We start from the raw sequence: 288,358 nt of genomic DNA, 5'->3' as shown, positions 1-288,358 counted from the left end.
AGACCACTGGCCAGTCAGTGGCTTCGGAAGAATACTGTGGCGCCACATGGTGGCATACAGTAAAAATACATAGCTGGAATAGACCCTGAAGTTCGCCCTTCACGTAGTACCAATTTTACGCGCATAGATGTCACAGCTGATTATCTACGGCGCATCGCCTGACACTCAACTGTGCCGCCATATGGCGTCACGCCAACTCTGATTTCAAGAACGGTGTGCCGCCATATGGCGTCACGCCATCTCAAATTTGTAGACCACCGTGACGCCGTATGGCGGCACGTGGCACCCAACGTGTTAAATATAGACTCGAAATGACATTATTAGGATCCAAGAGTGAATGATAGTTATGACTGCAGGTGATATTTAGTTTGGAACTGTGGAATCCTAGCTTAATGGGGAAATGACCGCTGACGATCTCGAGATGCATTACTGCGAGTTCTAAATTGGTCATCCTGGCATCTTGTCGTAGAGCTCTCTTCGTTTGAATCTAGCCACTCCCACACAAAATTCAGTAAAGTTTGAAAGTTTGAACATGGGTAGCGTGCATAGTAACCATGGCAACGACTCGCTTCGAATTCAAACTGGAGAGCTTGAAACATGCTGCTTCAGCATGGTTTCCATAATTTATTACCTATGTTTCACTGAATTGGTTTCGACCTGTTATTATATGTGCTTCCGGTTTTAATCGATAGAGGACAGCCCCCTCTGTCGAGAACATTAATGATCTTTGAACCATGCTCCTTTTGCATGTTTCTCATATGTTATGTTTACAACTCATACAAGTTTTGTTGACCTCAGTTCGAGGAAAAACCTGAGTATATCCCTTGATAGGCCACAGAGCGCAGCACTCTGCGTGGTGTGTATTGACGATCTTTTGCCGTACTAGACTACTGTTTTCATCTTTTGACGCATATCTTTGCCTTCCTCACTCGTGATTTTTTTTACAATGGAGGCTAGACGATGTGAAATCGCCTTCCTTTGCTTTAGGTGGATTTTTACCTTATTTAAACGTGGGTTTACCACCATTCATGCCATAATTAATGTCTTGATTTAACAGGTATGTGCTTTCTGTTGTCTCTTTATTATTACTACGTTTGCATTACCTTTTTACGATCCCTGATGGGCCGGTCGATGTGCATCTTCTATTTCGGTTCGTGTAAATGGCGTGTGTGACTGTGAGAGGTTAATACTATGATTACTGCTAATTTGGGAATTTGGTCTCGAATCCATCACGTTTTTGGTGCACTTGTTCGGGTGCATTTGTTTTGTTTGTACCTGGCCGCCTTCGAAGCGACGACTTTCGTGTCGACAAAGTTTAATTTGAAGTCGTACGAAACTCAAGCTTAATGTGATTTGGTGCACGATCCTGCCTGTTTTGCCCGATTATACAAAATACGTATAATCTTATATTGTGCTCCCATAGTGCACGTTATTAGTTCAATATGCGAGATCTGGAACTGTGTTAAGGTGAGTCATGTGGCGTGTATTTGTACCTCATGTGAATGTTATGAGTGAATGCTGGTGTCTGAAGCAAGTAAAAGATGGGCTATCGATTGGTTTATTCATGTTTTATTTCGGTTTCATTTCGATTTTGTTTGGGTAACCTCATTTCCTTATCTTGGTACAGATTTGTCATTTACTTGGCCATGTGTTGGTTGGGGCTCGGCCTAACCGCCGGTCGGCCATGTTGGTATTCTTATTTTTCGTATCTCTGCGCATGCCTGTTTTATTTTGCTGGACCAAAGATGCTGTACTCAGCGCCTTTGGCTGGTTCATTCCTTTAATCCTTGCGTCTTATGTTGATCTCTGTGGTGACGTGGGTTAAAATGTTTTTGTAGTAGGAGGTTTCTATTGTTGTCGTGCGAATGGAGAACGGAAAGATATGCGCTGTGAATAATTTAATCTGAAGTTAAAAAAAATATATTGGCTGTACTACCGTGCGCACGGCAAATTTAATCGAAATATTAATGGTAATGAGGTCACTACTGTATCAGTGAGCTGATAACGAAATATTTGGTGTGTGTTATAATTATTTATGTTGAGCTCACCCCACGACCTCGGCAGAAACGCTTGTGAAGGTATGTTTATGTCTTGTTTTTTCTTTTCTCTGTTATGCGATTGGCTTCTTTTTTCCATGTTTGGATTCTATTATTAATTTACTAATAAACCTTGTCCTTATGTTTATTCTACGTTTCATTTATAGTAGTGTTCTATAATCGTCCTCGTTGGTTAATAACGAGGCCCATCTTGAGCTCAGGGCCATTTTCTGCCTTCCCTAATCGCGGTCCGCACCTCATTCTCCCGTTACGTGTGTTTCATTTTCGTCATATGCTATCCGTAAGGGAGGGGTTTGGCACAAATGGTAGCAGAGCGTGGTTACGATCCACGGACCTACCATTTGTGCCGAACCCCTCCCTTACGGATAGCATATGACGAAAACGAAACACACGTAACGGGAGAATGAGGTGCGGACCGCGATTAGGGAAGGCAGAAAACGGCCCTGAGCTCAAGATGGGCCTCGTTATTAACCAACGAGGACGATTATAGAACACTACTATAAATGAAACGTAGAATAAACATAAGGACAAGGTTTATTAGTAAATTAATAATAGAATCCAAACATGGAAAAAAGAAGCCAATCGCATAACAGAGAAAAGAAAAAACAAGACATAAACATACCTTCACAAGCGTTTCTGCCGAGGTCGTGGGGTGAGCTCAACATAAATAATTATAACACACACCAAATATTTCGTTATCAGCTCACTGATACAGTAGTGACCTCATTACCATTAATATTTCGATTAAATTTGCCGTGCGCACGGTAGTACAGCCAATATATTTTTTTTAACTTCAGATTAAATTATTCACAGCGCATATCTTTCCATTCTCCATTCGCACGACAACAATAGAAGCCTCCTACTACAAAAACATTTTAACCCACGTCACCACAGAGATCAACATAAGACGCAAGGAGTAAAGGAATGAACCAGCCAAAGGCGCTGAGTACAGCATCTTTGGTCCAGCAAAATAAAACAGGCATGCGCAGAGATACGAAAAATAAGAATACCAACATGGCCGACCGGCGGTTAGGCCGAGCCCCAACCAACACATGGCCAAGTAAATGACAAATCTGTACCAAGATAAGGAAAAGAGGTACCCAAACAAAATCGAAATGAAACCGAAATAAAACATGAATAAACCAATCGATAGCCCATCTTTTACTTGCTTCAGACACCAGCATTCACTCATAACATTCACATGAGGTACAAATACACGCCACATGACTCACCTTAACACAGTTCCAGATCTCGCATATTGAACTAATAACGTGCACTATGGGAGCACAATATAAGATTATACGTATTTTGTATAATCGGGCAAAACAGGCAGGATCGTGCACCAAATCACATTAAGCTTGAGTTTCGTACGACTTCAAATTAAACTTTGTCGACACGAAAGTCGTTGCTTCGAAGGCGGCCAGGTACAAACAAAACAAATGCACCCGAACAAGTGCACCAAAACGTGATGGATTCGAGACCAAATTCCCAAATTAGCAGTAATCATAATATTAACCTCTCACAGTCACACACACCATTTACACGAACCGAAATAGAAGATGCACATCGACCGGCCCATCAGGGATCGTAAAAAGTTAATGCAAACGTAGTAATAATAAAGAGACAACAGAAAGCACATACCTGTTAAATCAAGACATTAATTATGGCATGAATGGTGGTAAACCCACGTTTAAATAAGGTAAAAATCCACCTAAAGGAAAGGAAGGCGATTTCACATCGTCTAGCCTCCATTGTTAAAAAAAAATCACGAGTGAGGAAGGCAAAGATATGCGTCAAAAGATGAAAACAGTAGTCTAGTACGGCAAAAGATCGTCAATACACACCACGCAGAGTGCTGCGCTCTGTGGCCTATCAAGGGATATACTCAGGTTTTTCCTCGAACTGAGGTCAACAAAACTTGTATGAGTAGTAAACATAACATATGAGAAACATGCAAAAGGAGATTTGTGCCAAACCCCTCCCTTACGGATAGCATATGACGAAAATGAAACAAACGTAACGGGAGAATGAGGTGCGGACCGCGATTAGGGAAGGCAGAAAACAGCCCTGAGCTCAAGATGGGCCTCGTTATTAACCAACGAGGACGATTATAGAACACTACTGTAAATGAAACGTAGAATAAACATAAGGACAAGGTTTATTAGTAAATTAATAATAGAATCCAAACATGGAAAAAAGAAGCCAATCGCATAACAGAGAAAAGAAAAAACAAGACATAAACATACCTTCACAAGCGTTTCTGCCGAGGTCGTGGGGTGAGCTCAACATAAATAATTATAACACACACCAAATATTTCGTTATCAGCTCACTGATACAGTAGTGACCTCATTACCATTAATATTTCGATTAAATTTGCCGTGCGCACGGTAGTACAGCCAATATATATTTTTTAACTTCAGATTAAATTATTCACAGCGCATATCTTTCCATTCTCCATTCGCACGACAACAATGGAAGCCTCCTACTACAAAAACATTTTAACCCACGTCACCACAGAGATCAACATAAGACGCAAGGAGTAAAGGAATGAACCAGCCAAAGGCGCTGAGTACAGCATCTTTGGTCCAGCAAAATAAAACAGGCATGCGCAGAGATACGGAAAATAAGAATACCAACATGGCCGACCGGCGGTTAGGCCGAGCCCCAACCAACACATGGCCAAGTAAATGACAAATCTGAACCAAGATAAGGAAATGAGGTACCCAAACAAAATCGAAATGAAACCGAAATAAAACATGAATGAACCAATCGATAGCCCATCTTTTACTTGCTTCAGACACCAGCATTCACTCATAACATTCACATGAGGTACAAATACACGCCACATGACTCACCTTAACACAGTTCCAGATCTCGCATATTGAACTAATAACGTGCACTATGGGAGCACAATATAAGATTATACGTATTTTGTATAATCGGGCAAAACAGGCAGGATCGTGCACCAAATCACATTAAGCTTGAGTTTCGTACGACTTCAAATTAAACTTTGTCGACACGAAAGTCGTTACTTCGAAGGCGGCCAGGTACAAACAAAACAAATGCACCCGAACAAGTGCACCCAAAACGTGATGGATTCGAGACCAAATTCCCAAATTAGCAGTAATCATAATATTAACCTCTCACAGTCACACACACCATTTACACGAACCGAAATAGAAGATGCACATCGACCGGCCCATCAGGGCTAGAAAAAGGTAATGCAAACGTAGTAATAATAAAGAGACAACAGAAAGCACATACCTGTTAAATCAAGACATTAATTATGGCATGAATGGTGGTAAACCCACGTTTAAATAAGGTAAAAATCCACCTAAAGCAAAGGAAGGCGATTTCACATCGTCTAGCCTCCATTGTAAAAAAAAATCACGAGTGAGGAAGGCAAAGATATGCGTCAAAAGATGAAAACAGTAGTCTAGTACGGCAAAAGATCGTCAATACACACCACGCAGAGTGCTGCGCTCTGTGGCCTATCAAGGGATATACTCAGGTTTTTCCTCGAACTGAGGTCAACAAAACTTGTATGAGTAGTAAACATAACATATGAGAAACATGCAAAAGGAGCATGGTTCACCATCCAGCAGCCCCACGTTTAAAATGTGTCTTATCTTGGTGATCAAGCAAGTAGACACGTTTTAAACGAGATTTCCCTTAAAATAAATGCGCGCATTTATTAAACCAAGACCTTAAAATTAAATTATGCCTATATACAAGCACAACATAAATGATTTTAACCATATGTTTCAACAACATTCAAATAAGTCAGTTCGTTACATATTGGCGTGTGTATTTTCTCACAAAGGGTTACGCTGAATCAATCAGTCTATGCCTTATTGCATTAAACTATCCACTTCATTCATAAATTCGAGACCGGGCTTGAAAGAGGAATGGTACAAACAGGTGAACCTCTCCCGTTATGCCAAGGTTTTGAAATTCATTCGGTTCATTTTCATCAAAAAATACCAGCATCCATTCTAACCATTTCATTTTGCGGCGTTATCCCTGAAACAGGAAGGACTTTAGAATGCAAATAATGGTATGACAGTTCACTCAAGTATACGATGCTACCAAACTACAAGGCAAAAGCATCAAACATTACTGGCCCGTTGACGATAGGGCTTCAACAAACTCACGTGAGCTTTTGATACCCTCTTATCGGCTAAATCCATTAACTCCACTGTAACTGGTCCCAGGAATCTTACGATTTTTTTGGGGCTAGACCATTTCAGACACAATTTACCAGTAATTTGGTCAGCAGCAGAGCTTATTGGAAACATCTTCACCACGACCAAGTCTCCAATTTCAAGAGTGACTCTTTTTCTCCCTTGGTCGAATCTTTTAGCCACTCGGTTCCGGGCTCTGACTAACTGGTCCAAAGCTTCTTTCCATTTCTCCTCCACGCTCCTGTTTCTGGATGCCTCCGACAGATAGTTTATGTCCCATTTCAATTGGAGCGGGTCAGTAAGATTTCTCCCTAGAAACAGAACAGCTGGGGAATTGCGATGAGACTCATGAAGTGCATTATTAAAAGCTAAAACAAAGAAAGACAGGTTATTGTCCCAGCTACGCTGGTCCGCGCTGTGGAAGGCTGACAGACAGGCTTTCAAATTTCTATGGAAACGTTCGACATGGGAAGGCTTGGGGTAGTGGGGACTCAGAAAAACGTGTTTAACACCCCATCCGAAACACAAATGCCGAAATTGGCGACATCTGAAAGTAGAAGCATTGTCAGACACTAGGACTTTCGGGGGACCATGAACACCAAATACATGTCGGGTTAAAAGCTGAACAGCGTTGCTCGAATTCATTTTACGCACGGGGAACAACCATACGAACTTGGAAAAGGCGTCGACGACGGACAGAATTCCGACGTTGCCATTCTTAGATTTTGTGAGAGGACCAAAATAATCGATAAACAGTTTTTCCCCCGGATATGTCGCAACATCGGCAGAGTGGAAACCGGTTAGGGATGATTGAGCAGGTTTAGACCGCTGACACACATCGCAGCTCCTTACATACTCAAGTACGTCCTTTTTGAGGTTGGGCCAAAAGAAATCACGAGAAACGCGGTGCAAGGTTTTGTACTGGCCAAGGTGAGCGCCTAGGTAGGAATCGTGGTAATAATGCAACATCATGGGCCTTAATTTAACCGGGACATAAACCTTGTCCTTTCCTTTTTTGCAATTACGATGAACCAACAAACCCCTTTTGACACAGAACGACTTGTCTCGGACAGACCCATCAGCGACTCCTTTTAACAATTCCTGACACTCATAATCATCCTTCTGATGCTCGGAGATGTCCGTGAAGGACCAGGGATAATTCTGCAAGATATTGATACTCTCAATACTATCAGTTTGACAATGGTCTTCCTCCAGTTCGGCTTCACTCTCCATTTCCCCGTCAAACATTCGCGTCAGACAATCGGCCACGACATTTTCCTTACCACGTACATGCACAATTGTAAATTTATAGGCCGACAGCCGGAGAATCCATCTAGCCGTGCGACCGAGCCGCTTGACATTCGCGCTCATCCACGACAGGGCTTGGTTGTCCGTATGGACGAAGAAATGACGGTGTTCCAAGTATGAGCGGAATTTTTCAACACCTAATACAACAGCCAGGCATTCCTTCTCGTAAATCGAGTACTTCAATTCAGCTCCACGTAACAGTTTGCTAAAGTATGCAATGGGGACTAGCTTCCCATCCTCATCAGACTGATTAAGCACGGCAGAAATGGCGATTTCACTAGAGTCGCACTGCAGAACAAAGTCTCGTGAAAAGTCGGGACTGTGGAGGACCGGGGCTTCACAAAGAGCTTTCTTCAGTAGCCCAAAGGCACGGGTTTGATCTTGCTCCCATACGAAACGACAATTTTTCCCTTTCAAAAAATTAAGGGGGGCCGAAATGTGAGAAAATTCCTTGATGAAACGGCTGTAGAAACCGACCATACCGAGAAATCTCCTGACGCCACGGACATTTTTGGGCTGAGGAAACTCCCTAATACATTTAACTCTGTCAGGGTTAACAGCGATTCCAGAATCAGAGATGATATGACCCAGAAAGTTCAAACGTTTGGAGCAAAGGGACACCTTTTTGGGGTTGATTGTAAATCCGCGCTTTCGCAAGCGAGTCAGAACTTCACGCAGATGAGCCAGGTGCTCGTCGAAAGTGGCAGAGTAAATGAGAAGATCGTCCAGAAAATTAAACACGTAGGAAAATTTTAAATCGCCGAAGATCGTATCCATCACCCGGCTGAGCGCTTGGCCACCAATAGAGATGCCCATCGGGACTTTATTGAACTCAAATAAGCCAAAAGGGGTGGCAAAGGCAGTGCAGGGGCGGCTTTTGGGGTCCAAGGGGATTTGGAAGTAAGCAGAATTGAAGTCGAAAACAGTGAAATATTTGGCCCCATGGAAATGTTGAAACGCACTCTCGATAGTGGGCAACGGGAAGCTGTCGAAGACGACGTTCTTATTTATTTTTCGATAGTCGATCACCAATCTAGATTTACCGTCCTTTTTGGGGACTAGGAAGGCGGGGCTACTATAGGGCGACTTGGAGGGGGAGATTACCTTCTTCTCCAACAGGTCGTTCACACATTCACGCATGGCGCGTAACTTAGGGGGCGAGCAACTGAACGGAGGAGATCTTACAGGGGTATTTTCTTTCAGTTCAATGGTGTAGGAGAAATCTTTAGCACATCCTAGCTCGACACTTAGAACATCACAAAACTCTTCCAACAGCCCATTTAACATAAGATTTTGATTGTCAGAAAGGTCACATGAGGCATTGGGAAGTTGGCATTGAGTTAGGGTACACACAGAGGCACGTTGGAATGGGGCTTCAAAGGGGTAGCTAACGTCCGATTTAAAACGGAAGGCAAAGGTTCGAGTGATAAAGTCAAGAGACAGGCCAGTAGCTAGCATGAAATCAGTTCCAAGAATCATGGGTACCGACAGGTCGGGAACGACATTGAAAGTCCAATCCCAGGACAAACCATGAATTTTAATGTGACATATGACTCGACCCACCGGACATACCTCACGACCGTCAGCAGACATGAACTTTCCTAAGCTTTCACAACCTTGCAGATACGCTAAATTGACAGAAGACACCAAGGATTGATTGACAAACGAAACACACGAACCGGTGTCCAACAGAGCATAAAATATGCGCGATCCTATAAGAATTTTGGCCCAGGGTGTAGACGAAGGAAGGCCCCAGATCCTCTTATTCACACCATCATCAGGCGCCAACGACGGGCCACCACGCCGGCGCGCCTCTAGTTTCCCTGCTGGGAGTTGCACCGAGGGCATACGCGCAGTGTAACACCAGCAAGACCACACTTAGAGCATTTAGCGGGACACCTTGACCAACAATTTTTAGAAACGTGCCCCATTTTCCCACAATTCCAACAATTTCTCACTGTGGGCACACTTGCACTGGGTGGGTTGGGAGGTTGGATAAAATTTACACAACGCTGAGGGGCAGATGCAAAGTCGGGTCTACGATTTGGGGTACTAAAAGGGGGGGATGCAGAAGGTGCAGTAGCGAAGGAGACGGATTTGGCGGGCGCACGGCAAGCAACATCGGGGAAAGAACAATCAGATGGGGTAGGAGGTGGGCGATACAGTTTATTTTGATTTACGGCAGACTCAAACTCGCGACCAAGGTTTATGATGTCCTCTACACACTCGACCTCGGCAGAAACGCTTGTGAAGGTATGTTTATGTCTTGTTTTTTCTTTTCTCTGTTATGCGATTGGCTTCTTTTTTCCATGTTTGGATTCTATTATTAATTTACTAATAAACCTTGTCCTTATGTTTATTCTACGTTTCATTTATAGTAGTGTTCTATAATCGTCCTCGTTGGTTAATAACGAGGCCCATCTTGAGCTCAGGGCCGTTTTCTGCCTTCCCCAATCGCGGTCCGCACCTCATTCTCCCGTTACGTGTGTTTCATTTTCGTCATATGCTATCCGTAAGGGAGGGGTTTGGCACATCTTTCCTCGACTAAGTCTTTAACTATCTTCTCTTTGGTTTATATTCTGTTCGGAAGATGGTAGCTTATAATAATATGGGACCCTCACACACAGGAGCTATGTTAACGCTTTTCAAATGGATGTATCGTAAGTTTTAAACCGTGCTAGATCGCTGCAGATTAACGTGTTCTGATGCTTGATATTGTGGGTGATCTACCATTTAGTATTTGTATTTCTCCCTTTTTTTATTGGCCGACCGTAACCCGTCTTGATACTCGGAGAGTGGAAGGCGTGTGTGAAAGTGTGTTGTTGATATAACAGTGGTGCATTCATAATCTGAGTCTCTGTGCATTATAATGAATTTCTCAATGAGACATCTTTGCTCTCGTTTGAAATTATAATCTGTGTGTCGACCGTCGTATTATTATGGCCGTACACAGCGATGTTTGTGACAGATCTACGCGTGGCCTTGAAGCCACGACATGTGCTGTTGTCGTTCAACTATTATTGACGTTTGGCCTCATTGATGTTAGGTAATATTGCACTCTACGAGTTGGCTGGATTGATCCTTTCGCACCAGTTGTCACTGTTATCCGCCCTCGAGGCGATTTGTTCGTATGGCTGTCATGGATGAATTAATGAATGAGTCGAGTGTTTTGATGAAGAAGTGTCGGCCTAGTTATTTATGTTTAACTTTTCGTTATTTGCCCCTTTTATCTCGGGTTCTATTTTTCTCTTTATTTGGTGCGCGCCCTGATCTTTTTCGACCTGGGCGTCGCCATGTTGATTTATTTTGTTCCTTGGCCGCACGATGGCCCGTGTTTATCTGATTGATCCATCCTATGTATCTTTTTCTCTTTGCCCGCTGGGGTTATTCTTTTCTGGTCTACCCTTTTTTGGGTGTGTGCGCTCCTTGGTGTGTGGGGGATCCTAATGAAAGGAGATCATAGTATTGTTTAAAAAAAAAAGAGAGAACGGATAAGAAGTAGGGGGTGGAATGAATAAGGTACTCCCGATTTGTAATCATGTATTGACCCTCATTAGTTATTCTTCTCGCAATTGTTATATGCGAAATCTTCGTGAGTAAAAATGCTAAGATCCCTTGCGTAATTCTACAACTGTGCATGTACATATTGATGAGATATGGATATCACGATTAATTGTCATTGGTGTTAACCCATATACGTATGTATCACCCTATTATATCTTATGTTTTCTTTTTCAATTAATTCTTTAATTAACGTTGCTTTTCAATAAACATTCATTTATCACTTATTCGGGTTTCGACTCTTAGTAGTGTTAGTTTATGCTAGAACTAATTAGGTGAATAACATTTCCAGTTCAGGGCAGATTTATACGTCCTTCTTGATCGTGATTCACGTGCAGTTTCCTCTTGAGGGAGGCTGTGGCTCAGTAAATTGTAGCAGAGACGTGCTCGATCAAGATATCTCATCTGGAAAAAGCACGGGTGAGATAGAACTGGGAATGGTATTCTGTTTCGGATACGTTAAGGAAAACCATTATTTCTTTTCGATTTAACCTTTTGAAACTTGTTATATTAATTCTGATCTTGTGTGTCGTTTATTAATTAACTCTTTCGATGACCATTGTGTATGTGTGGGTTTTTCATTGCGGATAAAACCTCGGTTGAGACATGGAAAGTGATAAAGTTGTTGACATGAGTGGTGAGAGTGATGTATTTGCTGGAGAGGTCACCGATGTCGAAAGAGAAAGGCGTGAACGTATTAATCAGGATAGTGCTTCTGCCCTGTCAGGTAGTGAGAGTAATGTGTGCTTAGGAAATAACAATGCTGTTGTTGATAGAAATTGTGGCCTCGATGAGAATCGTGTCGGTTTGGTTTCCCCCTGTTATGGATCCAGTAGTGAACGTGGTCCTCATATTAACCCCGTTTTCCATATAGTTAGGAAATGGAAGCTCAATTTCTCCGGGGAAGGGGAAAATTCTAATGTGGTTGAATTTCTTGAAAGAGTCGAGGACATCGCTGAATGCAGCTCAATACCCCTTAACCTTTTTGTTCCTGTAATTCCGGGGATGCTCGAAGGGCCGGCGTTAAGGTGGTTTAGGTTGGTTAAAGCGAATGTCCGATCGTGGGAGGATTTCGTTGATCGCATTAAAAAACGTTTCGGGTTGTCCGACATGGATTATCGTCTGAAACAAGAGATCTTTAGAAGAACCCAAGGTGTTGGGGAAGGTGTTGACGACTATGCAACTGGTATTTTGACCTTGTATAACCGATTAAGTGTGAAGGTTCCTGAGTGTGAAATTTTCGACCAGTTTTACCGAAACCTGTCTCCTCAATACAAATTATTCATTAAGAGATCCGAGGTTCAGACCGTCGATGATGTTATTAACTTGGGTCGCGAGTTTGAATCAATCGTATGTCAAAATAAACAGTATCGTCCCCCTCCGATTCCGTCTGAATGCTCTTTCCCCGACGTCGCCTGCCACACGTCCTTCAAGTCTGTATCCTTTGATGCGCCCCCTTCGGCGTCGCGCCCCTCGAGTAGTCCCGAGCGAAGGACCAGCGTTGTGTCTCCGGCCCGACGCTATATTAACGCCATCCAACCCTCCGAGTCGCCTGTTGAACGTGGGTCCGCTACAAGAAAGTGCTGGAATTGCGGTAAGGCGGGACACATTTCTAATAATTGTCGGTCAAAATCGCGACTGAAGTGTTTTAAATGTGGCCTCGTTGGTGTCACTGCGCGTGTATGTCCTAGATGTAGTTCCGGGCAGGGAAACTGAACGCGCGCCAGCGAAATGGCCCTTCGTTGGCGCAAAATGTCGGTGTTAACAAAAGGATCTGGGGCCTTCCTTCGTCGACACCCTGGGCCAAAGTTTGTATAGGGCCCCGCACGCTATACGCCCTGCTGGATACCGGTTCCAGCGTTTCCTTCTTGAATCTGAGCCTTGCGTCTTCCGTACATTTAGAGTATCTCTCGGACAGCGGGAAGATAGATAAGTTTATGTCTGCTGAAGGCCGTCAAGTGTGTCCGCTGGGCCGCGTCGTGTGCCACATGAAAATTCATAATCTTTCGTGGAATTGGAAATTTTATGTTGTTGCAGATCTGTCTGTCCCGATCATTTTAGGGACCGACTTTATGCAAGCGACCGGTCTATCCATTGATTTCATTACTCGAAGTTTCGCCTTCCGCTTCCGGTCTGACGTAAATTATCCTTTCGAAACCCCCTTTCTGCGTAATATTGTGTGCCCTCTTTCTACTTTTGTGACTCCTAGTGCGTCGTGTGACCTAACCGACGGACAGAATTTGATGCTAAACAGTTTAATGGAGGAATTTTCTGATGTTTTGACGCCTGAGTTAGGTTGTGCAAAAAACTTTTCTTATTCAATTGAGCTCAAAGATAAAACTCCTGTTAGGTCCCCTCCTTTCGGATGTTCGCCTCCGAAGTTGTCCGCCATGAGAGAATGTGTAGATGAACTTTTAGAAAAGAAGGTCATCAGTCCATCCAAGTCACCTTATGGTAGCCCCGCCTTCCTAGTCCCTAAAAAAGACGGGAATTTTCGTTTCATTGTGGATTACCGCAAGGTAAATAGGAACATTGTATTTGACAGCTTCCCATTGCCCACCATCGAAAGCGCCTTTCAGCATTTTCATGGTGCTAGGTTTTTCACTGTCTTCGACTTTAACTCGGCGTATTACCAGATTCCTTTGGACCCAAAAAGCCGCCCTTGTACAGCCTTTGTCACCCCTTTTGGCCTTTTTCATTTCAATAAAGTACCCATGGGCATCTCGATAGGGGGACAAGCGCTTAGCCGGGTCATGGATTCGATCTTTGGCGATCTAAAGTTCTCCTATGTATTTAATTTTCTGGATGATCTCCTCATATACTCTGCAAGCTTTGACGAACACCTGGCTCACCTACGTGAGGTACTTAGTCGTCTGCGCAAACACGGGTTCACTATCAACCCCAAAAAAGTCTCTCTCTGTTCCAAACGATTGAATTTCTTGGGGCATGTCATCTCGGATTCCGGTATAGCTGTAAACCCTGAGAGGGTTAAATGTATTAAAGAGTTTCCTCAGCCCAAGAACGTCCGGGGCGTAAGAAGGTTCTTGGGTATGGTGGGTTTTTACAGTCGGTTCATCGAGAATTTTTCTCAAATTTCGGCCCCTTTGAATCTTCTAAAAAGGAAGAATTGTCGTTTCGTCTGGGGTGAAGCCCAGATCCTTGCCTTCGATCAGCTGAAAGATGCCCTTTGTCGAGCCCCTGTTCTCCACAGCCCCGATTTCTCCCGCGATTTCCTGCTCCAATGCGATTCTAGTGAAATTGCGATTTCCGCCGTGCTAAACCAAGCCGATGGGGACGGAAAACTAGTCCCGATCGCTTATTTTAGCAAGCTACTACACGGGGCCGAGTTACGTTACTCCATTTACGAAAAGGAATGTTTGGCCGTTGTGTTGGGTGTAGAAAAATTTAGAACTTACCTCGAACACCGTCACTTCTTTGTCCACACTGATAATCAGGCCCTGTCGTGGATGAGTGCCAACGTCAAACGACTTGGAAGAACAGCCAGGTGGATTCTTCGACTGTCTGCGTATAAGTTCACCATTGTACATGTTCGCGGAAAGGAAAATGTCGTGGCTGACTGTCTGTCACGTATGTTTGACGGAATAAACATGAGTGAAGCCGATGACGCGGAGAAATACCATAAATCTGATGGTACTGGATGCGTTAATATTATGCAGAAATATCCTTGGTCATTTTCTGATATTTCAGAGCACCAGAATACTGATGACGAGTGTCAAAAACTGATGAAAGGTGTCACCGATGGGTCACTTCATGATAAATCATTTTGTATTAAGCGTGGATTGTTAGTTCGTCGTTGTGGTAATAAGGGAAAGGACAAGATCTACATTCCAGATAGCATAAGGCGCATGGTATTACATTATTACCATGACTCTTATTTAGGGGCGCATTTGGGTCAGTACAAGACATTACATCGCGTTTCTCGCGATTTCTACTGGCCAAATATGAAAAACGAAGTGCTTGACTACGTGAAAAGCTGTGACGTGTGTCAACGGTCTAAACCTGCCAAATCATCTCAAGTTGGGCTGCATTCCGCTGATGTGGCAACGTACCCCGGAGAAAGGTTATTCGTAGATTATTTTGGCCCTCTCGTCAAGTCCCGTAAAGGCAACGTTGGTATCCTATCTGTCATTGATGGTTTCTCAAAATTCGTCTGGTTGTTCCCAGTGCGCAAAATCAATTCTAATAACGCCGTTCACATCTTGTCTCGTCACATCTTTGCAATTTATGGCCCCCCAAAAAAGTTGGTAACTGACAATGCATCCACTTTCAGCGGTAGTAATTTTCGTCAATTGTGTTTTGAGTGGGGAGTGAACCAGATATTTCTCAGCCCTCACTACCCAAAACCGTCTCATGTAGAGAGGTTTCATCGTAATCTTAAGGCCTGCCTAACCGCGTTCCACAGCGCTGATCAGCGCAGTTGGGGCGAAAACTTACATTTCTTTGTTCTAGCTTTCAACAGTGCTCTACATGAATCGCATCGGCACACACCGGCTGAGTTGTTCTTGGGCAGGAATGTTACTGACCCATTACAATTAAAATGGAATTTTGGATATTTGTCCGAACCGTTAAGGACCAAGAGCGTCGAAGAAAAATGGAAGGAAGCGGTCGAGCAACTGATCAAAGCCAGAGATCGTGTAGCCAAAAGGTTCAACAAGGGAAGGAGAGAAGTCACCCTAAAGGTTGGAGACTTAGTAATGATTAAAAGGTTCCCGACAAGCTCGGCAGCAGACCAAATTTGAGCGAAACTCTGCCTAAAATGGTCTGGTCCCAACCGTATTGTTAAATTCTTGGGACCTGTTACCGTGTTGTTGGAGGATGAAATAAATAAGAGAGTATCCAGAGCTCACGTGAGTCTGTTGAAGCCCTACCATTCACGGGGCGAAAATAATTGATCTAGTAGCTATTAGTACCTGGTGGTAACATGATTTGATCAATTTGTCACTCTTAAACTCGTTGTTCTAAAGTCTTTTTCTTTTCAGGGAAAAATGAAAAAAGGAAAGGGAAAGAAAAGAAGAGTCAAAGGATATTTCAGTACCGAATGACAAGGATAATATAAAATAAACAACGGACCTATTGATAGGACACGAAAATTGTATGACTATTTTTATCCTCTACCTGCCTACAACCGATTCGTGAAAGTGTCATATTAATGATAGGAAAAAGACTGATTAAATTCAGCGCCTTTCCTTCTTTTAATGTACTGAACTTTAAAGCAATATGTAATCCACCAATCATTGCTCCCTTGTGACTGTTGGCGATTTTCAGTGTTATTTGTTGTTATTCTAATTAATTAGGTTAGTAATTAGGTTAGTTAATTTTAGTTATATAGTGCGCACTATATATTCTGCCCGTTTAAGCCACGACTAGCATTTGGAGGCACGCGACCCTCTCAGGGGTGCTCAGTAAGGGATTGACATGTTCCATGATAAAATGGTGTGGATCAAGGAGATGGGCAGATATTCGTAAATAATGAACCATCAAATCCAAATAAATGGTGGATGATTTATTCCAAAAGAAAATAATACCTTCCTCAAAAATGATGATTATGTGAAATGATCGCTAAAATTTAATTTTATATCAACTCTTGCTGTACATCCAAAAATTAAAACAAATGAGATGGTACAAGTTAATGAATTCTATTTAATTCTGACAAAATTGTTTCGTCCATGTCACATTGTTTTGTGAATATTGCTTTGAATATTATCTTTGATTTTCTAGAGAATGATGCTTGCACGCATGTCAATTCATGCCGGAAAATCTGGAACAAGATTTTAAATATTGAAGTTATGACTGAGCAAAATAAAAAAATAAAATACAAAAGAATTTTAACGATTTACTTCTATCGCTTAATTTCACTTTTAATTTAATTACTTTCCAATTTAAATCGACTTTTCAATAATTATCTGCTCGTTGTAACATAACACACGTGATATTACGTGGCAAAGTAGGCAAGCAAATGAGAGAAAGAAAAAAAATTAAATTAAATCCTTAACCATGTGTCATAATCCTGACAACGCCGAAATTCGGAACAACGATGGTTACACATAAAAATCGATATTGCACGACAAAATTAAGTCACACAACCTGTGGAATAACAACATAAAATACACGCAATGATCTCCCATTACCATCATCCACCAAAGAAAAACAATTACAACCCACTACAACTAAGGGTAATATTTACAAATATACATCTGCCCGCACGTTGTCCATTCATCTCCTGGGAATAGCAGACTCCTGTAAATAATGATCTGTACCTGTATAAAATCCACCTGGTACAAACAATCTAGGTAATGATGACTGAAAGAAAAAAAAATAATATCGCCAATCTACGTTACCAACATTTAGCGTATATTGAGGAAGTGAATAATATTATACAACTTCGATTTAAGACTATTGGTGATGACGCCCATCCAGTATGACAAATAATTATCTCATACACTCAGTTTTATTTGAAAGGAAGACATGTGGTTTACTTCGTGATTCATTATTGAATGAAGACGCTATCGCCTACCACTCACAAATAACAACTCGCACATGCGTCAAATGACGATAAATTATTCCAAAATCTCAGTTGATCAATGCATTCAACATCGCAAAAATATATTAAATGTGCCTCTATCCATAGAAACGTGAAGATTCACCTTCAAATAGCACATAAAATCAGCATAATTCATGCCATAATTCACCACATGGCACAAGGTGAGAGGTAAAATAGCGAAAATAACTCGCAACATCCGTTCAAAAAATTACAGGAACATTTACATAAATGACTTGAACCACATATAAATATAATAATAAGATACTATCCTTCCTTAAAAAAGTATGAAATAGGATTCAAAGAAAGCTATCCGTATCGTTAGCACAGCGTTAATATGTCAGATGAGCCGGTTGCCTCGTGTGAAATATAGCAAACACTTTAGGGCAAAATATAAGAGAAATATATTTCGAAGGATGAAAATATCACGCTTACACAATCCTCAATATCATAGTAACCGAATAGAAATGTAAAATTCCTTAAAGATTAGTAGATGGCTGATATTTAAATCAGATACATGTCCGATGACATTACTATTTGAAACCCGCATGGCCGATGATGTTGACACCCTGTCATCATCCACCTTAAAGTCACGTAGTAAGTGAAACCGCAACTCCAACATCGAATAACGCCAGACACTAACATGGTAAAGATATCAAAAAGCTACTCAAACTACTGTACAATTAATAATCCCTTCAAGAAGAAAGTTAACTACATACTACAGCTACATAGAACAGATAATACCCAGTATAAATGAAATGTCGACTTAACTTGGATGTCTTGATGACCATGGTGTTCTTCTAGGCAGGATTCAAGGCATTAGGACGTCGTTGGCGTCGGTTCTGGGTTATTAGTGCTGCATCATGATCCAAGTGATGTCTCCAAGGCACACGAACTTCACACTGCAGGCTTCCATGTCCTTGGCCGGTATCGAACTCGTATTACTTGTAGTACGCTGAAACTTTCACAAAAATATTAACACAAATGCATCGAACTCGTGGTTTCACAGTTAGCAAAGGATGATACGTGCCTTCTTTCCTAACACTATTGACGTCTGTGAGGATGTTGAAATGAACTGTTAAAGCCGCACTGAAATAACACGGCTCCCCTCGTAGAGCGAACAACAGCTGTCCAGGCTTGTACGAGATCTTCTGTAGTAGCTTCCCGAGCAATCACCCAGTCAGCAGAGAACAGCAGCGAAACAGACTTGAGAGAATGACTGCGAATATTCCAGTACTAGTTTGCCACCGATGTTCCGAGCTCTGACGTCACACCTCGTGGTTCAACTGACATCCTGAATTCCTCGGCGTTGTAATTGAGATGTCCGTTAATTTCTTGTTAAATAATTATATAATTAATTTCCTAATTAACTTAATTTTCAATTATTACTATTCGTGCCTTCCTGAAGTATGGTATCACGGTTTTATGCATACTTGTTGGAGAGTGACTATTAGGATGTCGGATCTGACGTGTTAATCTGACGAAAGATTTTAAATGTAATACTTGTCGTGGGTGAAAGGTTCGGCTGTATTAAAATTTTTCTCGTCTTCTCTCGTGGTAATAACATGGTCTTTCACTCCTCAGCAGGTTACCCCATTTATTTGAAAAAAAATCATCCCTTTGTGTTTCTCTGTCGGCACACCGCGCGAGACACCTGGGGTACAGTCCGGTCTTATAAAATTCACGGCCGATCACAGTAGACCAAAATGTCACAATATATATATGTAATTTCTTCATGTATGTATTCTTATTATAAGCTTTACGCCTCGCTTTAAAATGTGTCCCTTTGACCCTTCGTCAAGATCGGACACATTTTAAAGACGCATGGGGGTGATGATGAAACATGCTGCTTCAGCATGGTTTCCATAATTTATTACCTATGTTTCAGTGAATTGGTTTCGACCTGTTATTATATGTGCTTCCGGTTTTAATCGATAGAGGACAGCCCCCTCTGTCGAGAACATTAATGATCTTTCCTCGACTAAGTCTTTAACTATCTTCTCTTTGGTTTATATTCTGTTCGGAAGATGGTAGCTAATAATAATATGGGACCCTCACACACAGGAGCTATGTTAACGCTTTTCAAATGGATGTATCGTAAGTTTTAAACCGTGCTAGATCGCTGCACGATTAACGTGTTCTGATGCTTGATATTGTGGGTGATCTACCATTCAGTATTTGTATTTCTCCCTTTTTTATTGGCCGACCGTAACCCGTCTTGATACTCGGAGAGTGGAAGGCGTGTGTGAAAGTGTGTTGTTGATATAACAGTGGTGCATTCATAATCTGAGTCTCTGTGCATTATAATGAATTTCTCAATGAGACATCTTTGCTCTCGTTTGAAATTATAATCTGTGTGTCGACCGTCGTATTATTATGGCCGTACACAGCGATGTTTGTGACAGATCTACGCGTGGCCTTGAAGCCACGACATGTGCTGTTGTCGTTCAACTATTATTGACGTTTGGCCTCATTGATGTTAGGTAATATTGCACTCTACGAGTTGGCTGGATTGATCCTTTCGCACCAGTTGTCACTGTTATCCGCCCTCGAGGCGATTTGTTCGTATGGCTGTCATGGATGAATTAATGAATGAGTCGAGTGTTTTGATGTAGCAGTGTCGGCCTAGTTATTTATGTTTAACTTTTCGTTATTTGCCCCTTTTATCTCGGGTTCTATTTTTCTCTTTATTTGGTGCGCGCCCTGATCTTTTTCGACCTGGGCGTCGCCATGTTGATTTATTTTGTTCCTTGGCCGCACGATGGCCCGTGTTTATCTGATTGATCCATCCTATGTATCTTTTTCTCTTTGCCCGCTGGGGTTATTCTTTTCTGGTCTACCCTTTTTTGGGTGTGTGCGCTCCTTGGTGTGTGGGGGATCCTAATGAAAGGAGATCATAGTATTGTTTAAAAAAAAAAGAGAGAACGGATAAGAAGTAGGGGGTGGAATGAATAAGGTACTCCCGATTTGTAATCATGTATTGACCCTCATTAGTTATTCTTCTCGCAATTGTTATATGCGAAATCTTCGTGAGTAAAAATGCTAAGATCCCTTGCGTAATTCTACAACTGTGCATGTACATATTGATGAGATATGGATATCACGATTAATTGTCATTGGTGTTAACCCATATACGTATGTATCACCCTATTATATCTTATGTTTTCTTTTTCAATTAATTCTTTAATTAACGTTGCTTTTCAATAAACATTCATTTATCACTTATTCGGGTTTCGACTCTTAGTAGTGTTAGTTTATGCTAGAACTAATTAGGTGAATTACATTTCCAGTTCAGGGCAGATTTATACGCCCTTCTTGATCGTGATTCACGTGCAGTTTCCTCTTGAGGGAGGCTGTGGCTCAAGCTACCCTCTGGAAAATTCCATTCCATACCGCGCCCAGCTTGCTTATAACGGAACTTCAGAGTTCGTACCCTGCTTCTTGCATGCGAATAATTGATGCGTTGCTAAGATTACCGTATTACGTTTATTGAGGCATTCAGGGAATGGCTCAGTATGGTCCTGGGAAAGGTAGATGCTGCATACAGGAAAATCAAGGAAACCTTTGGAGAAAGGAAATCTAGGTGCATGAATATTAAGAGCTCAGATGGAAAGCCACTTCTAGGGAAAGAAGACAAAGCAGAAAGATGGCAGGAGCATATCCAACAGTTGTATCAAGGTAACGATGTAGATAATTTCGTTCTGGAACATGAAGGGGCTGTTGATGCTGATGAAATGGGAGACCGAATTTCGAGGTCAGAGTTTGACAGAGCTGTGAGTGACCTAAATAGGAACAAGGCACCTGGAATTGATGATATTCCCTCTGAATTACTGACTGCCTTAGGAGAAACCAGCATGGTAAGGTTATTTCATTTAGTGTGCAAGATGTACGAGACAGGAAAAGTCCCATCCGATTTTCGGCAGAATGTTGTTATACCTATTCCCAAGAAAGCCGGTGCTGACAGGTGTGAAAACTACCGCACTATTAGTTTAGTATCTCATGCCTGCAAAATTTTAACACGTATTATTTACAGAAGAATGGTAAAACAAGTTGAAGCTGAGTTGGGGGAAGATCAATTTGGCTTCAGAAGAAATGTAGGAACACGTGAAGCAATCCTGACTTTACGTCTGATCTTAGAGGATCGAATCAAGAAGGACAAGCCCACGTACATGGCATTCGTAGATCTAGAAAAGGCATTCGATAATGTTGATTGGACCAGGCTATTTATGATTCTGAAGATGATAGGGATCAGATACCGAGAACGAAGAATTATCTACAACCTGTATAAAAATCAGTCTGCAGTGATAAGAATCGAGGGCTTTGAAAAAGAAGCAGCAATCCAGAAAGGAGTGAGGCAAGGCTGCAGTTTGTCCCCTCTCCTTTTCAATGTTTACATAGAACAGGCAGTAAGGGAAATCAAAGAGAAATTTGGAAAGGGAATCACAGTCCAAGGAGAGGAAATCAAAACCTTGAGATTTGCGGATGATATTGTTATTTTATCTGAGACTGCTGAAGATCTCGAGAAGTTGCTGAATGGTATGGATGAAGTCTTAGGTAAGGAGTACAAGATGAAAATAAATAAGTCCAAAACAAAAGTAATGGAGTGCAGTCGAACGAAGGCAGGTGATGTAGGAAATATTAGATTAGGAAACGAAGTCTTAAAGGAAGTAGATGAATATTGTTACTTGGGTAGTAAAATAACTAACGATGGCAGAAGTAAGGAGGACATCAAATGCAGACTAGCACAAGCAAGGAAGAGCTTTCTTAAGAAAAGAAATTTGCTCACTTCAAACATTGATATCGGAATTAGAAAGATGTTTTTGAAGACTTTTGTGTGGAGCGTGGCATTGTATGGAAGTGAAACATGGACGATAACTAGCTCAGAAAGAAAGAGAATAGAAGCTTTTGAAATGTGGTGTTACAGAAGAATGCTGAAGGTGAGATGGATAGATCGAATCACGAATGAAGAGATACTGAATCGAATTGGTGAGAGGAGATCGATTTGGCTAAATTTGAAGAGAAGAAGAGATAGAATGATAGGACACATCTTAAGACACCCAGGACTTGTTCAGTTGGTTTTTGAAGGAAGTGTAGGTGGCAAGAACGGTAGGGGTAGACCAAGGTATGAATATGACAAACAGGTTAGAGCCGATGTAGGATGCAATAGTTACGTAGAAATGAAAAGGTTAGCACAGGATAGGGTGGCATGGAGTGCTGCATCAAACCAGTCTATGGACTGATGACTCAAACAACACAATGGACTATAGAGCTCTCAATTATCATTAAGATTAGTATTATTCACTGACACAAGTCTCAATGCACAGTTCGTATTCTTACGTGACAGAATATCACAGTCTATGTTACAGTATGACTCGTAAGTCAAGTTTTTTTGCTAGGGGCTTTACGTCGCACCGACACAGATAGGTCTTATGGCGACGATGGGAGAGGAAAGGCCTAGGAGTTGGAAGGAAGCGGCCGTGGCCTTAATTAAGTACAGCCCCAGCATTTGCCTTGTGTGAAAATGGGAAACCACGGAAAACCATCTTCAGGGCTGCCGATAGTGGGATTCGAACCTACTATCTCCCGGATGCAAGCTCACAGCCGCGCGCCTCTACGCGCACGGCCAACTCGCCCGGTGTAAGTCAAGTTAGTGAAGTAATGACCTACAGTCACAGTTTTTCACACACACAGTTTATAGAACAAGGATTGAACACTGTCACAGTTCATACACTGATTATGTCTTAGGTTCGACCTAGAATAATCACAGTCCATGAAACACTTGGAAAAATGTCATTAATAACACTCCTACAACAGTCTCTGGAATAATAATGTGCATAGATTAAGAAGATTTTAGACTGAATTTGCATAACGCGAGTCCGTACGACCTAATATTGCTACTTTCTCGCGGGAGTAATCGAAATTTCGAGAAAATACACGAAACAAACAGTCGTATTTAGCCCTTTTATTTGTTGAACGTTCAGTGGAGTTCACAATTGTACTAGTAGAGGAGAAATGCGTCTCAGAATCATTTAAATGGTCACAAATTAGAAGTTTAGTTTATCACACGCAATGTCTTAGAATACTGTCAAAGTCAATGACAAAGTTCAAAATTACGCGAAAATGACAAAGTCCACAATACCGTTAATTGGTAAATGAAATACTTGAATCTCCAATTACACCTCAATTCACAATTTCTGTTGTAACTTCACTCAATTAACACACTCCTAAATATTACACAATGACGATTTAGTCGGAGAAAATTTTATAACATTTCATTCTACACGACGCGGTAGAAACTTTACTTGCGACGTCTTCGCACAATTTCAAAGTGCTCGAGTGTGACTTCTACGTCTTCGCGGATCGCAACGAAGCATACTGTCGTTCTGTCATAATCGTAGAATTCAAGGTACACACCCTGGCTCTACGCTCGGTTCGTTGACCTATTTATATCCGGCTGCGTGCTGCACTCAGAGTCAGGTGATGAAGGGGTATTAATACTTTCCAAACTTCAACTTGTTATATCTTGGAAACCACTTGACGGATTAATCTCAAATTTGCAGGGTAGTACTTTTAAAATATGGGCTATAATTTAGTGTTGGTCACACATTTATTGATCCAGTCGTTGAAAAGCTTAGAAATGGTTTCTAGAGAATTCTAAGGGGAGGTAAGCTACAGACAGTGCTGACGTCACTTGACCTTGCTCCACTCAAGCGGTCTCCCTCACGCAGTGCATTGAGAACGAGAACACTCTCTCACACAGCTGTTCGTGCATCGTAACTTAGCCGTTCGCTCATGAATAAAGATTTATAACTCGTATGTGCCACGGCCTATGCCTACCTCGTACAATATATATAGGAAGATGTCTTTTTCGGACTCATATATTCAAAACAATCATAAATAAATTTTTCTGCTCTAATGAGAGATTCTAAAAATTAATTCTATTCATATTCAATTTTATTCTTAAAATTAAAGCAATCCGTTTGTATCTAAAGGATGAATCCATTGTTAGTGGTAAACCATGAAACTTCTAGGTTCGTTTTAGTTTAAATGTGAGTTCATGTATTTCTGTGAAAAGTGCATCGTTATAGAAAATAAAAGTATGGCCTGAGTAAGCTTTTAACCCGTATGGATGTTTATATCTGGCCGAAGATTCCACATACATATAGATTTTGGGTAACCATTTACTAACATTAAACTCGGATAGCCCATCGTTGTGAATCTCGTTGTTGATAATCATAACAACCTCACCAGATGGTCTTGGATAAACAGCCGTGATATTTTTGAAATCTTGAGGTAAGAATATCAACCAATCAGTAATGAGCTGATCTTTGTTGAATTATGGAGATCGAATATCCAGTACCAATACATGCATTAACTGATTAATAAATTATGTACATTTACTTCGCATAAAATGGATCATTAGATTATGTATTTTTAGTGAGTGGTATATTAGTAATTTCATCTTCTAAACTCCAACACCAAGAAGTTGATGAAGTTCTGTTTGATTTCAATTATAGGCAAACATAATGGCAGCTTGATTATTTGAATGTGAAGTACTTAATGCATACCCTATTTCATGTAATATAACAGTATAAAGATTTGTTTGATCTTAAGGTGTATTTTCATCAATATTTCAGTCCTGTTTTCGTCATAATCAGTGTACATTCAATAGGTGAATTACCGCTATTTTTGTAATCAAATTTATCAGAACATTATCCACCAATTGTTTGATTTCGATGTGGACATCCTTATTAGAAATTACGAGGTCTGTACTCCGTATATCATTCTCAAAGTCTAGATCAGGATTTTGTTGCCACGCTTCGAAAGCGACTTCGGTTAATGCTAGTACTTGTTGATTAAATAAAGCGTATTGCCATTTTATATTTTTATTTTTCCGCTTGTGCTTTCAGGTAATGGAGTACCACATGTCGGACTGTTGATTCATTTTACTTTCATTTGATCTAATGTTCCACTGAATTAGAGATTCTAGTACTCTTGAAATAATTTTGATGCATGTTGATAAGTAGTTAATTTTACTTCTGAAATTCGTTGGTAATCTGTATATAAATATCCAAACTCTTTTAATTATTTTATTGTATATAAAGTTTATTTGCTATTGCGATAGTGGATTGCTATAAGCTATTGTTATAGAAACGAAAAAAGCGTTACCCTTACCTTTTATATATTATGATATACCTTTAATAAATGTAAAATTAGTATAATTATTTAGACAGCACACATCATCACCCTCTAGAATTAACTGGATATTTTAATCATCATTTCTTCAAATTTTCAACAGATTAAGAAAGATTATGAATAAATTAACGAAAATATATTATGAATAAATAAGAAGAAAGGAATATCTTTTGAATCAATTTAAGTCGACGTAAAAATTGCAGGATTTTAAAATTTTTATTCCTAATAAATGGAAGCAGTTGTCAATATCCAAAATAACCAACTTGTTTTCAAGGGTAAACTAGTATTTATAATTATTGACGAAGAAAAGTATCTATGGCTTAAAGCAAAAGGTATATGTGATGCTTTAGGATATTCTTACTCTACAGATGCTATTATAAATATAGATGAAAGAATAGGCGGAGCTTTAAAAGTTTCGTAGATGTCGCGAAACACGACGTCAATAATACTGATGTAAAAATTATGTCTATTAATGAATCAGTATTGCATAAGTTCATATTTAGATCTAAAATGCCAACATCCGAAAATTTTACTAAGTGGGTAAGTAAAGAGGTTTTACCATCAATTTGAAAATATGGTGAATAGAAACTGTGGATCACAGAGGCGAAAGAATGAGGACGATCAGAACTTTATAATTGGTTGTTTTGTTTCTTTCCTTAAGTTTCCCTTCTTTTTCCTCCTTCTTTCCAGATTTTAAATTACACCAAACAATTCGCGAAGCGAATAACACATCGTTAATTGCTTGCCATTTAATTAACAGCTATTCACGAGGTTTAGCCCGTAGGCTTAAACAATGCCTTTAGAGAGGTCTAGAATAATTAGATCACAATTTTACATGTTGAACTTGAAGCTCACAATTACAATTTTCACCTGCTCCTTAAAAACACTCGTCAAGGAAGCGGATCTCCCAGTTTTTTACACCACTAGCAAGAGCCACTTTGCTCTATAAATTTACCCTTTGGAATCTAATTTCAAAGTTTCACATCTACCAGGCCTGTCAAAGGCACAACCTACATTTAACAAAACCCAACACTATTCACTGTCTTAAAACTCAACAGACTACTGTCTTCACCAGGGTTAACACGTACCAGGCCTTTGTGAGAAACAACAGGTTAATGTTACTGGCCCAAAAATGAAAATGTCGAGGAGGCGGAACACTATTTGGGCTTCTCGTCCGAAGTTAGAGATGCTAAGCCTACACTACTGAGGTGACTAGATGGAGAAAATATTTGCGTTACACAGATTACTAACAAAAAACGGTTACAAAATCATAATGAACTCAAAATCAGTTAATACGGAACACGAGAAGGTAGCTCACTCTCTATCCCTTGATTTCCGTTAAGTCCCTTCGGCTTGTTTGGAATTTACATTAGAATTGGAATTTGCATTTTAGAAAAATAAAGTTACATTGTTAAAGATTGGAAACCTTCCTCTAGAGCCAGGGCTGCCGTCACCTTGAGCTGATGGTGGACGAGGCTCTTTCGACTGGAACCATCAATAAGACAACCTCGTACGAAGATGTGCCAGCTTTTATACCCGAGAGGAAATTTCCAGTAAACTTTAGGCTAAATTCCGACACACGCCCAATTTTGATTGGGTAATTAAGTAAATACAAGACATAGTTGATTGACTGAAAACTAAATATACAAAATTTTCTTTCGGCCAACATCTTGAGTTGGCGGGAAGAGATAGACGTGTTGCAAATTTTAACACACCAAAAACACAGAATAATCAATTCAGTTTAGTAAACCTTCAAATATCAATTTACATTGCAATTTTAATAGTTAATCTTCACACCAGAAGGCATAACATAAGTTTGTAGTAGAGACATCTGTAGGGAAATACCCGAACTTCTTGTATTAGTTGTTGGGCGTTTTAGCTTGTAGATGGCATTCTGCAAGGAGCTTCATTTGAATGAACTGGACGGGTGCACCTTCCGGTATATAAACTACAAAATAAAATTAATTATTTAGTAAATTAAATCAGAGATTTAGAAATTAAAGTTGAAATTCAGAAAAGTAGTAATAGCATTACATTCAATACCGCCAGAGACATAATTGAAGAGAAAAATGAAATTATCGAGAATTATGCCACTCTACCAACGATCAACGTAGTGAATTTACTAAAGTCATATATCTATATTATGTTATAAGAACGAAAAATATTTCTGTGAATTCTGGATTGAATGAAATACAAGAAGAATGTTCAGAAATGGAAATAATTTTATGAATAAGAGATCCAAATACAACAAATATACATGAAAGAAAGATTACCATTAGTAGAGGGAAATAGCCGATCTAAAACCAAATTTAAGGTCATTCTCTTGGGCGTTGGCCGTTGATTCCCACCAAGGTGCTGTATGGCAGCTATGTGCGTTAGCGGTGGCGTACCCGCCTGCTGTTGGCAGTGGCCGACCCTGCAGGCGTTGGTGAGACGAGTACTAGTTTTACGCCTGGATGTCCTTCTCCCTTTCTCTTAGTTTCCACTATGGCGGTGTGTGTTGGCGGTGGCTTACCTGTTTTACACATGGATGGCTTTTCCTTCCATTTGAATGTGGGGGAATTGTTGTAAAGGATTATTGTATTATAATTCATTCTATTTTATATTCTGTTGTCCTGGAGAACATTGGAACTGTATTCTTCAGTACCTATAATCACTGAGTTAGTGCAGTGTGCAACGATTAGCATAAACTAAGATTAATCTTTATCTGCTTTTTCCTTGATATGCAAATGTCTGATAACTGCTTGGCCTCAATTTTGTTATCACTTGCTGTCACGTTCAGGACTACCCGCTCTGTTCACTTCTCTACATTGTCCTATGATAAGAAACTGTTCTTTGTTTCCTTATTGCAAGAAACAGTATTCTGTGGACAGAGAGAGCTAAAATAAGGCAAGTCTTAAATTTTACTTAAAATAAATAATGTGAGACGTTTTAGATGTTAAACAGCTTGGAATGTGACTGCTCATAGTAGAAGGATTATTACAAAACATTAAATCTTGTGGATTATTCAATGCAGTAGATATACAACATCACTACCGTAAAGTACATTCTGAACAGCCTTTAATCATAGGGTTTGGTCCGTCCCAGTCGTCAGTAATGCTGCTTACAGTGCTGGCAAGCAGCAACTTCTGGTGCTATTTTAAGGTGAAGTTGTACCAGGTTCCATGAATATTCTACATCCTTAGAGGCACACAAAACTAGATGGTAGATAGGGTATTAAATGCTTTGGCATATACCACAAAACTTATGTTTATTATAGGCATCTATAGCCTCACTCACTAATGTGTTGTTTGCATGTGGAAGTCGGGTCGGTAGGTGGACTTGCTGCGTTACAAAAACTTTTCCTCTCTTCTTTCATGGCCGTACAATCGGTGAAGTTATCCCTCCTTAAAGACTCTTTTCTGCAGCCGATAGAGGTTAATATGTTATTGCAGTTTCGTGAATTATAAGACAGTAGGCTGTTGTACTTGCAGGAATGTTGTTGCTGTTTCAAATTCAAGACGAATGTCGACCGGTGACTCCTTCATGGCTTCTCCTAAGTAGGAGCAGTATATCACAACCAAAGGCGATTTGTTTTTAAACTCTTCGGGAGAAAACAAAGGAGGATTTGCTTTCTGATAATACGAGAACTGAAAGTTGCACAACATGGCGTATAGTGGTAAAAATTTGTTTTCTTTTCCAAAATTTAGTTCCATGTCTTCGTAACGATATATAATTCTATTCAGATAGAACCGAAAGTTTCTTAATTGAAAATGATCAAATTGTGAAGCATCAGCACTACGTACAAATTTACGATTGGTTTGAAAACCGAACAGGATGTAAAGAGCTCTTCCTGTGAAGCAAGATTTTTTACAGACCAACGATCTTTATCTGTAGTTGGTAGTACCGGATACTCGTGCAGTTCCCAGCTTCGGAAGAGAATCGGTATTGCCATGTCAGTCTCTACAATCTTAAGAATACGTAGTTTTGCTCTGTTGGATAAGGTAACATGTCGCACTCGCCATAGAATACGTTGTAGGGTAATTTTTGAATCGATAGGTGTTCATGCTGCTTTGAGCACATTGTAATCACTGCGATCGCGAACATGAATGAGCTCTTGCATTGCACTGAATATAATACGCTTATGATCTTCAGCAAATCCGAGAATGTGTTTTAATGGTAACATTCCGGTAAAGGTTCCGCCTGTATTAACCATCCACTCATTAGTAGCACCCGGACACCATCCTGCCGTGCGTAATGGTTTACTTTCTTCACTTCCGTACGATGGTTAGCACTTGAAATGCCCAAATTTCGTGTACTGTCTACCTCTACCCCGTTAATTTCAAGGCGGGTCTCCGAAAAGAGGAAAGCGAATTCATTATTGTTTAGGTTTGAGGTGCTTCCACTAGTCCCACCCCTTTTTACTATCTGTCCTTCAATGTAAATGTAACTTTCATGGGGCAGGTTGTAAACATCTTGTTGATGAATGACCGTGCGAATTCCATCGTTGTTCAATCCAAACACAAATGGTTGATAGGAATGAAGCTCACTTCTTACTACGCCCTGTTGCGTTTCCGCTAAGCTCGCGACGTCCAGAATGTGGGGTTGTAAGGTGTAGCGTAGATCTGTCAACACCTGTTGATGAGCACGTGTTAGCCTCATGAGTCGTTGCGAACAAGTGAGACGTTTCTTCGGCGAACTCTTTGTTTTGTGTCGAGACGTGTAAATACCGGCTCGAGATGAAGTTTGTACGAACCGTGTGTGCGAGGATCTAAATGAACAAGCTGATTGCCCTTATTTACAAGTCGAAGGTTAATGTCACTGATGTGTGTTACCGTCACGGGTTTGGCTTCTCACGAATACTGTAGCCACCTTCTTCTACGATGATAAAGTCGTGAAGGCTGCTGATTGCTGTACACGTCTGTAATGATATTACAAGTCATGATCGTCTAGGAGTGTTGTGAGTCGATGTGAGTCGTGGCCTACGTTCGATGCGAGTTCTTTTAGAGAAAATGAAAGAAACGGTCAAATCGGGTCCAGTTGTGATTTTCAAGTCGATCTTGCAAGAAGATTCAGTAGCACACTTGTTGCTTGCTGTGAGAGAGAACTGATGCTTTTTAGTGAGAAATATTTCAAGACCAAACTGCAGAATCAAGGTATTTTCTATGTACTCACGAATATCGTCCACTGAGTAAGTGCTCCCTCTTGTGGCCTTCAAACGAAACTAGTCAAAGTACATGTGGCTGTTGTCCAAGTTCTAGGACTAACTCGTGCTTTTTCTGCTCGCAGCGCCTTAGTAATAGCCAGCCGCCTATCTTTTTCTCCTCGATAGGCTTTTTGCTCTGCTTTCCATCATACCCCCTTCGTTTTCCCCTTTACAACGTTGGGATAACGTTGTTTCACCGTGCTGAACACACAACATCTTCTGTCAACACACAATTAACAACTGAGTGTTGTATCTTTATGTCATTGGTTTATCAATGTTATCACAGCCGAAGTGTCTCAAAGAAATCAATTGAACACGTTTCAAATACTCCTACTATTACGTTACGTTACCTGGTCTAAATTCAACACGGTCGGAATCGCTGACATCACTTTTTTCCTTGCATCAGCTGCATCTGTCAGTCTCAGCTTGTTCATGTAAACTATCCCATATTGAATAGATCAATGTTTACTTAATTCCGAAGTTAGATATCGCTTTGTGCAGACGTTTTGTTGATTTACAGGATCGGCAACTTGTACTAACCGGTTGTTGTTTGCTGAATAGCCTCTTTCAGTTAGGATTGGCACTGAGCGCTGTAAACTGTTTACTCTTTTATCTACATCGTCCTTTCTGGTTGCATCCGTGTCGTTTATTGGAGAAGCTAATCGCATTACTGTGTGTCATAGTCATTGTCTTTTGTTGCCTCTACAGCATGTGCTAGAAGGTAGACTTTTGTGCACGCATCTTGAGGACTTACAGGATCAGATACGTTCATGATTCGTTTAATTTGAGCATCATACTCTCATTCTGTCCGTCATAAATCTACGTATGTTTACAAGTGGCATCAGAAGGGTTTACTGGTTCTTCTATGTTCGTTAATCGTTTCTTCGTGAAGTCATAATGTCCGTCTGCTGTGTGCTCTATAGCCCACGTATCAACATTAGGGTGGGCCGAAAAAACTCGAATTATTTTTTCCAAGTCGTAGTACAGCGGAAAATTTGCTAATTGTGGAGAATAAAGAGGGGTAAAAAGAGATAAAATATGTTCATTTCTTCCGGTCGCGCACGTGCTCTAAAATTTGCCGAAATTCGGAAAAATGTGTATATTTTAACGATAAATGTCTACCTTGTTTTACTTGTCAGTATTTAAGTGGAATAGCTTTAGTCAACTCTTACTCGAACCAATAATGATTTAGGAAAAAAGAATGGTTCATATCGGTCAAGGTCTTTCGCTCGCGCAACAGCCGTCAAAAATCTAACAAATTCTCACGCTCGTCGTAACTTGCTCAGGTGAAAGACTCTGACGCTCAGCCCACCTACCACTCTCGCCACCAAACCGTGCCATTGGTGTGTCATTCTGCATTTATCACTCGTGTTTGATGTGTGCTTCATTCGCTCTTCCAGTTCCTATTGTGGAATTTGCATCTACTGTACTTCGAATTTGTGTTATGACATTTTGTGTAACTTTGTGACTTAACGGTGGTATACTACGGCTGTACCTCAGAAACTCATCACAAGACAGGTATCTGATTGCCCTATATTTGCTGCTTCTGAAGACTTTTCATCAAACAAGCCTGCTGTTGGTGAGGACGTGATTCGGTGTTGCTCACAGGAGAGATACCACTTGGCGCGTCAGTTCTTCACACGTTGCCACTACAGTAGCTAACAAAATAATTGGTTTGTAACAGAAAGCATCCATCTCAACGGTTACAGATAAGATAATTGTGCAACTTATAAAAGCGTTGCATGATAAATATTACAGCATTCGAAAATCATATACTCGGGATAAGATTAAAGATTCGTTTAAGTGGAAAATCGACGAGTTTAAGCAAAACTGCTCATTGCTTTTTGACGTAGTGGCTGACAAATGCCCCACCATTATTAATTGCATTTGTAACATAACCCCCGATTTATGTAAATGCGATATAACTATCAACTGTGTGCAAATATTTGTTTACATATTACGAGCACACGGAATAGGTTAAAATTGGAGGGTTGGACGTGCCTGAAACAATGAAACATTTTAAATCATTGGAAAGGAGATCGCGAGACAGCCATTTAACTCTGGATGATGAATCTGAATATTTTCTGAAACCCTCATGCTCGTACTGAAATGTAAATATTGTTGAAACTGATGATGAAGACCAATATCTTGATTACCTTTACTAGCAGGATAACAACTTTAACTTTAGCTTGTTTGAAGAAAAGTCTTTAGGTGCAGCAAATATAGGGCAATCAAATACCTGTCTTGTGATGAGTTTCTGAGGTACAGCCATAGTATACCACCGTTAAGTCACAAACATGTCATAACACAAAACAAACATCGAAATTCAGTAGATGCAAATGCCACAATAGTAACTGGAAGAGCGAATGAAACAAACATCAAACACGAGGGTTAAGTGCAGACTGACACAACAATGGCACGGCGTGGTGGCGAGAGTGGTAGGTGCCCCGAGCGAGTTACGACAAGCGCGAGAATTTGTTAGATTTGTTGCGCGAGCCAAAGACCTTGACCGATTTGAACCATCCTTTTTCCTAAATCATTATTGGTTTGAGTAACAGTCGACTAGAGCTACTACATTCAAATATTGACACGTCAAGAAAGCTAGAAAATTATCGTAGAAATATACATTTTTCCGAATTTCGGCAAATTTTAGAGCACGTGCAAGACCGAAGAAATGAACCTAGTTTTTTTTTACCTGTTCTATTCTCCACAATTCTCAACTTTGTATTTCGACTTGGAAAAAAGAATTCGAGGCTTTTTGGCCCTCCCTAATCAACATAGCGTTTATTGGCTGTGTCGGTATCTTGTCGTGGACCATCCACATGCTGAGCTTGTATCGCTCCTTCTCTAGAACGTTGTGTTCGGCCGAAAGAGTCCATGTTTCGACTGATGTGAATGCTATAGTGATAACATGCTATATGGTCAGACTATTTCTTTCTCGAAACTTTTGAGCTACACAACACCTTTTGAATTAATCCAAGAATGAAAGGCCATTTCACATAAGTTCATTACCACGGCGGCGAAGAACACGCTCCACTAAATAATGCAGCTCTTCTCCCTCGATAGGCCGTCCTGAAAGATCATGAAGTAAATAAGTCACTGGGTAGGAAAGCTTAACCTTGTCGGTCTGAAAGATTTCCGTGCTCCAGTTCGGTGTAAACTTTAACAAAGACAGACTTGTGTTTGCTGATACGGACAAGATCACTATTTTGAAAGCGATGACGTTGTGGATCGGCTGGTTTAATCACGTAATGAATAGCATCCAAGTGTGATATATTCTTGATAATAAGAGGAGGTTTTGTGCCAATTGTGCGATGAAATATATCGTTGTAAGTAAAAACAAGTTGAAGTAGAAGTACAATCCACCGATAAGAGCCTCGAGCTGTAAATTCTAGTCACATGAGTGTTTTGAGTGTGCGATTAAAGCGTTCTACTGCAGCGATGACGTCATCATAGCTATACATGTTTAGCATTGTTCGTTTTCTCAAGCCTTAATAGATAGAATGGGTAAGTATAAGGAGGCAAAGGAATAAAATTAGTACAACATTTTAAATGCAATAAAATATTTATTTACAATGTACTATAACAGTTTTCGTTTTGCTGCTGACAAGGTTGCTATGCTTCTTAACAGCTTTCTGCGAAGAGGTAGCATGCCTCCGAAATTGTAATGCCTCCTGAAACATTGAAATTAAACAAAACATTTAGAAATATATTATACTAAGTATGTTGTGCTTTAGAAAGACCTTGTTACCTTGTTGTTACCTTGTTGTTACGCACGTGGTTTGTTCCTTTCCTGAATCATCGTCATCATGTACTAGAAAACTTCATCCATACACTGTGTACAGTGTTCAGTTCTCGGATTTAGTCCATCACCATTTCCCCCTCGATGCTTGTAATGATGTTGACAGGTTCTGCATAAAGCCACATCGATTGACATCTTACTATGGAGAGGAACGATGTCTCGTTACGAAAGGAGCAGCGTACGTAGATAAAAATCCTGGTGATAAATATGTAATCAGATGTTTCGGCATCTGAGATAAGGTTGCATGTTTATAGAATATCTTAATTGCCTCACTTACCCGTGTGATATAAATAAGATATTGGGTGTAAGCATGCGAACAGCATGCACATTGACAGCTTTGTTTGCTGTTTCATAGCGTGAGATGTCGAAGTACACACTAATGTTGATGATAAAGAACTATTCCGTAGGAGGAGGGAATGAGCTAACCTCAGTAACTGCGAGGAGGAGGAACGTAGCTGACCTGTGAGGCGGAGGAGGAGGAGGAAACTATTGTCTGAACAGCTGATACATTAAAAAGAAACAGTGTCGAGAAGGGATTATGTTACACAATAACATGCTTACGGCGTAATTCCTCTTCTATTTCTTGAATCTCTCACACATACACTGTGTATCCAGCATCTTTATAAGCTCTTAGGAGTTGTAATCGTCCAACGAGTAAGTTAACGTCTTTACAGTATCTTACATGTGCATAGGGTAACAGAGTTTTGCTAATACGTGTAGACAGTTAATGTGTAGAAAAGGGAAGAACTTGTTTTGATGCGGTATGTGCTTCTACAATGTTATCAGCAGATAAAAACTTAACACGGTTTGATTGAAAAGAAGCGGTTAAATCTTCTTTTTTTCTACTGATACATATTGCTTCTCTTCTTGAGATGTTTGCACAGATACAGAACATATTGCTAGGTTAGAAAATAAAGTAGACTGAAAAAGCTCCGGTGGAAAAGAAACGTTGTGTTTCTTTTCCTTCCTTATGCATCTTCTCTTTATCCGGTGGTGTGAGGTTAGTAACAGAAGTTGTAGTAAGCTGTGACGATGTTAAATCTTTTCCATCACGCTACTTTATATCGTGCTTTCGACGTTTAGTTCATGTTTCTATGCGTTCTACTGGTAAATTACTTAAACAAATGTATTTGGAATGTACACGTTGTGTGAGATTATCACGTCGCAAGCGGCCATGGCCGTCATCTTTTTCCATAAGTGCCCATTTATAGCCGCCATCTTGTGCAATTGCCCTTGGCCGGTATCATTCTCAATAAGAGCCTATGTATAGCTGCCATATTGCGCAAGCGCACTTAAGCAGTCTCATTATAGTCTATGTATAGCCACCATCTTGCGCAGTAGCTTCTATGTTAGCTTTCTCCATATAGGCCTGTGTATAGCCTCCATCTTGCGCAAGTGCCCATGGCCGGAGTTTTTCTCCATACGAGCGCATGTATAGCCTCCATCTTGTGCAAGTGCCCATGGCCGGCATCTTTCACCATAAGAGCCTATGTATAGCCGCCATTTTTCGCAAGCGCCCTTAAGCCGTCTCATAAGAGCAACCACCATCTTGCGCAGTAGCCCCTAAGCTAGCTTCCTCCACATGAGCCTATGTATAGCCGCCATGTTTTGCAATTGCCCTTGGCCGGCATCTTTCACCATAAGAGCCTATGTATAGCCTCCATCTCTCGCAAGTGCCCATGGCCGGCATCTTTCACCATAAGAGCCTATGTATAGCCGCCATTTTTCGCAAGCGCCCTTAAGCCGTCTCATAAGAGCAACCGCCATCTTGCGCAGTAGCCCCTAAGCTAGCTTCCTCCACATAAGCCTATGTATAGCCGCCATGTTTTGCAATCGCCCTTGGCCGTCATCTTTCACCATAAGAGCCTATGTATAGCCGCTATATGTGCAATTGCCCCTGGCCGCCATCTTTCTCCATAAGAGCCTATGTATAGCCCCGTCTTGTGCAATCGCCCATAACCGTCACATAAGGGCACCCGTTATCTTGCGCAATCGCCCATGGCCAGCATTTTCTCCATAAGAGCCTATATGTAACCGCCATTTTCCGCAATCGCTCATGGCCGTTATCTCTTTCTATGAGAGCTCATGTATAGCCGCCATCTTGCGCAATCACCCATATCTGACATCTTTCTCCATAACAGCCGTGTATAGCCGTCATCTTGTACAATCGCCCAATCCGGCATTTTGTCCCATAAGAAGCCTTGTATAACCACAATCTTGCGCAAGCACCCCTAGGCCGTCTCGTGAGATCAGTCGCCATCTTGCGCAATCGCCTATAGTTGTCATCTTCCTCTATAAGATGCCGTGTACAGCCGCCATCTTGCGCAAGCGCACCTAAACCTTCTCATAAGAAGTTGTGTATAGTCGCCACCTTGTGCAATTGGATAGCCGCCATCTTGCGCGAGCATCCATAGGCCGTCTGATAAGAGTCTCGTATAGCAGCCATCTTGTGCAAGCGCCCCTAAGTCGTCCCATAAGAAGCTGCGTATAGTCGCAATCTTGTGAATTTGGATAACCACCATCTTGCGCAAGCGTCCCTAGGCCGTCTCATAAGAGCCTATGTATAGCAGCTATCTGTGCAAGCATCCCTAGGCCGTCTCATAAGGAGCTGTGTATGCCACCATTTCATGTAATATGCGTCGGAAGGGATTCTTGCCGTAAAGCTAAGGATAGCCCCGTTCAAGAGTTGAAATGTGAGGTTAGGCTCGCTCCCTTAGGCGTCGAGAATAGCAACTAGTCGTTAAAATGAGGTTACGCCCGTCAAGAAGGCGACTTTGAGATTAGGCTCGCTTTCTTATGTAAAATCCACCAATCGGCCTAGCCCTGCTACTATACTAGGGGTCAATGACCTCGGGTCAATAACCGCGGAGTCGGAACCGGCCTAGGCACACTACTAGGGGTCAATGTCTTTGGGTTCTGACGCAGCAGAAAAAGTGCTGGCTCACCGAATTTAGAGTCCGCTTTGCCGTAGTACTCGTATATAAGCAATCGTTCTATAATAGGCAACAATTAGTTCTAACAGTCAAGAAGACTAAGTGTCTACACAGCAACATGAACTAGCAAGAGGTATCTCTGCACAAAGCACTGATTAAGAAACTAGTGAAAGATCAAAACCTTCTTGGATGACATCATTATTAGCAACTGGAATGCACATAACAAGTTACGAAGTTACTTCAGATTTAAAGACAATACCATCAGCAATTGAAATTAACAGAAATTATCATGAAATATGTGAACAAGATAGATGCAAACCACAATATTTAATTGTCAATCCAAGTACTAGTTACAGACTATTCAAATTCCATTACGAAATGCGACATAGTACATTAAAAGCACTCCATCAGTAAATCATAAGTATTTAAAATGGAAATAATTTCAGAACAATATGAGTGGCCACAATTATACATTGTTGAGAATACTTGCAGAAAATGATATTTCACTATATTTGCTTCTACAGATCCTTGCCTTCCACCGATTGGGATGATTTACTTTGTGCACACAAATTAAAACATTCGGGTGGTATTATTCAACATCTACAAACATCCTGTATATTTCTGGTGTTCACTTTGCAAGTGTCCTACATTTACAATATCATTATTTGAGATTCTTCCTGTACAACTAATTCCTGACAAAGATTATTTCCTTTACAACAGAGCAAGTGCAGTCCCTTTATTCAACCTGTGCATAACATTATTCAAAGTAATAAGTTATCTCTTTCTAAATAATATACTGCAGACTAGCAGCAGGTCTTATTCTTCCATCACTGTTACCTGTAAGTTCTGACAGTACGCTACACGTGTGTCTCGTCACATATAGCATAGTTAGCACAGTAATGTGCTTTTGCACGTTATCGGTAAAGGTGTTTTGAATTATAGAACAGAGCCCTTGACTAGCACTATAAAAGCACGGGTAGTCTTCCCGTTCACTCACAGTGCGTCTACCGCGCTCTACGAAGTAACATCTCCAAGAGTGTGCCTTAACAGGCAAGATTGTATTTTAATTTTAAATTTAAGTCAATTATGCTTCTTATAAGCATGAGCTATTAACTTCCTTTCTTATTTGTTTTATAACATAGTATGGAACCTTTAGATGAAGTTAATGCTCTAGGGCAGACGGCTGGTCTTGAATCAAAGCGGCTCCGCGACATACCACTCCATCAGCCCTTGCCTATTACACAATTATTGAAGATAACAACACGGTATGGAAAGCGAATCATCTGCACCTGTGATGAATTTATTGTTTTCCTGCCTGTCCGCTTCAATACAGTATCAGAAGGTGCAATAGAATAACTAACAGTCACAGTCTGCTCCTCGAATATTTAGGTATTCAGAACGGTTTGAATTACAGAAGATGCTGTTTGCTAAAGTTGGTGTAGACAGTTAATATTAATAAAATGCTATGTAATATTTCTTTTTGTGTAAAACATTATTCTGTTGTCACACAAAGCACGCTCTCCATTTGTTTTTACATAAGGATGTGTTGTATTTTATCTTTACAGACTTCGTTATTTCTTAAACTGAACCTAATTTTTGTGCTAGTTAATGTTGCTCTGTAGAGACTTAGTCTTGTGTTCATTTTTATTTTTGTGTAAAACATATGTTCAGCATATATTTTACAGGCTTTGTTATTTCTCACACAAAACATAATTATTATACCTATACATAGAACTGCATTGTTAACTATTTATCTTAGGTTAAAATCTAGCCAACTATGTCAACACCTACCTGCGAGACTATTCCGACCGAGTGGTTGATGAAGCCGTTGGCATTAATCCTGAGCACACAACACGTCACTATTTATTTCAAAATTTGTTTAATTGCGTTCAACGTGAATGTCCGGCCGCGATTTCGGATATTACTTCGTAATCCGCGGTTCAGTATCGGATTGCGTGTACCTCTCAGCAACTATACCTTAGTTACTACCAGATACAGTCGTGCCGTAATAATAATAATAATAATAATAATAATAATAATAATAATAATAATAATAATAATAATAATAATAATAATAATACGATTCGCACTGAATATTCGCGACATGTCGCAGTTTTTTAATTTAATCACTGGCGTCATATAGATCATATCTATGCAATATTTACATGAATTACACTATTTCACTTGAATTTTAGGTTCAAAGTCACTTAAGCAAAGGATTAATGGGAGCATAGCTAAACATAGCTCCGCCCTTTGTAAGCTGAGAGTCTCGAATCACGCGCTTCGCCTTTGGCAGTGCTTTTGACAAGGAGACAATTTTTCCCACTCCAAATCTGCATATAGCCTATCCACGGCCAAGTAGAGGTCAAATAGTACGTACATCAGGTGACCAGTATTCATCTGATGTGATTGAGAATCACCGTACGATTATTCTTCGTAGGAACCCCTTGTAATGAATTAAAGATTGTCCTACTTCCCCTTCCATGCCGGGGTGAATCCGGTATCAAGGAGGTGTCTTGAGAAAAACCATATGGCCCCTGGTACTTTTACACGCAAAAACAGCACAGTATTCTTTCTATATCTGAAAGTTATCGAGTAAGAGGACATAATACACTCTAAATAAATGTCCCAATTTTAGTTATATCTTTTAAATCGAGAGACAACTCCAGAATTCGAATTTCATTAATTTTTACCTCGTTGGCTAGTCTGAATTAAAGATGGCTCCCATATTTCGTTTCGAAAAAGTTTGCTTCCCCTCATTCTCTCAGTCGTGAGGAAGGGATGTCTTCTCCCGAGTTACATCATGGTGAACCCCCGATTGCAACCCCACCCGAGGCTAGATGGACTTGACTTCTGCTGCGGGCTTCCGCCGCAAAAAGGAAGGTATTGCGCAATAGATCGCAAATAATGAAATCCTGTAGAATAAATTTAAAAGACTCATTTTACATGTCTTAAATGTATGAATATTAATTTAGTTTCCGTTTTATTCACTCAAAGATCATTGCGTCTGTAATCTCAAAGACCAGTATTAACTAAAGGTCATTGGATCATGCCCCTGTCGGGTTCATGTTCCCCTCTCCCCGAGAAGAAATGGGTACAGGTACTGGACACATTCGTCACTAAATACTCAATTGATGATATCTCCTTACAACTCTTTCAAACCTCCGGCTCCCTGGCGAAGTTCCTGGTTCTCTCTTTCCAAATAATATGCCATCTGTCGCAATGCTTCTCCCCTATTCTCCAGGTACTGACATTTTGGACATTCACCATCTCCTATTACTCCATGTGAAAACAATTTCTCCAAACAATTTACTTCGTCTTCATCCTCATTTGGTTCTAGATATTCATCCGACATATCACGGCGATCTTCTTCTCCGTCTTCCTCTTCCTATTCTTCATCCTTTGCCCCAAGTTCTTCTGCGTTATCCACATCTTCTAAATTGCCTCCGGACGTATGGTAAAACTTCAAATTTGCTGTGTCATAGATGGTTTCGGTTGTACCGTCCATGCGTTGCACCTTTTATGAGTTATTGTCGATTTTGTATGACTCGATAAGGACTGATGTACAGTTCAGCAAATTTGTGGTAGAACTTGTTAGGTGGATCGGAGACTGTTGGTCGCTTCACCAGAACGAGTTCCCCCACCCGGAGTGGTGGAGACGCCGTAATCCTCGCTCTGCTTGAGCCTTCAAATGTTTCGCTGCCTCCTGTATACATAGCTCGACCGACAGCTTAGGATCTTGCGGACATTTCAAGACCTCATGCCGTGGTTACTTTGGAAAACTATCAAAATGAATCACTGGCGGATTTTGACCAGCGGATTCATGGATGGTACCGTCGATACTTTCAATTATGAAGGGAATCACTTTCAGCCAACTCCAACGCTGACGCGGACTGTAGATGCGGCAAAATTTTGGAATTTCTCGCATTATCCGTTCGGTGGGATTCGATTCAGGATGCTTAATTGAACTCAAATGATGTTTGAAGTTTAAATTCTCGATTCCCTGCTTGATATTTCCGGACATACATTGCGACCGATGATCCGAGAAAAGGCATTCAGGCTTGCCCATACGTGGAATGATTTTTATTTTCAACTGCTTTATGACGGCTGTAGTATTCGCCTTCTGGATTGGATATAGAGTGACGAATTTTGAGAATACATCCACGCATACAAAATGTACTGGAGCCCTTTCTTTGCCTTGGGAAGAGGTCCATAAAAACTAAAGCGAACATGTCCCGAGGTTTATTCGGCAACAATGGTTTTGGCCTTTGATTAAGTAGGTATGGGTTAGGCTTCACCCCTTGGCAAATGTCTCAATAAGGAGTACTTGCTGAACAGTTTTCCTCAAGTTCGTCCAAATGAAAGTCTCTCTAAGCGTGCCAATTACTTTACCTCTCCCCGCATGGCCTGTAACGTGATGAGCGAGCTAAACCAAATGAACTTGCAGTGTAGTGGGGATCACAATCCTGTATTGTGTGTGGTCCTCGTCCACAAACTTATGCAGCATGCTATAGAAAAATTGATATTTCTCGGACTTTTTCTGAAGATCACGGTATTCATCGGTCGCGGGCTGCATTCTTCGTTGGAGGAAATCGATCAACTTTTTCATTTTCGGACAATTTTTGTTCATCGTCAATAGTCCGATGTCTTTCTATAATTTCGCGATCCCCTTGTTGGATCAACTGTATTTGGTTATTAAAGATAGGTTCCGGATCTGGATTCCTACTGAGGGCGTCTGCAATTACATTTGCCTTTCCTGCACAATGCTCAACTGTAATGTCGAACTGCTGCACGAACAAGCACCAACGGCTAACTCTTTCACTGGTTAATGCAGATTTCATCATAAACGTCAGTGCTTTGTGATCCGTTCTTAACACGATTGGATACCCATAAATGTATTTCTTCCAATGGTTAAGAGCGGTCACAATTGCGAGCATCTCCAGTTCAGTCACCGTGTACTTCAACTCATGCGATCTTAATTTGCGACTCATGAAAGCCAAACACGTGATCTTCTGCTCGGGTTCCGGCGTCTCTTGATACAATACTGCCCCGACCCCTACATTCGACGCATCTGTTTCCACAATGAACTTTTGTGAGTAACGCGGGTACCCTAATTTTACGCTATGAGCTAAGAGATCCTTTGTTCTTGCAAATGCTTCATCGCAAGCAAGTTCCCATTTCCACCTGTTGTTTTTTGAGGAGATCCTGCAACGGTGCAACTATGCTAGTATAGTTTGGACAGTGATCAACGAAAAGTTCCAAATTCCTAAGAATTGTCTGACATGTTTTACCTTCGTGGATTTCGGAAAATTTTGTATCGCCTTTAGTTTAACAGGGGTGGGCACAATTCCCTCAGAATCGATTACATGACCTAAAACAGGATACTTCTTTTGCAAAAGTGCGACATTTTAATAGGTTCACCTTGAAGTTGTTCCTTTCTAAATCAGCTAATAATTTATCAAAATTTCTCCAAGAGCTCTGACAAGGTTTCTGATGTAATCAGGATGTCATCCAAATACCTCACCGTAAACTGTTTCACTTCGTCATTGTGGTTACGATCTAGTGAGCTAATGAGCGCTGATCCTGCTGTTTATAATCCGAACGGTAGACGATTATAAACATAGGTTTGTCCATCAAACAAAAATCCGGTTAGAATTTTGGAGTCTGGATCAAGCTCAACACGATGAAACGACGATGTCAGAGATCAATGCCACTAAACATTTTCATGCTCCGAAACTTCTTGATTATCTCTTTTGTACATGGGGGATATGGCGTTGGTTGATGACTCGTGCGTCGAGACAAACCCGCAACGCACCATTGCCCTTTTCAACCACCACCAATGGATCAAAAATGGGATGGGGGACTTTGACATAATACCATTATCCTCCATTTCTTGTATAATTTTCTGAACTCCAGCATGAAATTTTTCAGGTATTGGATATGGTCGTTGCCGAAATAGCTCCCAATTATTGACGACTAAAGAATATTTAAAATTTTGAATTCTTCCCGGACGTGAACCAAAAACATTTTCGTGCCTCTCTATAACTTTCTGTAGTCTTCCCTTTTCTTCCTCCCCTATCTTCGCTTCGCCGATCTTTTCTTGGAATACCTCTGCCAACGACGGTCCTTCACTCTCCCCTTCCAAATTGAAAATCATCCCTTCGAACTCCTTGATCATCTCATCCCGGCATTCATCACAAGTTGGAAAGTAATTTCTTCCTTTTTCAATCGATTGTTCTACTTCCATAGTCCAAATTTTCTCCTCCCCGTGTTTTCCCTCTAAATCGTTCAAGCTTACATCTCCCTGAATTGAATCACTCCTGAATCTAATCTCCTTTTTGTCCATGTCGATGACCGCTTTGAACTCCCGGAGGAAATCTACTCCAGTGATGATGTTTTATTCCATCCTGGTCACAATTGACTGGATATAATATAAGGTTATTTCCAATTTCCAAATCTAAATACGCCTTTCTATTGAATGTAGATATGCGTTCCGGAATTATTCCTCTAACCTTAATATTCGAGATCGGAATGATTGGAATACGTTGCTTTGATTCAAGTTCTTTGACTAATATTTTGGAGACCACGCTGACGCTCGCGCCTGTGTCCACAAGGCAACGAACTAACAGCTGTTTGACTCGGACATAAATAACGGGTAATGCTCTAATTGTTTATGGACTTGCTTGAACAGGATCTTCAACGAGATCATCGGGTTGAACTATCCAAGATGCGATGGTAACGGACGTTACGGGTTGATATGGTGGAGCGCTGGGATTAAGCTTGCTTGCACGATTGGCAGCATTATGGGCCTGTAATTCAAGACTTTCCGCACCTCGGCATTTGTCGGACTTAACAAACTGCTGCATCGAGTCTTTCCACACATCATTTCCGGCCTGGGCATCACTTAAATCCTTGACCGGATGCGACTATTTAGCAGGCTAGAGTCTCGTTCGTTATCAGAATTAACCAGACAAATCGCTCCACCAACTAAGAACGGCCATGCACCACCACCCACCGAATCAAGAAAGAGCTCTCAATCTGTCAATCCTTCCGGTGTATGGGCCTGGTGAGTTTTCCCGTGTTGAGTCAAATTAAGCCGCAGGCTCCACTCCTGGTGGTGCCCTTCCGTCAATTCCTTTAAGTTTCAGCTTTGCAACCATACTTCCCCCGGAACCCAAAAGCTTTGGTTTCCCGGGAGCTGCCCGCCGAGTCATCGGAGGAACTTCGGCGGATCGCTAGCTGGCATCGTTTATGGTTAGAACTAGGGCGGTATCTGATCGCCTTCGAACCTCTAACTTTCGTTCTTGATTAATGAAAACATACTTGGCAAATGCTTTCGCTTCGGTCCGTCTTGCGACGATCCAAGAATTTCACCTCTAACGTCGCAATACGAATGCCCCCGCCTGTCCCTATTAATCATTACCTCGGGTTCCGAAAACCAACAAAATAGAACCGAGGTCCTATTCCATTATTCCATGCACACAGTATTCAGGCGCAGCCGGCCTGCTTTAAGCACTCTAATTTGTTCAAAGTAAACGTGCCGGCCCACCTCGACACTCAATGAAGAGCACCGCGGTAGGATTTCATCGGGGTCCGCCTACGGCGCGCAGGAACAGCACGCGGATAACCACGACGTGATTCATTCCTCCTATCATTCAAATCACACCGGTAGTACACTCGTGGTCTGTTGCTTGGTCGACCTGTTTCCCCATTTCGAATTTGTCGTCCATTCATATGGTCGTTGCCCTCGTGAACCATTTTGTCCCTGGTTGTATCTTCCGGACTGATACCATTGATTCCTACTTCGGTTGTGCTGTATTTCAATAGGTGGTTTTCCCATTTCGGAGACTGCCAATCTCTATTAGTCCTATTCTGGTTTCCCACTTGAGTATCAGTTTGAGTACTTGTCACCTGTGTACTCCTATTCACCAACTGATCACCCTTTCGAACGTATAACGTGTTCACGTCTTCTACATTTCTAGCTCGAGCGTGTCCTACATGAGATGTTTTGTCAAGCTGTCTCAATACATGGTCATCTTCCACTGCCGTACGAACGTTCGCTGCAATCAACATTCGCTGAACATCAACCGGAAATTACTTAGTAATGGCGGATATCAATTCACTCGCCGATGGTGGGCTGACTAGCTCGCACATTTTCACTAATTGCGAAGTGAAGTAATCATAGGACCTTGTGGGTCCTCCCGAAGCGTACCTCCTAGAGTATAGCTCCAACCTAAGCCGTTGCTGCGTGTCCAGTCCCCAATATTTTTTCAAGGAATAGCTTCTCTATCCCTTCATAGCTGTCGAAACAGTAACGGAAAGCCCTGAACTATTCAAGTCTTCCAAAACAATTTCGATTATTCGTAATTTTCTATCCGCTGGTATTAGATGATCCGCCATGTAATCATCTACCTCGCGAAGGAAACTCTTTGCTGTGGTCCTAGTGCCTGGTTTGAATTTCTTGGGCGTATCATCCGCTGAGCGTAATACGCTGTACAATGGTATAGGGTTTTGGCCAAGAAAGGTCGACGTCCTCTCGTCCATCGCCGGTAATTTATATTCCTGATTGCCAGGTAGTTGTTCCTTAAACATACTGTAGCCTAACTGGTGCGATCCGCTACCTAATTCTGTCTTCTTTATCCCATCTGTTTCAATTTTGAAATCTGCTTCTTCCTGAATATCCAGTTTCTTCATTCCCTCTCTTTCTTCGCGAAGTGCATTGATCTGTTCTTCATGAATATCTAATTTCACCCTCATATTAGAGCCTTCCTCTTCGCTCCATTCATAGAACTGTTTCGCCGTTTCTCCTACTATCTGTCCCGAGATTTCCTTCCGTACCTTGTCAAAATTTAATTTCATATTAGACTGAATTGCCTGTGATACTGACAAAATTTTGTCAACCAGGGCTTCAATTACTACAAATACCATTTCGGTCCTCTCTTCAACGTTCCTGATATTCGTCCGATTCTCATTGACCTGCTCCACTATTTCTTATATCTTCGCGTCGCGGTTATCTGCTTGGGACACGGCCTGTTCCATTTCGCCATTCAGTTGATCGATTTTCCTTTTAACATCCCCGGTTTCGCCAGACACGCGAGTGATGTCTCTTTCGATACTGGTCTCAACCTGATTAAGTTGCTCAACTATTCCCTCAACCTTTGTTTCAACAACGGCATTAAGCTCAGAAACCGCGTCTATTGTATCGCTTAGTTCCTTAGCCCCCTTTTCACATTGTTGTTGAACCTCCTGAATTTTGTCCATTAAATTACTGCTCTTCTCCTCGATCATCTTACGTGTCTCTTATCGGTTTTCTTCCAACTTAACCTCAAAATGTGTTAATTTACCGTCAAAGTTCTCCAATTGTTCTCTAACTTCCGCACTCCCCTGTTTGCATTCATTTTCAAGTGTCTGAATATCGTCCTTCACGCTGTCCCTAGTCTGCACACAATTCTGTTCCACTTTCTCCTCCATCATCTCCCTATTCTTCGCACTAATCTCCTCCATCAAATCCCGTATGGCCTCAATATCCATATCGATATCCACTGAGATGACTGGACACCCCTCGCTAACGTCGGTGTCAACAATCCACAACATCAATTTTCAATAGAAATGATTTCACTATCCAAACTTCATGTTCTTTCAACTTCAAAAATTTTTACTTATTAACATTGCAAAGTAAGCCTCAAAACGGCTAAAATTTGAGCTGACTAACCGCCTAACGTCATCAAGGTTCATAATATTTATAAAAAATTGACAATTGGAAAATTCGGAAAAATAAATATGATTGCAGCCCTTAAATTCGGTTAATAAAGTTGCCGGTTAACCTTTAACTCTAGAATTAGGCTCGATTAAAATACCAACACAAGTGGTATTGTGCAATATCATATATGCCCCAAATTGTAATTATGTAATATGGTGCAATATTGTGCATTTAATACAAGGAGTCATGGTGCAATATAGAAGTTGCGTAATGCAGTATCTCGGCAGCGCGTGGCTTTAGAAATGACTTCTTATCTTTCATAGCAACAGCGAGGATCTAGGGGATTCCGTATGATTCAATCGGGGAATTTGCGAGAGTGTTTCAGAGCGGCCGATTCAAAATAGGACCACTCTCAGCCCTGGAAGCGATATTGCGGAATGAAGAGATCTACAAAACAAATTGAAGTCAGTCTTACCAACTTTGAGATTTACAGGGCTGCACAACTCTTGATTTTATTGGGCAATCTGTTATGAAACCATACTCCACGTTTTTGATATGAAATAGAAGCAAATTAGACGTTAAGAACTACCTGTAGACAGTTACAGATCTTAATTCTGGATTAATAAAGTAATAAATATATTTCTATTGAATCAGCGCTTTTGCAGAGTTAATGGGCGAACCATGGCGTCATGGCATCTGTGGAATCCCCGATGATATAACTAATACTGGAAGTTTGGTGAACGTAGTAGCTTCTGGAGTTGGGAAGCTCACTCTATCTTGAAGTTGATAACCGTGCGGGTCGCTTTCTTTACATTCAGCCAGTGTTGTATAAAAGTAACCTTTTTCAGTGACGATTCTTAATCAGACAATTATACATATATTTTTGTGAAACCTGAAATGTTATTTCATGAGAATACATTACGTAAATGCTAGTGATTATAATGTAATTACGAGAGTGCATTGTAACAAAGCAATTACCTTTGCTATTTACATATAAGATCACGTATGATGATGCAATATGCCATAGTGCGGGTGTGGCACGGGATTGAATATAACTAAGACGATAGTTACTGTGACGTGAAAATGGGAACTAACATTTACTGGACATAACTGAATTATAACATCAAAACATTTACGAAATTTTTAATTTATCTGGCATGTCTGCTTGCGTATCGAGCCGTTATATACATTATCGTCCATTGTTGGAACTGCTGCCTAACTGTGGAATTTACCATCAGCTTTTAATTCAAAGCTATATCTCTAATTGTTACGTATTTGCTGGACATTTGGCTGGACTAATGTGATTCGCTGAATTGCCGTTTGATTTCTGCGCGCCTTAGCGGTGCGCGCTTTGAATCATGGGAATTTTGCTACTTCCGCCTTCTCTGTGAGAGAGACCAGTCGCTCTCTTGTGGTTGAGTATTCAACATGGCTACGTTAAGCCGAGCTGCTGAAGTGACATCGTTGCGGGATCGCAGCGCTTTAATAATGGAGCTTGACTCTGGAGGATAACTTCGACAACCTCAGGGCTATGCTCTTTAATTTTTTAAATATTTCTCGGTGTGCTCCAGCCTTAATTCCTTGTTATTGGTGTAAGAAGAAAACTTCATATGAGTGTTTACCGTTAACTAGATGGGATGTGCAAAACGTGTTGTAAGTTGGATATTTTAACTCTACCCAAGTAAGTACTGTAAAGCATGTATTATTAAAGTGACCTCGTACGGCCAAGAAGCACATCTTCGAAACGTCTGTTAATAAAAACTGTAAACGTCTGGTAACAAAATTTACTGTAACGGATAGGATTTAAATTTGTAAAAGTATGTAACAACGTTTTACGGGAACTTGGAATCGCTAGGTATGCGTGTATGAGGCTGTAGTTCGTGGGTGTTTAAACTTACTGTGTTGTGGTTTGTATCTTGTTTGCCTTCCCATTCTTGGTGATGTTATTATTATTATTATTATTATTATTATTATTATTATTCTATGTGTATTTTCCTCCCTATTTTTCTTCTTTGTTTGGAATTGCCTTCCTACTGTGTTGCTTTTGCGTTTGCTGACTGACAATTTGTAATTTGTATGAGATCGTTATTTTCATTGTCGGGACGTTAATTAAATGACACCTCATGTATGCATCTTGGCGTTATCCAAAGCCCCCTCCATTCTAAATTATCTAAACTGTTGGCGTACTGTTTAAAAATAGGTAAATGTAATTTTCTACTATAACCCATGGGAGTAATAATATTATTATTATTATTATTATTATGATTTTTAGTAAGGTCGAATCTGTGAAAAATTGAAATTTGCTGGTCGACATTTAATTTAATGTATGCCATTCTCTTAACGTTTACTTGTCACATCTATCCGTTGTTTGAGTTCCTTGCCTTTGTGGATTATTACGTAATGGTCATCCTTTTTTTTATCTTATCTGATGACACGTTATTAATTTTGGTGGCTTTGATGATTATAATGAGATGATGGCTTGGCGTCGGTAAATGTTGCTCCGGGTGTGTGCTTCGAGTTCTGTTGTTGTGTGGGCACGCCTTGTGTATCTTTTCCTTTGATATTTTCTTTTTTGGTTGGGATCATTATCCACCTTGTTTATTATTATTTAATCTCGTTTCCTTTAATTGTGTAGTTTTTTACTCGCGGTTGGAGCCACTGATTTATTATTATTATTATTATACTCTTTGGTGTGTGATTTTTTGGGGGGTGTCCTCTTATTTGTAGTGTAGCAAATTTGAGTTTGAAACAGATTTTATATCGCGGGCCCGCATATCGGTTGCAACCAAATTTTAAGATTAAATTTTTAATCTTTCTGTACATAAGGTAACGAGTTAGTTATGAATTTCAAACTTGGATTTTGGTGGAAGCCAATGTTAATTTTATGTAAGCTTCATTTCATCTTAATTTCAATCTTATTTTAAAATACTGTTTCTCTCATTTAGTTTAATTGCATATTAAATTTTTGGAAAAAGAAATATTTTATACCATTTTCAAATTAAATTTACATAGTAAATTTTCTTCATTTTAAATTTATCTCGTGTGTCATTCAGTAGCTAGCAATATTTACCTGGCAACCTGTCAAATTTATGTAAGACCCTGGCCTTTTAATTCTCGCCTTTGCCCTCCACGCTTCATATTTTATGCTACTGCCCTTACGGTAAGTATTGTGCTTGTTTTCTTCTTGATGTTTGTGCTTTTCATTTGGATGTTTGTTTACTAATTGGTAAGGTTGCAGTTACTATCGATATTTCCGAACCCGTAAATGTAATTTGCATTTGGATTGTGCAAATACCGTGATCGGTACGCGTCCGGTAACGCGAAGTACTTGTGCGAATCGTCGTTATCGTTTCGGTTCAATTTAATGGTGTGTGCGAAGCACCACATTTCAAAGATGATGGAAGAAGAAAGGACCTGCAGTGTATTTGGTAACGCCATGCAATTTGTTGCTATAATGGCGTAATTGTTTAGACACAAGCGGCCTGGATTCATGAAGAAGCTGAGACAAACAGATAAGTTCATTTTAAAACCTTCTAGGCATGTTTAGATAGAAGAAATTAGGCTAATTCGATCCTATAGTAATTTAGCTATAAATGCAAGTCCCTTAGTGGCTGAGCCATGTTTTCTTTTTATACATTAATGTTATGTTTCAGGGAAGATGCATGTTTTAACCCTGAGTTTTATATTTTATTTCCTTTTTATTAGATGGGAAAGAGAGAAATGATTAGGTGTAGATGAGGATATGTATGTTAAGAGGTAACTGTGTATTCCATTTTTTGTAACAAGATCTAGACTCTTTCATTAAGAAGGCTGCACAGCCTAAAGCTTGTTTTGGGATAAATTTCAGTAGGGAACATTTCTTTTTAAGAGCATGTAGCATGTTTATAGGAGTAGATGGCAGTTGTAACCAGCATTAAAATGCACCGTTGAACTAGTATCTTTTTGATCGGCAAAGAAGACTAGCTAATTGGTATTTTGTTATAAATTTACGAGAAAAATGCAAGATTAGCTAGATACTGAGATTACAATGTGTGTTAATACATGACGGAAGTGCCTAGCAATGTATAGGGGAAAATATCATGGTGTTAGCTGCACCATAAGAGAGAGAGGCTTGATTTGCCTTGAGTGTTCATTATTATTATTATGAGAGTCGAACTCATGGACTCCGAAGTGTTAGGCCAGATGTGTCGGGTATCTGACAGCTGTGTTAAATTGGAATATGTATTTAAGGCCATATGAATGTGAATTGTGGTGCCTTAAATTGAGTTCAAGGCCTTGTGTTAGTTTAATGAACAGAAAAGTGAATGGGAGCGTTAATTTATATTCCCTGATATATTAAAATCTCTCAGGCAGGAATTACCAATCCAATTAGTTAGTTTCTTTTTCTTGCGAGGCAGGATACTTCACATCTGGGTCATTAGAAGTGTTACTTGAGTTATAGTATGGCGTGTCAAGTGGAGACCAACATATGGACAGCTGATCCAGGAGTTCCGTGTTTTTTCAATATGAAGGAGTTTAGCTTGTATTTCAGATAACGGATACACAGTTTTTTGTTTATTTTATTTGCATGAATTTTACAGGTTTATTTGAAGTGTTTTGTTTTTATTGAATTGTGATACATGTTTTATTGCTGTTCATGTCATTGTCATCGTTGATAAAGACTTGTTCTTAAATATGAGGCCGTGCTCACTTTTTGGGAAGTAGGCTTTTAAGCCATCCAATTTGTAACAGAGCGGTCTGTTAGTAAATTCAGTGTAGATATAAGTTAGGTACCCTGAAACATTGATTTGTTGATAAGTGCTGTATATATAATTTTTAATTCTGGATCGGATTTAGCATAATTTTATTCTGCCGCGGTATGTCCCATAATCGTAAATTGAACGATATCCGTCGGGATTCCATAAGATGAACTTAACTGCATTGACTCGATGCGAAGTGTGTATTTCTTCCCCAGGTCGTTGTTTATATTTTGTAAATATTTGAATTTGAAAAACGGGAAATTGCCCGTCCTTTTGTAACATGTAAACATATTTGTGCTAATTAAGTGCACGGCACATATTGAAATTTCTGGCATTTATTTGAGCCATAAATTTGTTATCTTTTCATATAATTTTGTTTATTTCGATTTTCAATAATGCTTTCTCTGATAATAAATTCATCTTACCCCTTATTTTGAATTTTATTTCGGAATTATATTACTGTTTCCCGTCCACATACCCATGGTATATTTTATCCTGAGGTTTTTAATTTATTTTTGCCCCGATCATATTTTTTCGAACCGAACACGCAGCTCTCCGAATGGCGCCGGTAGACTGTACTTTAGACGGAAACGGTATAGTATAATGCCAGTAAATCAACCCATACCTTCAGTATTGAGTTTCTTCAAACGCCCGAAGTCATCAGAATCTCAAACTGAATCCATGAAATTAACCTACTGCCACTCGAAGAAGAGAAAGTGTGCGTGAGGTTACCTTTTCTCATCCACGGTTGTACTAATCGTAAAATATTTCCTAATGACAGGTTCGCTTGTGACGAAACACGTGGTCACGAAAGACTCGTTTGTAATTTGTAAACAAAGCCACGTGCTTTTTGAGAGCTGAAAAGCGGACAGATGCCATCTTTACGGCAGCAAACCTCATCGTTAGCAATGCTTTGGCGGGCAAATTGAAATTCCGCGTAATTTTTGACGGCGGTCAGCGGCCATCTTTAAACAACAGAGCATCGCCAATCTCAGTGCTGGTATCTTTACAGTACTAAACCTCATGGTTGCTACCTTATTCATGTAGTGGCGGTGAATTTGAAAATTGCATGTGCTTCTTGACAGCTGTCAGCTACCATCTTTAAACAACAGACCATCGCAAATCTCTGTGCTGCTATCCTTACAGCACTAACCCTCATGGTTGCTACGTTAGGCATGTAGTTGCGGGCAATTTGAAAACTTCCTCGTGATTTTGACAGCTGTCAGCTACTATCTTTAACTACATGCACATGGCTTACTGCCGTCTTGAAGGAAATAAGCTTTATAGCGCGGGACTTAGCCACGCCGCAAGACAGCTGCCCTCCTCAACATACTATTATCTTAGTTTTAATAAACCAAGAACGTGTTTAGGGATGCCGGCTATTGGGCGATTGCACAAGATGGCGGCTACGCATAGGCCGTTATGACTTGCTCATCCTCTTTCTCGTCTGTCAAGGCATTGCTCTATGTCCGTATCAAACAAGTTGAAACATGCATTCTTCTGCGTAAGATGGCGGTTATACACAGGCTCTTATGAAGAAACCTAGCTTAGAGGCTATAGCACAAGATGGCGGCTATACACAGGTTGTTATGACCTACTCCTCCTCCTCCTCCTCCTCCTCCTCCGTCAAGGCATAGCTTTATATCTCTATCGAACAAGTTTAAACATGCATTACTATAACGACGCGAAGGCTAGAGAGAGCACATGCTATTATTCTGTTTTTAACCTGCAGCGATGACGTCATCATAGCTATACATGTTTAGCATTGTTCGTTTTCTCAAGCCTTAATAGATAGAATGGGTAAGTATAAGGAGGCAAAGGAATAAAATTAGTACAACATTTTAAAGGCAATAAAATATTTATTTACAATGTACCATAACAGTTTTCGTTTTGCTGCTGACAAGGTTGCTATGCTTCTTAACAGCTTTCTGCGAAGAGGTAGCATGCCTCCGAAATTGTAATGCCTCCTGAAACATTGAAATTAAACAAAACATTTAGTGCTTTAGAAAGACCTTGTTACCTTGTTGTTACCTTGTTGTTACGCACGTGGTTTGTTCCTTTCCTGAATCATCGTCATCATGTACTAGAAAACTTCATCCATACACTGTGTACAGTGTTCAGTTCTCGGATTTAGTCCATCACCATTTCCCCCTCGATGCTTGTAATGATGTTGACAGGTTCTGCATAAAGCCACATCGATTGTCATCTTACTATGGAGAGGAACGATGTCTCGTTACGAAAGGAGCAGCGTACGTAGATAAAAATCCTGGTGATAAATATGTAATCAGATGTTTCGGCATCTGAGATAAGGTTGCATGTTTATAGAATATCTTAATTGCCTCACTTACCCGTGTGATATAAATAAGATACTGGGTGTAAGCATGCGAACAGCATGCACATTGACAGCTTTGTTTGTTGTTTCATAGCGTGAGATGTCGAAGCACACACTAATGTTGATGATAAAGAACTATTCCGTAGGTGGAGGGAATGAGCTAACCTCAGTAACTGCGAGGAGGAGGAACGTAGCTGACCTGTGAGGCGGAGGAGGAGGAGGAAACTATTGTCTGAACAGCTGATACATTAAAAAGAAACAGTGTCGAGAAGGGATTATGTTACACAATAACATGCTTACGGCGTAATTCCTCTTCTATTTCTTGAATCTCTCACACATACACTGTGTATCCAGCATCTTTATAAGCTCTTAGGAGTTGTAATCGTCCAACGAGTAAGTTAACGTCTTTACAGTATCTTACATGTGCATAGGGTAACAGAGTTTTGCTAATACGTGTAGACAGTTGATGTGTAGAAAAGGGAAGAACTTGTTTTGATGCGGTATGTGCTTCTACAATGTTATCAGCAGATAAAACCTTAACACGGTTTGATTGGAAAGAAGCGGTTAAGTCTTCTTCTTTTTTCCTACTGATACATATTGCTTCTCTTCTTGAGATGTTTGCACAGATACATAACATATTGCTGGGTTAGAAAATAAAGTAGAATGAAAAAGCTCCGGTGGAAAAGAAACGTTGTGTTTCTTTTCCTTCCTTATGCATCTCCTCTTTATCTGGTGGTGTGAGGTTAGTAACAGAAGTTGTAGTAAGCTGTGACGTTGTTAAATCTTTTCCATCACGCTACTTTACATCGTGCTTTCGACGTTTAGTTCATGTTTCTATGCGTTCTACTGGTAAATTACTTAAACAAATGTATTTGGAATGTACACGTTGTGTGAGATTATCACGTCGCAAGCGGCCATGGCCGTCATCTTTTTCCATAAGTGCCCATTTATAGCCGACACCTTTTACAATCGCCCATGGCCACCATCTTTATCCATAAGAGCCTGTGTATAGCCACTACCTTGTGCAATTGCCCATGACAGCCTCTTTCTCCATAAGAGCCTGTGTATAGCCACTACCTTGTGCAATTGCCCATGACAGCCTCTTTCTCCATAAGAGCCAGTGTATAGCCACTACCTTGTGCAATTGCCCATGCCCGGCATTTTTTCCTATAAGAAACCGTGTATAGCCGCCAACTTGCGCAAGCGCACCTAAACCTTCCCATAAGAACCTGTGTATATTCGCCATCTTGTGCAATTGGATAGCCGCCATCTTGCGCGAGCACCCCTAGGCCGTCTCATAAGAGTCTATGTATAGCAGTCTTCTTGCGCAAGCGCCCCTAAGCCGTCTCATAAGAAGCTTCGTATAGTCTCAGTCTTGTGCATTTGGATAGCCGCCATCTTGCGAAAGCTTCCCTAGGCCGTCTCATAAGAGTCTATGTATAGCAGCTATCTGTGCAAGCATCCCTAGGCAGTATCATAAGGAGCTGTGTATAGCCACCATCTTTTGCAATTGGCGTCAGGAAGGGCATCTTGCCATAAAGTTAAGGATAACCCCGTTTAAGATGGAAGATGTGAGGTTACGCCTGCTCTCTTAGATGTCGAGAAGGGCATCTAGCGGTTAACGTGAGGTTACGCCCTCAAGATTGTGACTGTGAGGTTAGGCTCGCTCTCTTATGCAAAGTCCACAAATCGTCCTACCAATACTGCTATACTATGGGTCAATGGGCTCGGGTCAATAACCGCGGAGACTGAACCGGCCTAGATACACTACCAGGGGTCAATGACTTCGGGTGCTGACGCAGCAGAAAAAGTGCTGACTCAGCTAATTTAGAATCCGCTTTGTCCTACTACGGGTATACAATCAATCGTTCTATAATAGGCAACAATTAGTTCTAACAGTGAAGAAGACTAAGTGGCTACACAGCAACTTTAACTAGCAAGAAGTATCTCTGCACAAAATACTGATTCAGAAACTAGTGAAGATCGCAACCTTCTTGGATGATATCATTATTAGCAAGTGGAATGCACTTAACAAGTTACGAAGTTACTTCAGATTTTAAGACAGTACAAGCAGCAATTCAAATTAACAGAAATTATCATGAATTATGTTACGGGGATACCCGTGGACCAGCAGAGGTGAAAGAAGGTGCCGGGGTGAATGGGTATAACTACCAAATCAAAGTTAATTCAAAACTGTAACAAAGGTTATACTTTTTCCTCTTAAAAAACAACAAATAACAATATAACAGGTACCAGTAGCAATAAACAAGTCTAGGAAATACAAGATTGGTGGTATAAACAGAACTTGGCCTTCAAGTCCTCACTTAACAATTCCTGAGCTACACACTTAGCTTTACAAAGACCATAACTTTGCTTAAGGGCAGAAATTCCCTAATACATGGGGCACTGGCTCCCAACATGACAATGTCCAGCCTCCCAGAGGCACTTTTAGAACGCATGAAGAGAGCTAACGGGCTCTCAGTTTTCAAGCCTATTCAAAGCAACACAAAAAATATCTTACACTTCTTGGCTTCCCATGGCTCAGCTTACAAATTGAAACAGTGGTATCTCGTACCCAACCTACAGGGCCTTCGTGTAAAAGAAATAACAGTTAAATAAATGGCCCGAACACAAAATAAAAGGAGGCGAATACTTGCACTCCTCGATGTGACTTCTTAAATCCTAAGAGGCACTAGGCCGATGACACAGGGGCTATTCCCAAACTATGGAGGTGACTGGTATAAGTATAATTTTAAGACCATACGGAAAGGAAGAAAACCAGTTACAAAACGTAGTCACCTCAAACCCAAGTGAAGGGGAGCTCGAGAGGGTAGGTCACTCTCTATCCCCGATTTACAGTTAAAGATATTAGGAAGTTTTTACATAAGCTGGCAGAAAATTACATTAGTAGCAAAGGTTACATGGTTAAAGTTTCTGACCTTTCCCTCAGGTTAAACTGCGGAGCTAGCAAGAAAAAAAAGATGTTAACTGCCCATTACCTTGCTGAAGTCCTGCTGCCTGAAGAAAGAGGCACCTCCCGCCTCCTGCTTGACACACACTAAGTTAGATGTTGACCAAATGGCCAAGAGACGTGAAAATCTGCAGTTTATAAACCCTCGGGGAAAGTTCGAGACCTTTCACGAATAAAACAGCCACACCCGCACAATTTTATTGGTAGATGAAACAGTTCCACTCAAAATCGAAGAAGAAATATGGGATTGGTTGAAAATTAATTACAGAAATTAGAGATTGGCTGAATTCAAAACTGACGGAAAGAAATGATCAATATTGCCAACCCAAAAATGAATGAACGAAATTTAGTAAAAGAAAAACTTATGAATACAAAACTTCTTCAGAAAAGGTTCTTTCGCTTCGCACCAGGGTGCATGATCATAGCTTTTTGGCAGTGACATCTATGAGAGAATGTCCACACTTCTTTATAAATGGAAAACAAAAACAAGTTGAAATTCACACAGTACTGGAAACTTCACCATCACAAAATTAAGGTAGTGACATCTTCTGAGTAGAAGTTTAAGTATGTCTAGTTCCAAGTTCAGTGTTTCTCCGGTAGAGGAGTTCTATAAGGAGCAACATTTAAATGTACGGCGTAGAGGTGTACCTCCCGGTACAAGGTAGATGCAAACCACAATGTGTAATTGTCACTCCAAGTACTAGTTACAGGCTATTCAAATTCCATTACGAAATGCGACATAGTGATTACATTAAAAGCACTCCATCAGAAGTTTTTGATATCGAAAGAGTTTCAGAACAATATGAATGGCCACAATTATACAGTGTTGAGAATACTTGCAGAAAATGATATTTCACTATATTTGCCTTCCACCAATGGGGTTGATTTACTTTGTACAGTCAAATTAAAACATTCGGGTTGTATTATTCAACATCTACAAACACCCTGCATATTTCTGGTGTTCACTTTGCAAGTGTCCTACATTTACAATGTCATTATTTCAGATTCCTTCTGTACAACTAATTCCTGACAAAGATTATTTCCTTTACAACAGAGCAAGTGCAGTCCCTTTATTCAACCTGTACATAATATTATTCAAGGTAATAATTTATCTCTTTCTAAATAATATACTACAGACTAGGAACCTTATATCTTCGAAAAAGTGTTATTCTTCCAGCACTGTTCTAGACGTGTGTGCAGCGGGAGACAATTGTCTCGTCACAAACATTATAGTTACTACAGTAATGTACTTTTTGCATGTTATCCTTGACTAGCACTCACAGGACGTCTACCGCGCTCTACGGAGCAACATCTCCAAGAGTGTGCCTTAACAGGTAAGATTATATTTTAATTTTAAATTTAAGTGAATCATGCTTCTTATAAGCATGAGTTATTAACTTCGTTTCTTATTTGTCTTATAACATAGTATGGATCAATTAGATGAAATTAATGGTCTAGAGCAGAATGCTGGTCTTGAAACAAAGCGACTCCGCGACTTACCTCTCCACCATCCCTTCTCTACTGCACAATTACAGAAGATAACAGCACGAGATGGAAAGCGAATCATTTGCACCTGTGATCTATTTATTGTTTTCCTGCCTGTCCGCTTCAATACAATATCAGGAGGTGCAATAGAATATCTAAATAGTCGCAGTCTGCTTCTCGAATACTTAGGTATACAGAACGGATCCTACTTGGTTTGATTTACAGAAGGTGCTTGCGACCTCATCAGGATATACAAGGACATAACACAAACAACAAAAGTGAGCTCTACATGACCATCTGCATGAATTACTTCGTATAGGTATTATTAAGTAAGCGCTTACCCTCACCTAAGTCATCCATCTGTAGTATATAGTCGATCGAGTAGCTATATTCGTATAGATTATTTCCCAACATTCTCCATTCCTTAGGGTGTTAACTCCGCCTCTAGTTGTAGAGCCGGTCTCAAGCCCGGATAAAGAGAGGAGAGGCACCCTAGCCCTTTAGCCCATTAGCCCTTTAGCCCATTAGCCCTTTAGCCCTTTTGCCCATTAGCCCTTTAGCCTATTAGCCCTACACGGAATGTGCGGTAATCTAATCTTCTTAGAAAAAAAGTATCCCCTGACATGTTCTAAACGCATGTTGTATCGAGTACAGTGTTCGGTTCTACTTATTTAGTGTTCTAAACACTTCAATCAATGTTCCGATCACATGATAAAGTTAACGGCATAGAGTACAGTGTTCGATTCTAGTCTTGTTATGTTTCTTTAGTGATTTGCAAGTCTAAACATGCATAATGACGTCATCACTGCAGCACGTGCTTACTCTACCTATCCCGATGCAGGTTTAAACTTGTTCGATAGACATAAGAGGAGGCCCTAACAGCTTATGTATAGCCGCTATTGTTTAAAGATAGCTGCTGTTAAGAGAAAAGCACGTAGCATTTTTCAAATTACCCGCCACCACATTTCAAAGGTATGAGGTTTAGTGCTGTAAAGATACCTGCACGATGCAAAGCTAGCTTTCTTCATCAGAGCAGCCACCATCTTGTGTGAGCACCTCTAGGCCGTATCATAAGGAGCTGTGTATAGTCACCGTCTTGTCGCTGCTACCTTGCGCAAGCACCCCTAGGGCGTCTCATAAGAGCAGCAGCCATCTTCTACAAGCGCTCTTAAGCTGTCTCATAAAAAGTTATGTATAGCCGTCATCTTGTAGAATTAGATAGCTGCCAATGCCAAAGGGCCTAAGTAGGGATCGAACCGTCGATCTCATCATTAGACTATGTTTTTCTTGTTCCTGATACTGCAAACCTAGGTAACACGTGGAAAACTTTTATCCGTTTTGCTCTACGATGTACCGTTTTCGAGATATTTAACATTTTGCATTTAAGCCCCAAATTTAATGAATCGAACCTGCACGGCACGTTATACTCTCTACCATAGCTAGACCTGATCATGTTACGAAGACTTGCTTCAATACAAGCTAAAACAGAGCGAATGCCAAAGGGCCTAAGTAGAACCGAACCGTTGATCTCATCATTAGACTATGTTTTTCTTGTTCCTCGTACTGCGAACCGAGGTTTTGGGCAGAAATAATTTTGTCCGTTTTGCTCTACGATGCACCGTCTTCGAGATATTTAACATTTTGCATTTAAGCCCCAAATTTAATGTCTCGAACTAGAATGACACGTTAGCCTCTAAGCTACGAGCGGCAGCCATCTTGCGCAATCACCCTTAAAGCGTCTCATAAGGGGTCGTGTATAGCCGCCATCTTGTGTCCGCCATCTTGCGCAAGCGTCCTTAGGGGCGTCTCTAGCCATCTTGTGCAAGGATCCTTAAGCCGCCTCATAAGAGCAACCGCCATCTTGCGCAAGCATCCCTAGGGCGTCTCATAAGGAGCCTTGTATAACCGCCATCTTGCGCAAGCATCCCAAGGGACTCTCATAAGAACCTATGTATAGCGGCCATCTTGCATAAGCACTTTTATGGAGTCATGTATAGTCACCATCTTGTGCAATTAGCGTCGAGAGATGGCTGCTGTAGAATTATTATTTTTAAATTATCCGCCACCATATTTCAAAGGTATGTACCTATGGAGTGTAGCACTGAGGTTTGCGATGTAAGATGGCGGATGACAGCTGACAAAAAAGCGCGTGAGTTTGTTTACTAAACAAGAGCACGTGGAATTTTTCAATTTGCCGCCACCACATTTCAAAGGTATCTAGCTAAAGATGGCAGCACGGTGCTCTCTTGGTTAAAGATGGCGGATGACAGCTAACAGAACTTTTCAAATTGCCCGCTACTACAGAGAGCAGCACAGTGCTCTGTGGATTAAAGATGGCGGATGACAGCTGAAGAAATTGCCCGCATGATAGCAGCACAGTGCTCCATTGATTAAAGATGGTGGATGACAGCTGTCAAAAAAGCACGTGGCTTTGTTTACTAAACAAGAGCACATATAATTTTTCAAATTGCCGCCACCACATTTCAAATGTATCTAGCTAAAAATGGCAGCACGGTGCTCTCTTGATTAAAGATGGCGGATGAAAGCTAACAGAACTTTTCAAATTGCCCGCTACTACATGTCATAAAGAGGGCAGCACGGTGCTCTGTAGATTAAAGATTGCGGATGACAGCTGACGAAATTGCCCGCATGATAGCAGCACAGTGCTCTATTGATTAAAGATGGTGGATGACATCTGTCAAAAAGCACGTGGCTTTGTTTCCAAACAAGAGCACATAGAATTTTTTCAAATTGCCGCCATCACATTTCAAAGGTACGCTAACTAGCTAAAGAGCGCAGCACTGAGGTTTGTGATGCAAGGTGGCGGATGACAGCTGTCAGAAAAAAGCACGTGACTTTGTTTCCAAACAAGGGTACGTGAATTTGCAACCGCCACAAAGAGGGCAGCACGGTGCTCTCTGGATTAAAGATGGCTGCTATCAAAAAGCATTTTTCAAATTATCCGCCACCACATTTCAAAGGTAAGTAGTTAAACAGGGCACCACTGCGCTCTATAGATTAAAGATGGCGGGTGACAGCTGTCAAAAAAGCACGTTGATTGGTTTACCGATTCAAATCTCGCGCTAGTAAGGTTAAGTTGGTAGCACTAAGGTTTAGGCCCGTTAAGATGGCAGCACTGCGGATGACAGCTGTCAAAAAAGCACATGGCTTTGTTTCTAAACAAGAGCACGTGGAATTTGCTGCCACCACATTTCAAAGGTATCTAGCTAAAGAGGGCAGCACTGTGCTCTGTTGATTAAAGATGGCGGATGACGGCTGTCAAAAAAGGGCGTGAGTTTGTTTCCAAACAAGAGCATGTAGAATTTTTCAAATTGCCGCCACCACATAGAGGGCAGCACGGTGCTCTCTTGATTAAAGATGGCTGCTGTCATGTGGAATTGCCTGCCACCACATTTCAAAGGTATCTAGCTAAAGAGGGCAGCACGGTGCTCTCTAGATTAAAGATGGCTGCTGTTAAAAGGCATTTTTCAAATTATCCGCCACCACATTTCAAAGGAAAGTAGCTAAAGAGGGCAGCACTGTGCTCTATAGATTAAAGATGGCGGATGACAGCTGTCAAAAAAGCACGTGGATTTGTTTACCGATTCAAATCTCGCGCTAGTGAGGTTAAGTTAGTAGCACTAAGGTTTAGGCCCGTTAAGATGGCAGCACTGCGGATGAGAGGTGACGAATTTGCAGCTACTGCGTTAAAGAGGGCAGCACAGTGCTCTGTGGTTTAAAGATGGCGGATGACAGCTGTCAAAAAAGCACGTGGATTTGTTTATCTCTCGCTAGTGAGGTTAAGTTGGTAGCACTAAGATTTAGGCCCGCCAAGATGGCAGCACTGCCGATGACAGGTGATGAATTTACAGCTACTGCGATAAAGAGGGCAGCACGGTGCTCTATAGTTTAAAGATGGCGGATGACAGCTGTCAAAAAGCACGTGGCTTTGTTTATCTCGCGCTAGTTAGGTTAAGTTGGTACTACTGAGGTTTAGGCCCGTCAAGATGGCAGTACTGAGGTTAGCGATGCGTTGTTGTTTGTCAAAAAGCACGTGGCTGTCAAAAACACGTGGATTTGTTTATCTCGCGCTAGTTAGGTTAAGTTGGTACTACTGAGGTTTAGGCCCGTCAAGATGGCAGCAGTGAGGTTAGCGATGCGTTGTTGTCGATGATAGCTGTCAAAAAGCACGTGGCTTTGTTTACAAATTCAAATTTCCCGCGGGTGGTGGAGGAGACCTCTGGGAGGCCTCTGGCTGTGGTGGTGGTGGAGGAGGCCTGTGGGAGGCCTCTGGCTGTGGTGGTGGTGGTGGAGGAGGCCTCTGGGAGCCGGAGGAGTTGGTGGCGGCAGAACTGTCCAATTATACTACTCAGCCGAGGAACCCTTAAGGGCAGGGGGGGGGGAGGGGCTGAGATATAAAAATAATCGAAAATAGTGTCGAATCCATACTTTTCGGGGTCGCTGAGATGAACAGTGACACTCTGGAATTTTTTAAACTCCAAGTTCAGCCCCTTCGTTGTGAGGGCGGCGATGGGAGAGTGACATATAGAAATAATAATGATATATAGAAATAATAATGTCGAATACATAGTCGCTGAGGTGAATAGTGATACTCCGAATTTTTGGTATCAGGAGACAAACCACATGGTGGTAAAACACCTCAAGAACCCTTAGGAGCTTGGGGAGGGGGCAAGGGGACTGAGATATACAAATTATCGAAAGTAGTGTTGACTCCATACTTTTCGGGGTCGCTGAAATGAGTAGTAACAGTCCGATTTATTAAAACTCAAAGTTTAGCCCCCTTTTAAGGTGGGGGAAGGGGGAGTGAGATATAATAGTAATTGAATATACTGCCGAATCCATAGTTTTCCGGGTCGCTGAGATGAATAGTAACATTCCGGATGTTTAAAGTCCAACATCAATCCCCTTTGGCATAGGTGGTGAGAAAGGGTGAAAAAATAAATTGTCAGAAACAACCGAGATAATGGACGTCTGTATGTTCCAGTATGACTTTCAAGTATGACTCACTACCTGGAAAACGTACTGTGGGAGTAAGATGCCCCTGGAACCACTAGGGAAGCGGATAAAATATTATCCACACTAATAAATGGAAGTCTGTATGGCGCGATCTATATATACTGTGTTGTATATGTATATATATAAATTAAGGCATACCAATGAAAACAGACGTAAATTAGTGAGACCATTCTAGGCATCTTAGAAATTTAAAACTTGGTACCAGACAACCTGATGACTTCAGGATCCCTAGAAAAATCTCATATTCTCATAATTCTCTGAGGGGTACATGCTGGGAATTTCAAACCTGCATAAGAACACAGTCAGTGATATTTATCCAGAACCTACAGGTTTCATGGGCTTAAAAGTTTCCTTAAAGTCCTGATTTTTAACCCACTCCCCCATATCAAGATCGCAGCACAATCTCCCAGACAAGTTAGAAAAATGAAATTTTGCAAATTATAGCTTTTAGCATGTAACCACAAGAAAAAATACGAGATGTTAATTTTTCTTTACCCCCGAAAAATATCGAAATATGGAGGCAATTTTAATGACGGTGCAGTCCTTCTTTCGATGTATTTCGTGGCTAAACGGTAAGTCGTATCACAAAACGGATGGCACAATCTCCGTTCAATTTGGAGTGATCTACAACTTCGGTCCTATGACCTTTTGTCGTATCTCTATCCCTTATACATTAAATTTTTCTTTATTTCTTTACTTATTTTGCACTTTGTACACGTACAATTGATGGTTTGATTCACTTATAGGAAAGATGGGATCATCAAATTCTACACGAATATTGGCCCACCCTGTAGATATATCTGAGCCAAATTCTATATTTGAAGCTGTCGCATAAGTATCTGAAAAGTAATGCACTCTGTGAAAATCTTACACAAATTTCACCCTATTTCAACGTTTCTAAAGCATAATGAATTGTGTTAGACAAGTGCACCTGTCGTTATCATCACAACTCCACAACTCGCACTTTACATTGGAAACATCGGTCTGCGGACCTCCCTATGCTTTTGCTCGGATAACGCCAATTTACATGCAATTTAAAGATTATTATTAACTTCATGTACAGTAATTTACTTCGGTATCCGTATACAATCTGGAATACCGTAGCGAAGCACGGGTACAATTGCTAGTAATATTATAAAGAGAAGTGTTTGTCTGTCTGTCTGTCTGTCTGTCTGTCTGTCTGTCTGTCTGTCTGTCTATCTGTCTGTCTGTGCGCGATGCCGAGCAAAATCTACAGCACGTAGAGGTCTGAAATTTTGAACATACGTAGATGGAAAGGGGTCCGAATGCACCTCGAAGCCGGAATTTTCATTTTCGCTTTCGTTGGTGAGTTATGAACGAAAAACCATCGGAAAACGTGCATTGGGATATGAAAATCCAACGTGCTGTCACCAAGATTAAATGCATAAGAGTCGCTGTCGCTAGGCAACGTACATAAGATAGGTAGAGAACACAATATTCAAGGAGCCATTTTACGTCCAGGACGTAGGAAGCCGTTTTTGGACTTGTATGGTGTGAGGGCATATGACGGTGTTGATGATGATTCGTCCGTCGGATCGGGACGTTAAGTCTTGCGCTATTCGAGAGGAGTGGCATATGTGCCGGCGGCGGGTTTCATCCTCTTCATCTTGCTATCATATATCATATTCATTTCTTTCAACTAGCAACATTTACAAGAATTACCCGATGTTCTACACAGTTACAAGTCTATCGCCTACACGGCAGAGCTTCGAAAGACTTGGAGTTACCTGGAGTACCCTCGAACATCTTAGAGTGAACGATTGTGGCACAAATTATCCTTCTTAAGAATAAGCATCCTGCCCTCTGCAATGAACACGACTCTGAAACTGATGACTAATATTATTGAAGCCATTCTCATAATTGGGCATGCCGCGAGCGATGTGATATTCATTCCTCGGATTCGAATAATTTCTTCGGATATACAGTTCAAGTTTAGATCTCTGCAGTGTTCAAAATAAAATTTCTCTATGTAATAATAAAGCAAGCATAATCTTTTTCTTCTTACTATATATAAAATGGATGTATGCATGTATGTGTGTGTGTAAATGACACATCTCCTCCTGAACCACCGGAGCAATTTCATGCAAACTTGGTACATTTATGATTTACTATCTGGAGACGAGAACTGTGCCGGTAAGCCATCCGTAGCTCCCTTAGGGGTGGGGGGTCAGGGGGGCAAGGTATAAAAATAATCGAACAAAGTGCCGAATCCACAGTTTTCGGGGTCGCTGAGATGAACAATGACACTCCCCATTTTTCAAATGTCAACGTTCAGCTCCCTTTCGCATGGGGGTGAGGGGGGAGTGATATATAAAATTAAACGAAAATAATGTCGAATACATAGTTTTCGGGCGTCGCCGAAGTGAATTGTATACTCTGGATTTTCAGTATCAGGAGACAAACAACGTGGGGGTAAGAAAGCCCAGGAACCCTTAGGGTGGGGGGCGAGGTGGGTCAGATAAACAAATTAACGAAAATACTGTCGAATCCATACCTTTTGGGGTCGCTGAGATGAATAGTGACCCTCCGTATTTTTTTTAAAGTTCAAGTTCAACCCCATTTGGGGTGGGGCGAGGGGGAGTGATATATAAAATTAAACGAAAATCTTGTCGAATACATAGTTTTTGGGGTCGCCGAGGTGAATTGTACACACAGGATTTTTAGTACCACGAGACAAACCACGTGGGGGTAAGACAGCCCAGGAACTCTTAGGGGCAGGGGGATAGCGAGGGGGCTGATATATAAAAATCATCGAAAATTGTGTCGAATCCATACTTTTCGGGGTCACTGAGATGAACAGTGACACTCCGGAATTTTTAAAGTCCAAGTTCAGCCCCCTTCGTGGTGGGGGCAATGGAAGAGTGTTATATAGAAATAATAATGATATATATAGAAATAATAGTGTCGAATACATAGTCGCTGAGGTGAATAGTGACACTCCGAATTTTTAGTATCAGGAGACAAACCACATGGGGGTAAAACACCCCAGGAACCCTTAGGGGCGGGGGGGGGGGCAAGGGGACTGAGATATACAAATCATCGAAAGTAGTGTCGAATCCATACTTTTCGGGGTCACTGAGATGAATAGTAACATTCCGATTTTTAAAACTCAAAGTGTAGCCCCCTTTAGGTTGGGGGAAGGGGCAGTGAGATATAATAGTAATCGAATATACTGCCGAATCCATAGTTTTCCGGGTAGCTGAGATGAATAGTAACATTCCGGATGTTTAAAGTCTAACTTAACCCCCCTTTGGCATAGGGGGTGAGAAAGGGTGAAAAAAATTGTCAGAAATGACCGAGATAATGGACGTGTGTATGTTCCAGACGTAAATTAGTGAGACCATTCTAGGCATCTTAGATATTTAAAACTTGGTACCAGACAACCTGATGACTTCAGGATCCCTAGAAAAATCTCAAATTCTCATGTTTCTCTGAGGGGTACATGCTGGGAGTTTCAAACCTGCATAAGAACACAGTCAGTGATATTTATCCAGAATCTAAGGTTTTATGGGCTTAAATGTTTCCTTAAAGTCCTGATTTTTAACCAACTCCCCCATATCAAAATCGCAGAACAATCTCTCAGACAAGTTAGGAAATTGAAATTTTGCAAAATTATAGCTTTTAGCATGTAACCGACTGAAAATTTACGAGATGTTTAAAAGTTTTATTTTTTACCTCCGAAAAATATCGAAATATGGAGGCAATTTCAATGACGGCGCAGTCCTTCTTTCGATGTATTTCGTGGCTAACGGTAAGTCGTATCACAAAACGGATGGCACAATCTCCGTTCAATTTGGAGTGATCTACAACTTCGGTCCTATGACCTTTTGTCGTATCTCTATCCCTTATACATTAAATTTTTCATTATTTCTTGACTTACCTAAATTTTGCACTTTGTACACGTACAATTGATGGTTTGATTCACTTATAGGAAAGATGGGATCATCAAATTCTACACGAATATTGGTCCACCCTGTAGATATATCTGAGCCAAATTCTATGTTTGAAGCTGTCGCATAAGTATCTGAAAAGTAATGCACTGTGTGAAAATCTTACACAAATTTCACCCCATTCAACGTTTCTAAAGCATAATGAATTGTGTTAGACAAGTGCAACTGTCGTTATCATCACAACTCCACAACTCGCACTTTACATTGGAAACATCGGTCTGCGGACCTCCCTATGCTTTTTCTCGGATAACGCCAATTTACATGCAATTTAATATTTATTATTATTAACTTCATGTACAGTGATTTACTTCGATATCCGTATACAATCTGAAATACCGTAGCGAAGCACGGGTATAATTGCTAGTTATTTGATAAGATAATCAGCTATGTTGGAAATGATATGGAAAGGAATGTGATGGTAGCAGGTGACCGCAATTTACCAAATGTCAATTGGGAAGGTAATACGAACGACAGGAAGCATGACCAACAAATGGCAAATGAGTTAATATGGGAAGGGCAGCTGATTCAGGAAGTGATGGAACCAACTAGAGGGAAGAATATTTTGGATGTGGTGCTGATAAAACCAGATGAGCTGTATAGGGAATCCGAAGTAATAGATGGTATTAGTGATCACGAAGCTGTTTTTGTGGTAGTTAAAAATAAATGTGAAAGAAAGGAAGATATTAAAATTAGGACTATTAGGCAGTACCATATGGCTGATAAAACAGGCATGAGGCAGTTTCTAAAAAGTAACTATGATCACAGGAAAATGGTAAATTAAAATGTAAACAGACTCTGGGATGGGTTTAAAGCAATTGTTGAGGAATATGAAAATAGGTTTGTTCCTTCAAAGGTGGTAAGGAATGGTAAGGATCCACTATATGATAACAGATAAGTAAACAGACTAAGAAGGAGGTGCAGACTGGAAAGAAATAGAGTTAGAAATGGTTATGGCAGTAAGGAGAAATTGAAGGAACTTACTAGGAAATTGAATCTAGCAAAGAAGTCAGCTAAGGATAACATGATGGCAAGCATAATTGGTGGTCATACAAATTTTAGTGACAAGTAGAAGGGTATGTATAGGTACTTTAAGGCAGAAACAGGTTCAAAGAAGGACATTCCAAGAATCATTAATGAACAAGGGGAGTGTGTATGTGAGGATCTTCAAAAGGCAGAAGTATTCAATCAGCAGTATGTAAAGATTGTTGGTTACAAGGATAATGTCCAGATAGGGGATGTGAGTAATACAAAAGAAGTATTAAAATTTACCTAAGATAACAATGACATTTAAAGTACCGTACTGGTAAGATAAAAAAGGTGAAAACTAGAAAAGCAGCTGGAATTGATAAGATTCCTGGGGATATACTAAAGGCAATGGGTTGGGATATAGTACCATATCTGAAATCTTATTTGATTATTGTTTGGTTGAAGGAGCTATACCAGAAGAATGGAGAGTTGCTATAGTAGCCCCTGTGTATAAAAGAAAGGGTGATAGATATAAAGCTGAAAATTACAGGCCAGTCAGTTTGACATGCATTATATGTAAGCTTTGGGAAAGCATTCTTTCTGATTATATTAGACATGTTCGCAAAATTAATAACTGGTTTGACAGCAGGCAGTTTGGGTTTAGCAAAGGTTATTCGACTGAAGCTCAAGCTTGTAGGATTTCAGCAAGATATAGCAGATATCCTGGATTCAGGAGGCCAAATGGACTGTATTGCGATTGACCTATCTAAGGCATTTGATAGGGTAGATCATGGAAGACTACTGGCAAAAATGAGTACAATTGGACTAGAAAAATAATAATGTTATTTGCTTTACGTCCCACTAATTACTTTTTCTAAAGGTCTTCGGAGACGCCGAGGTGCCGGAATTTAGTCTCGCAGGAGTTCTTTTACATGCCAGTAAATCTACCGACACGAGGCTGTCGTATTTGAGCACCTTCAAATACCACCGGACTGAGCCAGGGTCGAACCTGCCAAGTTGGGGTTCGACGGCCAGCGCCTTAACCCTCTGAGCCACTCAGCCCGGCGGACTAGAAAAAAGAGTGACTGAATGGGTGGCTATATTTCTAGAAAATAGAACTCAGAGAATTAGAGTAGGCGAAGCTTTATCTGACCGTGTGATAATTAAGAGGGGAATTCCTCAAGGCAGTATTATTGGACCTTTATATTTTCTTATATATATCAATGATATGTGTAAAGAAGTGGAATCAGAGATAAGGCTGTTTGCAGATGATGTTATTCTGTACAGAGTAATAAATAAGTTACAAGATTGTGAGCGGCTGCAGGGTGACCTCGATAGTGTTGTGGGATGGACGGTGGGCAATGGTATGATGATAAACGGGGTTAAAAATCAGGTTGTGAGTTTCACAAATAGGAAAAGTCCTTTCAGTTTCAATTACTGCGTTGATGGGGTGAAAGTTCCTTTTGGTGATCATTGCATGTATCTAGGTGTTAATATAAGAAAAGACCTTCATTAGGGTAATCACATAAATATGATTGTTAAAAAAGGGTACAGATCTCTGCACATGTTTATGAGGGTATTCAGCGGTTGTAGTAAGGATGTAAAGGAGAGGGCATATAAGTCTCTGGTAAGATCTCAACTAGAGTATGATTCCAGTGTATGGGACCCTTACCAGGATTACTTAATTCAAGAACTGGAAGAAATCCAAAGAAAAGAGGCTCGATTTGTTCTGGTGATTTCCGACAAAAGAGTAGCGTTACAAAAATGTTGCAAAGTTTGGGCTGGGAAGATATGGGAGAAAGGAGACGAGCTGCTCGATTAAGTGGTATGAAGATAAAGTTGGAATTCAAGAGGACGAATTGGGGCAAATATTCGTTTATTGGAAGGGGAGGTAGGGATTGGAATAACTTACCAAGGGAAATGTTCAATAATTTTCCAATTTCTTTGCGATCATTTAAGAAAAGGCTAGGAAAACAACAGATAGGGAATCTGCCACCTGGGCGACTGCCCTAAATGCAGATCAGTAGTGATGTGATTATCCCTACTTCCATCCACTAGACCAGCGGAAGACGTGCTTCATGAGAGAAAACGCAAAAGAGAAGAAATCTGGATCGAATTCTATAGTACAGATGCAATGATTGACAGAGGCTGGACCAAATAAACTAACCAGAGCATGCGAAGCTCCATCACAAGATTCGCTATTCACGGATTCCACCACAAACTGTGTTAAACAAAACAATTCCATGAACCAAACAGTCAGTGCATATGACACTTCACGTACTGCAAAAATCGAACCAGATCATTGAACGAGTGCAGTGAGGAGATCCAACTTCCTAAAACTCCATGCACATTCGTGGGCTGTTATTATATTATTATTGGTAGTTACATGCTGTGATGAATCACAGTCATCTAGACCCGACTAATAATGGTTATGTCCTTTCCCTAGTTGAATAATTTATTCCGTAGGTCTTTAATTTAAACACTGTGTTCATCGAAGAGGTTCAGTGGCTGGACGGAGGCTATTTATGCGGAGTCCAATAACGATCAAGAAGTGTCCGTATACCCTGGAGTTGTCAGTTTATAGACGCAGCCTGTTCTACTGCCTGATAGATAGCAAATTTGTTCTTAAAGGGTTTGTTTTAAGTGATACGAAGTTATAATGTACTACTATTAAGCTACATCGCAATATCTGGTTTGGTTTCGAAGTGACAGGTTTGTTATAAGCCAGTAGTACCGTACCGTTAACTGTGTTACTTCTCTTTAGACTTTCTTCATTGAGGAATTGCGATTTCTATCATTTTACGCTGTGTCCACAAGCTCTACCATATTGTCGGTAATGTTCAAGTCTCAATCATTTACTTTTGCCAAACTTGTAGATATCAGTTGAGAACCGTAGTAATGAAATACGGTACTAATCTCTCTGAGTTTCAGATTTCTACATGTTTCGAGCTACCTCTATTTTGAAGGTTATTTATACTTAAGCATTAATAATTTATACCTATATAACTAGCGTTCTTTTTGAACAATCGTAGCCTTTGCATTACAATCGCCGGCAAGTCTTCCCCTCTTGTATTCTAACAGTGTATGTATCCCAGTTTAACTGAATCGGTTATCTGGATTTAATGTTATGTGTAATTTTTCTGAAGTGCCAAGCACCCGAAGAATTAAGGATGGTGAATTTATTATCTGCGCACTTTTTAGCGATAGATTTACTCACTAGTGCTGAATCAGTCGACTTCGGTTATTGACGTGTCCCGTATCACTGTATGATCAGTTGGACGAAATAAAATACAATACAATACAATACAATCTTTGAAACACAAACTAAGAATCGCTTATGATCGCTGTGCGACATCTGGCGTACAGTTTACGTACTCGTACTGTTGTCGTTTACACAGCAAAGCCAAACTATAAAATTCATGCTAGAAACAAGTTTCGGATCGAAAAATGTTATATAGTATTATATGTTGTGTGTGTGACACAGTTGTTGGCGTAAGATAATATAAGTTTAGAAAATTCATATTGATCGATCATATTATCGATTCAATTCAGATTTCATTTCCATTCAGTTGGCGGTACTACCGGAACCGGCAGTGCTCCCTGCATACTCCTGAACCCAATACAAAAATATATCACTAAAAAGTGCGCGTACAATAGAAAGAAATTGTAAGATTTCGTGTATAATTGTAAGTATTTATTGTGTTGATGTGTTATTTACCTTTGTGTGCAATGTAAAAGTGACGCTGTAAATGTTGTTGTGTTTTTTACACTGTAGGGCTGCAAAAGATGGTAGTAGGGCTTGGAATCTTCCGAGTTGTTTCGTTTAGGGTGTCTGTAAGCTTATCTGAATGTATAGAATTCTTGGCATATCAGTTTTGTTATGTATCATTACCCCCCAGTGCCGGATTAAGATGTTTGGGGACCCTGGGCTATTTAAAAATGTGGTGCCCATCTTCATAACATCACGTAAGCCTAGCATACTGAAGTCGTTATAGAACTACTTCCACTCAAATTGATAAATATGGAAGTGTTGAAATAGACTACAATTTTTCTCTATTTTTCATGTTAATATTTCATAATTATTAATATTAGGGGCACTTGAATGGGCATTAGGATTTACAATATTCACTTCTGTCTGTCTGTTAAGTCATCAGCCCAGAGGCTGGCTGGATCCTCAAATAGCATCACCAAAGGTTATGCAGTTATAAGGAAACCCCAAAAACCAATGGCAGCACCAAAATGAGGTGTACTAGGCAAGACGAGTGAGGTAATTTGCCATTGCTTTCCTCACTGGGTCAGAAAGTACTATCGCAGCATGACTGACCCTATGAGCAGCACCTTTCATAACATTCAAATACACTAGTCATGCTCTGAATGTCATTACTAAGCACTGCCCATACCCCAGCAACTTCCATATTGTCACAGCCATGGATGTTGACTGGGACTTCGGTGGAAGCTACACTTTACTCTGGCCTGTGCCAAGAGATGAATGCAAAAGTACTGTATCCATCAAGAAATGACAGCAGGCAAATATTCTGTTATCGACATGATTCTCTTGTTGCAAGTTGTGATGTGATACCTGTCACACTGTTTGCCACATATAACGCATATAAAATTGTCATCTGGATTATGAAAAGACTTCACAGTGCATATCTTTTGGTAAATACCATGAATGGAGAGACGTGTTATGAGATGTCTTTGATCTTGATTTTCTTTGGCCCAGTTTCTCTCCAACATGGCATCTGAGGTATAAAAGTCGGGGTTGATTTCCTTTTTCTTTTCTTCCCTTCTGCATAGATGTTCATTGTAAGCTCCAGTAGATGGCAGATGGAGTTGCATTCTGAGGTCCTGAATGTAAAAGGTTTCTTTGGCCAATTGATACACTAGACACGATGGAGCCGATTTTCCAACTCGTAAAGTACATTTAAGAAAGCATGCCTTTACTTTCTCTATCCTTTTGAGATCTCTGAGTTTGAGATGATCCCAAATTAATTCCAATCCGTAAGACAGGACAGGTGATATTACTGTGTGGAATAACATTATTGCCGTAGATAATGCTGCGAGATCTTTTATCTTGTAGATGGCCCTTGTCGCTGCCGCAGCTCTTTCTTCTGTGTGGTAATTAAAGGACAGTGCTGTGGTTTGAAGAGTACTTAAATTTGCAGACTGTTGTTAGATCGTTGTTACATAGAGTAAGAGTGTCTTTTGTTGAAGGTCTCTGTCCTTTTCTAAAGGTCAATTGTACCGTCTTCTGAAGATTGATCGTGAGCTGATTTTCATTAACCCACTTTTCTAACTCTAAAAACTCTAAGCTGTCTTTGTTTGATGATCCTAGTACCATGTCATGTGCATAGAGGATAACTGTCATGTGGGGGTGAAGATTTTACTATATTCGTGATGTTGACAGTGGTAATGTTGAACAGTAAAGGGCTAATGGGGTCACCCTTCAGTACTCCATTCGTTTGTCCGATTGGGTCCAAAGTGTCGACTGCATCTTCATTCTCTATGTAGTTCACCATCAAGATGTTATTTGGCAACTTAATAAGAGGATGAGCTTCACTGATCATGTTTTTTATCTTCGTTGGGAGGATTTCTCTATTCACTGAGTCAAAAGCCTTCGTGAAATATCCACTTCATAGTACATTCCTTTGGGTAATCTTAATGCTTCTTCTATATCCTATAACAGGTATTTTACAGCGTGAAGTGTGCTTCTTCCAGGCATGAATCCAAATTGGCATTCCGGGATTGTTACAGAATCTTGTAATTTCTTCATAAATATTTTGAGGATGTTGTTTTCCAATAAGAATTGGGATCATTTGTCTGTCCTTTTCCCTTGTATAGGATTTTCACTGATGATCTCCGGCATTCCTCAGGTATAGTTCCAGATCTTTAAGATGTTCTGTGTGAATACCATCTGGGCCGGGAGCTCTCTTGACTTTCAACTGATTCATAGTTGCTCTGACTTCATCAAATGTAACCTGGATTACATTTCCATCTGGAGTCATGTTGATTGCAGGGAACGCCTGGGTTTCATTTTCCAGATTCTAGACGCCTTTGAAGTGTTCTTCCCATTCATCCATAGGGATTTCTTGAGACCTTGAAATGATGCCAAAACATATTTTACATTTGTCTCATCATCACTATGAAATTGACATACAAAACAAAACTTACTACGATCTCATTCCCATTATCTTATTGCCATTACATGAATTTAAAATCTCAAATTTAAAACTAAATCAACATGTAAAAAGCTAGCACAAGTGATATTATGAGATAACGAAGGACATTGTATTATTATGACTTGTAAAAAAGTAGTACAAGTCAAAATACTACAATATCCTTCGCTATATCATTAGCAAACTCATTCCTGCCTGCAGTAAAGTATCGATCACCCGAATGTCAACCAGTAGAAATATCGGCTAAGAGAAAGTGTCCCAGTCAGCAAATTCAAATATCTGCGTTATGTATATCTACAAGTGCTGTGACTAAGTAACGTTTTCTTCTTCCTTCGTCAGCAGCCTCGCATCAAAAAATACAGAAATATAGTTAAAATATATTATAATTGTAATCTAGGTCCATTTCAGCCAATAGTAACTCTTTTCAACCAAAGCTTGCCTATTTTTTTCTCCAATGTATTTAACAACACTACCGTCGCCATCAGTGGTGCATGAATCTTCGCTTGTGGCAGGTATTGAAATGAAATGAATGATTGTACAATTTGCAATGACATCTAAAGGAACACAGGTCAAGATATAGTATAGCATGCGCATTCCATCGTGCTTCCCCTGTCCCCTCCCACTCTCTTCCTAGACCTCTTACCCCCTTTCCCCTCTGCTCGTACTCGCAAGCTGCCAGGTTTAAGTTTTCGTCAACAATATCCTTTACAATAATTACAGTGCATAAGTAGTGAGGATTTGTATCTCCGGACCGTAATTGATTCTAGCAGTGATGAAATACTAACGCGGACAGCTAATAAGAAGGAAGGAAGAGTGCGTGTTTGATATTTTCTGAGCATAAATATTCATATACATGCACGGAGGTGGAGAAGCAGGCCTTTTTATACAATTTTAGGTTCAGCCAAGGGGCGGGACCCCTTTGCACGCGGGGCCTGGAGCTACAGCCCCTTTAGCCCCCTTAATCCGGCCCTGATTACCCCACAACAGCTATATCCAGTATTTATTCCTCATGTTTTATCTTAACAGTAGCCTGCCTCTCTTTAATAAGATATTTCCTGATATTTATCGGTGTGTTAAGGAACTTCTTCAGGACCGAGTGAGTTGGCTGCGTGGTTAGGGGCAAGTTACGGTGAGTTGGCATGATTCCAATACCACCACTGGTAGCCATGAATATTGTTTTCCATGGTTTCCCATTTTCTCATTAACCCTAGACCGGGCGTGCCAATTTCTGTCACAATACCGGGAACGCGGTTGAATTTGTCAACGAGTTATGTTTTCAGTTGTTTACAGGCTTCCAATCACATGAACATTTCTTTTAATGGTGTTTATTCTTTTCTTTCAGTGTTATTCTCCAAATAAAATTAAAAACTTATGTAAGTGAACTAATTCTGATAGGGACATGAATACTGCGCCTTTTAAAATATGTTAAGCAGTAGGTATATAATTATCTTAATATAATGGTCATATTTTAATATTTGCACAGTTATATATTGAAGTGGTCTGATAAAATAGCAAAAAAATGACTGGATGAAAGATAAACTTTGTTGCCATGTCCATGAAATCTTTCACATCTTATACCCTGAGCAATGCCATAATATTACTGTGGTTCGCAAATCTCCTCGCGCTTCCTAGAAATGTACAAATTAGTCCAGTATAATAGTTCATCGACCATCTCAGGGTTTATCAACTGCATAAAACAGTCAGTTTCTGTTGATACCTTCCTCGCCTCCTCTTCCAGTCCTGGCAGTATTTTTACAATATTCCTTGCTTTTACCCTCGAAATAAGTTTTCAAAAGTGCATTGTGGACCACATTGTTCATCCATCTCTCTCGAAAATAAATTCCCTTTCGTTATCGTCTTCATAGATCTCACTGTCTGAATTGGCATTCTGCTCCTTATCACTGTTATGATCCTGATCCAATATATTTATAATTTCCTCCTCCCCATCCAAAAAATCTGAGGCAGAGTCCTCTATTTCGTTGGACAACTGGCTCAAAATATCAGGTATGTCTTCATCATTGACAAAACGAGACCTAAAATAGAAATATACTACGTGTAATTATGCTTGACTTTGCCTAATTACTTGAAAAGTACGGAGGAATGGATATTCTAAATAATAAATTATACTTACATGACCAGACGTGCGGTTGACTTTTTCAACCAGTTTCGGGTTCCAAGAGTTTGCTCAAAGTAATTACACACATATCATTTCCACTGTTGTCGAAACTCGACTGAGCGGAAGGTCGAGAGTGAGTGCAAAGGTATTAGTTGCGAGGTGCTGAAAGACTGACAGTTCTAGGAATTACGGCCTAAAATAGCATGCTGGTTGACAAAAAGCAACCATCGTGCCCGGTCTAGGGTTAAGCAAATGCTGGAGCATGTAAAACCAATAATATGTTAATGGAGTAACCATTGATGACCAGAACGAATAAACATAGCACACGTTGGAAGTGTCCCCTACGTTGATATATACAAAATACATTTGATCATAGTTTCGTGAATAGATACGTGTATATACAGAAATCTGTTCCTTGGCAATCAACGCAGTTTTCCACAGGAATGAAGCCCATATTACATGTGTTCATTGTCATTGCAGTTTGTACACTTCTACAGTAAAATATCATTGACTGACAAACACTGCTGTTGAATGAAATGATTTAGGTGAGGCACCTCTCGAGGTATTCAACACAGACAAGTTTCATACCACCAGGGGAACAATAAAAACTGCTAAACATTTAATCCAATTGTCTGATATCGAACCCCCTTCAAGGGGCGCTGTGGTAAGCACCCCTCGGTTCTGTCATTAGACATGACATGAACAGACCAATAAATAAAGTTTGGTAGCATTGTTCAATGAAATGAGCTGAAAGCAGTGTTGTATAAATTTTCGTCTTCCGTTGAACAGATTCTTCTTCTTCATTTCCCATTTCCAGTCTTCTGGATTGAGTTGTGAATCAACGACCTCCTCAGTTTTCTATCTCTCCACCACTCCCTCCCTTCCTTCAATACATCTACTTTTACTCCTCTCTTCTCTGTACTCTCCTTCATGGTATCCATCCACCTCTTTCTGGACATTCCCTGTTGCCTTTCTCCTATTATTTTCTCTCAAAATACTGTCTTTGCAACTCTCTCTTTCTCCATTCACATGATGTGTCCATACAGTTTCAGGTTACTGGCGTCTACCTTGTCCTGCAGTTTAGGAATTCCAATTCTCTCCCTAATTTCTATGTTTTTTCTTTCATCCCTTCATGTCTTCCCTATTATTCTTGCAAGGAATTTCACTTTGACTGCTTGGATTCTGCTTTCATCCTGTTTTGTTGCTGTCCATGTGCTCTCGTGTATATCAAAATTGGAGCGTAACACATTGGGTACAGAATTTTCTTGCATTTCTTTAGCACATTCCAGTCCCACACTATAAATCTCACACATTGATAAAAATTGTTCAGTTCTCTTTCCAGTTTCTCTGTTTATTTCCCCATCATCACCGGGCTGAATGGCTCAGATGGTTGAGGCGTTCGCCTTCTGACCCCAACTTGGCAAGTTCAAACGTGGCTTAGTCTGTAGGTATTTGAAGGTGCAAATATACATCAACCTCATGTGGGTAGATTTACTGGCATATAAGAATTCCTGTGAAACTAAATTCCAGCACCTGGGTGTCTCCGAAATTTGTAAAAATGGTAGGTAGTGGGATGTAAAGCAAATAACAATTATTATATATTATTTTCTCATCTTCTGTAAGTGTACTCCACAAATACTTGAATTTTTCCACAACTTCTAATGGTCTTCCATTTACTTCAATATTCTCTCCTCTTCTCTATTACCTCTCATCACCCCTACTGTTGTACACTTCTCCGCACTTATTTTATTGCATATTCCTCTGCCTTCTGATTCAATACAGTAACTTGTTCTTGTACTTACATATCATCTTCTCCCCATGTTACAGTGTCATCTGCAAAGACTAAGGCCTTTGTCTTTTTTTTCTTCCCATTTCTTGTTGTATTCTCTTGTGGATTTCATCCATGACTGTAATGAAGAGTAATGGTGATAATACACATCGTTGTTGAAATTCTGTTTCAACATTGAACCAGTTTGTTTATCCTATCATAGTTGTCATACTACTGCTCACTTTTCATGTATGGCTTTTATTATTTGGTCTGCTCTGCCTGTCTTCATTTTTTATGAATGCATCGAAGACCAGTTGCCGTGGTACACTGTCATATGCCTTCCCAATATCTACAAATATCATCACTAAATCCTGCCTGAACTCCAAAACTTTTCTCCATAATGTTCCTTTGGTTCAGCAGATTGAAAATATTAGAGTATGGCACTGTATGGAAGTGAAACATGGATAATAACTGTTGCTGAGGAAAATAGAGTTGAAGCCTTTGAAATGTGGTGTTATCAGAAGTTGTTGTTTATCACATGGATAGAACGGGTCTCAGATAAAGTGATAGTTAAATGACTTGTTGAGATGAGGTCTGTTTGTGAACTTGATCCTGAAAAGCAAAAGTTTGATAGGCACTGGGAATTGTTCGGTGAGTTTCAGTTAGTTACCTTGAATTTTTAAATTGAAAACTCTTCTTACTGTGGTTTCATTTCTATGTAAAACTTTATGATTGCGATATCAGCTGCCGTGTAAAACTGGGGGTTGTTGGCTATGATCGTACTATCAGTCATCATGATATCTTCAGTCATGTTAAATTAGGTGATCACCACTGTATTGACAGTCATGTAAGACTGGAGGTCCTTGGCTATGGTCGTAGTGTCAGTCATAGAGAACTTGTGACTCTATAGAAATGACCACGATATCAACAGTCATGTAAAATTTGATGTCTTTTTGCTGTAATTATGATATTGACAATCGTGTAGTATTACAAGCTTGTTGCTTAATCTGTTGACAAATAACCTAGATAATAATGACAGAAAATGATAATATATTTTCTTGGCCTGTTTTTTAGGTAAGGTCATTGGAAGTAATCAACAATCCCGGTACCTTCTAACTACTTCACTTGCAGTGTGAAATGGACCTGGAAATAAAGATCAAAGAAGAACCAGCTTGGCTTGAAGGAACAGGAAATGCTTCACTTGTAAGTCTCATTCCAGATAGCTTTATAGAGATCAGAATTTAACTCTCTAACTGCGGAAGTTGACTTTTGTCAACTTTTTTGCCTAAGACATTCAATGCAGTAATTGATTTTTGTGGACTTGGTATTTCCAGCTATAGTTTCCATGCTTCTTTAATAAAGGCGCATTTAAGGATACAGACAAGTATAGTCATGTATTGACTATGTACTAAGCATTGTTTCAAAACGTTGCCGCCAATATTTGACCTATGTTTATTTCGTATCTTTCACTTGCCCACCCGCCCGCCAACATTCCTGTCAGCTGTCTGGCCGATAGCAGGCTTCACTCAGTAAAGACAGTAAAATAATCTTCAATCTTTTATTGGCCGATTCTGATTTAGACTGTTCAGTAAATTTGGACAATGAAACAAGTGATGATGTGCATAATGATTGTTCGGAAGAAAGTGCCAATGAGGAAGATTTTCATTTTGTATTGGACTGGCGGGATATTAGTGATGACAAAGGAACTGCACTAATGAATGGAAGAATATTGTACAAAAAGCTTCAAAAAAGGGCAATTAGTGCTCCTGACTGCAGAAATTCTGTCATAATGGGACTTCTACAAGAGTATCAGTGCAGTCTGCGGGCAAAATGAGGAAGACCTTCTGATTACATACCTCAAGCGCCTGACGGAGAGGCACTTTCTTGGGGAGCAGCAGGACGAGAGTCACAAACCTAATTGTGTTGTTTGTTCCATATTACCAGCAAAATGTTCACAGAAAGGAAAGGGACTGTGCAAGAGAAAACGGACAGTATTTTTTGTAAGAATTGCCCAGAACAGCCTGCAATGTGTCCAGTTCCATGTTCAGAGATGTATCACAGTAATATGTGTTTCAAGGTCAAATGTCACTGCCAGTTTGCCAGAGCTAAAAATGGTGCAATGGTGTTGAAAATCACTGACCCTTAAACAAATAAAGTTTCAGTTCATTCGGAAAATATGAAAAGAATTACATTTTTCTGTAAGTGTTCAGTTTAAAAGTAGGGCAGCAAAAGAGTTAACCCCTAGTAGCTGAATAAATTTGGCAGGGGCAAAATTTACTGTGTGCTTACTCAACACTAACACCAGCAGTCACTACTTGTAGCATGAGCATTTGGGCGTGGTAAGTTTCTTTATCTGGAAATACGTGACAGTGCACTACACAACACTTAGGACCTACAAACACCAGTATTGATGTACATATTTGGGTCTGGCTAGTGACAAAGTCATTGTTCATGGGTTAGTGAAAGGGTTCTGATGGCGTAAGCCCCCAGATTGGGGCCACAAAGTGGCCAATTGGCCTCTAGCATTTACTAGGGAGACAGGAGTGCATTCTATGCCTCTATGGCTCAGGCAGCAGTGTGTCGGCCTCTCACTGCTGACTTCCGTGGTTCAAATCCCGGTCACTCCATGTGAGATTTGTGCTGGACAAAGAGGAGGCTGTACAGTTGATCTCGGTACTCTAGTTTTTCCTGTCATCTTCCATTCCAGCAACACTCTCCAATATCATTTCATCTGTCAGTCGTTAATCATTGCCCCAGAGGAGTGCAACAAGGGTCATTCCATGTAAAAGGACCTCTGAGGTAAAAAATATCTTTATTTCAATATAGTTTTAATTTGTCAAATTTTAAAGCAGAAGAATTCTTCTATCATATAAGCTGTTAATTTCATTAAAATATTAACTTATTTATTTTATATACATATTTCACTGCAGCTTTCATATTACTGCTGATAAAAAGGGAAAAGGCACCTCACATGTTGGCTACACTGATCATCTGTTGTTTGGCTTCTCAATTGTTGTTTGTGTCAGGCTTGCTATATAGCGGTTCAAGAATCTACTGTGAAATTTTTGAGCAAATAAGGTAAGCTTTACAAGTACGTGGCACTAAATTAAAATATAATGTTCATAAGTTTTACACGCACAACACAGTACTTGATATTATTTTGCTCACTGGAAAGTAATTAACTTACTAATATGAAACTTTCTGAATGTGAAGTTATCCACATGCTTTACATATTACAATAGAAACTTTTGTTTGTAGCATGAATATTTTGTACTCAAAATAAATTGCGCTGTATGATCTTGACCTAATATCAAATTTCACACACCCGTCAGAAAACTTTTTTATTTATGTTGCATTAGAGTGACTTAAATGGGAAATTTTATGAATGTGAGATTAGTCACATGAACTGGATTTTATTATTCTAATTTATTTTTATAACATAACTGTTTTATACTTAGAAATGTATTGTGTATGTGACCATAACTTTACCATATCACAGAATTTTTCTGTGACTGTGTTACACCTCATGCAAGTTAAGTTTATGTGTTTGTTTATTTGAGGCAGTGGTCCTAATAATTCACATTGTTGCAGATCAATCAATAATGTCGTCCACTGAGACATCATGGGCATTTAGAGAAAAACTTAAACAGGATCCAGAAAAGTAAAAAGCGTACCTAATCCAAGAGCGAGAAAGATTTTAATTACGAAGGGAAAAACAAAAACAAGCACTTCAAAGTGATGAAGTGAAGTTAAAGCAAGAGCAAGATAGAATAAGACAGAGGCGGCACAAGGAATTGTTAAAATCAGCACGTGAGTTGAGCAATGCATCTCCAACAAAGGGTTCATATAGGAGCAGGAGATCATTAGGGAAAGCAGTTTTCAAAGTGAAGAGAGGTTTACCGAACAGTCCAGCAAAACGTAAAGCTGTAGTAGCAAAACTGTTCGTTGAAGAATTACCTGAATTTGGAAAAAGATTGAACTTACTAGGTACATAAATTTAGAAAAGATTCTGGTAAAAGACTCAATAAAGAAACAAAAGATAATGTTGATGATGATAAAATAATCTCTGTGATGATATGAGCAGGACTGAGCCAGGAAAAAAAAGTCATTAAGAATGCTCAAACTGGCAAGAAAGAAGCTGTACAGGAACGTGCAATGATGAAGCTTGTGAGCTTCGCCCACCCGTTTCCTCTATGTCATTACCATTAGAGGAAAGTGTAGGCGTATTTCCACGTAGTGCACACGATTTATTAGTCACTCTTGTGCTTTGACTGTATGTCAGGAATATGTGCAAAATGTAAGTCAGCCTGCAATTCTGTTCAAAATATAATTTGTGATGACGAGAGAATCAGTAATGAAATTAAATGGCCACAATGGAAAGATGTGGAAGGACATCCTCAAATTGTCATTGAAACAGGAACTGTACCTGAATGTGTGAAGAAAATACGGATGCACTTGACAGTTATGTGAAAAGAAAACACTTTGAAGATGTTTGCAGAGAACTACACTGCTGTGAGTTAAACCACCATTTTCACTGCTGTTGTTTGGTTACCGTGTTTAAATATGTGCAATTATGCCATTATAAGTGATGACTTGTCATACAGAAGATATTCTGTTTGGGCATTTCTTAAAACCTTACTACAAGACTTGAAGCTAAAAGTTCCAACTGTTCATCATGTGAAGATTTTCTCTGATGGCTGTGCTGCACAGTTCAAGAACCGCTTCACATTGTTAAATGTCACACATTTTCAGTCTGACTTCAACATTTCTGGTGACTGGAATTTTTTTGCCACTTCCGATGGCAAAGGAGCAGTTGAAGGTGTTAGGGGAACTTTGAAAAGGACTGTTTGGCGAATGGTCAAATCGTGGCAAGTTATAATAAACACGTCTAATGGATTGTAACAGTCCTCTTCATATCATCGTCATTCCTGGATGGTCGTTGCCTATTCCGAGCCTCCCATTAAAGAAGGTGTATCTGTAACCTTTCAACAAGAAGATTTCAGTTTTACTCCATCATATTCAAGAAGAAGAGGATGAGGAAACAGATGTGAAGTCTGGATCCTTATTAAGCAGCAAGGACGATACTAAAATTGAACCAAGTGACTCTTTGCTTGATTATTTAACTGCTACAGCAAAGTCTAGCAGAAAAAAAAAAAGACTTCTTTGCTGTTGTGATGGAGTATGAGGAAGAAACTATTCAAGTTTTGCTCAAGTATATGAATCCCAGTGGGAAGTGTTGGGTGAGGCCAGCAAATGGGAAGGCATGTCAGTGATTTCGTTTTTTAGGTGATTATGTTTGTGTTTGCTTTATATTAATGTTTGCAACAATGTTTTTTAAATTAATTAGTATAAGAGCAATGGTCCTTTGTTTTATTCTTTTGTGAATAAACAGGTTTCAATACATTGATTTCATCCTGTTTTGAGTTGTTATAAAACCAATATTTTGTTAACTAAAAGGTCTGCAACTTTGCTATGTGCACTTATTGTTCGTTTCCATCTGTATCATTTGTTTTCATTTCTTTTTTTCTTAGGTTAACACAGCTTTTAGTTTCAATTATGATTTATATTAGCCCCTGTTTTCACTGAATTTTATTGCAGTGAGTTGTTTTGTGCTCAACATGATGATGTAAATATTGTATATTGTGCTGTTCTTGTTTTCGTCATGTCTGTTTTGTTTTTTCATTTGTTCCTTCATTATGTTTTTTGGCACATTTTTAGCTTGTATTATGTAAATTATTTCAACCCCTCCCTTTGTTTCACTGAAGATGGCTCAAACGAGCCGAAACATGTTTGAATTTGATTACTCCATCTAATGATGGAATTGTATGATGTATTGAATTAGGGGGATACACTTAATTTTTACCTTTGTAAAGCATGAAAGCTTGGAAGTACAGGCAACCGCAAGTGAAGCAGGGACCATTGTGAACACCAAAGAATACAGTGCACCGAGCATGCACAGATACACCTCTGCTGTACGCTGATTTCTTTGGATTTCCTTAATCATCTGTTTTGTATGCACATTGTACGCACTTCTCCCATTAATAAATTTATCAGCTGTTACGTTACTGAGGTTAGGATGGATACTGACAATGATTTTTTACAACCTTGACCCATTGAAGAAGAGGAGGTACTATTTTTTGCAAAAAGAAAAAGAAATGAAAATTACTTAGGTAACAGAAATTAAATATCTTTCTTTAGTTATTTATGTACAGTATTGTGTTCATGAACTATGAGGAATTTGGAGAAGTCTGAAACATACAAGTGTTCCTGTTCTCTTACTTTATTTCATATTTTGTGTTCACAGAAATAAAATGTAGGTTATGTCAACAGAAATAAAAAATTGTTTATAGGTCTAACATCAAAATTTTGCATAATAGGTCAAAATTACAAACCTTTAAATTGTATAATTATAGAAATATTACATTAGTTAATATTTAAATAAAATACATACCTTGCGTGTGTCTGATTCCCTTTTAACAGTTTTAAAACTTGCGCTAAGCTATTTGTTGTTGCTGAGAGGTAACATCAAGGAAACATTATATGTAATGTATTCCTCTTTCACATTTCAGCATTTATTGGATTGTGTTACTCCTGTTCCTTGGAGTTCATGAACGAGAATCCATTCAAAGACAACATGCTTTAGACTGCGGACTAGTTCCGACCGTCAGGGATCGATGCAAAGAGTTAGTAGGAACGCCTGACTGCAGTACACGGATGAATACATGAATGCAGTTTTGACTGTGTTGGGAAGGATTTTTTGTATTGCACATGTGCAAGGAGACCATGTACTGGTACAGGGACTGTGTTGGAAAGAAGTTTAGTGATACATTGAATGTCAAAAGACCTATTCCTTTCTATTCATATAATAAGAAATGAAAGCTCTCCGAATGTTCATTGCATCTTCCTTTCATCACATCCTCATAGATTATGAAAGAGGTTCTGGAACAGCAGATGTACTTGCCAACACTCCTGGCTCAGCACTGATAGTGTTCTCATCCCCACATAACACTATGTACATCCTCGTAGTCGTAAAACATTTCATTTGAAGTTTCTTTGAGTGTTGCCCACATCACGTCTTTCCCAGGAATATGTCCGATGTTTTTTTTTCATTTTTATACTTGGAAGCATTAAATTATGTTGACTGACATGGAATTGTCTCAAGGCATATGAGAACAGTTCATATGATTTATTGTTTGTGTCTGTGGCTGCTTACTTCCAAAATTCTGTGCAAGATGTCTCCAATTCAAACTAGTAGTTATGCCTAGAAAACTTTTCTCAGTTAATATTTGGATAATATTCTTGTCATTTCCATGACATTAGGTGTGAGCAAGGATAGTAACACCAATAGCAATACAGCTTTTGGTTTTAAGAATTCTCTCCTGGTAAAAACCTTCCATAAACATTAGCAAAATTTTGAAAATAACTGTAAAACTGGCAGGTAAAGGATTACCATGCTCTTTTGTTGGTGACTGTATTTGTAGAAATGTGTTACGTGCTTACCTAATATATCTTCTTTTCCACAGGAAAATATTGAACATGTAACACAAATTATAACTCTGAAAAAAGAAGCCAAATCGGAGTTAACAGAGCCAGGGCCAACAGAGAATTGTTCATTTGAGGTAATGTACATAATTTGAATTGACATTGTCATGTAATGAAAATGGTTTGAATATGGCTCAACAGGTATCACTGGTTGACCCTTCATTTCAATGTGTATGATTGATAGTACTATGGAAAATATACTTTTTTATGAGATTGACTGTTTACTTGCTTAAATTTTCATATCTCGCTCAAGGTGTTCCAAGATCTTGCATTAGGTATGACGTAGCAGATAGGATGGCTCCAAAGACCTCATTTAGGAATTGGCATTATTGCTATTAATACTTTTGCTTGCATGAATATCTTCAAACACAAATTTCCTATAAGATTCATTCTTTTATTACTGTTGAGCAAAAATATAGACATACCTAAGTTATGCTAGGGTATTAATTACGCAAGAAAATATTGTAGTTGCTCAAGAATTGTCAGAAGGTTTATTATTTAACTATGTTGAGAGGACGTATGCTTTGTAAGAGTGGCCTGTTTATCGTAGGTGAAGCAATAAGTAACTATCACACCTATGAGGTGATATTTCAGACTTTTGACAGCTGTTTCCCAGATTCCACCAAGTGTGACGCTGCAGGAGGGATTAAATGCCATGTCAGTCCCATGCCTGCAGTTGCAGTGAAGTGTTGTTTTTATTGTGGGTTGTCTTGCGGAAATGCCTTGGCTGCTCTGAAGGAGTTCTTGCCATTACCCCTGTAAATGTTCAGGGGATGACTTATGAGAATGAAATCGAAGAAGAGCAGGGAGAAATATAGTTATGGTGAGATCAGGTATCGTGTCTATGAGACAGCGTTGGTAGCTAGGCAGTGTGGTCTTGATCGGCCTCACTACGTTTCTTCTGAGCATTGGTCAAGAATAGTCTATTCCAGCGTTAAGGAATGGATGTGTCGGGGTTACGTGCATCCTTGTTGTATTTCACATTAATTCTACAGAAGTGTCAGCATTCTACTTCTAACACTTGTGACGTGCATGAGTGTGGCTTCTTTACCATTCCTGTTGCTGATGGGATTGAATTAGAGATGTGTTTTAGAGTGGATTGCCAGGATGAAGTAGTCGAAGGTGATCGGCCTTGAACATTAATGTATATTAGCTTTGTTAGTTGATGGTATGGATTCAGATAGATGTGGTATTTTGACTCCACTGGAATTAGGGCATTGTTCAGTCCTCTGCTGCCATAAAGATTTCCTTGTTGATCTGTGATTGGGTGTATAGTCTTAATATAAGTTCATAGCTTCCTACACAGTATTAATGCAAGATTTGTGTGCGGTGTTCAAATTGAATTTGGAATTGTGAACTTTAATTTCACTCCATGGGTTGTTTGGAGCAATGTGAGTCAAGTCGCAAACGATAAGCAACTACTCTTTGTACTTTGTTTAATGTCGAAACTTTTGTTATGAATAGATGCTTGGCTGTAAGAAGCGTTAGTGGTGTTCTTTAATCTGTGAGAAGAATTTGAGCATCACGTTTTGATTTCGGCCAACTCAAGGCATCTTAGTTCAGCCATTTGGCACCATGCCAACAAAGTGTATTATTGAAAATTATGTTCATTTGTAGCCATTTGGACACCAAGTTAGAGGGTTTGTCCTCGGTCAGCATATGGTACCACTCATTGTGTGGCGTTTCAACAATCGAACACCACGACAGCAAAACAATTTGAGAACACAACACAGGAAGCATCAGTGTCAATTGTGAGCACAACAACAACAACAAAGTTCAGCGGTTATCCCAATGCGAACATCACACCAAGTTCTGAGGGATGTCACAAAGCACAAGATAGGACAGGAAGCGATGGAATATCTGCGCCGGTACCAAGCTGAAATGACTGCGACTGAGGATTGGATCTTACACAGAACAAGAAATAGAACAATTACCAGAAATAACGACATATGCGATAGTTTAAAGACCAAAATTGAATTTAATAATAAGAACAGTGGGAGGATAAATCAAAGATAAAAAATAAAGTTAAAATTTCTGGTATTTAAAATAAATAGCATCTAGAAAGATTTTAAATTAAGAGGAAAGCATCTCAGATATCAGACTTTAAAATGGCATTCTGCAGACGTAATTGAGATATCAGTTACGATAACAGAAATTCAGATGTGTTGTAAACCACAGAAATTAGGATTAATGCATGTTTACAATTTCAGTATCTTCTGAGCTTGGTATTGAAATTTGTAGAATTATGAGTAGTCTTCATATTTGCAGGAACTATATTCATGTCATGCACAATATACAATACCGCTCATTTCCTGGTAGGTGTGTCCCTATATTTTACCAAATTAAATTACATTGCCTTAGGTAAGAATTTATTTAGACCAAACCTTATCACATACTTGCTTTTTTACCTTAAAGGAACTTCAGTGAATACATAAGCCAATAAAAATATAAAAAATGCACAAGGGGAGAACCAAGAAAGAAACAGTAATATATAAATACATAAATTAAGGATAATCAAGGTGAAAAGAGGAATTGTAGCAATGAAATTTGAAATAACAGTAACAAAGTTAATTTTAACAAGGAAGCTGAAAATGAAATACTTAAAATCCAACAAAAATTAAGTAAAATCATTACCATGACCAAGTTTTGATACATTGAATACACCAACACGGGCATAGATCATAACTAAGGTTGCAGGTCACAAAATTCAGTAATCACCACCACCAACAACAATACGACAGTAAGGCAGGCATTATCTAATTGTAAGGCAACATCTCACAATAATGAAAATAGTGGTGTCAAGCAAAGAAAAGAATGAGGTGAAACCAGACCATAAATAACCCAAGAGAAATAAAATAAATGGTGGGCAAGTTACCAAATAAATACACAAAAATGAACTCACTTGGATATCCACTTCGGAACAGAATTACAGTGATCAAAGTGCATTAGCAGACAACTACTAGGAAACCCTAGGTGGTCAACCTCGTGAATAGACCACTCAGTTTCAAAAAAATATTGAGTTTTGAATATTACACTGCTGATAACTTTAAATGAAGAGTATCCAATTCTTCAAAATAAGTTTTATACTGCCACATAAGAACAGTCATGTGCCAATCATTAAGACAGCAATTATGGATTACTTGGTCCTAATAACAAATTTCACATAATTAAGTTGGAGATACCTTCAGTGGACACGATGCATTTAGCACTGGTTAATTATTTCCAGCACAAAATATTCACATCTTGAAGTAAGTTAATGGCACCATATATCAAACACCCTTTAAAAATCAAACACTTCACACATCTTGTTGCAAAATAAAGATATCAGTAAGTTTAAGTTATGTTTGAGATTTCTACATTTACCCCTCTAAACTTAGCTTTATGTCAATCGATAGGTCAAAAAGTCATTACCGTGTTGGCGAGTGTGGAGGAAGTCTCAGAACTTTGGTGTTGGCAGGATATTAATGAGATAATAGTATTGTTACTAAGGTGCAGTGTCCCTCTGATGATCTGTTTTTGCCGATAAAATAGTGTCTTCAGAAAGTATCCTTTAAATAATATGTTGTATTAACATACATAAATGTTCATTAATTTCTTCACCCATCTTCATATTTATTTCTAAAATAAAGTACTGTTCAGTGTTTGACTTCCATTTTAAAATTTTGAAAGGTCAGTTGATAACTGAGGTTCATTCAATACATAAACTACCCTTAATATCGAACACCACTGAAAATTGTTTTAATTTGTAGTACTGTTTCCTTTAGTACTGAAGTCCACATTTCAGTGCTCATGACTGTTGAGTCATCTATCTGTAACTTGAGAGGGCCTGACTTTGAACCCTCATCAGGTTTAGTTAGATTTCTTTTACGATGTCTTGTGTCTGTTTGATGTCGTACGTTGTTCTAATCACTTTACTTAACAATTCTCTCTCTTTCCAAGTGTTCTGGACATCAGCAAATGAAGTGGTGGCAACAAGAGGGGATGTGCCAAGGCAGTTGCCCCCCACTCTTTGGAAGAAATACATTTTTATTACTAGAGAAACTAGAAAACAGAAAATGATGTTTTTTGCCGTTCTTGCTTATTTTCATTAACCAGTGTTCAGAGCTTTGGCAATGGTCAAAATTAAGACTCCAAACAGGGGAAATGTCTTAAAAGCCAAAGTTTAAACCTATTGAAAACATGAAACGGTGTCAATATACATTATCTGCCTTGACTGAAGCTGTCCAACAGGTTAAGTCCGGTATGATGTCCAAAATGCAAGCATCTAAAACATACCAGGTCCCTTTAACAACATTAAACGACAATCTGTTTGGGCGTCAGAAGATTCAGACTGCCCTTGGCCAGAAGCAATTCCTGAGTCCACGAGAAGTTTGCATTATTGAATTACTAATCAACATGGTTAAGAGAGGATTTCCATTGAAGAAAAATAATTTACTTGACTGTGTTCAGCAAATTGTGCAGTCATCAGGAAGGAGGACCTAGTAAAACCTGGTTCAGATGTTTATTGGGACAGCAAGGGCAGAGCTGCTATCCCGGAAGAGAGATTACGTTATTGTGCTGCGGGACTATCGTGTTACCTGGAATCTGAAGATTTAAGATCTAAGCAGGATCTCCAATGCAGACGAGGCAAGTTTTAGTTTTTAAGGTTTCGGGAAATTACCTTGTAGTCAAAGTTAACAGCTTCAATTTACGGCAACCTCTAAAGAGTAGGTAGGCATAACAATGCTCAGAAATTTGTGTGCTGATGGACGTTGTGCCCCTACAGTGATCATCTATAGCAACATAACAAAGATGGTGTACCGGAGTCATGGAGGTAGAGAAAAATTACACTTCCTGTTATTCTATTTCTTGATGGACACAGGAGTTATTTATCTCTTCAATCAGCAAGAGACTGGCGAAGGCAGCCTTTCATCCCGTTTCACTTCCGATAAGAAGTTAAAGATGAACTGGAAGAATTCTTGCCTCCTCATTGTCTTGATAAGTTCAATGACATGGTGGAGAAAAGCAGAATGATGGTGAACCAGAGTTGTATGCTTATTGGAAAAGTGTTACAACTCGGTACATTGAAACACGTGAAATAAATTTGGCTAATCAAAATGAAACGATGACAGATAGTTCATCAGAACAAGATGATGATGATCAGGGTAGAGATGGTTTGACGTGGAATGATCAACATTTAGATGTACCTTCTCCCAAGAAGGATCTTCCTTGTCCCGTCATTTTGAAGAGGGGAGTAAAATTTTACAAGCCAAAATTATTGAACGAGCATGAAATTGCTTCGGAACTTGCTTACTCACCCACTTCAATTAATAGCATGGATTCTTTCAAAGATTTTCTCAAAGTTCCTCACATACCATAAAAACTTATCAGTTTATATTAACGAAAGTATACACGATATTTTGAAAGCAGTGCAGCGAAGAATTGAAGAGAAAGAAAGCAAACAAGGACGATTAAAGACCCATTCCACTCTATGTGGGAAGATAGAGATAAGAAAGTGATTTTATTGCTTTTCAGGATATTTTAATATGTATTAATATAGCTCCTCTTCTGTTGTGATTTATATTTAAGAATCATTCTGTTTTATTCGGAGAGCCTTAGTGGCTTAGGCGGCAGTGCATCGCCTTCTCACTGCTGGCTTCCATGGTTCAAATCCTGGTCATTCCATATGTGATTAGTGCTGGACAAAGCAGAGGTGGGGCAGGTTTTCCTCCAGTTACTCCAGTTTTCCCTGTCTTTCATTCCAGCGGATTTAAACAGAATGGAAACAAAGTTTAAGGAACATAACAATAATGTCCTTTAGTTGATTTCTCAATCGTCATAACCGTGAGGCCCTGTAGGACAGTACGGCGGCATCTTATTGTTGTTATTGCTCTATTAGCACCACCCAGAGGACACGTGTAGGGTACTTCAACAGTTACCACAGTTTATGGGAATACGATGAGTGTGATGAGAATGGTGACAGACTGCTTGAATGGATGGACAAGAGAGACCTTAAGCTAGTCTATGATGCTAAGGACATAGGGACGTTCCACTCTGGCCACTGGAATAAAGACTATTCACCCGATCTCTGTTTCGTTTCTTCCAATCTCATGATGACACTCCCAGTACACAGGCAAGTACTGAAAAATTTCCCTCGAAGTCAACATAGACCCATAATTTACAAAATTGGCCTGCAGATACCTGTCCTTAGGTCTATACCAAAATCTCATTGGAACTTTCAAAAATCTGATTGGAATGCTTATGCATTTGCACACTGATGCCAATATAAGATGGATAGCCCCAACTTCAGAAAATTAGGGTAGGTTTGTTGGACTAATAAAATCTTTAGCAAAAAGAACCAATCCTCGAGGCTATCAGAAGGATTACATTCCAAGTTGGAATGAGGAAACCAGTCACTTGTCCGCTGAATATGACAAAGAATGTAGTCAGGAGAAAGCAATCGAACTCCATGAATCCTTAGATAATGCTAGAAGAGAGAAGTGGGTAACAACTGTAAGGGATCTTAACTTCACACATTCCAGCAGAAAAGTCTGGTCTCTCATCCACAAGCTCGATCCAACTTCCACACTCACGAACCTGCTACGCTGGCATAGCAGGGAGAGAGGTGATACTCCCACGTGGTGCGTCCCAGGTGGCGGATAGGGGCTCCTAACTGGCTTGCCGGTGGACTTGAGAGAAATAAAATACCTCTCGCAGACCAAACACACAACCCCCTGTGGGTGGGGGACGCAGATGAAGAATACACCCATGGTACTCCCTGCCTGTCGTAAGAGGCAACTAAAAGGGGCGACCAAGGGATGATTGTCTCGCAACCATGAAACTACTTGTGATTAGTACCACCACGTGGAGAGCATCATGGGTCTCTTTTACTTGCGGGTAGTACCACTATATTAGTTACCAAATAGGTTTGTGATTAGTAGCACACAGGAGCACCGTGCGGTCGGCTTTTGCAGTGCCTGTAATTAGTACCATCATATGAGCAGGATCGTGGGATGATAGCTACCATGGTTCTGCCTTGCCTCTGATTAGTACCCACTATATGAGGAACACCACGGGATAGTGCAGGTCCCTGTGGTTAGTACTCTTATGTGATGAACACCATAGGGTTGCGTTGCCTGTAAATGGTGCCGCAATGTGACAAAAACCGTAGGTCTGTATTATATGTCGAATTTCATAACCTGTGAGTAGTACAGTAATGTATGGAACACCGCACGTCTCTGCTTCTTTTGAATAGTACCGCAACATGACCAATACTATGGTTTTACTTTCCTAGCAATAAGTACCTTTATGAAGAGCCGATAACTTAGATTTTGGAGCCCCTTTAGACTGCAAGCATCATCAGTTCAGTGTTATGCAATAGCAGCAGTCCCTTCATCAGGAATCCTATTGTTTTACGTCAGTTTCTATGTATGTAAGTCATTGCGGGTCGCATCCACTGATTGTTTTAAATTCATCTCTGTCCATTCATTCTTTGTCCTCACGTTTTGAATTCTGGTCAGTGGAGAATTTTGGACTTTTTATTTGTCATTCCGTTTCGTCTTATTTCGTACCATAGGGGCCGATGACCTCGATGTCAGGCCCCTCTAAACAACAAGCATCATCATCATCAACTTCCACACCATCAAGAAATCACTCCTCAATTAATATGGAAACCATAGCTAATCACCTCGTCTCAACATCGCGGATTTCAGGGGATAAGAAATTCACCGAGTGGGTTAAATTGGAACTAAGGCAGAGAAAACAAGATACCCAGCCAAATGACCAGTATGCAAGTCCATTTTCTCCAGAAGAGGTGCAAAAAGGTTTGGACACTCAGAAATGGTAAAGCTGTAGGACTTGATGGCATATACCCTGAACTTATAAAGAACTGTGGTCCAGCTACCAAACGTTGTCTTGCTTCTTTCTTCAGTTATGTTCTACAATCGGGCTGCCTGCCTGCTCCATTCAAAACAGCTAAAATTATAGCTATCTTGAAACCAGGCAAGGATCCCAAATCACCTCAAAGCTATAGACCCACGTCTCTACTAAGTGTTACATACAAGCTTCTAGAAAGACTGATTCTCAATAGAATATCTCCTGCAATTGAACACTTTATTCCTCTTGATCAAGCTGATTTCTGGCATGGTCGAGACTGCGGTGATCCGGTTCTCGCTTTGACTTCCTTCCTTGAAGCAGGATTCGAGAGGAAAATGAAAAATCTATGTGTTCCTTGATCTCACGGCAGCTTATGACACCGTTTGGAAAGAAGGCCTTCACCTGAAACTCATCAGGACTATACCATGTCTTAAAATTTTCACCCTGATAAAAAATATGCTCAGTAACAGATTTTTCCAAATTCATACAGAACATTTCCATAGCTGATTCCACAAACGTAATAAAGGCTTGCCACGGGGATCAGTCTTGTGTCCCATTCTCTTCAGCTTATAGTGTACATCCATGATCTCCCAGACACCGTATCTTGCAAGTTCATCTATGCAGATGATATCAACCTCACCATACAAACAACAGACTTCAATGAGGCAGAAGACATTCTATCCCAAGACCTTGACAAGATGGGTGATTATTTCAAAAAATGGCGCCTGAAGCCTAGTCCACTAAAGACAGAGGTAGCTGCATTCCACCTAAATAACAGGCTGGCAAACTTTCAACCTACGATCAGGTTCGGAAACCACACACTGCATTGTAATACTAACCCAAAATATCTTGGTGTAACTTTAGACAACTCCCTAACCTATCTACGCCATCTTGAGACTCTGCCTGCTAAACTTAAAAGCCGTAACAACTTGCTGTGTAGACTAGCTGGTACTTCACGCGGTGCAGATGCATGCACACTATGAACAACTGTGCTAGCAATAGTATATTCACCAACTGAATATTACTCCTCTGTATGGCTCAATAGCTCCCACACTAGTCTGATTGATGTCCAACTGCACCACACAATGTGAATTATATCTGCTACATTGAGCTCTATCTCTATTCAATGGTTACCATTACTGAGCAACATTCAGCCTCCTCACATCGGGAGGCAAAGCGCCCGTGTTAGACTGTGGATCAGGATAGTGAAGAACAGTTACCTCCCAATACATCAGGATGCAGATGAAAATGTCGTAATGAGACTCAGGTCATGGAAACCTACCTGGAAGACGGCAAAGGGATTAGTTAATTCACATTTCAAGCCTGATGAAATATGGAAACGTGAATGGTCTCAATCACACCCTCATGGTATTGTCAACATCAGGGATCCAAGTACAAAGTTGCCTGGGTTCAACCTTCCTCGCTCCACCTGGACCACACTCAGTAGAATACGCTGCGGAGTAGAAAGAATTGCTTCTGCTCTGCATCAGTGGGGCCAGAAAGTCTCTCCAGCTTGTGACTGTGGTGCTGATGTGCAAACCATCCTGCACATTCTAAAGGACTGCCCTCTGCAAGCTTTTGCTAGTTCCATCGAGGACATTCACTGAGTAACCCCTGAGGCACTCTCTTGGCTGGAAGAGCTCGACATTTGTCTCTAAGAAACTGAAAGACCCCCACATTGAATTTTTTAATGTGGAGGTTATATATATATATATTGTATGTATATAAAGTCAATTTTTTTGTGCCTGTTAAGAATTTGTACATAGTCCATTGTCAACTGTACGCTAAATAAATAATAATGTCCTTTAATTGTACTCAGAAACTTGAATGTCTTCTTGAGTAGGACTCTGCCAATCTGTGACATTGAAGGGAGAGCTTTTAACCTCTACTACCTTGCATTTTACACACAGCAGCATTGTCAACACTCGAGCTTCATTCCTAAATGATGTGACGTAAACACTTTTACCATAGTGTGTCAGTTGGACCTACAGATAGATACATTTCTTGATTTAACAATGTTTTAGACAAACAGTTGTATAATGTTCATGTTCTTTTCTCACATTACATATGACATTAAATTTATTCTGAAATGGTGCCCAGATTATTCATAATGTTTTTTAATACATCATCATCATCATCATCATTATCATATCATCTCTAAGTTAATTTGGTTGCATCTGTCTGTGATGTGCAGGAATTGAATTCAGTTAGACGGAGCCTGTAGAGTTCCAATTCCATAAGTTGAAACTTCTATTACTGAGTAGGTTTTGTAGTTCTTCCCAAATTTTGATTGCCTCCTGTAATTCTCCCATGTAGAAAATACAGTTGTCTACACAGAAGTCTTGAATTCATGATGTTTGCTGGAGAAGGGAAGCCTGTATCTTCTTAATTGAATTTCTTTGGTGTCTTATGGCGAGGAATGCCATTCTGTAAGTTACAGTCAGGAGACCATATGTTTTGATTGGCTATTTTGCCTATCATGCAAGAGTAAACATTGTAAGTTGTAAATGTTATGGTTGAATATCACATGATGGTACATTTTCCTATTTCTACTCTTAATGCAATGTCCTGGGCCCACAATCAGATTATTATAGGGAATAGATGTTCTTGAATAGATGGCCCTACAAGCAGGAAGTCATTGACACTTATGCCATTGTCAATTTTGAACGAAGTGATGAAAACTACAAGAGTTTTTGTTGATGAACTTCACTGCTTTATGACAGGGTGATGCGAATTTAATGTTTTTCTTCCTGTAAGGGTTTCACATTTATTTATTTCACGTGGATAAGTGACTGATATTCTTACATGGATTTAACATATTTCTGCCAAAATTTCTCATTGTGTTTCAGTCTTTTTCTCCAAAGGCAGGACATGCCGAGCTGCCATTTGTTTAGATCTACCAAGATTTAAAGGGTCTTCCTTAATATGGAGTTCTACAGTGTATATGCCTGAAGTGTCTGTTATCATGTGTCGCTGGAATTCTGCTTCACACACAATTTCCTGTAGTGTCTACCTCTTGTATGTTCCAAAATAGTTGAATTTTGTTTTGTAAGTTATGTAGGAATAGAGATTGATGCGGTGTAGTTTTGTCATCTTCCTTTCATGTTTGTAGGTAACTGTCAGTTCATCCCAATTTTATGTTTTGGAGAACATGGTAGTTTTCTTGATTTTTCTGCTCCATTATTAAATGGTGCATGATAACTTGAGTTCTCGGTCATAGGTGAGTTTAAGGAATGTGGAAAATGAAGTCAGCAAGTGTTAAGTCTCCAGGGATGTTCCAGTAGGACAGGTGATGATCAGTTATTTTAGAAAGGACAGTGCAGTCAATGTTGATATTGCGATTGCTCTAATCGAAATAAACTTGTGATGAGGATGGTGTTTGCTTGTAAAGTGAGATATTTGAATACCTGTAGTTTTTAGATGTTTCTTGTCTTCTTGATTTGTAGCTTTGGAAAAACACGTTGTGAAATGCACCTGCTTGTGAGCCATTGTTGAGAATTGTTCAAGCGCTCTGGAATCCACCATACCAATTTTTTTATTATCCTGAGGGCAGTGCTAATTAAGAATTCATTCCCTTTTACAGCACATACCATGCAATTTACTAGTGTTTTATTTCAATGTCTTAGTATTAGCCTCAAAATATTCTATGGGATTAATCTGGAGGACAGTTTAACTTCAAACAAATGTGTGCTTCATTTTCTTAAAATGGTTAGATCTCTTGTTGACAATTACGGTTCTTATCACTCTTGTGATAAACCTATTTCTTGATTGCCGACTGTTTTTTTGTGTCCCTCGTTGGGAGAATTTGATTGTTGTTTCATGTGCTACTGAACGTTCACATTGTCTGCAAATGTTAGCTGAATTGAATTGTTTTTGAGTGTTTTACAACAACTTAATATATTTTAGGATCAACTTGCATTATGTTGATCAGCTCAAGAATCATGTTTCTGGCAGTTTTTCTAAGTAGGATACTCACATGGGTGATGGGCCCCGAGAAATCTCGTAGTACGCTCGCCAGCGGTAGGTGACGGGCCCCGTGAAATCTCGGTTTTATTCATGACATTGTTTTCGGTCTTCCTGTGTCATCTCTTGACCATATCTTGAACTATTTCAGACGTGCACATTGAGTAGAATAAATCATAGATGTATATATGCCACTTTTCTTTTATTCACAGTCTCTTTTATTCTTTGATTTAATTTCGGAGTGAAACGTCGACTTTCTTTCGACAATATTTTAGAAGAATTATATGCCGATTATCGTTCAAATGGAAATAGTCTAATGAATTAGTGGAAACTGAATGTGAGAGTGATGTTGAAGTGATATTCAAGCCTCTACAGGCCGTAATATACCTAGTGTACTTATTTATTCAAGTGATTCTGACGACGACAACGATGTAAACATTAATGATGTGTTAGGAATTTGACGCTGAAGATGGTTTTGTAAAGGCAGATCAACCACTAATAGGGGCATTGGAGAGTACACATACCAACTTTATAAAGATAAAATATTGACTTTTTATAATCAAGTGCACCCTAGTATGCTTAGTAGAAAAATGTCCGGTCCACAGGGTATGTGACAAGCTCAAGCGTCCGGTCAGCAATGTGCTATGTGGAGAGTGCTGCAAGAATAAAAGCACGAACAGGATCTATCGTAATTACAATGCTGAGTGCTTGGTAAAGCTCTTAAAGAGATATTGGATGATCGACATCCGGAGAAGTCTAGATCCTAGAACCGAAGAGTATAGGTAGGCCGCCCATCTTTACTTCAAGGGAGGAAGGCATTCTGTGCATTGAGGTTCTATTTTATTGTTTATTTTTCTGAATTAACCCAATGTATCATAGAACTTTGGACATGTGTATGGAAACATATGTCCAAAGTTACATGTAAACCTGGTTAACAGTTAACACTCAGTTTTGACAATAAAATTTAATTTTTAATGTTCTGTTTGAAATTACATTTTAAGATGTTCATTAGTAATAATAAGTGTACCGGGCGGTACACCTCCACGCCGCTAATTCAAAATGTGCGCCAGTTGAAACTCCTCTGCTGGAGGAAGTCTGAACTTTATCTACTCTATTAATTCTCTACTTTCTCAGAAGATGTCACCACATGGAAAATTTTGAGTTTTTGAACTGTGTCACTTTTGATGTGTTTTTGTTTCGCTTGAAGTAAGAAGTGTGAACTTTCTCTTTTAGAGGACACTACTGAAGATCTACAATAGTGCAACCTAGTGCGGAGTCAAAGAACTATTTTGTTGGAGAAAATTTAATTTCAAGAGTTTGTTCTTTGTTAAATTTCTTTCTGTCATTGTTTAAGTTGGCAATAATTACCTCTTTCTTCCCCTTGTTTTGAATGTATCCAATCACGAATTTCTTCTATTAATTTCTGACCTATCATGGGCATCTTCTCCCAACTTGAATATATTTCTGTACCCTAGCCAATAAAATCTTTGTGGGAGGGTGTTTTCTTTCCCCTAACGCCTAGAACTTTCTGCGAGAGTATTTAAACTGCTGATTTTAGGCTCTCCGGGCCACTTCTGTTCCATCTTTCAGTGTATTAAGTACATAGCGGGAGGCGGGAAGCGCCTCTTTCTTCTTCAGCCGTTCAACACCAGGTAATGGCCTATTAATAACTTCTTTTCTGGCTAGGTCGGCAGTTTAACACTCGCGGCGGGTTCGAAGCATTTCCATCATGTAACCTTTTCCTAAAATGTAATTACTCTTATCATCTTTTTCTTGTAAAGCTACATATTGGGATAGAGAGTGCTAACCCTCTCGAGCTCCCACTCACATTTGTTTTGAGGTGAACTTATTTTTCCCTACCTATTCTTCGTTAACGTAATGTAAATTGGTTCTTTTTAAGTCACCTCTGTAGTATGGGAGTAGCCCTTGTATTAACGGCCTAGTGCCAAGTAGGTCTTAAGCAAATGTATTAGGAGTGCAGTTCGCCTCCTCTCAATTTGTTACTTTAAAGGTCATGTAATTAACCTTTTCGTTTAATAGACCTCAGTAGGTTGGGTATGTTACCCCTGTGTCTATGTCCTGAGAGGACAACTTGAAGGTGGAGTTTGGTGAATGTTTAAGAGCGTGTGGCTCTTTGAGGGTTGTATGCCTCGAGGAGGCTTTTCCTGTGTAATGTGGAGCAAGTGCTCCTGAGCATGAATGGGGTTTTCTGCCCCTTTGTTGATTTCTGTATATTGTAAGGTTGGGCTTCTAGCTCAAGAATCGTATGGGCGGCTCTCGGAGCCCAAATTCTGTAGTCCCTGTAATTGTACATTTCAAATTGTGTTTCGGCTACTAAGTACCTGTTCTATGTGTTGTTACTTAATTTTGAAAAGAAAATATAACCTGGTTAAATTTTACTTAGTTTCTCTTCCGTAGCTTGAGACCCGTTCACACCCGCACCTTCTTTCACCTCTACCTACCACCAAAACACGGTAACAAGTGGTAGCAGAGCGTGGTTGAATGGGTCTCAATTTAGCCCCTTTTGACGGCGAGACATTGTTTTGATCCGAACTCTAACCATTTTCTCAGTTGCTGGCATTTTTGAGTTTTCCAAAATTGTTCTGTCATCATGCCCGGCCCTCGCGATGTTCTCCTCCTTAACTATTTGCGCAAAGAGGAGTTGATATATGAGTTAACTATCAGAAACGTTCAATCTGGAGGCACGGTTGCAATAGACACTAACAAGCTTAGAGAGTCCCTTGATTTGCCCATTTCCATCCCCAATTTGGGAGAGAAAGAAATTGACGACTCTCTTTCCACGATCACGGAGAACATTACTGGGCTAGCTTCCGTAGTTAGTTTTTTTGATGAAAATGATCCGTCTCCTAATCAAATTAAGCGTGTGCAAGGCAGGCTATATCATTTTTCGAATAGGGTTAACGATCTGTTGTCTCTAAAACTGAATGATGTTCAGAGGAAGGAAGCTAGTACGCTCCTGGAAAATATTTCCGAATTATCTAATAAGGTCACTCAATTGTTAACTGGGGAAGTTCCTCCCAAATCTGATCAACCCACCATAGTAAATACAGGTAGTGAGGAAGCGCCTCCCAAGGGAGAAGTTAATAGAATAACCGTTGCTGCTCAAACTATCTCTGCCCCATTGGACAACGTCTGAACGCCGCACATCGTTGAACAATGTACGTGCTGAATTATCTTCCTTACCATTGAAACCTTTACCTACTATGTCACCCGGGTTTAGCAGCTTGCCTCATCCATTGGCAATGTTGCTAAGAGGTATCTCTAAGTTTTCGGTCAACACCACCAGTGAAGTTATTTCTTTCTTAAGGTTTTTAGTTGAATTTCAGGATCATGCCCTCGTATTTTCGCTTTCCCCTTGTCAAATTTTACAAATAATCTATCCTTATGCTATTGGTGTTCTCTCAGATAAAATAGTAAGAGCCATAGCTGAACAGTCATCTATCGAAGATTTCCATGCACATCTGCTTGCAAATTTTATTCCTGCCCGCGCGAGGTCATCTCTTATTCAGAAATACTATTATCGGGTACAGCGCTTGGATGAAAACCTGGCAGACTTCATCCAAGATATTAAGTTTTATACTAGGGTGTTTGCTCTCCACTTCCCTGAGGATCAGATCGTGCAAGCTATTGTCGAAGGGATTTCACCACCCTACAGGTCATATTTGTGTTTCGCGGCGTGCCCGCAAACCTTCTCTGAACTGGAAGCATTAGCCGTCTCTGCGGAAGGAGTTAGGTATGCCGATTCCTTGCGCGTGGCAAAAGAACCCCCGCCTTCTTTTAGTAATACTCGGCCTCCACCTCGCCGATCAGTCACCCCTCGTAAATGTTATGCTTGCGGGTCGCCTGACCATCTGCGCAATAAGTGTCCTCTGATCAAGTCTAGTAGGGCAAATAATGGAGCTGGTTCATCACAAGGCTGTTTTAAGTGTGGGGCATTCTCACATATCGCCAAAAATTGCCCAAACTCAAATAGCACCCCCTCCTGCTCAACTTCTGGTGCAAATTCCACCTATGCCAATAATAAAAGGTGACTAGTGGCTTCGGCTGAGTCGACTAATCCCTCTTCCCGAGACTCAGCCCCTGGTAAGCAGATCGAAAATTCAGGGAACGTTCAATCTGCCAATCTGTCCTTTGAATGCCCCAAAGAGTGTCTTAGGATTGCGGCGGATACCCCCGCACCTGTTCCTTTTCTTAAGATTGAGGTAAATAACGAGCCTATAACGGCTCTATTAGATTCAGGCAGTGTTTGTTCCATTATTTCGGCTGAATGGTACTCGAAATTGAAATCTGTTTGTAAACTACCTGACTATGTCTCATCTCCTATTCAATATGTCTCGGCTAATTCATCTCCATTAGAAATTCTAGGTTCCTTACTGGTCAAAATTCGTATTTTTAAATTTACATGGAAAATTAAACTGTTTGTGGCTAAGCACTTGTCTTGCCCCATCATACTGGGAGCGGACTTTATTTCTCACACTGGTCTTGTGCTCGATCTCCAGTCTAGGTCGTGCACATTCAAATTTGCTTCTAGTTATAAAATCCCACTATTAAAGTGTAATTCTGTGTCATGTTCATCTATTTCGCCTACCCAGGATGAGATGTTGTTAGACCTTAGACATCTACCTGAGGAGCAGGCTGATAGTATTCGTAAATTATGTCAGTCGTTTCCCGAGGTGTTCTCTGATACTCTTGGTGTAACTGACCTTATTGAATACAAAATTGAGGTCACGGATTCGATTCCTGTCCGTTTTCCACCGTATAGGCTATCTCCACCTAAAATGAAGGCTCTGAAAGAAATCATCAATCAGATGTTGAAGGATGGTATTATTAGGCCCTCTAAGTCAGCGTATTCTTCGCCTATTTTTCTAGTCCCGAAACCCCAAGGAGGCTTCAGGCCTGTCATTGATTACAGGGCTCTCAATCGGAAGGTGGTGTTGCAATCTGTGCCCCTTCCCGACCTTCATTCTTGCTTTTCATGGTTTCGTAAGGCCAAGTTCTGTACCATCTTGGACTTGAATCAGGCCTATAATCAAATTCCCCTTGCCGAAGAGTCTAAACACCTTACAGCGTTTGCCACGGACTGGAATTTATACGAATACAACCGCGTGCCTTTCGGGCTCCCCACGGGAGCAGCTGTACTCACTAGGCTACTAGATAGGGTCTTCTCCGACATCAAATTTGAGTACTTATATCACTATTTGGATGATGTCGTCGTATTTTCAGAGACTTTTGAAGAACATCTAGATCATCTGCGAGAAGTTCTCGATCGCCTTCGTAAGGCTGGGTTAACTGTTAAGTTGTCCAAGGTTGCCTTTGCTAAGCCCTCAATGTCATTCCTAGGGCATATTGTGTCACCCGATGGTGTAGCAGTCGATCATTCTAGAACACAGGCCATCCGTGATTTTAAACCTCCCAAGGACATTAAAGGCATCGCCAGGTTTATTGGTATGGTGAATTTCTTCAGAAAGTTCATTCCTAACTTTGCTAATAGAGCGGCGCCCTTAAACCTTCTTCGTAGGAAAGGCATCAAATTCGAGTGGGGACCTTCTCAACAAGCCGCTTTCGAAGATCTTAAATTAGCTCTCTGTAATGCCCCTGTACTTGCTATGCCTGATTTCTCGAAGAAATTCATCGTCCAAACGGACGCGTCGTCGTCAGCTGTAGCTGCAGTCCTTCTTCAAGAGACTGAACTAGGGAGGCGTCCCATCGCCTATGCATCTAGGACTCTATCGGCTCAAGAAGCCAAGTATTCCATCTATGAGCTCGAAGGGTTGGCAGTCTTATTCGCCTTAGAAAAGTTCCGTCTCTATCTGGAACATGTCAAATTCGACCTGGAGACAGATAACCAAGCCTTAAGCTGGGTCTTAGGTAGACCGCGTCGTACTGGTCGTATAGCCCGTTGGGCCATCCGTATTTCCGCCTTCCAATTCGATGTCAGGCATATCAGAGGTACCGAAAATGTTGTGGCTGATGGACTCAGCCGTATGTTTTCAAACGAGGTCGAGACCCATGAATCGGTCGATAGTTCATCACCTTCCGAGTCCATACTATCCGAGGTTAATGCCATCCTAACCGATGCTCCCATGCTCTTTAGGGATATCGAGAAATACCAACGTGAAGATCCTACGCTGGCTCCGATAATGGAAACCCTTTCTTCTGGGGAACATGTCGTCCCTTATGTTCTGAGGAATGGTGTTTTATGTTGCCCTTCGAGGCATGACAAGATGATGAAAGTTGTCGTTCCAGCTGTTCTTGTGCCTATGATCTTCAAATACTATCATGAGACCCCATTGGGAGGGCATCTTGGAATCTTTAAAACCCGTGAAAAGATTTGTGAAAGGTTCATCTGGAAAGGTATGGACGGTGACATTCGGGAACTTGTAAAAGTTTGTAAATCTTGTTTGCTCAGTAAACCCACCATGTCCACCAAGGTAGGCCTTTTGTCTTCGCATCAAGCGTTGCGCCCCATGGAACGCCTGTATATTGATTATGTAGGACCCTTCCCCCAGTCAAAGGGTAATGCCAACAAGTTCATCTTTGTGTGTGTAGATGGTTTTACAAGATTTTCCTGGTTATTTCCGACTAAGCTGGCTACCGCTCAGTCAACTATTACTTGCCTAAATTCTATTTTTGCTTCTTTTGGTCCGTGCCAATACATTGTATCTGATAATGCTAAGGCTTTTACATCTAATTTATTTCGTAAATTCTGTTTTGACTTGTCCATCTCTCATGTAACTACTTCCGCTTATTACCCTCAACCATCTCTGGCTGAACGGGTTAACCGTAATCTCAGGTCCGCACTTATTGCCTATCATCATGAAGATCATTCTAGGTGGGACACGTCCCTGCATTGGTTAGCTTTTGCTTTGAATTCGGCGGTTCATGAATCACACAAATTTACTCCAGCTTCTTTGATGTTTAAGTTCGTTCCCAACACGCCGCTCTCTAACCTCTGGTCTCTGAATGACATTCTGCCCGAGACAATAGATCCGGACAACATTAAAGATCTTTGGAAGAAGGCTAAAGCTAATCTTAAAGTATCTCATGAAAAGGTTAGGGAAAGGTATGATCGTGGACGGAGACCCACCACTTTGAAGGTAGGTGACCAGGTTATGGTCAAAAATTTTGTTCCCGCGGGCAAGCTTGCCCCCAGATTTCATGGGCCTTGTATCATTCTCGATTTTCTTACGCCGGTTACCTTATTGCTAAGTAATCCAGCCACCGAGAGGATATTTAGAGTTCACCTGTCCCAGGTGAAACCGGTGTAATTTCTGTGTTAACTTGCTTCATATTATTTTGAAAGGATATGAAGGTTATATTTTTTTTTGAGTTTCACTTTTAAGGCATTCTGCCCCTTCTGTAATATTTTGGTTTTAGATGTAAGCCTTGTGTAAAATCTGCCCCGACCCGTTAAACTGCCATCCTGTTCTTGCCACGGCCATTACCACGCTCCCGTCTCCTGCTCCACCTTACACTGTGGCTTCATAATAGTAAATGCCATGGATATCTACACGCCGCTGGCCCCTCAACCTCTCCACAAGCCTGTACCCTCAAAGAAGATGATAGTCCAACACAATTCTGCCGCCTAGCTTTAATGTTTCAGCGCCCCCGCAGCCGCGCAGCGCCGTGCAGCGACTGGGGAGGGGGATGGGCCCCCTCCTCTCCAGCGAGGACGACATGTGCACGGCGAGCCGGAGCTCTCCTCCCGGCCAAGGCTGATGTGCGGCGAACGACCTGCTACATGCCCGCAGCCTGTATCTGTTCACCGCGGGCGCGGCGTACTTCAACACCTCTACTCCCCTCATAGTGCGGGCGAGCGGTATCTCAGGGTACTTGAGGGGTCCGAGCGGCCTCCGTTGGACGCAAGCTGCAACGGCCGGTCTGGCCATCCGACTCAATCTACATCAACTACATGGACAGTCACCATAAGCAATAACTACACTTGGGAATTCAACAACAATTTTTGGTGGACATTGCAAAATTTTTCTTCACCTTTAAGTATTAAAAGTTTATCTTCAGAAATTCCAATTCTACAAACATAAAGACTTTCATTCACCTGCAACAACAACATTTTGAAACTGAATTTAGAAATCTTGTAAACGCTTCGGCTATCTATCTTCATATCAACATCATTACTTGGACCTTGTTTCAAACTGACTTCATGCGTCATCCCTGGAGGAACTTTTGGGGGGGGAGGTCTGTACCGGGCGGTACACCTCCACGCCGCTAATTTAAAATGTGCGCCAGTTGAAACTCCTCTGCTGGAGGAAGTCTGAACTTTATCTACTCTATTAATTCTCTACTTTCTCAGAAGATGTCACCACATGGAAAATTTTGAGTTTTTGAACTGTGTCACTTTTGATGTGTTTTTGTTTCGCTTGAAGTAAGAAGTGTGAACTTTCTCTTTTAGAGGACACTACTGAAGATCTACAATAGTGCACCCTAGTGCGGAGTCAAAGAACTATTTTGTTGGAGAAAATTTAATTTCAAGAGTTTGTTCTTTGTTAAATTTCTTTCTGTCATTGTTTAAGTTGGCAATAATTACCCCTTTCTTCCCCTTGTTTTGAATGTATCCAATCACGAATTTCTTCTATTAATTTCTGACCTATCATGGGCATCTTCTCCCAACTTGAATATATTTCTGTACCCTAGCCAATAAAATCTTTGTGGGAGGGTGTTTTCTTTCCCCTAACGCCTAGAACTTTCTGCGAGAGTATTTAAACTGCTGATTTTAGGCTCTCCGGGCCACTTCTGTTCCATCTTTCAGTGTATTAAGTACATAGCGGGAGGCGGGAAGCGCCTCTTTCTTCTTCAGCCGTTCAACACCAGGTAATGGCCTATTAATAACTTCTTTTCTGGCTAGGTCGGCAGTTTAACACTCACGGCGGGTTCGAAGCACTTCCATCATGTAACCTTTTCCTAAAATGTAATTACTCTTATCATCTTTTTCTTGTAAAGCTACATATTGGGATAGAGAGTGCTAACCCTCTCGAGCTCCCACTCACATTTGTTTTGAGGTGAACTTATTTTTCCCTACCTATTCTTCGTTAACGTAATGTAAATTGGTTCTTTTTAAGTCACCTCTGTAGTATGGGAGTAGCCCTTGTATTAACGGCCTAGTGCCAAGTAGGTCTTAAGCAAATGTATTAGGAGTGCAGTTCGCCTCCTCTCAATTTGTTACTTTAAAGGTCATGTAATTAACCTTTTCGTTTAATAGACCTCAGTAGGTTGGGTATGTTACCCCTGTGTCTATGTCCTGAGAGGACAACTTGAAGGTGGAGTTTGGTGAATGTTTAAGAGCGTGTGGCTCTTTGAGGGTTGTATGCCTCGAGGAGGCTTTTCCTGTGTAATGTGGAGCAAGTGCTCCTGAGCATGAATGGGGTTTTCTGCCCCTTTGTTGATTTCTGTATATTGTAAGGTTGGGCTTCTAGCTCAAGAATCGTATGGGCGGCTCTCGGAGCCCAAATTCTGTAGTCCCTGTAATTGTACATTTCAAATTGTGTTTCGGCTACTAAGTACCTGTTCTATGTGTTGTTACTTAATTTTGAAAAGAAAATATAACCTGGTTAAATTTTACTTAGTTTCTCTTCCGTAGCTTGAGACCCGTTCACACCCGCACCTTCTTTCACCTCTACCTAGCACCAAAACACGGTAACAATAAGGATATTGGTTTTAAGTCACACTAACCACTTCTTCGGTTCCTGGAGGTGCCGAGGTGCAGGAAATTTCTCCCACAGTAGTTCTTTTACCTGCCAGCAAATCTACCAACATGAGGCTTACATATCTTTTAGTTTGATCAAATACCACCGTACCGAACCACGTTCGAACTGGCAAGTAGGGTTCAGAAGGCCAGCGCCTTAATCATCTGAGCCACTCAACCCGGCCAAGTTATTCTGTATACTTACTCCCAACAATAGGGCTAGGAATAGGGGGAATGAAGGCAATTGTTTCTTTGTGGTATACATTTGGGAGGTGGTGGGTTTGAACCCACTGTAGGCAGCCCTGAAGTGCAGGATTTCCATTGTTTCACATTTTCACTGCAATCTTAGCCCTGTTCTGTGTCATCATTGCCATAAGACCGTTCTGTGTTGGTGTGATGTAAACTATATAGCTAGAAAAACAATTATTTGGTGAAAGAGAAACTACAAAAATCATAAAAAGTAACCAATTTGCCATTGGTTATGTTTAATTAATATTTGTTAATAATTCTACTGGCCATTGTTCTTTGATTGTTAATTACATTCAAACTTTTTGCCTTTTTGTCTTTACCTAAACCAATAAAATATCATCAAACTAAATGTTGTATACATAGTAAATGAAATTTTATAGGTTCATAAGTTTCATAGGTTCATAGTTTTAACTGGACTTGTTGTTTCAGTTAAAGTATGAGGATTGGGGCAAAGTCATGGCAACTAATTTTTTTTTGTAGATATGTGAACGGATCACAAACATATATGTGTTGTGTGGAAGTTTTGCAGGCATAGTGTGTATGCAGAACAACAGATGGCTCTATGATAACTGGTAGTAGCACAGCGAGGGCTGTGTCATCAGTCGGTTGGTGAGTGTCATGCAAGATGGAAGTAACCCTTGTTGCGCAGCGCGCTTACATCAAAATAGCCAATCTCCGAGGGAGAAATGCGATGGAATATCACAGTGAATTAGTGGAAGCCCCTGGAAATAATGCCCTACTATACTGTACAGTAGCACGGTGGGTAGGAAGGTTTCAGCAAGGACGTGTGTCAACTAGTGATGAGCAGATGGGAAGAATTAGAGGACCGACCGTACTCTCCCGACATTTCGCCCTGTGACCGATCTCATTCGAAAGATTAAGGAACCACTACGTGGTAGGCCATTTGCAACACGAGAGGACATTGCTACTCGTAATGCTGTGCACCAGCAGGTGACCCGATTCATACAGGGTGTGGCAAAAGCTGAGGCAGATTGTATTCAGCACCTCCCACAGCGGCATCGTGTGAAGTCAGTAGCAGGGGACTACTTTGAGTGTCTTTAGGCCCAGGTTTGTAATGTCAACTTTATGTGTGCTGTGTTGTCATTCTTTTGCACCGGGAAGGCCATTTTGCCCTGTATACTACCGTAATAAATTAGTGTGTTACGGTATTTCAGTGCTATTCATTGTCCACACATGTAGTTAACACCTTGTCCTTTCGTCTGTATATGTCACATTTTACAACCGGACTGGTATCTTCAAGGAAAGAAAGTAGTTGCCATGACTGTTGCCCCAACCCTCGTATTATGATTAGGATACATCTAAATGTGGTTTAGAATTATTGTAGTGTTGTTATTTTATTAGGAAATATTTTGTTCGGTTTATTATTACATAATCATTACACTGTAGGGAATAAATCTCGCTAGGAATGTTGCTCTCTTGTTTAAGATTGAAGATTAGTTATTTTAATTACATCGTATCTGCTTGCTTTGGAAATCTCATGACGTCAGAGATGTCTGTAAACTAATCTACCTGAGTACATCCAACAGGAATGGTGTTGACTTCACTATGTGTGCAATCCTTTATGAATACTCAGTTGATGGGCATCGTACTCCTTTATCACATAAGAAAGACACCATTCTTGAGCAAATGGGCATCGCTCCTCTCAATGAGAAGGCACAGGGAAAGTGTTATGGTCACGTCCTTCTGCAGTACCTGACACAGATGACAGTTTCACCCATTTCCACATGGACCTGTGGTCCCGTCCACAGCCTGAAGGCTTGTTGGATCATCAGCAGCACCACCATTAGCTGTCATAGGTAGCTTAGGCATCACTGAAGAGGAAGAGTGAACTAGTTTCCTGTTGCTTGCCTCACTGAGCCAGAAGTTGGTGTTTCATATCACTCGGCCAACCCTTTGAAATGCATGGAACAACCAACCATATGAGCAACATTTGCACACCATTTATAGCAGCGACTAGCTGCATAAGTAATTGCACTGCTAGCATCACTCATACCTTGGTCACAATCGCATTGTCAAAGCAAAGGATAAGACTGTGACAGATCATTGAAAGTAACAGCATTTTTCTAGCACATACTAGAAGACATAATATACTGCAAACACTAGGTCTCGCCTGCAAACCATGACATAAAATTGGAAATGCTGCTGTGTTTGATAAGATTTCTGGGAAAATACTAAAGTCAGCATACATATCTGTAGTGCTTAATTGATTACTGTTTGTATGAAGCAAGTATATCAAACAAATGGAAAGTTTTTGTATAAATGAAAGATGATAAACGCAACGCCAATAATTACAGTCTTGACTGTTATTGCATGCACGCTCTTGGAAAGCATTCTGCATGATCATATTATACACATTTACAAAATTATTAACTGGTTCAAAAGAAGGTAGTTCAGGTTTAGGAGATGTTATTCTGCTGTACTTCAGCTTATAGGATTCAAGCAAAATAGAGCAAATATTTTAGATTCAGGAGGTCAAATGGACTGTATCACGATTGACCTACCTAAGGCTTTTGATGGGGCAGATCATGAGAGAACACTGACAAAAAACGTGCAGTTCAGCTGGATAAAAGTTTGGATGGATAAAATAGTGACGAAAGGGGTGGCTGTATTTCTAGAAAATAGAATTAAGAGCATTAGAGCAGCTGAAGCTTCATTTGATCCTGTAATGTTTATGTGAGTTTATTTAGCAGTTGTAAGGGAGAAGGCATTCATATCTTCTGCAAGGTCACAATTACAGTAGGATTACTTGATTAGAGTTCTGGAAATAATCCACATAATCCACTGAAATCAGCTCCATTTCTTGTGGGTGATTCCTGACAAAAACAGGAATAATGTGGGATTATTTGATATTACAGTGAGGTGTTTTGGGAATGAACGTATATAAGAAAATAGAAAGGACCAAAGAAGTGACAAGTCATTTCATGTAGAAAGATGGGAACAGGGGAATGTGAATGTAAGAGGATAAAGAAAATAGTTAGTCAGTGTGGAAATAGGACTCAAAAGAAAGAGAAAAAGAAGCAAGGAATGGTATTGGTTTAGGACTTTAGAGACAGTCTTTGCCCTTTCATGTTTCTGCTATTCAGTTGCTACCTTGTCTAGTGCTGTCATATTGTGTGTTTCTTTTCATGTTATTATCTCTCTTATCACTTGTCTGTTCCTTTCCTTTCTTATATTTTTACATTGGGAGGTAAATCAGTTATATATACCAAGCTCGATAGCTGCAGTTGCTTAAGTGCGGCCAGTATCCAGTATTCGGGAGATAGTAGGTTCAAACCCCACTTTTGGCAGCCCTGGGAATGGTTTCCCATTTTCACACCAGGCAAATGCTGGGGCTGTACGTTAATTTAGGCCAGGGCTGCTTCCTTACCACTCCTAGCTCTTCCCTGTCCCATATTCACCATAAAACCTATCTGTGTTGGTGTGACGTAAAGCAACTAGCAAAAAAAACACTTATACTCTTATTGTGACAATATGAAAGTTATTTTCTCAGCTGTTTCTTGTTATTTTTTTTTCTCACTTCTTTATTCTACTTTTCTTATTTCTTACTTATAGCCTTCAGAAGACACAAAGGAGGAAATATTCATAGAACAACACACTGTTGGCCAGCTCATGCCGTACATCAAAGAAGAAACAAAGTACGTACACCACAAACCATACACAAAATTGAATAAGTTGTTCCTATTCATGGTTGCATTCAGTTGTGGATATTTTGTCTTCATAAACTGGCCATTTTCATCAGTTTAATCCTTTCCTTACAGGGTTACGTTTCTACTCTAATATATTACAAATGTATTGGTTAAATTACCTAAAATATTGAGGGACTCGAAGATCATATTAATGTTCCTCGATGTAGTTTTATTGAATATAATGTATATCCGGTAGGTCTAGATATTTCTGAAGTGTTTTTGTTTATAATACATTTGAAAAATAATGAAAAATATATTCTTTCTTTCACTGTCACTGCATCATTTGTTCATCATCTGTATGTCATCTGAAATGTCATCTGCAACTATTACCTCCAGATATTTTGTATGTGTAGACCAACAGTGACACACAGTGGAAGCCATATTTATAGATTATAAACAAAATGTATAAATTAAAAATTGTTTAATTTTTGTAGACATTGAAAACAATATAATTATTTCAAGTTACGTAATTCAGCTCCACTAATCAGTATTTTGATGGCTCCATTCAGTAATATAACACAATGAATAATGTCATTTTTGAAATTATTTATTTGTTTAGATTTCATTTCTTATGATCTATCCAGTTCTATTGTGTGTTCCTCTATTTGTTGACGCCAAAGCAGAAGGGTTGTAGAAGTGAAACATTCAGTGCAGTAGATCCACATCTTAGATATCAGAGTTCTGAACTAAAATTTCCACATTGTTGTAAGTGTAACAAGATATCGTGGTGTTGACTGGAAGTTTATTCCTGTGTTATCATCATACTGGCTGATTGTTGCCATTTCCTACTTTTCATTTTACTGCTCATTGTCAGTCAAGTGCTTGTACTGTGTTGATTGCAAACACATTTATATACTATTATTACAATGATTATATAATTAGTATTAAGTAATCAAATGAGCAGCTACAAGAAAAGTTTTAAATTTGTTAACATGGCCTAAAATTTGCCACAATTCTTCACATAAGTAAATTTACTATCTCATAAATGTAGGTAATTCATAATGTAATGATGCAATTTTATTTCAGAATTGTTATTATAACAGTGATTTAACAGAGTAGCACCACTCTATTTTCTGTTATCAAACTTTTAACGCAGTAGTGTCCTCTTAACTGTGGGTGTGCCAGTGGGATATTTGCTAGGTTTCTTTTGCTGTCACACCTTTGCTGGTTACTGAATAAAATGATCTTTGATTGTCATTCCTGCTCTCCCTGGGACGTGATTGTATAAGCTCAGACTTGTACTCTCAGCCGTGGCCTTGTATCGGCCGGTTCGGCTTTGGCTATTCATGGCCTAAGGTTTGACTTCAAACCACATTCATGATGGAGATCCTGAATTCTGATTCTGAACGTTTTTTTTTTTTTTTTTTGCATCTTCTGTGTGCTGTGTGGTGCATTGACTTGCTCCATCTGTACATTCAAAACTAGTGGCAAGAAATATTATCTTCAGTCTTCAAAACCATCCAGTACCAGCTTATATTCTCTCATTAGTCATAGAAGAGCCATGCACACAACTGGAGAACGCTCTAAAATATCAACTCTTCGTGATTCGCTCTTGTTTCTTTGTAATTCTTGTGTAACTGGACACAATAGGCTAATTTAGGAAACTATCTTATGCTTATATAAATGATTATTTCGCTGTCCATATTTCTATTTTTGGTTGAAGTTTAATTTTGCTTTTTTCTTCCTATAATATATACAGGATGTTAGGGGTATACCTGCAGATATTTCTTCTAGCAATAGAGAACGATGTGACAAACCACTATATATCAAACTTTTAGCAATCCTCAGAAGTTATTTTCGGGAGCAAAGAGATACGGTGTTTTTAGAATATGTAGTATGCCTTGTCCTTGTGAATGAATAACAGGCGTGCCACGCGCCATCCGTGCCAAACTGGTTTCTGTTTATGTTTACAAGCAAATGTACTACTGTAACAGATGAACGCTGCCTATGCAATGCATGAGATGTTATGTAACGTACTTGTCAAACTGGTTTTATGTTTAAAAGCCACTGAACTACGATAACAGCTGAAGGCGGCTACTACAGTAGTGTATGCCATGTTATGTTATATTCTCGCCAGACTGGTTTTGTTCTTGTTAGTATTTAGTTTCTTTCTTAGGGGCTTCAGACAACCCTGGTCATCGGTTTCGGACCCTGGACACGTGGTAATTCTAAATTCCCATGGAGGGAATTAGATATTTTTCCACCAATAGAGCATATCAAAATCAGATAAAAAATTAGATGTATGGCTTTTGAGGCGTTTGCTCTATTAACCAGCATTTTGTCTTAGGCCTGACACTAGACTCATCAGAGTGGGATGTGTCAGACCCTACCCACTTATGCTGGGGTGTATGCAGGTGAACTTATCAGAAGCCTCTTATGTGGCACAGTCTGATAACTGCAGTCTGATCCCTGGAGACGTATCGAATTCTCAGCGTTAAAACTGGTTCATTTGGTGTTACGTCCTTTAGGGGATTGGGATATCTGTGGTCATCAGCCCCGTGGTCTAGTGAGTATAGAAATGGCCTGAAAACCTGTGTCGTGCGGGACCTGTATGAGCGTGTGATAGAATTATTGGTTGGGATACACGCGCCAGGACGTGAAATACATTACGATCCCCGTTGTGCATTGCGTAAAGGTAGAAGAAAGGAGACAGTTTCTTACACCAAAGAAAGCAGTCATGGGATAGGATGTCCAAATGAGTAGCATCGGAATTGAATTATTGAAACATATCGAACGTTTAGTTTCAAAGGAATAACGGACATGTTATACAACTAAATAAATTAAACGTACCTACATATCGTGCCTCCTTCCGGGCTGAGTGGCTCAGACGGTTGAGGTGCCGGCTTTTTGACTCGAACTTCACAGGTTCGAACCTGGTCCAGTCCCATGGTATTTGAAGGTGCTCAAATATTGTACGTCAGCCTCGTGTTGGTAGATTTCCTGGTACATAAAAAGAACACCTGCGGAACTAAATTCGGGCACCTCAGCGTCTCAGAAAACCGTAGAAGTAGTTAGTGGGATGTAAAGCACTTAATATTATTATCAATATTATGATGATTATTATTATTATTATTATTATTATTATTATTATTATTATTATTATTATTATTATTATGTCAGTAAAATCTGAAATACGTTGAAGAAAATAGTAAAATATGCATGGTTTAAGAGGAAACAAGATGAAATGTACATCATGTGAGAAAACATCAGTCGCAGTAGTTAACTACAGATTACTATGTGTAAGATGAGAACCAGGTCAAGCTTGTGGGGATGAGTCAGCTGTAATCTCGTATTGTGTATAAACATCAAATATACACATCAATAAATCTAAGAAACATAAACAAGGTTACACGTTAGAGACATGTAGCTATTAACCTGAACGCCAGGTTGACGGTCACTTTCATGAGTACAAGATGAGACATCAAATTATACACAATTCGCAGATGTCGAATGTATCTAAGAAGATTCCGCCACAACTACATCCTACATTTTACTATGATGGTGCTAATAATAAATCGCAGCAGATTACACTACTGCATGTTAAGATGATGTTGTTAGAAGACAGTATACCTGTTAAGACATAAGGCTGCAGTAGAAGTAGAGGAAGAAGAAGGTAATGAGAGCCACATAGTCAAGCAGGACAGAGCCGAACAAGGCGCACATTAGTGACACAGACTTAAGAGTGGCGTGATCGTAGGAACTGCAGTCGCATTAGTAACACTCTGTTGTATAAAAGAATTAACTAAAATACAGTAGGGGCTCTGTAATTCCAGGTGCACAGTGACAAGACTATCTCGAATAGAAAAGCACAGATTTACAAAAGTACACGAAAACGCCTGTGTACAAAAAATGTACCTGTGTTAAACATTACCGTACAACAGTTTAGAAAACAAAAACATACAGATTGCCTTACACCAAAAGAAATTTTAAACTTTCTTTGTTAAATCAACAAAATACTCTAGGCAACCTTCTTAAGTTATATGTTAACTATAGTTCCTATTTCAGTAGTGATGAATATAAAACAAGCATTTTATTGAATTCTTATACGTGATGATGATGATGATGATGATTGCTGTTTTAAGGTCATCGGCCCTTAAAAACGCAAAGTGTCTTCTGTTTTAACTCGTAGTGAATAAGAAACAAAATATAAATTGCTTGAACACACGTAAAGAACCCAAACAACGTGCAGCGTAGGATTGGGAAACTGCCGACTGCGTTCAAGGTCTATGTCTAGCGTTTTAACAAGCACGTCTTCCGTGTGTTGTGTTCAGCTTTCGCCACGTAAAGGGTACTCATGCACTGAAATTCTCGATTTATAATTTTTGTTACCGGTACATCAATTTCTCTGCTCGGATTTATGAGAATATTGTGTACTGTACTCCCAAGCCATTACGTTGCAGAAATGGCGTAACATATGACACACCAAAGTAAAACTCGTAGCAATTGTTCAAAGTGATCATCCTGGGCTTCTCTGCAGGATTCACTTCTCCGAATCCAGTTGCGACGCATTTGAGCCAAGACACCAGAGTTGTTCTGCTGCTTAAACAATACGTTCACGGAAGTGGTTACTTCAGTTCGATACACTTTCTGTTTCATGTTCCCCAGACATAAAAATCCATTGGAATAAGGTCTGGAGATCTGGCTGGCCAATTGATTGTTCCACATCGTCCTGTCCACCGTTAAGGAAATGTCTGCACCATGGTGTAAAGTCCAGGGGCTGCCTGGCCGAGGCGGCAAAGGCGTGCTCGGTTTGCCCGGAAGGACGTGGGTTCGAATCCCCGTCAGGAAGTCGTATGTGGCACTGAGGTTTACTCAGCCTATACCATAAATGAGTACCAGGTTAATTCCTGTGGGGGCAAAAGCAGCCGGGCCTAGAGCTAACCACTCTACCCAATCACGTGCCGAGATTACGAATGGTGGAAGCCTTTACCTTCCACCCCTCCAAGGGCCTTTTTGGCCTGTACGGGGATCAACTTGCTTTGCCTTTTTATCGTGTAAAATCCACGTGGTTCTGCGTAGTCGAAGCGACACGTCCTCTGAAAGCTCGTGTAACGTACTGTACCTACAGGAGCAAGCTAACATTAATAAAAAATAAGATTAGTCCACGTAACCGACCTCCTACTACACCCATCCAGGTATTAATTCAGAACCGGTGCTGGAATGGGGATGTTCCACAGCCCATGAGTGGGATATAGAGGGTTTGAACCCCTCTGTCGGCAGCCCTAAAGATTGTTTTCTGTGGTTTGCCATGTTCGCGCCAGGCAAATGCTAGGGCTGTTCCTTAATTAAGGCCACGGTTGCTTCTTCACAATCCTAGCCCTTTCCTGTCTTGTCATCGTCGTAAGATCTATCTGTTTCGTGGCGACATACATCAACTCTTAAAAAAATGGTAATCGGCTGTGAAAGACACTGCACCCGTTGAATGTGGTCAGGATGCACTCGCTCTTCATGCAGTGACCTACGTATGGTCCAAGTTGGTACACCAACGGCAGTACGCGTCTTCTTCCGCGTGTAGGATTACACGTGGCCATTCAGCCTTCGTTTTTCAAAGCGTGATATAACACAACCTGTATCGCGAATACGCTGCAGTACTGCACCCGTCCACCTCCCGAGTCCCAGACTAGCATTTATCTCAGGGGTGTCGGTTCATTATTTAAGTCATCAAATATAAATATAGCGGCATAAATGAACACGGGAATGAACGGAGCAATTTAAAATTAAAATGGGGAAGGCTCGATTGTAAACTTGAATTTAAGGACTCCATGATAGGACTAGGAAGTGACTGTTAACTTTAAAAAGGGCATCATCTAACTACAATAAAAAGATTATGAGAATGGTTTCCTTTGAAATAATTTGCCAGAAGGAGCAGTTTATTACGCCATCCGACGTACGAAACTTTGATACATTTGGCAACGATATTTAAATTCCCACACATGTTACATAACAGGGTGGCCACCCGTATGGAAAACCGGGGAAACCGGGAAATGTCAGGGAATTCGAAAAATGACTGGAAAACTGGGAAATGTCAGGGAATTCCGAAAAAAATCGGGAAATTCGTTCTGCCATATAAAATTGACATACCGTATTTATCCTTTAATAGAAGCACATTTTTCAGTTTTTATAACAATCTAGGGCATCTCTTTTATGCCAGGAATAAATTGTAAAGAAAACTGAACAAACATTTAAAAAATCAATTGTGATCTCGAACGTGAAGTAACCAATAGCATCAGTAGCTATATGGATAGGCTATAGCAAGCAGTAGCGACTATGATAGATCGATTGATCGATCGAATTTTCAATGTTATGATCTGCTTACTATTGAATATGCTGTGTTGTTGGGGAATGGCGAGCATGTTGAATTAGGCCTATATTGCGTTCTGAGTTTTTCTAATCTCTTAAATACATGGCTTCCACAACAAAATATGCATATAGACAAAATTACACAACCCAACGGATGACTGTTTAGTGTGTAATGACGTGTGCCATAGTCACTACCTCGTAAAGTATAAAAGCAAGACAACAAACACTGACTGAATGCAGGAAAGTGCGAAATTCACTTAAACTTAATACTCATTGAGTGTTCATGATTATTATTATTATGATGAAATGCGCTGATGTAGGTAACACCGTGGGCCGCGCCATGTTGAGTTTCTAACCTAACTTTCGTGAGAGGGGTTCGGTAGTTTTGAGGCACGTCTAGTAGCTTGTAATATCACGTGTAATTTTGTGAATAGAGAACAAGATTTAAAATGAAGTGACATCACACTGTAAGATGAAGGTTGTTTGTTGGTTCGGAGATTTTGAGTTTGTGAAGTATATTTGTATGTATTCGTTCTTGATCCAGTCAATCCCAAACCACCATTCATATCGATTTATATCGGTTGAGCGCAATCTTGAAACCTGTCTGCCAACTGTATTGCCTACATCACCACGTGGTTAAGTTACCTAACTCGGCGTGTGTGGTATATAGGTTTAATAGTGTTCAATGTAGTTGTAATTTTATTTACATCCGTGTGTTGGTTACCATATAGTTCATCTGTGTACCATACCCCTGTATAGTTCGTGCAAGACAAGCGGCAAGAATGTGACTCGGCAAAAATTGACACCGTGGTATCGATCAGCCATAACCTCCTTCTTATGCCGGTCATTAGCCGCGAATAATTTATTTTTACACTTTATAATAATGTACCTATTCTTGTTTTAGTGTATGATATTGGTAGGAAGTTTTGTGAATTTGTTTTCACTTGTGTTTTTTGTGTGATTTTCATAGTAGGGTATTACATTTTACGAGTGCATCAACTGCTATCGAAGCAATAGAGTGCTGGCAGCATAGGTAAGGCAGTGCTCACTTTTTTTGCGAACTGTCAGTTTACAAGAAAGTCGTGCGGAGTATAGGACTATTTAATTCTTTTCTTTTTACAATATACTTACTTTTCTCAGCTAACAATGTCTTCATCAAAGCCAAGGAAAACTTCGTTTAATGAAAGGTGGCTGCTTGATGATACTTTCAGAACGTGGTTGAAACCCATGCCTCAGGACAAATTTTCAGCATATTGCATAATATGTAAAACATCATTTTCTCTTAGCAACATGGGGAGGCAGGCATTAAAAAGTCACATGGTAGGAAAGAAGCATGCCAGTAGTGTCAACTTCAGCCAGTTCTCATCATCCCTTTCAAGTTATTTTAAAAAAGAACATTCGAATAGTGAAGTAAAAAATGACTTAAACTCAGTAGATAATACCCTGGCCGCAAACACAAATTGTCCTCTACCTGCCACAGCTACCACAACGAACTCTATCACAAATGACTCCACTGCTGCTGTTTCTCCTGCTTCTTCTTCTTCCATTAAAGAAGGTTCACCAGAGACGAGATGTCTACAGAATTATCTTTCAAGAGAGCAGGTAACCAAAGCTGAGATTATATGGTGCATGCATACGGTCATGCAACACCATTCTTTACGTTCTAGTGAAGCTAGTGTACGTTTGTTCACAGTAATGTTTCCAGGCTCTGAAATAGCTTCGAAAGTTCAACTGCACAGAACAAAAATTGCATATACAATCACTCATGGTTTGGCACCCTATTTTCATAAGCAAGTTCTTGAGATGTGTCATAAGTGCACACATTTTACCGTTGGTTTTGACGAGTCACTGAATAAAGTTTCTCAGATGGGCCAAATGGATCTTGTAGTTCGTAGTTTCAATCCTGATACCAATGAAGTATGCACTTCTTATTTTGATTCCGTGTTTCTTGGTCACTCTACCTCCTCAGATTTGTTAAACGGTTTTGTGCGAGCACTGCAGGGACTCAATCTAAAAAAACTCTTACAAATTTCAATGGATGGTCCAAATGGAAGCAGAAGATTCTTTGCAAAAAAATAAGAGAAAGGCCACTTTGTTGCTAAAAGAATTAGAAGAAAAGAAGCGGAGGGTAATGGCAGAAGCTCGACAGTCGTTGCTCGCTATAGATGAAGAAATTTCTTCACTGAAACAGTAATGGTAATAACTTTTTAAAATCTTAAAGTGAATTAAATTGGACTAAATTAAACTTGCAAGTTTTAAAATTTAATATGTACATTAATTACTCATTTATATTTTGCATGTTAAGGTTTTAAAATGTATTTTAATATTATGGCCATACCTGGAAACCTATTATAATTTAATTTTTTTGTCATTGTGTGTCAGGAAAAAATTGTTTTTATGTCTGGAAAACAGGGAAATGTCAGGGAATTTCAAAATCTGAATTTGGTGGACACCCTGCATAAATAAATCACTTGCTATACCGCAAGTGGTATCAATATGTTGCTGGGTTGCTTCTGAAAGAAATTACAAGTGGAGTATAACTTACGGATCGATTCCATTTGAATCGAACCGTTGTTCAAGGATATAGCTTCCTTCTGTCGGGAGCCCGAGCATAACCCATGTTACGGTCGGCTTCCCGATTTAACTAAGATGATGTACCCCGGCTATATACATTTTTCCGAGACCGGTACTCGGACTGGGTAATGTTTCTCGTGAATTACGAAAAATGGAGGTACACGGACAGTTCCTATCTTACAATGTCCAGCTGATGCCATACCACTGAATTAGCATTTATATTTTATTTACACATGATCTGAGATGTTACAAAGTAGCCTCAGTAGACTACTGCCACAGATGAGATAACGAGAAGCGGTGGGAAATACCGTGCGGAGACCATACGATAACGAGGTAACACATGACTATAATATTTCTCACTCTTATTATTCAACATACGAATCGAAGGATGTTGTCACCAATTAATTAATTAATTAATTCACTATCGTCAGAATATTCATTTATCCACGAAATTATCATCCTTGAAATTATTATTATTATTATTATTATTATTATTATTATTAATGAATAGGTGACTCCAGATATTATTAATATTATTATGATTATTATTATTATTATTATTATTATTATTATTATTATTATTATTATTATTATTCACGTCACTCAAGAGGTTATTATTATTAATGAACCGGTCACTTCCGTCAAAATATATCAAGATATCGGTCGCAATTATAATTATTTCACTGATCAACCAACGGCATCATTACTGTTATTATTATTATGACAATTATTATTAAGCTGACCGCGATGATTTAACATCGTCCTTACACTATTATTATTATTATCGGTTGCATATTATCATTTAAATTCCCGTTTAACATCTTTATCAACGCTCATTTACTTAAGGCGGTCCAATCATTTATCTGCAATATTATTATTATTATTATTATTATTATTATTATTATTATTATTATTATTATTATTATTATTATCACGACATCATGATTGTCATCGCTCGTCATTACAATGATTACACTATACGATCATTTATGTGGAATCTGAACTCTCATTATCCTTAGATCCGTAGTATCTCAACGAATAGCGGTGCAGTCTATTTATTTCGTACATGCTGTCACGGGTTCGATTTCTACCCGCTACGTAACTCAGTATTTCTCTGTGACACTGCCCGTACATTTTACACTCATTTCAATATCCTAAGTGTCTCTCGTACGGAATTTATTTTCCTTTCTATCTCAATATTCCTTGATTCATTTATTTCTCACAGAATTATCAACTGACTTATTTATTCACTTATGACATCGTACGACCTTTTATTATCTGACTGCAGATTCTTTAACAATTTTCTATCTCATTTTGATCTACGCCTTAGTTCGTTCTCCACAAATAATCGTAACATCTTGAAATTGTATTTACCAAAATTTGACAATCATGGTTTCGTAGTATTAGTCCTACGTGTTCCGGCTACTGAATTGCAAATTTAAGACACGACATTTATTCGTAAAGAAAATATTGGACCGTAATTTAAACCACACGTTCATTAACATGAACGGATTATTAGCACCTATCTACATTTCAATATTATTAATTGATCAAATTAAATTACCACACTCTTTAATTCCGAATCAAAAACGACATCCCGTCATTAAATGATTTCCGACAAACTCAACACCTGATCACTTAAATTTATTATTACGCACTGATCACTAAAAATTTCCGATATCACATGAATTATTATTATATCCAAATTATTAAAAAAATCTTCTTAAAAAAGTAGTTTTATTATATTATTATTATTAATTTTTAAAAAAATTAATTTTCGCCAGTTACACGGTAGTCCATGTTTACTATGTTTAACGCATAACCCCTTTTTCAATTTCAATTTATTTTGGCACTAATCAATCCAGATATGATTTACTTGGAAATTTTATTATTATTATCGCTTCTCCCAAATTTAACAACTTCACTTTGAAAATATGAACATATTAACAAAACACCACTGGTATGACGAGGCTGGACTTTCCTTCAATGTCATTACATCGCTCGTTAAAATGACAAACAGAAAAACACATATCGGGTCTATTTCACTATAACCGGGCGAGTTGGCCGCGCGCGTAGAGGCGTGCGGCTGTGAGCTTGCATCCGGGAGAGAGTGGGTTCGAATCCCACTGTCGGCAGCCCTGAAAATGGTTTTCCGTGGTTTCCATTTTCACACCAGGCAAATGCTGGGGCTGTACCTTAATTAAGGCCACGGCCGCTTCCTTCCTACTCCTAGGCCTTTCCTATCCCATCGTCGCCATAAGACCTATCTGTGTCGGTGCGACGTAAAGCCCGTAGCAAGAAGAAGAAATTTAACTATAATAACCAAAATCAAATGTAAAGAAAATTATTCTTGACTACAAAGATAATATGAATGCATGCATGACTTAACGTACTACTCTATATCTACAAAATTTACATCTACAACAAACTGAATACATAAAAAGACCCGATTATTTACATTGTTATTATTTACTACTGTCCGTGCTACAAATTTAGGATGGGGTCGTTAAGCGACTCATCTTGTTACAGAAGGTAACCAAGTCTAATCAGATTATTCCCATTTTTCCCATCACGAAAACATTTCCCAAATATTATTTACATTATGTACTCATCTTAGTTTCTCGGTATTCCATTACAGCTTTGCAGATGAGAGGCTCCTTTCGGCCCCTCTCTGCATTTTACTCCTCCATTCTTGATGGCGTAGTTCCACAAAAGATTTCCTGGCACATTACCATTTTACACTAATACCTTAATTATCACAAAACTTCACCATTGACAACGTTAACACTGAACACCTTTAACTTTTATACAACAAATTAATATCCTAGACCCAAAAATTTAATATTTACACTATTTTAATCTTCGTCCAATTACCGCACAATGGACCTGGACACGTACGACGAGGTGTCAAATTTTACGCCCGTCGCGATTTATGTCGTCCGACGCGATACGCCCGTTTCATACGGCCTTCTTGAAGTGTTCATGATAGCGGTTCGATATTGCAAAGTACAGGCTATTATTCCCTTAAAGTACTGTTCTTCACACAGTCTGTTATTTACGTACTTATTGCGGTGCAATTTATATTACTCTCTTACAGTGCAATTAATTTACTTCACTGATATTTATAACTGACAAACACTGTCCTACGTTAACTATTTCCAGTTCATGTTGCTTGAGCGCGATCACATTTTCTAAACACTGGCGGATGCTCGCGCCATTAAATGTTGAGCTACTGTACGCCCGTAGAATTCGAAGTTAGCTGCGACCGACGGTTCAACTCCAGAGATTCATTTCAAGTGTGTTGGCGAGTATCCCTTGTCCCGTATATATGGATGAAGCTTTCCCTCGCGGATTCATTGACGACATACCCCTTAGGGAGGGGGTGGATTTTAATATCGGTACTTGCACTCCGAATTGGACGTTAAAATTTACATCAAATTAATCCACTCCGCTAGCATATTTGCTGGATTAAATATGAACTCCTAACGATCACAGATTTAGGAGATACGGGTGGATTTAGCTCCTCACATTTCGCGCCTTTAGAAGCGTCCCTTACAGCGTGGTCCTCGTCCAGCCAATGACATTCAAGCTGTCTGGTTTGCGAGAAATCCAGCCTTCAATTTATTTAATTTTCCAATAATTATTGATTATTTTTCCATGCGTGACATCTAATAAATTCATTACATCGATCCGTGTACTCACAATAATTTATTACTGATTACTTTTGAAGTTACTAGAATATCTCATCCATCATTCCTTAAGATGGTATCCCTGAGTCTTCCATCAAATTTTTACGATTGGCCGGCAAGCGGTCACGTGATTTAAATCTCCACCTGCCCGAACCTAGGCTAGCGAATGTCCTCGCAACCGCTGTAGTTTTCCATGACGGCACGGGAATCTCCGTCCTGCCAAAAATATCCCAGCGCATTACTCATGTTGCGAGCTTCCTCTGTGTCACCTGCCCCCTTCTCTTTCTGACCAAGACTTATTTGTGGACTTGTATTTCCCTGTTCGCCAACTAATGAGATCCCCTGCTGTGAAGTAGCTAAATGTTGTTGTGTCGAGCTAATCCGTCAGGCTCCAGTCTGTCGTCCTTCCTTCGCTCATATTTCGATATTACACAGATGAAATATTTTTAACTACACTTCTGTATTTCAATAAATGTACCATATATTATTTTATCAATCAAATCATGACTGACTATGGGCCTAAGTCACTCGGGTTCATCTTCCTCTTGCCCAGGTAAAAAAATCTAGTGAGCATCATGAGATTTTTTTAATGATGTGTTCATATCATCACAATCATGATTTGACATTGGATCCTCTGTTCTGCGACGGCTATTGATTTCATCTCTCAGCATCTGGTTCCTTAACCTTAACTCCTCGTTCTGTCTTTCGATTTGATGGATCGTATTGACAAATTCCTGCACGTCGCTGTCTATCTCTCCACACTCCGGACATGGCCTTGCTTCAATTGGTGTATGGATTACTTGGACTTCTTCTTCACTTCCGTCTTCTTCTTCATCCTCTTCTTCGACATCATCTTCTTCCGGCTCGTCATCTGCTTCCTCTCGTTCATCCTCTGCTTCTAGTCACATCCTTTTGTTTCCTTGTCCCGAATCGAACGTCGGTGCATAGGGGTTCAAGTCGCTGCCTCCTTTCCTTGCTCTTTGGAATTGCAAGCTCTCCGCTCCTGTTGCTTCCTCATCACGGCCTCGATCATGGATCGCCTCCTTCCATTTTCTCTTGTTCAGCTCTTCTATGTACCGCCTAGACTCTTGATATCTGTCATCCTTCTCCTGACGAGATCCTCCCTGGTAATATCCCGGGTTCCCTTCATTTCTAGATGGATACGGCCTATAATTATTTCTCTGGAATCCACGGTATCCCCTGTCAGCTCGAAATTGACATTGGTTGGTTTGCCGGTTGCCTTCCGCAAAATTCCTGGGCCTCGTCCATTGTCGCGGCTTCCACTCCGTATTATATGCTCGACGAGGTTCCGGATCAGTACTAGTTCCCTGGTTCTTTGTACTAGTGGTCTTTGGTTCGATTGTCCGTTCGATATTGTTCACCTGTTGGTCCCTGCTCCTAATTTGTCTCGGGTATGAATGATGCGTTGTGAGGTCTAATTGGCGCAACAAAGCCTCCGCTTGGACAGCCGTCTGGACATTTGACGCTATCATCATTCGTTGGACCTCGAATGGCAATTGCTTTCCAATGGCGCTAATCAATTCTGTTTCGCTCATTGGATTATCAAGCTCTCGTAGCTTGTGAAATTGTGCCACAAAGTAATCTGAGAATTTCGTGGGTGAAGATGTTGAGTATCGTCTGGAGTATACTTCCAGCCTTAACTCCTGCTGTTCCTGAATGCTCCAGAATTTTTGGAGAAAAGCCCGCCGAAATCCTTCAAAGTCTTCAAATGTATACAAGAAAGCCCTGAACCATACAGCTGGTGCTCCGTCTAGGAATTTCTCGACTGTTCGCAGTTGTCTCTCTACTGGTATCTTATGTTCATTTATATAACCGGCGATTTCCCGGATGAAACCTTTCGGGGTGATATGCCCACGGGCATCGAACCTGGGTGGCTTGTGATCAGACATCTTAATGACGTGTACCACCGATGTCGGGATAGCATTCGATGACGTAGACGACCCATCTCTGTTCTCAAACTTGAAACCGTTCGTGTCAGCTTGGGATAGGCCCCCTTTCTTATGAATCCCCTGGTTATCATGGGGTTCGTACTCACGGTATTGGAGGTTAAAGTCTTGGCTAGACGCTGACGGTTCCAACCTAGCCTTCAACATCTCCAAGTCTTTTCGGATGTCATCCATTCCGTCGGCATTACTACTTGACATTTCTTTAGTGCCGGAATTTTGCCCATTATACGCCTTGCACTGTTCTAATAGGCGAACTTCCGTGTCGGCAAATGATTGGCCCTGTTCAATTAGGTCTTCCGTCCGCTGGAATAACGCTAGGTTTGCGTCTTCGCACTTGGTTATTCTCTGGCTACGGTCTTCTAAATTTACAGTTAATTCCTCGACTTTGGTTTTTAGTCCTGCTCCGATTACAAGTGTACGTGCAGCTTCCCCACGTATCTCGTTCATGCCCTTGTCATGCTTGTCCAAGGTGCCAGCTATCTGCGCGCATTTTTCTTCTACTTGTCCCCGGACGATGTCATTCTCCTTCCGACATTCATCCCGAATTTCCTCTATGTGTGATTCTATGTCTTGTCTGTCAGTCAATCGTAGAGCGGCGAGTTCCTTGACACTAGCGTTCAATTTCTCCTTAATCTCTGCGCGCTCCATTTGAGCCTCTTCTCTAACGCGGTCAACCCTTTCATTAATGATGGTAATGTACGAATCCATGTGCCCTTTTAATTCGTCTTTCGCGAAGTGACATGCTTCCTGGACTTGAGTTAATTTGTCCCTAAGTTCCTGTCCCATCGCTACGCTCGCGGCCTGAACTGCATCTATTTGTGCCTTGAGTTCTGTTTTATTTACTTCACGCGCAGCCTGTACTTGGTCGATCTTATTCTCTAGTGAAACACTCGCGGCCTGTACTTGGTCGATCTTATGAATAATTTCCTGTTTATCTGAAACACTATTAGCCTTCATTTGCTCAATAATTTCCTGTTTATCTGAAATCCTATCAGCCCGCATTTGTTCTGCAAGTTCATGTTTCATTGGACCAATACTTGCAGCCAACGCTTGCATTAAGTCCTCTAACGTGAGAGCTTTCACCTCTCCCTGTCCATCTACCACTATGTCCTGGGGTCGCTCCCCACCGTCGTCAGACATTATAACTTCTTGAGAAAGCAAAAGGGCCGATCGGCCTCTCACCTTGCTGCACACGAAGGAATACGCTATTGGGTCTAGGCCCTATCCTATGATATTATACCCCTACACTAACTTTCATTTAACCCTTTATAGGGCAAAAGACTGGGGGTATTAAAAAAATTAATTTTATGGTTAATTTGTACTTGAAATATATGTATGACAAGGGATGTACAACTAGTTTATGGATTTACACCTTATTTCATAAAATATGGGGTGGGAAATTATTATCCCACTGACCGTTCCAGATATGTAATGTTTGTGGGTGGGCAGTGGGATAATAATTTCCCACTTTAAAATATTTATGATAATGCGCTCATTACGTATTAATTACTTTATTGACAACAACATAATACAATAACATAGCATACTACATGGCCTATGGAATAATAAATGATAATGAAATCCCTCAAATTTAATTTAGTTAGGATGTAGAAAACTTTGAATGCACTGTCTGTGATTTGTGAAATGTTCAAAGCATGATTTAGATAACGCAGCATTACATTTCATGTTACTGCGTTTCTCCTTCTGCTGAGTACTACATTGTGCACTGCGACGATATGTTTTTATTAGCTCAGGCTGCCGATATCTGATAATCTCACCGTATTTTCGATCGTTGCTTGCCCAACAGATCTGTTTGTCCACCTTCCACGCCCGTTCGCTGGGGAATAACCAGGGCGCTTCTTGCTCGAAAATGACCGTATGTTCATTTACTACTTGTGATCTAAGCTTCAGGTGTGACGTACCTTTTGTTTTCTTCTCTTTCATTTCCGCTTTGTACACTATGCATGAACTGACAATCGTACAGTCCAGGAAGTAATAAAACATCTTGAGCCACCATCTCTAGACTTCTTGACCTGCCAAAAAAAAATAACATGAACCTATAAGACACTATGTATAGGATTTCCAAACATAATAGGTTGTGTGGGTTGACCAATGTTTTTGCTTACCATAGTACTGGACATGGTCTTCACCATCAGAGTCCCCACCTTCCTCCGAGTCCAGAGCTTGTTCTTCGGATACTTCATCCAGCCAGACTTAAATCTTTGCTTCCATATTCAGAACAGTAATTATCAACCTACATAATTCCAGCATAATACTGTATTAAATTATTATTATTATTATTATTATTATTATTATTATTATTATTATTATTATTATTATTATTACCAAGCTACTATTAGATGAAACAGGAAGCTTTACCGATGTTTATGATTTGAAGCCACTTACTAGGAAGACTAAATAGCACAAATACAGTCAAAACCAAAATTAGGCCTAGATCTTACATAAAACCCAAGTACTGACTAAGTGCAAGTGACTATAACATCTTTGTTTATTGTCATATGGGGAAACTTAAAACAGTCTTAGAATATATAATTGTAGTAAGTTTGAAAAATATATAAATAATTTTGAAATAGCATCTTACTAAGTTGCAGAGAAACTATGAAATTACCATTGATTCTGTTATTAGTATTTTGAATGACACAACGGATGGATAATTATTATATATGTGGCACAAACAGATTTTCTCCTTGAATAAATCATCATAAACTGCATTTGCGAAGTATATACTAACCTTTGGAAATCTTCTGTCTTCAGTATTCCACACCTTCTTCCTACAAACACCGTTTCACTGCAGCTCGACACAATGGGACTGCCACTGCACGCGCGCTATGAACCACTGGGATATATACTTCCCACCTAGTGATCTAGGTGGTAGTAGCAATCAGGTTATTAAGTTTGAAATGAAACTGTGCAGCCCTCTTACACTAGCAAGTGGAACTGCATGTTCTAAAACAGCCGGGAAGATAATCTCCCTAAAACCGTTACGTATATACGAGGTGGGAAGATAATATCCCAAAGACCTATAAAGAGTTAACAAAAAAAAATTTGACTTTGAAACCTTGTTTACATTTGCACGTCATTCACTTTGAATGCTGGCTTGCGCCTAAGATTTCACAATAAACTGCTCCAATATAACAACAACAACAACAACAACAACATTAAAAACAATGATGAAGTTGGAAATATCCTGCCCTGAAATACGTTAATTTTAATTTATACCATCTCAACCTCTTTTTAAATAATAACTTGAACTGGTGCTCAGTAATATTTTTACCATTTCAAGCCTTCCTAAACAGCTGTTTATAATATTCATCTCATGTCCAATGACATTTAAATGGAGTCCTGAATTACCAAAATAATATTAAATTTCATATGGGAAAAAGAGAAACATCAAATCTTCGAGCTTATTGAATTTTGAATCATTGCCTAACTTGAAGAGATTAGCAATGGATTATATTAATAGACTAGTCAAATCTAGCCCCGTTCGAAACTAACCTTACTCTAGCATGATATTACGTTACAAGTGAACAGACACTTGACCGTGATGCGGTCATCAATTAATTAAAATCAAAAATTAAAAATATAAACTTTGAAAACAAAAGTATTAAAAAATTTACAATTGATTAGCAATGATATTGGCCTCTTTATAATGCAATCAAGCTTCCCAGTGGGCACACAGTAAAGCATCACTTTGAACCAGCCATATTTCTTCTGGCCCAACTGTAACATGTCCTACAATTGGTCATCATTTTACTGATGTCAACCAACATGACTCGTAGTTCTTCCCTTCATTTGTTAGGCCCTTTTCTGCCGTTCTTAAAGCACCACGTTGGGCAAGCCATTTTGCACCCGTCCACCTCCCGAGTCCCAGACTACCTTTTATCTCAGGGGTGTCGGTTCATTATTTAAGTCATCAAATATAAATATAGCGGCATAAATGAACACAGGAATGAACGGAGCAATTTAAAATTAAAAATGGGGAAGGCTCGATTGTAAACTTGAATTTAAGGACTCCATGATAGGACTAGGAAGTGACTGTTAACTTTAAAAAGGGCATCATCTAACTACAATAAAAAGATTATGAGAATTGTTTCCTTTGAAATAATTGCCAGAAAGAGCAGTTTATTGCGCCATCCGACGTACGAAACTTTGATACATTTGGCAACGATATTTAAATTCCCACACATGTTACATAAATAAATCACTTGCTATACCGCAAGTGGTATCAATATGTTGCTGGGTTGTTTCTGAAAGAAATTACAAGTGGAGTATAACTTACGGATCGATTCCATTTGAATCGAACCGTTGTTCAAGGATATAGCTTCCTTCTATCGTGAGCCCGAGCATAACTCATGTTACGGTCGGCTTCCCGATTTAACTAAGATGATGTACCCCGGCTATATACATTTTCCGAGACCGGTACTCGGACTGGGTAATGTTTCTCGTGAATTACGAAAAATGGATTACACGGACAGTTCCTATCTTACGATGTCCAGCTGATGCCATACCACTGAATTAGCATTTATATTTTATTTACACATGATCTGAGATGTTACAAAGTAGCCTCAGTAGACTACTGCCACAGATGAGATAACGAGAAGCGGTGGGAAATACCGTGCGGAGACCGTACGATAACGAGATAACACATGACTATAATATTTCTCACTCTTATTATTCAACATACGAATCGAAGGATGTTGTCACCAATTAATTAATTAATTCACTATCGTCAGAATATTCATTTATCCACGAAATTATCATCCTTGAAATTATTATTATTATTATTATTATTATTATTATTATTATTATTATTATTATTATTGTTATTGAATAGGCGACTCCAGATATTATTATTATTATTATGATTATTATTATTATTATTCACGTCACTCAAGAGGTTATTATTATTATTAATGAACCGGTCACTTCCGTCAAAATATATTAAGATATCGGTCGCATTTATAATTATTTCACTGATCAACCAACGGTATCATTACTGTTATTATTATGACAATTATTATTAAGCTGACCGCGATGATTTAACATCGTCCTTACACTATTATTATTATTATCGGTTGCATATTATCATTTAAATTCCCGTTTAACATCTTTATCAACGCTCATTTACTTAAGGCGGTCCAATCATTTATCTGCAATATTATTATCACGACATCATGATTGTCATCGCTCGTCATTACAATGATTACACTATACGATCATTTATGTGGAATCTGAACTCTCATTATCCTTAGATCCGTAGTATCTCAACGAATAGCGGTGCAGTCTATTTATTTCGTACATGCTGTCACGGGTTCGATTTCTACCCGCTACGTAACTCAGCATTTCTCTGTGACACTGCCCGTACATTTTACACTCATTTCAATATCCTAAGTGTCTCTCGTACGGAATTTATTTTCCTTTCTATCTCAATATTCCTTGATTCATTTATTTCTCACAGAATTATCAACTGACTTATTTATTCACTTATGACATCGTACGACCTTTTATTATCTGACTGCAGATTCTTTAACAATTTTCTATCTCATTTTGATCTACGCCTTAGTTCGTTCTCCACAAATAATCGTAACATCTTGAAATTATATTTACCAAAATTTGACAATCATGGTTTCGTAATATTAGTCCTACGTGTTCCGGCTACTGAATTGCAAATTTAAGACACGACATTTATTCGTAAAGAAAATATTGGACCGTAATTTAAACCACACGTTCATTAACATGAACGGATTATTAGCACCTATCTACATTTCAATATTATTAATTGATCAAATTAAATTACCACACTCTTTAATTCCGAATCAAAAACGACATCCCGTCATTAAATGATTTCCGACAAACTCAACACCTGATCACTTAAATTTATTATTACGCCCTGATCACTAAAAATTTCCGATATCACATGAATTATTATTATATCCCAATTATTAAAAAATCTTCTTAAAAAAGTAGTTTTATTATATTATTATTATTAATTTTTAAAAAAATTAATTTTCGCCTGTTACACGGTAGTCCATGTTTACTATGTTTAACGCATAACCCCTTTTTCAATTTCGATTTATTTTGGCACTAATCAATCCAGATATGATTTACTTGGAAATTTTATTATTATTATCGCTTCTCCCAAATTTAACAACTTCACTTTGAAAATATGAACATGTTAACAAAACACCACTGGTATGACGAGGCTGGACTTTCCTTCAATGTCATTACATCGCTCGTTAAAATGACAAACAGAAAAACACATATCGGGTCTATTTAACTATAACCGGGCGAGTTGGCCGCGCGCGTAGAGGCGTGCGGCTGTGAGCTTGCATCCGGGAGAGAGTGGGTTCGAATCCCACTGTCGGCAGCCCTGAAAATGGTTTTCCGTGGTTTCCATTTTCACACCAGGCAAATGCTGGGGCTGTACCTTAATTAAGGCCACGGCCGCTTCCTTCCTACTCCTAGGCCTTTCCTATCCCATCGTCGCCATAAGACCTATCTGTGTCGGTGCGACGTAAAGCCCGTAGCAAGAAGAAGAAATTTAACTATAATAACCAAAATCAAATGTAAAGAAAATTATTCTTGACTACAAAGATAATATGAATGCATGCATGACTTAACGTACTACTCTATATCTACAAAATTTACATCTACAACAAACTGAATACATAAAAAGACCCGATTATTTACATTGTTATTATTTACTACTGTCCGTGCTACAAATTTAGGATGGGGTCGTTAAGCGACTCATCTTGTTACAGAAGGTAACCAAGTCTAATCAGATTATTCCCATTTTTCCCATCACGAAAACATTTCCCAAATATTATTTACATTATGTACTCATCTTAGTTTCTCGGGATTCCATTACAGCTTTGCAGATGAGAGGCTCCTTTCGGCCCCTCTCTGCATTTTACTCCTCCATTCTTGATGGCGTAGTTCCACAAAAGATTTCCTGGCACATTACCATTTTACACTAATACCTTAATTATCACAAAACTTCACCATTGACAACGTTAACACTGAACACTTTAACTTTTATACAACAAATTAATATCCTAGACCCAAAAATTTAATATTTACACTATTTTAATCTTCGTCCAATTACCGCACAATGGACCTGGACACGTACGACGAGGTGTCAAATTTTACGCCCGTCGCGATTTATGTCGTCCGACGCGATACGCCCGTTTCATACGGCCTTCTTGAAGTGTTCATGATAGCGGTTCGATATTGCAAAGTACAGGCTATTATTCCCTTAAAGTACTGTTCTTCACACACTCTGTTATTTACGTACTTATTGCGGTGCAATTTATATTACTCTCTTACAGTGCAATTAATTTACTTCACTGATATTTATAACTGACAAACACTGTCCTACGTTAACTATTTCCAGTTCATGTTGCTTGAGCGCGATCACATTTTCTAAACACTGGCGGATGCTCGCGCCATTAAATGTTGAGCTACTGTACGCCCGTAGAATTCGAAGTTAGCTGCGACCGACGGTTCAACTCCAGAGATTCATGTCAAGTGTGTTGGCGAGTATCCCTTGTCCCGTATATATGGATGAAGCTTTCCCTCGCGGATTCATTGACGTCATACCCCTTAGGGAGGGGGTGGATTTTTAATATCGGTACTTGCACTCCGAATTGGACGTTAAAATTTACATCAAATTAATCCACTCCGCTAGCATATTTGCTGGATTAAATATGAACTCCTAACGATCACAGATTTAGGAGATACGGGTGGATTTAGCTCCTCACATTTCGCGCCTTTAGAAGCGTCCCTTACAACGTGGTCTTCGTCCAGCCAATGACACTCAAGCTGTCTGGTTTCCAAGAAATCCAGCCTTCAATTTATTTAATTTTCCAATAATTATTGATTATTTTTCCATGCGTGACATCTAATAAATTCATTACATCGATCCGTGTACTCACAATAATTTATTACTGATTACTTTTGAAGTTACTAGAATATCTCATCCATCATTCCTTAAGATGGTATCCCTGAGTCTTCCATCAAATTTTTACGATTGGCCGGCAAGCGGTCACGTGATTTAAATCTCCACCTGCCCGAACCTAGGCTAGCGAATGTCCTCGCAACCGCTGTAGTTTTCCATGACGGCACGGGAATCTCCGTCCTGCCAAAAATATCCCAGCGCATTACTCATGTTGCGAGCTTCCTCTGTGTCACCTGCCCCCTTCTCTTTCTGACCAAGACTTATTTGTGGACTTGTATTTCCCTGTTCGCCAACTAATGAGATCCCCTGCTGTGAAGTAGCTAAATGTTGTTGTGTCGAGCTAATCCGTCAGGCTCCAGTCTGTCGTCCTTCCTTCGCTCATATTTCGACATTACACAGATGAAATATTTTCAACTACACTTCTGTATTTCAATAAATGTACCATATATTATTTTATCAATCAAATCATGACTGACTATGGGCCTAAGTCACTCGGGTTCAGTACAGCAAGTATCATTGCTGGATTCGGCACCCCTCTGTTGGGAAGCCTTTCCCGACAGATTCATGGAGCGCGAACCGTATTCTGTTCTGCCACACGATACACTAGCAGCATATCATTGTATTCGTAGTATTTATACACTGGCATTATTCAAATACTACTACTACTACGAAGTAACTCGCTTACTACTACGGACGATAATTCGCATCTCTGACAGCTGTTATTCAGGTCAAGGTCCGATATACAGCTCATACCTCTAGTCTGGTTTCATGTAGGGGCGGGAACCCGTCCAACCACATCCCCGTCGCTAGGAACAGCAGGCAACCTAACCGGCACGTGACAGCTCGAACGGCTTACGTGGAATATTCTCCCACTGTGTAATTTCAATATCATGGATTTTTGAGAGACCAACTCGCCGTATGCAGAAACACCCCGTGTTGACGTGTATGTAAATAAAGTTTCTTACGTCAACGAAAGAATGCATGGGATAGCATTTCCAAGTGAGTAGTATTGGAATTGAATTACAAAAGCACATCGAGCGTTTTGCTTCATACCAATAAGAGATATATTATAAAAATTAATAAATTAAACGTACCTTCCTTTCGTGCTTCCAAAAGAAAAGAACATGTCTAATGGTAAATTAAAGCATTCTAGCTTAATGCTTCTTTTGCAGTGCCTATTAAACGTATCAAAATAAATGTTGCCAGGCTGAGTGGCTCAGGCCGTTCAAGCATTGGTTTCATGAACTTAGCAGGCTCGATACTGGTCAGTCCGCTGGTATTTGAAGGTGTTCAAATACGTCCGCTTCTGATCAGTAGATTTACAGGCATGTTAAAGAATACCTGTGGACAAAATTCTGGCACCGCGCGTCTGCATTGGCACTTAAAAATTTATTATTATTATTATTATTCTTATTATTATTACAGGGCGAGTTGGCCGTGCGATTAGGAACGCGTGGCTGTCAGCCTGCATCCGTCGTAAAGCCACTAGCAATATTATTATAATAACTGTGTTAGTCTATTATTACTAACTATTATGAAAATGCAAGTTAATTCCCCACTCAAACTTCGTAGCTCGTAATCTGTCAGAAAATACTAAAGAAAATGGTGAACTTTTAACAAGTCCGAATTATTATTAATATTAGAATTGCAGACATTTCTCCGAAATTACCGAAGCATGTACTTACAAATTGTTTTACGTTGCACCGACACAAATAGGTCTTACGGCGACGATGGGAGAGAAAAGGGATACAAGTGGGAAGGAAGCGTTTGAGGCCTTAATAAAGGTACAGTCCCAGCATTTCCCTGATGTGAAAATGGAAAAGTACGGAAAACCATCTTCCCGGCTGCAGACAGTGGAGTTCGAACCCACTCTCACCATAATGCATCTGCCTTCTCTACCAAGAAAAATGATTATATGGTTATAGCTTCCACTTGTGGACAGGCACTTGGCCCTGAACCGACCACTTAGTTCCAAAGTTAGCTTCCACTTGTCGAGAGACATACGGCCCTGAGCTAGCCACTTACTGCTGCGGTTACCATCCACATGTAGTGTGCCACATGGCTCTGAGCTGACCACTTTCTCCACTCCTCCATGATCTTCATATTTATAGACTTGATCCGGGTGAAATAACACACTAATGAATCTGATCATCTGCTGTCTACGATGGTGTGGATAGAAATATGCATTGCACTATTCCATTCCGCCTACAAACACACTGAGGGACTCTGCTCTTGTTGCTACTCATAGAATTTTGTCTGATATTCTAACTGTCACTGCTATTACCTAGATAATCCTGAAATTTTTCTTTAGTGAGTTTTATATATTCTCTCTATGCATATAATGGAGTGAATTAACCCTAGAAGCATAAAGTCCCTCCAGTGTAACACGAATCATATACTTTCGTCTGTCAGACTACCAATAAGAAAAGCACTTGAATAAGCATAAAACCAACATTTTACACAAAATACAGGATATTATATTTATAACTACCACACGTAGTGGTGACAATACACTGTGGTCAGTTTTTCTTCAATAGGCACATTCAATGCACTGTTTTGCCTGGTCATCAAGACAAATGTGCGTTCGGCATGTCTTACAAAAGAATCGGGTCATTCTTCTTTTCTTTGATGGACAGAATGCACAAATTTTTCTTCCTTCAACAGTACCTGATTGAGGCTCTTCAGGAATGCCATCATTTGCAAGAATTTCAGCGATGGTCCTCTTCAGGCAGCGCCTCAAAATTGGTGTCTGAAGTCTCTCTTGCAGCTTTGGAGCGGTTAGCATTTCGGATATATCCTTTGCAAACTCTCCCCTTGAAAATGGCTTTTGGCCTATTTGAATTATCTTATGCACATTTACAAAAGAAGATATTTATAAAATCCTCCTATCAATACAAGTCAAGTCTTCTGTTAGATGAAGCAAAGTCTATACATGTTTCAGCCTAATCTCAAGGCCATCTTCAGTAGTAAAACAATGATTACATAATATACAAACAAATTAAAAATCGTAATGATGTGAAGTGACAATGATCATGATTAGTGAGTTAAAAACACATTGAGATACAAAGTCCTCTCGTCTAATAGATCTTGCTGACTGTTAAATAAAAACACCATGCTGAGGAGTGTAGTGAGACCGTCAATACTACGAATAAAACGTGTATAACATCTGTAATGAGAAAAAAGGAATATATGAGTGGATGAAGAACAAGTTAAAATGATGTACAAAAAGAAAACTCATATGACTTACTTGCAACTAAAAGTTGTCGTCTCGAATGGAGATGACCTTGTCGGTCTCAAGTCACATTGACAACTAAGCCTGTGTGTGGCTTACTGTGTATCTGTGTCGATGTGGTTGGGAGGGGCAGGGAGGGAGGGACGTTGTGATTCGCGGAAGGAGGGTGTTGATGGAAGGGCGGGTCTTGTTCTAGAATGTCGGTAGTGAAACTCATTTTTATTAATGAACTGTTCGCAGATGAGCGGGACAAAGGTTTCCAATAAAATATTTTTCTTTTCGTTGATTTCATTTAAGTTATAGACGGGATTGTTATATTGGTCGATATCTATATATATATTCTCTAGTATATTAAGTAAGGGACCTTTCTGTTCGTAATGCAGGATCTTTAAGTCTTGATCAATTGTTGTGTATTTATGATTTTTCTCTCTACAGTGTTCGCTTATGGCTGAGTAGCGATTATACTTTAGGGCATTAAGATGTTCGGAGTTTCTTACATTGAAACTGCGGCCTGTTTTCCCAATATACGTTGAAAGACATGATTGGCATTTTAATTTGTATATTCCAGAGTTAGAAGATTTTTTGCTGTTGACAGTATGAGAATTAAAAAACATTTTTGTATTGGTGTGAACGGTCTTGAAAGCTACTTTTAGCTTGTGTTTTTAAAGATGTTTGGAATAGTATATATATTATTATTATTATTATTATTAAAGGTAAATGTGGTGAACTTCTCTTTATGGGAAGATTGTTTTTCTAAGGTGGTCTTGGGTTTATTTCTAAATTTATTGAGAATTTTATTCACGAAAGCTTTACTGAAACCATTACCTTCGGCTATGACATAAATGGTGTTGACTTCCTTTCTAAAAGTCTTACGGGATAACGGAACATTAAGATCTCTGAAAAATCATACTATTGTAAGCTGTCTTCTTCTGTGTCCCTGGGTGTAGAGAAGTTTGGTGGATTGTGGTTATTGTGTGAGTGGGCTTCCTGTAAATATTAAAAGAAATGGTTTTATTCTGACTGCGAGTAATAGTTAAATCGAGATAATTAAGGGAATTGTTGTTCTCGGATTCTATCATAAACTTTATGTGTGGATCCAGGTTATTAAGTAATTCAAGAACGGTGTTGCTGTCAGTAATGTGAGAATCCAGGATAATAAAAGTATCATCCACATACCGAGTCCAATGTTTGATCACTTTAATTTTACCTATAATGAGAGTGTATTCGAGGAAATCTACGTAGATATCAGCGAGGATTCCCGAGGCCGGTGACCCCATAGGAAGCCCCTTCTGTTGGTATATGATGTTATTAAAAGTAAAGAAGCCATTATTTAATGTAAACTTAAGGATCTGAATAAACTCTTCTATCTCCCCTATAGTCAATTTACTGAATTTGGAAAGATTGTTTTTTACTATTTCGATGGTTTTATTGACGGGTACATTCGCGTACATATTTACTATGTCAAAGGAGTGAAGGGTGTAATGTTTCGGTAACGTGAGATTTTTTATTCTATTGCAGAATTCCAGGGAATTTTTAACTGACGTCTTAGCTTGAAATGAATAATGTGTTTTAAGAAAATTGTGAATAAATTGGGATATTTTGTACGTCGGACCACTTCTGAAGTTAATAACGGGCCTTATGGGGACATCCGCCTTGTGAATCTTCGGTAACGCTTTCGCCGTAGGTAACTTGGGTTTCATGATGATCAATTTTGATTTTTCTACGTCATTAAACAAAAATAAAAAGTTCTTAATTAAAGCTTTCAGCTCTCTTTGTATTCTATTAGTAGGATCTTTTTTTACTGCGTTAAAGTTATTGTTAGTAAAGAAGAATTGTGCTTTATTTACGTAGTCACTTTTCTCCATAACTACAGTAGCATTATCTTTATCTGCTTTAGTTACTATTAAATCGTTATCTTTAATTTTCTTTTTGAGATTGCGTATGTTGCTGACTTGTTCTTTATTGGGTTTGCTAGAACCGGTATGTTTCTGATCGAAAGACGAAAGTAACTTTCGCTTAACTTCATATCTAACCTCATTTTGAACGTCTGTAGTTAACCTATTAACCGCTAATTCAGATTCAGTCAACGTAATGATTAAATCGTCGTGGTTGAAGGACGTGTCCCAGTTATGTTTTGGTCCTTAGGATCAAGGTCAAGTTGACTGAGGTTCACTACCGGCGGGTGAAAAACGTTCGATTCCGCGTGATTCTGCGTGTTTGGGGTATTGTGGGAAGCTTTTATAAAGTTATTCCACTTCTTGTCAAGAGTGCTTTGTTTTTTCAATAAAACCTTATCGAGTCTATTGGTGACGTGAGCCTGAAAAGAAGTCCGTTCGAGAGGACATAATAAGGTCGAAACTTCTAAATGAGTGTCGTAAAGATTATTGTTAAGAAGAGCTTTTTTCTTTTGAAGGAATTTAATTTCCCCTCTTATCCAAATTTTATCCGTTTTTCGTTGAGTCGCGCGGGTTTTAGCCGTGTCTGTATGAGTTTTCTTAGTAAATTTTAAGAAATTAGGTGTGACGTCATAGTTAAGCATTTTCTTAAAAAAACATAAATCTTTACCTAATTTGGCAACCATTATCTTCAGATTACAATATAGGTTTGCTTTCTTACTAGCCTGGATGACGTTACCATTGCAAGTTACGAATCTCATTCCGTATTGACGGTTATCACTTTACAAAAGAAAATATTTATAAAGTCCTCCTATCAATACAAGTCAAGTCATCTGTTAGATGAAGCAAAGTCTATACATGTTTCAGCCTAATCTCAAGGCCATCTTCAGTAGCAAAACAATGATTACATAATATACAAACAAATTAAAAATCGTAATGATGTGAAGTGACAGTGATCATGATTAGTGAGTTAAAAAGGTAAGATACTCCGAACATCTTAATGCCCTAAAGTATAATCGCTACTCAGCCATGAGGGAACATTGTAGAGAGAAAAATCATAAATACACAACGATTGATCAAGATTTAAAGATCCTGCATTACGAACAGAAAGGTCCCTTACTTAATATACTAGAGAATATATATATAGATATCGACCAATATAACAATCCCGTCTATAACTTAAATGAAATCAACGAAAAGAAAAATATTTTATTGGAAACCTTTGTCCCGCTCATCTGCGAACAGTTCATTAATAAAAAAGAGTTTCACTACCGACATTCTAGAACAAGACCCGCCCTTCCATCAACACCCTCCTTCCGCGAATCACAACGTCCTCCCCTCCCCCTCCATTACCCCTCCCAACCACATCGACACAGATACACAGTAAGCCACACACAGGCTTAGTTGTCAATGTGACTTGAGACCGACAAGGTCATCTCCATTCGAGACGACAACTTTTAGTTGCAAGTAAGTCATATGAGTTTTCTTTTCGTACATCATTTTTAACTTGTTCTTCATCCACTCATATATTCCTTTTTTCTCATTACAGATGTTATACACGTTTTATTCATGGTATTGACGGTCTCACTACACTCCTCAGCATAGTGTTTTTGTTTAACAGTCAGCAAGATCTATTAGACGAGAGGACTTTGTACCTCAATGTGTTTTTAACTTACTAATCATGATCACTGTTACTTCACATCATTACAATTTTTAATTTGTTTGTATATTATGTAATCATTGTTTTACTACTGAAGATGGCCTTGAGATTAGGCTGAAACATGTATAGACTTTGCTTCTTCTAACAGAAGACTTGACTTGTATTGATAGGAGGATTTTATAAATATCTTCTTTTGTAAAGTGATAACCGTCAATACGGAATGAGATTCATAACTTGCAATATCTTATGCACATACATAATGTATCCATTGACAAGTGATGTATAAAGGATACACATTGGCCATCTTCTCGTTTTTCTTGAAGAGGACATCAATGTTGACATTTCATCGGAAGTGTCCACGACACCTTTAGTCGCATTGTAGTATTCCGCCATATCTGGTTTCCACTGGCTGCTATTGTTCCTACTTCATGGCATGTAGAAAGGAGGATTACATTCTTGTTTGGTTTTCCTTTATAGGATACCATTATTTTTATACCATCATAACAAAACATGGAGGACCCAAGCTTTCTCCCTTTGACTGTTTTTATCTCTGGCGGTACCTGTGGGCTGTCTTTTCTCATTGTTCCAATGATTGTCAGGTTATGGTCGCAATACAGACCAGATGAATTGTGGTGAACGAATTGCCGGTCGTAATATTCCTGTTTGATCCATGGATTGGCCGGGTAATTTCATTCACGAAATACATGGCCAAAGGGGGGTTTGTTGGATTAGTACCTTTACCAAGCTATGGGATCGCATTGAGCATGTACTTCGCTTTAACATCACATAACAAAATTATTTAATTCCATATTTATTGGACTTTTTGCGCATATACAAGCGAAATGGACAGCGGCCACGAATTGCGATCAGCTGTTCATCGACTGTCAAGAAACCCCCTGGAATATAGTTACAAGTGCAGGCTGAAACAAACTGATGCCTGAACCGCACCCCTCTCTCACCTAACACAAACAAATGTATCGGGAGATCTAAGGCGTAGATCGCGACTAGGCCAAGGTACACAGCCCTGAACTGGAAAAGACCCTCATTACCAATGAAGAACGCTAAGAGACTATTACTACAAGGAATAAAATTCAAGTAAACTTACATGAGGGTTTATTGATATCGTAAAATAAAAACAAAAGTAAAGAATAAAAGCAATCATTTAAAGATATGAGGAAAAGGTACATACATGAGTAGACTTTGTTCAGTCGATGTCGTAGCATTATTGCGCGAGCATGGCATTATCAAACTGCAGGTAAAACCAAACTTACGGTGAGCTCACTCACTTAAATTGAGAATCATATTTCAATATGCCACTTCCAATATATGAAACACTGATCAAACAGGTCATTCTTTCCACCAGTTCAATACCATCTTTTTACATACTCATTTCAACTCCATCATCTCATCAACAATCAACAGTGACCGTCAAAGCTCCCAGGCCCCACGTAGATTTGTAAATATATGTTAAATTTAATTGATAACTTAGATTAGGCTTAACTAAATTCCAGGAAACTAGTTCAGTTAGCATTTAGAAACTGTCAAGTTGGCTTTTCTTAGGTTAAAGGAAACAAATGTCTCTAATTACAGCCTGCAAACCTCCCCTCCCCAAACACAGACCGGTCAAACTACAACCACCCCTTCCCAAACCACTGCTGGCTGCCCCAGCGACATTCCTCCTGTACCTCCAAGCTCTCTGCAGGTGGGCCACGTGAACACACAGAGCCTTCTTTCCCATTTCACTGAATTCTCAGACATATTCTCTAACAACAACTTCCATGTCATATTAATATCCGAGTCGTGGTTGACACCAAGTATCCCGTCTTCACTAGTACATATGCAGGGTTACACACTGATAAGAAACGATAGAGTAGGAAAAGGTGGGGGAGGCGTAGGGATATATCTGCGCAAAGATATGAAATTCAAGGAATTACTCAAAACACCAAGTGAATTTTATAACGGGCCGGAGTTCCTATTTATTGAATTACAAATTCGCAGTGTTAAGTGTTTACTGGGTGTTGTGTATCGTGCACCGAAGACGAGATATATCGAAGACCTGGAGGAAGCAATACAGGACCTATTACCCAGGTATGAGCATGCTATTTTAATGGGCGACTTTAATTCTGACATGATAAAATGTGACTCTGCTGAATCTAGACAACTCAAAAGCATGCTTACCTCACTCAATATGACGATCCTTCCCCTAAATCCTACACACCACACAGCTACTTCCCATACACTACTGGATTTAATTATTACAAACAATACTGATAGAATGCAGACTTACGGACAACAGCCAGCTCCCGGACTTTCCCAACATGACTTTATTTACGCAACTTACTCACTGAAATGTCCCAAATATGAGCCTAAATTAATTTCCTATCGAGACTTCAAAAGCCTAAACGAAGAGGCGTTCATTGAGGACGCACTCAAAACACCGTGGCACAACATACAGCTCGTACAAGACATTGACGATAAAATAACCTTGTTTAACAAACTACTTTTAGGACTGTATGACAAACACGCCCCCATACGGACTGCACGAGTGAAACGAAAACCATCACCTTGGCTGACGCAAGACATAAGGTTAAAAATGGAAGAAAGAAATGCAGCTTACAAATATTATAGAAAAAATCCAACCGCAGACAATTTCGAAAAGTACAAAAAATTGCGTAACACAACAACTCAGACAATCAGGAATGCTAAGATACGCCACACACATGAAATCTTAAAAAATAACAGTTCTGGCAATGTTTGGAAAATTCTTCGGAACATTGGTTTAACAAAAAATAAAACCGACGAAAACAACACTGACTTGCCATTAGACGAATTAAATAATTTTTTTTGCTCACAAAATTCACATACAGACGAACGAACTAAAAGGGAAACAATCGACAGACTACATACGACAACAAAACACGATGGAGAAGAATTGTATTTTTCACATGTAACTCTTAATGACGCCAGAGACGCAATTCATGAAATAAAGTCAGAGGCTACAGGATGTGACGGAATAAATTTGACATTTATTAAAAGACTCACTGAAATTGTTCTCCCAACAATTACACACATAATAAATACCTCACTCATGACATGAATCTTTCCCAATATATGGAAAAGTGCCATAATAAGACCGATAAGAAAAATCGATAATCCAACAAAACCCGAAGAATTTCGACCTATTTGCATACTTCCTTGTCTTAGTAAAATATTAGAAAAGGTCGTTCACAAGCAGATAACAAATTACATTAACAAATACAATTTACTCGACAAATACCAGTCAGGATTTAGACCTAACCACAGCACAACCACAGCACTACTAAAAGTTACAAATGACATTCAAGCAGGCATGGACAACGGACAAATGACTATCCTTGTACTATTAGACCTAAGTAAAGCATTTGACTGTGTGGACAGAGAAATATTATTAGCTAAGCTACAAGCACAAAAATTTTCTTCAAGCGCACTGACGTGGCTGCACTCTTATTTAATTGGGCGGCAGCAGTGCGTTTCAGCAGGTAGGAAAGTGTCACACTGGCAACAAACTGAAGTTGGCGTAGTTCAGGGCAGTGTTCTAGCGCCACTGCTATTTTCACTGTACTTAAATGACCTACCAGAACATATAAAAACGTGTAAATACCATTTCTTCGCAGATGATATTCAACTTTATATACAAACAAACCCGAAAGGCATCCAACTAGACATTAACAAACTAAACGATGACCTGGAAAATATAAAAGACTGGACTAAAAATAATTATCTTAAAGTCAATCCATTCAAATCGCAAGCAATCATAATTGGATCCAAAAGTAATCATACCAAACTGAAAAGTGTTAAAATTCCCCCAATCCTATTCCACGCAATACCAATACAAATAAACGAAACTGTAAAAAACCTTGGCCTCATTTTTGATAAGTACTTAAACTGGACGGACCATACGACGAAAATATGCCAACGAGTATTCTTTTCTTTGCACTCTCTTAAACGTTTACGGGATCTCCTTCCTCTGAATACGAGAAAGTTACTTGTTCAAAGCTTAATTCTACCCATCTTCGATTATGGTGACGTAATATACAACAACCTAAACACCACACTTAACGCTAAACTTCAGCGGGCTTATAATACATGCATCCGTTTTGTATTAAATATGCCCAGGTATTGCCATATATCACCTTGTCTTGAACAGCTGTCGTGGTTATATTTGGCGGAGAGAAGAAACCTTCACTCTGTTTCGCTTGTTCACAACATTCTCCGTACAGACACACCAAGTTATCTGAGAATGGATCTTAAATACTTGTCATCTCCAAACAGTATACCTACAAGGTCAGAAACCTCTTCCCTGCTGAGCTTCCCAATTTACCGCACGACCGGGTACGGCAACTCATTCATACCTGCAACCATACGCTCTTGGAATTCACTTCCGGCTGTAATTAGAGACATACATAGTAGAAATGTATTTAAAAAACATGTTATAAATGGTACATAGACTTAATAAATTAGTATTTAATGTTTTTTAAAGTGACTCTCAGAAATGTACCTTTTGTTTATAACTATTATTTAAGTTTAATTTTATAATTAATTATATGTAACTAGAAATCCTAATACTCTGTAGTTTGTACATTGTAGTACATATGAGGTGGTTTGGCATAACAGCAGGCTTCATAGCCTGAGCCACGCCACAAGTCAATAAATAAATAAATAAAATCAGTATGGGACAAAGAGAAACATATCTGGACCAAAGAAACGATGTCAATAACCCCAAGTTGAAACTCGGGCATACGCATAGCCCTAAATACAAAGAAAACAAACATGGCGGCCCCCTGAGTAAGGGAGCGCCCAGAATAGGTGCGAAGGCAAAATAAACAGCACCGCACGAAAAGCAAAAATGAGAATTCAAATAGAAAATTAACCGACCGATACGTGATCCTTTCACTCCCGCCTCATACCAACATACGTGCATACCATTCAGACAAAGATGGTATCGGCAGCCAAAACGAGCACCAGCTCCAGTTAAATAACGACCTCTTTTTCATGTAGTATGACTCCCAGGTCAATAAGCAACACCAGCTGCGGGATCAGAGAAATCCCGTTCTCATGCACAAGCCCATCAGCTCGCAGCGACACGAAGGTCAAACAGTTACTTCATGGCGAAGTACATTGGCGTGAAGTGCACATAAACGAAGTAATATGAGACCCAATTATCACAACATAAATCCAATAACCACAACCAAACACGCAGCCCATTATGCTGTGGAGCGAAAGGACGCGTATGAATCAGCTAAGAATACTAGTGGAGATATCACAAAAGGAGAGTAGAACCAATAATTTCATGAAAGAATTGCCATACTTGTAATATTAGCCATCATTGCAAGAAGAAGGATGGCAGTGTAGGCTAAGTTTGAATCTAATAAATACTCATATATAGCTCAGAAAAGCCACTCCGATCTGCGTGGAGTCCATTGTATATCCTTCTCTCTAAACCACAACAAACATTCGACTCAAAAAGAGATAAAGTTACATTCTCGCCGGAAAGAATGATCCTACTTGTTCACAACTGGGGGTGCTGCCCTCTCTAGTACAAACTTGGAAATAGTTAAGTTAATCAATGAGAGGTCGGAAGAGGCCATTAACAATAAGAGAAAGATAACTTTTATCGAACTGCCATTCAAACATGGCTCATGCCAAAGCTCACGTATAGGCGCAAACTTATCATGTTCACCACGCAAAGGTCTGGTTGTCTTGTCGTCAAATCTAAGACTGTTTATCAGAAAGTCAAAACGGTCTTTTGACATGCAAGATACATAGCGTGATCCACTGAAACTAGAGTCAAATAATTCTTTATAGTTTACATGGTTACTTTTCTGAGCAGCTGACAGTACTAACAGACTCATGAGAGATTTCATTTCAAGTTGTGCGATTGTTTGAGGTTATATTTAGTATGTTTTCTTTTTATCAGTGATTTCAGTATTTGTGTGAGTAACTATTTGGTTTAGCATATCATCAGAAAAAAATAAAATGAAAGCATCTATTGGACTTTCCACTTTTGCTCCATCATTTACTGGCCTTTGTCTCATATAAATAATATTTAGAGCTGGTGTTCGGCGTCCAGCCATTTGTGGCTTTCTTGCAGACCACTTATGACCGTCTCGTCTTCTGAGAGCTGGGCTGAGTGGTTGAGGCGCTGGCCTTCTGACCCCAACATGGCAGGTTCGATCCTGGCTCAGTCCGGTGCTATTTGAAGGTGCTCAAGTACATCAGCCTCGTGTCGGTAGATTTACTGGCATGTAAAAAGAACTTCTGCGGGACTAAATTCCGGCACCTCGGCGTTTCCGAAAACCGAAAAAGTACTTAATGGGTCGTAAAGCCGATAACATCGTTTTCCTTGGAACAATTATATTTGGGTGGCTACTGTTGTTTCTATCATTATCCGTATCACTGTCAGATGCCTGATGTGCGCCCTGAGATGAAGTTCGAAGTTCTTCACTTGCTGATTGGTCGCTTTATCTTCTGAGCTGTTAAACAATGAGGTAGGGTCAGCATCACTGTCTTACCAATGCAACACCTTCAACTTCACTTACATCACTTTCATTACCACTAATGTCTCCTGAAGAGAGTGGTTCTCTCCCTAATTCAGAAAGAACTGCCGCTAGATTTTTCACTTCAGTATCTCCTAAGCTTACGTATTATGTACAAAAACATTACTGTAATAAACCAAATATTCACGAATACTTTCTCAAATCATAAACTTTCTCTCAGAGAATGGTCATATCGCAGCGAACAAACGTCAGCACAGTTCTGTCATTGAAACACTGAACATAAGTTGTTTGTAGTATTGGACACGGGCTTTAAGGGAGAGAATTTGATCATATTAATCTGAATGCTGGGATGTGTAAACTATCCATTGTTTCCCATGTTTTACAATGGAATATTCATCAACTTGCTTCTTGTTATTCCTCTTCTTTAGCGTTTGTCCTGCCTGCTGGCAAGGTCAAGTCTTGTGATTCGTTGTCGCGTTAGCTCATTCTCAGGCCATGCCTCTATGTAGTCTTACAGCTCACTGTGCACTTTATTGGCCCTTCGCTGTCTTGTTCGTCTCTTGCACGTCTTTCCACTGACTTAGTCTATATACGCTGACTCTGACAATATACCATCATCTGCATGCAATATATGCCCAAACAAGTGCACATGACTTTCCTGAATTCTCTTCTGGATCGTTGCAACGCCAACATGTTTCCCAGTAACATGATTTGAAATGTGATCTACTCTAGTAAAGCCAGCCTTCCACCTAAGCATTTTCCTATCCATGGTGCTTAGTTGGTGTTCTACCACCTTTGTAACTGGCCAACATTCTGTGCCATAGAAACTTACAGGATGGATAAGAGTTAGGTAGATCTTACATTTCAGATTTCGATGGTCATTCGCCACTTCAGCCAGGCGGCGTATATTCGATGGTCATTCGCCACTTCAGCCAGGCTGCCTATATTCGAAGGTCATTCGCCACTTCAGCCAGGCGGAGTATATTCGATGGTCATTCGCCACTTCAGCCAGGTGGCGTATATTCGATGGTCATTCGCCACTTCAGCCAGGCGGCGTATATTCGATGGTCATTCGCCACTTCAGCCAGGTGGCGTATATTCGAAGGTCATTCGCCACTTCAGCCAGGCGGCGTATATTCGATGGTCATTCGCCACTTCAGCCAGGTGGCGTATATTCGATGGTCATTCGCCACTTCAGCCAGGCGGCGTATATTCGATGGTCATTCGCCACTTCAGCCAGGCGGCGTATATTCGATGGTCATTCGCCACTTCAGCCAGGCTGCGTATATTCGAAGGTCATTCGCCACTTCAGCCAGGCGGCGTATATTCGATGGTCATTCGCCACTTCAGCCAGGTGGCGTATATTCGATGGTCATTCGCCACTTCAGCCAGGCGGCGTATATTCGATGGTCATTCGCCACTTCAGCCAGGCGGCGTATATTCGATGGTCATTCGCCACTTCAGCCAGGCGGCGTATATTCGATGGTCATTCGCCACTTCAGCCAGGCTGCGTATATTCTATGGTCATTCGCCACTTCAGCCAGGTGGCGTATATTCGATGGTCATTCGCCACTTCAGCCAGGCGACGTATATTCGAAGGTCATTCGCCACTTCAGCCAGGCGGCGTATATCCAATGGTCATTCGCCACTTCAGCCAGGTGGCGTATATTCGAAGGTCATTCGCCACTTCAGCCAGGCGGCGTATATTCGAAGGTCATTCGCCACTTCAGCCAGGCGGCGTATATTCGATGGTCATTCGCCACTTCAGCCAGGCTGCGTATATTCGAAGGTCATTCGCCACTTCAGCCAGGCGGCGTATATTCGAAGGTCATTCGCCACTTCAGCCAGGCTGCGTATATTCGAAGGTCATTCGCCACTTCAGCCAGGCGGCGTATATTCGAAGGTCATTCGCCACTTCAGCCAGGCTGCGTATATACTCAAGTTGACTTCATCAGTTATTCGGTCATAGTCAGAGATTATGGAGCCACGATACATAAATTTGTGTACTCATGGTGTATCCTCATGTCAACGCGGATGGTTCCAACTTCTCGAGGATTTAATGTAATATATTCTGTCTTTTTTGTTGAGGTGCATGCCGCATTGTTGAGTGGATTCTTCCAATCTTCTGTTTGGCACTAGGGATGAAGCTATTCTCTGCAGCCAAAACGACACTTTTAGCATAGATAAGTGTCTGTGGTATTGGCTTGTTCAGGTCTGATGTAAGGTGTCCATCACAAGAATGAACAGCAGTGGTGATAAGGCAGGGTATCTGCGGAAGTCATGCGACGCTCCTGCGGCAGCTTTAACATAACTCCTTGGTTTTACATGGAGCAATTGTACAACAGGGTGCTCTGGGATGCCATGTTCTCGTAGCGCTGACCAGATTAGGTCATGTGGTACCCAAAGGAAGGCCTTCTCACGGCCCAGAACGTGGAGATGAAGCATCTTATTCCTTTCACTGTGTTTCTCACCTAACAGCCGTGCAGTGTGGATTGCAGCTCTTGTGCCACAATTTTTCACAAATCGAGCTTGGCCATTACAAGTTTGGCTAAGTTGCTAATCCTTTTGTCCTGGACTTCTTCAAAAACTGTCATGGCGTGACTCAGAAGTCTGATCGGGTGGTAATTAGGAAAATCAGCAGGGCTTCCCTTATTTTTGAATGGATGCTCCGTCGTCAATCTGTTGGTATTAGGCCTTCCTTGGTGAACTGGTTGAAAAGCTGTATTAGTCACACTGCTGCATTCCACCATTGACAGAACAAAACTCTGCTGCCAAATCATCGGTGCCGGTGGCTTTCTCTGGTTTCGTCTCCTGCACAGTCTGGACTTCGGTGACGTCAGTTTCCTTCGGTGGACCATCAACAGTGGTGGTGTTTGGGATTGGTAGATTGGGAAATTCAAAGATTGGAATTTTGTCAAAGTAGTTCTGCCAGTATCTCGCGCTTCCTGTCAGTCGGGTAGCGTGTTATAGCAGTATAACTGGTTCATAACGAATATTCATCAATACAACATAAAATGCCATTTTCTGACAATCAAATTGTAAAACTTATAAATCATTTGTCACCAAAAATCCTAATTACGTAAGGAAACATTGCTGCAGTGTATTGCACATTCTCCTTGACGTGATATGCCTTAAAATGTATGCCATAAAAACCACTGTAGTATTTTCTGCACCATGTTGTCTTATGGTGGCAATATCTTGTGTAATGGTGAAGATGCCTAGCCTGCCATGTCTACAATAAAATCCCCCTTTTATTTGTCCACTCATCTTCTCCTAAGAGTGCAACTGCAGCAACAACAACATGAGGTTGAGCCTCCCACTACTTTGCTTCTGAGGAAGTCATGCATCCCGCCGTGCCATATAAATGCTGGGCATACAGAGTCAATTGGTAATTACCACTTCATGTTACGATTTATTTTTGCCTGCGCGATCGACTTTTTCCATCTGCTTGTTGTATACCATTCCACCCTTAATCAAGCAATTTGTATTTCGGTCTCTTCATCCCTAGGATAACTAGACCACTCTGTAGTGGGAGGACAGGCACAAACTTTGATTCTGCACTATCGATGTTACCATTCCACTAACATTCCTGCCTAGTATTCCGGAATTTCCGTAAAATGTACGGATTTTGAGTGTGTTTTACAACTTTATTGTATGGATTTTGAATATCTGTGCTTGTTTTTGCTTTCTGTGGTCAAATCAGTTTATTTGGCTTTTGATAGTATTAGCCCCAGTTTAGAATTGCTGGTATTGCCACAACACTGAATGTATGCTGAATATTAAAGCTTGAAATTATCTTCACCAAACGAAAACGAGAAATAATTCATGCAGTAGAGGGTGAAATCTGTTAAGCATGTCTCCATAAAAAATTTGATGTTACCACTCCACTAACATACCTGCCATGTATTCCGAAATTTCCGTAAAATGTACGGATTTTGAGTGTGTTTTACAACTTTATTGTATGGATTTTGAATATCCGCTCTTGTTTTGGCTTTCTGCGTTCTAATCGGATTTGACTTTCGATAGTATCTGGTAATACGAGATGCAGTGTTCGATGTATCGATATTCACATTATTGATTATCACCGCGCTGCTTCATTCACTGAGATGGTCCCAAATAATTAGCAGACTGTGGTTTTGATGAAAAGAAATCAGTGGAAGATATGTGGCTGTGCGTCGTGCTTCGTAGCGGCTGAAAACATAGTTTGTGTGTTGGCGGTAGTTCTGAAACTGCTGTTCGTAATGCGTTCAGTCTTTCAGGGAGGCATATTCTGCTGAATTTCCTTGTGTTACACGACCATGGAAAGGCGAAACATCACTTTCTGTTCAATGTGCTCGTGTGAGTTAAACGTTTCTTAAGGAGGAAGAACAGAGTTTGTATATCACGTTAAACCTCTAGTGCCTACCTTTGCCGTTAGGCAACATATAACTTTTCACATGTATAAATGGATACAGATTGTGGACAGAGGTAGTTTTACGGCACACCTTCAACTGTAGAGTCAATTAAACACATATACCAGTGATACCTTTTTTTTTTACATAGTATAAGACAAAGCAGCCCTACAACCAAAGGTACTCCTTCTACCCCGCCAACGTCCACGCGTACCAACCACCGTTTATTTTACGTGGGCCGTCCCCATCACATGGCCACAGGCTTCAGGAGTACCTCTGTAAAAGAAACGTTTCTTAACGAGGAAGAACAGAATTTGTATATCACGTTAAATCTGTTAAGCACATCTCCATACAAAATTTAAGGATGACATTCAGAAAATTAGTCATTTCTTACCTCTTCCGGAGCCGACCTTGATAGGTTGAGGGCGGAATGTTTGTTCGCTTCATTTTTAATTGATCATACTGTAATATCCCGATCATGCTGGTTCTCTGTTTGGAAAAATATTTCCAGGTTCAGAAATTGCAAAAAATATGTCTTTAGTCATACAAAATTTCAAAGGATTCAAGGAGTGAACTCGCTGGTTACATGCAATGTGATCCATTTCCCTTAGCTTAATATGGGAACAATAATAGTGATGCTAAACTTTACCGTATTGCCATCACCTGTTTTGTGGCAAAGCAGGAAAGGGTAGTTACCTCAGTGTTGTCTGTCTAAGCCTTTGGTGGGTGATTGAAGGAGATGTAATATTTGTAATTTTGTAATTTCACAGTTAGAGTGTTACAAAACACCAAATCAAAATTGTGTAGTTTTAAGGGAAGCACAGTCATCTGTCGTCGCCCTGGGTTGCTCATTTCATTTTATTAACTTGGCTGCTGGGAAAGTTGCAAACAGTTTGCCTGTTAAAGTTGATGAACTGTCAGTCGACATCTTCTACTACAGTATTTAGAAAAGAGTAGTAAGAGGAAGGTAAACCTTAAGAAATTCCGACAGCTTCACAGGAAGGAAACGAAGAAGAGACAGAAACATGTTTGCACAAGATGGCTATCATTAGGAAGGTGTCTATAAAAGCTGTTACAGCAATGCGATCCACCACTTGGTTTCTTTAAAGATGAGGTGATGTTAATACTCATTGTGCATGAACTAGAGCTTAGTATCATTTGCAGTCCCAAAAGTGGAGCCTAGTAGTTCCAAAGACCATGAAAAGAAGGAAACAATTCAGTAGTCAGCATTGTCACTCCCAAAAGTCTCAAAATCTGAGACTCCTTGTGAAAGATTAAGAACATTATTCAAAATTGTGAAGAAATTATTTCATGGTTCTGTCACCAGGGCTAAATAAGGCATACTGTGCCTTCCTGTATGTTGTCATTCTTTTATTGGAGAATCTCAATTCTACCCTTCAGAGTGCTTCCTCTCACATTCATAAATTACTAGAACTAATGACAAATCTGTTAAAGCAGCTGCTTTCCTGATTTGTTAAAGCAAAAGTGATGAAAAACTCCCTTTTATTAAAAGTTCCATAACATTCTATAGAAAATCAGAGAGACAGGGATGAGCTAGTCATTGGCTTTGAGAGAATGGACTTGGTGATGAAACTTAATGATAGAGTTAAATCATCATTCTTTTCATCTGCCAGGGGTCACTTCTGCACAGCATGTGAGTGTATTGTTAACAAGTTCCCTCTCAATGATGAAGTACTGAAACATGCAAAGGGTGCAGATGTTTCAAAAGTTGAAGATGCCTAGTTTTCTTCCGTACAATTCTTTCTGGAGTGATTTACAACATTGCTGCCAAAGAAGGACAGTGAGTCTATTGAGGATGCACTGAATGTGCTTCAGAACCAATTTGTAGCTCTTCAGATTGATGACTGTGCTGATAGATGACACCAAAATGGGCTCGCTTGATGAGCTGAGGCTTCTGACTACTGCACAACAGTGCGTGTGTTCAGCCTTTTGAAAAAGAACCAAAATCAGTTTAAGTACTGAACTTCATTTGAAATTATGGATTTTATTTCTGTTTTGAAAACCGGAAATACTGGTACATGTTGCTCAAGTAGTTTTCCTCCAGAATTTCTTAAGAAAGCAAAGAAAGCAACTCATCTCTATCTGTGCTCTCCAACTTGTGATGAATAATAGCCTGCATACCGTGAAGTTAAGGCCACTATGCCCTTCAGTATTCCGCCCGCAGTGCGCAAGGCTGACATTAAATTCTGTAGAATTTCTTATCTACTTACGTCAATTTAGTGCAAATGGCTAATTTTCATACCATACTCTTTGAGCCTCTTTTTAGTTTCCAAGATATTAGACTGCAGGATTTCGGCACAATCTGCCGTTAAGACGAAGGGTCAGCAGAGGCCAGACTGCTTACTATATTTCCACCTAACTGAATCCCTCCCTGCCACTTTATAACTTTCAGTAGAAGATCGATGTAATCTATGAACAACAATGATTAAGCATTACAGCCTTGTCTAACCACTGTGAATACCCTGAACCAATAACTTATTCTACCATAAATTCTCACTGCAGCTAGTTGTCAACATAAAAGCCTTTGATTGATTTTAATAATCAACCATTAATCCCATAGACCCCCAGAATGGTGAACCTCACTTCTCTTGATACCCTGTCATAAGCTTTCACTAGATATACAGATAACAAACACAACTGTGTATTCCTCATAGATCCTTCAGTGACCTGGCGCATACTGAAAATCTGACCCTGGCAGCCCCTCTGTGGTGTGAAACCACATTGGTTTTCATCCAATTTCCTCTCAACCTCTTATCGCAACCTCCCTTCCGATATGCCAGTGAATACTATGTGTGGTATATTAATCAATGAGATACTGAACCCTTGAACTTACCATTCCATCGTTGGCCGTCTGCCTCAGCTGCTTCAGTAGGGCAATATCATACTCTGAGATCTTACAGTCGTTGCGAGTTCTTCATTGACCAAACGATAGGGGTCAGCGGAGAGCGTAACTACTTCAAATGAGGAGCAAAAATATGGTTACAAAATATTTATTCAACGTAAACCACGAATATTTATTAATTAAAGGTGAAAGAAAAGTGACTTAAAATTTTCACATATTTTAAAGCAGTCAAAATTCATAACGTGAGTTGTAAAATTTTATTGAAATTGTTTATGATTGTCTTTCAAGAAATGAAAACGTAGTGTAAAACTCGTGCACCACAAAAACCAGAAAACGAGAATAAGACCTGAAAAGCGGGCACCATTGATCCAAACGATAACTGAGAGTTAATCCACGCGATCCGTGGGAAATCTGACCTTCAACAAGTAGAATTCCAGTTTTACATTTAATTAAAGATATCCACCAGTCCACTATCCTGTCGGATATTGGAAAAACCACTGTATGGATCCTTAATCGAACCAAGTTGACTATCAGTTGCTTTGGATATGTTTCGAAATATTACTTGAAAGCAAGTTGTTCATTACAAGTTAACGGCAGTTGTCACAATCAAAAATAAAATTCCACCGTTTATTGTCATCTCGTGTCACAGAGGAATCCTGATGCTGAATATGCATCACCCCAAACAGAAGGAAGCAACAAAAATTGACCCGATGGATCTTACGTTACAAAACTGTGGAATACGGGAATACATTAATTCGTTTTCATTTAGAAGAAATGTCAAACACTGAAGTTAAAGAAAAGTCCTTACTAAACCAGGCTTCAGATTATGAAACAGTTACGTCGTTAAATTCGTTAAATACAAGCCCACAATGCAAATCAAAGTGAAATCTTTCCAATTTTCTATAACTACGACTACAGTTACGAATCTATATACCCACACGTGTCCCATTAAATCAAACTACAAGTGATCGGTAGATCAACGTCTCACAGCCGTAACGTGAATAACGAGAAATGAAAAGAAAATATATTAACAGCAGACGAATCGAAATCGCATTCGTAGCGTAAATCCTAAATAAGCGAACTAAGTATCAACACACGCACTATCATAATATACCGGACACCCGAACAATGAATCTTAAAGACAGGCAAATAGAAAACGAAAGTTCATCGAACTTGAACACGCGCGGCTAAGCAGTAAGGATCAGTCTCCATTAGCCACGATTCCAGGTGGCACAGCCCTTACATTCGTGCAGCTGTTATAGGAACACCTCCTGTCTAATAAGAATAATGCCGAAACCTGCTAATATCTTTCACATTAGTATTCACTACTGCAAACACCACCATCGTTCAGGTTGATTCGCAAAAATGCCCGACCTATGACATGACTATGTAGAGACGACGACATAATCCTGCCTTTGAGCCAACGTTACAATGTCTACTCATCCTTAAGTTATATAATACACGCGGCATCCTAAATCTATCGTTCACCCAACGTTATGGTATTTACACATGATTCATACTGCCAGTCGAGGTCGAAACTTTTAACACAGTGTCCGGATATTTACGAACGGTCACCTTTGAAAGTCTAACATATGAAGTAAAAGTCGCTACAAAAATGAACTCGAACCTGGAAATATTACTGTGTCAATTTCCTACAATAAAGCGTGAAATCGAAATTAAACAACATGTCCAAATAGTTCAATCTATTTCTCAACACAATCCCAACACATGCAGTGAAGTTTTCTAAATAAAATAAACTGGACTCTCGTTTGATATTACGTAATTTCACTGAAAACAGTAATCACTACCATCACGACATTCACGGCCAAATCGAGTGTGAGGCTCCGACTGACTGGTATCACCGTGAACTCTCCAGTGAAGAAATAACTCATCGATCTACGCAAGCTGAACTGTCATTCTAATAAAATTTGTTTTTCACACCCGCAATGTTTCAAGTCAGCGATATTTTCGTCTCATAAAGATACAGAATATAATTCACTTTACAATAACCAACTATTATCTTGACCGTTTGTCGGAATGTATTTCGTTCGTGATGTCGCCTATCCCAAAATGCACTAGAACCGTCACTTAGACTTAATTGTCGTTAACTACGGCTTACATGAAATAGTAATCATGGGAGAACATCAACTTCTACTTAAAATAGGCGTTACAACGCGCTCACTTGGATTTGACAACCTTTGTATTCATCAATCGTTCTGGATTGCTACAGAACATCGTTCCTCTTATACAGCCTGTCTCAGAAATATTACATCTCAACCTATATACCATGTCACAAAAATTCCTTTCCGTCGAAATACAAGGCCTTTTATCCTCTGCATCCTGTTTATTCTGCATCACTCATAAAATACAGGCTTACTCTGCCTTTTGCATCTTCCTAACTATTCTCATAATATTTCATTTCCATTACAATCCATTTCCTTCTTGCTTGAAACTTTTTTAAATACATGAGATCATATGATCACACAACTTTATAATGATCTCACTATTAACTTCTGGAAATTTTTCCTGACCTCAAGAGCAAAATAGCACACGGTGATTTTCTGTACCACAAATACACGGTGTCACAAAATTTAAGTTTCCCAGAAATGCCGACTTGTGATTTTCTTCACTGGATTTCGATATAAACCACAAATGTCGCTGGACGTTACTGCTGGACACATACTTTATTATCCTGACATGTTTATTATTATTATTATTATTATTATTATTATTGTATATTTTGATATTTTACTTTATCACACTCATAACGGTTGTTTTATCTTTATCATTACTGTAAATTTTACCCACCCGAAAATTATTTCATTGATTTTAATTTCCAATCTTTAACTTCACTTTTAATTTGTAAAATAAATTAACACTCCAGACAAATGCTGGGGCTGTACCTTAATTAAGGCCACGGCCGCTTTCTTCCAACTCCTAGGCCTTTCCTCTCCCATCGTCGCCATAAGGCCTATCTGTGTCGGCGCGACGTAAAGCCCCTAGCAAAAAAATTAACACATTTTACAGTCTCGCGTGCTGACATCGATAATAGACAATAACGAAAAGGAAACACCATCGTGGTGGCAACACTTAAAATTTTACACGCCACATATACAACGCGATGTTACGACTTACTAATTAATTAATTAATTAATTTAAGGGTACAAGAATTTACATTTCTAACTATAAAACATGATATTGTAACGAGTTGGCGGGGTAGTATGATCAATTAACACAAGACTGGTAGCTTCAATACTAAGATTTATTAGCTACGCACTAAAATACACAAGACTACACACAACTTTTGTTCATAACACAAACTTACACAGGTCATGCGCTCTCTCTCCCGTCGTTTCTCACTCGTTCTCACACTCGCACACAAGGTCCCGCGTCGCACAGCTACACGTTCTCTCCTTCGCCGACAGTCCGCACTGTAGCACACTAGTCCGATAATCACAGCAGTTCCCATTCTTCACTACACTGGCAGTCGCTCACTACTGAACCACACCAACTTCTAACTCAGTCTGACTCTCACTGACTGCAGGCAGGTCGCTCCTCTCTTATATACCTGCGCTGGCTCTTCCAGAATCGTCCGGATGGATCCAGGAACATCGCGAGATGGATCACTCTTGATTAATCGTAGAGTCATTTCAATACTCCTATGCTACGGACCGTGATTGGCGCAGTTGAAGCGTAAGGGGTGGGTCTATCCGATGCCGGGCCGGGCCCCTGCCAGATGACATGGCGGACGCTATGACCATTACAATATTTTAGTTAGACAGACCTCTAATTTCGTCGTTGGCATGACGTTATATTGGCTTCATTTTATGCCAGCCACCTTGGACTTAGCCTGTCATATTTGCAGGGCACATTCTTTACTTTAACACTACCTCATAAATACACAGATTTTGCACTTGGCTTCAAGCAACATACATTAAATTTATTTTATATCTAACATTTGACAATAAACTGTACTATGTACACGTATACAACAGTTAAACCGCCCGCTTCGTGTCGGGATCTCAACTAATACAGTTTGCGGAGACCTCCCAACTCCTTCCTATCCGGATGTTTCACAGGTGTGACTGACCGTGAGACACAAGCTTATCTCCGGCAACTACACTCCGCCCTTACCGATAACCAAAAATAATATCGTCCGTAGTAATTCACAAGAGCTATCTATGAATCTGCTGTCTCCCTCTGAGAAGTTCAGGAATCCTAATATTATTTAACTTATGATTTTCTGCCCCGACCTGAATGGATATCATGGATACAACGTTATGAATATCTAATTTGTGTCTGTTCACCGTTTACCATTTGGTAATATATTCTTCCCTCAAGCCAACTGGCTTTAAAGATTCTAAAAGATGCTACCCACATCATTCGCTCCCTTACGTCCCTAACAGAAACTATTTTGTGTGAAATAGTATTCCTGATAAACAGCCCTATCCCACACACTGCCCATTCCATTTTTAACACCCGTCAAGTACACTTTATAATCTCCTATCTCTTCCGCGTTATCTCCCCTTATCCTAATATCGCTTATTACTAGCACATCCATATGCATCCTCTTTACTGACTCAGCCAGTTCTACTTTCTTTCTTCTATAAGCCTAATTAATATTGATAGCTCCCCATCGAATTCCATTTCGTTTGCCAAGTTCTTTCCAAGGAGTTCCTCGCCTTTCAAATGAAAGTGGGATTTCGTTACTCCGATAGGTCCGAGGCTTGCTTAAAGTGTTCTGAGCTCGGCAAATTCATGAAGCAGAATGCTACTTTACATACACATAGTTCAAGTGAGCATCTATCCTCTAGCGGGTAAGGGACTACCGATGGATTGTATAGCCCTAGCCACCTGAGCAGAAGGATGGCTATGATTCAGAATATGCCCGAGATTCCCATTCCCATTCCATATCAAGTGGTATACCTACTCAGGATCACTTTCTAGGCCACTCAGTCGTTGCCCATGGTTCACGAACTAGGACGTGACTGAAGTAACCCACACCACAAACCATATAAGTGTGCATGTTTAGTTTAATTTTGGCGGTGACATTCGTATTGTGACCCGCAAGTTTAAAGTGCTTGTGTACTGTGTTCTGTTCCCAGTGTTAAATGAAAACAGATGAGCACTCAAGATGTAACATTGTGTAAGTATTTCATTTCAGTGCTAATCATAACATGTATTCAAATTGTATTAGTATTATTTGTAGTCTCCCCCTTGCCGTCCTTTATCACTATGTCTCAATACTTTGCGACGCATTGGCGTGCTGTTAAAAATTTTCCAGTTTAGGATCTTCTCGATTTGTGTATTTGATAGTTGGCAGGTATGTACTAAAAGATAACCAGTTTGTCCTTGGAGTTTTTGAAATAAAAGGAACTTCATTCCTTCCTTTACATAGCAGTGTCCACTACGGTGCATTTCAATGTCCTGTTGTCTCAAATGTGGTTTAAGCTTTGATAGCTGTTGTGTCAAAGGAACACTTGTAGGAATATTCAACGATATGATAGCTTGCATGTGGGTTAAATATTTGAGGGCATCAGAACATTTTAATAAAACACTAAAATCTAAGCCATGTTCTTTGTCGCCATCGTAACGTCTTGGGCAGCGTTATCTGGAGGTCAAGCGTCAATGTTAGGGAAATGGCCATCATCTGCTTGTTATCTTACAGCTTCTTCAAGATATCATCAGGGGAAAAGTATGGAAATAGAAAGAAAAGATGGCACATTGGTGTTTAAACCTGAAGATGTAACGTAAATGTGAAAAGAGTTACCAGAGAGCCTATATGTGTATGATCAAAGAACAAATGATACAGAAATAGAAGATGAGACAAGAGTAATAGAAGACAAAAAATGATACAGCATTTCGGAAGGGGAGGTAGGAAAGGCTGTGAAATTAATGAAGAATCACAAAGCAAGTGGAATTGATGGAATACCGATAGACCTTTTTAAGAGTCTTGGAAATAAAGGAGTGAAAGGGCTAACCTATCTCTGTAATAAGATATATGAATACGGCGAATGGCCAGATGATTTTCCTTCAGTAGTAATGGTACCCATTGAAAAGAAAAATAATTCAAAGAAATGTGAAGGTTTTAGAACCATCAGTCTGACCACACATGCAGCCAACATATTACTGAGAGTACTGAGCAGAAGACTTCTCGGAAGGCTAGACAACTTCATGAGGGATAAAGGAACAAGAGTTGCAATTGGACTTTTAAGAACGTTAAGGTGAGAGGTACATTGAAGGAGGAAGAGAAGTATATGCCGTGTACATTGACCTGGAAAAAGCTTTTCATAGAGTACAGTTTAATAGTCATTCGAAGCAGGAACGGAGTCGACTGGAAGGAGAGAAGGCTGTTTAAGAATCTGTTTCTACAGCAGGAGATAAGAGTGCAGGTAGGGAATAAGATGAGAGAGGAAACCACAATTGTAAAGGGTGTAAAACAAGGCTGCTGTCTCTTCCCCATACTTTGTAACATGTATTTGGAAGATATTATCTAGAAATGAATGAATGGAAAAAGAGTAAAAGCCAATGGTAGGAGAAATGAATGTATCGATTTGCTAATGACATGGTTCTACTGGCAGGGAGTGAACGAGCTAAGATTGCGATGCTAACAGATCTAAATGCTGTCTGTGAAGAATTTGGAATGAGAATTAAAAAGAAAAACACAAAAGGTGTGGTGATAACCACAAGAAACGTGAATACATCCGTAAAGCTAGGGCAGGAGATAATAAAACAGGTGGATGCTTTTAGATACTTGAGAAGTGTAATAATAGAGGACATAAGGTGCAGACTCGTATTGCGATTCGTGAAGTGCTTTGTATGGAGCTGAGACATGGATATTGAGAAAAGGGGGCGAAAGAAGACTGGAAGCATTTGAGATGTGAATTTGGATGAGAACGGAAAGTATGCAATGGACAGAAAAAGTAAAGAATAATGCCTTGATAAGAGTTGGGGAAGAGCGAAAATATGAGTGGTTTCCATGTTGCGTACGGCCTGTGGTAAAGAAAGCTATTAAGACAGACTGATGTAATACATTTTAGTGAGTACGAACTTCTAATTATAATCCTACTGTACTCTACTTAAAGCGGCTGTGTTTGATTGCACATGTAAGCTATGTAACTAGATATGACCAAATTGCGACATAATAGAATGCTATACCAATGTACATGTACAGCATGGCATTCAACAACAGAGAAGGGATTATTCTCACTTCGGCTGCACATTCTGTCTCGCTTACCGTTCGTCACTTGTCTCCTAGTCAAGCTGAGGGTGTTATTACTACTGCTTGACGACTGCCCCCTCCTTAAAACTGTTCCGCCCCTGATCTGTTCGCAACCATTCCTCGATTACACGTTAGTCAAAGAATTTGCTCCACCGATTGAAATGCACCATCTTTTGCTTTCCTCAGAGAATTCTAACAAGGGACATCTTCGAGCTCAAACGCTCGGAACCGCACGAAACCATGCTTAGAATATCAAGCAATCATAAACAAAACAGTGGAGTGCTTCATTTCCATGCAAAACTCCGCACTTGTCTGCTAACGCCACTAACCAGTCCTCGTGTTCGCAGGCGAGTTACTGTGTACTGTGCAGGGATTAATCCTACGCACATGGTCCAAATATTAGGGACGAAGTTGTGACGTGCTGAATATGGAAATGACATTGGGGCAGAGGATATGGAGTTCGCGGGTATATTATATAACATAATTCAGAAATATAATGGCGATGACACAAAAATACACGACGTTACGCTGGATAGATATACGGATTTTGAAGGTCAGGAGGAACCTGAACCTGAACCTTCAAGCAGTACACGACATTCATGTCCAGAGTAACAGGAACAGTCAAGTCAAAGTGAGTAGGAACTCTCTCCACCCAAAAGGACAAGCTCCTGTGTATTAAAAGATATTGATGACAGCGTTAGAGAGAGCATTTAAGGGGACTATTACAATCGTGGCTTCAATTCCTATAGCATCAAAAGTAAATCAAATTGCACATTAATTCTAAATTATGTGTCTAGGAAACAGGGAGCAGGTGCTCGTTTCAAAGGGAACAGACTGTCGCAAGTACAGACTATAAAATAGTATGTAATATCGCAATTTGATGGTGCATCTGGCATCTACAGATGTGGGCTATAATGATTGGCTTGGTCAATTTCAAAGCTTCCATTTCCTTTATCGGCCATCTCAAGACGGAATATGGCATTTCATCCAGACATTTTACTATATTTGTCACACGTAAGGACATAGAAGACGGTAATATTATACGTCTGAAGGCACAGCAGTTTGAGGAAGAGATGAACATGTTTATAACAGAGGAGGGTGTGGAGAAAGGCAATGTTTGGACCAGTGGCCAGAATCCATTTCAGTATGAAATGTCTTCAGCATCGGCACTGTCCTGCAGAGGAGAGGAAACTACAGGTAGTGTGTTACTCTACCCACAGCTACACAATTGATGTGGCTTTATCAGTGGCAGGCAGACTAGCAAACAAGTTGTTCATCTGTTTTCAAGAGACATAAGACACTTTCGGTCCAAATATTTTGAAGAAACTTGGAACAACCTGTCCACGAAACATTCATTTGGAGGCAAGCAAAAGTGGACAAATGACTAAAGAACACACGAAACGTTTTCTAACTTCAGTCCTTGGCGAATTAATATAAGTACTTTTAGGTGTATGGTACTGCTGTATATGTGTGTTTTGCGCTATTAAAATACTTTAAGCAGAGAGTTTTCGGTGCTGCTGATTGAAAATATAATAATATTCTGACGCTATTAAATTACATATAATTTCCTTCCTATGGTATTGATATCTTGTTACTTTGTTTCTCTCTATTAAAATGTTACCTGAGGTAGAATGCACGCCACTGTTTTGTTTACGATTGCTTCACATTCTAAGCATGGTTTCGTGCGGTTCCGAGCGTTCGAGGTCAAAGGTGTCTCTTGTAAGAATACGATACATAAAGTCTTTAACACCTCATATGGTCCATCCCATGAACGCTGGGGTTTAGGTGGCAGAACTCGCCGCCTCCATGGATTAAAGAGCCACACCAAATCCTAGAATTCAAATCAGTCTTCTTCAGTCCGCGCGTCGTAATCATATTTCATTCGACCACTAGCAGCTTCTGTGTTACTTCGATCGAGGGCGTGAATCTGACCCATTCCTTCTCTCCAACACCTCACGTAGCCATCTGGTGCTCACCGGGTCTACTGCCGAACTTCTAATCACAGGCAAAACGCAGCTCCTCGCCGAAAAGAACACAAGCTGGAGTCTGTCCTCTCGCTTCATGGACTGACGACCGATATGCCTTTGAAAATTATGACAAGTGTTCATCCCAGTCATGTTGGTTGTCCGCTACAACTTTAGAAATGTGTCTTCCAATCGTCCTGTTCATCCGTTTAGCTTTGACGGCAAATCCGGCCACGAAACATCGGTAGTAGGAGCATAGACCGAAGTAACTTCGGATTTCGTGTAGATCTCTAGGGATAGGCCATCCTTTTACTGCACTATCTTCTGCGGATCTACGGCTACACCATCTTTGGAAACGGCATGTCCCAAATAACCTTTTTTCCGGAACAGCTGGCATTTGTTTGTATTCAGCTTCAGGTTGGCTCCCTGCAGTCGCTTGAAGGCTTCCTCCGGGTTCGCTAGGTGTTCATCGAAAGTCTTACATATTACTAGGACGTCATCGAAGTTAACGAGGCAGTTTTCCTACATCAGACCTGGGAGTACTGTTTCCATCAGTCTTTCAAAAGTAGCTGGTGCATTGCACACTCCAAATTTCAAAACCGTGAACTGCCAAAGTCCCGTACCAATTGAGAGCAGTGTATTCTCTCTATCTTGGCCTCCATTTCTTCTTGCTAATATCCACTTTTCAATCCAGAGTGTAGAACACCTGGCATCAGAAAATGTGCGTGAATGTCATCTATCCTGGATATATCTCACTGTCTTGGTGTTCAACTGTCGCTAGTCCACATAAAATCTCGTCGATCCGTCCCTTTTCTTCACTGCAACCACCGGCTAGTCGAGGGACTACTAGATGGTTTAGTGACACCCTGCTTATACATGTCACAAAAAGTTATCTCAGCCTCCTCTCTTCTTGATAGTGGTCAGCGCCGTCGGCGCTGTCTATTCGGTTGTATATTTCAGGTGCTTATTTTATATCTCACGATACTCGTCCTTGCGTACGGACAGTTATCGATTGCGAAGACATCTTCATATTTGGACAACATTTCTTCGAATTTGGCCCTTTGATCCTGCGTGGCTTAGTATGTTCGAGGTCTCAGTTAACACATTATTGTTCGGGCGCGCGCTACTCCATTCTTTTCTGTGGACTGGCAACAGAAGCACACCTAGCATGAGAATTACGATGAAATATAAATACATGTAACTTTTAAATGACATGCAATAAATCATTGAAACTTGGTGAGAGCACTTACCAGTGATTCTAGTACTTACTTTTAGTGCGGTATTGCGAGGAGCAGCTGAAACAACTCATCGCCTAGGAAACGATCTACTACCTCCGGGATACTCGCCGAATTACCGGCCGTATAAGTGAGGCCTGTAAGACCTTTAAATGGTTGTAGGACTCTGTATTGATCCTTATTTGTCCAGCCATCAACCTCACTGTCACTACTATCACTGGCATCTTTACTCGTATTATTGTCGCCGTCAGCAGACTCGTCTGAAATGAATGTCGCACTTTCATTTCCGCGCGTATCTTTTGATGTTTACGGACACACATCTTCACAATCACTAATACTTTCGCAATCACTAGGGACATCAGGTAAACTATCAGCATGAAAAAATCGAAATATTTCATCATCGTTCAAGCTGTATTTGCTACGGCGCGTCATTCTAACACCTGACAGTACGCTCGGTTACGCGGTACCGAGTGTTATGAAACCACACATCCTGTGCCGAAAATATTGTCAAGGAAAGACAGAGACTTTAGTTTGTAAACAACACGAAATATTTCGATTAATAAACGGTGGAGAGGATAAAATGACACGAGAATGAAGCAATGTAAGAAAACGTTAATTCACGTAGCCGGTCGCCCGCGCACGAATACGAAACTACGTTAATTAACGTAGTGCGTCATTAATGTGTTAATTTTGAAAGGTGATGGATATCCTGGGTATCCTCCGTGGTGTCTCCACGAACAATGGATTATACCGGATTACAACAGGCCATCTGAGTGCCTCTCTTCAATGATACTGGAAAAATGATTTAGGTTCATCATTCTGATTGGTGTGGGCCCCGTAGCATTTACAACACCTCTTCCCTCCAATACTCCTGGGCATACTTCCTTTTCGGCAACGAACTCGACAATTCGCGTCACTTCTCGGTCTACGTTATTCATATGAATCACGTTCACATTATCGCTTCTGGGATGGAGTGCCTCGTCTGTACATAAAACAATTTGAATGTTTGGACTGCTTCATCAATGGTGAATGACTTCTTCGTTTGCGAATTTCAACCATCCTGGTTTCAGATCCAATGTGAGCATAAATTTAGTCATTACATCCATCCCAAGGATAGCACTTGCTTTGATATCATCCATTATTACGCGATGTTCTATCAACTTGCTCCTCAGGCTGATGTTGAATTATTTCTCTCCGTACGTGTTCACTGGGTCTTCGGTTGCGGTTTTCAGTAAACTTGCCGTAGATTTCAGGTGTCCTTGACAACGTCGGTTTGTCCCCGGTGTCCAGAAGCAAAGTACGAGGCAAACCGTTCATTTACCCGTCGCCAAAGATACTCCCTAACAGACGCACGAGTGGAATGACCTGTTTCACCATTCTCGTGGCAGCATCTGAAATTTTGAGACCTTATGTCAGTGGCTACGTAGACCATTGTGTATTGAAAACATAACGTACTGGTTTCTCACGCACCGTCCCTTCAATATTCTCGGATTGTGTTCTTAATTCAGAGGTAGGGCTGTTCATTCCTATGGATTTCTCCCTCAGTAATGTAAAACGATCCTCCATAGCAGTTATTTTAAGCTCTACATCAGCTTCTATTTGTCCCAGTCCTTGATCAATTTTAATTACCTTAGATTCTACCTACCTGTAATTTTTAACTTGTTTGTGAGAATATTTCGCTAGCTTTATCCCCTACAAACTAAAATTTTCGTCTTGTACTTTTAGAACTTTCTGAGAACTTCCAATATTTTTGCAAATATATTAGCATCACTCGCTATTTCAAAAATGTCTCTATCTATATCCTTACCTTCTGCTCCCTTTACTGCCCGAAATCGTGACCGAAGCATGACTTTGGTTTCGGAAATATCCTCATCACGTTCTTGCAGCTCGCACTTCAGATCGCAAACATTTAAATCGTTCAAACTCACTTTCATCAAAGCCATCATTCCTTGTATTGTCTTCCTTGTATCGTACTATGAACGGTCACGAATTGTCCAAAGACCATCCCATTTCTGACGCCAGTTGTTACATGCGCGGGTACCAGTAACGTACGTCAATTTCCTTTCTGTAGGAATGTCTTTTACAGTAAATATCATCAAAACCTACCAATGAAACTGCACACAGGGCGGGTTGGCCGTGCAAATAGAGGCGCGTATCTGTGAGTTTACATTCGGGAATTAGTGGGTTCGAGCCCCACTGTTGGCAGCCTTGAAGATGGTTTTACTGGGATTCCCATATTCGCACTGAGGCTAATGCTTGGGCTTTGCGTTATTTAAAGTCACAGCCTATTCCTTCCCGCTCCTAGGTCTCTCCTATCGCATTTTCGCCATAAAACTTGTCTGTGGTGGTGCGACATAAAGAAAACTCTACACACACACACACACACTCATGATAATACTAATAATGTTACTCAAAATAATGTACAGCAGTTCCTAAATCTTCGTTCATTCACAAGTACATGAATTACCTTGCCCGGGCATACAGCACTAGATTTAAAACAACAGAAAATGATGATTGTCACTTCCGCCGCACATTCTAACTCTTTGTACTTTCTTGCGTAGCGATCGTCACTTGTCTCCCTGTCCAGCTGTGACTCGTAATAGTATAGTATGTTTGTGTCATACTGAATGATATTTATAAACTATTTGCTATGGCAGACATTCGGCAAACAATGTTCTCAACTTTATTACTACATACAACACTGTGATTCTCTCAAACGACAACAATGACGTTTACAAAAAATTAATTACATACCTGCCATAAACTACAGTGTGGTTGAACAAGATCAAAACTCGAAAGCCTATACCGCCCCTTATATAGGAGAGTAGTCTTTTACGGATTTCAATGGATAAATGTTTGCGGGGTATAAGAGCTTGTACTTCTCCTTTCGGCTACCTCGTTCATTCTGATAATGAGGTAGTCCATGAGCTCATACATTACTAAATTGTCTGAAAATTATTGCGCCTTATATTGTTATGTTTGATATTCGAGAGAAAAGACGCAAAACTTCCTAATAACAAGCAAGAGCTTTTGATATTCACGACTACACTCAGAATTTGACTCAAGACGATGTTCACCCTGAGGAAAATGACGGTCATTAGTAACGAACTCTCTGCATAGGATATCAGTGAGTGAACTGTTGATTAGAAGTTCCTCCGTGTGAGATTGTAGAGGAGTTGGTTGTTAACTATTGGTCACATGGTTTCAATTTGTTACTGTAGATCGAGCCCAGAGGTCAGCTACGCAGATCATCTACCTGCGGATGGCGGAAGACATCTCAAGAGACACAAAGGGGAATGTCCCTTTATCTGCGATCACTGCGGAAAGCTGTTCAATAGCGGTAGCATCCTGTCTGAGCACGTCAAGATCCACTCGGTCCAAGAGCGCCAAGAGTGCGGAATATGCCACAAATGCTTTATGAATAAAAACAGCCTTAGAGTGCACATGCGGTTGCACACGGTTGACAGGAGATTCCAGTGCTCAGTATGCATGAAAATGTTCAGAGTTTCGTTCAATTTGACGAATCATATGCGGACTCATACAGGCGAAAAGCCATACTGTTGCGATATCTGTGGCAAGGCCTGTAGCCAGAAAGGCGATCTAACCAAACACATGCGGATACATACAGGCGATAGGCCATATTGTTGCAATATCTGCGGCAAGGCCTTTAGCCGTAAAGACGATATGACCAGACACATACGCTTTCATACAGGCGAGAAGCCTTACAAATGCAATATCTGTGGCAAGGCCTGTAGCTTTAAAAACAATTTAACCGAACACCAGCGGACACATACAGGTGAGATGCCTTACTTTTGCAATATCTGTAGCAGGGCCTTTAGCCAGAGAGCTATTCTAAGGAAACACTTGCGGACACATACAGGAGAGAAGCCGTACTGTTGCAATATCTGTGGCAAGTCCTTTAGCCAGAAAGCTTATCTATACAGACACGTGCGGATACATACAGGCCAAAGGCCGTACTCTTGCAATATATGTAGCAAGGCATATAGCCATAAAGGCGGTCTAAACAGACACGTGCGGTCGCATACAGGGCAGAAGCCATACTCGTGCAATATCTGTGGGAAAGCCTTTAGCCGTAATGATGGTTTGACGCAGCATTTGCTATCTCATACACACAAGACGCCAACCTAATGCAATATCTGTCGTATGTTATTTAGCCAGAGAAACATTCTAACCCACAATATGCGGTTCCATACTGGCGGAAGCCGTATTTCTGCATTATCTGTGGGAGGGTCTGTAGCGTTAAAGCCAATTTCAAACACCATTGGACATATGCAGGCTCGAAAACATACTGTTGCAATATCTGTCGTAAGACGTTTAGCCAAAAAAGACATTTACTATTTAATTTATTTTCCGGGTTGAACCGTGTTGTACTTGTACGCATATCACGTACAGTTTGCCGACGTTTCGAATACATTGCAGTATTCTTTGTCAAGGCGACTGAAACACCCCTACTCGATCCGAGGTAATCAGTCTCCCAGGCAGAATTACACTACTAGAGTGGCCTTGAACTTGGCCTTTTATATCCTAGCCTATCTGGCTGACGAAAGCCCTGGCTGTCTCGCGAGGCTTCTGGAAAGTTTATGTCACAGCCAGGTAGTGGGGGCTTGCCCGCGCTGTTATGTAATGGGGTTGCGGCCCGTGTGTTTATGTTGTGGTCTGTATGTCTCAAACTATGAATGATGGGCAAACTCCACACACTAGTAAAAAATTCCAGTATCCCAGCCGAAATACAGAAGAAACTGATATCCTCGGACCCGATACCTCCAAAATTGTATGGCCTGCCTAAAATCCACAAAGAAGGCATACCTCTGCGACCTATCGTGAGCGCTATAGGCTCTCCCACGCACGAGATCGCCCGTTACTTAGCTGGACTACTTCAGCCACATACAGGAAACACTGAAACATACGTGAAGGACTCCCGACATTTCATCCAGCTCCTTAAGGACCAATCAATTGAAAGTACGGACCTATTAGTAAGCTTTGACGTCACGTCACTTTTCACCAAGGTGCCGCTAACAGAAGTATTTCCGCTATTAGATCAGAAACTTCCAGAAGTCCTGTCAACACTAGCTAAAGAATGCCTTAGCGCCACTTATTTCTATTTCAACGGGGAGTTCTACGAACAGACAGAAGGGGCCGCGATGGGGTCGCCACTCTCTCCAATAATAGCAAACATGTATATGGAACACTTCGAACAGAAAGCCTTAGCTACATCTGCCCTGAAACCGAAATGTTTTCTCCGTTTTGTAGACGACACTTTTGTAATCTAGCCTCACGGGAGCAATAACCTACAGCTATTTCTCGACCATCTCAACTCCATACACGTAAATATTCAGTTCACCATGGAAATAGAAGTAGACGGAAAGCTACCGTTCCTGGATGTGCTAGTAATACGTAACCCCAATGGGACGCTGAGTCGCGCAGTATACAGGAAACCCACTCACACAGACAGGTACCTACACGCCTCGTCTCATCATCACCCATCACAAAAGCAGGCTGTCCTAACATCACTAGTAAACAGGGCCATGGCGATATCTGACGCAGAGCACCTCGAGGAAGAAAAAGAACACCTCACGGAAACCCTTAGAAAAAATGGCTACTCGCTCAATAACATCCGACGAGTCCTTAAAAAAATCAGAAGAGAAGAAAGAAAATACCGCCGCAGGAGAAAACAACGGGAAAGAAGAACTGACCCGCCAGAAAACAGCGATACTGCCATACATTAAAAACACTACAGAGAGGATCGGCAAGATACTGGACAAATACAACATAAAAACTATCTATAAACCTCACCGTAAGCTAGCCCGTTATCTACCACCAGTAAAAGACACAATAGAATTACAGGCCCCTGGAGTTTATCACATTGAATGTAGCTGCGGAGCTTGTTATGTAGGTGAGACAAAACGTCTGATCTCCACCCGCCTAAAAGAACATACCCGTCACACCAAGAACCAAAACACAGATATTTCAGCAGTAGCCAAGCATTCCTACGAAACTAGGCACGGAATATCATTTGACAAGACCAAGATCGTAGCAGCTATCCCTTGGAATCTGGAAAGAAAAATCCGCGAGGCTATCGAAATCAAGAAACATCCGAATAACATAAATTTAGAAGAAGGATACAAAATCAGTAATTCTTGGATGCCCATCATTCATAGTTTAAGACATACAGACCACAACATAAACACACGGGCCGCAACCCCATTACATAACAGCGCGGGCAAGCCCCCACTACCTGGCTGTGACATAAACTTTCCAGAAGCCTCGCGAGACAGCCAGGGCTTTCGTCAGCCAGATAGGCTAGGATATAAAAGGCCAAGATCAAGGCCACTCTAGTAGTGTAATTCTGCCTGGGAGACTGATTGCCTCGGATCGAGTAGGGGTATTTCAGTCGCCTTGACAAAGAATACTGCAATGTATTCGAAACGTCGGCAAACTGTGCGTGATATGCGTACAAGTACAACACGGTTCAACCCGGAAAATAAATTAAATAATTCTTCACACCGTGGAAGCTTCACTTCTGAGACATTTACTGATCCATACAAGCGAGAAGCCGTACCTATACAATATGTGTGGCAAGTGCTTTACTGTGCAGCCAATAAGGAGCACATACAGGCGATAACCCGTACTGCTCCAATGTTTGTCGGAGGCTTTTAGCCGGAAATACATTCTAACCAAATATTTGCGGTTGCATACAGCCGACAAGGCGTACTTTTGCAATTTCTCCAGCAAGGCGAGTAGTGATAAAGTCAATCTCACCTAGCTTTTGAGAGGGCATACTGGCGAGAAGCCGTATTTGAAGGGTAAGATAGAAGATAAGATACATAGAAGTCATAATTTCAGTGAAGAGTTAAGAATTTATCCACATATTTGACTTGACGAATGCTCCATGTTTACGAGCAGAAAATACACTTTTCATGAGCATTAAGTGGCTTGTATCAAAATTGGACAGTGCATGTAAATATATTGTAATTTATAATTGTTTATATTTGCCAGATATATATAGTTGTTCCAGGGGAATACAAGTTGCAATCCATTCCGTTTCACCTAATAGCATTAGCATTTATGAAGTACGGAGTATAATTCTTCGCTTGAGATATTTATTACGTAATAGTATGGATATCAGAGATTCTACTTGTTAAGAAGATGAAATTGCATTTACGACGCCAATTTAACCGTGTGGAAGTCGCTCTCATTTTTATTTTGAAAAGTTAACAATTACATCATCGGTGCATTTTTAGGAATAAAGTCTCTTTATTTTACATTACAAGAATTATTAACATATTATTACTGACGGATAATTTGCATGATTATACAATGTCCTTATTGTTTGCATTGCTTTGCAGGTAGTAGGGATAAAAAGGGGACTCTGGGCCAGAGGCTAATGCGAATGACCACCGCCGCGCGCAATCCACATCTAGGGCTACTGCGCAAGATGGCCGCTACACGCAATCTACCTCTAGCCACGCTTTACGACCTCGGACTACTTCAGAAAATAGGATGTTGTCATGTTATGGATTATTGTCGAAAGAGCCTAGTAAAATGGGTACATGACTTGAGAGACCATGGGTTAGCGGATTGGGGGTCTTTAACTGAGTCTGGGCATGATGTATGCTAAGTTGTTGTCTATCTAACCTCGCTTGGCCAACTCTTGTAGGACCCCATATTCCGGGGTGATTGGGGGTCGTGTAGATTAAAGCTCCTCCAGGGGCAGCTTTGCCTTAGATAGGAACCGAGCAACCTGTGCACTTGTGATTGCATTGGCGAAATCACGGGGTCTTTAGCTGAGTCTGGACATGTGCGCTATGCTGTCGTCTATCTAACCTTCTTGACCAACTCTTGTAGGTGACACTTCAGCCGCAGGGGAGCAAAGTAAATGTTACCTTTAAGGATTTAAAAGTGTGAAAATCAGAAAACAACGGAAACACATACCGGTATTATACCTACCACGTAGCCAAGTCGCTCGGTAATAGCTAAGTTACAAAATATGTATACAGGTAACATACAACTTCTATAATTTTCTACGTGCGAAATTCAGTAACCACGGAAAGACATATTGCACATACCGGATAGCGAAGCCGCTCGGTAAACGATCATATGAATACGGGTAACGTACAACTTCTATGATTTGCTAAGTGAGAAAATCAGAAACCACGGTAACATGTATTGCACATACCGGGTAGCCAAGTCGCTCCGTAAAGGCTAATTTACAAAATAAGAATACAGGTAACATACAACTATAATTTGCTACATGCGAAAAGCAGAAACCATGGAAACAAACATTACACATACCGAGTAGCCTACTCGTTCGCTAACCGATAATTTACAAAATACGAATATTGATTACGTACATCTTCCATTATATTTCTATATTCGAAAATCAGAACTACGGAAACACATAGCCCACATACTGCCTAGCCAAGTCACTCGGTAAGCGATAATTTACAAAATACGTATACACGTAACGTACAAGTTCTATGATTTGCTAAGTGCGAAAATCAGAAACCACGGAAACACGTATTACACATACCGCGTATCTAACACGTTCGGTAAACGACAATGTATAAAATATGAATACAGATTACGTACATCTTCTATCATTCGCTACGTGCGAAAATCCGAAACCACAGAAACACAAAGTGCACATACCGCGTAGCCAAGTTGCTCGGTAAACATAATTTACAAAATATGAATACAGGTAACGTACAAATTTAATGATTTGCCTAGTACGAAAATCAGAAACTTCGGAAGCATATTGTGTACATATCGCGTAGCTATCTCGCTCAGTAAACGATCATATACTACATATGTATACAGCAAAATTACAAGTTCAATCATTTGCCTAGTGTGAAAATCAAAAACTACGGAAACACATAGCGCACATAATGCGTAGCCAACTCCTTCGGTAAACGATAATTTACAAAATATGAATGCAGGTAACGTACAACTATGATTAGCTAAATGCGAAAATCAGAAACCACAGAAACACATTGTGCAGATATCGCGTAGCTAACTCTCTCAGTATACGATAATTTACGAAATATGTATACAGCAAGAGTACAACTTCAATGATTTGCCTGGTGTGAAAATCAAAGACTGCGGAAACACACTGAGCACATATCGCATAGCTATCTCGCTCAGTAAACGATCATTTACAAAATATGAATACAGCAAAAGTACAACTTCAATGATTTGCATAGTGCGAAAATCAGAAACTACGGAAACACACTGAGCACATATCGGATAGCTATCTCGCTCAGGAAACGGTCATTTACAAAATATGAATTCAGCAAAAGTACAACTTCAATGATTTGCATAGTGCGAAAATCAGAAACTACGGAAACACACTGAGCACATATCGGATAGCTATCTCGCTCAGGAAACGGTCATTTACAAAATATATATAAAGCAAAACTACAACTTCAATGGTTTTCCTAGTGTGAAACACACGGACAATAATGTTACTTACACACAGATATATGAATTACCTAAGATACTTACATGTGAAAAACGGGTGGAGGAAAAAATAAATCATAAATGTTTGTTTGCATGTTGTCTCGTCCAATGGGAACAGTACTGTGAGTTTCTGCTACGGCATTTTCATACTTATACTCTTGCTGTATACATATTGTTGTTTACTGAGCGAGTTGGCTGCGTGATCTGTGCACAATGTGTTTCCGTAGTTTTCTGATTTTCACACTAGGCAAATCATTGAAGTTGTACTTTTGCTGTATACATATTTTGTAAATTATCGTTTACCGAGCGAGTTGACTACGCATTATGTGCACTATGTGTTTCCGTGGTTTCTGATTTTCGTACGTAGCAAATGATAGAAGATGTACGTAATCTGTGTTCATATCTTGTAAATTGTCGCTTACCGAGCGATAGGCTACTCGGTATGTGTAATATGTGTTTCCATGGTTTCTGATTTTCGCACGTAGCAAATTATAGAAGTTGTACGTTACCAGTATTCATATGATCGTTTACCGAGCGACTTGGCTACTCGGCATATGCACTATGTGTTTCCGTGATTTCCGATTTTCGCACATAGCAAATGATATTAGATGTACGTAATCTATGTTTATATTTGGTAAATTATCGTTTACCGTGAGAGGTGGCTACGCGGTATGTGTAATATGTGCTTCCGTGGTTTCTAATTTTCGCACGTAGCAATTTATAGAAGTTGTATGTTACCTGTATTCATATTTTGTAAATTAGCTATTACCGAGCGACTTGGCTACGCGGTACGTGTTTCCATTGTTTTCTGATTTTCACACTTTCAAATCCTTAGAAGTAACATCTACTCTGCTCCCCTACAAGAGTTAGTCAAGAATGTTAGATAGACGACAGCTTACCGCACATGTCTAGGCTCAGCTAAAGACCCCGTGATTTCGCCAATGCAAACACAACAAGAGCACGTGTGGCGTTACAATTAATAAATAAACTTGAAATCTATCGGTGTACGTCTTCGTATTCCTCTATAATAAATCTGGACTGTTCGTGTGTGTTGTTAGGCCATTGGCACGGCACATGTGACACTCCTAGGTTGGTAACGTAGTGCATTCAACTGCCTGATAAGTGTACGTTAACGCTACCTATCGGCGCGCTGTGGAACTTGTGCTGAGTTTGAATGCTGTTAGACAGCTAGCGCGTAACTCGCTAAACTGTGGTGTGTGCTGGGCGTTTGGAAACGTCTGTCTGCATTTTTCGAACTCGCGGGAGCATGACGCGGAGAACTGGGTCTACCAGGCGAGCTGGCGTATTGAACATGCCTAGTTCGGGCATTGGGTAAAAAGCATTCTGTATCCCTTTCAGGGATGGGGAATTGTAAATAATGTATATAGAATTAGTGTATAAGATGAATATGGTGAGGTATTTGTTTTAAAGTGTAGTTGTTCGGTTGCTCAATTCATTATGGATTATTTGGTATGCATGTTTCTTCATTTATGTAAGTACCACCTCTCTTTATTTTGTGGATATGTTTTTTCTAAATTTTGTTCGCGTTCATTATTGTTTGTGAGACGTAAATTTTGTCTGTTCCTTTCGTCATGTGCTCTTGTATTTTGGAGCCATGGTATGTGCCTTGTGACGTCCGTTAAACCCTGGGTGCGTTTTGGTCTTTTCCATTTTATTTCGCATATTATTTATTTTATTTCTGCTAAATTTTTTGTGTGTTTCTCGTGACGTTCCCTTCATTCTTGTGTTCTCATTTGAATTATTGCTGCCCGTTCTTCTAAATTTTGCCGGTATGCGACGTTATGTTTTATTGTGACTTCTTGTTCTATTTATTTTCATTGTGTTTTTCGGGTTCGTTTCTCCTCTGTAAGGGAATATTTTGAATTATGTACCGAGCAAGCTCTATTGCCACTAATTTTCCCTAATAATAATAATAATAATAATAATAATAATAATAATAATAATAACGCACACATGCTCCTACAAACGATAAGAACAAGTCTGATCCAGACGAAGTTGATAATTTCTGGGACCTACTGGATGAAAAATTGAACAAAATCCCCGAACACCATGTCAAGCTTCTTTTGGGTGACTTCAGTGCCCAACTAGGTCGTGAGCAGAAGTACAAGAAAGTTATAGGAAATTACCCTGCTCACAAAAGAACCAATCCCAACGGCAAAAGACTGGTGTCCATTTGCGAAAACCACAACCTGCAGGTCATGTCGACCCACTTTCGCCATCTACCCAGAAAGCAAATGACTTGGCGTTCTCCCGTCCAAGCTCTCGGAGAGTTCCAAATTGATCAAGTTGCGATCTCCAGGAGAAACAGCCCTGAGATTATGAATGTCAAGGTAAAGAAAGGCATCAATGTGGCCTCAGATCATTATATGTCTCTTATCAAATTCAAACCAATTCCCGCAAACACAAGGAAGACAACCAAACAGATCACACGCTTCGACAATGATAAACTTCGGCAAAGGGTCGAGGAGTTCCAGGAGATGGCTAGACCAAATGACTGTGACTTTAACAACGCCAAAGGTCTCCTTTTTGAGGCCGCCAAAGACGTTGCAGAAATCAAGAGAAGCAAAAAGCATGCCTGGTGGAATAGTACCTGCGAATCAGTCCTCCAAGAAAGACTCAATGCGTGGAAAGAGTACAACTCTACGAAATCAGAAAATGATTGGGAAACCTACAAAACCCAACGTGCCCAAGCAGCTAGGGTTTTCAGAACTGAGAAACGTAAATACGAAAAATCTCTCGTTGGAAAAATAGAACAAAACTTTAGGAAGAATGAAAGCAGAGAATACTACAGAGCCTTCAAGCGCAAACTCACTGGCTATAAACCACCATCTCTATGCTTTGAGCGAACGGACGGCACACTGGCGACGTCATATGAAGAAAATTGCAGCATTCTGGCAGATTACTTCAAGAATTTACTTAATTGCTCTAAGCCGCAAAGCGCCATTGAGACCAAGGAACCCTTACTCAGGTACCCAGATTCCAGACCACCCGACAGAGATGAAATCAAGCGCCACATTGCCCGTCTCAGAAATAACAAAGCGCCGGGGGAAGACTCAGTAGTAGCAGAACTATGGAAATATGCCCCAGAAGAATCACTTGATATCTTGCAAAAGCAAATAGAAGAAATTTGGAACAAGGAGACCCTACCCGAAGATTGCAAAATAGCTTTGATCCATCCATTACACAAAAAAGGCAGCATGAAGAACATCAACAACTACAGAGGAATATCTTTGCTACCCGTGACTTACAAAATTCTATCACTTGCCATCCTGGAGCGTTTGGAAGCACAAATCGAACATCAAATAGGTGAATACCAAGGAGGGTTCAGAAAAGGTCACTCAACAGCTGAACAGATCCAAAATCTCAAAACGATCATCAGATATTGTACACTAAGGTCCAAGCAGTATGTGTCTGTCTTTGTGGACTTTAAGAAAGCGTACGACTCCATTGACCGGGAAGTCCTGCTAAACATCTTAAATGAATTTGGAGTTGATTTGAAACTGCTGGCATTAATTAGAGCCACCCTGACCGATACAAAATCCAAGGTGAAGTTCCACGGATGTCTCGCATTCCTTTGACATCAAAACAGGAGTCCGACAAGGTGATGGGCTATCCCCGACACTCTTCAACTGTGTTCTTGAAAAGATCATCAGAACCTGGCGGGTGAGATTACAGGAAACCAACTACAGTCCATTGAGAATAGGAACCAAATCCAAGGGGATCGCAACAGACTGCTTAGCATTTGCCGATGATATTGCTGTTCTCTCAAACGACATAGAAGCCGCTAGAGCTCAAGTTGAAATTTTAAAGGAAATTGCCGAACAAACTGGTTTGCAGATATCGTTTGAGAAAACAGAAGTAATGACTAACATCAAAGAGGCTCCACCAAAACTCCATACAAAATACGGGGACATCACCCGAGTAGACAAATTCAAATACCTGGGTGAGATCATCATGAAAAATGGACTGGACAAAGAAGCACTTCAGGAGCGAGTACGCAAACTGGAAATAGCCTACCAAACATCCCGCACAATCTACAACAAAAGAAACCTTTCCCAAAACACCAAGCTACGTCACTATGAAACAGTTCTGAAGCCAGTAGTTCTATATGCAGCCGAAACCCTGGCTCTAAATGCCAACAAAGGTCTCCTTGAAGAACTGGAGAAAAGAGAACGCAAAATTGTGAGAGGAATCTTGGGATCGAAGTACAGAAATGGAATCCAAAAGAGATCCGACAAAGAAGTCTACAGCAAAATAGAGAAAATTGCCGACACAGTCAGAAAAAGACAGGCACGATTTTACGGTCATCTGAAAAGAATGGACAGAAGAAAGTTAACTAAAGAAATCTTTCACTTTTTTGATTCAAACCCCTAAACCACAATTCCCTGGTTTAGAAATACCAAAGAAGACCTGCAAATGCTACATATATCAGCTGAAGACGCCTTTAACAGAGATCTCTTCCGCAAGAAAATATTGAAGAACGGGATAAACCGAGACGAGCAACCGAAGAGAAGAGACGGTGCTCCTTGGACAGAGGAGCGTAAGCAGGCCCACTCACAAAGAGTTATTATTATTATTATTATGTTTATTATTATTATTATTATTATTATTATTATTATTATAGTGTAAGTTAAGGTAGATAAGTATATTTTGGGCTATTTGGTGACACCAATTTCCATATTATTCATTTTACGAGTAGAGTTTCTACAGTATGTAAGGACATTGTTGATGGAAGGCTTAATACGTTCATCATTCTTGCTTTGTTTAGTCCTCTTATCTCCTCGATCCGTGTCTGTTGTCATTGTTGGTTATCTGTTCTTATCTTTGTCTGGTCGTTACGTAACCGTTGTGTTATTGTTATTATTACTATCTTATCGCAAGAGAGTCTGCTTCTGAATGCAGTTGTGTTTGGACCTATTCTTACTTGTGTGTATTTGAGTATGTGATTACTAATAGTTGTATTACCTGACCGGTGCTCTCTCGAAGTGTACGGCAGGTGAACGATAACTTTTCGTTTCTTCCTGTTTGTGGTTTTATATTGGTGATGCTAAATTTTACTATGTTATTTGGTTCTATTTCTGGGATATGCTATGTGACTGATATTTTTCGTCGGGGATGTCTTTGTGATTGATTCGGGCGACGTATTTTGTATTTAGCATTTTCTACTATGCGTTCGGTGTGGTGAACGTTCCACTAATAATGGTCCTCAGAAAATTAATTTATTTAAAATGTAGATATCAGGTACGTACAATGATACATTTTAGGTTTATTTAATGAGCTCCTTTATCGGTTAGGTCGCTTGGGTTAGTATTTCATTGTAGAATATTTTAATGTTTTCGTAGATGTGGTACTATTTGCTCAAATTATTTATTTACTTATTTTTTCATATTGAGATAATATATTTATTGTTAAAAACCTCACCTTAGTATTTATAAATTATAGTCTTCTTATTTACAAAGCAAAAATTTACCAAAATTATTTAAAAGAAAAGGAATTGTAGATATATCTTAGCCCTATGTATTTATTTTCATTCACTTGAAACTTAAGATTTTTTTAAACTAAAAAAAATTAATTCTTTTCATCCAGTTATTTTCTACTAAACATGTATTAGTTTGTAGTAATGTTTGAATTAATTATAGTATTGTGTACAAAGTTTTCTTGTAGATGCTTGTTCTGGTCCCGCCCTTCGTTCCTTGGGAAATGGGTCCCTGGTGCTATATATTCACTCTTCCACAGTTATTTTAATTTTATTTATGTGTTTTGGTTGCATTTTGATTTTGTTACTTCCTTGTTGTGATACGCTTACCCCATGGTGTCACTAGCCGGACACCATTTTAATATCACTTGTGGAGGGGGCGTGTCACTCGGTTCCTACCTAACGCAAGGGTGCCGCTGGAGGAGCTTTATTCTGCTTGACCCCCAACCACCACGAGTGTCCTACAAGAGTTGGCCAAGGGAGGTTAGATAGAAAACATCTTAGCATACATCATGCCTAGACTCAGATAAAGACCCCTAGTTCGCTAACCCATGCTCACTCAAGTCAGGTACTACTTTTAGTAGCCTCTTTCGACAGTATTCCATAAGATGACGACATCCTATTTTCCGAAGGTGTCCGAGGACGTAGCGCGTGGCTAGAGGTAGATTGCGCTTGGCGGCCATCTTGCGCAGTAGCCCTAGATGTGGACTGCGCGCGGCGGCCATCTTGCGCATTAGCCGCTGGCCCAGAGTCCCCTTTTATCCCTCTCCAAGACGCAATCCACGTGCTTTTAGCTTCTTGATTGATCCCGGTATGATTTCGAAGTGTGTCCTGATAGATACCTGTGGCCTTTCAGCTGTTTCATTTCCCGCATTAATTACTTAAACTTTTTTGTGGATTGCCTGTAGAACAGGTTATAATATTCATATTAAATGTCGAAAACATGCACAATATGTACGAATTTTGAAATGTACGCACTAATCATAAATATATACATGCATTATTAAATTCAATAATTCTTCGAACTTCGCCATCAAACGCACTTCCTTGTCGGTTTTGGAGATCTACATTTGCATACAAATCCGGTGTCTGTTCATCATAAACTGTAACTGTGCAAAAATGATGTTAGTGAGTCCTTGATGTGAGGTTAGTAATATGAATCTCCGTTTATGTTATTGAATCTTTGATGTGAGGTTAGTAATATGAATCTGGGGTAATGCTAGGTGAGTCCTTGATGAGAGGTTAGTAATATGAATCTGTGATGATGTTATTGATTCCTTTATGTTAGGTTACTAATATGAATCTGCGTTGATGTTATTGAGGCCTTGATGTTAGGTTAGTAATATGAATCTGCGTTGATGTTATTGAGTCCTTGATGTGAGATTAGTAATATGAATCTGCGGTGATGTTGGCGAGTCCTTGATTTGAGGTTAGTAATATGAATCTGCGATGATGTTAGTGACTCCTTCATGCGAGGCTAGTAATACGAGTCTGAAATGATGTTATTGAGTCCTATATATGAGGCTAGTAATGATGTTTAGAATTCGTTTTACGTTGTACCGACACACATAGGTCTTATGGCGACAATGAGATTGAAAAGGCTTAGGAATGGCAAGGAAGCAGGCGTGGCCTTTATGAAGGTGCAGCCCTAGCGTTTGCCTGGTGTGAAAATGGGAAACCTCGGAAAGTATCCTTAGTGCTACCGACGGTGGGGCACAAACCCGTGCATGCTCACAGCTGTGCGCTCAGGCAACTCGCCCAGTAGTAATGATGTTATTGAGTCCTTGATGTGAGGCTAGGATATGAATTTGCGGTGATGTTGGCGTGTTCTTGATGTGAGGGTAGTAATATGTACCAACGGTGATGTACTGAACCCTACTGATATTAATACTGATGATTAATGAATGATGTAACATGTGACGTGAAGCAGTGCAGACACTCTAATGAGGTTTATAAGATTGTTCATAGGTACCAGTGATGATGACCAGTATCTCCTCGTAAGATATAAGTCCCCGCATGTTGTCCAGGTGTTTCTTGCTTTTACCCCAGGGCAGGTTTTATGTGCCCTTGAATAAATATTACCCCAAGTACATCAGGTGTCATTACTGAGGGGTTATTTAAATTAGTCTGCGGCTAGGGTGGAAATGTTGTTGGCTTGTGCCCAGACCCCGATTAGTTCAGTGTCAGATATACTATATTAATTTGAAGAAGAATTTTGACAATTGACTTTCCCATATGAAGCTCTAAATATTTCTCTGGAAATCTTGTGCTGTGGTAGGCGTTCTTGGATTAGCTTATGCCTGTTCAGTGAGATGCACAGTTATCAAACCGTCTATTATTTCTGTTCTGTTGAATACTTTTGTGAAAGTTATGCCAGACCACTCACCAAGCTAGGGTATTGTGGTTTATTTCCATCTAACTAGTAGTGTTATTGAGCTTGTTGGTAGTGTTCTCTCTAGCCTGTGGAATGTCGATTCAGACATGTGGAGAAGTTAGGGCACACGGCCCTCTCATACACCTAACCACAATACAACAAATGATATTAAGGCTGCCGATTACTAATTATACTACTTGTACTATTTCCTAATTAAGCTTAAGTTACACACGCACACAATATGCAGCTTATTAGCTCGTTAATTCAGTCCTCTTTTCTATCTCACACAGACACTTGCACACACACTTACAATGTACATACTCATCAACTACCCTTACATTTACATTATATAAAACTAACAGAAACAATTTTTAATTTTACAATTACCAATCACATGCACACAATACACACTTCAATCGGTTACTCTCAACAGGAAGTCTCGGCAAGTTAGTTTAAATTTGAGGAAAGAGTCAATGCCCCTGACACTTACTGGCAGAGAATTCCAAAGACTGGATCCGGTTACAATAAAAGATTTATGATACACAGAAGAGTGGTGAAGAGGAATAGCTAAGGTGGAGCCCGAGCGAGTGTTACGGTTTTGGAAAGAAGAGAGGAAGTGAAGTTTAGATGAAATATACTGGGGGAAGTTACTATGCAGGAGTTTGTGTATTAAGACAAGTATATGATATTCACGTCTCTTATCAGATTTTAACCAGTTCAGTGTTTGATAATAAGGAGTAATATGCACATCATACCTTAGGTTAAAATGGATCTAAGGCAACAATTCATAATATGCTGCAGTTTTATAGTTTGTTCTTTAGTAGCGTCTACCAAGATTACATCATAGTAGTCAAGGTTAGGAAGAATTAGGGTCTGTGTTAATCTTTGCCGCATATTTGGTAGTATAACATCTTTATTTAATTTCAGTGGGTGTAGAGTAGCAAACACCTTCTGACTTAAGTTCTGCCCAGTTTAGAGTTTCAGTCATAGTCACCCCAAGATTTCTCACTGTTTTACTGTACGGGATTGTGCTATTATATATTTATACCACAGGAACGATCGAATCATTGATCTTGTGTAGGAGCTTCTGGGAACCGACAAAGATAGCTTGTGATTTTGATGGATTTATTAGAAGTCTGTTTGCGAGAGCATATTCACTTTTTTAATGTCATCATTTATGCATTTTACTGCGTTTGGTAATTCGCTTGACCTGCAATGGTAATAAATTTGGAGATCATCGGCATATACGTGATAATTACACGTTTTTAGAGAAGATGGAATTGCCATTGATATACAATATAAAAAGCAATGGTCCCAAAATACTACCGTTTGGCGTGCCAACTTTCCTTGTACGCCATTCTGAATTCCTTTCGCGAGTTATCACCCACTGCCTCCGATCTTTCAAATATGACGTAAACAACTTCAGTACTAAAGGGTCAAACAAGTAAGATTCCATTTTCTTAATTAGTAGCTGTAAGTCTATTTTAACAAATGCACCACTGAAATCCAGTAACGTTAGTACTGTAACTTGTTGTTCCATAGCTAGTCTGATGTCTTCTGTCACTTTAAGGAGAGCCATGGCAGTGCTGTAACCTTTCTTAAACCCAATTGTAGTGGGTCAAGGAGAGAATAGTTATTTAAATATTTCAATACTTGCTCGTACATTATTCTTTCCAAAGCCCTAAAAAGCGCTGGAAGAATAGAAACTGGGCGATAGTCAGAGGTCAGTTTAGGATCGTTTATCTTGGACACTGGGATACTATTAGCTTGTTTCCGGAGTGCAGGGAAAGTTCCATTTCTAAGACATTTTAATTGAAGATATGTGTGATAATCAGGAGGATAGCGCCTATTATATTATTTATGAAATTCATAGGGATGTCATCTACTCCTACTGCTTTAGATTTATTAGAGTATAGTACTTTTTTAATTTGGTTGATAGTGACCTCTTGGAATGAAAATTGAGGACGATTAAGTGGAGGGATGGCTGGTTGATTGGTTTAAACGCGATTCGTTCTTCAGAGAAATATTCAATAAGGTCATCTGGGGGAACAGTTGGTTCTCGTTGCTGTTGTTGGCCCTTTACAATACCAAGAGAGCGTAGTTATTTCCAGGAATTCCTGGTATTCAGTTTACCTGAAAGACAGTTTAAGTACTTAAATTTCTGATTTCTTGCTTAATTCTGTTCCTGAGTACCCGATAGTTTTCAAAATCGGATTCGTTACGGGTACGTTTGTACTGTCGGAACCATGAATCATGGCGAGCCATCAAATTCTTAATTTTGTAATTTAACCATGGGCGGGGGGGACGGACTCACTTTCGCTTGTCGTTTGGGAGCGTGTTAGTCGTATAGACTAATAATGGGGGAATTTAGCTTGTCTATTTTTGCCTCAATATCATCTAGTAGTAGAATATCATTCCAGGGAGGGTTGTAGGCGTCATACTTCAGGTGATCTAAATTAATATCTCTTATATTCCTACAAGTGGTGAACATAGGTTTGTATTTAGGTATGCGAAGAAAATAGGATAAATAAACTAGGTCTGTGTTGAGATCGATGGAACAGGAATCTGGCCGTGATTTAAGACTTTCTGGGGATTGTTTGTTATGATTAGATCGATTAGTGAGCGTGAAGTGTGATTGTTGCTATATATATAGTCGGTAGGATTTAATGGAAGAATCGCAAGGTTACAGGAAAATAGTATATCAAGTAGTTTGTCCTCTTGATCTGATTCATTCAGTAAGTTTATATTTAAGTCTCCTAATAGTACGATATGTTCGTAAGTTGGTACTAGGTTGAATAAACAAGTTTCCAACTCTATGTTGACTATACATGGAGGTTTATAAACTGCGGCGAAGAGGACTTTCGTCCCTTTAACGGTGATCTCCACGAAAATGAACTCTGGTCCCGGCTGAGTGACATTTTCTGATGTAATATTACTCTACCTCTCAAGTCATTTCTGAAATAAAGGGCTACACCGCCACCTTTCCTACCATCCGTTCTATCCCAGCGGACGAGTTCGTAATTATTACTATTTACCATGGCAGAAGGGATGGTAGGCCTTAGCCAAGTTTCTCCAATACAAAAATCATGTATGTCATTGTCGTTAACAATTGTATGTATTCCATCTATGTGAGCAGGGAGAAAGAGCGCGGTCACATGGCGCGGAGGATCAACGAGAGAGTTGTTGCGGACCTGAGCCAGGCTCAGATAGCTAACAGTACAAGGGGATTATGTTTACCACAGATTGACAGAAACAATGGGTACTCATCGCTGACTGTTGCACACTCACATAACTAACACTGTTTGAGCCAAATTTGAAACTCATGGTAAACGAGAGTCCTGTTACATATTTTAAAACTAGCCCTATTATAAAACATTCGCTCATTGACACTGATTCTGTGCTCCGCTACGCTGCCTGATGAGAACTTTTAGGTCCCTAGGAGTGATCAGAGTGGTTTTCTTGCCGTCTGGTGTAATTACAGTCACACGTCCATCCTGTGTATACACATTCCGCAGTCCAAATGCGTCGCGTGCCTTATTCAAAATCCCTTTTCTTGTTGCCATGAGAGATTCCGTGACCATGATGTTTGTGTCCTTCAGCAGTCGCTTCACCCAACAGACATGGTCCAGCTGATGGTAACGCAAAAACTTCACAATTATTGGCCTCCTCCCAGTGGCCACTATGTTGGCAGTCGTCCTGCGCTGGCCACCCAATCTATGACATCTATCGATAGTGTCCATGCCAATATCTAACTTAAGTCTGTTCTTAATGGCGTCTATGACAGCCCCATAGGTGTCCTCCACAGGTGATTCCTTAACCCCATGTATCAGTAGGCAATTTCGCCTAGTATACTGGGCTGCTTCATCAGCCATCTCCTCTTCTTTATCCATCCTCTGATGGATCTCCGGAGTGGCCTGCTTCATGTCAGCTATCTCAGCACCCATGGAGTCTCGGAAGTTCTTAAAGTCGGAGCATGTTGGTGGCACTGCGGTCGGCAGCCTTAATGGCTTCCTCCAAGCAAGCTTGAAATTCAGCCATGCGGTTCTCGTGCTCTGACAACCTCTTCTCGAGACATTTTGACAGTTTTAAATCAAAACGTGTACTTAGTGATGACACACAAGGAATCCCAGCTGCTAGTAGGCAGGTAAGTGCGGAGCAAGTTTACACGTGACTGGCCGTAGTCGCCATCTTCCAGTAAAAAACGAATCATGAATTTGACAGCAAGTCACTAATAATTTAGAGTAACAATAATACGGATGATACTGATATTAGTGATATTCATATGAATCGTTGATGCATTTCATATGAGATTTGGTGCAGACGTGTGACTGTGTTCTTACCATTGTCCTGTGCTAAAGTGGTTGCTGTTAATTGATGCCATGAGTAGGTCCACAACTAATAACAAAGTGTTTCCTTTGATAGCTTGTGCTGCAGCGGAAGCAGGACTTTGCCATTTGGTTCCATGTTCCTTTTTCTTGGTAAATAAACATGTGTAGGCCGACATTCTGCCAGGATTCAGTCTGGCTTGGATGTTTTAACTTTCTTGCCATGTTTTATCGGTAATTAAATGTAATATGTTACAAAGTGCTGCCATTGTGTGATGATACTTTATGGTGTTCATCAGGCTATCAGCCTGTGTTTAAATAAGTTATAGTTATTGTGATAATGGAATAAACTGATTGAATATAAATCATTATTTTTGTATTTCCTGTTAGGATTGACAAAGTAATCAGAGCTGGAAATATGAAACATTGTGATGTGTTCAATCTTTAAAATAATTGCAGAATTGTATTAGATTATCATATGAGCGATAACAAAAACATTTTTACTATGGTTATCTTTGTGCCATTAAAACAATTTTAACTGATATTCTCTTTTATTTTTAACTTGAATTTATGTTTTGCCCATTCCTTCACCCTAATCAAACTTCATCACTTCGACATGGAAGTATGTCGTTTTAACCGGTAAGTGTAGTCACAAGTGTGACCTTGAATTTGAGTACTCGACAACAATCCAGCATCATATTTTCTGTCATATGGCAATGTTTTACATTCATTTCTGCCAAACGTTATTTTAAGGTTTTTGTTTTGTTTTCAGCACTCAACTCCTTGAAAACTGAAGTGTAAACGCAAGAATGTACAGGTGAGCTACTGCTCTAAAGGGAGTTACGTTCAAAATGTCGAACAAATCTTGATATGGTGTTCTTTATTTCAGTGACAATAGCGTCAGAATCTTCGTCACGGTTTTTGTAATAATATAGGGTATATATTTCCGTTTTTATCTTTGCTTAAATTAATATCAAACAATCGCCACTGATCTGCATTTAGGGTAGTCGCCCAGGTGGCAGATGGCCTATCTTCTGTTTACCTAGGCTCTCCTTTATATCCTAAATACCCTCATAACCATGTGCACACATCTGTACAATTTATTTAAAACCACTAAATATACCATTCTAACTTTGTATGACTGTCAATTGGATGGTGTTATGCAATGATAGACCAAGATGTTTGCAGAAAACCGCATCCTTGCGAATGCTTAAAGAAATACTATCTACCTGGTGAATTAAATCTTATTATATACATTAGCATCATATTTTGTTTTTCCAAAATTATAGAAGCAAAAAACTTATTTGAGTACTTTGTTTTGATAAAAAAAAGCGCCTTAGTCTACAAGTGATTTGAGAATGTCTATACTGGAATCAGAGTCCAAGTGCCAGGTGGCGTTTAGTCTAAAAAACTAGCATAGCATTTCTATAGGAAAGAACTGGCAAGCACAACACTTAATATTTTACACCCATTCCCATTATAGTGTATGAACTGAACAACTAAATAATGCAAATTATAATAGTAAAATCATCGCCTTCTCAAACGACTTCACGAGTTATTTCGAAATCAGGCTTTCCTGAAAAACCTTCGGTATCATCAGCTATGGTAGGAGAAGTAACTTTTGATAAAACTCCAAACATTCTTTAGGGATCAAGCGAAACATGGAAGTCAGATCACGTAATTTTCCTGAGCTGTTTGGTTTTCCTTCAGGCCAGAGTTTAAGCGGTTTTCTTGACAAATTCAGTCTGTCACCGTCAGATTTTTGACCAGTCCTTTTTTCGGTGTTTATTTCCGTCAAGTTTCCTGCCTTCGGTCACTTTTCACAAAAACTGACAGAGGCTCTGATTTCCTTGAACAGTAACCACTTTACCTTTTCACCCTTAATTCTTCTCTTTGTGTTGGTGATCGCGCCTTCTATTGTCGATGTACCTACAAAATCTTCCTTTACCATTTGGAAGACTTGTAAAGGAGTTCTCTTTCTGCGAAGCTTCATTATTTCAATGTAATCTTCTGGCACATAGAGACGTTGCTGGAACTTTAAAGCAGATTCAATATCAGCAAAGTCAGAGTCTTCTTCTTCTTCCTCTTGCGTTCCGGCCTTCCAAGGGTACGTTACAATTTCAATTCTTCCTCCTTAGTTCTTTTCTTCCAGTATTCTTCCATTGTTTCACTGTGCTTCTTCTTTCTTCAGTCCATTTTGTGCCTGTTTTCGTTTCCTTCCTCCCTTGGAATCCTTCCATTTGTAAGATTTTCTTCCTAAAAATCTTTTATTCCAATGATTCTTCGTCTCCTATGTTGTTCCTTTCCAGGTCTTCCTTGACTTCTTGAATCCAGGTGGTGGTTGATTTGTTTTTTCAAACGTACTCGAAGATTCGTTTAGTTAGTGTATTGTCATCCATTCTGTAATTGAGTACAAGAAATAGCAATTTCCTTTTTCTTATTTTTTCCGATGTTTCTATGTTCTGGTAAATTTTATTGTTACATCTTAATTTCCAAAACTCTGCAATTCTTAGATGACCTAATATTTTCCTTATAATTCTTCTTTCTAATATTTCTAATTTATCAAGCTTGTAGTTCAGTGCTAGACATTTGCTGGAATACAGGCATTCTGGTTCCAATCAACCAGTCACTACTGATCTGCATTTAGGGCAGTCGCCCAGGTGGCAGATTTCCTACTGTTGTTTTCCTTGAATGATTTCAATGAAATTGGAAATTTATTGAACATCTCCTTTGATAAGTTATTCCTATCCCTAACTCCCCTTCCTATAAACGAATATTTGCCCCAATTTGTCTTCTTGAATTCCAACTTTATCTTCATATTGTGATCTTTCCTACTTTTAAAAACACCATCCAGACTTATTCGTCTACTGATGTCCTCCCACGCCATCTCTCCACTATTATTATTAGCGTATGGTAACGTACACAAAACAATACAAAGATTAAATATACAGCACAAAATATGATATACATAATTACAAGATAAACACATAACATTGAAAACAATCGTGCAAGCAAAAGGGTTCAAAGAGTTAGATCTAAGTTCTCTAGCCATTGTATGACCTCAGAAGAAGCCACCACAAAGTCCTGGCTGGATCCAGCGAATGTCCTTCCAATGCATTAGGTGACAATATGGTTGATGGTCCGCTTAACTGCACAGTCACAGGCTGGAGATGACCTCATATCCCATTTAAACAACATTGATCCACATCTCCCATGAATACAGAGTGCGTTCTGTTGAGGGCTACCCATGTCTTGCGGGGCAAATCAAAGCAAGCTGGAAGATCCTTATAACTGAACAGTGTCTGCCATTGAATCGGAGCTACGCTGTTCCACTCCTGTTGCCAATCAGTTTATGGATTGAAATCCCTCCTAACAAGTTCCTGTGCTGTCTGAATGGGAGGAGATCTTGATTTAAGGCGACTGAATCTGACCTTAACATCTTTATGGATAGGGAGATCAGGATTGCTTAATATTTTATTGTATTCTCTATACAAGTTGTTCAATCTTCTAATTCTAGGAGGTTCTATGTGGCTGAGCACTGGCAACCAGAAAAGAGGAGTAGATTTTACTGTGCCACTTATGACATGCATTGTTTCATTCCAGACCGAGTCCACCTTTTTAGTATGAAAGCTGTTGATCCACAATGAAGAACAGTACTCAGCTGTGGAAAGCACCAATGTCATCTCTCCACTGACAGCTCGGAACATACCACTTAGACGAGCAGCTCGTCTCCTTTCTCCCAAGTATTCCCAGCCCAAACTGTGCAACATTTTTGTAACGCTACTCTTTTGTCGGAAATCGCCCAGAACAAATCGAGCTGCTTTTCTATGGATTTTCTGCAGTTCCTGAATCAAGTAATCCTGGTAAGGGTCCCATACACTGGAACCATACTCTAGTTGGGGTCTCACCAGAGACAAATAAACTCTCTCCTTACATCCTTACTACAACCCCTAAATACTCTCATGACCATGTGCAGAGATCTGTACCCTTTATATACAATCATATTTATGTGATTACCCCAATGAAGATCTTTCCTTATATTAATACCTAGGTATTTACAATGATCCCCAAAGGGAACTTTCACCCCATCAACGCAGTAATTAAAATTGAGAGAACTTTACCTATTTGTGAAACTCACAGCCTGACATGTATCCCCGTTTATCATCATACCATTGCCTACCGTCCAACTCACAATATTATCGAGGTCATTTTGCAGTTGCTCACTATCTTGTAACTTATTTATTACTCTGTACAGAATAGCATCATCTGCGAAAAGCCTTATCTCTGATTTCATTTCTTTACACATATCATAGATATTGTAGCGTGTTGGCGTACAGCACCTGGTAGCAACCTATTTCTAAGATTTATTAACTAAGCACTACAACTACAGATTTACACACATACAGACGATAGCACGATCACACACTTACAGACGGTTCGCGCTCTCTCTCTCAGTTTCTCTTATGTTCCATCTACAATGACACACACACACACACACAGTACACTCTCTCAGCCGCTCAGTCACACTTGTTAGCGCTGTCACGGTCCACAGCCTACACGTCAGTCTCGCAGGTCGGGATAGTATCCGCTGTTCACTCAATCCGTCGAACCCCGTTCGCAGTCTGCACACGTCGTCTCCTAGTGTTCCCTTCTTCGCCGCTCCAGAACACTCCAGGTTCTCCTCCAGCAGCCAGCCTCAAGGGACACACACGCACACGACGTCAGGAAAACAGGAACGAGTCCTCGGCTCCGACAGACAGATACTCGATCAGGCTGCACTCTTCCAGGCCATCACTGACTGCGCTCCAGCGAACTCAATCTCGCTCCCACTCACTCACTAACTAACTCTCATTCTGACTAACTCCCACTCTGACCAGTTCTCACTGACTTCTCTTGCAGGCAAGTAACTGCTCTTATATACCTGTGCCAGCTCTTCTGGAATAGTCCGCATGTTCGATGGATCGAGGAACCTCGCGAAATAGAAGACTCCAGATTAATCTTCCAGTCGTTTCCGTAGACCTCTGCGGCGCGACCACGCATAGAAGTGAGAAGGGCCGTCCCAGCGCTAGAGTGTTGCTCGCGGATTGGCGCGCTCGAGCGTAGGGGGGTGGGGCGATGGGTGACGCCCCTGGCGCGTAGCGAGTTACATGGCGGATTCTACAACCATTACAATATATAAAAGAAAACATAAAGGTCCAAAAATACTGCCTTGAGGAATTCCCCCCTTAATTTTTACAGGGACAGATACAGCTTCACCTACTCTAACGTTCTGAGTTCTGTTTTCTAGAAACAGAGCCACCCATTTAGTCACTCTTTTGACAAGTCCAATTGCACTTACATTTGCCAGTAGTCTCCCATGATCTACCCTATCAAATGCCGTAGACACATCAATCGCGATACAGTCCAATTGACCTCCTGAATCCAGGAAATCTGCTATATCTTGCTGGAATCCTACAAGTTAGGCTTCAGTGGAATAACCTTTCCTAAACCCAAACTGCCTTCTATCAAACCGGTTATTAATTTTGCAAACATGTCTTATATAATCAGAAAGAATGCTCTCCCAAAGCATACATACAATGCATGTCAAACTGACTGGCCTGTAATTTTCAGCTTTATGTCTCTCACTCTTTCCTTTATATACAGGGGCTACTATTGCAACTCTCCATTCATTTGGTAAAGTTCCTTCATGCAAACAATAACCAAACAAGTACGTCAGATATGGTACTACATTCCAACCCATTGTCTTGAGTGAATCCCCCGAAACCTTATCAGCTGCTTTTCTAGTTTTCAACTTTTGTATCTTACTGTAAATGTCATTGCTGCCATAGGTAAATTTTAATACTTCCTTAGTATTAGTCACCTCCTCTATCTGGACATTATCCTTGTAACCAACAATCTTTACACACTGCTGACTGAATACTTCTGACTTTTGAAGATCCTCGCATACACACTCCCCTTGTTCATTAATGATTCCTGGAATGTCCTACTTGGAACCTGTTTCTGCCTTAAAATACCTATACATACACTTCCATTTTTCACTAAAATTAGTATGGCCACCAATTATGTTTGCCATCATGTTATCCTTAGCTGACTTCTTTGCTAGAATCAATTTCCCAGTAAGTTCCTTCAATTTCTCCTTACTTTTACAGCCATTTCTAACTCTATTTCTTTGCAACCTGCACCTCCTTCTTTGTCTCTTTACTTCCCTCTTATAATATAGTGGGTCTTTACCATTCCTTAACACCTTCAAAGGTACAAACCTATTTTCGCATTCCTCAACAATTGCTTTAAACCCATCCCAGAGTTTGTTTACATTTTTATTTACCGTTTTCCACCGATCATAGTTACTTATTAAAAACTCCCTCATGCCTGTTTTATCAGCCATATGGTACTGCCTAACAGTCCTAATTTTAATCTCTTCCTTTCTTTCACATTTATTTTAACTTCGACAAAAACCGCTCCGTGATCAGTAATACCATCTATTACTTTGGTTTCTCTACAGAGCTCATCTGGTTTTACCAGCACCACATCCAGGATATTTTCCCTCTGGTTGGTTGCATCACTTTCTGAATCAGGTGCCCTTCCCATATTAACTTGTTTGTCATTTGTTGGTCATGCTTCCCGTCGTTCGCATTACCGTCCCAATTGACATTTTGTAAATTGAGATCACCCGCTACAGTTACGTTCCTTTCCTTATCGTTTCCCACATAGCTGATTATCTTGTCAAATAATTCTGAATCAGTATCTGCGCTACCCTTTTCTGTTCTGTACACTCCAAAGACATCAAGTTGCCTATTATCTTTAGAAATGAGCCTTACCCCGAGAATTTCGTGCTTGTCATGTTTAACTTTTTCGTAGCTTACACATTCTTCTTTCACGAGAATGAATATTCCCCCTCCTACCATTCCTATCCTATCTCTACGATACACACTCCATTGCCGTGAGAAAATTTCTGCATACATTACATCATTTCTCAGCCATGATTCAACTCCTATTAGAATATCTGGTGAGTATATATCTGTTAAATTACTTTATTCCATTCCTTTGTTTACAATACTTTACAGTTGAGCACTAAAAATTTTATGTCATCCCTACTTGATTTCCAGTTCCCTGTTCCCTCTACACTGCTCCCTAAGCCACTCTGTTTCCCTGAATGTACCTCCATACAACCCTTCTAAACAAATTTCCTAACTTATATCTACCACTGCGGTTTAAGTGAAGGCCATCTGAGCGCAGATCCCTACCTCCTACCCACCCATTAGGATCTAGAAATTTCACTCCCAGTTTCCCACATACCCACTCCATAGTCTCATTTAAATCTCTAATCACCCTCCAGTCAGTATCCCTCCTACACAGAATTCCACTGATTCCTACTCTGTTTTGTTTTATGTACTGCGCGAATACTGTCACTTACTGTAACTGTATTCCGTCCGCGGAGTACTTCAAATGTTTTAATTTGATGTAATTCACAATTTCCCTGTTATCTATTGGTCCGCCTCAGGCCAGCCTGAAAGCGCATCCCGCGCTGGAGCGTGCTCTCAGTTCATTGTCGGCAGCCAAGATGTTTGTAAGCCTTGTGCGGCTGCTCTGCGTAAGGGCATTTACTTGTCATAAAATACCTCCGTGATATGCATTGGATACGGGCTAAGGCCCTCATGGGTTTATCTTTAAAGTTTAATAATATTCTCATTACCTGGAGCAGACGCCTGTTTTCCATACTGTGCCAGGACTATGTAAGTAACGATATTGCTACTGGCGCCATGGAATAGCTTTCTCCTCATGGACAAATGTAAGTCTCGCTACATTCCACTCTTTTCTACTGGAGTTGGTTTTCATCGTCTCTAAACCTGTGGATCTACGATTACCGTTTCAGGTCGTCGTCAATTTGAAATGAACTTGAAAATTTAGGAACACATATATTGAAAACATTCAGCTTGTTTTCTGTTCTTCTGCTTAAAACGACCATATGTTCAAGAAAATTTTACCTTTCGTCGGCAGTTGTTTTAAGGTCTTATAGATTAATTTGTCTTGGGTTAAGTTAAAGAAGATTTTAAAGAATTTAACCCTGTATGTAACGGTAACTCTCAAAGGTTTGAAATCACGAGATTATCTCCGTGGATCGGAATCTGTTCCTGCTTTAATTTGGTCTTTTCTGTTCTTCCGTTCTTTGGGTGAAATTTTCTTTTTTAAACTTCTGCTTTGGTAAAGATATTTCTTGTTTACATTACCATGGCAAACCTTCCCAACGCGAACTATTTTTGGGGGTAATAATTAATGTCTTTGGGGGAAGGATTGAAGAGAGGTTGAATTGTTGACGAGCGTGTCTTTTCGTTGGGAGCTGGTGACTCCTCTTTCAGCTCATTTATTGATTCAGTATGCACCCACTCGGGTCCGAACGGGTCGCAAATAACTCTCGACAGCTCGATGTAATCCCAGGGTATTTCATTCAGTGAGAAAAATCTTAAAATTTTTCATACGGTTTCACTTTACGTGTGATCAGAAAGAGAAAAGTTCAGCCATACGCAATAGTATTTGCATGATCGTCATTAACCAGTGCAAATGTTAAAACTTCGCCACTGTCCGCATTCAAGTGAATTAATTTACAAACTAAGATAAAGAATTACCTATCACTAAAAAATTAACACTCACAGAATTATATAAAAAGAAATAAGGAACCACATTTATTTAACTAGAGAAATGCCCTAAAGAAATGGGAACTAATTTGGGAATGAACTACAATTATCACTACATGGAATAAGTATTCAAAAATCGTAAGTTAAAGTCAGCGCTGGCTTATTAAAAACAAAGATATAGCATTACATCACTTGAATTGTTTCTGAAATGAAATCAAAGTCAGTATTACTGTCCATAACTATTCTTGAGACTTATGCATCACTGGTATACGTTCTCCAGGCGCAATCATTATATCAGCATAAAAATTCTAAGTTCCTTCTCAAAATTACATCAGCACTAAAATAAAGTCTGAACTCAAATAAACGAATTTTATTTCGAACAATTATTCATTAACGATTGACGTGCCAAGGTTTTACACCCCTAATGCCTGCTAAATCCGGCTCCTAATCTATCATCTTCCTATTTAGTAACCTTTGATAAAATTCTAATTCAACTATTCAATGTTTAAAAATAATTAATCCTCCAATTCTATCCACATAATTCTTAATTCATATATCACTGGCTCAATATGCTTTTATACGTCGTATTCTAATCAATATCCTACTGTGCAAGTAATTGAATTCGTATCTACCGTGTGAATATCTCAATACTATGCCTTGGTTCTACTTAACCATATATGTATAATATGTCATTTATCTCGCATTTCGTACGTTTCGAGAATGTATCACAGAACTTACATACCTCCATCATAACAGCTGTCTGGACATTACATCACTATCTAAATCTCGGTTAAATATAAATATTGACAATCCATACCTTATATCTGGTCAATTCCGCGGTGTATTTCCTCGTAATTATTCGCATCGTTTCATTAGATCCATACCTTCCACGTATAACGTTTATGTACCTCCTATATATACCTTGTAATTACTACAAAACGCCATATAATACTTCATATCACTTCTTTTTACCTTGTCCGACGATCAATTATTACTATCTTAACTACTCAATATTAACTTTTACTTCACATAACTTTCAACACATACCTTGCAATTACAGATATATAGCTTTCTTAAATACGTCAGTACGTGTTTGTCATATTCATTTCCTTTCAATAAAATCACGATGCATAACCTTGCATATGTTACTAGTGCTGCTAATAATTTTATCGCTCTTCAAGGAATACTTGATTTCCATCATTCTCTTCTGACGCGCGGTCCATTTGTGGCGTAATCTTTAGATATATACATCGCAAGATTTATCGATATCCTTCAACTTATGTTAATAGTTAGCAATCAGCTGTTATGTTGTGTCATTCCTAATCGTATTTTCGACTACTTCACTGAATTATTTGCTCAAACACGGTGATCCATGCGCGAGATATACATATAATTCTACACTGCCTTAATATAGTATCAATATCTTAAATATTACACACTTCACTGTATATTATCACATGCACACTTAAATATTAACATTTGTAACATATATTCAATTACACAGCATATGCCAAAAGATAATATTAACTAAGAATTATGATACTAATTGTAAGGGCTTAGCTCGTCTCTCGTTACTCCGATATCAGTTGTTCTCCTTCGGCCCGTCTCATGGCTAGTTTTGCGGTCTGGATCTGAGGTTGGGCTGGACTCCTCCTCCCATTCAGAACTGGTCTTGGTAGGCAATATCCATCTCTCCTCTCGGGTAGGTCATCTGTCTGGATGATACCTCTCTCCAGGTCAGTCCATCTTGAATGCTTAGCAGTTAATCATCTTCTTCGTAAGGCTGCCAACAAAGTTTAACATTTCCGAAGAGTACATAGTTATTTTAAAATTCTTATCAGAATATATTTCTCACAGATTACTCTTCTTAACCTTCTTCTGCGTTATATTTGGCTAACTCTTTATAATTGTGTATTGCGCCCTGGTGGGGGTGTAATAAGCGTCATGCAATTGTAATTATTTATGGAGGAATATATATTTCAATGTCAGAAGCGAGAAGATCGTACTTCGTATATTATAAGTACAGACCAGGTCGAGAGGATGTTGTGAAACCTACACGGACTGTTGTCTCCAATAAGATTAAGAAACACAATGAGTGACAGAATTAGAATTCTCAGAAATTGTGACGATGAGGAAAGAGAGAGGATAATTTGTTGCCAAAGTTTTCATAGCAACGGGCAGAATAGGTAGTGGCAACAGTGCAAAGAGCCGGGTGCAAATTTCTGAGAAATGATGGCAGGGTACTCCTGGTACTAGCGGGAGTTGAATGCGGGGTTGGCACTGGAAGAAAAAAATATGAGTCTTCCCGCTCCCGTGGTTTATGTGGACCAATAGAAAATTTCATCGACCAGTCGCAGGTACGCCAACTTCGTATTGTAAGAAGCACTAGCGAGGCTAACTCCGCGGATTAAACTGATAGAAGGGAGTGAGTTATCAATTCAGAATAAGGTGGAATTTATGAGCCTTATTATATTATACAACTTATAAAAAGTTAATAATTGCGGGAGATTGCATTGTGTAAATCTGAGAATTCATGGACGCTATTCGCTGATTGGCTGGAGGCAAAGGACGCCACAATATAGCGCGAAAACCCAGTCCGGGATACGGCAGCTAAATTCGCAAATATAACGATTACCAGCGAACGATAATAGTTGAGAATTGGTATAGAGCATTTGAGAACATAATTACATCATTGGATCATATATTAAAGCCACGGGCCAAACGCAAAGTGTCGTATGAAGAGATCGGGACTGCGCGTCCTATGATGACCTCCGGTGAACTCGAAGAGAAGGGATACAAGTACAAATATGAAGTCGTGGACAAGGACTGACAACTACTTCTGACAAAGCGTTCGGGCTGATACCACGCCTAGGGTGCATGTGTGTACGTACTCGTGGAGTAGGGTTCGAAGTATTATATTGTTACATAGTACAGTGATTCATGACGTGATGTAGCTCATATTACAGTCTTGAGCAGTATACTAGTATGAAGTGTTTCAAATAGACAGGACTCAGTAAAGCATAATTTACGGAATGTGAGATTCTACCAACAGATTAGGAAGTGCGTTACGTGAGAACGGTCACGAGTGTTTATTTCACCTAGTAAACAGTCGATTCTAAACTGATACCTGGTCGGCTGTGTGAACGCGTGACGGAAATTCAAGTGCGCGCATGGGCCGTTGTAAAGGGGATCCCGAGGCATCCCATGTTCCTAGTGTTCCTAGGAATGAAGAATGTATATCTACATTAAGTAGGCTAGATACAAGGCCGAGAGTGTAAAATTTGTGAGTAGAATTTAGGGTGGAAATTATTCCAGAGTGCAACAGTTATTTTATTTGTTTTTATTCAAAATGTGTAAAGTTGAAAAGGGTCAAGGATTAATTCTTCAAGCTGGCATGAATACCAGTGGAATGCAGTGCTAAAAACCGGATGGGCTAGGCTCCTTGTCCGGTTTTAGCAGACTACAAGGGCAGAGATGAGTAACCTTTTGAGATATTTGTAGATTGCTATCGTTAGGGGGAGGAAATCATATTAATTTATCATGTAACTTAATTGTGAAACGAGCCGTAGATCAAGCACTCATCATAATTTTGATTATTAAATAGAGTGGAGTAGGGTTGGTTTGTTCATTCAAGTGCTTGAGTTGTTTGATATGATATGGAGCACGTTTCACGTAAAGATAATGTTAATATTCATTTAGAAGTGCTTCCAAAGTGTTTTTCCGTTATCGGATGTTTTATAGATATTAAGGCATGTTGTTAAGATAATCCAGAGTTAGGGTTGCCAAGTGATTTAAATTATTGTGGGAAGGAATGCAGTCCATTGATTTGTTTGTAAATATCGCGAAGTTCGCCAGTGGACAAAATAATAATAATAATTGGTAGAAGTGTCAGAGTAATAAATTAATATTGGGTAATGTGTAAAGGCGTGTTTAATAATAATCTTTGAGAATAAAGGCACGGGCCTAGTTGGATAGAATGATTGCAAATTAAAGTAATTTAAATATGGAGATATTATGTGGCATGAATATTTTATTTGGACAGTGAATCCGATTTTAACACTAATTGTTGAGTTAAGGTTTTCTTGGACTCCATAATAGTCATAAATAAATTTGGTAGAAACGAGATAGGCATTTTGATAATATGGTCACGCTATGTTTGAGGCCCAGGGTGATTTGAGCCAAAAGTTGAGATTTGGAGTTTGTGGGACAGAAATCCGGCCCGAAATGAAAGTGAATTGTACTGATGTTGATGAAGAAATAGATGGATCTTAAGGCCCACATAGAGGTTGTATTTATATACCGGTGTATTGAGTGGCAGAATAGAGTCCACACACCGAGGGTTAATTAGTGAAAATGTTTTGAAGAGTTCCGATGGATAAATGGACTTAAAAATGTAAAAGGAAGGAATAATTTAACACTTGCAGAGATTGGAGGTATTTTCCCGACTGCGAGGTGTTATGGGATTTGAGAATTGTCTTAGGAGCATATGGTCTCCATGAATTAACGACAGTACGAATATAAGGGTGCGGGTTCGAACACTATTATGTCCCGACCGATGTGAATTCGGATCTTGGTGATTTCTGTTTGGGGGAGAACGTATGTGACTAAATTATAAAGATGAGGAATAAAAATATTCTCAAGAGCATGAGAATATTAATAATAATAATAATAATATTCCAAGTAAATCATGTCTGGATTGATTAGTGCCAAAATAAATCGGAATTGTAAAAGGGGTTATGCGTTAAACATTTTAAGAGTGGACTACCGTGTAACAAGCGAAATTAATTTTTTAAATTAATAATAATAATAATAATAATAAATATTTGAAAAAGAAGAAGAAGAATTTACTTTTTTATAGTTTGGACATAATAATGATGTTGGGAGTTGAACTGAAAAATTGGAGATTTTAACTAAAAATAATAATAATAATGAGAATATTTGAAGAAGGAGAAGAAGAATAAAAAGTAAGCTACTTTTTTATTTTTTGATGAGAATAATAAGAGCGAGAATTTGAAGTATTATAGCGAGGATGATTACAGGTTACGATAATCACGATTTCCACTATTAATAATAATGTTAATAATAATAATAATAATAATAATGATATTTTTCAAATTTTATTTTATTTTATTATTTCGGATGCTGATGATGAATGATACTAGGGAAGTCAGCTAGCGAATTAACGTAATAATGCCAAGTGTTGTGTATAATAAGTTAAGTTAATAGTTGTAAAATGAAGGCAAATCCCTACCTCTGGACCATTAGGTTAGAGTCCCTTTGTCGTTTCCTTCAACTTACAATTAGCATATCTTGGTTAGGAACCCGGGGAGAGTTTGTAGTTTCCCGGGTTGGTCTCATCTCAGTCAAAGTAGAGGCGATAACATAGTTCACGTGATCGCGCCCACTTAGCCAACAGGTAATTGGTCCACGACCAAATATGGTCATGGTGTTAACGAAGGTAAATATGATAGCTTCAGATATCAACGGTTCCACCACCCAAATGGAAGGGTGGTCAAAAGTGATAAATATTATGTAATCATTTTTCAGGAATAATTTGCCAAATCACCGACAAATCAAGGGTCAACAGATTTTGTTGTGTGTAAAAATTATTTTGTTTACTTAAATAAAATGCTCCATTAGCATTTGCAAGGAAACAGTTCCAGGTTCTTGTTCTTGTAGAATAGTAAACCCTTGGTGACCGTTTAAATATCCGTCTCCATCCCTAGGACGGAGCCTTCATAATTTCCCTTTGATCTGAATAATTATATAATTTGTGTGTTTTATGATGAGCCTTAATGTTAAGAATTGGAGTGTCCCGTTCAACCCTCTAGTACTGATTGGATGGCGCCCTTACATTTAGTTGTAGGTCTTACATCTCAAAATATTTTTTATTGTGTATTAGTTGCGATAGATTCGGACCGTAACACTCCCTGAGATAAATGCTGGTTGGGGCTGAGGCTTTGAGCGGGTACAGTATAATATATCTTTTCATCTTGTTCCGAGAAAATCTTTAGATTCAGCTTAATTATTCTTCCGAATTACTTTCTTTTCAGCTTCTCCGCCAATTTAAATAACTTTTTCAATCCCTTTCTTCCCTTGCAGTTCATACAATACTTCCCTGCAATTTCGTTGCTCTTGCGCCTCGGGTTCCCAATAGGCGCATTTGATTTAAGCTCCGCTTATCTGGACGTATTTTATCTATTCACAGTGTTTCTATGGGTTGATTATCCCGTTTTCTTCTTAATCAATCTAGTTTTTCTTTATGAATTTCTGCTGAAATCTAGTAAAATTTCGTCCTTTTTGCAGCTCGATCGCAATCCACGTTTTGTCTCTGCGAGTTCAATTTTTCAAGTGTATTTTTATAATAATCTCTTCTATTCTATTTTTTTAAAACAATCTACTTGACCTTTCACTGTTCTGCATCGCCTTCGGAATACATTCGTTCCCAGTTAGACATAGCCTCCTATTATATCTCGATATCATGACTTTATTGTGTGTTCTTTTTAGCTTGAGTGGGCTATACCTTCCTCCGGCGCCATTTTTGAAAACGTCTAGAAAATGCAACGGGCACATTTTATTTGCTCTCAATAATTTTACTCTTTAATAACCTGAGTAGTAAATGTGACTTTGTATTTTCTATAACTTCTTTGTCATTCCTCGACTGAATACTCTATCTTTAGTTCTCAGTAGTTTAATATTGATTATTTTATTTCACTGTTGATACTGTTTATTTTCTTTGATTATATCTCTGTGTTCATCAGCTGATTTCAAATGTTATGTTCGGTCTTAATAAATTCTCTGATCAGTTTAACTGGGAATTTTGTTATAGTTCTCATTTCTTTCATAAGTTTAGAGCTCAATTCAGTTTACGTTCAGCAATTTCCTTCTCTTCATTGGTGATTTGGATCTTACTCTGGTTTGCTTGGATTTTATTTTGATTTTCTGAATCAATTTACTCTCTTCACATGGACATACTTGACAAGCCTGTGAGATATATTTTGACCTCGTTACAGCTTGCCTTGTTAATGATATTATCATCTTAGGCGTGTGAAAATCTTCTCACTCTTGCATGTCATTTTGATGTAAGTTCATGTCGTTGTCCATTTTCAGAATCTCTGTTTGCATCATTGTAACCTTTATCCTTCTCGGTTTCCGTTTTTTCTCTTCCATTCTTCTTATCTGCTTTAGCTGATTATGTTGCCATTCTTCTTGAATACGTTCTTTCCATTTTACTCTTCTTTTCTCTGATTCAGGCAACTCTTGCAGTTTTCCTACTTGTTTCTTTACCTTCTTCCGTAGTTCTGTTCCCTCATTTTCAACTACTTCTTCTCTTTTCTTCTTCTGTCTCTGATTTTCTCGTATTACGTCCGGTTTATTGGTTATTTCATGTGACAATTTCGGTTGATGGATTATCTCTTACAGTAACTCTTGTTGATTCATTATTTCTTGTGATAATCCCTGCTTATCAATTACTTCTTGCAGTACTTCTGATTTCTTCGTCTCTTCTTGTGGTAACTCTGTTTGGTTCCTCTGATATTTTTCTCCTTCCGTCTCTCCGATGAATTCTCGCCGGTCTTCCTGATTTTCTTCATGTTTCACCTCTTCAGTGACTTGCTGTTCCTCATTATTTTCTCCTCTCACTTCTTCAATAATTTCTTGCTGTTTCTCGTAATTCTTTTCTCCCTTTGTTCCTTCGATAAATTCTCGTTGTTTCTCCTGATCTTCTTTTATTACTTTCTCAATGATTTCTCCATTGATTTGCTCAGTAATCTTTTGTAGTTCTTTATGATCTTCTTCTTTCATTTCTTCCATGATTTCTTCAACAATTTCTTGTTGTCTCTGGCAATCTTATTCTCTTGCTTCTTCAATAATGTCCTGTTGTAACTCATGGTCTTCTTTCATTACTTCTCGTTGTTTCTCATGATTTTCTCTTCTTATTTCCTCAATCTTTTCCTGTTTTTCTCTGTCTCTTCTTCTCTTGTGGTTTGCATGATTTCTTGTCTCGCCATTGGTTCTTCTCTGGCTTTTTCTACTTCATCATATTCCTTCTTCTCCATAACTTCAATCGTCGATGTTCGGAACTCCGCTAATTCGTCTTTAACTTACGATATTCCTGATCGAATTCCTCTGCCGTATTCTTGCCATGATTTTCTCATTTTGTTCATGAAGTTTTCATGACTCTCATCCGATTTTCTCATGATTTCTCGTAATAACTCTTCTTGTTTCTTTCCTATTTCCTCGAGTTGTTTCTGTTGCCATTCTCCTCGTTTCTTTCCTTGTTCCTTTCTTAACTCCTTTAACAATTCTTGTTGTTTTTGTTCTTTCCCTGCCCGTCTTCTATCCTCTTTCTCCTTCTTTCTCTCTTCCTTCTACCTCTTTCTCTCTTTGTCACGTTCCTCCTTTTCTCTCTTTCTATCTTCCTCTCCCCTCTTTCTTTCTTCTCGTTCTCTTTCTCTTTCCTTCCGTTCTCTATCCCATCTTTCATGTCTTTCTTTCCGTTCTCTATCCCATCTTTCATGTGTTTCTTTCCGTTCTCTATCCCATTGTTCTTGTTGTCTCTTCATTTTCTGCTTCCGTTCTTCATCTTCTCTTTTTATAAATTCTTGGAACCATATTGGCATTCCTTCTTGTTTTCCTTGTACTCTCTTCATCTCTTCTTCTTGCTCCCTTCAAGTTTGTATTCTTCCCGGAGTTGCCATGTTCTCGATAAACTCAATTTTATTCGATATGGACTCTCTAATTTCCTATCAAATTTTCTGTTTTTTTTAATTTACTAATATCACAGAATACCAACACAGTATATTATAAAGTTCATCAATTCCTTAACCTAATGAGTTCAATAAACTCCAATATTTCAATCTTACTCACTAATTTTTAACTTTGTCTTCCAAGTAAATTAATATATGGATGGATTTCCTGAAGATCGATACCAACCCACCAAATAGACCATGAACAACTTGGCCGTGAGTTCAGATTTCATTTCTTTGATTTCATTTCTGAATGAATTCCCTAAAGAGAAATAAGTATCCACTGTACTGTATTCAATATTCACTAACATACGAATCATCCTTCATAATATTCAAAAATTAATTCGGTATTATTCAAATTGAAAAGTAAAATAAGCATATATTAAATTATTCTAATAAAAAGAAAGGTATCATCTCAAGAATAAGGCTTATTTCGAGATATCATCTAACTCTCTATATAAAATTATGTATCTCCATCCAAACTCCATCTACTTTCTTCATGTGAACCCTCACCATTTTTCCTCTACAGGTTTCCATCATGCGCTATCTCAACTCTCCTTTCTCGGAAATCTTTCTCATCATCTCTTTTCCTTGTTAAGTTTTCCAGTATCTTAATGCACAAGTCTTACGTTAGGCCGCAAAATTAATTGCTCAGAGACTAACGGTTCTTTTTCCTTCATGATCCCGCGGTGTCTTTCTCTTCAATCGCCCCACTGTTGTGCGCCAATTTTTAATTGCACCCACTCGTGTACAAACGGGTCGCAAACAATTCCAGACAGCTTGATGTAATCCCAGGGTATTTCATTCAGTGAGAAAAATCTTAAAATTTTTCATACGGTTTCACTTAACGTGTGATCAGAAAGAGAAAAGTTCAGCCATACGCAAGAGTATTTGCATGATCGTCATTAACCAGTGCAAATGTTAAAACTTCGCCACTGTCCGCATTCAAGTGAATTAATTTACAAACTAAGATAAAGAATTACATATCACTAAAAAATTAACACTCACAGAATTATATTAAAATAAATAAGGAACCACATTTATTTAACTAGAGAAATGCCCTAAAGAAATGGGAACTAATTTGGGAATGAACTACAATTATCACTACATGGAATAAGTATTCAAAAATCGTAAGTTAAAGTCAGCGCTGGCTTATTAAAAACAAAGATATAGCATTACATCACTTGAATTATTTCTGAAATGAAATCAAAATCAGTATTACTATGCATAACTATTCTTGAGACATATGCATCACTGGTATACGTTCTCCAGCCGCAATCATTATATCATCATAAAAATTCTAAGTTCCTTCTCAAAATTACATCAGCACTAAAATAAAGTCTGAACTCAAATAAACGGATTTTATTTTGGACAATTATTCATTAACGATTGACGTGCCAAGGTTTTACACCCCTAATGCCTGCTAAATCCGGCTCCTAATCTATCATCTTCCTATTTAGTAACCTTTGATAAAATTCTAATTCAACTATTCAATGTTTAAAAATAATTAATCCTCCAATTCTATCCACATAATTCTTAATTCATATATCACTGGCTCAATATGCTTTTATACGTCGTATTCTAATCAATATCCTACTGTGCAAGTAATTGAATTCGTATCTACCGTGTGAATATCTCAATACTATGCCTTGGTTCTACTTAACCATATATGTATAATATGTCATTTATCTCGCATTTCGTACGTTTCGAGAATGTATCACAGAACTTACATACCTCCATCATAACAGCTGTCTGGACATTACATCACTATCTAAATCTCGGTTAAATATAAATATTGACAATCCATACCTTATATCTGGTCAATTCCGCGGTGTATTTCCTCGTAATTATTCGCATCGTTTCATTAGATCCATACCTTCCACGTATAACGTTTATGTACCTCCTATATATACCTTGTAATTACTACAAAACGCCATATAATACTTCATATCACTTCTTTTTACCTTGTCCGACGATCAATTATTACTATCTTAACTACTCAATATTAACTTTTACTTCACATAACTTTCAACACATACCTTGCAATTACAGATATATAGCTTTCTTAAATACGTCAGTACGTGTTTGTCATATTCATTTCCTTTCAATAAAATCACGATGCATAACCTTGCATATGTTACTAGTGCTGCTAATAATTTTATCGCTCTTCAAGGAATACTTGATTTCCATCATTCTCTTCTGACGCGCGGTCCATTTGTGGCGTAATCTTTAGATATATACATCGCAAGATTTATCGATATCCTTCAACTTATGTTAATAGTTAGCAATCAGCTGTTATGTTGTGTCATTCCTAATCGCATTCTCGACTACTTCCCTGAATTATTTGCTCTAACACGGTGTTCCATGCGCGAGATATACATATAGTTCTACACCGCCTTAATATAGCATTAATATCTCAAATATTACACACTTCACTGTATATTATCATATGCACACTTAAATATTAACATTTGTAACATATATTCAATTACACAGCATATGCCAAAAGATAATATTAACTAAGAATTATGATACTAATTGTAAGGGCTTAGCTCGTCTCTCGTTACTCCGATATCAGTTGTTCTCCTTCGGCCCGTCTCATGGCTAGTTTTGCGGTCTGGATCTGAGGTTGGGCTGGTCTCCTCCTCCCATTCAGAACTGGTCTTGGTAGGCAATATCCATCTCTCCTCTCGGGTAGGTCATCTGTCTGGATGATACCTCTCTCCAGGTCAGTCCATCTTGAATGCTTAGCAGTTAATCATCTTCTTCGTAAGGCTGCCAACAAAGTTTAATATTTCCGAAGAGTACATAGTTATTTTAAAATTCTTATCAGAATATATTTCTCACAGATTACTCTTCTTAACCTTCTTCTGCGTTATATTTGGCTAACTCTTTATAATTGCGTATAATATATCCTTTCATCTTGTTCCGAGAAAATCTTTAGATTCGGCTTAATTATTCTTCAGAATTATTTTCTATTCAGCTTCTCCGCCAATAAAATAACTTTTTTCAATCCTTTTCTTCCCTTGCAGTTCATACAATACTTCCCTGCAATTTCGTTGCTCTTGCGCCTCGGGTTCACAATGGGCGCATTTCATTTAAGCTCCGCTTCTCTGGACGTATTTTATCTATTCACAGTGTTTCTATAGGTTGATTATCCCGTTTTCTTCTTAATCAATCTAGTTTTTCTTTATGAATTTCTGCTGAAATCTAGTAAAATTTCGTCCTTTTTGCAGCTCGATCGCAATTCACGTTTTGTCTCTGCGAGTTCAATTTTTCAAGTGTATTTTTATAATAATCTCTTCTATTCTATTTTTTTAAAACAATCTACTTGACCTTTCACTGTTCTGCATCGCCTTCGGAATACATTGGTTCCCACATAGACATAGCCTCCTATTATATCTCGATATCATGACCTTTTTGTGTATTCTTTTTAGCTTGAGTGGGCCATACTGTACCGGTAACGGCGGTACGAAACTAAGTCCCTGTAATGAAAATTTAAAATTTACACGTTAAGCTCCGGCCCAGGAGCGGAAGACTGACTGAACAGCGAGCAACAGCTGTGTGTGTGACGTAGAGCGGAGTGATGTCACAGCCTGCCTCACCGGAACACAGAGAGCCTGGATTAGTGTGGAATGTTCCTTGAGTTTCTTCGGATAATAACTTTTCCCACAATAATAATTAGACAAAATTAACCACATCGTCGGTAGCCCAATCCTTTATCTACGTTCCTGCAAGGTTTCATATAAATCCGACATGAGACGACGAAGTTATGGAATATGATGCGAAGGCATGGGTCGGATATAAATGTAGTACTGCTTCGTTTAGCAGACCAGTGTGTATGAGCATGCATTGCAGGGGAGTTCGTGCAGTCAGCTCGCGAGGACCGCGATACAACGCGAAGCGACTCTTATACTTCGTTGAGTCCGTGGACTTTAACTCAATAGCGTCGAGTGTGAACTTATACTAGTTTCTTTAAATCGTGGGTGATAAACTTCTGCTCCAACGGGGAGTCATATAAATTGTGCTCCATCAAACTCTGAACATTATCAGGTGACTGTTTATTCTGCACCAGTATCTAAGACTTGCGATTATTTTTCCAAGTGCTCGTAATTTAAAGTTTAATGTTGTGGACAGGATTTGGAATAGTTTGCTCCTTACAAAGTGTTTGAATATTTCGCGTTAACGAGACTGTGCTTTAAGTTAGAATTACTCAAATTGCAAGCATTAACAAGTGATTGAGTACAGAGCGACTACGTCACTAATTTACAATTTCATGTGGAGATAATTCTCTAAACTGTGTGAATATTTGTAGGTGATGAACTGTAGACTGTGTATTAGAACTGTGTATTTCAATTCGACAAACATTCGAACTAAGAGATGTGCATTTCCAATTCTACGAACAGTCGAACTAAGGACTGTTGATAAATGATTAATTTCGCTTTATTTTCATTTCTTTAACATGCGTGAACAGGACCGACTTCACCAGTGAAGCATTCTTACTTCATTTCAATCCAATTGATTACATTGAACGGTGTCCAAACTAAGAAATGTGTCGTGTGGCATAACTTCACATTATGCCTAGTGTCACAAACTTTAGGTGACTATTTATTAGTTGACTTTAATGAAATTCGACGACAAGTTTTGAGTGGATTTTCATTTTATATACTTATTCGAGTTTGGTGACATTCCTTGTCATTTCAAATGATTAAAAACTTAACGCGGGATAGATTTCAGTGACATTCTACCGGGTGATAAACCTTCAATCATTCAATTCTTACGTGTTATGAACCTTGTTAAAACCATTGCTCTACCTTTTCTCATCTGTGCAGAAGCAGTTTTTTGCATTAACACGCCCCAAGGCTTAAAGGTTTTCGTTTACGTTCATCATTTACGTGGTCTATTCCAACGCCCTCTACTTCAACACCGTATGGATCTTCTAGACATCGCATGGATCTTCTAGAACTTCCATCGAGAGAGGAATGGTGGTCCAATGGTGCGGAAAGGAGGGGAGCAGCCGGAATTCTAGAACATCGCCAACCCTAGGACGAGGAAAGAACACTTCATACTGTTTTTTCTGTACAGAGGTGATATGATTTTGAACTTATTAATAAACTCAGAGAAAAAACTTAATACTTTTAAAGGAAACCCTCTCCCTCTGTATGCACTTTAACAGATTGGTACATGCCCTGCGTTTCTCGTGCTCACCAATGTACCACATTTACTGTTACAGAGGAGAGGGGTAAAGAAATTGGCGCCTTAGTCGTGTCAGGCCCGATTTGGAGTGCAGTAGAAATATAAATTAGCGCCTCAGCCATATTAGAGCTTAATTATGGGTGCAGTAGAAATGAAATTGACACTTATCCATTCTAGGCTCAATTTTGGAGTACAAGTAATAAATTTAGAAGTGCAGTGATAGACAAAGTAGCACTCAAATCGTGTGAAACTTAATCCAGATACATTTACAGTGCTTTGTGTGGAACAGCTATTAACATTCCAAGGAAATTTCTAACAAGATATAACCTTTCTATCATAAGAAGTGCTATCAATGATGTGGGACAATATCTTTGTGTTAAATATCTTGAAGATTTTTTTGAGAATGTTTGAATGAATTTGAACTTGAACTTTTAACCAATGGACAATAATGGTGATAGCTGAATTTTTTCAAGTGATTTATGATTTTCTTGTTGTTTGGTTCAAATACATCAAAATGGAAAATATTTTAGCTGCTATTGAGGCTCTTAAGATTAGCTTAAATGAACGTATTGATGAGTCGAATACTAACTTAGGGCGAAGAATAAGCGAGGCTAGCGCGGCCACTACAAATTAGGTGCAGATTTACAAGCTCGTATTAATGAGTCTAGTACCACTTTAGAAACTCGCATTAATGAGGCCAACGCCGCAACTGCTCATTTGGGTACTACTTTAGAAACTGGCATTAATGAGGCCAACGCCGCTACTGCTCATTTGGGTACTACTTTAGATACTCGCATTAATGAGGCCAACGCCGCAACTGCTCATTTGGGTACTACTTTAGGAGCTCGCATTAATGAATCTAATGCTGCAACTACAGCCAACTTAGAAAGTCGTATCACACAAGTAACTAAAATAATTGATACCAAGTTTACCGAAGCAAATGCTAATTTAGAATATAGGCTTAATAAAGCTGGTTCTGAGATTGAAAAACGATTCTCAGAAACTAATGCGAAGATTAATTCTAAGTTTACGGAAATAAATGAACGCCTCACCCCTGACTTAGAAACAGTAAAGCAGGACCTTAAACTACAAATAGTTGAAGACTTAAAAGCTTCGTTTCCCACCTCACATCAATTAATTAAGGAACTTGAAAGTTTAAAGGCAGAATTCAAAGAATCTCATGGTCAGTTTCACAGGTACAAGCAAAAATAGTCTCTATTCAGGATAACATCCATGAATCTTTTAAGACTAACTTCCAGAATATAAGCAATGAGGTGAATTAAAACAAAGCAGGAGGAAACAGATCTCAATTAGACAGCGCACACACTCAAATTATTCGCACAGGCCGTGATGTTAATGAAGTGAAGCAGGACCTCGAAAAGAAAGCCCAGAGTGTGGAAAACTCCATCCGCGGACAAGTTAAGGCTATCGAGGTCGAATTGCAGGGAAAATAGAGACCATTGATAACAGGATATCTCAGGTGGAGAAGGAGGTGTCTGCACACCAATGTCAAGGGTCTAGCGGAGATACTTCTAGCATTTCCACAGCTCTAAAATTATCGGACGACAAACCTGCAAAATTTTCCGGGAAGGAAGAATACACAGCGAAATAATTCCTTCTCAATATTGAAGAACGCTTTCAAGAGAATAAAGTACGATCCGATCATCAATTAAGGATAGCTTCTAAATTATTGGAAGGGAAAGCGTTAAATTGGTACACAGCATTTAAATTTAACATTAAAACCTATGATGAGTTCAAGGAAGCCTTGTTGAAGAGGTTTTGGAATTCAGAAATTCCACATTTGATTAAGCTACAGTTATACTCCAGGAGATACAACACAGCGATTAATTCTTCACAATATTCTGACTTTCTCATTTCTCAATTAAAAAAGTTGCAATTCTTTGATCCTCCTTTGCCAGAACAGGAGTTAATACAGATAGTAGCTCTACAGTTCCCGGCGCACTTGCAAGAAATTCTTGTGGCAGCCACTGTTCAATACCTAGAACAGCTTGATGATTTATTAAGGAAACTTGACACTGCCCATACACAAAATCCTCCCAGGGTTACTAAGACGAAAGGGGTTGCAGCCAACCATGTCGAAGAGGGCAAGCTGCAGAGATCGAATCCCGAACCCCGTGAAGAAGTAGAAACCACGGAGAGATTCGTCATCTCATTTCCGGCGATTTAGGAGACGTCCATACAGGCAAAGTACGCCTTAGAGACGTGATCAATCGTGGAAGAAACCTATCGAGTCGCTTACTGGAGATGGAGATTCGCCGAGAGCCGAGATCGAAAGAAGATGGAGAGAAACTCGCGAATATATCCAGAATCGAAACCGGGATTAAGGATTACCTGGCGCTACCTCTTTAGAATACCAAGAGCACGCCAGAAGACAGAACAAGACGCCTGCGACAAACCCCGAATCGACAGGCGCAATTAAAAAAACTTCGACAACACGACAATAAGATTGCCTTAAAACCGGAGTAGAGGGGAAATAATTTGTGTCACCAACATTAATTACTGGTGCGTAGATGACTCAGATCTCTTGTATGAAGATCCCACTCCCACAACACCGAAGGTCTAACGGAGTCTTCCGGTCATTAACATTATATTGGATACTTTTCACGTAACTGCCTTAATTGATTCTGGAGTTCAGGCTTCATTAATTTATGAGAGATTAATTGAGATGTTGAAGGGGAAAGAAGACATATTATTGATACCGGTCGCACAAATCAAAATTAAAGGGATAGTACCGGACAGGCATGCACTTTTAGCTGAAGCATCAGAACCGCCATTAAAGTTTCGACGACTACTGAAATTACAGCTGTTATACGAATATTATCAAAACCGAAATGTTAAGGAAGAATATCAACCGGCTCTACTATGGGCATTTAACCAATTCGGTCACTTTCGTACTAGAATGGTACAAATATTAAACCACCCGAAATACTCCATACCTTTTCGAGCTACTACATTTAAACCCGACATTCTTCACACTAACTTTGAAGACCGTTCTTCAATACTAAGAACATTTTATATGAACTATTTTAAACGTGACAATTTACGAATTTTATTTAACCTGTGTATTTTGTTGCTATATGCAAACCTATTTACTTGCATAGTTTTACCTATGGCTGATGATGACACTGTATAAGTGTGAAACCGGTACCATTTTAAATAATATGTTGTAATATAACCTATAGTGCAAGAATTGTGTATTAAAAAGGTGGAATCTGTTATATTAAATTACGATTGTGATTCTCTGTTCAATACGGAACGGCCATGAAGTTCATAACTTTAGATAATAGAGCTTACCAAGCAAAATCAAAGGCCTGTCATTATATGAGGCTTAAAATCAAGGTCGAAAACTAGGCAAGGATATAGATTTTCTTAAGCAATGTAAAACACACAATTTAACTCCGAATTTTCTGAAAAGCAACGTAAAAAACATCGGAATATTCCCCAACATTGGAAGACTCAAATTAAACAAAATCTGGCTCAGTAATGAAATTAAGCTCTTATATAGGAAGAAAACATTCTTAAACCATCGACTTTATGAGACCCACCTTGAAGCAGCTACTTTACTTAACGGCGCTCAATGGAACTTGTTTCAGAACCAAGATAATATCAGATTATTTGAGATCTTATCTAAAAAACTGCTTACTCTCGAGAGGAAACTTAATTCACTCAAAAATAACTTGGCTTTTAATCACGACATTAAAAGAACAACCAAAAAATCCTCGACCCCTCATAACCTCATTGATCAATTCCATCCCCCGGTAGTTAACTTATCAAAAACACACCTAAACGATGATGAAAACGCAATCCTAGAAAAAGGTCCTAAACATAACTGGCCCAGTTTTAATAAAGTGAATACAGCTTCTAACGTAGTCATAGAATCAGAAGTCACCATTAATAAAATGCCTTTAGATTTACAAGCGGAAATAAGATTAGACGTAAAAAGGAAATTGAGTAAAATATATACATCCAAAAATAAAACGGCATCTCGTAATAATAATAATAATAATAATAATAATAATAATAATAATAATAATAAAAACCTTTCGTTGAACAGAAACAAGTCCTTAAGCTTAAAAAGAAAATCAAGGATAATAACCTCATCATCACTAAAGCAGACAAAGGGAACACGACCGTCGTTATGGACAAAGACGAATACATAAATAAAACTAAAGATTTTTCAATAGCAGTTCATTTTCCATAGTTTAGAAAGACCCTACCCAACAAATCCAATGTCAATTAAAACAAGCCCTCAAAAACTCCTCGTTTCTCTTCACTGATCTGGAAAAAGCAAAACTTTACAACATGAATCCGGGTCTGTCCACCGCCAAAGCATTCACTAAGATCCACAAGGCCGGCAACCCCATCCGCCCAATTATTAACTATAGGCCTAGCCCACTTTATAAACTTCCTCTGTTCATTCAGAAATTCCTAGAAAACAACTACAGACTTTTCTCAAACAAATCTGTGGAAAACACTATAGAGTTGATCAAGAAATTAGATAACTTTGAAATACAACCCCATTATTCCATCCACACATTTTACATTACTAATATATACCCAAGTATCAATACCAAACAATTAATTCCCATCATTGAAAGAAATCTAAATACACACAGCTACCTAACCAAACTTGAGGTTCAAGACTTTATGAATGTCCTGAAATTAGTAATTAATAATAACTATTTCACCTTCGACGGTATCATATAACAACAGGATGGACTGGCAATGGGGTCGCCGGCTTCGGGGATCTTAGCGGAAATATATCTGGACTTTTTAGAACATACAATAATAGACAATGATGACACATTTACTAATATTCTATTTTGGTCCAGATATGTCGATGACACTTTGGTAATACTAGATGATAGAACAACTAGTGCTAATACCACTCTTGACAACCTAAATAAAATAGATCCAGATACAAAAATCACCCTTGAGTCGGAATCCAACAAACAAATTAATTTTCTAGACCTCACAATAGACAGGCTCCCATTTTCTCTAACATACAGTATTTTAGAAAACCCACACAAACTGCAATAAGAATAAGACAGGACTTCACACATCCACATACACATAAATGCGCTACTTATAACAGCATGGTCAACCGCGCACTTAAAATACCAATGTCAAAAGCAAACCTAAAGAAAGAACTAAACACCATCCGTTCCATTGCCAAATTCAATGGATATAATGATTATTTCATAGATAGAATTATAAATAAATTCAAGTACCGACCTAACACAACGTTAGAAAAAGAAAAATAACCCTACCGCATATTCCACTTTCACCTTCAATGGAAACATTTACAATGTCACCAACATTTTTAAGAAACACAATATCAAGATAACCTTTCGTACCAACAATAGGAATGTTGAGATAATCCGCAACTCTAGTACAATAAACAAAACAACTTTTTGAGGCTTAGTTGCAATAACTGCAATTCCACGTACATAGGACAGACCGGACGAAACTTCAAAATCAGGTGCATGGAGCACGTCAATGCCATCAGACATAATAGGTTTTCGGCAGTGGGCCAACACATGCATGACGCAAAACACACTTTTACCACAATAGGTCAAGACTTGGAGATCCTTAGACCATTAGGAAAAGGCCCTCTCCTGGACATCACCGAAAATTGCTTTATCAATTCCATCCCCCGGTAGTTAACTTATCAAAAACATACCTAAACGATGACGAAAACGCAATCCTTGAAAAAGGTCCGAAACATAACTGGCCCAGTTTTAATAAAGTGAATACAGCTTCTAACTTAGTCATAGAATCAGAAGTCACCATTAATAAAATGCCTTTAGATTTACAAGCGGAAATAAGATTAGACGTAAAAAGGAAATTTTGTTTTTAACACTAATTTAAACTTAAATGGAATTTCCGAGAAATCCATTATTCTTTAAGACTTCCTTATTACGGTTTTTAAACAGGTTAGGTCCACAAAAAAAGGTTCGATCTTCCACGCATTACGTAACACCTTATTCTGCCACACGTTCCCACCACATAGCCCTCCAGACCCACTCCCAACACTTCCCCCCTAGGCGTTTCCTTTCCAAGCCCCTCCCTTCCTGCCTCTCCCTCCCCTAACCACCTTTACTCGCAAACATGCTCCAGTAGTAAACTCCTCTCCACACTATAAGCTATCCGGCACGCTGCAGCAAGGTGAGTCTCCATTCTTTGACTCTCTATATCCATGCTTCACATGACTTACTCTCTACAGAACTCCACACTCAAATTAGCTCTCTGTTCTTTTTAGGCCTTACGTCCCGATTGAACCGAGGAACCTTAGTCCTACACAATATAATAGGACCTACATGTACATTTTAATACCAACAGCAAACACTTCAAACTAAGGAGACTATACAACCAGCAGTGACCGGACTATTTCTCAATACAGTATCATGAATAAGATTTTAATGCGTTCGCAAAAGTTTTTATCATATCAAAGTATAAATTCCACAGTAAACACTCCAGATAATGTATAAGACTAATACGCCGTCAACGTGTAGATATCTGTGGACATTTTATATGAACTATTTTAAACGTGACAATTAACGAATTTTATTTAACCTGTGTAATTTGTTGCTATATGCAAACCTATTTACTTGCTTAGTTTTACCTATGGCTGATGATGACACTGTATACGTGTCGAAACCTGTACCATTTTAACTAATATGTTGTAATATAACTTATAGTGCAACAATTGTGTATTGAAAAGGTGGAATCTGTCATATTAAATTACTATTGTGATTCTCGGTTCAATACAGAACGGCCATGAAATGCATAACTTTAGAATATACGAAGAAACATTCATGTCACGAATAGTCTATTTCACGTTGTTTCAAGTAATCACGAGTACTACAGTATTTACTTTCTACACGGATGGTTCAAAACATCTATCTCTAACTGGTGCAGGCGCAGCATTTTACTCGTCACAACTGGCCGTGGAAAAAAATACACTCTACCAAACCTTTCTTCTTCTTTCACGGCCGAAATATTCGCAAACCGCCAGGTTTTATTGTATATAAAATATTCAGGAATATTAAACGCTCTAATTTGTACTGATTCCTTAAGCACATTGATGACCTTAGACAATCCAGAACATACAAATAATTGGTATATTCAGAATTTTCGCAAATTAAGTTATGACTTGTCGCTCCATAATGTCAAAGTACACTTCGCGTGGATTCCAGGCTATTCTGGAATCCAGGGGAACATGAAGGTCGATACCCTAGCAAACGAGGCAGCACTAGGTAACAGATAAGGTTATTATATCGCAGTTGCAAACACACATTTATGGGAACACTGTCTTCACTTCATTAAAGACCAGTGGAATGCAGAATGGCGACGAACATCACAGACGAAAGGTAAGCATTTATTTACGCTTCTGCCTGACATTCCTAACAAACCGTGGTTCGCTTTTGGTAAATACACTCGCCGTCATATTACTACTATCATACGGCTCCGTTTAAATCATGTATGTACGCCTGCACATCTATATCGCCTTAATATTATCGAAAGTAAATTATGTCCATGTGGACAGGCACACGGGACTATAAATCACATTTTTTTCAGTGTCAGACATATGACAATCAACGACGCGAGTTCATTACCTAAGCTTCTTAACGCGGGTTACCCATTGCCGTTAAATGTATCGTGTTCAGTGTACCAAGCGACGTTTCGTATTGTAGACAATATATACCTCCGTTCTTTTATTTTTTGCAAATAAGTTATGTTATTTTTATTTTCATTTTTTCCGTAAGAATGGCTAAGGAGCGCGAGTGTACGGACTGTGGGTGTGGCGAGGAATTGAGGGGTATGAGGGAAGTGTTGGAGAGTTTGAGGGAGATAATTAGGATCCTCACAGAAGACAGGGGCCGATGACCTTCGATGTTAGGCCCCTTTAAACAACCAGCATCATCATCATCACAAGCACAGAAGACAGGAAGGAAGATAGGACTCCCTCAAACAATGTACAGGTTACAGTAGGTGTACAAGTGGGAGGGGAAGGAAAGGAGGGTGTTGTAGAGGACAGGTGGTCTAATGTTCTGAGGGGAAGGAGATTGCAGGCTAAGGGCTCTATTCAGGATCAGAATTCAGGACAGGTGTCTGTGCGAAATCGGTACGAGTCACTCCAGGTAGAACAACAGAGGGAAAACGAGGGACAGGGAACTGTTGCTGAGATGTGTGGAAGTAGGAAGAAGGGAAAAGGTAGGAAAGGAAAATGTAGAGTAGAGGATAGGAAAAGACAGATCGAACAGGGTCATAGGAGGGAGAAAAGGGAGGAGGAAGTAGCTTCTGCAGCTATCAGGAAAGATAGGGCTGACCAGGAGGGGAGGGGATCAAATGAGGTGGGTAGGGTTGAGGCTCTGGTCATGGGGGATTCCATCGTTAGACACGCGGAAAGTGTGTGGAGGAAAGGGAACCAGGGTAGAATGTTATCCAGGAATTATATTGAGGCAGATGTTGAGGAAAGTAGAAGAGAGGGAGGAGGGGAAGGAGAAGGTGGTAGTGTTTCACGTTGGTACCAACAACGTAAGGCAAGCTGATATAAGTACCAACATAGTTGGAGATGTGTGGGATCTGGTAAATGCAGCACGGGTGAAGTTTAAGAAAGCGGAGATTGTTATTAGTGGAATACTGTGTAGGAGAGGTACTGACTGGAGGGTGATTAGGGATTTAAATGAGACTATGGAGTGGGTGTGTGGGAAAATGGGAGTGAAATTTCTAGATCCTAATGGATGGGTAGGAGATAGGGATCTGCGCTCGGATGGCCTTCATTTAAACCGCAGTGGTACGTATAAGTTAGGAAATTTGCTTGGAAGGTTAATAGGGAGGTACATTCAGGGAAACGGGATGGCCTAGGAAACGCTGATAAGGTTACAGGGAACTGGAAATCAAGTAGGGATGACATAAAATTGTTAGTGTTGAACTGTAGAAGTATTGTAAGGAAAGGAATAGAATTAAGTAATTTAATAGATATATATTTACCAGATATTTTAATAGAAATTGAATCATGGCTGAGAAATGATACAATGGATGCAGAAATTTTCTCACGGCAGTGGAGTGTGTATCCTAGAGATAGGATAGGAAGGGTGGGGGGGGGAGTGTTCATTCTGGTGAAAGAAGAATTTGTAAGCAACGAAAAAGTTAAAGATGAGACACATGAAATTCTAGGTGTAAGGCTCATTTCTAAAGATAATCGGCAACTTGATATATTTGGAGTGTACAGATCGGGAAAGGGTAGCACTGAAGCGGATTCGGAATTATTTGATAGGGTAGTCAGCTATGCGGGAAACGACATGGAAAGAACTGTGATTGTAGCGGGAGATCTGAATTTGCCAGATGTCAATTGGGAAGAAAATGCGAACAACAGGAAGCATGACCAACAAATGGCAAATAAGTTAATATGGGAAGGACAGCTGATTCAGAAAGTGATGGAACCAACCAGAGGGAAAAATATCCTGGATGTCGTGCTGATAAAACCAGATGAGCTCTATAGGTAAACTGAAGTAATAGATGGTATTAGTGAGCACGTAGCTGTTTTTGTGGTAGTTAAAAATAAATGTGATAGAAGGGAAGGTCTTAAAAGTAGGACTGTTAGGCAGTACCATATGGCTGATAAAGCAGGCATGAGGCAGTTTCTAAAAAGTAACTATGATCGGTGGAAAACGGTAAATAAAAATGTAAACAGACTCTGTGATGGGTTTAAAGGAATTGTTGAGGATTGCGAAAACAGGTTTGTACCTTTAAGGGTGGTAAGGAATGCTAAAGACCCACCTTATTATAACAGAGAAATAAAGAGACTAAGAAGGAGGTGCAGACTTGAAAGAAATAGAGTTAGAAATGGCTGTGGAAGTAATCAGAAATTGAAGGAACTTACTAGCAAATTGAATCTAGCAAAGAAGGCAGCTAAGGATAACATGATGGCAAGCATAATTGGCAGTCATACGAATTTTAGTGAAAAATGGGAGGGTATGTATAGTTATTTTAAGGCAGAAACAGGTTCCAAGAAGGACATTCCAAGAATAATTAATGAACCAGGGGAGTGTGTATGTGAGGATCTTTAAAAGGCAGAAGTATTCAGTCAGCAGTATGTAAAGATTGTTGGTTACAAGGATAATGTCGAGAGAGAGGAGGAGACTAAGGCCAAAAGAAGTAATAAAATTTATATATGATAACAATGACATTTACAATAAGATACAAAAGTTGAAATCTAGAAAAGCGGCTGGAATTGATCAGATTTCTGGGGATATACTAAGGACAATAGGTTGGGATATAGTACCATATCTGAAGTACTTATTTGATTATTTTTTGGTCAGAGGAGCTATACCATATGATGGAGAGTTGCTATAGTAGCGCCTGTGTATAAAGGAAAGGGTGATAGACATAAAGCTGAAAATTACAGGCCATTAAGTTTGACATGTATTGTATGTACGCTTTGGGAAGGCATTCTTTCTGATTATATTAGACACGTTTGTGAAATTAATAACTGGTTCGATAGAGGGCAGTTCGGTTTCAGGAAAGGTTATTCCATTGAAGCTCAACTTGTAGGATTCCATCAAGATATAGCAGATATCTTGGATTCAGGAGGTCAAATGGACTGTATCGCGATTGACCTGCCTAAGCATTTGATAGGGTGGATCTTGGCAGACTACTGGCAAAAATGAGTGCAATTGGACTAGACAAAGGAGTGACTGAATGGGTTGCTATATTTCTAGAAAATAGATCTCGGAGAATTAGAGTAGGTGAAGCTTTATCTGACCCTCTAATAATTAAGAGGGGAATTCCTCAAGGCAGTATTATCGGACCTTTATATTTTCTTATATTCATAAATGATATGAGTAAAGGAGTGGAATCGGAGGTAAGGCTTTTGCGGATGATGTTATTGTCTATAGAGTGATAAATAAGTTACAAGATTGTGAGCAACTGCAACGTGACCTCAAAAATGTTGTGAGATGGACAGCAGGCAATGGTATGTTGATAAACGGATTTAAAATTCAGGTTGTGAGTTTCACAAATAGGAAAAGTCCTCTCAGTTTTAATTACTGCGTTGATGGGGTGAAAGTTCCTTTTGGGGATCATTGTAAGTATCTAGGTGTTAATATAAGGAAAGATCTTCATTGGGGTAATCACAGAAATGGGATTTTAAATAAAGGGTATAGATCTCTGCACATGGTTATGGGGGTGTTTAGGGGTTGTAGTAAGGATGTAAAGGAGAGTGCATATAAGTCTCTGGTAAGACCTCAACTAGAGTATGGTTCCAGTGTATGACACCCTCACCAGGATTCAAGAATTGGAAAAAATCCAAAGAAAAGCAGCTCGATTTGTTCTGGGTGATTTCCGACAAAAGAGTAGCGTTACAAAAATATTGCAATGTTTGGGTTGGGAAAAATTGAGAGAAAGAAGAAGAGCTGCTCGACTAAGTGGTATGTTCGGAGCTGTCATCGGAGAGATGGCGCGGAATGACATTAGTAGACGAATAAGTTTGAATGGCGTTTATAAAAGTAGGAATGATCACGATATGAAGATAAAGTTGGAATTCAAGAGGACAAACTGGGGAAAATATTTATAGGAAGGGGAGTTAGGGTTTGGAATAACTTACTAAGGGAGATGTTCAAAAAATTTCCAATTTCTTTGAAATCATTTAGGAAAAGGCTAGGAGAGCAAGAAATAGGGAATCTGCCACCTGAGCGACTGTCCTAAATGCAGATCAGTATTGATTGATTGATTTGATTTGATGGGAGACTACTGGAAAGAATGAGTGCAATTGGAGTAGACAAAAGAATGACTGAATGGGTTGCTATATTTCTAGAAAATAGATCTCTTAGATTAAGTGAAGCTTTATCTGATCCTGTAATAATTAAGAGGGGAATTCCTCAAGGCAGTATTATCGGACCTTTATGCTTTCTTATATATATATAAATGATATGAGTAAAAGAGTGGAATAGGAGGTAAGGCTTTTTGCGGATGATGTTGTTCTCTATAGAGTAATAAATCATTTACAAGATTGTGAGCAACTGCAACGTGACCTCGATAATGTTGTGAGATGGACAGCAGGCAATGGTATGTTGATAAACGGGGTTAAAAGTCAGGTTGTGAGTTTCAGAAATGGGAAAAGTCCTCTCAGTTTTAATTACTGCGTTGATGGGGTGAAAGTTCCTTTTTGTTGATCAACGTAAGTATCTAGGTGTTAATATAAGGAAATATCTTCATTGGGGTAATCACATAAATGGGATTGTAAATAAAGGGGACAGATCTCTGCACATGGTTATGAGGGTGTTTTGGGGGTTGTAGTAATGATGTAAAGGAGAGTGCATATAAGTCTCTGATAAGTCCCCAACTAGAGTATGGTTCCAGTTTATGACACCCTCACCAGGATTACCTGATTCAAGAATTGGAAAAAATCCAAAGAAAGGTAGCTCGATTTGTTCTGGGCTATTTCCGACAAAAGAGTAGCCTTACAAAAATGTTGCAAAGTTTGGGTTGGGAAGAATTGAGAGAAAGAAGAAGAGCTGCTTGACTAAGTGGTATGTTCCGAGCTGTCAGCGGAGAGATGGCGTAGAATGACATTAGTAGACAAATTATTTAGAGTGGCGTTTATAAAAGTAGGAAAGATCACAATATGAAGATAAAGTTGGAATTCAAGAGGATAAACTGGGGAAAATATTCATTTATAGGAAGGGGAGTTAGGGATTGGAATAACTTACCAAGGGAGACGTTTAATAAATTTCCAATTTCTTTGAAATCGTTTAGGAAAAAGGGTAAACAGAACAGATAGTAAATCTTCCACCTGGGTGACTGCCCTATGTACAGGTCAATATTGATTGATTGATTGATTGATTGATTGATTGATTGATTGATTGATTGATTGATTGATTGATTGAAGGTATTAATTCTCAATATTTTAATTGACTGTAACATTCATTTGTGACCTTTCCCTTTCCATCAGGTATATCCCTTCTCATCCCAACCCTTATTTGTTGCCCGGTCTAGTTCGTTTGTCGTAAGACGTCGTGACGGATAACACAGACTTGAAGAATTAGAACCTTGTCTCTCTTTGTATTTTTCTATGTTTTATCATTACCCGCTGGGAATTAGTTACATTATATAGCTATCCCTACTCTTCTGTAGTGCACTAATTTCTTCTAAGTTGGTACACTTCCTTGACAATACCAAATACAAGTCGTTGCCTGAGTATCTAGTAGGCTTTGATCAAATACAGTAGAGACAATACGCGACACTGAGCGAGATATCGAGGGACAGCTATTGGAGCGCACTCTAGCGGATAGACCTGAACGGTACCGGTACTGATTCTGTCATAAGAGCACGTGCATTTTTGTGTGAAGTTTTTGGTGTTATTTATGCGTTTTCAGTGAGTTGACATAGTTAAATAGTAGCGTGTGTCATTCCTTGATATCTCCTCTCAGCATGAGGGGAAAGGTATGTGCTGTGTTTGGCTGCAGTAATTACGAAGTAGAGAAAAATGCGCGGTCGTTCTTCAGGTTCCCTCGTGACAAGAACATGTAGTGTAAGTAATTGTGTTTGCATATATATTCTTCCAGTGACAGAGATTTATATAGTACTTCATAATCTTCTGACCTGCTCGACCCATGTTTTAACGGGCTTAAAATATAATACGCATATTTTATTTTATAGTGCAGCAGTTAACCTTCAATACCGATGTGTTGTTGTAGGTGTGATCTGTGGGTTTTGAAACGTCACAGAAGCGATTTGGATAAAGTGTACAAGAAAGAAGGGACGTTACGCTTGTATAAGAAGTATAAGATCTGTTCAGATCATTTCGAGGCCAGCGACTTTAAAAATCCTCGACTATACAGCCAAGGGTATGTTACATTTTTACTCTAATTGTACGTAAATATTCTTCAAAGCATCACTATCGACAACATTTTCAAACTTTTCTTTCTTTTATCCCTCTTCTCAGATTAAAGCCGGGATTTAATAGATTTTCTTTCTGTTAGTAGGCTTCATGTTAAGAGGAAAATTGTCCAGCTATTAAATGTTAATTCATTACATCATATGTGTAAGGAATGTGCCGATATTTTTATTGACAAATGTCTTAATGTGATGATACAATGTTTTTAAATGAGGAAAAAAGACAAATCCAACCGTAAGATTTCAGGCAGGTATGCTAAAGCAAAAAAATTAATGCATAAATGAAAGATCAAGCCATTTCACAGCAGTCCATTTCACACCTTGTTTATATATCTAATTTCATTGAATAATAACCTTTTAAATAATTCTTCATTCATTTATCCAGAATTGCTTTAGCAAGTTCGAAGTTAATATCTCAATACCACTTTCTTTCTAGACGTACTTTATTTATCCATTTCCGTATATACATTTCCATTGATATTTGGATTTAGCGCGATTTGTTCAGGTCAAGTCACTAGGAGCGCCACCGTCGAACTGTCTCCCATTTTAGCAAGTCGAAATCCGTAAGTGTCGTGTATTGTCTCTACTGTACTTGCTTTGATTCAGTACAGTACTGTATTTGACAATACTTAAACTGCAAACCAGTGACTGGACGTAGCGTCTTGCGACGATGTCCAACAACTAAACAAGAAGAAGAATTTGAAGGTGATGAGATACGTCAGCCTTGTGTCGGTAGATTTACTGGCACGTGAGAGAATTGTGGGACTAAATTCCAGCACCTTGGTGTCTCCCGAAACCGTAACAGTAGTTAGTGGTACGTAAAGCAAATAACATCCCGTAATTATTTATTTCTATCAGAGAGTCAGTTGTTTCCTGCCAAATTAACTGTATATTTCACCATTATTCCAATGAAATGGCGTGTATGCGCAACTTCCAGTCTGTGCAGCCTATCACCAATCTTTGTTTGTATAGAATATTTATTAGCAAAATTCGTCTCCGTTTATTACCTAGTTGTTATTCATAGTTCCTGCTTTGATTTACACTTGATGCTTTGCTTTTCATACTCAAGTATACGTTATATGGACTTCTGTTTTCCTTACAACATAACTTCATGCTTGGTATTATTATTATTATTATTATTATTATTATTATTATTATTATTATTATTATTATTATTATTATTATTATTAAACTAAAGTATTCGTAGCGAGGGCATATTCGTATGAATGAAGAGAACTCTAATACTGTAGTTAGAAATGTCCAACGTGTAAAAGGTTTATTTTCTAAGTATTCGGTTTGTTTTTTTCATTGTGGTCCAATATCAACGAGCTAGAAAGAGGACTATAGAGTGGCTAACACGTCTGCTACAGCGCTCTAGGCGGTGCCAAGACAAAATAGCGACGCCATATTATTTCCGCTCGTGTTTTACGGTTTATTCTGGTTATGGTGTGTTCTTTTCGTGGTTTATTGCACTGAATCTGATAAATTAACTGCATAAATTAAGCCGCCTATATGTGCAGCAATCAACTGCACGTTCCGTAGGGGTAGCTCAAAGGATATATCATATTTCAGGTAAGCTTTTTTTAAAGTAAAGCATGCAATTTTTGGTCATTAGCAGAGTCTGTTTCCCCGTTGTCAGTGTTTGTATAAATCAGTCTATGCTTTTCTCTTGTAGGTTCCCTCTGAAAGATAAGGAACTCAGGAAACAATGGGTAATAAATATGAAACGTGATAAATGGTTTCCGTCAAGGCACAGTTTCCTGTGTTCACGACATTTTGAAGAAAAATACATAGTGATCAACAATGATAGAAGACGCTTGCCGTCCACAGCCATCCCTACAGTTTCTTATTTTCCGAGTCACCTTATGAAAATACAGCGTATTACATCTCCACCTACGATACGAAACAATATGAGAGCCTCCAGTCCTACGCCGCCACTATTCGAATCTTCGTCCACAAATATGGAATTGAACAATTCAGGTAACTATGAGATTTAACATAATTGACATTAACACAATAATTATTTCAAATGGTTTAACGTACGAAGTGTTCGGTCTATCATCATTATCGCCATGGGATGGTTTGTTACAGTATTCGGGGTAAAACTTCCATAACCGGTGTGCGAAAGTGAGGTTAGAGATCCAGCATGGCACATGCCACACTCGGCAGGCTTGCTAACTTACGCAATCTTAGTGACAAGACCATTGGGCTGGATGGGTTACGTCCCAGGAGCGACAAAACCATTGGTCTGGATTGGATAGGTCCGGCTAGTTACTAGACCATTGGCCGGGGGGCATAGAGGTTAGAATCGCCAGCCCTTAGGCCTTTAGTATTCTGCATGACACCCCCATTGGTCTGGATATGTTAGACAAACATTTCAAGAAGTGAGAGTGAAATTGATGGTTCTCTCACTTTTAGCGAATATGGCAGCCCTGTACTTCCACACGATGTGAGCTCATCATTACTCCAGCCCGGTTGACAAGACTTTCACACCCACATAATGAATATCGTTTGTTTACATGCTCGTGGCCTTCTCAGGAAGGATGTTGTCAAGCGGTGCTGTGTACTGTCTACCTCCGTACTAATGAGTGAGTGGTGCTTCGATAGCTGGTGGTAGTGATTATTGTTGCACGATTGGTGAGGAGTTGTTCTTGCCGTGCAGATGTTAAGGATAGGACCTGGACAAAACCAGTGATATAGGGACAAGCAAAGCAAAGCGGCCCTAGGCCCCTAGTTTCGTGTGGAAACACAAATGGTCTGGACTGGTTCTTGCCATTAGGACGTTAGGATAGGACCTGGACAAGACCATTGGTCTGAAGTGGTTCTAACCGGTACATTTTCTTGCGCTTTTCTTGTGCTGGGGTTGGTAACGGATTATGATTAATATTATTGACAGGAGCGAGATCACGTGCTACTTTACATTGACCAATAGGAACAGGGCTGTCGACAGTGAGGTTAGAACCCACTACCTCCCGGATGCAAGCTCACAGCTGCTCGGCCCTAACCGCACGGCCAACTCGCCCGGTCATCCTGAAAATAACAGCCTGCCTGAATATTGGCGGAAAGTAACTGGGGAGTTAGATAACTTTCTTCTTTAGCATGCTGTTTCTCTGACATTAAAATTAAAATTGTCCACATGGGATGATTCAGTAAAAACTTTGCGTTAAAATTCTTCCTTTTTTGTGCTGTGTTAACATATAATATTCTGTTATGTTGTGCAAGCTTGATGATGAATTACACAATGCTCATTCCAGTAGGACAACAACGTGTGAGAAATCCAGCGAGCGGATGTTAAAACCGTCTTACTGGTATGCCTACATATAAAATAAATATAATCCGTTTTAGTTACTCATATCACATCATTTGTTCCTCTGATGAGTTCGATGTCAGGAAGGGCCAGACTTAAAAACTTGCCACAAAGATTTGTCTCACTTCATACTCGACCCCATAGAGAAAAGGGATAAGGGTATCAGTGGCCAGTCTTTTGTCTGTCAGTTGAGCAATAGGCCTACTACACAGTAAACCTGATACGGTAACTGCTATCAATTTAATTGTCTTGTGCAGCTAACTTCCCTGCTACCGGCATGTCGTCATTCCAAGTGACGTCATCTTCACTACTACCTCGTCAGCCATGCACTGCAACTGCAATCAAGACCGAAAGCATTCGAGGTCCTGTCTTTTTGAACCTTTTAAAAATAGTTTTGTTCCAAACTGTGTGAAGCTATTCCCAAATGGTTTTGATATTCCCAGCTGGTGTATTTGTAGCAGAAGCCACTCCTTCTGAATAAAGCCATGTTGAAAGCATGCAAAAGCACCAGCTGATAACTAGGGTATGTTACGAGTTGTATTTCCGAACGAATACATAGTGACTGAAAGCATTGTTTTGATAACTGCAGCTTTTGAAAGTCATACCCTTATTTTTAAATATATTTCATGCCTATTTCTCTACATTTATCACATCAGGATTTACCTAAACAGCTGTAAATGAGATAAGAGAGACCACATTGTTTTGGTTAGGTATGGTATTGCTCGAATGGTGCCAAAAGTTCCAAGACTGAAAGAATAGAAATAAATAACATGGAAGTTTGCTGCTTTTATGGATATCTACAGGTGTGGCGGTAATGCGTTTTATTATCATAATGTTTAATTTCGCACGTTCGTTGTCTCCCATTTTTTATTAATGCATACCCTAGTATGTTTTGTTTGGCTTCTCCAAAAATAAAGAAAGTAAGTGGGGACATTAAAACAATTAATATTATTATTTGTTACGTATGTTGGCAAGTAAAACAATTGTGATTGTTTTTTATTAAATTATGTTTTAAACCTACTTCTCTCCCAGAAAACCCTATATCGGCCTGAGTTACAAGATATTAAAAGATCACTTTGTTAATGATCTTGCCTGCCTATATTAATAGGCCTAGCAACAACCGTGAATATTTCTTAAATAAAGTAAATTTGTTCCTTCATACTGAGGTGGTGCAGCTCTTTTCTGGACAGGCTCCTAGTGGAAGGGAGTTGCACGTACCAGTTTTACGGCAAATCAACCTTCCTGCCATTCATAAATCTCTGGCAATACGGTACGGGGAATCAACTCAGGCTCCCGAGAACTGCAGCTAATTGTGCTAACCATTACCCTGGCGGACATTCTTTACTGCAAAACACAGACATATATACATGACCGATGCGTGCTTGCAATGCGCGGGTCAGACACAAAACTGTTCACCTATTTGTGCGACATCATCAGAGCTGCAGTAGGCGTACTCTACGGGGGGGGGGCAGACATTTCCTAACTACAAAACACACATGTTACTTGTAATTAATTAAATATTATTAATTAATAATTATTATTAACAATAATTAATAATTAAGAAATTAAGTAATTAATTAATAAAACACACATGTACCGCATGACTTCGTCACGTGTTTTCATTGCGTGAGTCGTGCGGATGAAACTATTCACAAATTCGGGTGATGTCATCAGAGCTGCATAAGGCTTGTAGCTGCTTCAAAGCGGAATCATTCTTTGATGAATTACATTGTATGTAATTTTAATTTTTCCACTTTTTTTCATCTCAAAAAGCCAAGGGGGGGGTGTAATATGCGAAGGGGTCTAATACTTGAGTAAATACGGTAGGCTAACTATTTTAGTAATTGCCAATATGTGGTCCTTTCCTATCATCATGGTTTTAACATATTGTTGTCTGTTCATACTATCAAATGCTTTCCTTTAGCATGTCTCAAGTCATCAGTGATGTAGTCTCTCGGAATGCCGCTACATCCAGTAAACTGGCAATTTTTCACTTGTAGAAAGATCTAGTCCTTATTTGTCAATAGTAATGCTACCGGTAACAGTGGATTGTGTGTGTTCGTTTGTTTAACCTTTACTTTTTTCCTGTTTTCAGGAAGTGCTGAACTGAAGATCATAAGAAATGATCATACATACTGTGTCCCTAGTCCACGCAAAATGAAAAGAATGTATGACAGTGCAATGGAAGAAAATTCCAATTTAAAGAAGGAAAATTAAATGTCTTCAACAGAACCTTAATAGTAAGAGGAGTAAAATAATTAATTACCAGAAGCTAATTTTAGGACTTAATAAAAGACTGTGTGAGTCTGGCTCTGAAATTTGAGACAAATATTTTACAGGTGTACTGAAGGAACTTCTAGAACTTCAGATCAAGGGTTGTGGTCAGAATTATACTGAGGAGATAAGGAGATTTGCTTTGACGCTACATTTTTTTTTCCTCACAAGCCTATCAGTACCTCAGGAAACACGTTAAACTTAACGTTTTTGATGAGTACATTATGATTTCTTTTCTTTATGTAATAAGCAATTTTGTATTGTTACTGCTTTCTGAAAATATGTTAGAGACTTAAGTGATTTTCTAATGAAGAAAATTGTGTACTGTTCATTTTTCCTGCACCCTCTGTCCTTGATCCATCACCACGCCCATTTGTTTTAGGTCCTTAAAATACTGATGGGCCTGTGCGTGGGGGTAGGTTGTCAACTGTTTCACAGTGTCAGAATCAGGATTAAAGTTGACAACCTTCGTTCAGTAGATTGCAGTCATTTTATTACTCTCATAATTCACATTTTATTTTGAAATAAGTTCACCTGTCTTGGAATATTTTGCAATATGAATATCTGTATATGAAGCAAGCAAATATCTTCCTCTTTCTGAAAAGTACTTTTTGCTTGGACATTGACTGCCTCTGTGACATTCTCTATGTAAAACTAGCAGTTGAAGTACTAGATAGGTGTACCAAATAAAACTGCATCTCTTTATTAATAATTATACATACATGCAGACAGATGTGTCAGTTATAAGAACACAAGCTGTTCTCCTTAATACATTACATTAAAACAGCATATTGATCAACACAGAAAATGTAAACATTTCACAAGACTCTAAATCTCATGATTTGAAGATCATCAAGCTAGAGTTTCATTGAAAATCTTGCATGTTACTGGCTCAAGTCTTGAATAGCAGCTGCGAAGGTGAGTCAACACTGAGCCAACAGGCACTGCTCATGTCCCTACAATAAACAGTACCAGTACAAAGCTGTAAAGTATGAAATTACAATTATCGCCATCAGTCTGATGACTTCTGCTTAAGTGGTTTGGTATTTGCAGTTAACTAGCAGGAAGGAAACAGTCATAATGTATTAGCAGATTATTATAAAGGCACCGTGCTTTCACTGGGGATGAAATCGGAAATCATTCTAATCCATTACATGATGTTATGTGGTCTGGAGAGGCCAGAAGCAGGCAGGACTTCTAGCTTATGCTCATGGGCGACTTGTGCATTTGCGCATGACGAAGGTAGAGAGAGGATGAAACCCGGTGGTGGCACTTACCTTACTCCTATCAAGGGGTCTGAGCAAGCCTGACATCCCCATCCAACAGATGAGTCGCCACCAGCAGAATCATATGCCTTCACTCAACATACAAACTGCTCTAAATGCAAATTAATGATGATTGAAATTAAGGTCTCCACTGCTAGCACACCAGTAGGATTGGTTCATCATGATCTGTATTGCATTGAAATAAATGTACCAAAAAGAACTATAGTTGAAGGAATTTTTGTTCATGGCTCAACATGGTTTTAGGTTGATTTAACATGGTATATGTCAAAGTACCTCAGACGTATTTGCAGTATGTACTGTAGGCCAATATCTGAGATACACTGAGAATCTAACCCCACATCAGGTTTGATATTTATCCGATAGGCATTTGTCTTGTCCATCAGTTCAACATCATCGCTTGTAAGGTTGGTGGTATATAGACAGCATGTGTAGGACTTGGATAAGCACGGCAAGAGTACCCATTTCTGCTACTGACCAGACACGGATGTGAAAGTGTTTGTCTCTAGTGTTGGTGTGAGTGAAAGTGATTTCTCCAAAATTGTAAAAAGTTTCAGGGAGAAATAAACTGTTGCTGGTCGACAAAGTGAAACAACTCGCTGGAAGAATCTGTATTTGTTGCTTTCAGCATGTCATATGCCCATGCTACTGCCGCCTTCAGGATCTTCAGAGATGCACGTGAGCGAAGGTGGCAGCTTCCCTATCAATAGTATACCTAGTCATTTGTCCAATGTTTTCAAAAAATTTGGAAATTTATTGAACATTTCCCTTTTGCCTGAGTCCTAACGTGCCACACAACTTTGAATGTATGAGCGACAGAAGGTTGCCTTCATAAGAAACCACCTAAACCATGACGAGGCAATCTATAATGTTTTAAAAGATATGCCTATGTCCGTTTAAGAGATTTAAATATAAAACTATTTAGAACTTTAAAATGAACATGAAACGGCAGTTTTACTTGTGAAGAAGAAAGTACATTCCATATTTTGTAAAATAAAAAATAAAAATACATTTACGAGTCTGTTACAGGCACGAGGTATAAAGAGGTGTCCTCTTTCTAAATCGTTGGACTGGCCTAATGTAAGTTTAATACCGGTAATAGGTTTATTGCGGGGCGTGCGGCTATGAGCTTGTATCCGGGAGATAGTGGGTTCGAATCCCACTGTCAGCAACCCAGAAGGTGGTTTTCCATATTCACACCAGGCAAATGCTGGAGCTGTACCTTATTTAAGGCCACGGCTGCTTCCTTCCAATTCCTAGGCCTTTCCTATCCCATCGTTGCCATAAAACCTATCTGTGTCGGTGCGACGTAAAGCCACTAGCAAAATAAAAGTTTATTGCAGCTAATGTATATTTAGAGTGTGTGTATTTTGTCCTTTCAGTGGTTTCTGTTCTATTTTCATTCTCCATGTGATGTAAGGCCTATCCCATCGTCGCCATAAGATCGATCTGTGTCGGTGCGACGTAAAGCCACTAGCAAAAAAAGGTTTTATTGCAGCTAATGTACATTTAGAGTGTATGTATTTCGTACCTTCAGTAATTTCTGTTCTATTATTTTCATTCTCCATGTGTTGTAATGCGTAATGACAGTGTAGGCTTAATCTGATTCCTTTTGTAATTATGGAACCGTACTGGAAATTCGTTGATTTCTCTTCTTTGTTTAATACATAATAAAGTATGCACTTGCAGAATACACTATGCTCCTTTGAGTACCTTCGCAATGAAGAAAATGTGACGATTATTTTTTGTGCACTTTGTGTTCTCAATCACTAACGAGTTGTAGCTCGATCACCACGCCCACTTGTTTTGATCGCTAATAGTATGTCGGACACGGCGTTCAAGAAGATTCAAATATGGCGGTGGAATAGCCCCTCTATAGTCCTCTTTCTAGCTTGTTGTTCAACATCTATGTTATCGGTCCTGTTTAATTTTGATATGGATTTGTTTTTGGGACTTATCGCCATACTTTGTGCATTCTTATAGCGTTACAATTGTTATTTCTGTATGGTTTGCATCATTAAGAAATTGTGGTGTCTAACTTTTTCCCTTTGTACATAACCGCTAATGTGCCAGACCACCTCAGATACCATGTGCATGATTTTTAAGTGAGCACAGTTTAAAGCTGTCTGAATGCCGACATGGTATGACATGAGGTGTATAGTACTGTACTATCATTTATGTATCATGGATGCACTCGATACAACCTAATAAGCAAGTCAACATAGCTATGCGTAGTGCGTGATCTCTGCTTATCCCACAGATCCAATCTCGTGTTTAGCTCCTGCATATGAGTAGTATATTGCCTAGATATATTAAGTCCCTTCACTCAATCATATACAATGCAGCCAACTGCTTTTGAAGTTATCTTCAGAACTTTCAAAGTGTTGTTGCAGCAGGCACCCAGTGTTACCAGTGCAGCCAACCTACCGCTACAGTCTCTTGCATCACCCACCTGTGATTTCACTGAATTTAAGATTGTCGTATCATCTGATCAGGAAGAACTAAAAGAAGAATTGGAATTCCAAATTGATTATTAAGATGATGTGCTGGATGAAGCTGATTAAAACAACCAGAGAAATGTATTCTATTTCAGTGGGTGAGACACAGGATTGCAAACAGGATGTGTACTTCAAAGTGACAGATCTGTTTAGTACATTGTACTCTGGCACACTTTGAGTGTTTATATCAACGCTCACTGAAGTAAATAAATTATTCTTTTTGAATACAAGACTATAGTTATCTCAGCACTGACTTCATTTAGTTCTATTGCTATTGACACTGTTGTGTGAAAGGAGACCAATATATTTTTCAAATTTCAAACTTTTTAACACTTATTTCAAATCACTTATGTATTCTTTTCTGCATACTCATATTTAACATTAGCATTAATATGTTATCTAGCAGAAAAGAAGTGATTGGCAAAGATAATCCATTTCTACAGTCCCAATTAATCTCTTCACTCCGGTGGACTGCTGTAACAGTTGTGTTGTATGATAGACTGTTGGAGAAATTTGAACTTTATGAGATCTAGCGGTTGTTCTGATAGTCTATAGCGACTAACAGAAGTACCTACTAGACGACAGGGACAATCAGAAGGTAAGGGTTAGAGTTGCATTCATACTTGTCATTTCCCATGTAATTCTTGTTCATGGCCAATGTATTAGCACTTCTATACCTAGCTTCAACACATCATAGAAAATATTTCATAATGCATGAGAAGCTGTATACTGCAGATGAAGTTTTATCCTCATGTCAGGTAGTGACTTTCAAGAAAATTAAGGCAGCCAAATCTGTGTCCAAAGCTATCGATCTAAAAGAACTATGGGGAGCTTTGTATGAATGAAAACAACTAATCCATGCACAGATATATTGGACAGAACTATGTTTTTTTTAACCCTCGAAGTGGCGGTCATTTATCCTGTAATGGCAGCGATATTTTACCGGTGTTGCAGACTCGTAGTATAAAATGTGTTAAAAATCATTGACTTGTTATACATACATAAACAGCACACCCTTTTATCCTCAAAAGTACAAGGAATAATATGATGATGATGCTAAAGCTGTTATTTATCATCCACAAAGTGTAAGACCAAAAATATGTTGAATTTGTTTATATTATTTATTTTTGCAAAATTTTTGCTATATATAAAATGTTTATATTTAGGTAAATTTAAAAAATGACATATACAAAAGAAGCACCAGTTCTTAGTAAATAGGTGCGTACCAGTATATAGTTTATAATACTGTTCTTAGCTGGAAAAATTATACAACAATGTATACAACAATTGTATACTACCACTTGTACATTTCACTCACAGTCACTTGGGTGGGTCTTTCTTTTTACTCCATGATTGTGAGGCCTCCAGAAGTGCACTAGTTTATAACACCCCTGGTGAATACCACCATTACATCCTCGACACCAGAATGTAGACTTCTTCTTCTTCTTCTTCTTCTTTACTTTCAAGCACACAACACATAGGCGATTGTTATTCTGTGGCAATATTTCGAGAGCATGAGAGGGGCCTCCTGCATGACCTGTTGGCCTCACAACTGGAATTGGGAACTGTTCATTTAGCAATCTCCTAACTATAGTGGTCATGAAGTCTCATCTTGCTAAAGGCTTATCAGTGTTCTTTATGTACAGGGCGTATGTGTCAAATAATGTTATATCTAGAAGATGTGAAAAAAAACTGCTTCCAGTACCTTCTAGTGGGTCTGGAACAAGTGGCATGGAAAATGCACTTACCTTTATTATCTACACCTCCCATGAAGTTATTGAACTTATGAATCAGTAGTGGTTTCAACCCCTCCTCTCCCTCAATATAACATCCCGTTGTGAGACAATAGACTGGTTTCCTTGTTTTTGTCTCTTTATAAGCAACCAGTAGAACGTCACCTTGCCTAAAGTAAACGATTTGCCTAGGTTCAAGTTTTGTACCTAAAACAATCTGAGACAGTCCCTTTGAAGATTTATTCACTGTTCCTGTGAGGAAATGATTCAGTATTGCTGAGATGAGTGCATATCAACACTTCAGATTGATATCAGAAGGAAAACTGGCGACTAAATATAGCTGGCTCAGCTGAGACATTCGTGTGGCCGGCCGCCGAGTATGTAGCAGCTACCAAAAGACAGCGGAATTATGACGCTACTTTGGCAACGATTTACACTAGATTAGTGTAAGATGTTATTATACAAACTATTTCATGATTATGGCTGAACATTTCTCCTTCAATTGATTCGTAATTAGCACATTTCGATGAATAATAATAAGATTATCGAAATAAAATAAAGAGCATGTCAAAACGCCTGATATCAGGTGTTGCCACTGGGCAAATGCATAAAACGCCTGATATCAGGCGCTTGCCACTTGGAGGGTTAAAAGAAATTAGTCAACCTGTCATGTCAACGTAAACATGAGATAGTGGAGAGTGGAAAGTATCCCATACAGTGGCTGTGACTAGCCATCATAGGCTTCTGTTCCCAGAGCATATGTTTTCACTTTGCTGGAGTGAAAAGGTCAAAGTAATTTTGTCTGCCTTTGATACAGTATACATATTTAGGTAAAAAGAGAGGGGTGTTGCAGCTTTTTGCAATATCATTTCAACTATTTCCTCGATAGTTTTCTATCCCTTTTAATTACTTTTGTGAGCAAAGTTTGCCCACTCTTGTAGGACTTGGCCTTATGTTCTGGGTCTTTATCACACTATTGCTCAGAGAATCAAAACACTGTGATGTCATTTTAGAAATAAGATGTAAAACAAAGTGCATGGAACACATGGTCAAAACAGACATTCTATTTGGTGAGGTTCAGTCATCTCATCTAGCAGGAGCGTAATAACTGTAACACTGTCCTTCTTGTTTACCAGAACACATGGATATATTTGCAGCTTGTGATGATTTATTAGTTGTGCTCGAGTACTGTGTTCAGTGTGTTAAATCTCATTTCAGTATTGATCTTACAATGAACAATACTGATCACTGCCGTAGATTTAGAATGCCTCATCAGTCAACATGTGAACGGCCAGAACAGTGAAGTTTACTTTTTATGTTGTACGTGATGGATATGGCAAGGAAAGAGTTTACTCAAGGGTGTTGTACGGGATCATTAGGCATTACTGAAGTCTGGACACGGTGTGGTCACATTGTGGTTCTTCCTTAAAGTGAGACCAAAGGTTATGTTTGCCCAGTGACCAAACTGAATAAACTAATCTGCAGGATGATGAATTTCATGATTTATGTTTGCCATATGTTTGACCATTGTTTTATACTGATTCAATTGTTTTTGTATTTTCCTTATTTAATTGTTTTTATACTTTCCTTATGTGTAAGAGTGTTTGTCTGTGTGTTATGGTGCTGGTATCAATCGGTGTTTTTTTCTCCAGGAAGATGAGGTGAGTATTCATGGTCACTGTCTATTTATTTATGGGAATATTCTACCATGCAGTTAGAACAATGTCCACTACCTGGTGCTGGCCGTGGTGAGGGACTCAACACTATTCCTTCCACCCTTCCAGTCCTTGACCACAGGTATTCAATTGAATTAGGCCCTTCCCTCCACATCACAGTGCTTGCAATGTTGTCTCTCTTCCTGCACAACACTGATGAAATATGGGCAGCTATATGTCCTATCTATTAGTGAAAGTTGGCTCACATCTACCATCCCATCATCTGTGGTAGCACTTGGTCGCTATGAACTGGTCTGCTGGGACAGATCCAATGGTAGGAAAGGAGGTGGAGTAATACTTCCTATAGAAATGACTTGTAAGTTATTGCATGGTGCTCAGCTGGGACCTGAGTTCAAGTTTGTTGAGATTACTGTTAGTACAGCAAAGTTCCAAGTGCATTTGTCCATAAAGCTTGTGACACTGTGGACATGACCGAGTTCGAAGCTCTTTGATTCAACCTCGTGCCTATTTGTGAACATGCAATAATCATAGGTAGCTTTAATATCAGCCTAAAGGAAGAATTGGCCCATACTGGGAAATTCGTAGACATGATGTTGTTTGGAAACCTGGCTATCCTTCCTTCATACCCTACTAATCGTATATATACACAAATAATCACACCTCATATATTAATTGATTCTACAGCTAACAAACTGTGGAAGGTTGTAAATCATGGCCAAATTTCTGTTCCATCAATTTCAACTCCTGACCTCATTTTCTTAGCCTACTCCCTTTGTGTACCCAAATACAAGCTAAACACCGGTGGTAGAAATATAAAAAACATTGATTTGGATCACCTATAACTTAACCTGCAATGAAACTCTACTTCTCTACAATATCGATACAAAAGTTGATAAATTTAATGCTCTCGACACCAGACTGCAGGACAAGCATGCTCCGAAATGACTTGTGGAAGTTAGTTGCCCTCTCTACCCATGGTTAAATGACAAAATTGAAAATATGATGGCTCATTATGATACATGTTTTTAGAGTACAAGAGAACTCTCAGTGAATGTGATTTCCAAAGTTACCTTCTGGTTAGAAACTGAGTTCTAAGAAAACTCTCATTCAGGTAAACTAAACTCAAGTAACACTTGCTCACTGGGTACTTGAAATGTCAGCAGCAACAGACAGAACCAACAAGCTTACAGTAATAAGCGTACATATTTTTTAGAATATAGAGTAACTCCTAACCCAATTACCTAAGCAGGTGTGAATGTGTACCAATCATTCACCCCACAGCGTAATTGCCCACTTTTTGTTCTGGCAACCATGTTATGAAAATACCTTATTCATTTAAATCTGCAGCTGTAATGTAGATAACATCCTTATACAATTTCATCCATACTATTATGAGTGCCATTTTGCCTGTTGTGAGATATATTCAACTACTGTCCTAAAAACTGTTATCTTATCATTATTGTACAAATGTACCTAAGAAATTTGATCCCAAACTAATTTTGATTATTGCCCAACTCTTTTTCCTGGTTCTTCCTAAAATTTTGGAACAACTTGTGTTCAAACGAGTATTGCGATATTTAAATTACCATTCCCTTCTTGACCCCATAAAATCAAGTTACAAGAAGGGGTTCAATACTGCACCTGCTTCCCTTGATGTGACACAAGACATCAGACTCGCTATGGAAGCATGTCTGGTGCGGCTTATGACACATTAGACTTACAGCAGTTATGGAGGTGGACTGTTTCTGGTTTGACTCTTTAACACTGAAGATTGTACATCTTACTTGAAGATCTTGGCAGCGTGTATCAACTTGTGATGGCATTTCAGAACGGCAACCCAGGAAAGTAGGGACCCCATAGGGAAGTGCTTTGGGACCACTACATTATTTGTTGTACATGAATGAAATCTCCTCTACATTAAAATCATATTCTTACAACTTATATATAGATGACTTTCAAAGATATACCCACGGCAAAATAAATGAATCACCAGAAACAACTAAACAAATTTGCACAATCAAAGAGGCTATTAATAAAAACGTCATATACCTGAGCAGTCATTGTCGGTTCTCCGAAGCTCCTATGCATGATCAACAGTACACCTACTCCAGTTCTGCTAATAAATGATAAAATCATGTCTTACAATACAACAGTGAAAATCCTGGGTGAGGCTATGGCTTAAACTCTAATTTGGATTGAACATACCAAAAATGTTTGTCAGAAATTTTTTTCTTGCTTTGTCGATTGAAAATAAACCTGGTTGTCTTACCAGTGGACATGTAACAAAGGCTCATCCAGTCTCTAATTCTTCCTACTACTGTGACATAATCCTCGTGGATGCAACAAATGAATGAATGGCAAAATAGTGGCAAGCTTTGAACTTTTAACCTGAGCTGTGATGTGCATATGACTCCTTAGTATCAAGAACTTCACTGGCTGAAGCCTGAAAAATGTTGTTAGTATCACTTGTATTAATACACAAACTCCTTTTTAGCCACACATCTGAGAACATTTCCTGTACATGAGATGGCCCTGTCCTCTTCATCCTACTTTGAAATTCCCTACCAGTCAGTGATTCATGCCGAGATTAGCTGTTAATTGCTGTGTACTGTACAGCTCATTGTGTGAGTGTATGTGTAGACCAATTTGATAGTTGTGAAATATGTGTATTTATTTTAGGAATGTGTTTGAGGAGTCCGTATTGGTTAATGTACAGCATGCTGTTTTATTTATATTATACATGAGAGTGTTAGTATAATGAAACTCAGATAGATTATACATTCCTGCATCTGCAGATAACTGTAGTCAATGGGGTTAAGTGTAAGAGAGGGCAAGGAGCCATAACTTTGCCACTTGAAAGATGTAAAATAAAGAAAAAGAAAATAATAAAATGGGTATATTAAATATTATTATCTGGGGGATGTAACACCAAATTGTTGTGTTTATAGCATTGCTTTCTTCAAGGAATGAATTCATTGGTTTATAGATGTAATTAATATCCATTGTGAAAACTGTCCATGTTTTTATTCATATGTGATACACATGAAAAAATTGTTTTATATTCGCTCTTGCAAAATGGAGTCCTCTGTATGTGGTAGGTGATATTGGTTTTGCTGTAGCAAGGGATGTCTCTTCCTCTCTTTGCTCAGCAGATGTACAGCAGCCAAACCAGACTCATTCACCAGTGCAGCTCCAAGTCCATCAAGACAGTATGCTACTAGCAGTAAGTAAATATTGTAACTAGGAAATATAATTCAAAACTGTGAGGTTCCTGATGTTACTGTGCCACAAAGGGTAGGAATAGGCCAGGAAGAAGGGCTCTGTTTTGTTCCAGCATTGTACTACATTTCAAATCATTCACAAAAGGTAACATTCATCATGACAGAAATATGCCTTTCCATTAGAAAAATGTGCCTTGTTCATATTACCATTTACTGGAGTGCTTATCAAAATTTTTCAGCACCATTGTGTGTTCCTGTGCCTTTTAAAAAGTGCACTTAAATTAGATGCACAGCATCTTCACTATTCATTTTTACAGTCATTCTAACTTCTTGGAAATTCACGTAATTTCTGCACTTGGCAGGCAGGCTTAACTTTCTCCATATATTTACACATGATATCTGCATTAGTACAGACTAAATCCATGCATTTCCTGAGGTAAGGGATCTGTATGTAGACCTTCTCACACAACTACTTGTTCAGTATCACTCATTCCATAGTTATGCTCTCCCATATGGTACACTGATGGGATACAAACCAGTGTATATGTAAGTCCAGTGACTCTGTTCCTTGTTTCTGCGGTATACATACTTCATGCATTTCTTTGTTGCTTCCTTTCTCCAGTTGAGGGTGAGAGCACTAGGGTGCGACATCAGGAGCCTCCTTCTTATCAAGTAAACACACCAACTGTCTTAGGACACTGTTCTAAAGAACAATTAGAGTTGATGTTGACTAAAATCTGAAAAAAGTCCTTAATATCATATACCTGTGATAAATAATAAAAGTAATAGTAGAAAAACCATTGTTCACCTCTAATACAGATACTCGTAAAGATGTTTTGAACACATTAATGTGCGGCATTAACTGTATGGGAACAAACATGGATAAGAGCTGATACAGAAAGAAATCTCTGAAATATGCTGCTACCAAAATCTGTCAAACACCAGATTGAAAGTTAAGGTCACAAATAAATATGGAGTAAGTAAGGGGAGGAAGATTAGGAGATGGTGGGTTGGCAGCCCTCATGATATTCGCTGTGCTTCCCATTTTCACACCAGGCTGTACCTTAATTAAGGCCACTGCAACTTCTTTCACACTCCTGGCCCTGCCCTATCCCATTGACGATATAAGAACTATCTGTGTCGGTGCGACATAAAGCAGCTTACATACAATGTACAAAATATTCGTTTAATGTTAACAAATTACAAGTAATGAAAATCATTTTATTTTCCGTATTGAAAGAATCTCAATAATAATAATATAAGAGAATTTATTGGACTCCAACCTATTCAATACATTACAGGATGTTAACATTTTTAATTAAACATGGTTAAATTGGAGACATGTTTCGCCCTCCATGTGGGGCATCATCAGTCATATCAAAGCACCTCAAAATTAAACCAGACGTCTGGTTGGAAATTATGAACGTAATATGTAAGAAAGAATACATTAAAAACACTTACAAAGTCCTATCCTAAACGAAATAACAACAGACTAGTTACACATAGTAAAATACGCTAGTGGTTTCTTAATATTAAAATGAGGCCATCATATGCACAGTATAAAAATGGAAGTAATCAAAGTCCATATGATATTGAGTTCGATGGTAGTTCTACGTAGTATGTACAAATGTTGGCAAAATAAAACACAATTTATAATTACTGTACACTTATTTATAATTGTTAAAATTGATGAGGTAAAACATTCCAATTTGTCTATTTGTAATTTGGCTCCAACCAAAATAATTCACCCCAGGATTCATGAGGTAGTCAACTCCGTTGGTCACTCTCTATTTAAATGGAGTGCACAGTGCAAGTGAACAGCTTTTGTTGATTATAAACTGAGGCTGTGCTAAGACAGAGTTAAAACAACACCGGCTTCAAATGAAGATAGTTAAAAACATCATTAGGTTCTTCCTAGTTGACTAAAGGTTTGCGTATATTTTGTTGTTGAAGTGTGGGAAAGTCAGTTGTTGGTTGAATGGGCAACGGTCGAAAAAGTTGTGCAGTGCAATCGGTGTTTGAGCTGTCCTACATGTGGGGGAAATCTGAAAATGGAGGATTTGTCTTAATTAGTTAAGTGAAATGACGGAAAAAGAGAAGAAACGGGAAATCATTGAGAAATGAAAAATGTGAAAGTTAAAAATTTACCTTTAAAGCTGTTTGATTACTTCCATTTTTATACTGTGCATATGATGGCCTCATTTTAGTATTAAGAAACCACTAGCGTATTTTACTATGTGTAACTAGTCTGTTGTTATTTCGTTTAGGATAGGACTTTGTAAGTGTTTTTAATGTATTCTTTCTTACATATTATGTTCATAATTTCCAACCAGACGTCTGGTTTAATTTTGAGGTGCTTTGATATGACTGATGATGCCCCACATGGAAGGCGAAACATGTCTCCATTTTAACGATGTTTAATTAAAAATGTTAACATCCTGTAATGTATTGAATAGGTTGGAGTCCAATAAATTCTCTTATATTATTATTAATGTTAACCTAGTCGATACTAATACAGTACTTGTAAGTGTTGACTAGGTTAACATTAAACGAATATACTTATACAATACTTGTAAGTATTGAATAGGTTAACATTAAGCGAATATACTTATACAATACTTGTAAGTATTAACTAGGTTAACATTAAGCGAATATACTTATACAATACTTGTAAGTATTGACTAGGTTAACATCAAGTGAATATACTTATACAATACTTGTAAGTATTGAATAGGTTAACATTAAGCGAATATACTTATACAATACTTGTAAGTATTGACTAGGTTAACATTAAGCGAATATACTTATACAATACTTGTAAGTATTGACTTGGTTAACATTAAACGAATATACTTATACAGTACTTGTACGTATTGACCAGGTTAACATTAAACGAATATACTTATACAATACTTGTAAGTATTGACTAGGTTAACAATACAATACTTGTAAGTATTGACTAGGTTAACATTAAACGAATATACTTATACAGTACTTGTATGTATTGACTAGGTTAACATTAAACGAATATACTTATACAATACTTGTAAGTATTGACTAGGTTAACATTAAATGAATATACTTATACAGTACTTGTAAGTATTGACTAGGTTAACATTAAACAAATATACTTATACAGTACTTGTAAGTATTGACTAGGTTAACATTAAACAAATATACTTATACAATACTTGTTAGTATTGACTAGGTTAACATTAAGCGAATATACTTATACAATACTTGTAAGTATTGACTAGGTTAACATTAAGCGAATATACTTATACAATACTTGTAAGTATTGACTAGGTTGACATTAAGCGAATATACTTATACAATACTTGTAAGTATTGACTAGGTTAACATTAAATGAATATATTTATACAATACTTGTAAGTATTGACTAGGTTAACATTAAATGAATATACTTATACAATACTTGTAAGTATTGACTAGGTTAACATTAAGTGAATATACTTATACAATACTTGTAAGTATTGACTAGGTTAACATTAAGCAAATATACTTATACAATACTTGTAAGTATTGACTAGGTTAACATTAAACGAATATACTTATACAGTACTTGTATGTATTGACTAGGTTAACATTAAACGAATATACTTATACAATACTTGTAAGTATTGACTAGGTTAACATTAAATGAATATACTTATACAGTACTTGTAAGTATTGACTAGGTTAACATTAAACGAATATACTTATACAGTACTTGTAAGTATTGACTAGGTTAACATTAAACAAATATACTTATACAATACTTGTTAGTATTGACTAGGTTAACATTAAGCGAATATACTTATACAATACTTGTAAGTATTGACTAGGTTGACATTAAGCGAATATACTTATACAATACTTGTAAGTATTGACTAGGTTGACATTAAGCGAATATACTTATACAATACTTGTAAGTATTGACTAGGTTAACATTAAATGAATATACTTATACAATACTTGTAAGTATTGACTAGGTTAACATTAAATGAATATACTTATACAATACTTGTAAGTATTGACTAGGTTAACATTAAGTGAATATACTTATACAATACTTGTAAGTATTGACTAGGTTAACATTAAACGAATATACTTATACAGTACTTGTACGTATTGACTTGGTTAACATTAAAAGAATATAGGTACTTATACAATACTTGTAAGTATTGACTAGGTTAACATTAAACGAATATACTTATACAATACTTGTAAGTATTGACTAGGTTAACATTAAACGAATATACTTATACAATACTTGTACGTATTGACTAGGTTAACATTAAACGAACATACTTATACAATACTTGTAAGTATTGACGAGGTTAACATTAAACGAATATACTTATACAATACTTGTAAGTATTGACTAGGTTAACATTAAACGAATATACTTATACTATACTTGTACGTGTTGACTAGGTTAACATTAAACTCGGGGATTTTAACCTTAATTGGTTAATTCCAGTGGCCCGGGGGCTGGGTGTTTGTGCTGTCCCCAACATCCGTGCAACTCACACACCACACATAACACTAACCTCCACCACAATAACACGCAGTTACCTGCACATGGCAGATGCCGCCCACCCTCATCGGAGTGTCTGCCTTACAAGGGCTGCACTCGGCTAGTAATAGCCACACGAAATTATTAATTATTATTAACATTAAACGAATATACTTATACAATACTTGTAAGTATCGACTAGGTTAACATTAAACAAATATACTTATACAGTACTTGTAAGTATCGACTAGGTTAACATTAAACAAAAATTTTGTAAATTGTATGTAATCACTGTCATCAATACGGACCAAAATGAGGTTAATGACTTGAAATGAAGCAGCTTGGAAATTTTTTTTTAGTAGGATGCACGATGAGAAAATGAGTATACTTTTTGGTGATTAAGTACACGTTATAGTTGATGTAGAATATAATGCTTATGAAGAAATTGACGAGGTTAGCACAAGATACCTGTATCAAACCAGTCATCAGACTTGGAGGGGAACTGGTAATATATTATCATTGTCAGTGGTTTCTCACCAGTGTGCCTATGGTTCAATCCCAGCTAGTGCATGTATTATGTTTGAAATAAAAGCTATGTACCTCTGTGATTTGGATTCCATTCATGACTGGAGGTTGTGTGGCTGTGAGAAAGAAATTGACAGTCATGGAAAACTACGGGCTTGCTGCCTTGCTTGATTAGTCTATGAATGTATGGCCCTAACAATGATGGTGAAGTTCCTTGTTTCAGTAGAAAGTCAGTGGAAGTTGTTTACTACTCCGCTGATGTAAATACTTGAGTTGCTGTGTGAAATGGACCAGAAAGTTGAGATCAAGGAAGAACCGGTCTGGCTTGAAGAAAAAGCAGGTACATCATTCGTAAGTATCCTTCCAGATGAATTTATAATGACTGGAATTTAACTCATGTTCAACAATTCTGTGTGAAGAATAAATATTGGGAGTGAAATCTTTTAATGTCCTATTCTTTTATTCAGTGAACATTCAGTGTTATTCTAGGTGATTCAGAACAAATATGAACAAATACGAACTCTCCAACTCTCCAACTTTTAAAAGGTACTTCTATGTGTGTTTCGTTGTTTTCTCCTTCCATTACACGACAACACATCTGGGTGGTAGTGAGGCTGATATTTGTACATCGTAACATTACATTGCAAGATATTAGAATCATTCCGTATTGATGGTTTTCACTTTACAAAAGAAAATATCTCCTATTCAATACATGTGTGGATTCAATGAATAGGAGGACATATTAAATTCTCCTTTGTGAAGTAAAACGTATTAACATGTCACTGTCAATGCCCATAATATTCATGGTGATGGCATCCTGGATGTCATTGAGTGTTATTGAAACATTTTATTCATCCTATTTTTCCCAGGGACAGCTTAAAGTGTCAAAATAACTCAGATAAAGCACCTTGATCTTACCTACAGGGTCTGGTTTGATTCCAACCAAGTTGAAGTATACTTTACCTGAAACTGAGGGCTAGTTCAAGACCAATTCATTGCCAAGGGCTGAAATGCTGGCCTCCTTTTAATCCCAAGCTCTCATTCGTATTGATTTATGTCAACAGAGCACAATGTTTAAACCTTATTCCCAATGCCCTCATTTAGATTCGCTTTATGGTTCAGCTGAGTGGTGGATGTTGTTAAATGTGGCTCAGTATGAGCTATACCATGGACTGACAATTGTGTGACAGATACACCAGCACGGTTTATCAGAATGGAGTCCAAGATTTGTAGTGAGAATCTATTTTTAAAAAAATTCATTTCATTTTGTTAGCAGATTTCAACACCATGGAAGAGTGCTGCATGTTCCATGACAGCTGATGATCTTCATATTCCATGACAGTTTCGTTTACTCAGCCTATACTGGTAATCTGCTTTCCCTCTGTGCAGTTTTATGGTTTTCCACTCATCACTACCAAATGTTGGCACGGAGAGGGAGACATTTATTGCGGCCAGTGGTCATTTTCCAAAATAAATCACTCCTTGTTACAGAACTGAGTTAGTGAGGTCTTTCGCTGTTTGCACCACATTACATGGTGTCGCACATAGTTCAAACCATTGCTGAGTCCAATCTCATGATATCATTGTCAAGATGGGAAATTACCTGTTGGGATGCAGGTACAGAAGTAGGGCTGTGGCCTGCTCTTTGCTGAGCTGAGGAGCTCAGACTATTATTTGAAGCTTTGCTGTTATGTATTGTTAAAATGCTTTCTGTTTGGACTGATGTTTGCACCACAAGAAGCAAGAAAATATGGAGATATAAAGCCCCAATTGGCTATTGCTCAACCCAAAGCCTGAAATTCATGAGATGATGTGTGGTCTGCGTGACAATTCCTCTTGGCATAATTCTCAATTTTCTAGACTGGGACTTCTATCTCACTCTAAGGTCTTTTTAGCAGCCTTAGTACACCTTGAACTGGCCGTCAGATCAATGTACAATTCCTTGAACTTGCAGCAAATTTAACCCTAGGGCCTGTGGGTACAATGCAGACCTGTTTTCCATAGACAGCAAAGCAGGCACATAGTCCTTCAGAATATCAATAAAAGTGTTATAACTTTAGTAAAATTTGATGAAACTTTCTGTAGAGTCAAAGAAAATTCCGAACAACTGATCATTCATTGAATGAACTTGGACATGGTAGGCAAGTCATGGCATGGGACATGAGGTCCAGTGTATGTTTTCATCCATGGAACACAAGTAATGGCAAGGAACAAACATGTGACACACAATAGGATGAAGACGACATGATGTTGGGATTGTCCTTGTCTTTTTCTGTTGCTCCCTCTTCCTGTGCTCTCCTCTCATTGTGTTCTATTTCATGTTCTTGTATTGTAAGTAAACTCATGTCCTCACCATTATGCTGACACAATACAATACTTGTTGGTTCACTTCCATTTTTTAAGTTTAACATTGATGGTGAAATACTGAATTCATTATGGAAGAATGAAATTTATTTTGTCAGCTGCTGAGATATGGGCCAATCTGTTATCTGTATATTACGTAGATGTAGATACCAAGGAGATGCTCCAAGTCGTTACAGTCTTCGGACCCTCTTGTCAGTGAATCATCAACTCTTGAGGTCATACCTGGATGCACTCAGAATTGGTCACGTGAATTGGTAACGCCCCTGTAACATGCATGTTCTGGATAGGTTGGGCTTAGACCCTTGTATGTAGTGTTCCCTGTTCCCATTGCCAGAAATCAAAAGGATTCAGGGCAAGTGAATGGGGAGACTATGTTACTGGTATCTCCTCAACCCATGAAATGTTTGGGTTAGATGCTGTTGTACAAAGGTATAGAAGTTAGGGTATAACCTTTTTGTGAATGAAATACATCTGTTGTCTTTCTGCAAAGGTAAAATCCCCAATAGAGCTGTTAATTCATTATGGGTATGGAAATTGATGATACTCAGCAGCGGTTAATGTTTGTGATAAAATGTATGATCTTACGAGTCTGTCAGCCATGATTCCTGCTGACACATTGATACTGAAGCAAACCTAATGCCATATCTGTATGATTACTTGAGAATTTACGTCTGCTGCATGGATGTTTTCCGGTAAATTAATATGCCATCTCGTGTGAATCCTATGACTTCTGTAAATAAAATGCTGTCTGTGAACTGTGGATCCTCAGTGAATGCTACACATACTCCTCTCTTTCTGCTAATGGCTTTATGTCGCACCGACACAGCAATGATCTACACATACTCGGCACATGTAAGATGGCCCATATCCCAACAGGTATTGGTTTTGAATATTTCATTATAGGAATTGTCATTCTAGTGTTGACCAATACCACCTCCTGTAAGAGTATGGGACACCTTTTACATTATTATTCTTGTTACCTCTTTACTAGACTTTTCTTAATTTACTCTCTGTATTTCTTATAGCCTTCAGCAGACGTAAAAGATGAACTAATCATAGAAGAACACACGGTTGATCAACTTGTACCATGTTTCAAAGAAGAGGAGAAGTAAGTACAGATTATATTTTACACCTCTAACACTGGCTCCCTCTGTGTGCAAGACAGCCTGGGGATCCGAAGGCCCAGATAGTTGTACTGTTGAAAGGTGGACACTCGGTGTTCTACAATGTCAGCAATTTTTCCCAACCCAGTTCATGGCAACTCAGCTGTTGATTCTCGAGAGGTTTGGTGTACTTTGCTATCTAGTGGACTTTAGAGTGAGATAGACGAGCAGCCAGCGAGATGTTCTGCATGCCTGCTTATCACCCAGATGCTCTGGTTTAGATTTCTGGTCTGGTCATGTATTTTTACATTAATCAAAGAACTGGTTCAATGGCCACTCAGCTTACCTGATTACAATTGGGGAGCTCTGAAATAAGATGGCTGCCCAGGTTGATAAAGCCAAGGATCATGACTGAGAAGAGTGAAACTGACTTTCAACCTATTAGGTCATGTTACGTACATTTAGTACGTGAAGAGATGTTAAGTACAGTATAAAAATGGCCAACCAGACACTAGTGGGATCTGAACCCACAACCTCACGATTTTGCACCAGTTGTTCTACCAATTGAGCTATAGTGGCCTAGGCCATCTTTGTTGTCTTGGAAAGGATCTAAGCTACTGGCCATCACACTGTAGAGTGCATTTAACTCGCCTGTTGAAGGCCAAGTCAATGAATATTAAATTTTCACGACCGCAGCGGGCGACTTAAATGCACTCTACAGTGTGATGGCAGTAGTCCCAAAACTGTAGGTTAGATCCTTTCCAACAGAACAAAGATGGCCTAGGCTACCATAGCTCAATTGGTAGAGCAAATGACACAAAATCGGTAGGTTGTGAGTTCGGATCCCACTGGTGTCTGGTTGGCTATTTTAATCTGTACTTAATATCTCTTGAACACATACTATATGTACGTAACAAGACCTAATAGGTTGAAGGTTGGTTTTGATTACAATGTGGTTGTGATAATTCAGTATTTGCTGAGAAGATTGATTGCACTCACCAAAAATCACCTCAGCGTGCAGGCGTTGAGGCTGAGAAGTGATCGCTTGGTAGGCCAAGGTAGGCCCATTATGGCTGGAGCATTGTGGGATCATGTTTTTTATGTTTGGAAATTCTGTCCAATTTGAACTCTCCACTCGATTTATTTTAAATGACATTTATGTGAATACTAGCAAATGTATCTGTGCTTCACTACGGTATTGTATATAGTATACGGATATCTATGTAAATTATTGTACATGCAGTGAATAACATGTTTTTTTAATTCCATGTCTGAGCGTTATCCGAGAAACAGCATAGGGAGGTCGACATACGTTGCTTCTAATGTAAAGATGGAGTTGTGGCGATAACGGCAGGTCCACTAACCTACTGCCATTCGCAATCAATTTGGGAATATTCATTATAATGACGGGTCCATTTGCCTGCAGCACTTGACAATATATTTGGGGAGTTTTCGTTGCAAGGACAGGCCCCATTTCCTACAACCAGACAGATAACAATCGATGAATTTTTATTATAATTGCAGGCACCTTCCCTACAGCCAGTCAAAATTGAGTTCTGCTGTTATCAATATAATGACAGGCCACTTTTCCTAATGCCAGTCAGCCTACTGCCAGTCACACCAAGTTGGTGAGTTTCCATTATGATAGCAGGCAACTGTGCCTAAACGTCAAGCATATTTTAGATGGGCAAATTTGTTTATAATGGCGAGCACCCCGGCCTAATACCAAACACAATTGGTTATGCGAGTTTTAAAAACATTGCATGTTCTGTAGCATTCTGCCAGTCAAATCAAGAAGGAAAATATTTATTACAATGGTACACAGGAGTTGGAGATAGACCCCATTCATACTGCCAGTTTAAGTCGACGTGGGGAGTACTGATTACAATAGCAGATGTCCTCCTGCTGAGAGTCATTATCGATTTGTAAAATATTAATTACAATGGCACGCAAACTCCTTCTGGATCGCTACAGATCGATTTCAATGAATAAAAGGAGATCGACATATGAAAGTAAGTGCATTTTTACATTCATTTGAAGATTAACTGCTCTAAAAGGTACACCATATCGACAAAAGGATTGTAGGCCTACCATGAAACGCCATATATAACGGTCTAAATGGCTGGTCGTATGATACGTTCTCGTATCCCATCTAGTTTTGGGTAGGATTGAGAATATTGAATACGGTGAAATTATGGTAAAGTTTTCTCACATTGAATTACTCTTCGGACACATATGTGACAACTACAAACACAGAATTAGGTACACATATAACTACTGCGGGGGCCAAGTTTCACTTAGAAGTTGATTGTTCTATCTTTCTGATAAGTGAATCAAACTACTAATTATATGTGTAAAAAGTGCAAAAAATACGTACAATCCTGAAATACAGTCAAATTTAACATATAAGAGATAGAGATACGACAAAAAGTCATAGGACCAAAGTTGTAGATCACTCCAAATTGAACTGAGAATGTACCATCCGTTTTGTGATACGACTTACCGTTTAGCCACCAAATACCTCAACGGGAAGGTCTGCACCATCTTTAAAATTGCCTCCATATTTCAATATTTTTGGGGGGTAAAAAACAAACATTTTTAACATCTCGTAATTTTTCCTTCGATTACAGGCTAAAAGGTATAATTTCAATTTTCTAGCTCGTCTGGCAGATTTTGCCGCCATCTTGATATGGGGGAGAGGATTAAAAATTAGGACCTCCAGGAGACTTTTAAGCCCATGAAACCTATAGGTTATCATTTAGGATAAATATATCTGACTGCGTTCTTATGCTGAGCCCCAAATTTGAGACTCCCAGTGAGGCCCCTCAGGGTAATTTGAAAATTTTCTATTTTTCTTGGGTTCCTGAAAACACCAGCTTCTCTGGTACCAAGTTTTAAGTTTCTACGATGCCTGGAAGTGCCTCATTAATTCACGTCTATTTTAATTTGTATACTTTAACTTATATATACAGTACTATATACTACGTATATAGATAGTTCCAAACTGACTTTCATTTATTAATATGGGTCATATTTAACCCCATTCCCTATGGGTTCTAGGGGCGTCCTGCCCCCACAGTATATTTTCCAGATAGTAGGTAATATTTGTACGCCTCCCACCCCAAAGTGGGCCGAACTTGTACTTTTAAAATATTCTGAGTGACACTATTCATCTCAGCAAGCAAGATTTTTTCATATGTCGCTAACAAATCGCCCCCACACCAAAGGGGGTTGAAGTTGAACTTAAAAAATCATTCCGGAATGTCACTATTCACCTCAGTGACCACGAAATCTATAGATTCATCACTATTTTGGATTAATTTTATATATCACTCCCCCTCGGACCCCCCATTCCAAAGGGGGCTGAAGTTGGACTTGAAAATTTTTTGGAGTGTTACTGTTCATCTCAACGACCCCGAAATCAATGGATTCAATGCTATTATCGAATATTTTTATATATCAGTGCCCCCTCACCCCCTTCACGAAGGGGGCTGACTTGGACTTTTAAAAAATCCGGCGGGTCACTTTTTATGTCAGCGAACCCGAAAACTGTGTATTCGACACTACTTTCTATTAATTTTATATATAACCCCCCTGACCCCCACTCCTAAGGGTGCTAGGGATGGCTTACCCCCACAGTGCTCATCTCCAGATGGTAAGTTATGACTGTTCCAAATTTCTTTGATTTTTCTCCAGTAGTTTAGGAGGAGATGTGTCATTTACATACATACATACGTACATGCATACAAACATACAAACATTCATTTTTATATATATAGATAGATTGGCTAGGCCTTCATCTGAAATGAGGAGACATTTGTGCATCACATCGTAAGTACTAGCTTTTATTTTGATCACCCCAGCTCATGTACAGCTCTCCTTCTGAGAAGTTGTATTATTAAAGTTCCGTGTGCAAAAGCAAAACATAGTGACTGGGTTGTGGGTTAGTAATAGTGATAAACAGCCAATTATTCATCACTTTACAGGTTCTTTAGGGGTGTCAGGAGAACTGAGAGACAAATATTTAGATAATTCCGCATCGGAAATGCCTGTGTTTTTGGAGTTTATTTACCCATTGTTTTCCCACATTACACGGGAAACAGATGCTATGGATCAATTATTGGACCCAGATAGGTAAAGAAACGAATACATGATGTCAAGTGGTTTGACACTAATGAGGATGGCATTAAGGCCCGTTTTACTCTCTGCATTCTGATATCCCAGGTTTGCAAACTTTGAAAACGAACCCTGTGGCACTATAGCCCTGAAGGTCCGCTGTTCAGCCCGAAGGCCTGCAGATTACGAGGTGTCGTCTGGTTAGCATGATTAATCCTCTTTTGTTCGTTATTCTTGGCTTTCCAGACCGGGGCTGCTATCTCACAGTCAGCTAGCTCCTCAATTCTAATCACGTAGGCTGAGTGGAACTCGAACCAGCCCTCAGATTCAGGTAAAAATCCCTGACATGACCAGTAATCCAACCTGGGGCCTCCGGGTAAGAGGCAAGCACGTTACCCCTACACCATAGTGCCTGCTTCATAAACTTTATATCCAGTTATATTAGAGCAATGATAAATATATTGAAACCCCAATAAGTGTGAAGTGCCTCAACATATACCCAAATGTTTTGATATTTACTGCAGAAAACTTTGTTCTAATGTCATTGTTGGTGAGTACAATTATTTTGAATGCTTCACTGAAAAGTGTGCATAGAAATTCTGGTGGCTGTTCCGTTGTCGAGCAAGATGGTAGAAGTGATGCCACGTATTATGCACAGTATTGTTACATTTTTGGTGGTAAAAATTACAGTGCAATACTTGAAAAGTGCTATAATCACTTCAGATAACTCCCTCTATTGGATAAACTAGTGGTAAGTGAAAAATGTACTTTTAACTCTTTGTCGTGGTGCAGTGTTGAAAGCCTGGAGCTGGCAGCCATTGGTCGGCCACAGCAGAGGATATGAGCGGTGTTGTCAGACTGCCCATAGCAGATCAGCCACTGTTGCGGTTGGTGCTTAGCCTAAATGAGGACATCAAACTGATCCCGGGCCCTCAATAGTGTACAATCTGTGGAAATAGTGGTAGGAGGAAGCGATTGTTTGTGCACTCCAATAGCTGATAATACCAAAATAAATCGTCCGTTATTGGACATCATAAATTTTCCAGCTAACTCATTCCTGGTTGCTAGCCTTTTGCCCCTATGTGTTAGGTTGGGCTCATCAGTTGTTACCTAGCACACCTACCAAGACGCATGGCTAGTGCATACCGTGGAGGGGACTGCGTAGTCTACTTGAAGCCACCAGCAGTGCCAATGCACTATGAGAAACTTTGTCTCACCAAAGAGACAGCACGAGAGATTCGAAGGAGGAACCAACCACCTGTACCAAAAATGGAAAAGAAACCCAATTAACTGTGAGTGGGAGAAGTACAGACTGGCTAAAAACAAGACTAAACAATCTACTGGAGATTCCTGCAATTCTTATATTCACAGTCTCAACACCAACTCCCTGGAACTGTGGGCATTTGTCAGAAGGAAAGTTTGCAACAGAGCTCCATCTGTATTTAAACATAACAGTACGGGAGTGTCTACACTGCAAGAAATTGCAGGCACCGTCAGCAGGAAATTTAATAACTTCTCAGCCCCTACTGAGGAAGGGAACATGCCCTATTCAAGGACAACTACCCCTCTCTTCCCTTTAACTAATCGTTGATGACTATTTCTCTTTGGAGCAGACAGGTGTCTCACAGATAGACTGTGTGGCTCTGAACTTGAGCAAAGCTGTTGAACGGGTGTCACATTAAAGACTTCTGCTAAAACGTGACAACCACAACATTCAGGGTAAACTACTGGCATAGTTGGGGTCTTTTTTGGTGGGTCGAACGCAATGTGTTGCACACAGAGGAGCCAAATCATACCATACCACAATTACTTCTGGAGTAATTCATGATAGTGTGATAGGGCCCTTCCTGTACCTGATTTATGCTCTTGACTTACTGGATTGTGTAAATTCAACCACAGCATAGTGAGCTGTTGACAGTCATTTACAGAGCTGTGAAAAATAGTGATGATCTGGTACATTTCCAATTGGATCTGGATAGTATAGCTCTGTTGTGTGATATAAATGAAATGTGTATAAATGTTAAGAAATGTAAATATATAAGACTAAGCAGAGCTAGACAACCATTCCAGAACCTGCCTGCTCTATATGGAGTCCACTACCAACTTCTAACTCCATCAAACTGCTTGGTATTCATATTATGGATAATCTACAATGGAATAAGCACTTGGAAGAAATGAGGTGCAAGGCATATTGAGCAGTAGGTTTTGTCTGTAGCTGTCTCTCTGGAGGAAGAATGGCTCATATTTCCCAGTTTGGCCCAGTATATTGTTTGGAGTGTAAATAAATAAATTTAAATATTCAGTAGAATGTATGTAAACACACATGTGAGGATGGAGGCACATCTGTGTGTGTGGGCCATGCCCATTCTCCATGTACCACAGCTAGATTGTACGTGCACAATTTAAAGAAAAATAATAATATTTTCTGATATTTATTTCACAATTGTGCACATTAATTCTGATGGGGTGGTTTACTCTTCTTGAGGGTGAGTGTTTGCTACCTCAGTGCCGAGTAGACTCAATTTCTAACTTATCAAAGGGGTGATTAGCTTCAAATGTTTATAAACGTAGGTTATTTATAAATATAAATGCAAATGGAAAATCCTACACTTATGTTCAATATTATGTGGAGAGGAAACAAAATTATGCTTTTGTGCCCATGTGTACATTATCTTTATACAAAGTAAAGAGCCCAAAATAATATTTCCTAAAATCTGTAGGTGACTTCTTTTTGGTACATAAGTTGATATTTTAAAATACTTTCCTAACCTGGAATGAGGTGATAGTTAAATGTTTTCTACTGGTTGTTTGTGATGCCGATTTTTTTCAACTGTCTGCACCAACTCCACTAGCAAAAAGGGTTTTAAAAGTTCGATGATTTTCGGGTTTCATCAAACACTACTTGGCCCTCAGAGTCTGTCAGAGTTACTTCAAAGTCTGGTGGAGGAAAGTAATCCGTCCTCCATGAAATTAGCGATAAAATAGCTTTTGAACTCACCATGTTTTTCTTGTTTTGTTTAGAAGGAGGCTCTGTTTCTCTCTCACATACAATATTTTCAGCATTCTCTGTATCTCTCTCACTTTCAGAATCACTTAACACTTCATTAAAATCATCATCACTTTCCACTGTGGTTAATAACTGAAAGATTCTTTGATCCAATATAACATCGCTGCAAGAGCAACTAGATTGTTGTTCTGCCATGTTTGTTTACATCACATATGAACTCCGTAGGCATCTACAAATATCTCTAAGTTACTTACCTAATGTATAATCTGTGATCAATTAGTTCTACATAATGCCCAACAGATGGCAGAACATGTCGGAGATGAAATTGGTACTCGACAGTGAACCAGGAAACTCAAAAATATTAATGTTCTCGTGCACCGTCTATAGACGGGCATAGCAGTGCTTGACTGGCTGCGTCAGCCTGTCTATTGGCAGGCATAGCACTCTTCGGGTTAAATCTAATTTCTAACCGAGTGCATGGGACCATTAAACCTGAAGCAAATGGGTTAATGTATCTCCACCTTACTCAATAAATCAGCAATCTACCACCTCCAGCTCTGTTGCCAATAGCTTCTTTCCCAAAATTCAGGGGTTCACTTGCTGATTTCATGAACTTCCATGAAATACTTCCCTCGTGATGATTGAAAACACTTCATTGGCTGACATCCAGTGTTAATATTACCTCTTATCTTGCATGTCAGATGAACTGCACCAGCTGATTGCCTGTAACGCAAGGCAACTTAATGTTTGAATGGGACCTTATCTGCAGTCATTACAATATTCGTGAATTAATTTTGGATTTGCAAATTACTAATTTTCCGTAGCTATAGTCAAATCAGAATCAACAAAGGATGTGAAGTTACTAAATTAAAACCTATGAGTAATCTCAATGCTAGACAAGTGTTAGAGGTGAAAACTCAGTTGCATGGAAATGTTCTTTCTCTTACCACGGACATAATTGGTACGTTTTGAGAAGCAGTGTGAGGATAATAGTTTAGGTGAAGCATGTCCCTGTTTACAAGGTTCAGTTAAATTTCAAGAGAGCAGTTGTCAGCGTCCAGAGCTTGTGTCATTTCACAAAGCAACGTTTATTAAATCCGATCATATGAACCAGATATAGCAATGAGGGGGCCTCAGGCGTTTACTTCTATTTCTTGATCATATGAGTGATGCAATTGTTGTCATTCTCTTTAAAATGTACAATTTTCAAAACTGTGACTGCATTTAGTTCATCAGCAACATGGTAGGTGCTCGATCCCTCCACACAGACTAAGAGAGTGATAAATGAGCCGTACTGGACAGTCTACTGCCACTGTCAGACTGTTGAGTGTCACTTGGTAGCAGATCTCAGATGATGCTTGCTGATGCACTAGGCTCGTATCCAACAGCCTATCAGTGGATGGTGCAGAATGATCAACAATGATACAGGCAGCCAGACGATCCATAGGATCTCCTGGCAATTACACGCAGTGACATATTGGACATATTGACCCCTTCAAATTCGGCCTACAATGAATATTTTATTTTATGTGGAAAAGGGATGGTATCATTCTTTCATTAAGGGTGGTATTTTACAAGTTTATTCCAAACAGTCGTGTCTAATAATAATAATAATAATAGTAGTAATAATAATAATAATAATAATAATAATAATAATAATAATAATAAAATTTGTAGATCAGTTTAAATTAAATTTTAAGGGTTATGAGTTATAAATGTTACTTTTTCTTTTATGTAATGTTGATGTGTGCTCTATTAAGTGGAATATGAGCCTGGAATATGGAAGAATCCTGAGGGATTAATTGAATAGTTTATTTGGGAAGTATGTGTCTGGTGAACCATGTCTTCTGCAAATTTTGGAGCACATGTTAAATGATGTGAATAAGATTTAAAAGTAATAATAATTTTATTGTGACTCGTGGACCACAGGTTTGATGGTGTTAATGTTTAACCTATATTTATGTGCATGTTATTAGTCGACAGTTCTTCTGAATATTGAACCGCTGATATTCTTGATGATCAACGTTGTGAGAAGTCTGTGTTATTTCTGAATAAGTGTTTGCCCATATTTAATCACGTATCTCTGAGGGTCATGAATTAATATTGACCCAATACTGACATCTTAAAATTCCATGAGTAAAAGAATAAAAATCATAGCTTAATATTCAAATTCCAGAATCCGCTTTTAATATATGTAAATAATAATCGTGTATCATATGTGTTATTTTTTGAGTGAGTGTAGTAGTTAATTACATTTTTCTGTGATTTATTGAAATATGGTTCTCACCTGGCCACGTGTTCACCATGTTGGGCCCAGGTTATTTCCAGCATTGTTTGTGATGATTTATTTTGAGATGGTTAAAACCTTTAGTAAGTTTTATTTAAAATTTACGTAAAAGTAACATTAAGGTACGAGCCAAAAATGAATAAGTGCCTAGTATTTCAACCGTATGGGCAAGGTACCCAAAATTTGTAAAGATTGTTAATTTCATTTTCGAGGCATCAGATAACATGAATTGATTAGTGTCACATTTTATGCAGAGCAGTTTAAAAGGAGTTTTGTGGAAATAACAACTCTTGTGAATGTATTTTAATGATGATAAAGTCTTGGATAGACTTGATTCAGTAAATTTATATAATGAAATATTTCATAAATATAGTTCAGTGGAACTCACGCTAGATAAACGCAGTAATGTTAGTGGAATTTATCCACGAGGAGGACGACAATGTTATAATATTTCTGATAGTATTTGTGAAAGTTAATGACACTACAGTTAATTTCTTCTTAAAATGTAAACTTTCTTTGTATGAATGTAGATGCTTTCACGATAGCATAAGATAATATACGACAGCTTAGAACAGTCTAGGATAGCCTAGGAAAACAGGATAATTTATGAATTGTGGAAAGCTTGTTGCTATTTAATTTTCTCATAATTTGTAAATAATCCAACCATTATTAAGAGGAGGTTCTTCCAGCATAATTTTAATTCTTTGTTCAAGCCATAGGTGGGCTAATGGATATTTATTGTATATTTCAGTTAAATTCAAGCTTCAGTATGAGAGGAGAATGAAGGTGTAACATATCAGACAACTTGTGGAGAAAAATTTTGAACAAAATCCATCAAGATTTATTTGTCAATCTTGTTAAATTTGTGTTTTTTCAGTGCTAGTTTTAATAACTGTCAAATCTGTTGTTTTAAATGGGTTTTTTGATTGTCGTTATTCCTTGTATCTTACCTGCCTTTTAAAACGAGCAAGGCCCTGTCCATGACTGGGACTTTCGCTCTCCGGCTGAGCCGACTGGGAATGAAGGAGGCAATATCAAAGCTGTAAATACACTTCTCCTCAGAGCTCATTAATGAGAAACATTGGACCACTTCTTCAGCTTAACGTTTAAAATGTTAAAAAGGCAAAGTGTGACTACCTGTCAAACTTTTTGCTGGACATTGATATTGTCATCATTCAGGAAATGCATGTTTCCAGTGAATAAAATGTCTCAAGTACAGGTTACATTACAGGGTACACCACACTTTGAGCAACATACCACGAGGTGTATGGAGTTGCTACATATGTCCTGAGCAACATATATGAGGCGTCGCTGATTTCTGAAAATTTGGATGCAGATATGCATACAGTTATCTTACAATATTGCGTGGCTTCACTGTCACAAATGTTTACACTCTGGCCTAATTATGTAAGAACACAGCAGAACACACTGCAATTTACAGAGGCAACTTGAACAGTCATCATAAATTTTGACTGTACTCTGACAAAGATGCAAGTTATTGCACGCTTGGGGCATGGGCTAAGGAGAACAATCTTCATATAGATTTTGATGACAAAGTTCAAGGTAATTTTAGGTCTGCTGTTGGAGTTAAGGATCCAAATCCTCACATTTTATTAGCTGAAATGAAAGTGCTATCCCATGAACATCATGGGAAAAGTCTTAGATTTTTACCCTCACAGCAAATACAGACCAGTAGGTATTATGGTCCCTGTCATACAATGAACACCACATGTCCGATGGAACATCCAGAAAGATGACTGGACTAAGTTTTCTGTGTAACTTGATCAGTGTATCCACGGGATCCCTCTGTCACATAAGAACTACCAACACTTCATTGGTGCAGTTACATCAACAGCTAAAGTGTGTATGCCATGAGGATGCTGTATGAGGTGCTGGGATGGAACGATGAAACTGAAATGCTGTACCAACACTTCCATCGGAGTGGAGACCCTGATATTGCAATTCATCTTTTGTTGAGTTCTGACTTGTTTTGGAGGCAAAAATTGAAAGACAGAGTAGAAAAATGGGCTTTACCCACTTCAGCAGAAACAGATGGAGTCATATTAGAAGATTGCAAGTTATGAATCTCATTCCGTATTGACGGTTATCACTTTACAAAAGAAAATAGTTATAAAATCCTCCTATCAATACAATTCAAGTCATCTGTTAGATGAAACAAAGTCTATACATGTTTCAGCCTAATCTCAAGGCCATCTTCAGTAGTAAAACGATTGTTACATAATATACAAACAAATTAAAAAACGTAATGATGTGAAGTGACAGTGATCATGATAAGTGAGTTAAAAACACATTGAGGTGCAAAGGCCTCTCGTCTAATAGATCTTGCTGGCTGTTAAATAAAACATATTAGAAGATTCAGAAGAAGTTCTAGCTTGTTGCTTGTTTAAAGGGGCCTAACATCTAGGTCATTGGCAGAGAAGAATTCCACCAGTATGCAGAAAACATTCTGAAGTGACACCAAACCAAGTTGCTTCTCACATCATTAATATAACTAGAGTATCTTCTGACAAGAAACATACCAGGTATATTCGACAGAAGCTACACAACCTGAAAACGACTGTATCTTCAACATCAGATTCTGCACGTTCCTTCACATTTTCAGACATTGACACTATACGCTCCTGTATCATATACGAGTAAGTGCTAAAGAATGGCAAAATTCTTCACTAACACCCTGTTGACTGGTCACTAAGAAGGCAAAGATAATTCCTATTTGGAAACCTAGAAAACCAAGGAACTAGGCAGAAAGCTGTCAACCCATAGCCCTTATTACCTATTGCTAAAATCTCTTTGAAAGGCTCATAGCACTGTCCTAGAGCATATTCCAGCTGATGAGGCAAGCTTCAGACCAGAAAATAACTTTTGTTACTAAGTGTTATGTCTTCATCTTGAAAACATCTGTGGTTTTTGTTAACATTACTCCTGCCTTTGATGCTGTTTGGACGGTTCCACTTGTACATATCTGACCTTCCTGACACTCCGGCCAACAATCTGACTCTAGCCATGCAACAAAAGCAGCTGGAAGATGCAGAAAAGTTGGAGTCTTTCTTCAAAAACTGGCAACTTCAACCCAGTGTGAATGAAACATAGGTGTCTCAACATCAGTTTCAGCAACAGAGTTTTTCATCATAATTGGAAATTGAGGTCTCATAACAACATTCTCCAGAAATTATGGGGAACTTCAGCAACCACCCTCGGGTTTGGTTTACTCAAGTGCAGAGTGTTGACACCCAGCTGAACACTACCATGTGCAATCCAAACATTACAGTTCACTATTGATGGATATAATGCTATCTGATTTGTGCAGATCTGCTGTCGTTATCAATGAATTCCAAAAGGTCTCGTGGACTCCCACATAGCGACCTGCCGCTTCTACATTTTCAGAGGCTACAGTCACATCATCCAACACTGCATGACGCTGCTGATGTGGTTGCCAGGTGTTTGAAATCTCTTGAAGAATGAAAAGTTTGGTGGGAAGTAACAAGAGAAGTGCACCTGCATTAACATCTTGTCTGTATTTCAGCTACCTTGCAAAACCTGGACATGGAATCAGAATGGGCCACAGCAGGTGCAAATATGCAGTAAACAAATGGAACAAGCTGCCTACTCCAGACTGTGCATGTGGAGCTCTCTGCCAAACCGTTTACTGCATTGTCTTCGACTGCAGGAAATGGGCCTATCATGGCAGTGAAGAAGAGTTCGTGGTGGGAACTCCAGAGGCTGTGCTGTTGATTGTGCAACTGTGAAGCATATGTAACCTTGCTCTGTTCATATATTTTTAGGCATTTGTTGTTGATAAACTTATACCAGTAGTATGATCAGTGCTGAATTATCCCTGGTCAGCTCCCAGCTTCAAGAATTGATTAAACATTCCTCAGTATTTTTCTAGCTGATTGTCAGTTCAGTCATCTGATGTGACATGAAAAATGTGTGGATACAAGACAGACATCTGCTTCCAGATGGCACCAACATTAACATTCTGAGATTATTAGTGCAAATGCAAAGTTGAAATGTTTAAATTTTAAATGAGATAGCAATGAAAGCAATGTTTATTGTAAATGTTGCTGTAGATTTCTTAAGAATATGTGAATGTGTGCAAGTGCCAACAAGTGATAGTCTACTGTCTCATTCTCAAGGAAGTTGAGATGAGTTGCCTTCTTTATACACCATGTATTCTCTAATGACCTACCTGTTGGAATGCTCATTATTGAGGTAGACAGTTATTGTGCTTCTGGATATGACTTTAGCAGGTACTCTCCATTGTCATCCTCTTCACAAAGCCTGCAGTGTGGCCATGTAAATTTCTTTTGTCCTCCATGCGTCATGTTGAAATTCTAGCACTAAATGAAAATTCTTTGCAGTTCTGAAACCTTGCTGACTCCTAGCAGGTGGTGATGGTGGTGGTGATTATTGTTTTTAGGGGAAGTACAACAACATCCTCCATGTTTGAAATTGATCAATATGACCTAAAACAGTTTGAATGGTCAGATGGAAGGCATGGAGGCCGGGCAGCAGTTTGTTGTAGACATGGCCTAAGGAGCCAAGTTTTATGTGTCATCCCAGAGTGTTAGAACACATCCAGAATTCACATTTGTTGAACTAAATATTAATAACAGATCAGTAATAGAGCAAACACCTGAAAAGCCTTACATCTGATCTGTTTTTGACAAGCTCTGTTGGTGAAAAATATCTAATTCCCTCCGTGGGAACTTAGAATTTTTCCATTTAAATATTAATTGGCAAAGTGTGATGATTTCTCTAATAAATAAACTGCCTGGTTTAAGAATTGTAATCAAAGTTGCTATCTTTCGAGGCCATGTATATGCACATGATTAGTGTGGATGACTTTAACCTGCTTAATATGACCCGTGGCAGGGTAATCAGTTTGTAGCTTTGTTTAATACCTGTAATGCAATTATTCTCATGGTACAACCTACCAATTGCATGTATCCAACTAACCATGCATCACACACCAGTCTCAGTAAAACAAAAACCCAGGTAAAGTAATAACCCATGGGCTAATCCATTTGCCATCCATTCCGACCAGTGACCTTATATATTCATCTTATTCGCTGAAAGTACCGAAGTATGAACTTAACTACACAACTGTCAAAAATATGAAGCACATTAACTTGGACTACTTTAATTATGACAGGTATCAACTACCATTGGACAATATACATCTAAATGAAATTTTGTTTAATACAATGGTAAATGTCTTAATATGACAGATATGCTCTTAAACAATGGATAAATATTTCCCATCCTTCTTGACCGTGGTTAGATGATGAAACCAAGAAAATGTGACTTGTTATTTCAACGTTATAAACAAACCCTATATGACACACGGTTTGGATCTTATTACATCATAAGATTCACACAAAACAGTTGACCAGAAATAAGAGATATAGATATTTCCATAATTTAGCTAACAAATAAATTCTACTTTCACTTGGGATGAATAGAACAGGGAACATCCACAACAACAGGCTCCATCTTTCAGCTGATGGTCTTTAATATAACAACAATGTGAGATTTAAGACTTAGTTGAAACAAGAGAAAATATTAAGAATGACCACTCAGATGACTCAGTGTATATGCACAACAAAATTCTCTTATACTAAATGCCACATAGACTCAGGCAATCAAAATAGGATACAAAGATTACTGAGCTGCATAAACAATACAGCAGTCCCAGCTATCCTGCTGAATGGTAACAATATTCCTGACATGAAAACACGTAGAAATCTCAACATTATTATTAATTAAACAGTTGATTGGTCCGATAACGCAAAATAAGTCCATCAAAATTTTTATGTAGTGCTTCGCCCTATTGAATGACATGGAGATATAATTCCATATGAGCTAAGTGCCAAACTAATACAGACACTGATTCTTCCTAGTCTTGGTTATTGTGACATTTTATTTAACATTACAAGGAGACAAACACTTAAAATTTCAATGAACACTAAACTCTTGCCTGCAATGTGTTTGCATTATCAGGTCTGATGCACATGTCACCGGCTCTCAGCAGCTACACATTTTAACAACGTTGTTTAGATTGTTGGCTGGAAACCAGCCACTGTACATTTCTTCTAAATCCGCTTTTCCTCCATTCGAGTTCCTTCCTTATTATTTCTGTGTACCACATAAGATAAAAGACTATTTGTGGTGATTGGCACCAGATGATGGAATTCCTTGCCAGCTCATGTTACAGAAACTAGCTCATTTTCAAGATGGTTCAAGTGGTTGTGGTACCAATGAGCATGTGCCTGTTGATTAGTTAAGTAGTTTTAAGATCATTTTGTAATAAGATGTATGGAATAAGGTTTCACTATAGTTGTAACAAAAACATATTAGGATATTATTATCATAATTTCTTATTGGTGATTCAAGCCCACTAGTGAGTGCTCATGACTACAATTTTTTTGGGATGCTGATTTTCGTTCTGAGTACGTCTGGAGTCCTAATGTTCCTTTTTCCTCTGTTTCCTGTTAAAGAGGTTTGCAGGATTTAACAACTTGTGACATCAGTAGCTGTTCCCAGCAGAAGCTAACAGGGAAGAGTACCGAGCTCGATAGCTGCAGTCGCTTAAGTGCGGCCAGTATCCAGTATTCGGGAGATAGTAGGTTCGAACCCCACTGTCGGCAGCCCTGAAAATGATTTTCCGTGGTTTCCCATTTTCACACCAGGCAAATGCTGGGGCTGTACCTTAATGAAGGCCACGGCCACTTCCTTCCAACTCCTAGCCCTTTCCTGTCCCATCGTCGCCATAAGACCCATCTGTGTCGGTGCGACGTAAAGCAACTAGCTATATTGATTTTCTGTAAACTCTGTGGATCATATGTGAAACGCATGTTCATTATAAACAACTTCCGTTATGTTCATAATTTACCTTACTCTTCAAATCATGAGGGAAATTACTATTTTCTGCGGGTATCATGCTGTGTATTGAGTGGCAACGTCTCTGACTGCAGGGAAGTAACGTATTGCCATGTTCATCAAATTTTAATGAAATTCGTGGTTGTTCCTTGGGTAGAAGGCAAGAGAGGCGTCAATCGGCCATTCTGCGGGATATTGGCGGAATATCGTTGGATTTTATAACCGTCCTCGAATGGCTTATGTAATAACACCATAAGTCATCTTCTTATCTGTTGACCTAAGAATGCCTGCGTCTAAATTTCTCCTCTGGTACCTCTTTCTTATATCCATAACTCACACCAGCATAATTTATTGAGGGGCATTTCATTTTACAATACATTCTCTTGGTATTTATATATATGTCGCCGGACTGAGTGGCTCAGACGGTTTGGTTCGATCCTGGCTCAGTCCGGTGGTATTTGAATGTGCTCACATAGGTCAGCCTCGTGTCGGTAGATTTACTGGTACGTAAAAGAACTCCTGCGGGACTAAATTCCGGCAACTCGGCGTCTCCGAAAACCGTAAAAGAGCAGTTAGTGGGACGTAAAGCATATTTGTCGTCATCCTCATCTCAGTTTTAATCCATTTTCTATTAATTTCAACTTTCTTTACTGAATTATTTTCTTACTTAATTATTCCGTACGTATGCGAGTGATAATCCAGAAAGGTTGACACTCTTTCCTTTGAGGAAATGTTCTAAGCTATGCAAATGTATAACTTTCGGCCCCGGAAAATATCGAAATATGGATGCAAAGCAGTGCAAGTCAATCTCCTTGAAAAGACAGCCAACATGACAGGCTTGAGAATCTCTGCCGAGAAAACAAAATTTTTGAATAATATACAAAGTGCCCCAAAGTTTTTAGCAACGGATATTGGTCGAATAGAAAAGGTAAAGAAATTCAAATATTAGGGTGAGACAATTCAAGAAAATGGTTTAGATAAATCTGCTATAGAGGAGAGGATACAAAAGATGGAAAGAGCATACGGTATAACTGAGAATACTTACAACAAAAAGTGCTTATCAAGGAAACTTAAAATAAAGCACTACAACACAGTAGTGAAACCAGAATGCCTTTATGCCAGCGAATGTCTAGCACTGAACTACAAGCTTGATAAGTTAGAAATATTAGAAAGAAGAATTATAAGGAAAATATTAGGTCCTCCAAGAATTGCAGAGTTTTGGAAATTAAGAAGTAACAATGAAATTTACCAGAACGTAGAAAACATGTCAGAAACCATAAGAAAAAGGAGATTGCTATTTCTTGGACACATTTACAGAATGGATGACAATAGACTAACTAAACGAATCTTCAAGTACCTTTGGGAAAAGAAATCAACTACCACCTGGATTCAAGAAGTCAAGAAAGACCTGGAAAGGAACAACATACGAGAAGAAGAATTATTGGAAAGAAAGATTTTTAGGAAGAAAGTCTTACAAATGGAAGGATTCCAAGGGAGGAAGGAAAAGAAAACAGGCACAAAGTGGACTGAAGATAGGAAAAAGAAACACAGTGAAACAATGAAAGAATACTGGAAGAAAAGGAAAGAACAACTAAGGAGGAACAATTGAAATTGTAACGTGGTCCTTAGAAGGCCGGAACGCAAGAAGAAGAAATATGGATGCAATTTTAACGACGATGCAGACCTTCGTTTCGGGATAATTGGTAGCTAATCGGTAAGTCTTATCACAAATCAGAAATCACAATCGCGTTTCATTAGGGAGATATCTACAACTTCGGTCCCATGACCTTTTGTCGTATTTCTGTCTCTTATACGTTAAATAGAGCTGTATTCCTAGATTTCAAGTTAATTTTGTACTTTGACACGTATATGTTAACATTTGGCACACTTATAAGAAAGAGAGAATCACGACATTCGGCACGCACACTGACATGACCAGTTGCCATGTGATAGCCAAATTTTATGATTCTAGCTGTCGCTTAAGTATCATATACATGAAGTAGTATGCAAAAACTGTACAAAGTTTGACACCATTCAATGGACCTAATTCAATCTAACCCATAAATATAGGAGATACGAGAATTTGTCATTGGACCAACCATCTAGAACAATGAAAGAAGCGTCTGATGGTGAAGTCCGTTTGCAGATACGTCGCAGAGTTTCAAAGCAGTAACTCTCGAAATAAAGGTCTGCTCTTGTAGTGTGTCTGTACATTGACTATTTTGGCGACATTTCTGTACAGTTATCTGTTTCAGGTTTAATAATGACTATCTGCATATTTTTAGCTTTGGTGTCTGTTTGTCTATAACTTGGACACTACTGGATATATTTCCACCAAACTTCATAATTAGAATCCACCTGTCCTTAGGTAGGTTTTAAAGCAAATATTGTTTCTAAATCTATGAACTGACTGGGGAGTTTATACGAAACCGAAACCGTGATTTTGCACTCCCACAAAATATACACAACCGAACGTAATAGAAATCTACCTGCCTTAATGGAAATTAATATATAAACCTTTTCCCCATGTGCATCATTTTGATAAGAGGATTTATAAGGGAGATATCATTAACAGACCGTTTTTCGGTACAAGTCCCACCGGACTCAACTTAAGAACGGGTGCGTGTTGAGCGTATTTCTTACAACTTGAAAGCTATTGACGATATTTGAACCAAACTTTATACTTAGCATCCACCTTTCCAAACGTAGATTTTAAAGGTCAATAACATTTCCTGTTCCCGGAATGGACTGGCGGTTTATAGGGAACCGAAATGGTGAATTCACTCTTCACACAATATATACAGTACAAAACTAACCTGACTGGAAATGTACCAAATCTGTTGGAAATCCATTTCTAAAACTTTTTCATGTGAATTTTTTCGACAGGAAGATTAATAAGGGAGATATCATGAATGGTCGGTTTTGCAGGTTAAGTCCTGCAGACATAGACCAAAAGGTGTTGTACGTGGAGCAGATTCCTTATCTATCTATATAAATAAAATCGTAACGACTGTGTACCTGTATATTGACAATTTTCGTACAGCAAAGCATTTAAGGGGTAATGATGACCATCTGCATATTTGTTTGGTTTAGTTTCCTGAAAGTCCTAATCTTAACCCACCTCACATTGCGGCATAATCTGCCAGACGAACAAGAAAACTGAAATTTGGCAAAATTATACGTTCTAGGCTGTAACGGACAGAACATTTCCAATATTTTTAATTTTTCACTTTTTATCCCCGAAGAATATCGAAATATGGAGGCAATTTTAATGAAGGTGCAGACCTTCGGGAAGTCCTATCACATAACGTATTGCACAATCTCCGTTCAATTTGGAGTGATCTACAACCTTTGTCTTATGACTTTTTGTCATTTCTGTATCCCTTTTACGATTGATTTTTTGTCTATTTCTCAATGTTAAGTAAATTTGGACTTTTCATATGCATAATTCATACTTTCAATACTTATAAGAAATATACAATCATCAAACTGCACACGACAATTGGCCTACCTCGTAGCCGTATGTGAGCCAAATGCTATGTATGTAGCTGTCACATAATTATCTGAAAAGTAATGCAATGTGAGATAATCCCACAAAAATTTTACTCTATTCAACGTTTTTAACTCAATCTGACCCATGAATAGATGAGATATCATAGGACCAGCCATTTAGGCCGCTAAATCCGCCGTCTTATGGTACAATCATTTATCGATGACGTACCGTTTATCAGCAGTTAATCTGTAAATGAAAGTCTGAAATATTGTAAGCGTGCATATACTTTCGTTTGTCGATCTATATATATTCACCCATGTCCATTTCTAGCGATCAAGGAAGGGTGTGTCTGCTATTGTAATCAGTACTCCCCACACAGACTTTGACTGGCAGTAGGAATAGGGTCCTTCTCCAATACCTGTGTAACTGGCATTAGTAAGGAAGGCCTCCCATTGTAATGAATAATTCACTTCTCGATTTGACTAGCAGAAGTCAAGGAAGCATGCAGTGTTGTTTAAAACTCCCCTACCCGATTGTGTTTGACTGTAGGCAAGGGTGCCCGCTCTCATAAACAAATGTATCTATCTAAAATATGACTGGCATTAGTCATAGTGGCCTGCTATTTTGATAAAAACTCACCAATTTGGTGTGACTGGTTGTAATCTAGCTGGCTGTGGGAAAAGCGGCCTGTCATTATAATGAAAACTGAACAAGTCAACTTCAACTGGTAGTAGGGAAGTTGCCTGCCATTCTAATGAAAACTTCCAACTGTAATCTGTCTGGAAGTAGGAAAGGGGGCCTGCCATTTTAATGAAAACTCCCCAAATCGATTGTGACCGCGCAGTAGGCGATGGGGCCTTCAATTATAATGAAAACTTCCCAAATCGATTGTGAATGTCCGTAGGCAAGTAGCCTGCCGTTATCATCACAAATCCGTAACAATCACTTTACATTGGAAACACCGTATTGGGAACCTCCCCATGCTGTTTCTCGGATAACGCTAAGAGACATGCCATATTAAAACAATTTTATTTACTACATGTACAGTATTTACTTCTATATTTGAATACAATGTAGAATACCGTAGCGAAGCACGGGTACATTTGCTAGTTATATATAAAAATCTTAAAATTGTTAAAATATTTCTTTGTGTTTCCACTTTTACTTTCTTGCTATGTCAATTTATTACAGACTTTAAAATAGAAATTTTCAAATCATAAATGAACATCTATTAAATAAGTCACTATATGCTAAAATTTTAAATCTGCTCGGCTCTTCGAACTTACATCCTTATTTACATCTAGAAAGAATAAAATGTTTCTTTGTGTCTAAATGTACATTTACTTTGTCATTTAATAAAAACACTTGAAATAGATTTTCCTCCTAAATAAATAAATAACACTTTTTAAGTTAGTCACTATGTTGAACTTAAAATATTTTCTGCTCTCTTCTTGAAAATTTCCCCTTTCCTTAAGTCCTAAAAAAATACATATATTTAAATTTCTAATCTGTAATTCCATTACCTTATTTATTCCCTTAACTTACCGTTATATTATCATAATTTCTTATTAGCGATTCAAGCCCACTAGCGAATGCTTATGACCAGTTCTTTTCGGATGCTCATTTTCGTTCTCAGTACATCTTGAGTCCTGATATTCGTTTTTCCTTTCTTTCCTCTGGAAGAGGTTTGCGGGATTTAACAACTTTTGGTACAGGTGACCACAAGTTTACCAGTTTACAAAATTTAGGGCGGTCTGAGAGATCACTATCAGGTCCCGTATTGGCAGCTCGCCCTGTAAGGTCATTGACAGTAACCGAGGACATATTGTTTGGTTCAGACCAGTGTTATGCCATTTGAATTTGGGGATAAATTTAGTTGAAACTGAAGTAAGTAAACTAATTTCCTAGGTCATCTGAGTTGTCTTTTTCGCAAAAATGTCTCTAAATTTGGTTTGTTTGGGGTTTATTTTAAAGGAATTGGACGGTTAAAGCGGCTAGCATAGTCGGATCGGATTAAGAGGAAGAATTTCCGATTTATACGAGAGGTACATTTGAGATCTGTGTAGCAGCTTCGAATTAAAATGCACGAGCCAACGTATCATCTAACGTATTTGGGTGCGCCAGACGAAGAGCTTTTTGCTCTTCTGGGTCGGATATGTCCATCACAAGAAACTGTACATAATTAAAGCGGTTCTACGAAATCGTTTGGAGCTGAATGATAAGCCATACAAGCAAGACGCGCGATGTCTGCCTCAAATTGTTGTAGTGTCTCACCACTTCTGCTAAGTCGTTTACTATGGTAAATTTCTTGAAGGTACCTCATCTCTAAGGGCACCACCAGGGAATTGAAATTAGATTGCTCACTGTCTGGGATCGCTCGGAGTATATCCAATGCATCACCTCGCTGTGCAATATCCAAGGAAGTACATTTTTCTTCTCTTATCAACCCATTGGTGGCGGCTGCTAGGAAGTTGACTGTGGTAAATTTGTTGAAGGTACCGCATCTCTAATCGGGCCCCCACGGAATTGAAACTAGATTGCTCACTGTCTGGAATCGCTCGGAGTATATCCAATGCATCACCTCGCTGTGCAATATCCAAGGAAGTACATTTTTCTTCTCTTATCAACCCATTGGTGGCGGCTGCTAGGAAGTTGACTGTGGTAAATTTGTTGAAGGTACCGCATCTCTAATCGGGCCACCACGGAATTGAAACTAGATTGCTCACTGTCTGAAATCGCTCGGAGTATATCCAACGCATCACCTCGGTTCGCAATACCCAGGGCAGTGCCTTATTCTACTTTAGTCAATTCATTGGAGGCTGCTGTAGCTTAAAATTGCCCTCCATACATAGAACGTGGAGTTTTGCAAACATAACATAATGTGGTGGTTTCACTCGCACCGTCCGTGCAACATTCTGTGATTTTGTTCTGAATTCAGCGGCAGGCTTGTTCTTTCGTACGGATTCCTTTTTCTGGTGATGCAAGTCGGCCTCTAATAACCGTTGTTTTGCGCTCTGTAGCAGTTCTATTTGTTTTAGTCCTTGATCAATTTCAATTCCCTTAGAATCGACCAATCTATAATTTTCAACTTGTTTTTTACAACATTTTACTAGTTTTTTCTCCAATAAACTACAATTTTCGGCTTGTCTTTTTAGACATTTTACGAACTTCCAAAATCTGTGCAATTATGTTAGCATCACCCGCTATGTCAGAAATGTATATATCTGTATACTTACCTTCTGCTTCTATAACTGCTCGAAGTCGTGGCCGTAACATGGCCTTGGTTCGTCACGTTCTTCCAGCTCGCACTTCAGGTCGGCAACTTTTAAATCGTTCAAACTCCCTTTCATCAAAGCCATGATTCCTTGTATTTTCTTTCTTATATCCTACTTTCCTTTAACGGTCACGAATTGTCCAAATACTATCCCTCTTCCGACGCCAGTTGTTACCGGTAACTTACGTCAATTTGCCTACCAGAAGAATATCTGTAAATCTCATTACATTCTACCAAGAAAACTATACACCGGGCGAGTTGGCCTTGCGGTTAGGGGCGCGTAGCTGTCAGCTTGCATTCGGGAGTTAGTGGGTGTTTGAGTCGCATTGTCGCCTGTCTGTGTCGGTGCGACATAAAGAAAACTCTACACACGCATTCACGCTAATAATCTTATTCAAAACGTTCCCAAAGCTTCTTTCAATCACATGTACATAAATTCCCTTGCCGGGGCATACAGCATGACGTTGAAAACAAATGACTAATGATTATTCTCACTTCCGCCGCATATTCTGTCTCTTCGTACCGTTTTGCATAGTGATAGCCAACTTGTCTCTCGGTCCAGCTGAGAGTGTTGTAGTACGCTTTGTCACAGAAAATAATATTTTTTAACTTTTTGCCATGGTTGAGAAGATCTTGCTGATTGTCGGCAAACAATGTTCTCAACTTTGTTAGTACCTACAACACTGGGATTCTATGATACGACAAGGACTTTCATAAAAATTAATTACACACCACTCAAAAACCACAGTGTGGTTGAACATCCTCAAAACTCCAAAGCATGTGCTACCTGTGATGTGTGAGTGTAGAATTTTACGTATTTTAATAGGTAAAATTTTGCCGTTTGAAAGAGCTTCTTCTTTTGGCTAGACCACTTGAAGTTCATTCCTTAAATTAGGTAGTCCATGAGCTCGTACATTACTAAATAGTCTGGAGATTATTGCGCTTTGTATTGTGACGTTAGGAATTCGAGGGAAAAGGCCCAACACCTCCTCGTAATAAGCAAGTGGTTTTGAAATTCACGACTACATTCTGAATATGACAGGATGTTGTTCACTCTCAGGAATGTCATTGCCATTAGTAACGAGCTCTCTGCATGGGATATCAGTGAGCTAAATGTTCAGCAGATATTCCTCTGTGTGAGACTTGCAGTTGAAAGTTAAACTATTGGTAACATCGTTTCAATTTTTCACCCTAGATCCAGCCCAGAGGTGATGTACGGAGATCATCCACCTTCAGATGGCGGACGACATCTCAAGAGACTCGAAGGCGATCGTCCATACATCTGCGATCACTGCGGTAAACTGTTCAGAAGCGAAAGCAGGCTATCCGAGCACGTCATGATCCACGGCGAACAGGTGATCCACGAGTGTCGAATTTCCCATAAATGCTTTACAACGAGGAGCAGATTGAAAGTGCAGGAGGGGTTGCATAAGGATGACAAGATATTTCAGTGCTCAGTATGCCAGAAATTGTTCAGAAGTGTTTCGAATTTGACCATTCAATTCCGGATGCATTTCAACGAGAAGCTGTACTGGTGCAATATCTGTGGCAAGGTATTTAGATGGAAATCGTATCTCACCAAACACATCCGGACACATACAGGTGACAAGCCATACTTATGCAATGTTTGCGGCAAGTTCCTTAACCGGAAGGACAAGCTTACTGAACACATGATGATACATACAGGAGAAAAGGCATTCCTTTGCAATATATGTGGTAAGTTCTTTAACCAGAAAGATAAGCTAACAAAACATAGGATGATACATAAAGGAGAGAAACCATACTGGTGTAATACCTGTGGGAAGGCGTTTACCGAGAGAGGAAATATAACCGTGCACATGGTCACACATACAGGAGAGAGGCCTTACTCTTGCAATATATGTGGCAAGGGCTTTGCTCGGAAAGGAGGATTAAGGGTGCATAATTTGAGTCATACAAAGGTGAAGTCATACCTATGCAATGTGTGTGGAGAAGCCTTTAGCCTTAAGGTCATTCTAACAAACCATCTGCGTGCTCATACAGGTGAGAAGCCGCATTTCTGCAATATTTGTGGCAAGGCCTTTAGCCTTAAATGCAATCTCCTGAAACACCTGCGGATCCATAACCATGTGAGGCCGTATTCCTGCAATATATGTGGTAAGGCCTTTGTCCTTAAAAGTTATCTGAAGAAACACTTGCGGATCCATAACCATGTGAGGCCATACTCTTGCAATGTGTGTGGCAAGGCCTTTAACCGTAAAGCTGATGTGGACAGACATCTCCGGACACATACAGGCGAGAAGCCTTATTCCTGCAATATTTGTTGCAGGAGCTTTAGCCAGCATTCCAATCTAACACAACACCTGCGGTTTCATACAGGTTAGATGCCATACAAGGAGCAGGACATTCACCATCAAGTGCTCGCTAGTGATGGGCTGAAGTGGATTCGCGAAGACTCGAGTTTGGGATCACAAAACTCGAGGTACTCGAGACCGAGGACGCCGTCAGCGTTATCTGCGAGCCGTGTATGGAAACAACACGATGCTTAATATTGTAGGGGGGCCAAGGACAAGTATTGGGTCCGTTTCCCAATAATGCACAGTGATAATGTACAAACTGATTTTGCAATGCGGTATTTAACATTACTTTAAAGAATTGTGTACCCAGTCACCCTTTGAAACAGTCGTTAATCCCGAAGCACACACACAGTACGCTACCGAAAAAATAAGTACGATATTATACGGCAGGACAAAATACCGCAGGTGGAAATAATATAATTGTTATTCTTGGATACCTCACCAAATGCCCAGAGCATTGCTTCAATCAATTGAACGTTGTGCACGTTCAACTAGGGCATTCGTTCTTCTACTGCACAACAATATATATACAGCCGAACATGTACATTATGCAGTATTCACATGAATGTATAGGCCTACATAACAAAACCATATTATAACGTAAACTGAGGAACATGTGGACACAGCTGCTTGTGAAGCACAGTTCGCATCCATGGCTGAATGGTTAGCGTGCTGGCCTTTTGCCACAGGATTCGCAGGTTCGGTACGCGGCAGGGTCGCGAATTATAACCATCATTGATTAATTTTGCCGACACGAGGGCTGGGGGTGTGTGTTGTCTCCATCCTCGTTATGACGCGCAGGGCGGCTACGGGTGTCAAATCGAAAGAGTCGAACATGTCCTCGGACCCTCCTGGCACTAAAAGCCATACGCATTTCATTTTACCGGCGCACAGTGTGAAATTGTAGAGGTCAGGCAGGACAAAAAGTACATTTTGGACAAATCTATTTATATTATAAAGGGCATTATTGTACACTCGTGACTGTATAAAGGATACCTGACCGCATGGCTTTTAAAGCTGTGTGTGGTATATCTGATCTCTACAACTGCGTGAACATTGCACCCCCTACTGAACCTTGCGTCTCGTACTGTCAATTGTCTGCTGTGTGTTCAGATGAATCTACGTAACTAGCGACTGTGTTAAGATATTTTAAATGTGAAATAGAAATACAGCTAGATTGTTATCTTTCTTTCTTAATCTGCTTACCCTTCAGGGTTGGTTTTTCCCTCGGACTCAGCCAGAGATCCCACCTCTACCGCCTCAAGGGCAGTGTCCTGAAGCGTGAGACATTGGTTCGGGGATACAACTGGGGAGAATTACCAGTATCTTGCCCAGGCGACCTCACCTGCTATGCTGAACAGGGGCCTTGGTGGGGGATGGGAAGATTGGGAGGGATAGAAAAGGAAGAGGGAAGGAAGCCTACAAAGAATAGTTAAATTATGTTCCTAATCTTCACTCCGTATCTCAAGTTACCAAAGGCTAACCTCCTGGTCGATATAATGCAAATATGCAAACTCATAACGTCATCCTGAGGTGGTGCAGCTCCTTTCGGGAAAACCCCCATTGCAGGTGAGCAGCATGTACCATTTCAATCACATACTAGCCTTCCTGACATTCGAAAATTTCTGGTGATCCCGGGAATCGAACCCAGGCTTCCAAGGATGGGAGTTAATAACACTACCCGTTACGCTACAGAGGCGCTGTAATGAACACGCCCCACTAAATATATACGAAGGAGAAAAGGAAGAATGTCATTGTGTGACAAACTAAACGAATGGCATTTCGAAACAAATGTTACGGTCTAACACTCGCGTGTTTCACGTTATGGTTATCATTTACGTAGTTGTTGTAATAGTGCTTAATGATTGGAGTATTTCTTCCGACTGCTCGGCAACAGGTCGCAGTTACGGATCGTGACGTCACAGTGGAGATTCGAGTATTTCGCACGGGTTACTCGGCGTGGCTTGGACTCGCCAGGCTCGATTCTCGCCATTCCAAGCGTCACTAGCGCACGCTGTTGTAACATGTTCGCTAGCTGGCAAAAGAGTACTGAGTAATGCTGTGAGATATCCAGTCGTGCCCATGTGGACCTTCACAGGTTGTATGTTTCTTGGCGAGCCATTCGATCGCTGTCTATATTAATTATAATAATGATTAATAATAATCTAACCAATACTCTCGTTGCGGAATTGATCAAATAATGACTGCGATAGTTTGTAAGACTCAAACATTAATAAAACTCTATAATAATAACTTTAAATATCACACATACCTCCATGGTGAATAATCTACTGACTCGCGTAGTAAGATTAGAAAATAAGATACATAAAATAGTCATAATATCAATGAGGAACCAGGAACTAAGCCACATGTTTCACTTGGAGAATGCTCCATGTATACGAGCTGACGATGATGCATTTTATGAGCTTTAAGTGGTTTGTATCAGAATTTGACGGAACAAATGTATTGTATTTTAAAATGTTTGGATTTACCGTTTAAAGTTGTTTAAGGTGAGTATAGGATGTATTCCTATCCGTTTCACCTAATAGCACTGCGATTTATGAAATACCGAGTACAATTCTTTTCTTGAGATATTTATTACGCCACAGTATGGACATCAGAGGATCAACTTGCTAAGGGTTAGAAATTTTATTTATGACGCCAATTTAACCCTGTGGACGTCGTTCTCATTTGTATATAAAAAAGTTCACGTTTACATCATCTCTGTATATATGAGGAATAACGCCAATATAGATCTTGTACGCTATTTTGTGTTAACAAGAATTATTAAAATATTTTAACAGATGCATATTTTGCATGATTATATCCATGTCCTTTTTGTTTGCTTCGCAGTGCACTTCAACATTCTTTTCCATGTTTTCTGCTTGAATTCTGTAGCGTTTTTCTGTTAAACCTATCTTCAGTGGGGAGAATGATCTCTCTGAGAGCGAGTCTAGGTGTTAAACACTCTCGTATATCTTCACTTCCCCGAGCTTCTTCACTGATCCCGGTGTGCCTTGATATATACCTGTGCCCTCTCAACTGTTTCATTGTCGAAAGTGTTCACGCATTAATTACTTAATTTTTACATTACTTGTAATATGTAAAATGAAAGTCGAAAACTTGCACAAGTACGAAATTTGAAATGTACGTAATAATCTCAAACATATTGCAATATATGTCTACTTGCATAATTAAACTCAATAATATGTCGAATGTTGCTTTTAAACGCACTTCCTTGTCGGTTTTGGAGCTCTACATATCGGCACTGTCTACAAATCGGATGTCTGCACATCGTATACTGTAACTGTTTAAACGAATGATGTTAGTGCGACCTTAATCTGAGGTTAGTAATATCAATCTAAATTATATTCGCAAATCCTGGATTTGAGGCTAGTAATGTGAATCTGTTATGATATTAGTTACTCCTTGATGTGAGGCTAGAAATACAAATCTGCGATGTTGTTAGTTCTTTTTTTTGCTGGGGGCTTTACGTCGCACCGACACAGATAGGTCTTATGGCGACGATGGGATAGGAAAGGCCTAGGAGTTGGGAGGAAGCGGCCGTGGCCTTAATTAAGGTACAGCCCCAGCATTTGCCTGGTGTGAAAATGGGAAACCACGGAAAACCATTTTCAGGGCTGCCGATAGTGGGATTCGAACCTACTATCTCCCGGATGCAAGCTCACAGCCGAGCGCCTCTACGCGCACGGCCAACTCGCCCGGTGTTGTTAGTTCTTGATGTGAGGCTATTTACATGAATCTACGATGATGTTCCGAGTCCTTGATATGAGGATAGAATTATGAAACTACGATGATATTAGGCTAATAATACGAATCTGCGATGATGTTGGTGATTCCTTCATGTGAAGCTAGAAATAGGAAACTTGGATGATGTTAGCGAGTCCTGCATGTGAGGCTGGTAATGATGTGCACAATTTATTTTACGTCTCACCGACACAGATAAGTCTTATGGCGACAATGGCATAGGAAATGCTTAAGAGTAGCAAGGAATCGGACGCGGCCTTTATTAAAGTACAACCCCAGCATTTTCTCGTTGTGAAAATTGGAAAACATCTTCAGGGCTACAGACAGAGCTGCTCGAACCCACTATTTCCCGGATGCGTTCTCACAGCTGTGCGCCCCTAACCGCACGTTCAACACGTACGGAGGTAATGATTTTAGTGAGTCCATGTGAGTCTATTAATACGAATGTGCGATGATGGTATTGAATCCTTGATGTGAGGCCTGTAATACGAATCTGCGATTATGTTAGTGAGTCTTTTTTTTACGACGGATTGTGGAAAATCTTCAAAAAGACACTTGTGAAGGGTCCGCACTCCACAAGTGTGTGGGATTCTTACCCACTAAAAACCACACACCCTTTTCCCAAGATGTGAGTCATCACCCCGGAACCGCTCTCGCATTACTTCAGGGTGATATCGTGCTTTGTCTTTCAGACGTCTTCTTTCTTCATTTCTCCTTTACGAACATTCGTATGCTTCCAAATCCTTCTTCTTCTGACGAAGGATGTCCTCCACATGTACTGCCACGCGATCCCAGGATTCCTGGTTTCGCAGCATCACCGAAATAACATTATCTGTTGTCAATTCTCCTAGTTCAGTTTCCACACATCTTCTCTGAATTGTCCAACGGCCGCATACAAAAAAGGTGTGATATACGTCGTCAATATCATCGCAGTATACGCATGCTGCGTCACTCGCTCTGCCCACTTTATGCAGGAATTTCCGGAAATATCCATGCCCTGTTAGAAGCTGCGTGAGGTAGTAATTTACTTCACCATGGACCTTTTCAACCCAGATATCCAAGCGTGGTATCAGTCGCTTGGTCCATTTGGCTCGAGGGTCACTTTCCCATCTGAGTTGCCATCGCCTCATCAGTTGACTGAAGGCGCGCTTCTTTGCACATTTCTTTCCCAGCTCTCCTTTGGTACGCCAGATTTCAGGCCGCTCCAATGCGAGTAGGTCTATTGGGGCTATTGCTGCCACCGTGAGGATTGCCGGTTCGGAAACAGTGCGGTATGCACATGCAATACGTAAAGCCGCTCTCCGTTGTACGGCAGCTATCCTTCTCCGATACCAAGCAAATCTCAAGGATTCAGCCCAGATTTCAGAACCATATAGAAGCACTGACTGAACCGTCGACATGAGAAGACGTCGTTTACTGGATTTCGGACCTTTAATATTTCCCATTAGTCTGCTAAGTGCAGTCATGTATTTTACTGCCTTGTCTGTCACTCTTGGATGTGATGCTAGTAATATCAATCTGTGACGATGTTAGTGAGTCCTGGATAAGGGGCTAGTAATACGAAACCGCGATGATGTTAGAGAGTCCTTGATGATAGTGAATCCTTGATGTGAGGCTTGTAATACGAATCTGCGATTATGTTAGTGAGTCTTGGGTGTGAGGCTAATAATACGAATCTGTAACGATGTTAGTTAGTCCTTGATGTGATTCTAGTAATATGAATCTGCGTTGATGTTGATGAGTCCTTGATGTGAGGCTAGTAATATGAATCTGCGGTGATGTTGGTGAGTCCTCGATGTGAGGCTAGTAATATGAATCTGCGATGATGTCAGTGAGTTCTTGGCGTGAGGCTAATAATATGATTCCGAAATGATGTTGGCGAGTCCTTGATGTGAGACTATTAATATGAATCTCCGATGATCTTAGTGATCCCTTGATGTGAGGTTAGTAATGTGAATTTGCGGCGGTGTTAGTGGGTCCTTGACGTGATGCTAGTAATAGTAGTGATGTAGTGTATCCTATTGAGTTTTTTGCTAGTTGCTTTACGTCGCACCGACGCAGATAGGTCTTATGGTAACGATGGGACAGGGAAGGGCTAGGAGTGGGGAGGAAGCGTCCGTAGCCTTACTTAAGGTACAGCCCCAGCATTTGCCTGGTGTGAAAATGGGAGACCATGGCCAGGGCTGCCGACAGTGGGGTTCGAACCTACTATCTCCCGAATACTGGATACTGGCCGCACTTACCTATTGAGTTTAGTAATGATTAATGAATTAATGCAACATGTGAGGGCAGGCGATGCAGGCACTATAATGAGGTTTATAAGATTGTTCGTAGGCACCAGTGATGATGACCAGTATGTGCTTGTAAGATATAAATCCCAGCATGTCGTCCAGGTGTTTCTTATTTTTACGCCAAGGGAGGTTTTGTGTGTTCTTGAATACATATTAACCCAAGTATATCAATTGTCATTACTGACAGGTTATTTCAAAATCCCGTGGCTAGGGTGGAAATCTTGTTGGCATGTCCCCAGACCCTGATTATTTCAGTGTCAAACACACTACATTATTCTGAAGAAGAATTTTGACATTTGACTTTCCCGTACGTAGTTTCTAATTTTTCTGTGGACACCTTGTGCTGTGGTAGAAGCTCTTAGATTAGCTGTTCAGTGAGATGCACTGTTCTCAGTGAATTATTTCTATTCTGTTGAATGTTCTTGTGAATATTATGCCAGACCACCAACAAGCTAGGGTTTTGTGAACTGATTCAATGCAAATAGTAGTGTTAGTGATCTTAATCGTACTGTTATCTCTAGACTGTGGAGTGTCGGTTCAGATCTCCACAATTCTCAAGCTCAGTTATGCTGAGGTACTGAACTACATAGTTTTTTTGCTTCAGTTGTATAATTTTAATAATGCATAACACTGTGGGCTTTTTTCAAAATATGGCATTATATGGGAGTCACATGGTTGGATACTGGGCCGCGCTCTTTGCTCCGCCTATCACAAGTTGGTAGGAGGAGTCTGGGGTGACTGAGAGTCACTGAACAACGATATCAGGATAACGAACTTTGTAAATTGCAGGGCTGAACCCGTACGAGAGCAATCCGTCATGGAACCGATATTTCACAGTTCTGATATGTTCAGAGGGTCGAACGTAATTTTACCTATGCCTGTATGTGGAAATGTTGATTACTTGAAATGAATAGAAAGATTTTGCACTTTCAACGTCTCGCTGTTTGAACTCAAGCGGCGGTTGAACCGACATCCTATTCACTCAGGGGAACACCCCGGATTCAAATGGAAGTGAGTGATTCATTGTAAGAACGAAGAGAGGGGAGAGTCATTCATCCTCGTCTGTTTGTCAGTGTTACATGTTCGCTAACCGGCGCTGTATTTTGCTAACGACGCTTCATTCTGATGATATTTGAACAGAGCCAGTTGCTATATTCGATAATTATCATTTGTGACTGTGAATTTATACGCACAATCGTTGTCCTGTGTAAACTATTCCGATTCGGGCTGATATCATTTTAATCGAATTAAGGTAGTAACCTCTACCCATGACGACTATTAAGGGAACGCCAAGGTGCGGGTTGGCGCATAAGATATCTAACTATCCTGAAGACGGTATGAACTATACAGTTCAACAACGCATAAAACATCGCAGACTTATTAACTGAAGTGAATTTCTGTTGACTGCATCGGTTCGTGTTTCGTGGTCGCGTGATGTCCGTATGTCTATCGCTATATTACCGCGACAAGAACTGATTGTGCCCGGACGTTGAGTCCTTACTTTAATGGTGCGCGAATCGAACTAAAATTCATACACGGGCTGTAGCAAATTGAGGGCGGAATCTTTGTGCACGTGTACTACTAACGGTGAAGATACCTAACGCCATTTGTTTGGCAGGAGTTCAACATACCCAGGGCAATTGAGAGATCACCGAGGGTGGAGGGAGTGACTGCTAGCGTTCTGGAGTTTGTCATGATGATTGGCTAAGCCGCTGTGACGCTTGTGGCTATGTGAGCACCACGAATGCTGAGCTAATTTAAACATGCCTGGGGTAGTAGTTTCAGGCTAGTAAAAATCATTTGCAATTACAGTGCGGCACAGATTTACAGAGCTGTCTGTATGTTCGAGCTCTTTATTTTATTATTTTACGTTAGGGGGTAATAAGGGATTATTAGAGTTGATATAGGTGTGTGCATCTTTCTTTTTCAGCGTATTTCTACTTGTGTGTGATAAAAGGTGAGAGATAAGGTAATTGTCTTTATAGGCTTTAAACGCCGTTAATATTTGCATGGGTTAAGGAGTTCATAGCAGCAGTGCAAATTTTATTTCTTTTTATAGATGCATTTCAAGTCTAGTTGTAAGAAGTGCGGACAAGTTGTAAACGACATTGAGATAATCAGGGTCTTAAATATTTACGGAGAGCAAGTTTGGGGTATGCGTGAGCATTGAACCAAGGAGATATTGGTTACGAGGCCAGATGGGCCGTGAATTATTTTGTGGGCTAATTGGATATGTGAAAGGCAGAGAAGCCGTTTGTACTGTATTTGCTGGGGCCGATTTTGTGATGGAATAGCGAGCCATGTGCTTGGCTAATTGAAAGCCAGAGCTCTCTGTTGTGATTTGAAAGAGGGAGATTATGAACCTCGTATGTATGAGGATTGGCAGGCAAGGGCCCGGCCTTGTACAGCATTAGGAAGTAGCTACAGCTGAGATTTCACCCCAGTCGTTCGAGTGAAATCTGTTTTTGTGTCGTCAAACCCGTGAAGCTCTTGAATGAACCTCTTGCTATTTCCGTATCCCAGTTAATTAGATATTGTCCTGCAATCAGCCGACCGACCACGAGGAGATATAAGAGAGTATGCCACTTTTTTGGTTTGCCGTGAAGTCAGACACGGCCATGGATGTACGGGAACTCGCATCCCGATGACCTTTTATTTTTATCTGTATCTATTTATGTGTTTTATTCCCGTACGGGTCATTTTATTTGCATGCCGTTTCCTTTCAGTCGTTATGTGAGTTTCTTATGGTTTTTTAGTGTTCAATTTATTTGTCTGCTCTTGGTGTGTGTCAGTGAGACCTGCCTTGTGTTTCTTGTTAGTTCGAAAGCTAAAGATTGGTTTTTGGCTTCTGTGCTATTCCATTTGTTTGCGGACGGGCTGGTGTTAGAGATAAGACAGACTATCAGTTATAAATGTTGCGCATATGCATATAATGGATCAAATACTAGTGTGATTAACTTACGACCGCAAGAATTTAAAGATTTTTGAACGAGCGAATCCCAAATGGGACTAGGGCATAGAGAATGGAGTTTGCGTAAATCCAATTCCCTAAGGTAATTATCCCAAGTCACTCCTAAGTAATATGTTTGTTGTATTCGGGCCGGGGCCCGCTTTATTGTAATATTTGCCCAGTGTAAATGTCATTCTTAATGTGCGCGGCACATATTTCATGTTTTTATAATGGTCATTTGGCTTCGTTTGTATTTTCCTTTTGTGATCTGGTTGTTAACGTTGTGTGATTATACTAATGCCTTAAGTTAATAAATCCATTTTGCCCCTATTTCTGTTTCTTATTCACATAGTTATGTATCCGTGATCATGTTCGTATACCTTTCGTATTTACCTCATCTGGAGGTTAATTTGCATCGCCCATTTTTACGAACGGTTACCTCGCGCTCTTACCGCTGAGTCTGGCATAATTCTGATGACAGGAACGGTACAGTATCATGTTCACAAATAGGTCAGCTGATCGAAAGGATGGTAACTAAACAACGCTAATAATAAGTGATAATTATTCATGTTCCTCACCATCATGCTAACAATTATAATAAATTATTATGCCTACATTTAATAAATAATACTAATTATAATTAGCCACAAGTTTGGCGATAAACTTTATGGGCTCTAACAGTGAATATAATCACATTAATGAATCATTAATAAGACAGTGAATAGCTAATGAGTAGATTAATAATGTGTATGATACAGATATTTGTGATAATCATGTGAATCGCTGATGCATTTAGTATGGAATATGTTGCAGACATGTGACTGTGTTCTTACCATTGTCCTGTGCTATAGTGGTATTAGTACGTCACAAGTTGTAACAAATCTTTTTATTAGATAGCTTGTGTTCTAGTGGAAGCTTCCGCGTCCCTTTCAATGTAGGACTACTTTCTACCAGAATTCAGTCTGGTTTGGATGTTTAAACAATTGTCTTCCCTAGTTTTATCTGTAATTAAAAGTAATATATTTGAAGGTGCTACCATTTTGTGATATATTATGGTGCTCATGATGCCATCAGCCGCTATTTAAGTAAGTTATAGTTCTAATAATGAAATAAACAGATTTAGTATACATAATTATATTCGTATTTCCAGTTAGCTTGACAAAGCAATCAGAGCCGGAAGTATGAGCATTGAGATGTGTTCAATGATTAAACTTATTGTAATCTAATATTAGATTATCAGATCAGTGATAGCAATATTTTATTATAGTAGAATAATTGGACAGTTCGGCGGCCGCCACCGCCACCGGGGTCCCAGAGGCCTCCTCCACCACCACCACAGCCAGAGGCCTCCCAGATGCCTCCTCCACCACCACCACAGCCAGAGGCCTCCCAGAGGTCTCCTCCACCACCCGCGGGAAATTTGAATTTGTAAACAAAGCCACGTGCTTTTTGACAGCTGTCATCGACAACAACGCATCGCTAACCTCAGTACTGCCATCTTGACGGGCCTAAACCTCAGTAGTACCAACTGAACCTAACTAGCGCGAGGTAAACAAAGCCACGTGCTTTTTGACAGACAACAACGCATCGCTAACCTCAGTACTGCCATCTTGACGGGCCTAAACCTCAGTAGTACCAACTTAACCTAACTAGCGTGAGATAAACAAAGCCACGTGCTTTTTTGACAGCTGTCATCCGCCATCTTTAAACTACAGAGCACCGTGCTGCCCTCTTTATCGCAGTAGCTGCAAATTCGTCACCTGTCATCCGCAGTGCTGCCATCCTGACGGGCCTAAGCCTTAGTGCTACCAAATTAACCTCACTAGCGCGAGATAAACAAATCCACGTGCAGCTGTCATCCGCCATCTTTAATCCATAGAGCACAGTGCTGCCCCCTTTAGCTACTTACCTTTGAAATGTGGTGGCGGATAATTTGAAAAATGCTTTTTGACAGCAGCCATCTTTGAGCACCGTGCTGCCCTCTTTAGCTAGATACCTTTGAAATGTGGTGGCAGGCAATTCCACATGACAGCAGCCATCTTTAATCAAGAGAGCACCATGCTGCCCTCTATGTGGTGGCGGCAATTTGAAAAATTCTACATGCTCTTGTTTGGAAACAAACTCACGCGCTTTTTTGACAGCCGTCATCCGCCATATTTAATCAACAGAGCACAGTGCTGCCCTCTTTAGTTTGAAATGTGGTGGCGGCAAATTCCACGTGCTCTTGTTTGGAAACAAAGCCATGTGCTTTTTTGACAGCTGTCATCCGCCATCTGTAATCAACAGAGCACCGTGCTGCTATCATGCGGGCAATTTCTTCAGCTGTCATCCGCCATCTTTAATTCACAGAACACCGTGCTGCCCTCTTTATGGCTTCTACCTTAAGCACGTAGTAGCGGGCAATTTGAAAAGTTCTCTTAGCTATCATCCGCCATCTTTAATCAAGAGAGCACCGTGCTGCCATCTTTAGCTAGATACCTTTGAAATGTGGTGGCGGCAAATTGAAAAATTCCGCGTGCTCTTGTTTGGAAACAAAGTCACGTGCTTTTTTGACAGCTACCATCCGCCATCTTTAATCAACAGAGCATAGTGCTGCCCTCTTTAGTTTGAAATGTGGTGGCGACAAATTCCACGTGCTCTTGTTTGGAAACAAAGCCATGTGCTTTTTTTGACAGGTGTCATCTGCCATCTTTAATCAACAGAGCACGGTGCTGCTATCATGCGGGTAATTTCGTCAGCTGCCATACGCCATCTTTAATCTACAGAGCACCGTGCTGCACTCTTTAGTTGAAATGTGGTGGCGGCAAATTCCACGTACTCTTGTTTGGAAACAAATTCTATGTGCTCTTCAGCTGTCATCCACCATCTTTAATCAAGAGAGCACCGTGCTGCCCTCTTTGTGGTGGCGGATAATTTGAAAAATTCTTTTTTGACAAGCAGCCATCTTTATTCCAGAGAGAACAGTGCTGCCCTCTTTAGCTACTTACCTTTGAGGCGGTTAATTTGAAAAATTCTTTTCAACAAGCAGCCATCTTTAATCCAGAGAGAACAGTGCAGCCCTCTTTAGCTACTTACCTTTGAGGCGGTTAATTTGAAAAAATTATATTTAACAAGCTGCCATCTTTAATAAAAAGAGCATCGTGGTGCTATCTTGCGGGTAAATTTTACGTCACAGCTGTCATCCACCATCTTGCATTGCTAACCTTAGTGCTGCCCTCTTTAGCTACTTACCTTTGAAAAAAAATCTATTTGACAAGCTGTCACCCGCCATCTTTCAACCCAAACCTCAGTGCTGCACTCTATGTAGTGGCGGATAATTTGAAAAAATCTTTATGACAAGCAGCCATCTTTAATCAACAGAGCACCGTGCTGCCATCTTTAGCTACCGCCATCTTACATCGCTTACCTCGCTGCTGCACTCTTTAGTTGAAATGTGGTGGCGGTAAATTCGAACAAGTTTAATCACGCATCGGGAAAGCTAGAGTAAGGACGTGCTGCAGTGATGACGTCATCATGCATGTTTAGACTTGTCCGTTTTCTTAAGAGTAAGTCGGTGTAAAGGAATGTGGTAGCGGTAAATTCGAACAAGTTTAAACATGCATCGGGAAAGCTAGAGTAAGCACGTGCTGTTGTGATGACGTCATTGTGCATGTTTAGACCTGATCGTTTTTCTTAAGAGTAAGTCGGTGTAAAGCAATGCAATAAGTACAACATTTTTTGAATGCGATCAAATATTTATTTACAAATGGACTACAGCAGTGTTCGTTTTTGCTGCTGACAAGGTTGGTGTGCTTCTTAACAACCTATGCTTCTGAAATGCCTCCTGCAACATTCAAATTAAACAAAAACATTTAGAAATATATTATACTAAGTATGTTATGCTTTACAGAGAAGATCATATACTTCTTACCTTGCTGTTATTCCTTTTCGGAATCATCATCATCATCATCATCATGAGGTACTAGAGAAAGTTCATTCATACACTGTGTACAGTGTTCAATCCTCGGATTTGGTCCATCCCTATCATCATTGCCATTTTCTCCTCGATGCTTGTAATGTCGTTCACAAGTTCTGCATAATGCTACTTCGATCGACATCTTACTGTGTAGAGGAAGGATGTCCCAAAAATTATGTACGTAAGAGGCAGCGTACGTAGATAAAAATCCTGGTGGTAAGTACTGAATAAGATGTTTCGGCATCGACGATCCATGTTTATAGAACATCTTAATAGCCTCACTCACTCGTGAAAGATAAATAAGATGTTACGTATGAGCATGCAAACAGCATGCACATTTACAGTTTTGTTCCATAGCGTACGATGTCGAAGCACACACTAATGAAAATGATAAAGATCTATTCTTATTTATAGTCTCGTAACAATATTCGTTAGCGGATGGTAAGTAACATCACTCATATGAATAATAAGACAATAGGCTGCTGTGTTAGCAGGAATGTTTTCAGATGTTTCAAATTTTAAACGAATATCAACTGGAGATTCTTTTATAGATTCTTCATGATAAGAGCAGTCTATAACTACAATCGGTGGTTTATTTTTAAATTCTTGAGGTGTAAATAGCGGACAATCTTCTTTCTGATAATACGATGATTGAAATTTACAAAACATATCATAGAGCATCCCAAACTTATTTTTCTCAAAGTTAATGTATGTTTTCGTAGGGATACGTAATTCCGTTGAGATATAGTCTAACGTGTCTTAATTTACAGTGATCAAACAGTGAGCTATCTTTTTCGTGATTGAATTTACGATTAGTTTGAAATCCAAAAATAATGTACAAGGGCTTCTCAGTAAAACGTGATGTTTTAACAGCCCAGCTATGCTTGTTTGTAGGTGGTAACACAGGATATTCATGCAGCTCCCAACTTCTAAAACGTATAGGTAATGGTGTATCATTTTCTACAATCTTGAGCAATCGAAGTTTTTCACGATCAGATAAGTTTACATGTGGAATCCGCCACAGTATACGATGCAGTGTTATTTTCGATTCTACTGGTGTTTCTACTGCTTTAAGAGAATTTTAATCACTTCGATCACGGATTAGAATAAGCTCTTGTTTTGCGTTGATTATAGTACGTGTAAAGTCTTCTGCGAATCCAAAAATATGTTTCAGTGATAACATACCCGTAAAAGTTCCATCCTCATTAATCATCCAGTTGTTAGTAGCTTTTGGACACCATCCAGCCATCCGCAAAAGATTACTTTCTTCATCACAGAAAGAAGGGTAGAGTTTCATTGCACTTGTAATACCAACATTCTTCGTTCGATCTATTTCAACATTATTTACTTCATATCGCGCTTCAGAAAAGAGAAAAGCTAGAGCATGGTTGTTTAGTTGTGAAGTGCTTGGTCCACTTCCATCAGACTTTTCTAGTCGTCCTTCAATATAGAGGTAGCTTTCGTGTGGTAAGGTGTAAACATCTTGTTGATTAATAATAAATGAATTTCATCATTGTTATTTAATCCAAACGTGAAAGGTTGATAGGAATGAAGCTCACTTCGTACTACACCATCACGACTTTCTACTGTATTCGTAATGTCTAGCAATTCTTCCATTCTGTCGTAGTAGTGTATATCCTAAATCTTGGAGTATCTGCTTATGGGTATCTGTTAACTCGATGAGTCTCTGCACACATGTAATATGTCTTCGGAA

General features: G+C 39.4%; 2 protein-coding genes across 2 annotated transcripts; both read left to right on the top strand.

Annotated features, from left to right (window-relative positions):
* Positions 1–71,726: 71,726 nt before the first annotated feature.
* On the top strand, positions 71,727–245,061 carry LOC136874640 (uncharacterized). The gene is made up of 6 exons (XM_068227902.1): positions 71,727–71,820; positions 80,122–80,250; positions 86,571–86,666; positions 111,950–112,032; positions 239,682–239,755; positions 245,024–245,061. Exons 2-6 carry the CDS (start codon positions 80,185–80,187, stop codon positions 245,059–245,061), a joined length of 357 nt encoding a protein of 118 aa, XP_068084003.1. The 5' UTR covers positions 71,727–71,820; positions 80,122–80,184.
* On the top strand, positions 244,853–276,433 carry LOC136875106 (zinc finger protein 665). Its single transcript, XM_067148835.2, has 3 exons — positions 244,853–245,148; positions 248,187–248,269; positions 272,540–276,433. The coding sequence occupies exons 1-3, from the start codon at positions 245,083–245,085 to the stop codon at positions 273,705–273,707; spliced, it is 1,317 nt and encodes a 438-aa protein (XP_067004936.2). The 5' UTR covers positions 244,853–245,082; the 3' UTR covers positions 273,708–276,433.
* The last annotated feature ends 11,925 nt before the right edge of the window (positions 276,434–288,358 follow it).

This window comes from Anabrus simplex, chromosome 5 (assembly GCF_040414725.1).
Source record: "Anabrus simplex isolate iqAnaSimp1 chromosome 5, ASM4041472v1, whole genome shotgun sequence".
Taxonomy (NCBI): domain Eukaryota; kingdom Metazoa; phylum Arthropoda; class Insecta; order Orthoptera; family Tettigoniidae; genus Anabrus; species Anabrus simplex.
Note: the sequence above shows the minus strand (reverse complement) of the source record. Positions and strands in the feature narration are given on the sequence as shown.

Bases quoted from the DNA above. Each gene is read 5' to 3' on its own strand.
- LOC136874640 (XM_068227902.1), top strand. From the start codon at position 80,185: ATGGACCTGGAAATAAAGATCAAAGAAGAACCAGCTTGGCTTGAAGGA. The intron at 112,033-239,681 runs GTACGTACACCA...CTCTTTGCTCAG, and splicing joins TACATCAAAGAAGAAACAAA to CAGATGTACAGCAGCCAAAC. The intron at 239,756-245,023 runs GTAAGTAAATAT...TTGTTTCAGTAG, and splicing joins AAGACAGTATGCTACTAGCA to AAAGTCAGTGGAAGTTGTTT.
- LOC136875106 (XM_067148835.2), top strand. From the start codon at position 245,083: ATGGACCAGAAAGTTGAGATCAAGGAAGAACCGGTCTGGCTTGAAGAA. The intron at 245,149-248,186 runs GTAAGTATCCTT...TATTTCTTATAG, and splicing joins AAAAAGCAGGTACATCATTC to CCTTCAGCAGACGTAAAAGA. The intron at 248,270-272,539 runs GTAAGTACAGAT...TTTTCACCCTAG, and splicing joins TGTTTCAAAGAAGAGGAGAA to ATCCAGCCCAGAGGTGATGT.